Source organism: Trachemys scripta, chromosome 1 (assembly GCF_013100865.1).
Source record: "Trachemys scripta elegans isolate TJP31775 chromosome 1, CAS_Tse_1.0, whole genome shotgun sequence".
Lineage (NCBI taxonomy): Eukaryota > Metazoa > Chordata > Testudines > Emydidae > Trachemys > Trachemys scripta.
The window spans coordinates 301363050-301651407 of record NC_048298.1 but is presented as its reverse complement, the minus strand read 5'-3'; the positions used below and the strand labels follow the sequence as shown (position 1 = coordinate 301651407).

Genomic DNA, 288358 nt, shown 5'->3' with positions numbered 1-288358 from the left:
CACATCATGCACTTAACCTGGGTGCCCATGCAAATACTGAATATTTGGTAATGTTGCTAAGGTTGTAATTAAGGTTTTGTGGGTTACTGTGTGAAAAATTAATGTGTTGTGTGTAGTGTTTTCTTCTCAGTTGGAGTCTGAAGAAAGTTCCTTGTGAAGATGGGGAGTCTCATTGCTGAAAACATGATCTGTGGACATTAAGCTTACTGTTAAGAAATGTCCCATAAGTTGATATTTTCTTGATTTTTAGGGTTTGCATTGGAAGATGTTGCACTTAATCAATAAACTAAAGTTTTTTGTCTGTAAAGTATGTCTCTGGAATGAATACAAATGCACAAGAATTATAGGGGGAGCTACTAGCCCCACCTATTAAGGTTGCCAGACACATCTCATTATAAGAGTGCATTTTCAGTTGCTTATAACTTTGCCAAATTTTAACTATTTGGGCTGCAATTTTCCATGCTGATTGTCTGCCTCAGGATGATTTTCTTTTTTAAAAAGGTTGCCGAAAAAAATTCATCCGTTTCCAAGAACAAGGGTACGGATATATTCTTGCAACCTTTTCTTTTAACAACTTTACTGCCCCTGTGCTTTGGAGCAGGGATTTGAAATTTGGTAGGCTGGTGGCCATTGTGTCAAGGATGTATCTCTTGCTGTCCCTGTGAAAATCTGCCCAAATTTGAGCAAGTTGTAAGACTTTTTGAAAATCGCAGTTTGCACGTGCTCAGTATAGACTTTTTAGATTTTAGTAGTTAAATTTCCTGAAGATTCCATCCACACTGGGCATGCTCTGGCTCAGTGCAGTGTGGGGCTTTCCCTGTATTTGCTGCTCTGGGCTGCTGCATGCTGTGTTGGGTCCAGGTTGCGTACAAGAACTGAGAACTCTCTCCTGTGCTCTGTGCCGTCTGCTGGGCCCAAGCAGCATGGAGGAGGAAGCTGCCTGATTTGTGTACGGAGGGCACGAGAGCTGGACATGTGGAGATAGACTGAGTAGATGGGACATGGAGACTGTGACTGGAGGCTGATAGGGAAACTGGGGGCAGGGCATGAAGGTGAGGTGAGGCCGATCTGACGAGGAATTGGAGTATGGGAGGGGAACTGGGACTGGCTAGGCAAAGAGACTAGGACAACAGGATGATGATTCAGATTGGACAAGAAGCCTAGGGAGTGAGATTGGGAACATGGACTACGGCACCAGCGACTGGAAGGCAGGGGAACTGGGAATGGCTGGATAAGGTAACTGGAACTAGGACTTGATGGGCAAGGAGGTGGATGGAAAAGCCTGAGAAGAGGAGTGGGTTGAAGAAGAGACAGGCTTGGGAAAAGGACAGATTGCAGGGGATGGAGCAGAAGAGTCTGTGCTCACTAGAGCATGCTTTCCTCTAAACCTGGAATGGAACCCAAGACTACTAAATCTCACCATTCTTCTGCTGTCAGTAAATATCTGTGAAGCTCACTGGCAGTGTCTCATAATCCTTTAGTGCTGGTGCACATAGAAGATGACTGCCTACTACTGCTGTCAGTCACTCTGTTAGCTCAAGGGGCAGAGATCTGTGTGGTGTATCTAAAGGTTCCACCCCTTCCGGTAAGCCATGCGAGAGGGAGAATGATGAAACACGATGGAATTTTTTTTCAGTTTGGTTTTTTTAGTACCTAGGAAATTACTTTCTCACTCACACTCACAAATCTGTTAAAAGAACGTTATTAAGAGGGCAAAAGTCAAGCACTCACTGGTAAGGAAATACCAGAATTAAGGTTGCCTGTGCCTTAATTTAGTTCCCTTGTGCATATGCATTGTGATACTGTTTTTAATTACCTGGTCACAAGGTCCCGTCTCCTTCCATGTGCAGAATGGATGGTGCTCACTTAGTAAGCATCTGTTCAATATTTTGTTTACTCATTCATGTTCAGTGTGTGGTCCCCAAGCCTTATTTACCACACACCATTCAAACCTTGCTCTGAAAAAAATCATTTGCTCATGGGCTTGTTTGTGGAGCTCATCACTGTAGCATCGGAGTGCTTCAAAAGTACTAATACGTTTATTTGCACAACACTCCGGTGGGTATTGATCCCATTTTACAAGTGGCGAACCGAGACAGGAATGTCAAAAGGAGTCCACTAATTTTGAGTGCCCAATTTGAGAAACCTACTATTGGATTTTTCAGAGTACTTCGCATTATATAGCACTTCATGTTCAAAGCACGCTTCCCACTGACTTCAGTTACAGCTGAGTGCTCAGCATTTCTGCAAACCAGACACCAGGGTCCCAAGTCAGAAAATGGAAACGCACCTTTAGTGACCACCTTTGAGAAGTTTGGTTTAAATAACTTAACTACATTATATGGGAACTCTGTGGTAGAGGTAGTGATAGAAACCTATCCTCCATAGCAGCATTCAGTCTCCTTTACCATGAGACCATTCTTTCTTTTCCTGCAGTCTGCTGCCTCATTCATGACACGCCTTTCATCTTTTGCAGCAACTGAAATGGTTACTACAGACAGCAGTCTCCTTCACTACACAGCCCTGATTAATTCCTACAGCTGGCCCATTCTGTACACTGAATGGGGCAGGGGTCTTGTGGAAAAACTAGTATGTGATCCTGTAATTAAAGACCCTATTGTAATGCATGCACCCTAGAGGGGCACATTAAGATTGTACAGGCAATCTAAATTCTTCTTTGAGTTCTTGCACACGTCCATTCCATGGTAGGTATGCACGTGCCAGTGCAATGAAGCCAGAGAACTTTTTCCCATAGCCGTATCCATTGAGGCAGTGCATGTGCCCTCTGCACACTTGTACTAGCCAAGGCTATGAAGGGTCAGAACAGCCCTGACACCCCTTCCCCCACTCCAGTTCTGTCTCATATCCTATGGTCGGTAGTCAGCGTGTGTGAGCTTCTCACCTTCTTTTTTCATTCTCGCTTTAGGAAAATTTTTCTAGAGGGTTTTTTTAATTGTAAATAGTTACTTTAGTATAGTTGTTTTAGCTTTAGTTAATGGTACTCATTTCAAAAGATGACTTGATTTTTATTTTCTTGTTCTTTGAGCTTTTCTGTATGGGGCCATGCCTAAATCCCTGTGGGTTAAGTGCTGTTGTGGCTGTACCTAATCTGTCAGTCAGAGAGCCTAACTCCTTCTGTTTAAGGTGTGTGGGAGAAGAACATGTGAGACATAAATCCTCTACAGAGAGGGCATTTAAGATCAGGACTGAGAAGTTGAGGGAAGTTCAGTGTTGAGATATCCTGGTGGAAGCAGCTTTGTGCTCAGTTTTGGAACCCAGGTGCTCAGTATGCAGGAATTCGGACTGTACTCCACCTTGGAACATTCTACCAGGTTTGGTGGCATCCCTGTGCTGAAGCGGTTCAGAGAGATGACCCTCTTCTCTGTCTCAGTATCATGTAAACAGCAGCAGAAGTCTAGCACTTTGACCTCTTCCAGCCAGAAAAACCTCTCGAAGATGAAGAGGGTTAAGTCCCCAACAGACTTTCACAAGAAGACCACTACCAAGGTTAGAGCTAAGCCAGGTCCCACTAGGAACTCACCCATATCACATTCTAGCGACGTAGAGTTGTCAACTCTGGCACCTCATGTGGTACCATCCAAGGTAGGCCTTGGATTTAGTGTACACCTGCAATACCTCCATAGATACATAGAGTTTTGTATGGTTACCCTAGCATCTATTGTTCCTAGACCCAAAAGGCTAGTCACTGCTCTCAGCTTAAAGGATTCCTTCTTCCATGTGGCTGTTTACCAGAGCCACAGGAGCTTCTTAAAACTCATAGCAGATGTTGTTAGCTTATGGTTCTCCCCTTGAGTCTGCACAAACTGCATGGCAGTGGTTGTAGCATATCTCAAGAAGGTAGAGGTCCAGGTGTACCCATATCTGGATGAATGGTTGTTTTGAGATCTGTCCAGACAGCAAATAGTGGCCATTGAGAAGATACGGTCCCTTTTTCAGTTACTTGGTCTGTTGATCAACAAGGACAAATCAGTTCTCCCTCTCCTGAGAATCAAATTCATAGGAACAGTTCTCCACTCAACCACAGCAATCACATATTTACCTCAAGCTAGAATTTCAGGTGATATGGGACCTATACAAAGACTACAGGCATATACTTGTACAACAGTGAGGAATTGCCATGTCACCTAAACGTTTCAGGCAGCTTGTTCTTACAAGAATCAGTATCCAGACTTCACCTCAGTCATGTGGAGAGTTTGTCTATCTACCATCCTTATAATCATCTGCTGGGCATGCTGACTCAAATATCCACAACTGTTTTGTCATCGCTGGACTGGTGGATGGACTCTGCCAATGTATGCAACAGTGTTTCTTTTGCCCCACTCTGCCCTCTGACCATGGTCCTGGATGATTTTCAGACTCAAGTTCTCTCCCTCACATGAATGTTTGAGAGCTTCGAGCTATCCACCTGGCTGATGAAGTGTTTCTTCCCCATATCAAAGGTGGTTCTGCTCAGGTGCTCCTGGACAATACAGCTGTGATGTTCCATCTAAAAAGCCTGGATGTGCCAGGTATAACCCTGTTTGCCAGAGGCAATAAACCTTTGGTCTTTCTGAATCAGGAATGAGATTACTCTCAAAGCATCTCACTTTCCTGGGTGTCAGAACTGTCTAGTGGAATGTCTCAGCAGATCAGTCAGCAATGATCACTAACAGTTTCTCAGACTGAACATGGCAAAGTCCATTTTTCAGATTTGCAGAATGCCAGGAATAAACCTATTTGCCACCTGACGGAACAGGACGAATCCCCAGTTCTGTTCAAGGACAGGTCCCAGCGTGGGATGTGTGCCAGATGTGTTTCTACTATCCTGGAAGGGGAAAACTTCATTACACTTTTTCTCCTATCCCTATGGCATCAAGAGTTTTGAGCAGGCCATGAGAGGAAGTCACTACCAGTCTTGCCCGGCTAGGTTTTTGGGCCTCTTTAACCTTTCTATTCAAAATTCCATACCCCTCTCTCTCAGGCTTGGACATAGTTTCACAGAACCATGGTCAGATGCTGCATCCCAACCTTCTCAGCCTATATCTGACTGCTTGGATGTTCAGTGGGTAACTCCCCAGGAAGTGGTCTGTTAAATTGGAGTGCAAAATGATCTTTTTAAATAGAAAACCCTCCACTTGATATACTTACCTCAAGAAACACAAGATGTTCTCTGTTTGGTCCCAGCAGAATACCTCTCTTTCACAGGCTCCTATTCATATTATTCTGGATTACCTGCTTCACCTAAAGGAAAAAGGATTCTGTCAATTAACTGAAAGAGGAACCTTCAGGTCTCTCCATGTTCTCTCCTCCTGTAGAGGGAAGATCTGTTTTTCCAATTCTATGACTCTTAGGTTCTTGAAAGGTTTGGACTGGCTCTTCCCAAGTATTAGGGACCCAGCAATATGATGGGATATGAATTTGTGTTTTTCAGTTTTAATGGAGTCCCCTCTTGAAACTATAGCTGCGTCCTCATTTTCTCCTGTCTCTCTAGCATTCCTGGTGGCTGTTACTTTGGCCAGGAGGGTAGTAAAACTTCAGGCTTTGGTGGCTGACCATCCTTTATATGGTGTTTTTATAAAGAGAAAGTGAGTTTGTATTCACACCGTAAAATTTTCACTTAACTGGTGTTGGAACTTCATCTAAATCAGACTATATGCTCACCAATCTTTTTTTTTTTCGAAACCTCTTCTCCCCCCCCCCCCCCCCCCCCAAAAAAGGGGGAAAATCCATACTTTAGAGGGCATAAGCCTTTTCTTGGGACAAGGACAAGAGTGTAGAATTTCTCTTCAATTATTTGTCTCCTTTTCTGACAGGATGAAGGGACAGCCTGTCACTTTGAAGAGGATTTCTTCCTGCATCTCCTCCTGTATTTGTGCTACAATATTGCTAAGGTTCCCCTATCTCAGTGAGTTCTAGCCCATTCTACAAGAGCACAAGCATTGGCTGCTTTCTTGGCTCGCGTTCCCATCAGTGAGATTTGCAGGGCTGCGACTTGGTCATGTGTTTAGACCTTCACCACTCATTATGCTCTCTCCAAGGCCTCAAGAAATGACGTTAGATTTGGGAGAATGGTGTTGCAGGCCTTGTTTAGGTAGACTCCGACACTTCTCTCATGTGGAACTGTTTGTGAGCCATCTAAAATGGAATGGACGTGTGCAAGAATTAAAAGAAAAAATGGTTACATAACTGTTTGGTAAACATGCAACATCTCGAAGAACATGTCCATTTCATGACTCCCGCTCCTCCCCCTCTACATTGGAGTCCCAGGAAATACTGGCTTCTGGTGTGAAGGAAATGAGGGGCATCGGAGCTACTCTGCTCCTTTGTACTCCAAGCCAGCAGCATGCCTGCGCAGAGGGTGTGTGCGCTGCCCGGATGGGTACGGTATGGGGAAAAAGTTTTCCTGCTTTGGTCCACTGGCGTGCGCACACACCTAAAATGAAATGGACACGTGCAACACCTCTCAAAGAACAAGAGTTACCAAACAGGTATGTCTGTTTTTTTCTGTCACTTCCTAACTTTTGAGGGCTTGACTTTGCAATCTTAATGTTATTTTAATGTAATGTGTGTATAATATTTAAAAATGTATTGTGGGAATGAAGAAGGAAGGCAGGAGAGAACTGGTTAATAAGGATAAAGGAAGCCAAAGTAGAGGAGGGGCATGCTTCTGTGATGAAGGGGTAGTTGACTGGCTAGGTGCTTGCAGAATTGATTTTAATACTGCTGAGATTTAATTTGTGTATATATTGTATGTTAGGGCACAGAGAGCCTTGGATAGGCATCTTTATTAATTTAAATCTAGATAAATAGATTAAAAAATAAATTAAGGATAGAGAGGAAGGGAGGGTAGAATGGTAAATACCAAAGAAAGCAGTGAGGGTGAGGCTAGTAGAAAGACCCTGTGAGGGAAGAGGGAGGAGAGAATTGGGATAAACAGCCAAATTAGTAGAGGGGAAAGAATGTCACAATGAAAATCTGAGGCATGGGAGTCCAAAGACCTCACTAGTATCCAGAGGCTGCAAGAGTGTGCTGTGGCTGCTGTTGCCAGCTTTTCCTCATTCTTCTCCCTCTACAGATTGGCTGCTTGCCCTTTCATCAGCACCTGACTCTGTGCCTTCTTTCATACTACCTTTCCTTTAGATGAGGTGTAAGTAGGGGCAGAGCTGTGCTGTTCCTTGACAGCGAAGAAACAGTAAAAGTGTTCTGATTTTTCTGAATACTTACATTCCACTTTTGTAATTTAATTGCTATATATTCAGATAACCACAGTGACTATTCTGAAATACTTTCTTCAGTGTGTAAGTCTTAGATTAACGTTGAAAATTTTTAAAAAATTTAAATCTGTACTTATCTAAATGAGTGTCCTGACATTCAAAAATGAGAGCCCAGTAGCTTCCATTGTAGGTAGTGCTCAGAGCAAGTTGGAAGATAGTAAGAACACCATTGGCTAGTCTATGCTACTGCTCTCATCAGCAGTATAACATCAACATAAGGAATTTTTCAGAAAAAGCTCAGTGTAGACAAGACCCTGGATGTTGCATGTGGTGATGGCTCTTGCTCTGATAACGGTTTTCCTTTTAGATTTGAACAGAGGCAACTTACTCATATCACTTAAGCAAAAAGAACAGACTTCAGTTTTGGGACTGATTTTGAACTAGTTCTTTATGACACATCAGGACCATAGCAACAGAATATTGAGTGTTGAAATAGCCAGCAATGGATTAGGGATATGGAACTGAGTGACCGCCATGTGGCATTGGGGAAGGGATTTTGTTTTTTGTTTGACTTTGGTTTCGACAGAGTTGTCTTTCTGCATGAGCTGCTTTCTGGTGAGGATCATGAGATGTATAGGAGTCTGAAGCTGTTGTATGTGTATACAATGCTGCAAATCCAAACCTCTCCCAGGCTAGCTGCCTAAATCTAGTTTGACAAGAATTGTTCAGTTATTCAATATTTTCTCTTATGCGCCCCTGTTTGTAGAGTCTCAGCATGTGTGTGTTAGGGTAAGTTTTCTGTAAGTGAGTTTTCTGATAAAAGGAACCAAAGGGAGTGACCAAGTAGCTCAACTCTTAATCCAGAAACAGTTTAGTCTTTATTAAAGACCACGTGCATGTCCATGCACAATACCAAGTCCAAGCAATAGTGCATATAGCTGTAGTACAGATCTCTTGAATGGGCATTGATCTCAGATTATCAGTTGTCCAGAGTGTTTAAACCAAGGCTACTAAATAATGGACTTAAATCACTTGTAAAAAGACCAGGCTCATTGATAGGTGTGAGCAATAAAGCATAGCTTTTTCATGCAGTGAAATTCTGATTTGTCATTTTTATGCTTTAGTAAATACAAGTGATTCTTACCTTTATAGTTTTACAGAGTTTAAGGTCACAAGAGACTATTAGATCACTTACTTATTTAAACACTTCCAAAAGCTCTGATACAGAAGAGTAGATGTTGCTACTTCATGGGCATTGATACTTCAGTCTTTCTTTCCACAATCATTTTTAGGGCTGGAGATAAGCCATTCTAAAGTACGTTTTTGCTCAGATACACTGTTCCCTGACTGAAATAATAGAAGTTACTACCCTGCCACTTAGATGCACTTTTATTAAGTAGTAAATTTGATTTGTAAAAAGTAGCCACTCCTTCAGTAATAGAGGTTAACATTTAAATTTTATAAATTAATTTTGCTCCATTGTCATCCTTGTTTTACCTCTTATCTTGTTTCACCTTGGGTTTTTGTCTGCAAATCTGCTTTTTGCCTTTGTTTGTCTCTTCCTCAACTCCACCATTGTTGAATACTCATCTATGCTCTCTCCTTTCTGCTGGGACTGAGAACAGAGTGACATTCTAGCCAGTCCCAGAAAATGGGTCACTGGGCAACTACCCAGTACCTTAGCAGCCTAATCCGGACTGTAGTTAAATAATAACTCTGTGTAAAAGTGTTTGGGGATATAGTTTTGGGTGAAAGAGAATATAAAACAGTTATTGACTTGTGAGTCAAGAAAGTAGGAAAGCTAATCTTCCCTGTTACACTAGTGAACAAAAAACAGGCAGTGGATGAATATAACTTGTTGAAGCAAATTTGTTAGGCCTGGTGAATTACAAAAGCCTGGTCAGTTCTTCCAAACGTCACAAACTGAATATATTGAAACTTGGAATCAAATATTTTGCCTGCTTAATACAGGTCTGTCTCATCTTACTCGGGGGTTCCGTTCCGCGGTTAGTGCGTAAAGCGAAAACCGTGTATAGCCAAAATCCCATTGAGTTCAATGGCGGGCAGAATTGCCCGCACTACAGGTATAGTATTAAAGCTGTTGTGTTTTTTTTGTTTGTTTGTTTGTTTTTGGTTTTGTTTGTTTTTGCCGACCGCGTAAAGTTGAAATCGCGCATGTTAAATGCGCGTAAGATGTGACAGACCTGTACTATGTAATAAAATAGGCTCTGGTGCATGCACTATGTTTATAACCCACTAACTGCCACCCTAGCTGCTCCCCTCCCTTCTGTTTCCCCCCCTATAACTAGAGGGATGTTAACAGACCACTTTACCTTGAATGGTCCCTTGAAATGTGTTAACAATTTATGTTAAATAATCTGTTCCACCTTGTATTTAGCTGTGATACTCTGGCTATGTCTACACTACAAATTACTTTGGTATAATCTGCGTTGTTCAGGGTTGTGAATAATTCATACTCCCCGAGCAACATAAGTTATAATGACCTAAGCGCCAGGATGGACAGAGCTCTGTCAGTGGGAGAGCTTCTGCCGACATAGCTATCACCTCTCGCAGAGGCAGGAGTTAAGCCAATGGGAGAGCTCTCTTCTGTCATCTTAGAGTGTATTCACCAGAAGTGTTACAATGGCACAGCTGCATCAGTGCCCTTGTAGCAGAGACTTAGCCTCTGATCCTTTCCCAGACCTGAAGAAGAGCTCTGTGTAAGCTCAAAAGCTTTTGTCTCTCACCAACAGAAGTTGGTCCAATAAAAGATATTACCTCACCCGCCTTGTCTCTCTGATATCCTGGGACCAGCTTGGGTACAACAACACTGCACAGTGAATCCTACTCTGACACTTTCAAAAAGATGAATTGCATAATGCATCAACATCTTGAACTGCCCCTTTTGTGGGAGGAGGATCAATTTATTTCCATGACAAACTTAGTAAGTAATGGTTCTTGAGATAGGCAGTCAAAATTTTAAAATGTAAATTAAAAAAAATCTAAAAACTTGTGTGGTGTTTTTTTTATTAAACTTTTATCCACCCCAGCAAGTGCTGTGGGATGTAGATTTGACTGAATGTGACTTTATTATGATCTTGATATTTGAGGCCTTTTAAGACAGTAATTCTAGGAAATGCAACTAGATACACATAACTAAATGGCTATCTTCTGGCACAGATTGACCAAATTAATTGGTATAAAATGAACAAGTAAAATGGACTTTCTAAGGACCTTAGTCTGTTTCAGATACTAGCTTGAGGATCTCTTTTACACTGAGCTTATGTTTGGATAAGTAGGAAGGCATGGGGAAAGATAACTGGTTAAACTGGAATTTGGACATTACTTAAAAAGTGGTGAGGGGAAGACTTGCCTTGTGTCTACCAGCAGAACTTATCGCCAGACTGAAAGAAATGGGATCGTCATTGCCAAGATCACATTTCTTTACTCATTTGGAGATCAGTGCCAATTTGCTTTCCCCCCCCAAATTTCTGCTCTCTCTAGTGTTCCATGATGCAAGAAAAATAGTAGTTTCAACAAAGATTTTATTTTTATTTCTTTTAATATGATGGGATTCTTGACATCTATGTCATCCAACTTGTTCTGGCTTTTTTCATGATTCCTTTGCCTGCTTGTTCACACAGAGGGTACAGATGATATCTTGCATTCCATTAATGAGTTTCAGCAAAGCCAGGGTGCACCTCATATGGCTTACACAGGTGGACGCTTAATCAGTCAGCCCTGAGGCATACCACTGGCCCAATTCCATTAGGAGAGACAAATCTAAAGGAGGTTTGAGCATTCACCTGCTAAACCCAGGGATGTGAGTTCAATCCTTGAGGGGGCCATTTAGGGATCTGGGGCAAAAATCTGTCTGGGGATGGGTCCTGCTTTGAGCAGGGGGTTGGACTAGATGACCTCTTGAGGTTCCTTCCAACCCTGATATTCTATGATTCTGTAAGATGCCAGAGTGGCAATTGATCCAGAAATTCAGTCGTCAGTGGGGCTCATCTGTTGTGCACTTCAAGAAGGAAGTCAATATCGTTTTGTTACTTACCAGAAGACTGGTATGGCTGTTGTGTTCAGTTCATACCCAATTCCAAGAACTAAGATGCTGAAACTAACCAGTTGAACTAGGTGGTAGAAAAGGATTGATCAAGCCAAGGCGTGGTACCAGGTACTACATTACATAGACTATCAAACAAAAATCTGGCTCTTTCTACAGCATTTGGCTTTTGCATTCTGTATCATTGGATCTTCTAAATCCCATTGCTACACCTAAAGTAATTTATGGTGGAAGGAATTGTACTTTAGACACTAGAATTATATACACTAGCTAAGACAGAATTAGAAGGATCATCTAATACAGGAAAAGGAGATATTTCTCAGCTTGCTAAAAGCAATTTTGAGTGAAGCTGAAAAGTGTTAAGAATGTCTGAAGTGTTGCATTACTGGTCAGATTTTCTCTATCTGTGTCCTTGTAATGTTGTTGCTTTTGAGGTGGAGGTAGAAGGACAGGTGTCATGTTATGTTTTCTGTATTTAGGAAATAAGTCAACTCTTAGTCCAAAGCCTGCAAAGTGTGCCTGATACTGTGGTGACAAATACATTTTATCAATTCATTACGGATGTTAGTCTATGGTAAGCAGTTGGCTGTCACTGACTAATAACCCTTTATTGTGAGTTGGACTTCAGCTCTTCAGCAATACGATATACCCACAGAATCAAAACCATTACCAGTAGCTTGTTTAATCAAAGGTCTTGAAAGAGGTGGTGACAGTGGTAGACCAGATGCCAGCTCATCCCAAGGTCTCCATGCCGCAATTCTGGCAAATACTTAACTGAAATCAGCCTGGTTCACCTGTGTATTAGTATTAGGTAATATTAATAATAGGTATTAGAATGATAAGAATGTGTTCAGAGGTTAGACTGTGTTTGAATGCTTGTGAGTTGCTGCATGCATTCATCTCAGGCCTTGTCTACACTTGCAAGTTAGAGTGCATTAAATCAGCCCCGGGGTCCATAACTCCTGAGGTGTCCGCACTGGCAAGGCACTTAGAGCGCCTGGACTCTGCAGCTGGAGCGTTCCCGGTAATCCACCTCCACCCGAAGCATAGAGCTTCCTGTGCCTGGGCTGGAACGCTGAGGTGTCAGTGTAGATGACGTGTTGCATTACTGCACTGTGATTGGTCTCCAGAAATGTCCCATAATCCCTTGAAGTCAAGTGGTCACTCGGGTCATTGTTTTGAACTTGGCTGCAGGCATGAGGATATTCCCTTTCAAAGCTCGTTTCTGACAGCACACATGCTTACCTGCTCTAGGACACAAAGCAAAGCATTACTGTGGAATGCTCCTGCTGCAGAGGAGTGTGTGTGTGTGTGTGTGTGTGTGTGTGTGTGAGAGAGAGGCGGGAGGGTGGGGGCTGATGTCGGGTTCCCCCTTTCCCCCTGCTGCTGTCTGAACTTACAAGATAGCATGCTGACACACTCTCTGCCCCCCAAAATACAGCCCCCCCCACATACACACAACACACTCCCTGTCACACTCCCCAGCCCCTCATGTGAAAAGCAGCTGGCAATCTAGTAGGATGCCTATGGAACAATGGGATTGGGAAACCTGCATCATGTGATGCTGTGCCTGCCCCATTAGGCATTGCAAACCCTTTCCAAAGCATGCTACAGCCACTTGCACACTGGGATAGCTACCACAATGCACTGCTCTCTGTGGCGTTGCAAGAGCTGCTAATGTAGACATGCTCCACAGTCACAAGGAGCACAGTGTGAACACACAGCAGCGCTTTCCCTGCTGCTGTCTGAGGGCTGGTTTAACTCCCGGCCCTCTACATCTGCAAGTGTAGATATAGCCTCACTTATAACATCTGTATCCCATATTGTAAAGTAATATTTAAGTAGGTGTATTGTAAGCCTCTTTCACTGTGTAAATCACCAGACAGGAGAGAGACTTTAACTACTGCAAAATGCTGGTCTCCAGCAGAAGGTGTTATGTCCTGTCTGACAAAGAAGGTTCCATTGACACAAGATGGACTAGAGTAGACCATTAAAGAGGACAAAAGACTATTGTTTACTCTTCTCTCTCCTTCCTCCACTCCCCAATAAAGATGAGTCTTGCAAGTGAATTCCCCCATCAGCTGAATCTGCAGCTCAAAGGAGAGGGGGGGAAGGGAATAAAAGCTCCTAACAAGGAAGAACTGAATCTCATTTGCTGCTTGGACTATGGGGGAAAGGTTTCTAGGCATAAACAAGGGATCCCCAGCTGCTTAGCCTGGGTTAGCCCTAAAAGACAGCCAGAGCTTGCTTATTATAGAAGCTTCTATTACCTTTTGAAACTTAAGACTGTAACTTGTTTGTGTATATATGTTTTAACCTTGTAAATGTTTCTCTTGCTTTCTCTTCCTATTTAATAAATATTTAGATAGTTGATTATGGGATTGGCTACAAGCCTCGTCTTTGGTGCGAAATCTAAAGTGCAATTAACCTAGTGTGAGTGTTTGGTCTGTTGGGATGGGGAATAACCTGAATATTGCTGTTCCTTTATGTAAGGGACCATCTATGACAAAGGCAGGCTTATCTGTGTGGCAAGACAGAGGGGACTGAATGTGACTCCATGTTAAGGCTGTTATAGTGCCTGAGGAGTTTACATTTGATATTTGGTTGGTGAAATCGAAGTATAGAAGTCACAACCAATTTGGGGTTTGTGCCTCTTCACTGAGGTGGGTACTCCATACACTTGAACCACTGCAGGACAGCTTGACAGAGGTTAGGTGGGTACGTGTGTGGAGATTCATAGGGATGGAGTGGGGGAAGGGGTAGTAACATAATAGGTCCCATGACAACAGAATGTTTGATGCTGTAGCATCCCAACAGAATGCAGTAGGTGGAATTGAGTGAGATTAGCATGGCAACTGTCTGAGCTCATTGAGAGGGTCACATCTAAAGTTATCTGGTAACGTGCCTAAATGGTTTTACTATGTACTCTATAATTTAGTGTTTATTTTGTCCATTCTTTTTATGGCATCATACGCATAAGTTAGTTTTAAAAACTTGTCTTACGGTAGAACTTCAGAGTTGCGAGCACCAGAGTTACAAACTGACCAGTCAGCCACACACCTCATTTGGAACTGGAAGTACGCAATCAGGCAGCAGCAGAGTACCTCCCCCACCCCCCAAAAAAGCAGATACCGTATAGCAGGGGTAGGCAATCTATGACACGTGTGCTGAAGGCGGCATGTGAGCTGATTTTCAGTGGCACTCACACTGCCCAGGTCCTGGCCACTGGTCTGGGGGAGCTCTGCATTTTAATTTAATTTTTAAATGAAACTTCTTAAACATTTTAAAAACCTTATTTACTTTACATACAACAATAGTTTAATGATATATTATAGACTTATAGATCGAGATCTGAAAACGTTAAAATGTATGACTGGCACGCGAAACCTTAAATTAGAGTGAATAAATGAAGACTCGGTACACCACTTCTGAAAGGTTGCTGACACCTGCCGTATAGTACCATGTTAAACATAAACTACTAAAAAATAAAGGGAAAGCAGCATTTTTCTTCCTAGTAAAGTTTCAAAGCTGTATTAAATCAATGTTCAGTTGTAAACTTTTGAAAGAACCATAACATTTTGTTCAGTTACGAACATTTCAGAGTTACCAACAACCTCCATTCCTGAGGTGTTTGTAACTCAGAGGTCCTACTGTACTTATTTTATAAAACCTGTTTTCATTCTTCTTTAATCAGGGCTGGCTCCAGGGTTTTTGCCGCCACAAACGGCAAAAAAATAAAATAAAAGTCGCGATCTGCGGCGGCAATTCGGCGGAAGGTCCTTCGCTCCAAGTGGGAGTGAGGGACCATCCGCCGACTAGCTGGACTTGCCGCCCCTCTTCAGAGTGGCCGCCCCAAGCACCTGCTTGGCAAGCTGGTGCCTGGAGCCGGCCCTGTCTTTAATATAAAAGTTCTGCAGGGACTTCTAATGTCAGTTGTTTTATGGAAAGTGGTGAGAATCTTTTCACATTGCAGATGTATTTCTAACAACAGTGCAGGGAGGAGGCAGCTCTCAAACTGCCATTTGTCATCTTCCCTTTGTTTTAGGTCCTGCTCTGAAAATATTGACCTATGTGGCCAAAGAGCTGAGTTGGGGTGAAGTTCTTGCTTAGCAAGATTCCTGCCCTTACATACCAGCGGGGCTCAGCCTGACAATGGTTGAAAGAGTTGAAGAGAACCATTGCTGGCCTTTTCAACATGTTGCTCAGCTACAGGAATCATATAGTTTTCCTGAAAACCCCACTATGCTTGGTAATTCTCTGGGTTCCATCATTCAAAAGATGCCACCAAATGCTATACTAATTTGACAGTTCTCCACAGGGGAAGAGTCTCATATGGTGATAGTGGCATAGAATGTGGAGAGGAGTTGTTGTCCTGGGATTAAAGAATCTTCAAGTAATAAAAGCTACAGCCTTCTCTAACATTTTGAGAAACTATAGGAAAAAGGAGGAGAACCTTAGGTGCAATAGGGCTTCCTAATCTATAAGTAGTTGATGTAGATAATGTTGTTTTTAATATACAATTGTTTTGTGCTATGTGGTTTTCATTAAAATTGTTTTCTCTCATTTGCTCAACGTTTTTTGTTCACTACCAATCAGAATCTGTGTAGAGCAATTTATTAGATTGGAAATAACCACATATCCTCTTTTTACCCTGAGACAGTTGCCATCCGGATGTTAATCATCTAATTAGTATTAATAAAGTCTTAATATTAGCTCAGATGTCTTCAGCCTTAATAGCTTTATTATATTCATGCAATTTTGTTTTTCACTTTTTGCAGAGGATGACAAATAGCAGCAGTTCCCCTAGCCTTCTCAATGACAGTGCCAAGCAGTATGCAGGCCATGGTAAGAACTTTTAAAGAAATATGTTTAAAGGTATGTTCAAAAGCTAACCCTATTGGAAAAAAATAGTTTCAAGGGAGTTAGTCCTCCCTTTAATCTGATTTCAAGGTGATAGAACTTTATTTGTTGTGCAATTTTTTTATTACTGTATATTCCAAACCAAATTACTAGTGAACTTTCTAACTCTCAGCTTGCCTTTCATTTTAAAGGGAAAAACTTATAAATTTGTCCTATTGCTCAGTTATATCAAGAAAAATACTTATTTGGATGTCTACTATAGAGCCCTGATAGCTTTAGAAACTGTTTATATAGCATCAATACAATAATCCTTTTTTAATGCCTCTTACTAAAAAAAAAGTTGTTTGAAAAAGTGAAATGGAATTACATACATAATTTTTTAAATTTTAGATATGGGCATACACATATTCACACATTTTTGTCTGTTTTATTTACAAACATGAACTAAGTTTGTAAATAAAATAAAATAAAACCTCATGTTTTTTTCACTTTTTTCCCCACAGCCAAAGTATAACAGGCTATGGCCTGGTCTACACTAACCCCCCAATTCGAACTAAGGTACGCAACTTCAGCTACGTGAATAACGTAGCTGAAGTCGACGTACCTGAGTTTGAACTTACCGCGGTCCAGACGCGGCAGGCAGGCTTCCCCGTTGACTCCGCGTACTCCTTGCGCCAAGCAGGATTACCGGAGTTGACGGGGAGCACTTCTGGGTTCGATTTATCGCGTCCAGACAAGACGCAATAAATCGAACCCAGAAGTTAGATTGCCTGCCGCCGAACCAGCGCGTAAGTATGGACAAGCCCTATTTGATATGAAATTCCTGGTAACAGAGGACAGGAACGTGGCACTCACAGAATCTAATCAATTTTGGATCTTGAGTTCTGTGGCATATGCCAAATAACTTGGAGCTTGGAATTTTAAATTTCTACACAGCATGTTTTAAGTAATATCTTCCCACTTTCCTGTTTCATATTACTTGGGAACATCCCTTCCATCCATACAAAAAATGGCTATATTTTGTAGGCCTATTTTTATTATGAAGCTGCTAATGCATTTTCTACTTAAAAATCATTATTGGTTTGTCAATGTCTGGAAGATCTCAAGTTGTTTGAAATGCTGTCAGTTAAGGAAAATATTTTTACTTTTAACTTGAGCAATTTTAATGTTTAACTCCACTGAGAGTCACAATAGTCTTTTTAGTTACTTCTTAGAATATAACAACACTTTAGATTTCTTCAGATCTGCTTAGTCATATCTCCATATTTAACTTCTTTAAGAATTGGCTCGCACTTCCATTTGGCAAAAACATACATTTAAATATGGCCCTCCTCTGAAAGGGGCTACAAAAGTGGTGTTGTGGAGCTCCGTGTTTGTGTTAGATTTCATAGCAAATTCACTTGTCAGTTCACAGGTTTTTTTAAATTTTACTTATCTTAATGATTAGTCATAAGAACACCATACTGGGTCAGGCCAATGGTCCATCTAACCCAGTATCCTGTCTTCTGTGGCCAATGTCAGGTTTCCCTGAGGGAATGAACAGAACAGGGAATCAAGTGACTCGTTCCCTGCTTCTGGCAAACAGAGGATAGGGACACCATCCCTGCCCATCCTGGCTAATAGCCACTGAAGGACCTACCCTCCATGAATTTATCTAGTTCTTTTTTGAACCCTGTTATAGTCTTGACCTTAACAACATCCTCTGGCAAGGAGTTCCATAGGTTGACTCTGCATTGTATGAAGAAAAATTTCCTTTTGTTTGTTTTAAACCTGCTGCCTATTAATTTCACTCGGTGACCCCCTACTTCTTGTGTTATGAGAAGGAGTAACACTACCTTATTTACTTTCTCCACACCAGTCATGATTTTATAGACCTCAAACACATCCCCTGTTAGTCCTCTCTTTTCCAAGCTGAAAAGTCCCAGTTTTATTAATCTCTCCTCATATGGAAATCGTTCCATACCCCTAATAATTTTTGTTGCCTTTTTCTGAGACTTTTCCAATTCTGGTATGGTGTGTGTGTTTGTGTGTGTTTGTGTGTGTTTGTAGATGGGACAACCATATCTGTGTGCAGTATTCAAGATGTGAGGGTACTATGGACTTATCCTGCAAATGCAACCTGAGATTTGAGTCAGGTGGCTGTTTCCTCCTTGTACTTCATTTCTAGTAATAATTATTTTACAGAACAGGTTTTGTCCTGAGTTATACCTCTACGCTCCCATTGAAAACAATTAATTGTTCAAGACAATGGAGTTTTGCTGGTGTAAATGAGATTAAGTTTTATCTGCAAAATATTCACTATTGGTGGCAATACATGAGGAGGGAAAAAACAGACTGACTTTTGGTTTTCTAGACTGGCTGTGTAAACTGAACAGACTTGATAAGAAATTATTGAGAGAGAAATTTGCAGTTCCCTTTTTGAGGCACACTTCAGAATAGAACTGCATTTTGAAGGCATACTGACCACGGTCAAAGAGATTCGGGTTTACCGAAAACATTTTTAAACATTAGTGTGTTAGCACATGTCATCCACCAGGCAATTAGAAGACATCCATATTTGTAATCTATGCTTAATCTGGAGTTTCCTTTTTAAATGGTGACTGTAGTGATTGAGTTCCAGATTATGATACTTATGACCTGCAGGTGAAGTGTAAGGACAGGGAGAAATAATAATTTACTTGTAAAATCTTCATCTTGACTGCCTCTGAGTCCTGATTAAATTTCTAAATAAAAAGTTGGCAAAACAAATAACATCCATAACGTTTGTAGAATTAAGTGGTATGGAGTACAGCATATAATTATTTAAACTGGCAATGGGTAGCTTTTAAAATTCTGCTAAGAAGTGCCATTTTAATTGTGTACCCATGCACAATCTAATGAACTGCTATGCTTTTAGCAGTTCTGACTTTAAAATTAGCTTTAATTCTGGATGAATAAGAAACCTTTTTTCCTTTTTCCAGTTGCATTTAAAATTATTTGAAGGGTTTTTTTTAAATAGTTTGTGCGGATAATATATAGTAGTAACGATGTTTCTAACATTCTTTTACAGACCCACTGACTTCACCGGCTTCATCCTTGTTTAATGACTTTGCTGCCCTCAGTTTATCTCAAAGGAGAAAGGTAGGCAACATCTAAACTCTAGAAGGTGGCATATCTGTAACTGACAAGAGGAATGGAGGGTAGAAGAGAGATGGTTTTAAATGGGTATGGCTCTTTTGGTGTCACTTCTGTTTTATATTTCATTACATAAAGAAGTTAGATGATATCTTTAAGATGTGCTATTGCAGACCAGCCTGTTGCTGCTAATATGAGATATTCCAGACACATTTCAGACTGCATTTATAAGATACTTTCAACATGAGTGTCAAGGACCCTGCCCCTGGAACTTTAAAATAAACTGTTTTTATGATGCTGAGAACAGAGGCTTGCAGGTGTTCATCTTGGGCCTTCACTGACTGCCTCAGGGTTCTGTGATAAGATCTTCAAATGGAGGATGGGTCCTGAACCTTGTGATTCTTGCAGAATTCATTAGTTTTGAAAAAATGTAAACATCTACAGAATCAGGAAACAGTTTTTTTCTGTAAACCAGGGTTACACCAGAGCTCCATCTATTCTATGTGATCTGCAGCTGTTTGTTAGAAAGGCAACCCAACTTGTCCCAAATAGTAGTCAAAATTTACTTTCACTGACCAATTTCACATCTTTTTCCTAATATCAAGCCACCTACATGAGCATTAATTTCCCCCAAATGAGTGGTACACTGTCTTGCAAGCACGCTACTTCAGCATGCTTGTGCTTTCTCCTGTAGCTCTAACCATATACTGGAAGTTGTGGGTTCTTTGCATAGTTCCTGCAGGTAAGGATTGAAATGAAAACTACCATAATTGGCCCACCAGATAAGTGTTCCTTGAAATAAAATGTTGTTACAGATTGTCTGTTTCCTAATATTGGATATAGTTTGGCATATGAATTGTCATATTCTTTAATGCCAGCTGTCATGCACCAACAACTTGCTTTAAATGCTGCATATAATCTTACTCTTTTCACTACTTGCTGAAAGTGGTGAGAATGAAAATATACACACAACAATAAAAATTAAATATGTAGAAGGAGTGTATCATTATGTATAGGTATACTATAAGGCCAACTGGCTTCAGTGCTTTGTTGTTTAATTGACCTACCTATAATTTAATCTCATTTTTCCAGGCTGGTAATGTAATGTTTCAAATACAAAGAAAAACTTGGAATTGGTATAAGTTCCTAGCTTGTTCCTGTTTTTCCACGAACAATCAAAGCTCTAAACCCATAGTCACAAAAATGGTGTCTTTGACAGAAAGAGTGGCTTATGCAAATTGATTCATAATTCACTTTTACAACTAATTTAGCACTTCTGTTAATTAGAATACAAAATGGAAACCTCTGAAATGTTACTAATTGATAATACATTGTAGCGGCTACTTTTTAATGCCAGTTCATGCAGAAGAAAGTTATCCTCTGACTTCAGACTGCAGAGAATACAAATGCAGATGGCTATGGATTTGTTTTCTAAATACTGTTAATATTCTGTAATACATATTTTCATATTATTGGGGTTTGTGTAGCATACAGTTCATGTCAACAGGTCACTTGTAAGGTGAATTGCAGAGCTTTTGACAGTTTGAAATACATGGATTTGGGATATTAAATGGTTTGTGTAAACTTTAAGTTCATATGCACTTACAATTTGAACACAGCTATTTGAAAAACTTCTGTTTACTTGCCAAGAACCCAAGTTTAGGGTTTTGTTTTGTCCTGAAAGAGCTTGAAAATAGTTGTCTAAAACCAGCATTTCCTGCATTATCACTGACTTGGAAGACAAATATAACACCCTGAATTAGGGTCTTGGTAAGTGAGTAAAGGAGAAATTGCTCTTTCGATATTTTGTTTAAAAGTTAGCAATTTGGAATCTTAAAATACTCAACTATTTATATAAAAGCTTTGCAGCTTACCTCTCCAAAAGGGGGATGTTTTAATAGTATTGAATTCATAAAGGTTTCTATAAAATATTTATTAAATAGCTGACTTCGACAAGGAAATTCAGAGTTTATTCCATCTGAAAAACATCTTATTGTGCCTAGATATTGCTGATCATATGATCCTATCAGAGTCCTCAGAACAGTGGGTGATCCTATACTACTTATGAGCTGCAATACTTGGTTACAGCAAAGTAAGTTAAGGATGGACTTGGTAACCTTAACTATGAATTTCCTTGCTTTTTGTGTAGGCAGACAGTGTTTGGAAATATAGGTTTGTGTGCTTGGGGCTATTTGAGGTGCTTATAATATTTAGGGGGTTAAAAACATTAATTGTTTTTAAACAGCTGTAATCAGACAGCTGTAGATTGGCTTTAAAAAATTAACCCAACTTCTTACTTTTACATTAACATTCTAAAAATTACCTTCAAATGGCCTGTGATAAACACATACTTGAAACTGTAAAATCTTTCCTTTCACCCATCAAGTAATTATTAGAATGCTGCACTACAATTTTAAGTTACAGTAAATCTAAGAATACAAATTTAAGAAATTTTACAGAATACTGAATGAAAAAATTCAAATTTGCTGAACACTTCTGTGGGTGCAGTCTGTGGAGGTTCTGACAACCCTAAACCTCTCTGAATGTCATAACCCTAAATGCAGTTAGATAGCTACTTGAAAATTTCTTGTAGCAAATCCAGTTTTCTCTTACAAACTACAGTACACAAATAACAAATTTGTGGTGCATGATAACAAGAGCCAGGATATTCAATATTAGATTAACACTCTGTCCTTAACTTAATGCTGTTGTACGTCTTTTTTGTTGTCTTCCAAAATGCATAATACCATTTGCTAAGGATGGAGTGTCATCCTGAACTTGGATTCCTTGGAGTTTTACATTTTGTCTCAACATTAATGTATTGAAATTCTTTCTTTTTAGAAAGATTATATTTTAAATTAGCATAAATTATTATTTATCTCAGCCTGGAAAAGCTCTTTGGATTCATTCTGGTTCCTTTGGTAATTTGTTTTGATAGCTCATAAAATATGTATGGTATAATTTATTGTAATCACTGATGCTAAGGGGGTGGCACTTTTATAGGTTTAAAGAAAAACACAGTGATATTTTTGTGTAAACTGGTTCTGAGACTGTTACCACCAATCCAGACTTATGGTTACTACTTATCCTCACCAGTCAGCCTGGAAGGTCAGTAAATACCATTTGTTGCTTTTTTATTTGTTCATACCTTCAAACCCATTGGAACTGAACTGTCCTCAATGGTTCCCAATAATTTTCTTGGTTTTATTTCCATTTTTGAATGGTTCTTTATCTGAGTCAGAACTAGAGAAGATCTCTATGGGTACATCTACATTGTGCTAAAAGATCTGCGACATGGCTGTGGCTGGCCCAGGTCAGCTGACTTGGGTTTGCGGGGCTATAAAATTGCAATGTAGAGACCCTGCAAGGGGGGTGGGTCTCAGAGCCCAGGCTCCAGCCCAAGCTCAAAATGTCTACATTGTGATTTTTAGCCCCAGAGTCTGAGCCCTGCGAGCTCGAATCAGTTGACCTGAGCTCTGAGACTCAGTGCTGTGGGTTTTTTATTGCCGTGTAGATATATCCTGCGGTAGTGATAATTGTTGATGTGATGACAACTGTTGGTACAGTGGTTGGAATGAGTGAACCATCCTGTGATTCCATTTGGCCATGTTTTTGGGATGTTTCTGTGCTGCTTGTACTAATCTCTCTACATATACCACAAGCTGTATAACGAGACTTCTAGTCCTTCAGAATCTCTCTTCACTGGCCCTGGATGACTAGAAGTTAGAAACAAAAGATTTTCTTCAAATTGGACCGAACAGTGGAAGATATTGGAGAAGTTATCTGGATTGAGATTCATCGGAAACAAACTTCTTATTCAAATTTGGTGCATCTTCCAGACTTGGTGCTTAGCTAGTCTTTTACACAGAGTATTCTTTGTATGAAGAGCTGAACTTTGCCTAATCCTTTCCAAATTTCCTATGGAATATTTGTCTCCCAGAACCAGACCTAATTTCCATTTTAGTCCTGCTCATGCCATGTTTCTACAGTTGCTGACAGCAGTAGTGTATTTTTGACACCTTTTGTTCTTGCTAAGTTCTATACAGCCTTCCACTAGTATGTGTACACTGCCTTGAAACCATTATTGGCTCAGTCTTGCAGGGTGCTGAACACTCTGGCTCTGACCCAGCAAAACACTTAAGCACATGCTTAACTTGAAGCAGTGACTTCAGTTGTATTTAAATGGGACTAGTCATGTGGTTAAAAATAATATATGCCTACATCCTCTGCTTTATTGGGGCCAGCACTTTGTAGCATTGAGTCATTCAGTAGCAAGCACTCATCTGGGAATTCTCTTTATCTTTTTTCATCTAAAAAAATTAAGAAGTGAGTTTACATGACACAGAACAAAATGTGAGGAGTTTTATTTTTTAGATGAAAAAAGAGAGAGAGAGAGAGAGAGAGAATTCCCAGATGAGTGCTTGCTACTGAACGACTCAATGCTACAAAGTGCTGGTCCCAATAAAGCAGAGGATGTAGGCATATAACTGTAGAAATTAGTTGACTAATATGAAATTAAATAGAATTCCATACAAAGTCTATTAAGCACTCAAAAGTGAAGTTTCAACAAGCTCTGCTATCTTGTGCGTATATATTACAGTAGTCTGAGATCACATACTATAAGTAAAGTAGCATTTCTTCTATAATTCAATTTTTTTATATTTACCCTTAGTTAACTGTCATCATGGATCTGTTCCTTCACTGTATTGTTCCAGTTTTATGCACGTGTTTTTTTTAATCCACTTATACTTTTGGCCAACACCACATCCCACGGCAATGAGTTCCAAGGTTAGTTGTGAGTTGTGGGGAAGTGTTTCCTCTTGTTTGTATTAAGCCTGCTGCCTAATAATTTTATCAGGTGACCTTAGGTTTTTGTTGTGGGAAAGGGTAAATAACACTTCTAGTCCCTTTTTCCCTCACCATTCAGGATTTTATGGACACCTATTACTTCCCCCTAGTCTCTTTTCTGAGCTGAGCAGCTCTAATCATTAGTCTTTCCTTGTATGGAAGCTGTTCCATACCCTTAGTCATTTTTGTTGCTCTTCCCTGAACCTTTTCCAGTTCCACTGTATCCTTTTTGAGACAGGGCAACCACAACTAGACAGTGTTGATGCTGTGCGTGCACCACAGATTCATAAGTGGCATTATGATATTTTCTGTATTATTTCTTTATCACTTTCTTGATGATTCATGTCATATTGTTAGCCTTTTTGACTGCCGCTGCTACATGCTTGTCATGGTTATAGGACTAGCTGCACCTCTGTTCCCATTCTTGTCTGAGTCTCCTGCTCTTCCCCCAGGTTTGAGGGCTCTTGTCCTTCCCTGTCTTGGGATGGAATTTTGCAGTTCTTCCACTCTTAGATTGGGATACCCTTGTATTCAACCACGTATTACTATGCAAATTTCACGGACCTGTAACCAGTGAGACTGACCAACTTCTTTAAATCCAAACTTTAGAGATAAAGATTGCAAAACAGCCTACATGCATATTTAGTCTCCTGTAATCTTGTGATTGTCTGCAAGCTAAGTAAGATGTTTTCCTCTTGAGTTACATGCAGGGAGGCCACTCATCTGGTTTTGAACCGAACAGAGGCAAAACTGGACATGGTTTTGTCCAGTATCTGACAGGGGGATGCCGTTTTGAAGAGCACACTGTGCAACTCTTCCGGCCTGATCTCTCTCACATGGTGCATTCCAGATCATACTGGTGGGGGCAGGGCAGTGCGCTCCTGTGCACCTCGCATGCTGACAGGGGCGGGCCAATTCCATTCCCACAACTACCAGAATGTCCAGTATTCTGAGAATGTGAGTGTGGCCACCCTGGTTACAGGAAAAGAACAGAACCAACTTGCATTCTTGTAGAGGCAAGGTGGATGAGGTAATATCTTCTATTGGACCAGCCTCTGTTGGTGAAAGAAACAGGCTTTTGAGCTACGCAGAGCACTTCTTCAGCATTCTTGTAGGAAGTCAACTCCCCTTCCCTCTGTGCCTCTGACCTCAATTATGTTGCTCAATGTTCTTTGTTACAGGGATAAGATGTGATGTCTTCCCCAAGTCCGCTAGCAAGGCTGAACCAGAAGGAGGAAAAAGTCACTGTAGGAGAATGTTCCCATCCACGTTCTGTTGTTCAGGCAGTTAAACCCATTCAGCCTTAATGGTTTGCAGTCACTGGTCTTATGACTGTATCTAACCACATGGGAGTGTGTTGAAACTGTCTATTCCCCTCTGACATTCTAATACACCATCTCAGAAATCCAGTACATAAACCATATTTAGGGGTAGATCAATACTCATTACTAAGCAACCCCACATTTGTGTCATCACTCGTAATTTTCAGGATTGTGGCTACAGAGAAGACTTCAGATCATTACTGGACTAAACTTTTCTTTCAAACATGAAGTTTACATTCTGCAATTATACCATACTGTTGCAATAATAAACTGTTATTAAACAGTTATGTAATCACTTGCTTGTTTTTGTAAAGAAGGTTATTGCACAAATGTGGAAACTTTTTTACAGTATACAGACATGGGGAACTACATGTAGGACACCTCCTACAGAAAGAGTTAGAATAAAGTTTTTCTTTACTGTTGAGAAACTGACTTATTCACTACAAGGCGGGTATCAAGATTGCTATGCTATTTGGTCTCCTTTTTACAGTTTTATGGAACTCTGTTATCCAGTTTTCAGTTCAATAGAGCTCCACAGAATTGATATTTACTAATTAACAGATCTGACTTGATATTTTCTTCATTTTTGTGCAAGTGTGGTGTGTTCTTAAATACTTTTTTTGTTCAGGTTGAATTTGATTTATGGGTAGGTGGGCATCCTACATTTATCATGAAGCTAAACTATTTCAAAATTACATTTACTTATAGAAAGTTTAAGAAATTGATGGTGTGTAAGTTCATCAGAGTAAAATGCTTATTCCTCTAACTATTTGAAAGAACAAACTTGTAGCTCTTATCTTAACTAGTGATTTTAAAAAAACATCTTATTGCTTGTTTTGTTATTTATACCTAAATAAATTCAGTACATCTTATGACTGGAGTAATTTCATTGACTTAGTCTTTCTGTGAGACATACCTTAGAAAAAGGATAATTTAATAGGTTTGTCAGCACTCATCAGCTACATATCTTTTCTACCAGGCACACCGTCTTCTATAGCTACAATTCAAGGGCTGAGGTAATTAACTACAAAGCTAACTCTGCTGAACATCTACATAGCTGTTGTGTATTTGCAAGATTTCTCTGTTATACCTAGGTTAGGTCTAATAGATAGTGTGTTGTGTAAGAATGACTTGCTATGAACTCTTTATATGGCTGTAATGAAACATAAAGAGGGAAAGATCTTCTAGACTTCCATACATGATATAAGATCCTACATTTATATCTAAAGTGTCAGGAAGAACGTCATTATTGAGGAAGAGTGTGATCACACAGCTACTGTATAGTGATGCATGAGCATAAGGGGTAGAGTAAAGGTTGCATATGAATCCTTAACCTTATTATTCCCTGCATTTTGAGTGCTTCATTACGCATCTTTAACTTTTTTCAATATTTTTATATATAATATCCTAGGGTTTTTAAAAAGAAAAACCCAAATTTCACTTTCCTAGACATCTAAACTCTACTTTCTTATATGTATAAATTCCATTATCTGGAACTGTTTGGTTACACACCACCATAATATGTTCTATGCACTGTAAGACATCATAAGAGGCCCTTAAACTTAAGAAATTTACAGCTGAATGCATTTTTTGCCTCCCTCAACTATGGAGTTCCCAAGGTGCATTTCTAAGCATGCTTCTTTGCTTCAAATCTTAAGCTTTATCTACACTTAGAAGTTTTGCTCATGCAGCTGTGCCAGCAAGACCAGCAAAAAGGTACTTTTTTGCCAGTATCACTGCATCTACAGTAAGGCTTTTGCCAGCATAGCATGTCCCCAAAAAAACCCCAAACAAGACCACACCTCGAAGTGATACAACTGTTACTAAACTTTTGAGCATAGACTGACCTAAACGTGCAGCAGTCTTCTGTTACCCCGTTGGTGCTTGCAGGGTCTGTAGGGACTCTTTTTTGCTGTGCAACTAATCAACCAACCAACACTTGCCTGTGCTGTGTTCCTATGCTGTGAATGAAAACAAAATGCAAAATGTCCTATTTCAGCAGCATGCAATGTTCACATTTGTAACTCAGATCAAAACTAGTTTTCATGCAATACTCAAAGGCACATCCCTCAATTGATGGTTATTTCTGTACCAAACTGCAAGTATCAAGAATTTTTTATAATATAAGAACTGTTTTTCACTTGCCCTCAAATAACTCAACCATTTTTGATCACTTTCCCCAAGTCATTTTCAGCTAGTGAAAATTTCATCTCAAAAGGTGAAAATTTGAGAATGTTATGAGCAAATGAAAATAGGGGCTAGAATTGAAACTTGTATGCAGTCTTAACCCTAGTGACAACATTGTAAATGTCAGCATACTCCACCTCTGTAGCAGATGAGCTCTGAACCATGGACTGAAGGTCAAGCAATTCTTCTGGTTTCCTATTGAGGGCAGTTAATTCCAGTGCCTAGGACCCATTGTTGAAAACCACTGTTTCCAGCCCTCAGAAGTTCAAATATAGGGATGGTAGGCAAGAGTGCATTCATTGATTTGAATGGCGTTCGTGGAACATGAAGGGAGAGAAAGCTCTTAGAACTAGGATCCAAACCACATAAGGTTTTATGGATCCATATCAGCAACTTGGATTTCACCTGAAAGAGATTAGGAAACAGTGCTGTGCCAGGGATGTTCTGGACTCAGACTCAAATATAGGCATCCCTGCCTCCCACTTCCACCTCTCTTCCACCAAAAACACACCCTAAAATCACCATTACATACTCTTACAAAGGGACCTTACTTAGTCTTCTCTAAAGCAATCTCATTAACTCATCCTAGTCTGTCCACCTTGCTTCTGAGTTCTCTCTAGAAATAATTGCCAGATTGGATACCCTTTCCTGCCCCATAGATGTTCTTAGTGATTAATTTTAGCTTGCTGAAATTCCTTTGATTAGCTGCCACAGTTAAAAGAAGACAGTAAAATATATGCAGTGCTATTTCTGTTAGGGATATTCTCATCTAAAGATCTTTTTAGAATGTAACTAAATAGATCAATGGGTGCTTTTGTTTCCAGATCATCCTTGAAGATTTGCTTGCAAAAACTGGCAGAGAGCTCAATTTCATTGTCAAAATTCACAGGGTTTAAATCCACAAGGATAGCTGCTTACTAAATTTTGAGTGTGGCTCTTCAGGTCGACGCTGCTGAGACTTTTCAGTTACTAGTCTTTTAAAAGAAAGCAAACATTTCTCCCATTTCATGCTTATGCATCCTAGCATCCAATTGTGTTAATATTGTGTCTAAAATGTAGTTGAAAACCTTACATTCAAAACTTTCAAGATCTAATGACCTTTCTTTTCATCCTTTGCAAGTTCACCTAGCATTATTTTCCCCTTTGAGATTTTCTCTTTGACCTGTGTGGATATTCCTAATGTTTCAGCCTGTGAATCAACAGCTTCCTTACATGCAATAAACCCAGGAGACTATACTTCTGTTAAAGCATCTTGAAGGCCACCAAGTAAATGGTTAGCTGTTTTAATGTCAAGATCTGAATTCTGAAATTTTTTGCTCACAGCATTAATTTTTGACCAGATGGTATTCTGCATCTCAGCAAAAACAAGAAAACAAAAACCTCTGTGTAGGGTGACCAGATGAGATGAAGAAAATATTGGGACACGGCGGGGAGGGCAAAAAAAAAAAATGCTGAGTGCTGCTGGCTGGCCGAGAGAGAGAGGCTGGCGCAAAATATCAGGACAAAAATTGCATCCCGACCAGAGATCGGTCAAGACAAACAGCTCAAAATCGGGACGATCCCGATTTTATCGGGACGTCTGGTCACCCTACCTCTGTGTAATGTTTGTTTGCAAGCTATCGGCTTTTAATTAAGTACTGGCATAAGATTGTTTGAAGCTTTGATCTTGTCTAAAGCATTGCCTCTACCCATGCTGATCATCTTGTGTAATTTCACATTTTAATGTAATGCTGATATGCTTTTTCTACATATCCCAACCACCAGTAGAAATGGAAAACAGAGTATACAATCCTTTGAACAATTCCAGAAAAATAAAACAACTTGGAACAATCATTGCAGCTGTTTCTTCAAGTCAGTGAATGAGTAACATGTGGGATGAAACACTCGTTTTGATTTACCCACTGAATTCAATTTTGAACAGCTTTGTGTGCTGCAGCCATGTTAGCTCTGTTCTCATTGCTTTGTCCCCTTCAATCAGCTGGATCTAAACTGGGTGTGTTTTTTTTTGTTGTTGTTTTTTTTAGCTCCTCTAAAGAACTTCCATAATATCCTCCCTGGTTTTGGTGTGGATATCAATTAAATCTATAAAATTCGCAAGAACCTTTTGCTCTCTTTCAAAACCCCAGCATACATACACACCTGAGACATTTGTTCCATTCAGGAGAGGTCTGGAATGCAATAAAACATAATAGAGAAGTAATCAGGTTTATTAATCTTGTAAAAAATAGCCTGCCATACTTTTCTTGTGATCCTACTAAAATTCATTTTTTAATTCAGTTTCAGTATATCACCTTTGTGGCACCAGCTTTAATAGCTTTCACATGATCTGGCAACATACTATCCATACTTTGCAAGCAATTCCAGTAAATCTAAAAAATTATCATTACAAGAAACTAATTTCTTCCTTGAACCTCTCAAAGTTTAACATCTCTCACCTCAACACTGCAGATATCCAAGAGATGACAGAGTATTGTGCCACATGCCCTTCTGCATCTTGTAGCAGGTTTGCATACCTTTTTCAATTGTGCAGTCCTTTTCCAACTGCTTTGCAAGTTCCATTCAGCAAGTGATTTGCCTCCATATATTCCTTCAAATGTTCGTGCTGGCATTCTCACTTGCTATAGTGAAAAAAATTGGGTGCACAGTTTTATGGTTCACAAAGGAAGATGAGGAATTTAGCTGAAAAAGCAAACAAGTAAAATGGAACAAGGAGACAAGCATCTAACTGTACATTAATGAAGATCACCTCAATTAACATAACATTAGGAGTATTAGAAAAGAATCACCATTTTAATAGTTGCCTTTCTTGTTTTAAATTAACAGGATTGTTTTTTACCAAAAAATAGTGAACAGAATCTGTCACTTGTGGCTAAGTAGCCAGATTTGCCTTGTCAGAGTCAAAATTCATCCACACGCTTTCAATAATCAAACCATTTTCAGCATCCACATCAATAACTGTTGCACTAACAACCAACAGGCAACTTTCTGTCCCAGACTCAAACTCCAGGGATCAACAATTCAATGCCAAGCTCTGTGCCAGAATCAGATACTCCAGCACTTGACAAACTTGAAAAACCCAAATCAACATCCTCACTAGCTAAGGACAATTCAGAAGTGTGAGTAGCAGAAACATCTGATTGTTGACCAGGAACATGGTCAAACGTCTCCCTTTACAAGAAACTATGTAGACCACTTGCACTTTTCTGATCTTTTTCACAGGCCTGTTGTAGCTTGCATTTTGAGCACCATTCTTGTGCTTGTAGATATTCATAGCGGAAATCATTGTCGACCATAAGAATTCACCCACTAAGCTCTTCCTGACTGAGCGTATGACAGGTTTAGCTAATATTTCTGTGAAACTCTGAGAAATCAGGTCAAAGGTCATAATATCTCTGTGAAACTCGGAGCTATATCAGGTGACACTAAGCCAGAGCTCAGGAATGCAGATATAAGGTCAGTTGAGAGCAAGTGAAGGAAGCAGTTACAGAAAAGGCTAGGGCTCCATGACAGAAAAAAAGAGTAAGAAGTTAAAAATAAAAAAAACACAAGGGCTGGGGGTGCCTTTATGGTACCAGGTCTGGTACCTTTGGAAGTGTTTGAGCCTTCGCCTTTGCATGCCTCTGCTAGAGAAGACATCCCCCTAATAGTTGGCATGCAGGACAAAGAGGATGGTGCATTCTGTAGCAACTCTACCACTAAGTAGTCTTCAATTATAGCTCCCTGTGGAACATATTAGTTACTGGTATTGTTCATCTGAAGTGTGTGCTTCTAGTCCAGATAACACATCATGGTTTATTGAATGAAAATAACATAGTGGAGGAGGAAGGAAGGAGAGGTGGCTTATGGATTGTGGGATAATGAGTTGTTCAGAGCGCTTGTGTGTACTCTAGCAGGTTATGGGTTGCCACCTTGTGTTTAATGGTCACTTTTTAGGAGGCAACATAGGAAAAGCTAGTTCTGTCCCAGTAGACTAACAACATGGCTCAGTATCTTCAAATTCTTCTTGAGTAGCTCTCCACCACTAATCTCTGCCCAATCTCTGAGGCATGATCTGTTCCCAGTCTGGTGTTTGTATAAAAATAATCCTTCAAAAGTAACTCTGTAAAACAAAAATACGTATTTGAACTACTTTCCTTGAAATACAATACTGTTCCAAAATCTGTATTCTCTATTGACTGATAACTGTTGTGTACTCCATCTTCTCTACCCACCATAGTCCAATGTTTCCATGACTGAATTCGATTGTAAGATCCTGGGAACAGGTAGTGTATTATATCTCTAAAATGCTGTTATCAGTGGTATAATAAATGCATTTCAGAAAATGAGTAACTCTTTCCATACAGAAATAAACGTTATGCTTAGATTTTCCAAAATTACCTATGGAATATGGTGGCTTAATTCCCAGTGTTCAAATCCTGTAGACAACACTGAAAACCTCAGGCTTGAAGATAATGCAAATTCTATCATTGAATGAAAGTTACTAGAACAGGGAAGCCTTGCATCTTGGGTCTTGTGAGGTTTTTTTCTTTGTCTCTCAGGGATAAATCTAGCCAAGTTTCATGTTGTATCCTACAGGTTTCAAATTACAGCAGGCAGTCCATCTAGCAGAATAAAATGGGCAAGTTAATAGACTTCCTAGAGTTCTCTGGAACTCTATATTGGATGAATGGGGAGCAAGTAACAGATGGGCTGGCATCAGGAAACATTTCTAGAGCACATGGTGATTCAAGATTGCTCATCTGTCAGAGTATTTTGGTGTGAAGACATTTCTTAGTAGGAACTCTCTGATACTAAATAATCTTGAGAAGCAAGTCAGTATTTAAATGTCGGTTGCCTTCCTAAAATGTACAGACATTATACAGATGTCAAGGTATGCAAAAATCTGTTGCTGTGCAGTTCTTTCCTTACGGAGTTTTTCTTTCAGTCATCTTTATATTCATCCAAGGGAATTGCCCTTGCATCAAGCAGCTCTTGAGCTTTATTGGGCAGGTTAAATCATCTCTTCATAGGATGTCATGTCTTCCAGAGAAGACATTCTCAAGTAACCTTGTTTTCCTAGAAGCTTAATGAGTGGCTGCTTTGTCCTTGCCTTCGATCCAAGGCATAATCCTCTACCTGTGGTAGCAAATAAAATTACAGATTGCCATATTCTTGCTATCTTGATGTTTCTGTCCTGACTACTCAGTAGATTTACTAACCTTACTAACTCTCTACAGAAATTCCTTTTTCCCTTTTCCTTTCTTCCAGTTTCCTGTAGACTCGTCTGTACATCCTGACCTGGATGCGCTTTCGTTGATGGAATAGTTTGAGGGTAAACTTGGGATATTTAGATGCGAGTTACTCAAAACTTATATCCACTCTTTTTATTAAAATGTTGACAGGGCTTTCATGTCTGTCTTACATTGTAGAAGTTCAGGATCTTGGGTAAAAAAAAATTGAGTGACTCAGGCATGTCTGTATGGCATGGCAAGCCAGGGTGTGAATTTACCACACATCATCTTGCTGCATGCTGACTGTGTGTACATTGCTAAACTGCAGTGAATGTGTAAAGGTCTAGTCCACACTCCAGGACTTCCACTGTGCTGTTGAAGTGCCTATATGGGGTGAATTATTGCACAGCAAGCTGGTGCGCTGTAGATTCAGACCCTGGCCTGCCATGCATAACTCACCATGTAGACAAGCCAAGTCATTTTTGAAAATTGGATATAGGCCAGTGGTTCTCAAACTTTTGTGCTGGTGACCCCTTTCACATAGCAAGCCTCTGAGTGGCAACCCTCCTTATAAAATAAAAACACTTTTTTTATATATTTAACACCATTATAAATTCTGGATTCAGAGCGGGGTTTGGGGTGGAGGCTGGCAGCTTGCGACCCCTTATGTAATAACCTCATGATCCCCTGAGGGGTCCCAACCCCCAGTTTGAGAACCCTGATATAGACTGTTAAGTCACTTAGGTGCTTTTGAAAAACTTACCTCTAGTGTCAGATCTAAGATTTATTACATGCAGATGTCTTTTAATTCCTGAGTCTTGTTAGGAAGGCTATGAATTTAAAAGTATCTGATCAGTCCAGACTGGGTTCTGTATTGCATACAATTGGCCATTGTGTGTGTTGTTTTTGGTTGTGACCCCTCATAAAGCCTGAATTCAGTTTCACTGTACTGCTCTGGAATCTGAATCTAGTTGTAAAGGAAACAGCCTCCCTCTGGTTTAACTGCTTGGCTCAGTTTCTCTCGTTTTAGTTTTCCTTTTCAAAATATTTATATTTATAGATCACCTTTCATTCTGAAGGATCCATAAGCTTTATGTTAACATACGTGAACTTCAACAATGAGGAGAGTGGATGGTTGGGGCATAGTACTTGATATAGCAGTGAAGGGCAAGGTGCTAGTTTGGTCAAGGTCATTGAGACACACCCATCATGAAAAATACAGTAAAATTTCAACATTGATGCAGAGAAGAATTTTTGCCTCACCCAAAAGACCCCACATATAAAATGTATTGAGTATACCTTTCCAGAAATTCAGACATGTTGCTCTTCCCAGTCTTCCAAATGGGCAACTGATCATTAGCTTTACTGTAATGAACTCGTACTCAAAATGTTGGGGAGACTGTGTTTGTCCTGTCATCACACAATTTATATATTACCATCTAGAGACATTGCAGAAGCCACTTACTCTCCTTTTGTACATCAAGGATTCAAATTACTTGATCTTTAAGCAGCATTATACCTTTATAACTTAAAGGTCAAAGTTGGGATCCTTCATCTTCTACTATTAGTTAACTTGAACTATTTTTCTCAGAAGCCAGAGTCATGAATGTGAGGAGGCCAAATCCTGGAATTGAGTATTCAAGCAAAAAGCTAATTGAGTTCTGTAGGAGTTTAGACTGGCTAGTGTGACTCATAGGTTGTCAGGTGAACCCCCATAAACAGAGGCTACTTTTGCAGCCTTCTGTGAAAGTCTGGTTAGACTCACCTTACAGTGTTGGTGGCTTTGCATGAATGGGGGGAATCTCCTCCAATGAAGTTCTCATTTTGTCTAGCAAGGAACGATCTTTACCATGCATGTCCAGTTACAAGCCATTCAATTTCCTAGAGAGACTAGTTAAGTAGGTTTCTGTATGATGGTGAGTAAGTTTTTAGTTTTTTATCTTGCTCTATACATGATTGCAGTAAAACCTTCGTACATTTGCCAGTTGATACCTAGTTCAGTAGATACCCCAAAAGGAAGACTTTTTATAAATAAGGATAAACTTTCGCCATGGGTTTTAAGAGTTCATATTACAAATATAGAAGGAAGTAACAACAGGAACCCAGGAGAGTTGATCCATATCCATGCAGTATCTCCTACTATCTGTGGAGTTATTACATGGGACCATGTATAACAGACATGCTGGTCTGATTCTAGACTGTTTCATATTTCTGTGTAACCAGTATTCAGAACTATTTGGGTATTTCAGTGCAGAATGACTCTTGCTACAAGCCTGCTTTAGAGAGGAGACTACTGAAAAGTTTACATCCTTCATTCTATATGGGCAAAATACTCTTAATAAAAAAAAAAAAAAAAAAGCTTAGCTGCTCTTTCCCTCCCTTTCATTGTCATGAGGATTTTACCGTAGCAGAACATTCTTTGATCATTTTGGAAGTTTACAGCAGGTTCTTATCAAAATCCTAGACTTCTAACATTCTTCACATTCAGGCAATAGCCTACCCAAACTGGAAGTCTTCTGAAAGCTGTTTTAGAACTGTTCAGTGACCAGTGTAAGATTTAAGTAATTGGTCTCAATCCAGATCCTAGTGGCCAAGCAGCCGCATTAAAGCCCATACTCAAGTGTGGAAATTTAGTCCCCAGTTGATTGTAGCAGCAGTAAAGAAGCCATGCTCTAAATAACTCTGAACTGTCCCTGCTGGTATTTGCTCTCTAGGTTAGGATACATTGGTATAACCTCATGGGGAAGTTTGCAGTGCCCTTGTGCGTTGCCTGTTTTGAGTAAAGGACTTCAGTTTCCAATGCTCTTTTCATAAAAATTAAATTAAATGCTTTAAAGTCCATCTACCGGTTTTCCATAATCAGGGCACTAGGGTTGTCTCTATTATTGAGTCACAACCACCTTTTGCATATTTGCTTTTTTTAAAAAGTGTGGTTTGCTTTCTTGAGTGACTGGAGTCCATTTCACGTACTCTTCCATTATTGTATTTCATGTCTGTCTTCATCTAGGAAGATAGTTGGAATTAGTCTTCTGAATATTAATTTGGACAGATGGAAGACCTTTTGTATAGTTCCATGAGTTCTGTTGTAAATGGCTTCAAAACTATCTTATGTTTTGAAATTTCCTTTAAGGCCCCATGCTTTTCAAGAAAAAGCTGTGGCAGCCTTAAACTTAAATATTTGGTTTGCCTTTGAATGTTTTTTCATAAAGCTGATTTCCTGTTGATTGATGGAAGCCTTTGACCCTTCCCAAGGAAAGTGTCAGAGTTCAGTATCATGATGTGGTTGAAGGTATGTGCTAGAGAGGAATATAGGTTGGAAGGTACCATGGGTGTCTCTGTAAAACCTCTACACTTGTTCTGTCACAACAGTGTCTGCTTTGTTGGATAAAAATAGGGAAGTGTCAATGGAAGAGTTTTGCAAAACACAATTTTTCATTTTTATGAAATTCACCAAACTGTATGCACAGACTTCAGTGGCTGACTTCTGTTGCAACGGTTTGCCTACAGATACTCTACCTCTGCCTTAGTTGTTTTGTTTTCCTTTCCAAGGCATTGTTAGTTAGAGCCTCGTAGTCGGGATTGAAGGGAAACAGTCTCAGAGAAATTTTACTTGCAAATTGTTTCCTATTCCACCAATCCAGAGATGTTCTACCTATTTTAGCTTAGTTCTAGACTGAGGGATGTTAGGAGTGGCCTGGTTTCTTTCCTTCTTTTTCGTAGCCAAGGAAGTATCGACTGGGGATGCTGGAGGAGAGGATAGTTCCGGTGGGATCAAAGGCACGAAAATCAAAGAACGCTATTGGCTGTCTGGCTGACAGGTGTAAAACAGGAGTACCCATCAATATGGTTTGGTGGAACAGAGTCACAGAAAACAATTTTCAGGTAAAATTACTTTTTACTAGTCACTTTTCAGTGTATCGGATGCTCTATTTTACATTTTTTTTTTTTAAATGTTAAAAGCAGTTACGCAAAGCAGGGGTTGAAATTGGGCCAGAAACTTAAACAATAAAATAAGTGTAGTAACCTCCAGGACAAGTGCTCTCTGGCATTTTATTATCTGTCCCCACTCTCATTCAGAGGGTTTTTTGTTTTTGTTTTTTGTTTGTTTACTGTTCTAATTTGTGGAGGAGATAACAGACTTGCATTCTTTCTAACCGATTAAAAATAAGACTCCATACTTTACATTCCTGCGTGAGGTACATTTCTGATGGAAAAAGTTTAGATATATCCATCGCAAACATCTAATATTCAATGCAAAAAAGCATACAATATTAAAGTAGAAAAGTTAAATGCACAAAAATCAGAAAACTTAACAATTTAACTTTGCTATTTGAACCTTCTAAATTTCCTGCCTGTCTTGTGCATTTAAATTGTCAAATTCAACATCGTATTAATAGTCTTGCCCCACCCGAATTACCATCAACTCCGTTTTTAAGAGAGGAGAGACTGCACAATGTTGACAGTTATGGTTATTCTTTTCTGGAAAGAATTCATTCCAATGGGCATTTGAACTAAAGACTTGTATAAACTTGATGTTATAACTGAAAAGAGGTACTTCGAATGGAATGGTCATATTAACCTTAACTATTGTGTTGCAACTAGAGTTGCCACCTGGTCGGTATTCGACCAGCCTGGCTGGTTTTTTATGGATTTGCCAATTGCCAGAAAAATAATTTAATCTGACAGGTTTTTTTATGTGGGACTAAAGATTTGCATTATCATCACAATACACTAGAATATCTAATGTTAAAAGTTTGTGTCCAGCTAAAGATGCTGCAGTGTTCCCACTTCCACAGTTTAAGTAAGAAAATTATATCAATCTTATCTGTGTGTTTTCTTGCTAGATACTATAAGTTGATGTTGAAGGGGCGAGTGTTACTGAGTTGCCTTGTGGCTGTGGGGGAGCGGGGCCGTTTTTTTGTATTTCAGAGGTGGTAACCATAGTTGTACTTCTTATTGCTTAGAACTTCCTTAACCATTACGATTAATGTTTGCTCTGAGAACAGTCTTCCACCTCACAGTGGTGTTGAGGTGGTATTTTCCTATTTGAGTTAGAAAGATAAAGGTTAAGTGACTTGCTTAAAACATGCAGTGAATCAGTGGTAGAGCTGGAATTAGAACTCTGAAGCTCTCAGGCTTTTATTCAATATATCATTCTGTTTTGTGACTGGTAAGGGCGCAAACCTCACATATCAGAGGGGTAACCGTATTAGTTTGGATCTGTAAAAAGCAACAGTCTCCTGTGGCACCTTTAAGACTAACAGATGTATTGGAGCATAAGCTGACGAAGTGGGCATTCACCCACGAAAGCTTATGCTCCAATACATCTGTTAGCCTTAAAGGCGTCACAGGACTCTCTTGTTGCTTTTTACAAACCTCACATAATTCACTAGAGGCCACCTGCTAGGTGAGAGGAAGAGGGGGAATGGCAGAATTCCAGTCTCCAAACTCAACAGGGAAAGGCAAGGAAAGCGTTTCCTGCTCTTTCTCCCTCCTGCTCCTGCAGTTGCCACCTCTGCTCCTTTTCCATTGTAATTTAGTTTAGTACTTTCATCTGGTCCATTTGCTCAGCTCTAGAGTAAGAAAGCTAGAAATCCTATGGGGGAGGGGGTGGACTAGAACCCTAAATATTCAGGCCTCCTTCCTGCCACCCTTCTCTTCTAAGTTTTTCACTCCTGAATTGTAAAGGAGTGAGGCTCTCTGATCCTACTGGTGCCCCCAAGTCTTTGAGTTTAAATTGGCAATGGGATGGGACTGCAGCAAGGGGCTTGGGAGGGCAGAGGAACAGTATCCCATATATCCAAGTTCCTTACTGCACATAGCCAGGGCCAATGCAACAGTTCATTAATGTGCCACATAAGACGTGAGGCTGTATATTCTACAGGGTGCATTCTTGCTTGAAAACATGGGATTTGAGAGAGCAAGAGAGACTTCGTGGATGAGGAAGGGAAGACTATTCCAGGTGTAAAGGGCAGAATACATGAATCAGAGCAGGAAGATGAGACAAAAGGAGTTATATGGTGAAAAGCATAGGGAAGGAAAGAGGAAAATGGGAAGATGAGCAGAGACTGTAGTGAGAGCAAAATTGTGTAGAGCCTCCTAGGTGGAGATTGAGAAGGTGAATTTCAGCTTTGGTTGAATTCTAAAACAAGATTGTTCCTTATTTATGTTGAAGCTCTAGTGAGTTTTTGTGGAGGTAACTCTGAAAGTACAGATATTAAACTTCTTTCTGTTTTCACACAAGAGGGGAAGAGAAAATTATTCTTAAAAAATAGAAACTGTTAAACCACAAATAGGCAGTAGTAATTGGGCAAGTTTGGTACCTGAAATTACCTTTAAATTAACACGTTGAAACTGAGATTTCAAGTTGACTGTGTCCTAATTTAGCATGTCCATAATCCACAATAAGTTGGTGCTTTAGCAACATTTTGAAGATGTGTAGTTTAGAAATAGCTTTTCTGGTCTGAATATAGTGTAGGATGATGATGATGATTGATGATTAAACAGTAGTGACTAGGGAGAGCATTTAATGGCTACTGGAGATGTTGAAAGCCTATGCTGAAGCTGAAGTTCTTATCTTAGCTGTTAACTCCCAGGAAGAACTCTGTCTCAAGTCATAATTGCTAATATAATTTATGAAAATAGAATGTAGAAACAAAAATACTGTTACGATGACTTGTACATTCAGATGGACATAGGGTTTTATTTGCTGGTTTTTCTTAGCTGTTGAAGATCAATAACTAATATCAAACCAGGATTCCAGCTCAACATTCGAATAGGTTTATAACTTTTCATTTTGGTATTCTGAAAGTTCACATACTTATTTGAATGTACAGCCTTTGAAATACCTGATTCAGATTGTGTAAATAGGATTACATTTATTTGAAAGGTGCAACATAAGTGCTATCTTTAATATGTTGCTATGGTCAGAAGAGCAGCTGAAAGAGGACAGAAACTATCTAATATGGTCATGAATACACAAGGGTCCAATCAATTTTATATTAGTGGCAGTAAACTTATGCTACTTCTTACACCTGTAAGCATTGCACAGTCAACACCATTGTGGACAGAGTGAGTTGGATTCTATTCAATTTTATGCTTCAAAAGGTTACTAAATTCCTTTTGCAGGACTAAATTCTACCCTCAGTTACAAAACATCCATGGCTACTTCAGTTCTGTCCCTTGTGTGTATGCAGAAAGTTAGGGTGTATTATTACATGATCATACAACATGCATGCAGTAATATGAAATACTGTGTAAAATGGTAAGAAAAGATTCAGTTTAAACGTATAGCTCAACATACCTGTAACTCTTTTTTGGAGGAGCAATACTATAATTCATTGTAAGGGTGAGCTGCAGAAGAAATGGGTAGAGTTCATTAATTTAGGAGAGATGTGTTTGATTGTTTTTTATTAAACAACCTAAGCGGGCATTCTGCACAAATGGGTGGTGGGGAGAGGTTTGTTTTTAACATCCCTAGCAACCTCCAGTCTGAGGCTGGCTGCTTTGACATTCCAGAATGCACAATTCTCAGATGTCATAGTTATCAAAAAACTCAAATGGAATAGCAAGCAGTTGCCTAGGGACTTGGGTAAGTGAGGTTCATTATTGGGCACACCTGCCTGTTTTTAAAGATTACTTGGAGTATAAAAACCATTTTGAAAAGTGTGCCATAAAGGGAGATAACTGCCCCGAATAGCATGGATACAGTGTAATGGCGTTCTTTCCAAACAGTGACCTTAAAGGTTTGTTCAATTTGGGATGTCAGAACAAATCAGCGTGAATTTAGAGATGGTGGGTAGTAATAATAATAATAATTAAAAAGAACAAAAAGGCTTTACTTCAGGTTTTTAACATGGTAAGTACATTCGACTGCATACTTCAGAAGTAAATGGAATCTATTTCTGCTTCCATCTGATAGTTGTGCATGGAGTTAATATAGCCATGCAGTACACCAGCCACAGCCATTTAGAGGCACAAACAATATTTTTACAGCTGCTGTTTTTTACTATGCATACAGGAAACAAATTTGTCAAATTTCAGAGTAACAGCCGTGTTAGTCTGTATCCGCAAAAAGAAGAACAGGAGTACTTGTGGCACCTTAGAGACTAATTTGTTAGTCTCTAAGGTGCCACAAGTAAATTTGTCAAAGTATTCCTTTTGAACAATGTAGTTTTTTTACTACCTGCTACAATAGATTTGATTTAAATTAAATGTTGTTGTCTCCATTCTGGCCTGGTGCACTAGGCTGTAACTGACTTCTTGGTGAAGAAAGAGGTCATGTTCACATCCCACCATGCTATATTTATGCTATATTTATCAGTCTGCTGGGGGAAAATCTACAATATTGTTCATTAACGACTACATACGTGTAAATTTGACATTCAGTTAAGTTTCTGTTGAACACGGTTTCTGTGTCCCCACTTTAGATTTTTGAAACTGGCCTTTGTCATAGAAAATCTGGCACACACAAAAACCTCATTTATTGCCTGAACTGTTTTACAACTAGTCAGAATAAAGCATTAGAAAATACACTGTTGGGAACTATTCTGCACTAGCAGGGGGATGGACAGTATGAGAAGAATGGTCTTGAGGATAAGACATTGGCCTGGAACGCAGGAGCTCTGGATTCAGTTTTCTGCTCTGTCACCCATTTCCAATGTGACCTTGGACAAGTCACTTAATTTCTCTATGCCTCAGCCAGCATCTATAAAACAGGGTACTTCCCTACATTACAAGTACATTGAGGATGAATTCAGTAATCTTTTTGGGAGTGCTCTGGTAGTTCATTACTGATTAAGAATAACAACACCTCACTCCTATGTAGTGCTTTTTAGCAGTAGATCTGAAAGTGCTTTACAAGAAGGCAGATATGTACCAGGATTGGTAGTTGTAATTGCAGTAATCCTTTAATCTATACAATTCCCTAACATTCATGTATAAACATTGCAACCCTGCTGCTCTATCAGTGATGGTCTTAATGCCCTGCTCTTTTGTCTCACTCCATGCCTTTTTTTTATGATTCAGTCTTCTCCTAGAATGCTCTTCCTATGTTTGGTCTGCCAATCTACTACCCGCTTCTCATTAAAATTTCTTCTCAAAAGTCTCTCTTCTGTGACCCAACATAAAAGAAAATGATGTGATTGTGTTGCTGTTAACCTCTTCTCTCCTTGTCCTATTCCTGTGCTCTTTCATCTTCCCTAATTGCCTTATAACTAAATTTAGATTTTAAACTGTTCTGGGTTGGTACCTTTTTTATGTATTCTGACATACCTTGCACATCTACATTTCATGCTGTAGAACAGTAAAGCACAAATATATGTGGTACTTCTTGAGTGGTCGTGAGACCTTTCCAAAGTAGATTGTAGAGTACATAGGCATCAACTTCTGTTGTTGCTGGTGGGTGCTCGCCCCGCCTCCGCCCTGCCCCCTCCTGCCCCGCTGTTTGCAGCGGCAAGCGCTCGGAGCTAGAGGGAGAAGCGGGGACACAGTGTGCTCAGGAGAGGAGGTGAGGTGGGGAGGGGAGCTTGGCTGTCTAATTTTTCCCTGTGGGTGCTCCGGGGCTGGAGCACCCACAGAGTTGGTGCCTATGGCAGAATAGACTTATCTGAAGTCAGAGATCAGTGTTAACTACTGTAAGGGCTTGTCTGCACAAATATTTAATTTATAGCAAGCCAGGGTAGATCAAACCGGGGTGTGACTCTACACCACACTAGCTGGCTGCAGATTAGCTGGCCGCGTGAACCCTGCTGATGTGCATTTACAGTTCATTAATACGCTTTGATCGAGTCCCATTTTGAAGAGGACTAGATCCAAGCTCATTAATTAACTGTTAATGCATGTCAGCGAGGTCCACATGGACAGTTAGTCTGCAGCAAACTAGCATGGGGTAGATTCACATCCCAGCTTGCCACAATGTTCATGTAGACAATCCCTGAGTCTTGCAGAACCTAATTACCAAGCTCACTGATGTTGTACCTTCTGTTGCTTTTATGATTCAGCCCAGATGTAAACAATCTGGAGGTAATTGTTTTTGGTGAAATCAGCTTATTCTGGAACAGTATTGGCAAGAATACTTAATGCAGAAATGATCGGTGCATTCAGATAGTACCTAGATTATTCTCTTCAGCAGATTTAAAATAAGGTTGGCAATATCTTAAATATACTTTGGAAGAGGGGAACTGAAATTGTGACACATCTAAAGTAAGAAGAAGAGGGAAGAGAATGATGGTTGTTGGTAGTTGACCTACTTATTGATCAGCAGGTTTTATTTTTGGATGCTGTTCTTTTACTGTTTGTAGCGTAGTCAATAGCACTGTTTTCACATAATGCAATCTGTAGAAAATTTGCTAATTGAAAATCCTTCAGAAATTGTGTGTGGCATATGGCTTGTTGTATGATTTAATAACTAATTGTTTAAGTCAGTGGGGCTATGCTGATTTACACCAGTTGAAAATGTGGCCCTTATTCTATTGATTGTAAATAAATGGTGGTGTTGGCTGGCTTTGGGTGCTTGAGTGAAATTTCAGAACTTCAGGGGGTTTTTTAAGTCACACTATTCCATTACTTTATCCATCCTGTTTGAGCAGCAACATCCACTGTAGATGATCATGATGGTCCCTTCAGGCCTTAAAGTCTGAGTCTGTTAAGTTCTCCAAATATGTTCAGTAAATGGCTTTGTGAATTTTTTTTCTTCTACCTTCCTGTCATGGTTCAGGGCAACTGCAATTGTATGCCCTCTACCCCTGCTTCTCCTTCCTCCCTGGTCCATTAAGGGCATCCACTGTAGGCTCCTGGCTCCTCAGCCATCTCCTCTCTTGTGCAGAGACTCACTTCTGTTTCCCTCCTGACCAGAGGATCTTTTCAGGGATTGGTTCTTGGCCATACGCTATTTATACTTTTATCAATGACTGGAAGGAAACAACACAAAATAATCACTGATAACATTTGCTGATTACACAAAAATTGGGGGAGCGGTAAATAATGAGAAGAGAGGTCACTGTTTCAGAGCGATCTGGATTGCTTGGTAAGCTGGGCATAAGCAAATATGTGTTTTAATACAGCTAAATGTAAAAGTATACATCTGGGAACAAAGAATATAGGCCCTGCTTATGAAGTGGGGGACTACATCCTAGGAAATAGTGACTCATTAGCACTGGAATGCGTTACCTAGGGAGGTGGTGGAATCTCCTTCCTTGGAGGTTTTTAAGGCCTGGCTTGACAAAGCCCTGGCTGGGATGATTTAGTTGGGAATTGGTCCTGCTTTGAGCAGGGGGTTGGACTAGATGACCTCCTGAGGTCCCTTCCAACCCCGATATTCTATGATTCTATGACTCTGAAAAAGATTTGGTGGTGGAGGTGGATAAGCAGCTGAAAATGAGTTTAATGTGAATCTGTGACCAAAAGAGCTAATGTGATCCTATGATATAAACAGTGCAATCTTGAGTAGGAGAAGAGATGTTATTTTACCTCTTTTTCAGCACTGGTGCAACTGCTGGTTTAGTACTGTGTCCAGTTCTGGTGCTCACAATTGAAGAAGGATGTTGAGAAATTGGAGGGAGTTCAGAGAAGAGTCACAATAATGAGTAAAGGATTAGAAAACATGCCTTATAATGATAGACTGAAAGAGCTCAATCTCTTTAATTTAACAAAGAGAAGGTTAAGGGATGACTTGATTTACAGTCTATATCTACATGGAAAACAAATATTTAATTATGGGCTCTTCAGTCTAGCAGAGAAAGGTTTAACAGAATCCAATGGCTGGAAGTTGAAGCTAGACAAATTCAGACTAGAAGCAGGCATACATTTTTAACGGTGAGAGTATTTAACTGCTGGAACAGTTTATCCAGTGTCATGGTGGCTTCTCCATCACTGGTAATTTTTAAATGAAGATTGGATGCTTTTCTAGAAGATACTCTAGGAATTATTCTGGGGTAGTCCTATGGCCTGTACTATACAGGAGGACAGACTAGATGATCACAGTGTTTCCTTCTGGCCTTGGAATCTCTGAAGCAAGCACATTTATTCTTAAGGTGAAAGCATAAGAGAGAAAATATACTAAATACAAGAAAAGAAGCTACACACATGCTAAAAAGCTTACCCCCAACTCAAGCACAAGAGTCTGGTAGGTGTCAGTCCTTCCAACCCTTTTTCACAAGGATTGTGACTCCTTCTTAGACAGCAGGTTCTATCTGTTTGCTAGATCAGAAAGAAGGCCCTGGGTTAGTTTAAAATCAAGCTATTTTATCCAAAGGTCCTGTCTTTGTCTGTTGGTTAGTGGAGAATCCACTTTGACCTAATATATGTGAGCTGCCCCAGGAGGTGATACCTCTCTGAGGCGGGGCTATAACCTGACTGGTTTGCCTTAATCAGCACCCACTGTTTTTAGTTCCTGGAGGAGCTGTGGTAGCCCTCCCCCTGGAAGTAGAATACAATCCTACATAAACCTTTCATTTAAAACAATGGACCCCAAATATTCTTGAACTTAATTCAGTAAGGTCTCCCAAGGATCTGTAGGAAATTGCCATTGTCACACTGCTTTTTCTTGCTTTTAGGTTACTCTTACTCGGATTATTGACTAGCAATTTTAGCCCCAATTTTTGAGTTTGTTTAATCTGAGGCAGAGATACTGAAATATTATGCTTTGCAAACCACTGCTGTAATCTTAAACTTCAGGACCAGACTCCAAAGAGAAACTGCTGAGCTCCAGTTCATTTACAAATTTGACACCATCAGATCAGGATTAAACAAAGACTGTGAATGGCTATCCAACTACAGAAGCAGTTTCTCCTCCCTTGGTGTTCACACTTCAACTGCTAGCAGAGCATCTCACCCTCCCTGATTGAACTAACCTCGTTATCTCCATACTGATTTATACCTGCCTCTGGAGATTTCCATTACTTGCATCTGAAGAAGTGAGGTTCTTATCCACGAAAGCTTATGCTCCCAATACTTCTGTTTAGTCTTAAAGGTGCCACAGGACCCCTGTTGCCTTAATCTTGTGGATGCAAGATAGCATCTTTAATGATCTTCCTCTTTACAACGTTGTCCTCTCTTCTGATTATAGGTTTTGTTTTGTTTGTTTTTTAATGATTATCAAAAAACCTAGGTTTTTAGATGCTGGTAAAATTCCTTACGCTACTATTTCTAAATTTAAAAACTTTAAACTTGCAAGAGAGAAGCCAGCAGTAAAGTGCTCCCCCTTCTCCCAGCAGGTTTCTTAATGTGGTGGTGGTGGTGGGTAAGCAGTTGAACATGAGCTCTGTGTGACTCTGCTTACACAGCTCTTATAGGAAATTCAGAACCTATTAAAATTTTTCAAAAAAAAGTATCTCAGAAATGTGGTTAGGAAATACTTTTTTCTTTCTGAACATGTTGGTTCAAATACATGTTGGTTACTCACGATCTAAAGGATGTTATTCAGTCAAACTTCTGTCAGAAACCTTCGTAAAGTTCCACTTAGAAAACTGTAAAAATGACTGAGACTTTCTGTATTGTGTGTCAGAAATCTTCATGTGAAATACATTGAATTGCCAATCCTGCACCCTCTACCAGGATTCAGAGGGTCAAACTGGGTCCTTTGTATTTTTGTACATCACCACAAAAAAAGGGCACTGCTTTCAGTGGAGTATCATAAGTGTAACAGATTGGAATGAAGTAAATTTTCTTTGTGTCTAAGAAATAAACTCTCCCCTCACTTTCAATTAGGAAAAGACTTAAACTAAAGTGCAACAAGCCTGTCTTAAACCAAAATAAATGTTCTCAGCCTTTCAGCAGTTTAAATAGTTCTAAAAATCACACCTTAAATTAAACCAGTGCAATTTCCGCATGTAGTCAAGGGTGAAGTGTCCCTTCAGAGTGGAATCATTCTTATTTCAGTATAGTGGGTTAAACTAATCCCCATAAAACTGTAATGATGCACTACTTGTCCTTCTGACTATTTAAAGCAATCCCATCCCCTTCTGGGCTGCTTGACTTTGGCTTATCATTGACCCAAATTTAGTCAAAAGTTGCTTAAAATTTCATTTGGTGTTTTGTGTTGCCAGAGTTTGACAAGGATGTTTTTTTCAGGTATAAGAACCTTCTTTTGGGTACTTATTTAGAGCATTAATAACTGATTTCTTAATCTTGGATTCAAAATTGGCATATACCTGGTAGTTGGGCTTGAATGCATTTTGTGAAGTTTGGAAAAGAACACTGAAATGAATAGCAATTATAGACAATTAACAGTGATATGTCACTTCTTTGGCTATTTTGAATGTGCACATTGTACATACTGTGGCTGCCTATTTTAAACATGTGGTCATATATCTAGAAAGCCAGAAAATGAAATCAAATTTCATTGATTTCAAGTGATTACAAATTAAAAATGCACATGTAACAAGGAACTCAAGATGCAGAAAAATCACTCTAATATAATGTGGCACTATAGCTGTGAGCTTACACATTCAGAAAATTCATCTGTTCTTAAAAGCTTTTGTAAACATGTGTAACATGGCAGTTAAGCTTGCTTTGGGAACTAAACGTCAGATTTTCTGATCATGATGTTATATTAAATTAGAAAATATTGCTTGTTTGTGACTGCGTAGAATGTTTTACTGTTCAAATTCGGATTATAATGGTTTATAACCTACTTTTTTTTTTTTGATCAGTGTGTATGGAGCCAAGTGGGTTAGAAACTGGAAGCGGTTTAAATCCTCAAATCTCTTCCTTGACCAGCATAGAAGTGGGTGGGTGGGTGGGGGTGTGTATGAGACTAAAAAGGCCAATAGGATATTGCTATTCATCAAGAGATATAATGTCGTATCAAGGGTATTTTTTGCAGTTTCATTATAAAGTTCTATTTAGATCATATATGGAGTATAGCATCCAGGTGTAGCCACCTAATTTGGATAAACCGAAGTACAGAGTGACAAGTGGGAACATTTGGAGTAGAATTTCATTTTAAAATGTTTGAACCTACTGGTTGCTATTCTACAGACCAGAACTTGGGTACCTAAATTTGTGGAATATATTTAGGAATTTATAATGGTATGAATTTATAGACAATGGAATGGACTTCCACTTGAGCTGAGGAAGTTAAGTATTAATCAATTGTGTGGTTTTGGAAGTTGCCCACTTTTTAGGAGGCAGGAGGGAATTTTTGCTGATCAGCGTTTCTTGGATGCATTTTTGGTTGGTTTGTTCGTTCACTGAAGTATAGGTGTTTTAATTTCATAAAATGTTTTGACATTGTAGATTTTTCTCCACAATATTGTAGATATGAAGGGTTCATGGTCTACTTGTAACTGTAAGAAACTATTTTTTATGGACTGTCATTCTTTGAGATGCAATTTAATTTGATTCTACAAGCCTTTCACCGTTTTTTAAACACTTTGAATGATGTTGCTTGATGAATTTACAGTAGTAGTATTGTATTTGAAAACTATTTTCCCCCCTCAGTGCATCCTCTCTTCACTTTCTCACTAACTGACCACATGCATGTTTGCCTGATCTTACTTCAGGCTGTTCAAGAGCATATTTCATTCTACAGTTATTCCTCTACCTAAAATGTTCAGGTGTCTGTCTAGAACTTTCCCTTTGTGTTTTTAAATGCATTTAAAATTACAAGTTATAATTAACTTTCATTTTATTTTCCTGTCTTGGTTTAGATTTTGATTTTTTTTCCTTACCCAGACTTTGCAAATCCTTGTTCATCTAAGATGCTAACCTTTATACCCTTATGAGTCCAGGTATTTTAATTCTCCTGTCTGCACTTTTGGCTGTAACTAAAATAGGACAGTTCTCTATTGACTGTGCTTCAAATTTAATATTCACACACATGCACAAATTGACTCCTACCTAAAACAATCAGATTTTTTTTTGGTAAGAATTTATCTTCATCATAGGGCTGGAATGTAGGAATGATTTTAAATTTTTGAGCATCATCTACCTTATTGCAATTTCCAGATTTAACTTCCTTTCTAGAAGTTTCAAATATTATATTCCATAGTGTTTGGCTGAAGTGTCTAATTGGAGGCGCATTTCTTTTTTTAATTTATTTTTAGTACCAAAAGTATTTAAAACAATGTTTTCAAATAATTTTCTTCAGAGTCAATCTTTGTTGTCATGTCTTTCCTGTAATGTGTGTGAAATGAAGAACTTAATTTCTTTGACTTTTTTTTTCACTTTTGTGGAAAAGTGTACAACTTAGTAACTTAACTGATCTAAATTTTAAAACTCATAATTTTTTATTTCAACTACCTAAAGTAGTGTCTATACCTCTTTTAATTGCTGTGAGGGTGTGGGTTTTTTGGTTTTGTTTTTTGTCAGCCATTATCTTGTCAACAGCCTGCTGCTAACTTATTCTTTCTGATTTTCACTCTTTTTACCTCCTTTATTCAGGCAATTGTAGCAGTTCCCTTTGAATCTGAGAACGTATACTTAAATTTGCCAACTAACACTTAATGATCTTCAGGTTATACACCTCCACTTGTAGAATTTTGTTCATTTTAATTTTTATTTCCTACTCTCAACTTCACATGTTTTCTGTCCACTTAAGTTTATTTTAGATGGATATCCTGTAGTGTACTTTATGCCCATCTAGAAACAGTTTATATTTCTTCTCCTATGAAAAACATAATTTTTTAAAATGCAAGTTCAAAACCAGTAATTTTAATTGTTTTACAGACGAAGTGTTCACATGCCTTACTTATTTTAAGGTGTTCAACTGTTACCTGTCTAATCATATTGTCTGTGGTGTAGCAACTATCAGTTTGTTAAAGGTGCTATGTCAATGGAGTAAATAACTTAGGCTATGTCTACACTGGAGACCTTACAGCTGCTGCTGTAAGATCTCTTGTGTAGCTGCTCTGTACCGACCGGAGAGAGCTTTCTTGTTGACATAATTAAACCACCCCCAATGAGAGGCGGTAGCTATGTTGGTGGGAAAAGCTCTCCCGCTGCCATAGCGCTGTGCACACTACCACTTATGTCAGCAAAACTTATGCTGCTCAGCAGTGTGTTTTTCACACCTCTGAGCGATATAAGTTTTGCCAACATAAGTGGTAGTATAGAAATGGCCTAAAACAGAAGGAAGCTGTACTTCCCAAAAAAAGAACATACAAACCTGTTTGAAACAGAGACAGAAATGACCTTTCTTTAGTAGAAGTGGTTTTTACAACTTAAATTTGAAACTGTTTCTCAGTTCTGAGGTACTTTCAGCAGTCTAGTTCCCTAAAATACTTCAGAGTAGTGCCAATCTGTGCAGTGGTGTGTCGGTCTCAGTTCTCGAAAGGTCCATAATACTAAAATAGAAGAGATTTTGACAAATCTTTTGCAAAGGTGTTATATAAACGTATAACTCAGATGTTCATAAGGCTAGCGCTACTTAAGATGTAAGGTAGAAGGTAACTTTAAAATCTGTTTATGCAATGTAGTTTTCTATATATATCTATTCAGACAAGCTGTATGCAAATCTTTAAAATATCCCATACCCTCTGATATACTTGCCTAGAAAGTTTTTTGAGCTTAATAGGCATTGTCTATATCTTCACACTTGAAATAAACATTAACTTACTGTATTTGATTTTTAAACAGACCCCAAATCCTACTGCAAGTGAGTTTATTCCGAAAGGAGGATCAACTTCCAGGCTGAATAATGTTTCTCAGTCAAGTATGTCTGCCTTCTCTCAAGCCTTGTTCTCTCACCCTTCCATGGGAAGTCCTGCTACTGCTGGACTAGCTCCAGGTAAGTTGGGAGTAATGATTTGCAGTATAGCTATTTATTATTAATCTGCACTTCAAATTTAACCCATTTAAAACCAGGAGTAAAGTTATCAATGTACATAAGCCTAGTATATTCCTGGTTTATCTCTTAATTTAAAATCCGTAGTGCCAATAATAGTATAATATCTTGAAATAACTTCCAATTAATTTACTACTACTACTACTACTACAGTACACCCTTGCTATAATGCCCTTCATAATAACAAACCTTCAGATACAATGAACCCAGTCCCTGGATCCCACCTTGAGCCCCACTACTGCGACAGGCTGGAGGAGCTATTCCCTCCACTTCCCCCCCACAGTGGATCTTTTGTTATAGCAAGGGTGTACTGTATACAATAAATGCTTTTTATTTATTTCTAGGATAGGTATTGTGGATGTAATAATACATTGACTTTTAGGCCTTGTCTACACTAAAGGGAAAAGTCTATCTAAGCTATGCAATTTGAGTTACGTGAATAGTGCAACTCAAATTGACGTAGGTTAGATCTACTTACCGAGGGGTCCACACTATGCGATGTCGACAGGAGAGCCTTAGTCTTCTCGATCAGGTGGAGTGCAGGAGTCGACGGGAAAGCGATTGGCGGACGATTTAGCGGGTCTTCACTACCCGCTAAATAGACCGCCGATGCATCCATCACCGCAGCATTGATCCTTTGGTAAGAGTAGACAAGCCCTAAGATAAAAACTAAAGATTTAAGAAAATTCTTATTTTATAACACCAAAGAAAGTAAGACTTAAAATCACTTGCCTTTTTAAAAATTAACTCTGCTGCTATTATTTGTCCTATTGTGTAATCTCAGTTTGCAACCCATATTTTGGGTTCTGTTTCCAATTATTTTCAGTATTAAAAACTCCTATAAAAATGTGTTCCATGCAAATCCTGGAATTCAAAGGTGTTCTGGAAAGAAAAACAGTCAGAAAACTTCAAGCAATTTGCACATTAGTTTTCCAAAGTTTGATAAAGCAAAGATATTTTACTAGTTTCTAATTCTTGATAAAAAGCACATATGGGAATACTTGGACAATTTGAGTATATACAAATCAGCAAGTCTGGATAACATACATCCCAGGTCTGTAAGGGAATTTGCTAACGTACATACTTGAACCCCTGACAATTGATTTTGACAAGTCATAGAGAACTAGGGAGGTTCTAGAGGAATCAGAAAGAGCAACTGTTGTACGTAATGCTCAGTCTCGACAGTTGCTATCTGGCAAGACTAACTTCAATCTGTAGTAAAATAATGGAAAAACTGTCTAACTATTTAGATAATGGAAAAATAAGCACTAAATAGCATAACTTTACAAAGAACAAATCATGCTGAGAAAATTTTTGATATTTTTGTTGATCAAATTAAAATAAGTGATGGGTGACATAATGCAATAATTATATGTGAACTTTAGCGATCTGACTGGAAAACAGTCTCTTTTTGGTATGCATATGAACATGGTCATCTAGATTGAAAACTACTGGAAAGACTAAGCTAAATATAATAAATGATCTGCTTTGGGAACTGTCCAGTGGGGTGCCATAGGATCCTTCATGGTCCTTCTTTAACATCTTTTAGTAATATTTGAAGGGGGAAGCAATAGCATTGAGGGCAGAGAAATTAGAAATATGGGTAGAACATGAAATCAGATTATGCCTAAATCTGGGAAAGAGATTCCGTAATAGATTCTTAGCAGATACCAGTACTGAAAAAGATCTGGCCAAGTTTTTAAAATATGAATATAACATTAGAGTTTTAGCCTTCTTATTGAGATTTCTAAGTGGCATGATGCATCAATAGTGCTTATCTGTCAACAACTCCTATTGTCCATTCTCTGCTCCTCACCTCTGAAAATTTGGTCACTTTTGTAAGAGCCTGAAGAAGAGTATAGAAGCTTGACTTTAGGTTCCTATTTTTGAAAATCTTGGTCTTAGGTCATACTGGACAGCAAGTTACAGAAAATGAACTCTGTTGTGAAATTGATAGGACAGCAAGTTACAGACAATGAACTCGGTTGTTAAATTGATAAAATAAGCAGATTTCTGAGTAGCACACTTAGAAACAAGTTACAAACTAAGCTGCTAATTGTCTCTTTATGCCCTGTTGGAGCTTCATTTAAAATGTTGCAAACTGTTCCTTGGCACTTCAGTATAAGAAATATGCTGATTAATTGGAGAGAACTCAGAAAAAAAGCAACAAAAGTTAAATGTGTATAGGCTGGCTTTTTTCATCAGGGAACTTTTTTTTTTAAATGTATAGCTTAGCTGAAAAGCAACTAAGTGGTATGTGTGTTGTCTGGGGGAATAGAATATAACTTTCAAAAGGCATGTGAAGGATTTAAATGTTGAAGAGTAATAAGAATTCATTAGGATAATTCCGAGAGGTGGTATTAGGAGTATTGAGGGACATTGAGCAAGAGTGTTCCAGGTGGGATGAGAAAATGTACTAGGATTGCTGTTAAAATTTGAAATAGTATCCCAAGAAAAATAGTGGTCTCCATTGTAGGGAACAGTCCTGCATTTGCTCATCCCTTGAGGATGGAAAAAGAAGACCAAATAGATCTTTCTCCTCTTTAATTTTTGATTCTGAGATTTCCCTTGCATTAAGAAGTGTAAATGAAAAATATTTGAGATATGGCATTTGACAGAACTTGTTCTCAAAATGGTATAAATGTCCTTTGAAATCTGCATTTGTTTACCTAGTCTTTATCAACACTGGATGAAGAAAACCTCTGCAACTGATTTTTAAGTAAAACCATTGAGAATGTAGTGACAGCCAAAATCAAACAGGTCACATTTGTCAACTCCTGGCTGCTTCACAACTTCTGTACTGGGGTGCACCATGGAGACAAGACTAATAGAGCTTCAAGGTTACCTACTCATGACAATGGATGCAGGTTGCATCTTAGCACCTACACTACTTGATCTCTACAGCTTTCAACATAGGTGCTGAAATGTAGTGCCACAAAATGCTGTTGACCTGCTTACATGCTATAGCTGGAGAAAACTGCTGAACTACAATGGTTCCAGTTACTCCTCTGCAATGGGACCTAGAAAATGATGATGAGCAGCTGCTGTTCTTCACAAACTCTCCCCTATAGAGTTTCACAAGAAAATATCCTGGTCCAGCCTCCTTTTCAGTGTCTACAGGAGACCACTTAGAGTTGGTAATATGCCACAGACCCCGCTGCCTCCAGTATGTCCATGACACTCAGCTGTACAGCTCATTTCTAGGGGCAACCAATGCCATCACAAAGATGTCCGAGATGAGTAGCTGGATGAAGAACAGCTGGTTCAAAGTCATTCTGGACAAGACCAAAGTGATGCTGGTCATAAAGAGGAAGTGCTTTGAAGAATTAGCCAGGGTGTTATCCTCCCCTTCATTGAAGGCTTTTCTCAATTCTTCAAAGTGGTGCAACGGTTCATAGCCCTGTTTTGACTCTTCACTAAGCCTAGATGAACCACATAGCATCAGTGGTGAAAATTTCCTTGTTTCACCTCTAGCTTGCTTAAAATACTGTTGTTCAGATAAGAATCTGACCAGTGATTGATGCATTTGCCACCTCCAGTCTAAATTCCTGCAACTTCCTCTTTCTGGAGCTGAAGGTGAAAACAATGTAGAAGCTTTCAGCTCATGCAGAATATAGCCGCCTGCCTTTCAATGAGCCTCTGCAAATACCTCACCCCAAGCTCCAATTCCGTCACTGTTTTCCAATCTGGTTTTGTTGACAGTTCAAGACCCGTGATCTTCAAAGCCATCAAATGGGTAAGGACCAGGACCTTGAACTGACAACAGAACCATGTTGGGTGCTAGCAGGGGGAACACAGAGGCAATGTACTCACAGTGGCCTGTTCTGTTGAAACTGCGTCTCCATCCTTGACCCACCAAGACAACTGAGCACCTCTGAGAGAATGAAATGTACAGAGCACAAGATTAAGGGTATGTTTATACTGCACTCAGGAGAGGTGATTGCAGCTTTCATAGGTGTACCTGTTAAGCTTTGATCGAGTAACAATAGCAATGTAGCCGCAGGGACATTGGTACGGGCTTGCCCCCGAGTACAACCGTACCTAGGACCCTGGGTACATAACTCATGCAGCTAGCCCATGCTGCCATCCATGGTGCAGCAGCTATACTGCTGTTTGATCTATCTAGATAAAAGCTAGCTTGGATATGTCTACACAAGTCTCAGTGTGGGACAACAAGAGAAAGTGTTCTCAGTTGAAGGGGTTTGACTGTAGGCTGAGCTCTGAAAGGAGGTCAGATGAATCTGTTTTGACCACTTGTAAGGTATGATGCAACACCCTACAGTTTGAGAGCTTTCCAACCATATCAGAAGGGTACAGATGAGGGAAAAGAAAAGAGACTAAAATTGTATATAATCCCAAGCAAAACCATCTCATAGCAGGAAAGGAAGAAGAGCAGAAGACTGTAAAGTTCTCTAGGAACCTAGTGCATGCAGATATAATTACCTTGCACTCATTTAGCTACTGTGGTAATGGGCACTGTGGAAAAACTCCCTAAGATTAAAAAGTATCAGGGGGTAGCTGTTAGTCTGTATCCACAAAAACAATGAGGAGTCCGGTGGCACCTTAAAGACAAACAGATTTATTTATTTTGTGGGTAAAAAACCCACTTCTTATCTTTACCCACAAAAGCTTATGCCCAAATAAATCTGTTCATCTTTAAGGTGCCACCGGACTCCTTAAGATTAAAAACAAATCTCTTCTGTATTTAAAGCTGCTGCAGCAAAAACCTTTTGCAAATTATTTTTTTAAAACTTTTATAACATTCAGTAATTTAATGTCCTTAACTAACCCAGTGATTTAGAATACCGGTGAAGCTTTTAACAATTTATATTTATACAGTGTTTTTGTTTGATCTCTGGAAAAAGAATGTGGATGCCTCAATTGCTGGAGACATCACTAATGTTTTTCTTTAGCTTTAGGCTGTGGTTATGGTGAGTGCCAGTGTAAATTTGTGGACGAGAGGAAGAAAATCGGTGGAAAATCTTTGTGTGGGGCTTTAAAACAATTGCACCACTTTTAAAAAGTTCACATGTGCTGTAGACTAGCTAAACTGCATCTGCATTATTATGAAGTACTAATTAAAAGCTGGATCTTATACCCATTGACTAGCAAACTTCCATTGACTTCAGAGAGTTTTAGGGCCAGGTCTGAAATGAAGAATAAATTAAAACCAACGTGTTGGTGTGTTTTTGTTGTTGTTTTTTTTGTCCCAGTTTATCCATATGAATCCTCAAAGTTAAGACACTTTAATTAAAACAAAGTATTTAAATGCGAACAATAGAGCTTTAAAGCACTCATCCCATGAATTGTCTGTGAGCCTGGAGCCAAGTGAATTGTAATACAAAAGGAAAATAAAATCAATATTTCATTGCCTGCTCTTTTTTTACTGTTGTGGTATAAAATTAGTCTTTTTTTTATTAAAAAGCAAAAGTAGTTGTGTCAAGAATATGAATGAAGAAAATATTTCTTAATTTGAACTATTATAACTTGGGTAGCAATTCTTTGAAACTTGGACAACTACTAATACTAGATTTGATTAAGCAAACCAGTAAAGGCACGCTTTTCATGACCCTAGCATGCAAAGTTGAACATTGTGCTCTACTGTCCTTCAATACTAAGCAGTTGTGGATGTAAGAGTTAATACTTGCAGAATTCCAGCTTTTTAATCAAGTACTTTGTATAGAAGTCAATGTTAAATTTTTGGCTACAAATTTAAATATTGTAATAGCCATTTTTAGATTACTGTCAACAATTCAGCAATTTATGAATATGCTTTAAGTATGCTGACTTTTCTTTGTTTGCTCCTGTCACTTCCCTTTTCTTCACTTACCATGAAACTTGGAAAATGTAAAACAATGTAAGAAGTGAAAGTTTAACAGTAACAGGCACTTTTTGATTTCACATGTGAATATTAACTCCCACCTCCTCAAGTGATGTATAGCTCTTACTTCCCCCCCGGTTCACAAATCCTTAGTGGGTACTGTACTTATAAATACTAAGAGAGAGATTTAGAAGCTGAAAATAAGAGGGAGGGCTAGTAGCATGTGACCAGTCAGCTCCTTGCAGACTTCCAGTGGACCAGTTTGCAAATAGTTACATTAGTCAATACATTCTGAAATCTCTCTCACACCAAGAAGTATAGGTTAGCAAAGCATACACGGATCATATTTCAAATGTGACTGATAATGAAGCAAGATAAGCTGTAAGTGAGAGAGAGCTTACCTTAATGATACATTTGAGTATAGTGTGCGAGAAGATAAGAGAGGCTGATGACGGGCAGCGATGAAAATGGGAAGCTCTCTCCCCAGCTTTCTCCATTATCAGATAAGATCGGTTTCTCCCACTGAGGATGAAAAAACAGCTTGACAGTAGCTTCTTCAAAGCTGGTATCTTGGTGCTCCTACTACCAGTTAATCACTCACAAGGCTCAGACCTTTAAACTCTCCCATAGAGGAGATGGAAATGGCTTTACTATTTTCTTTCTATGGTCGGGGGGCAGGTTTGTATAAAGATCAAGAGTAGAATATTGCATTTATGAAACCTTTAGAAATAAATTGTGCAACCCCCTAATCACATGGATGAGTGCTTACCCTGTAAATAGGTGTAATGAAGCCAATGGCTCTACTTACAGGATCAGGGGCTCCACAATCTTTCTTATTGCTTTTCAGTGCCTTTATTGTTGCTTTCAGTATCAGTCAATGGGAAGATATGCTAACCTGGTTTTCTGTACTACATTATTTTTTCCTCTATCCTCTTTTCTTTCTTTCATATTTCCTTTCTTGCAGCACTTGCCTGTGTCTGCTTTTCCCAGTGAGCTTTATTTCTACCCTCTTTTCCATTTCACTGGTTGTTGACATTAGTTTCTTTTCTCTTCTTTTTTTCTTTTCTTTTTTAATTAACACCTCAGTTAAGTTAGTGGTTCACACCCCTGAGTCTTAGGTTCAGACAGTCTGCAAACTCACATTGACAGCACTACATTAGTTGCATTGTTTACGTTGGGACGATTTTCTTTGCTACCAAGAAGGCTGGAAACATTTTTTTTTTTAAATGAAAGTTTAGAGATGATGATGTAAAATCTGAATTCGCAATGCAAGCCTTATAAATCCATCAGATGTGCTGGATATTTGACACTCCTAGCCTACTGGAATCCCCCACAGGACCAAAAGCAAAGTTGCAAGTCTCGTGCAACAAACAGGTTTGCTGTTCCAGCAGGACAAAAAAAAGAAACTCTGATTTTAAAAAAAAACCCTTCATATCTCCAACCGTTTCACTCAACATGTGCATTGGCAAAACAGACTACCACTACATTAAGGGGGCTTGATATGAGAGAGTTTCTGTGAGTATAGTTTTCAGGCTGGATACTCTGACCACCAATTTATTCCTTCAAGCTGTCAGAAGTTCATCAAAAGCTACCCAAAGCCCTAAAACCTAAGTGCAGGGCTAAACTTCATGCACACTTCAAATTTTGACTAGTAAGCATAATACAGTATGCAAAATTGTGTAATGGTAATCATCCCTTTCTCCTGTTTCCCTTCCCTCCTCTCTTTTGCTTTGCTAAACAAACATAACTTTCTAAACATTAGATGTATTCATTTGACTACTGCAAATGGAAATATATCTTGTTAACATTGAAAAAAGGATGAAACTATACCTATAACCACAGCTGGGTGGTACATTGCTTTATTGGCCCCATGAGAATGGTTTTGAGAACATGAACAGATGTTCATAGCGTACTTTTAACACAGACCCTGGACTATATTTATACCCAAACCAACAAGATATACAGTACAATATAACTTTTTTTGCTGTTTACAAACTTTACCACATAAAGCAGGCTTAGACATTATTTCATTAAGTGGTGGCTACTGCTTTTCCAGTCTTTAATTGCACACTTAACTGCACACTTTAATTGAACTAGTTCTTTTTCAGTAAACTCTTTGAAGCAATTACTTTGGTATAGTTTTGGATCACTCAGTAATAAATACTTTTAATTAATAATTGTCAGTTATTTTATAACATAAAATAACTGAAATAGGATAGAAGAGACATACTCAAATCTTTCCCTGGTTTAAAGAATTGTGTAGTGGACATAAATTGTATGAAATTCATTTTGATTTTGTAGGCCATTATTTTATTGGCTTTCCTTCCATATTTGACTCAGTATATTGTTTCCTATGAAATCATTATCTCTTCTCCACATTAAAGTGGGAGAAAATACAGAACCTTCATATCTGCTCTCTTGTTAAAATTAGTCTTTTAATATAATATGCAATAATTGTTTAACCACTATTCAATTGCTCTAGACTATTAGTGGGTGCTCCTTTTTTTAATGGAGAAATCTTGCTTTTCTATGCAGCATAAATATGGATGCTAACTTCATAGCATAACACTTTGTGCTGGAAGAGTTAATTGAATTGTAATCACACATTCTGGAACAAGCTAGAACAATTTAGGCAGGGGTTAAAGAGAAAAAAAACAGATCAGGACTCTGTGGAAGGCTTCATATAGCCCCTCTTAAGAATACTTCAAAGTATTAAATTTAGCCATTCTGAATCTAGTCATTCAGAAGTACCTATTTATAATTTTCATTTTTGATTATACAAAATACAATATGTATTGCCACAATAGAGCAAGCTGCCATGCCAGAAGTCTAATATGGCTCACATAAATAAAAAATGCATAAGACGACGTATTAAAGATAAACATGTTTTGGAATTTGGGAAAGTCGCAAGATTTTTTTTTCAGGGTTTGTGTGAAAGATAGAAGAAATTTTTTTCTGAGGAAATCTTCCAATTTTGTTGATGGAAAGAAACAGACCTAACTTATTATGCATGTCTTTTGAGCTGCCTAAAAATCTTCACTAGAACCAAAGCTAGAGTGCAAATTTAGTAAATAGCTTTTAATAGTACCGTCAGAATACACTTTTTTCAGATGAAATTTTAGCTATTTTCAAAACCCAAGAAAGTTTACATTATTCCACAGCTTAATGTACTCTTTTAATTTTTTTATCAGAAAGTCACCAAAAGTTACATTTATATCTATTAACATATTTGGTAGCTATACAGAATTGAGACATGGACTGCATTTTACATGGTAGAATCTATATTCACTTTTGAATGTGATGAGGGATTTAGAGTGTAGGAGGGGCTCTGGGATGAGACAGGGGATTGGGGTGGGGGGTGGGTGAGGACTCCAGCTGAGGGTGTGGGCTCTGTGGTGGGGCTGTGGATGAGGGGTTTGTGGTGTGGTAGGGAACTCTGGGCTGGGGCAGGGGGTTGGGGTGCAGGAGGGGGTGTAGGGTCCTGGTGGCACTTACTGCAGCTTCTTTAAAGCACTTACTGCTTTACATTGAAAAACTTTCCTGATTATTTACTTGACTACCTGGTGTAAAAATTAAGGCTAATATATATTGACACATTTTCATTCCCTATATTATCTGCACACAATTAAACCAGTTCTGCCCCTACAAGCATGCCAATAATTTGGTTATTCCTCTGTCTTTGCAAGGCTTCTCTGCTCTCAGTCCCATCTCCCTCTTGACATACTGTATTCCGTGTGCCATCTTAATTCCTCCTCCTACATCTAGGCCACATGTTCTCCAGTCCCCCACCACAACTGTCCTGCTCTCCTTTGAAAAGAATCAAAGATTCAGATGGTTTTGGGTCTGTCCTCTTCCTGGGAAAAATGTATCTTCTCCATTTGTACTGCTACGTTGTCCTCTTAATGCTTCATAAAGAAATAGTGGTGCTTATGCCTTTCTGCTCCCTGCCTTCCTGCAGAAGGAAGTTGCAGCTTCCTGGCCCTTCTCAGCTACCAAAATTTCATTTTGCCTTGAACAAGTAAATGAGGTAGGTTTTTCAAGCCTTGAGTTAGTCTTTATATTTCCACAAAGCAAAAATTTGTTCAAGAAAATTTTCTTATCTTCTTAAGGAATGTCACTGTCTGCAGGATCTTCTCCTCTTCACTCCCCTAAAATTACTCCTCACACATCTCCTGCTCCTAGAAGAAGAAGTCATACTCCAAACCCAGCAAATTATATGGTGCCTACTAGTGCCTCTACTCCTGTTACTAATGCTGTCTCCCAACCTCCATCTACTGGCCAGGTGATTCAGAAGGAAACTGTGGGTGGAACAACATATTTCTACACTGATACAACTCCAGCCCCTCTCACAGGAATGGTATGTTTGGTTTTGATACCCTTATAACCTTTTTGACCCTATCTTAGCTTTTTCATAAAATGAAGATGTTTGAGTGATGTTTAATCTTGCTACTAATTTGTATTCTTTTGAAACTTGGCACAGAAGCTGTTACCTGGGTACTTTCTCTTGCCAGATCTTAATTTTGAGTCGTATTACTCAAGTGATATGAGAGTGCTATGGGGCAGGTTTTTTTCCTTTGCTGTTTCTGACTGTTCTGTTTCTGCACTTCTGTGCTGAACGTGTTAGGTTCCATCCCATGCCCCCCCAAGAAGGGCAGCATTTTGGGACTCATCAAAAATTGAAACTAGGAGTAGGTTACTGAGTTGAGTTATGCAGATGCTAAAATGCTGTGATGATGGGCGGGGGTGGTCATATAAGACCCTAAATCAGGGCTAGGCAACCTATGGCACGCGTGCTGAAGGCGGCACGTGAGCTGATTTTCAGTGGCACTCACACTGCCCGGGTCCTGGCCACCAGTCTGGTGGGTTCTGCATTTTAATTTAATTTTAAATGAAGCTTCTTAAACATTTTAAAAACCTTATTTACTTTACATACAACAATCATTTAGTTATATATTATAGACTTACAGAAAGAGACCTTCTAAAAACATTAAAATATATTACTGGCACGCGAAACCTTAAATTAGAGTGAATAAATGAAGACTCGGCACACCACTTCTGAAAGGTTGCCGACCCCTGCCCTAAATAGTTGCATAATGTGGGTAATATTTAAATGGCAAACTGGAACTTACAATTTTGTGCAGAATTCTAGTAAAGGTTGACTAGAGAGGAAGCGTTCTGATGACAACTCAGAATTATGATGCCTTATGTTTTACGGAGTCTGGTCTGTTGTACGTGCACAAGACTTCTTGATGAAATTTCCATTAATTTAAAAGTTGTAACTAAGTATAGGAATTATAAGGAAAGATGGTAGGAAAAATCCATGGGTAATTAAAAGGGTACTGTCAACTCAAAAATCACGTTGTCTGAATAGCTGACCTATTAGTGTTACAACTTACAAGTAACACCTAAGATTATTATAACTGAAAGAGATGAGAAAACTTCTGTATCTGTTTTGCTTGTTTCCATTTGTGTGGGGTTTTTCACACAACAGCAAGAAGAATAACAATTTTAAAAAAATGCTAACTCCAAGAATAATCATCTTTCATTTCTGCAAGATAAAGAGAAACTTGCATTTACGGATGTGAAAGAAGGACAGTTAATGTTAGATTTAAAAATCATCTGAAGTTGCATTGGTTGTGAATGTCACATTAGAAAAATGTAGAGACTGCAAGAAGTACATTCATAGCACATGTACCATTTTGAGGATTTTAAGTCAAGTAGGCAGGGTTAAAAATGCTCAGAATAAAAGCATATCAAAATCAGATAAATGTTCCAAATTCTAAAGGAAATAAGTCTTAAATAATCTAAATTTTCCCCCCCTTTTAGGTATTTCCAAACTATCACATTTACCCTCCCACTGCACCTCATGTTGCTTATATGCAGCCAAAAGCAAATGCACCTTCCTTCTTCATGACAGATGAACTCAGACAGGTAAGCTGTCAGTGTTGAAGTAGAAATGATTTAAATATCTTCATGTAGTCTTTAAGAAAGTTGAGCAACCACAAACAACAAAAGGGAAATAGGCACATTAAAACCACTGAGATAATTCTCTTCATTCCAGACTTAAAAATATAATCACGTGACAGAAATAGAAGTACCATAAAACAAAATTACAGTACTTGTAACTGTAATACCTTCTGCATGCCACATCTTTTTATCAAGAAAGATTACTTGAAGAGAAATGTTGTATTGTAAATCTTATGGAATTTCTGTACATGCTAAACATTTTGTGAGGCATTGGAGTTTTATTTTAAATTTGATTAGAATACAGCTAACTGAAATGGAAGTATAATCAGGAAAAAGTTCATTTATGTGGATTTTTTTATATACAGAGTACGTAGTTCTATTCCTTTGGTATATTTAAATGTATTATGAAGTTGGGTGTAAAGTTAACTGCCTCAGCATTTTCAGCATACCTGCTAGTTTTCCGGGGCAGAATACTGATCATCCCTGGAATTGCTCCGACTTGTTACAGTGTTTCTTGGTATCATGCCTCTGCCTTTTTCATGCTCCCTTTACAGCTCCTTTCTTCCACACGACACTTCCTTTTATAAAAAAAAAAAAAAAAAGTCTCCATTGTAACCTCCTTCCGATGAGAATCAGTAGTCCTGAGGCAGCCTCCCTTTTGTGCAGGTTTTACCTGGGTGGAAAGTCCATAGATTCAACCCCTAATTTTTCCAAGCTGGTGATGCGAGTTCTCCTAAAAAGTCAACTAGCTATTCTAGTATTGAAACCTGGCCTTTCCTAGGTATTATGCTGTAAATTTAGCAAAGATGATCAACTAAATTATGTTCTGTACTGTAAGGCTACATAATTTGTTCCTCAGGAGCTGATCAACCGACATTTAATAACAATGGCTCAAATTGATCAAGCAGATATCCCTGGTAAGTAACTAGAAAGTCAGTCATAATTGTCTGTGGTTATTCTAAGCAAGTCTTGTTTGCTCTCACAATTGTGTAGCACTACTAACTTTGTTACAAATAAGTATATATTAACAGCATGTTTTAGCAAAACTGTTCCTGAATTTAGTTTTTTATGAAGTGTAAGACTTGATCTGATTATACTAGAGCTGTTAATAACAGATGTCATTGTTTTAATACTTTGCCCCTTCAAAGCAGTTTACAAACATGAGGTCTCTACTGTTCACCGTTTCTTCTGCATATTTTCTTTTCTTTATTTTAAAATTCTTTAGCTGACTTAGTCTGGTTTTCTGTTTAACACCATTTATCTGTGCTTAAAAAGTAAGCAGTTCTTAACTTCACTAAGCAGATTTCACTTTTAGATCCTGTCCGCAATCCACATTGTAACTGATTTTTGTATCCAGTTAGTGGCGTGGTTGGCTCTAAGCATGGTTTGCTTTCACGCATTCTATTGGGTGACTACAGTAGCAGCTAAGATCTACTTTTTCAAAAGTGAATATATATGCAGATCATCAGGAGAAAGGCTTTTAAACCCATCAACTTGACTATGTTTCTAGGCTTCAGCTTTGTGTACTGCGGGTATGTCTACACTTAAAATGCTACAGCAGCACAGCTGCAACACTTCAGTGTAGACACTACCTATGCTGACAGGAGGGGTTCTTGAGCAATCTTTTCCTTTGTATTAAAATACCCTGAGAGGCATTGGATGAAGGAATATTTAGGGTGCCACTTCACTACCAAGAAATAGGTGAACTGTTCTAGGAGCTTGTCTGTATAAAATCAGACCAAGAAAGTATTTTAATGAGGAAAAACAAGTAAAATTCCACAGGTTTAGTAATAAGCATTTATTGTGATACTTTTGAGAAATTCTTCCTAAACAAAGGCATTCAACCAACATCCATAATATTTGTCACTACTCAAAGGTATTTGATTTTTAATAAGAACTTTCTCCCTAGCAACCCCTCCCCCAACTTCTGCTTGAGCCCAATGGTCCTCAGTGCTTGTGAAGTCATCAACCTGTTTTCTTGTCCTTTTCTCCCCCGCTCCCCCCCTCCCCACCCCCTGCATATATACATACAGGATTGACTTCACTAAGTGATTTAAACAGGGGAAGATGAGTTGAGGAAGTAAAACCTTGTTTAAACTCAATGCCTTTACTAGTTAGGGCTTATCTACAGGGAGACTTAGTGCACAGCAAGCCAGGATGTAAATCTACAGCATAATAGCCTGCTCCACACTAACTGCATGTCTGGACCTTGCTACCACACTCTAAAGTTTCATAGTGCATTTTGACATACCGCCATTTGAAACAAGAGCATGTCAAAGCTCACTTCAGAACTTTTAGTGCACGATAGCAGAGTCCACATGGCCACTTAGTGCTCAGCAGGTTTGTATGCTAAGTATTCACACCCTGGCTTGCCACTCACTAAGTCTCCATGTAGACAAGCCTTGGTAAATGTGGGTTTGTTTAGAAGACTTTGTTTTTCCAAGACTCTCTCAACTAGTAAGATAGGTTGTGTTTTAAAATGCTAATTAACATGATTTTTGACAGATTTTGCACCTAGTGTAGATTGGGGAAGTTGTGCAGTTGCTCATCATGGTCAGTCTTTTGGAGAACTTATCATTGACCGCAGTCAGCTAACATGGTTTTTTATGCAGTTTGCCCTGTCTAGGTGCAAAGTTGGGACTAAAATACAAGTGTTAGCACATTAAATGACACATTGGAGAAAACAGCCTAGTTTCCTAGTCTCAACTGTCCTCCTAGATGTCTTATAAGCTGTCCAGTTCCCCTCACTCTCCAAACAAAATCGTGTATTCATTCTGAAAACTGACTGTCTGTCTTTGCTATTCTCTGCTGTTCTCATAATGGAAGTCAAGAGTTTACTGGGGGCTTCATATTCACAAGGCTTGTGTGGGTACTGGGGGTCATCCATGTCCCTTCATATCTTCATCCTCAGTAGCTGCAAGAAAAAGTAAATTTTCGAGGCAGACCAAAAGATTATCCCAATTTGTTGGGCACCTGCCAATGTACTGCTCCCCACTATTTATGGATGAATTGGTTTAATGTTAGAATGAAGCTGGTACTTCATGGCACACAGTGCTTTTACTTCTCTTGTTTACTTTTAGTATGGCAAGACTATTTTTCAGAAAGCACATATATCTGTTATCCAAAAATATCTCACAGGAAACCATATTTGTGCCAAAGATAGAATTATGAATTTTAACTTTTTTTTTTGTTGCATGTATCTGAGACACAACACAAAGTATTGTTTGACATCTTAATAGTCAAATTTTCTTTACTACTGTAATATTGATTTTACAAATGCAATTAGTGTCTAATATATTTCTATAAACTGCTTTAGCAGTCCCTACAGAAGTTGACAGCTACCACAGCCTTTTCCCTTTAGAACCCCTGCACCACCCAATCGGATACAGAAAACAAGCAACTTTGGGTACATTACATCATGCTACAAAGCTGTAAATAGCAAAGATGATCTGCCATATTGCCTTCGGAGGATACATGGTGAGGGAAATCATAAGTTGTCATCTTTTTAAACTTCAATGCTACCTATACTTAAGCCTAAAACATTTGCACTTCTATAATACTACGCATAAATCTTAAATTGGCTTTGAAATGAATCATTCTGTTGGAATAAGAGAGCAGAGTTTGGCCTAGATAACAGTCCATAGTGTTGGAAATGAGCAAGCAAAGTTTTATATTGGTGTGCCTCTGTTGGTGGCAGCTCAGTACTTTCAGAACAGATACCAAAGTTTTTTTAAACAAATCTAATGGATCCTAAAATCACTGAATAAATGTAATTAAACTGTGTGGGTTTTATTCTCTTCTCAGGTTTCCGTCTTGTTAACACAAAGTGCATGGTATTGGTTGACATGTGGAAAAAAATTCAACACTCAAATATTGTAACTCTGCGTGAAGTGTTTACCACTAAAGCATTTGGAGAACATTGTAAGTTTCCGGGAATTGAACTGTTGAGGTAATTTTGAGGATATTAGGGCAGTGGTTCTCACCTTTTTGGGTTGAGGACCCATTTGTAACCCTCTGTCATGAGACAGAGATCCCCTGAGACTCCCCGAGATCCAATGACAATCCCCTTCCACTGGTGGCAGTGGGGACTCCGAGCTAAGATTCCTGATGCTCCACAATGGAATTGGGGGAGGGGCAGTAAGCTGAGACCGCCAAAAAAAACAGCCTCCCTCCCCCCCAGCCTATGGTATCGGAGGACACGGGGTTGGAGGGGGATTTGGGGATTTGTAATGAAGGGGTTGGGGGTTCGGGGGTGCTGGAAAAGGAATTGGGGGGCAGAGGGGTGTGGGGTGCAATGTTGGACTGAGGGAGGATATGAGGACAGAAGGGCCTGGGGACACAGCCCCCACACGTGGCCCATGGGGGGCAGAGGGTAAAAGGGTGGGATGGGGATTTTTCATCTTCAGGCTAAAGTGGGAATCTGGGGGAAGGAGTTGGGGGCAGAAGGGGCTGGTGGTGCAGTGGGGGAAGCGCTGGGTAGCTGGTGGCCATGATGGGTGGTATGATAGAGGGGCATTTGCGTGGTTGTGGGAGGAGGGGTACATCAGGGGGCCTGGGATGTGGGGCAGGATGGGATATGTAAGATGGGCAGTCACCTTCCTGTGGGGTGGGGGAGTACATCAAGGGGCCAATAGTTACTAGCGAATGTGGCACCTACCACTCCCTCACAGCTACTGTCTTGCAGAGCTGCATGGGCTCAGCTCTCTACTCTGGGCATTAAGATTTCTGGAGCCACAGCTCCGCTTAGGTTTGGCCTGTCTCCCCTCTGAGGGGCCAGCCGGGACAAATTTGTGTGAGTGGCGTTGTGACCTGGTGCATGGAATCGCATTCAAATTTGGCCTTGCTGGTCCCTCATTATCATGACGGACGGGCAGCTGGGCCAAACTTGAGCAGCTCTGTGCCCCTGTGCACCAGATCACAATATTCGGACTGGGGAGCTGAGTTCAGCCAGCCCCGTAACCTTTTGATGCATTCTGGCAACCCACTTTTGGGTCATGAGCTATGGGCTGAGAAACCCTGTATTAGAGTTGTTAATTGTTGTCACTTACACATCTTTTTATTTTTAAGCTCTTGTGTTTGCATACGATTTTCATGCTGGAGGAGAGACTATGATGAGCAGACATTTTAATGACCCTAGTGCTGATGCCTATTTCACTAAAAGGAAATGGGGTAAGGAAAATGCATTCAACTGTCACTTTAGAAACTATTTCAGATATCTGAGATGGGCAGAGAAATAGGTAAGTTCAGCTTTATCATTTTTTAGTTAGTCAGATATTAATTATATTGTAAGTACCACAGAACAAGGGTCTTTACTTCTCTTTTCCTATTTTATTTGTAAAGTTCCTAGCACACTGTAAGTGTTATGTGAAAATAAATGTATGGGAAGTATTCTAAATAATAGACTGAACCAGTTGAGCAATGATGATTTTCCTAATGGAAGAAAATGCACAAGAAACTTGAGTAAGGAGGCTACAACAGACATGCCAAACCCATGGAAAAAACACAAACATTGGGCTTGTTTTTGGCTTAATTGGCTTGTGAATTGCTTGTTGGCTAGTTTTTGGCTTGTAGTTTGTTGCTGCTTCTTATTTTTTGGTCGGCTCCTAGCAAGCAGAGGCAAGGGGCAAGCAGGGACTGGGGTGAGGGAAGAGAGTCAGGGATGCACAGCGGGCCCGCTACAGCCCCAGATGCATGCGGGAGGGATCTAGTCACATAGAGGGTTGGGGTTGTTAGGGATTGGCTTGTTTTGGCCTTGTTTTGAAATGGGATTCGCTTGATTTTTGTCTTATTGTGAAAGTCGGGGTGCTTATTTAGCGCATGAAAGCGGGCAACTGTAAGCTACAACAACTTTTTGGCAGTATGGTCTACTAGATTGAACATGGGACTTGGGGTCAGGCTCTCCTGAGCTCTAATCCCAACTCTATCATTGGGTGGCACTTGGCAAATTACTTACCAGTGGGATTTTCAATACATTAAGGAATATCACACTTAAAAAAAAAAAAAAAAAAAGGGGGGGGGGGGGGGGAATGCTCTACCAGAAACTCCATAACAATAATTATCTCACGGAAAGACGACAAATTCCCTTCTTGGGAATGAAAACTGATATACAAAACAAGCAGCAAGACTCAAAGAAACTGGAATTGTACAAATAAATGAATTCTAAACAAACAGAGTGCTTTGTCTGTTGAAAAATGAAAACAACAGTTTTCTGTTGTTTCATCTTTAAATCTTATCCACATTGTAAAATACATCAAAACCAACATTGGATTATCCCAGTATACTACCAGAAACAGAAGATATTTTATGGAATAAAAGACAGCACATGGAAAGAATTTAAAAAAAAAAAATTAGGAAACAACAAAGTACAGGTGTTCAGTACAAAAATAAACCATAGATGTTAGTCCCCCCCTTTCCCCCATCTGTCACGAGAAAGCTTTACACCACATCCCTTCCAAAAAAATTCTGGAACAGTATTTGCAGATGACATGGCAAAATAAAAAAAGACTGACCACACAGACACCAGAAAGTGACATGTGAAACAGCTATGTAACCACAATTCTTTTCATTTAACTGTCAAAAACTAGCTTTGCTAGCTGATAAGACAAATAAGGTTGCATACCTGAAACCAAATTCTCTTAATTCACTATTTCTACAGATTCACACCAAGTTGTGCATCACACTGTGGGGATTCTAAACCTTTAAAAGTAATAGCACCATTCAGGGTCTCATACTGCAGCATGCTCTTTGGGAATTTATAGAAAGGAAATCTCAACTTCCATATATCCCCTGCTTCGAGGAATCTGTGAAGGTAGTCAAGCCTGAGAATTCAAATTATAGGAACACAATCTTATTTTCTCTCTCAAATTGTTCACTGATGCCCACTCTTTCTGTTTGTTTAGAATTCATTTATTTGTACAATTCCTGTTTCTTTGAGTCTTGCTGCTTGTTTTGTATATCAGTTTTCATTCCCAAGAAGGGAATTTGTTGTCTTTCTGTGAGATAATTATTGTTATGGAGTTTCTGGTAGAGCATTTTTTCCCTTTGTGTGTGTGTGTGTGTGTGTGTGTGTGTGTGTGTGTGTGTGATATTCCTTAATGTATTGAAATATTACAAGACATGACAATGTCTCACATCTCTTTTTACACCAGCTAAAATTCCTCTTACTGTAGCAATCTGGCCTCAAAAGTACCTTGAACTGTTACTCTGCCTGAATGAATTATAATCAATGAATACAAATTAAGTATCAGATTGTTGTAAATAATAAACTACACCAAAATTATACATATTTTAAATTGTTTGCTAAAGTAAACACCAGCAATATTAGAAATAATTTTTTTGGCAGCATTGGATGGCATTTCTTTCCAATCGATTTCTTAGATAAATACTACTTTGTTTTTTCTTCTAAAAGAAAGACAAGTAAGCCTTCAATATCTATATCTCTATCTCTTCCAGTCAATGCATTAAAAAGTTGAGTTATCTATACTTATTAACAAACCCCTCCAAAGGCTCTGAACATTAGTTTTCAGCGCTACAGGTTGCTTTTCTGCATACAGCCCTTTTTCAGCAAAGACACACAAGCCCCTTTTTGACCTATAGCTAGGAATCTGTTTACACCATAAGAACATAATTTGGAACTGAATCCATATCTTTCCCATCCCTGCCTCCAGAATAGTTCTCCAGAATATAGTCTGTTTTAAACTGTTTCTAGTCCTCACAATTGAGGACCTTGAAAACGTGAACATTGTAAGTTGATGTGAATATAGTCTTTCTGTATCAACAAACAGGCAGAAACTAATAGCTCTGGGAGGTATAAACTGCACCTTTTTATTGCAATAGCAAGTTGACACTGAAACCTAAAGATAACACTTTAAATGGAAACTAACTATTTCACTGCTGCTGATTGTTTAGTTTGTTCCACTGACATCCTCATAGCACAGAATTATAAAACTAGGATGATGGGCTTTTACTTATAGCAAGAAATAAATGGCTCGCTTATGTAAGAACTGACATCTTGAAAATATTTCTAATCTCTTCAGTCATTCATCACGTGCTGAAGTCTTTTAGATCATGACCTTGTGAAAGATGACAGTGGAATTATTTGCAGAATACCAGGAATAGGTTTATTCTTTTCTTCTGGTGTTTGCTCTGTAGAGAGTGGATATAATCCAAATTTTGCCTGCTACATTTGTTGTTTCTACTCTTTTTTGGTTTTACTTCAGGGTGTAATGGCATAGGCACCTTTTCATTACCAGGTATAGGACCTCTGTGGAACTCCCTGCCCTTGGTATATAGCTTTCCTGTTTGTGTTTTGTTCATTTTTGGAATCTTTTTGATCTGCTCCTCATGAGTTTTATCCCACGGTTATCAACTTTCTGGAAAAGTGCTTACCTCTGTTTACTCAAGTGATCACCACTTAGGCTAGCCCAGGTGTCAGACCTTGCTCAGGTGTGAGTGGCCACACTGCAAAGCCATAATCCGGTGCATCTACTCAACATCCTACACACTGGGGTTGCACTCTGTCATGCTTTCTGGAGTGGCTAATAACTGTGAGTGCCAGGCTGAGGGAAGACTGTCAAAAAGGCACACAAACTGGTGGTATGTTGATTTCACCAACCCAGTAACAAATATGAACTCCTGAATCACTGATTTAGCTAATATTCAGAAAGGGAATCTAGCACCTGCCTTCCAGATTTGAACACCCTCAAAATTCAGGAGTGCTCAAGCTCAGTTTGAGCAGCTGTTACTTCATTTCCCCCACTGTAACTTGCTGTAGAAAAAGTAGAATAAATTGAGCAAGAAATGCTTCCCAGTGGTTGTTAGGACTGGAATTGCTATTTTCAACAGCCATTGCTTTTAAGTTTTAGTTTTATTTCTTTAAAAGGAAGACTGTAGTATTGCTTTGGCAAATTCCCCATAGAAACAAAGAATGGAACAAAAGAATAATAAAGGCACCTTAACTTTTCCTCATTTATGTAGGACAGTCTTATAATATGCATCCAGATATCCTTCAATCAGACAAGCTGAAAGTTTGTAACCAGTTCTGTAACCATATGGGAACCAATCCTCTCTGTGTTCTGTGCACATCCAAAATGACCCATCCAGGGAGCGAGTTACCAGTGACCCAGGGCTGGGGCGGCAGGAGGGTGAAGTTGCGGGGGCGGGGAGCCCAGGGCTGGGGTGGGGGGCAGCCAAAAATTTTTTTGCTTGGGGCAGCAAAAAACCTAGAGCCGGCCCTGAGTATGAAATGAAATAAAGTGCATGTGTGAGTGACAGAGACTTGCCCAATAAGGGAACATCCTGTCCCCCTGACATGAAACCGTGATCGATATGAATGATGAAGAGGGGATATTTTAAAAATGTGTGTAAAGTGAGACTACTGGTGTAAACAGGTTTGTGGAGGATGATTCACATACTGATTCATCAGGAGGGCAATAAATCTAAAATTAAATCATCAGGAGCCTCCATGTGGTGTGCCAGAGTTCTGTGGGTTAGAAGAGGAAGTGTCTTGTCCTTCAAAATCTGAACCAAAGGAACTTTCACCACCAAAAGTGAACTAAAGATAAAGATGTTAACAGAAATTAAAGTAAGACACACTCCTATCCCACTGGCCTTCCCCAAACCCCCCAGACAGTAACATTTCATCTGGAATCATCTACAGCAATGTGCTTTACTTTTCAACAGTCGCTGTTAACTACAGTCTTGAGCAATTTCCCAGAAATGTTGATGCATTCCTCAGGGAAAACCAACAAACTGACATATGGAAAAGGATGAAGATATTTGTAAATTTCTCAGCATTGAGGCACATATGTAAGAGTACTTTTGAATCAGAGCCTTACTAAGAAGAGCCACATTGATGACCCTGATATTCCCAAAACAAGCACTAATGCGGCCTAGTGAAACATCTGAAAAGAACTAATCTGATTTGCCCTGAAAAGGGCAAATTTAGTTCTAGTACGCCTGTTCTGGAAGCATTGTTTCCACTGTAGCCCTTCTTTATGCCTCACAAACAGCAACATCTTTTAGTTGCTGAGTGTCTTCAGTATTAACAACCTGTCCCTCTCTACAAAAAATCAGTCTCCCTATTTCTAGTAGTAATTTTAGGTCAGTCATTAAAATCAGCCACTAAGATCTGCACACTGTGTATTTTGTTGTTCTAGGAGGGTGGCTTTTGGGCTATGATTTGGAAATGGATTGAAATCTGGTTGCTTTTACATGGCTCATTAAACATTAATACTGTAGTAATGACTGAGTTACTAGTGACTTGGGTCACAATGAAACAAATGATGTGGGGTAATAAGGCTCAGCATTCCAATTCTGTTGAACCATACAATCTTTCATTCTTATTTCCCTAATGGAATTTGAAATTAATTTGTTTTTCTTGTCTGTACACTCTGGGATTGGGGGAAGAGTTAATTTATACTCCTTTCTATTCTCTATATAGCGTAAGAGCATAATTGCCCAGTACCAATTGCAGATAAGCAATAGTTATTGTGGTATATGCTTTTTGTTTTGGAACGTTTTTGGTTTCTGCTTTTTTGAGTATCGTGATGCATCAACAATCAGACTGCAACAGTCAGTTTTTTAAAACCTATTGTCTTTTCGTATTGAATTTTCATCTTAACTTTTAAAATGACTTAATTTTCATGAATTTTAATCAAAAGTTGTAATATCTATTGAAGGAATTGTCACCGTTTTGAAGATCTATTTTGACCATTCAAAATTATCCATTTAAAATGTTGGTGGTACTTTTTCAGTAAGCGTACATGTCTATGCTACAACCTAGGAGTGGGATTCCCATCCCCTGTACACATGGGCAGCGGCAGCACAGGCTAGCCGCTCCAAGTATGTACCCACAGGGTTACAGTGGATTTGTACTCTGGGCAGCTACAGTGTTGCCACTGCCCATGCTACAGCAGCTACACTACTATTTTTAGCATGCTAGCTCAGATGTGAGCTAGCAAGAGTGTGTACGCAAGCTGGGAATCCACTTCTAGTTCGTACTGTAGATGTAGCCTTAAAGTAGAATGAAACTGAGGTACGTTGGTCAATTGATACTATAATATTTGCTTTTAGGTCAGCATGATGGGCCTCTGCCCCGGCAGCATGCTGGGTTATTACCAGAGTCTCTTATTTGGGCATATATTGTGCAGCTCAGCTCTGCATTGAGGACCATTCATACAGCAGGATTAGCATGTCGAGTTATGGATCCAACAAAGATTCTAGTAACGGGCAAAACAAGGTAATGGAAAACAGCCTTTTCAAATTAGATTGTTGACGACTATTAAGATCTGTGTGCAATGATAGCTTTTAATTACATACCTCTGCCAGATATGGGGAAACAACTTAATAATTTGATTTAAATGTTTTATGTTGGCCCAAGATTAATGAAGTGGTAAAGGTTTGATGCTAGAAATCAAGTTCTACTAAATTAAGTTTAGAAGGATATACATCTTGCCTTCTGAAAACATCCAGTAAGCAGCATGCATGTTTGTGGATCTATCCACTTAAGTTCTTACCTAGAAAGCTTTCAGCAGCAGCATATGTTATTTTAATAAAAAATTCTTAGTAAGCTAATTGGCAGCAGGAGAGCTGAGATGACTTTTTTGAAATCTTACCCTGTATTTTATATGATAAATGTCAGAAAAAAACTAATCATCAAAGATCAAATCTTACAAAATCTCTTCCCTATTTCCTGTTTGTTTCAAAGGTTACGAGTGAATTGTGTTGGAGTCTTTGATGTTTTAACATTTGATAACAGTCAGAATAATCCACTGGCACTAATGGCTCAGTTTCAGGTAGGATGATAATGCCATGCTTGCTTTATAATAAGTTGATTACTGTTAGATAATATGTGCCAGGAACACCTCTTAATTCCATTTGAAACATTAATTTTTATTAAGGCCTAGACATTTGTAGGCTTCAGTGTATATATATTTTTAACAATCTTTGGTATTGGCATATGTTTTTCTCCCTAAGTTGTGTACATTTATTTGTGATTTGTATATATGAGCTATCATTTTGTTACTGTTGAAACTTCAGAAATAAGCTAGTACGTGTATATTGACAATAAGCAAAGCATAGGTCAGCTTACTTTGCAAAACCACAAAAATCAGAATTGGTTGGAATTGAGATTCCTTTTTAAAAGAAGGAAAAATCTTTTAAATTTAGTATGAAAACTTGAGTGAATACTGGAAAACAAATTTAGGATATGATGTGCACACGAAGCTACTGCAGAATTGGGCGCATGTGTCATGTAGGGTTTTAATAGAAAATGAGGTCAATGAACAATTAGTGGGTCAGTTGTACTTTTGTTTCTGCTTTTCCATTTTCATGTTGTTATAGCCGGAATAGCTCAAAAGTAAGTGTGTGTACACTAAGGGCAAGATAGCTTAAAAAAAAAAAAGATTTTTAAAAATTTGTACTTGCATTCAGTCTCCTCTCCTCCCCCCATCTTTAAATGTGCTCACTACATCAGGATTTAAACAAGGATGACTTCTCCCACAACCCCATTTTCAATATTTATACACTCCACATACTTCCTAGATTAGGAAGACTCCCTTTAGAGTCAATAAGTGCTACCCCATAATTACTTGGAGGACTTCTTTCCCTAACTCCCCCTTGGGGCTGATTACCCTGTCTTCAGAGCATTTTCTTCTCCTGCCAGCATTGGGAGTGTAAGACCACATTAGGGAATTAGTCTTAGCTTATTTTCATTAAACAAGCTTAGTCAGTCAGAGAATTGCTTATTTATACATACATAGTAATTAATAAATGGGAAGTTTGAATAAGCTGGTTTCTGCCTTGCTAAAACTCAAAACTACTTCTGAGAAATGTAGTAGCTTTTTGTTAGTGATAGAGTAAACAGCTCTCCATGTACATTAACTTGTTTCTTATTTCTTCTTAGTTGGATATCTCCTGTTGTGTGTTCTTTGTAATCACTTAGTAGAAAAGAAATGGCTAATAAAATCCATTATCTATTCAGCCCTTTTTATTCCGACTCTACAGCTTTTCTTCCAAAACCCTTGTCTGGTGGACCTACCACACATAAGCACTGCTTTCAACTTACGACTAATTGCTCAGTAGCCTGAGGATGTTAGTAGGCAAGAGTTGCCTGACTGGCATTTCTTTTAGACCCTTGTTAACATCAAGCTGCTCCTACTGTATTGCTGATCCAGAGAAGTACTGTTAGGTGTTTAGTGCAGGAGACGATGTAAATAGAGGCAGTCTGAAGCTTGTCTCTTTGCACCCCTTCTGCCCCACTTTGCATCTTCAGAGCACCAAGGCTGAGTTTCCATCTTGAACTTTACTAAAAGATTCATTTTATTTTCACTCTTCTGAGCAGGTGAGGTTGTAAAGTCTCCATTTGCCTGCCCCCCAACAACAATTTGGGGATACAACACAAATGAGAGAAGTGTTGTTGGCAATTGTGTTTAGGATTCCCAGTCACCCCCTACTTATCATTCCCTCCAACAAAGAAAATTATAGAATGGCCACTTCCTTTCCTTCTCCCTCTCCCCCCTGAACTCCACTGGGACGCTTGCGTCTCTTAAAAATGTAAAAAGTTACCTGTTGGCTTACCGCCCAGCCAATATGCATTTTCTTATTGCTCACTTCAGTGGCTGAAGGTTTTTTTTTTTTTTTTTTTTGTAACTTTCTGGCCACATCCTGTTGTGCATACAGATAAGAAAGAGCGAAAGGAGGATAGAGACGGAAAGAGAGGTTGAGAAAGGAATTAATTATTTTTCTGGTCTATTTTTCTTAGTCCTTTTTAGTCTTTCAGACACGTGAATAGAGTGTGATACACATTATTAAGTTACAAGTTAAAAATGTAGGCGATTGATAAGGGAAACTAAAGGAATCAAATATTTTGATTATGAATAGGAATAAAGAAGACCATAAGGATTTTTTTTAACATATTAGGAACAAAAAATCTTAAGTCCAGTCCATTGCTAGATTTGAATAGGGATATAGAACATGTATAAATGTTCAATAGACATTTCTATTCTGGAATTGGAGCAAAGCAGGAGGATGTATTCATCCCATATGGTGATGTAACCATCCCATATGATATGGATGGAATCAAAAGCTTATCTGTAACCAAGGAGGATGCGATGCATCCATCTGCTCAAATAAAATATATTCAAATCAACAGGCCCAAGTCAACTAGTTCTTTTAAGACTCATATAAGTTAAGAATTCTCTGAACCACTAATGTTAATTTTTTAACAAGTCTTAGAAAAGTAGGAAAACTCCAAAGAATTGGAGAACTGCCAGTGTAGTTCTAATATTTAAAAAGGATGAAAGGGGTGACCCAGGGAATATAGACTAGTTAGCTGGGCAAAATAATGGAAAGGTTAATTTGGGATTCTATTTTTAGCCTCTAATTCTTTGTTGAAGACCAATGCCCGTCAACTTGTTTTCATGGAAGGTTGGTCTTTTCAAACAAATCCATTACCTTCCTTTCTTTCTTTTTCTTTCTTTCATAAAATTATGAGCCTGGTAGATAAAAGCAGTTCTTTTGATATAATATACTTGGATTTCTCCAGGGAAAATCCCTGGTCTTTAGGCACAGCCCATCCTGCGAGGCAGTTATGTCTCTGAATGATGGACACACGAGGTACCTGTTCTGTCTTGGTGCGTGGCATGTTCCAGAGCACCGTGAAATTTGTAGGTCCTTCTCAAAGGAGACCCAGCACTCAAGAGGTGCACCTGAAGTTGTTGTTCAGTGAGACCTGTCTCCAAACCATGATCTCATGGGTCTAGCCCTTGGAAGTCCAGAGGGTTTCTAAGTCCTCCCTGCTCTCCACATTCAGACTGCCTGAAGACCATCCCAAACTGCTACCCTCCTCATCTGGGAAGTATAAAGATAGGTTGGGCTCTGACCACAGCTTTTCTAAGGAAAAGAAGGGGAAAATCGCTTTCCCCAGATCTAACTCTGAGGCCTTGTAAAATCATCAGGCTGTCAAAGGTGCCTCAAAAATTAGAAAAAGCTAAGAACTGGAGCTGGTACCAGCAGAATGGAACCACACACATTAGAAGCACTGACAGGTGCCTTTGCAATCATTTTAGCCTTCTCAGAACCAAGCAAATCAGAGAGGCTACTGGCAACCTCGGCACCAGGTAGAAGCCCTACCCCAGTACCAGCCATTCTAGAGCTTCCTGCATTGGATCCATCATTGTCACCTCTGCGCTGACTGGCAGGCATATCACTAGGACCAGTGCGCTCGTGCCTTTTGAAACCACACTCACCTCTGATGCCTACCAGATTCCTGGATTCTGCAGCCTTGTTCCTCCGACCCTGGAGCCATGTGCCCTTTCGACCTATGGGTCGAGCACGCCCCGTTCTGGAACATTCTTCCCTTTTGTCCTCTGACTCGTAGGGAGGTCACTCGGCCAGGTAAAAAGAGACTCTGTGGTATTAGCTTCACTCGAGCTAAAGACCATCATATCCATGACCATTGCCTGAACCCAGTACTGATCCAGCCCGGTACCATTCAAACAGGGTATGTAGGGTATGTGTAGGCCTTGGGGTCCTCAGTATTAGTGAGGTTCTTACCCACGAAAGCTTATGCTCCCAATACTTCTGTTAGTCTTAAAGGTGCCACAGGACCCTCTGTTGCTTTTTACAGATTCAGACTAACACGGCTACCCCTCTGATACTCAACTTCCCCACTTCACTTAGGGCACAGTCAGTCACCTTTATGCCACCATGTGGATTCGCCCGCACCATGTTCTTTGCAATGGACTCGGAAGCAGACTGCTCATCTAAGGTTACCGCTGAGGAACAGACAGCACCAGCATGACCCCGTGTTTGCCAGACATCTTGGCATCAGACCTGTCGTCGTCTTCCCCTGAAGATCATAAACTGTTTCAGGACCTCATGAGACTGGTGGCAATATCCTTAAATATCCCCACTGAGAAGGCGGTAGGACACACCACAAAAGCTTCTCTGTATTTTATGCTCATCAGTACTGGGACATATAGCGATCTCTATCAATAAGGGGCTATTGGAACCTGCAAAAGCGCTTTGGCAGACATGCCTCATTGGCACCAACATCCAAATGAGCAGACGATGGTACCAGCTCCTGGTTACCAGGTATGAACAATTTTATTCCTGCCCGGTAATGGATCTCTGGTGGTTACAGCAGCCACCAAAAGAACTCATCAGGGCCTCCAGAAATTGACCCCAAAAGTCAAGAAACCAAGCCTATTGAAGTATTGGGCCGAAGTCCTATTCTACTTCGAGCCTCCAGATGAGGATCTGGAATGATCAGGAAGTATTTGCAAACTATGACCATATGAACTGTTGTGTTCTAAAGTGTGACAGACTTCCTCAGGACTTGACACTGTCCTCAGCCAGAATGGTCTGAAACACTTATGGTGACCAGAACTGTTCTGCGGGCTGCCTTGGATATGACACATTCAACTTCCAGAGCAAAGTCAACCCTTTCTCCAATTCAGACCACCTGATCTCTAGGGGGCACAGATTCTGGTTCTTAAGGAGGAAACATTTTGGTCACATCTCCCTGCACTGGCACTGGCCAGAGAGCACATTTGACTCGGTGCCTGAGGACAGGATACCAGTTACTTTGTGTTCTCTGCCCTCTCTTTCATTCGACAACAATCTGGCTCACTTCCAACAGACCTGGTCCAACATCGCCTGAGACCATTTGTTTTGGAGGTGGTCCAGAGAGGCTATGCTATCCAATTCCTCTCCCACGAGATCCTGCTTCAACAAGAAGTTCAGTCTCTTCTGCCTCTGGGTGCTATAGAAGTTCCCCCTCAGCACAGGGGCAAGGGATTCTATTCAAGGTATTTCTTACACCCAACAAGTCAGGGTTGGGTTCTAGACTTCAGAGCTCTCAACACTTATATCAAGAAGCTCGCACTCAAGCTGGTCTCCCTCGCATCCATTATTCCTTCCCTGGACCAGAAAGACTGGTATGCTGCCCTCAACCTCAAGGATGTGTACTTCCATACTGCAATTCATCTGGCTCACAAGAACTTGCTAAGATTTGTGTTAATCCACAAACATTATCGATACCAAGTATTGCACTTCAGGCTTTCTACAGTGCCCTGCGTTTTCACCAATTGCCTCATGGTGGTAGCAATTCATCTGAGGAGGACCAGCATCTAAGTCTTTCCATCCTTGATCAGGGGCTGGCCGGCCTGGGTCCACTCTCAATCTCAGGTAAACAAATACGAAAAAATCTACAATTAAATCCCATCCAACCTTTGGAGCCAGGCTCAGTGTGGACACAGTGACTGTCTACCTGCTGTCCAACAGGTTTTGGCCTATGCAAGATCTTGGCTCCCACCTCCTGTCTCCACCCACTCACATGGATAAGGATCTGCCTCCAGCTGCTGGGTCTCATGGCAGCATCTACATTTGTTACTCTATACGCAAGGCTCTTGTTCCAGTCATTTCAAACATGGCTTTCCCGAGCTCGCATTTCAAAAAGACGCCACCTAGACAAACTGATGCTTCTCTCCCTGACAAATCTCCAGTTTCTGGATTGGTGAAAGGACCAGTGTAATGTATGAGGGGCATTCCATTCAGCTCGCTCCCACCCACCCAGACACCCGCCCTCAGATTCACTACCAATGCTTGATGCTTGGATGGGCCACACACATGGGCAAACCTTATGGTTTGAGGTCTGTGGTCTACTACAGAAAGGGCTTTGTTTATCAATGGTTTAGAATTCAGGGCTGTGTACAGAGCACGTATAGCCCTTCCTTCCAGACATTCATGACTGCTCAAGTTTGGAAACATGGCAGCTGTCTTTTATCTGAACAAACAAGGAGGGGCCAGATCCCTGACCTTATACAAAGAGGCCACTCAGCTCTGGGATTTTGCCATTCAGCACATTACCTTGTCAGTAATCTATTTCTGGGGGCTGATAACATGAGGACAGATATCACAGAAGACTCTGTTCAGGCTGACTAACAGTGGTCACTCCAGAAGGATATTCTTCAGGACATCTTTTGCCTTTGAGGGACTCCCCACACAGATTTCTTTGTGTCTTCAGAGAACAAGTGTCCTCATTTTTGTTCATGAGGAGGCCACATCCAGGCAGAGGCCTTCCTCCTCCCCTGACTATTGTATGCATTCCTTTCCATCCTGCTGCTGCTTCTAAAGACTTTGTGGAAGATCAGACGAGAAATCCAGGGTTACCCTAATAGCCCTACTGAGGCCCAGGCAAACATGGTTCGGGGACCTCCACAACCTCACCGTTATCCCCAGTTCCCCTATCCTAGATCGCCAACCTTCTAGTCTGCAATGGGGTCGCTGTCTTGCCTCAGAACCATGACTCCCTCCACCTGATGATGTGGATGCTTGCTGGTTGATACCGGTGGAGTTGGCCTGCTCGCAGGAAGTCCTGAGCATCCCTATTAATCTCAGGAAGATTGCACTAGATCCCACTACCTCTCTAAATGGACTGGTTTACCAGTGGGCCTTATGACATCAGACTTTTCCTATGCACTCTGGAATACAAGAGATTCTGATTACCCTGTACATCTGAAGAACTCTGGTCCCTCACTGTGCTCACTCCAGGTTCACCTTGCAGCCGTTTCTGCAGTCCACCTCCCTGTTGACCAGTTTTCTCCCACTTTATGATAAAAAAAAAAGTTTAAGGGTATTTTGAAGATATTCCTGTTGGTCAGAGATCAACCCCAACTTTGGATCTCAATTTGGCCTTTTCAGAGTTTGACACCCACTCAACTAATGGCTGTATGCGCTTTATGCACTACCTTTCAATGATGATGGCCTTCCACTTGACAATTACATCTACTAGGAGAGTTGGAAAACTGCAGACATTGATGGGAGGGGCACCTTGTACCATCAGTCATAAAGACAAAGTCTTTGAGACTGTATCCCAGATTTCTTCCCGAGGTAGTGTCTGAATTCCACATTAATGAAACCATCCACTTACCTGTATTCTTCCCCAAGTCTCACGTGGGCAAATCGGAGCAGAGGCTGTGTGCTCTAAACGTATGCAGAGGCATTTTATTCTGCCTGGACAGAACAAAATTCTTCCAAAAATCGCCTGGTTTTTTTCTTGACTGTGCAGAGGTTCAAAGGACAAACCATCTCTACTCAGAGAATTTCTAAGTGGATCGTTCAATGCGTTGGATCATACTACCAACTATAGTAGCCCAACAGGTGCATGGCCAGCTCACCAGAGCTCAGTCCATCTCTGTGACTTGTTTAGCACACCTTCCTATTTGGAACATCTACAGAGCAGCAACTTGGTCATCCATCCCATTCACAAAACATTATGCACTAGTACAAGCAGGCAGGGGGGTGATACAAGCCTTAGAAGATCTGTCTTGAAATCCATTTTTACAGAGACTCCTTATAACAGCCCTTGTAGGGGCTACTGCTATGGAGCCCACCTGACATACAATATGTATGTGGGCTATCACTTGAAGAAAGTGATTACTTACCAGTATGGTAATGGATGTTCTTTGAGATGTGTAGTTCATAACATGTTTCACATCCCACCTGCCATCCCTGCTACTTCATAGTCCTGATGTCAGATAGTGGCGAAGGAACTGGGCTCAGTGGGGTGACTCCCCTCTTATGCCCTTGTAAGATGCACCAGGGAAGTGAAGGTGCATGTGGTGGCCCGTGAATGCTGCTGACTAGAAAGTCTCTGACGCATGCGCACTGGATGTGCATTCACCTAACGTGGAATATGTATCTGGACTACACATCTCGAATATCGGTTTCTGTACAGATCAGTAACAACGTAATCCTTTTTGTTTGTGTAAGTCCTAATCCTTTTCTCCAGGTTGTTTAAGGTATACTAATGCTCACTGTGTCTTGTAAAGCTAATGTGGTCTGTCTGGAGATTCTCCATTTAATTATTTAGAAGTGTCCTCAGTTCAGACTGATAGATCACTGAAACCTGCCAACAACTTCTTAATCAGCTGTAATGCAATGAATAAAACATACACCTGAGGGTCCCCCATAAGTCATATAATGCATTGCCTTGTCTTCATTTACTATTTTATGCGTGTGGCACTTCTGTCATATGAAGAATTCTGTTTGATGCTACTTTTCATCAAGGTGTTAAGTGACAGGATGTATATGATTAGAACCTGCACAGAATAAAATGCCACTCTTACACTAACCTCACCTACCTGCCCTGTTCAGTAGTTTCAGGCATTAGGCCCATAGCCTCTCTCACGGGAAATTACTCAAAGATTAAAAGGCTCGATGTTTTGCGATTGCAAACCTTTTTTGGAAAGAATCCATAGTTTTTGGCAACTGAGATCAAGCGCTGGTTTCACGTGATTGATTAGGGTTAATCAATCTTGCATTATTCTATTGTAAGTGTCAGTCTGACAGTGGATAGTTTGGGTTATGAGATTATTGTATTTGCACCTCCTTCTCTCTGAATGCCATAGCCTTGCTGTTTTACTACTTCATTTAAAAAAACATACTTTACCGGAGGATCTTCTTGGTATAACAAATAATCCTTGATAAATCATCCAGTAAATTATAGCTGGAAGACTTCTCCTATTTGTCACCAGTTCATTCACTCTGCTGGGGTGGGATGTGGAAGGGGGTGGATGGAGAAAAGAAAACTCCTTCTTTCAAAGCTTCTGATGGCCACAAGAAAGGATCTTTCCCTTCTCGAGATAGAATTCTGCCCTGGCACTCTCCCTTTGTTAAAATTTAAATTGCAAAATAGAAATAGGCAGTTGAATGTTAAGTGTTAATAAAGATGCATGTAATTCCTACCAGTTGCTACTAATATAGACTTCTGTTTTGTGTACACTAAACATATCTTGAAAAATTCTATTGATAATGTGGGCTTTAAAAAGCATTTATTTTAGATACTCATTTAAAAAAACAACTATTGCAAATACTTTTTAAAAGTGCCATAGTAAAGTTTTTTTTTTTTTTTTTTCCTATTAGCAAGCAGATCTGATCTCACTAGGAAAAGTTGTGTTGGCGTTGGCTTGCAATTCTTTGTCAGGAATTCAAAGAGAAAATTTGCAGAAAGCTATGGAACTGGTGACAATCAACTATTCCTCTGATCTGAAGAATCTGATTTTGTAAGTTCAGTATCATAGCATGGATTGAAGCATGTTTTTGTTGCCGCTTTTTAAGTTGAAGGAAATTTATTAATAGCAAAACATAAATGCAAGATAATATATAGCTGAAGGTACCAAATGAATAGTTCATATTTTCGGACACAAATAAGAGCTAAATTCTGTAGAGTGTCTTAAGATAATTTCAAATTAAAAGTACAGCATTAAAAAGTGGTATTGAATTGCCTTCATAGTAGATAAAAGGGGCCAACAAAATACATTACCCTTGCTATTCAGAGACAACTTTATATATGTTCTACGGTATCTGTAGTAAATATGAACTCCCATATTTCCTCAGTAATTGGTGTTTAAGGTGTTGTGACCAAAATATCATAAAATCTTGTTTCAAGAGTCAGAGAAATAGCATATGAATAATTGGATTTGCATTAAGGTCTTAACTTTTGTGTTCTACCTCTTTATACAAAGTATAGGCACACTTTTTAGTTCCTGAAACTGTCCGGTTTTTTTTAGTAGGGTTGCTGCCTTTCTGACCAGAGAGATAGGGTTTGTTTTTTTGTGTTCATAAATGTGGTCACTATTTTCCTCACCAACCCTTACAGTCAGAGAGAGAAAAAATGGGAGTATTTGTCCCCTGCTCCTCATTTGAAAAAAACATCTCTTGAAAATTTACAGTCTGCATATATCTCCTACTTTTAATCCTGCCCTTTCTGGCATTGATCTACTTCTGCACTGCCATGTGAGTACTCGTTAGCTTATTGAGTGCTTTGGAAACACAGCATATAGGTAAGTTACAACAAGCATTTTCTCTGCTGCTTAACTACTGCTGCTTGACATTGATATAAGAAAAACACAGTGGCAGCTTCAGAGCCAGATGCATGTTTAGTGCTCAAAATAGCATCTGAAGCAGAAAATAGGATCTGGTTAAAACAATATGGTGGCATCTCTGTTTAAATGTGATGTGTTCAATTAATCTATTTGTTTTTTTGGTAGGTATTTGCTGACTGACCAGAATAGGCTTCGCAGTGTAAATGATATCATGCCTATGATTGGTGCACGATTCTATACTCAACTGGATGCTGCTCAAATGAGAAACGATGTTATAGAGGAAGACCTTGCAAAGGTAAATCATTCCGTGGTAAAAGGTTGAACATAAGTATCCTACGGGGGATGTAGATCTACAATCTATAAAATTGAATCCTGTTCTTGTTGAGCTCTTGTTGAGTTTTGTCATTGACTTTTTGAGAACTAGAATTTAGTGCTAAATAAGAAATTCTAATGTTGAAATAAATACAGTATCTCAATAACTCATGTCTTTGGGGACAACGAAAGCATTTGACTGACCTGGGTGCTGGCTGTGTAGTCTTAACAAGTCAGAGCTTGAGGTCTGCCTAATTGATTGTGAACCTAAAAGCCTGATGGCCAGCTCTCTGAGAGGTGGTTAGTGCATGATAATGTGGGCTTTAGCTAAAGCACCCAGACTTCTGCTGAACCAAAAGACTTAGGAGAAGCTAAGAGGCATTCTCTGTGCATTTAAATCCTTACCTTATAGAATGAAGTTTCCTTTTCTGATTGAGTAGATATGATCTGCAGCACTTAAAAACATTTTCAATAGTTTGTATTAGAAATTGGCACAACTGCAAATACTACCTTTGTTTGATTCCTCAGATTCAGATTCCATTACTCTTCTCCTTACCCCATATTAATTCCTTTTCAAACAAATGAAAAATAGTAGAGCTACTGGCTGTCACCCTCGCATCAACAAAATCAGTAGCTCATACTGTTCTACTTAGCAATACATGTCTTGATTGAATTTGATTGGCTATTCGCTATACAGCTTCCAGGAGAAGTGTACATTCCTAATACTATATAATACTGCTATAGAGAGGGTTTAACTCTTCCTACTCTGATTACAAATCCCCAGCAAGATTCGGACCAAGATGCATGGTAGGAGGCTTTTGCGTCTTCCCTGTCGCGTGACAAAACATGGACTAACTCAAATCTTCAGTCAAAGTGGGATATTAAGGTTTTAAGGCAGGGGTCTCAAACTCAAATGACCAGGAGGGCCACATGAGGACTAGTTCATTGGCCTGAGGGCCGCATCACTGACACTCCCCCCCGCTGTCCCCGGCCCTGCCCCCACTCCACCCCTTCCCTGAAGTCCCCACCCCAACTCTGCCCCCTCCCTGCCCCCAGAGGGTGCAGGAGGGGTGTGGCGGTGGCTCAGGGCAGGGAGTTGAGGCGCAGGGTGCGGCAGGGGGCTCAGGGCAGGGAGTGCAGGAGGTGTGCAGGGTGCAACAGAGGGCTCAGGGCAGGGAGTTGGGGTGTGGGGTGCAGGAGGGGTGAAGGGTGTGGCAGGGGTGCAGGGTGCAGCAGGGGGTTGGGGTTTGGGGTGCAGGAGGGGTGTGGGGTGCAGCAGGGGGCTCAGGGCAGGGGGTTGGGGTACAGAAGGGGTGTGGGATGCATCAGGGGATTGGGGTGCAGGCAGGGGGATCAGGGCAGGAAGTTGGGGGGGGAGGGGTGCAGGAGGGCTTTAAGATTAAGCTAGATAAGTTTATGGAGGGAATGGTTTGAGATAACGTGATTTTAGTCAATTAGTCAATAACGTGCCATCACTGGTAAATAGTATCAATGGTCAATGAGGGTCTGGCTGGAGAATCTTGCTTGCATGCTCGGGGTTCTACTGATCGCCATATTTGGGGTCAGGAAGGAATTTTCCTCCAGGGTAGATTGGCAGAGGCCCTGGAGGTTTTTCGCCTTCCTCCGTAGCATGGGGCAGGGGTCGCTAGCTGGAGGATTCTCTGCGACTTGAAGTCTTTAGATCACGATCTGGGGACTTCAAAAGCTGAGTTAAGGGAAAGGGGGGAGGGGGTCAGCTTTTGTGGCCTGCATCATGCGGGAGGTCAGACTAGATGATCATAATGGTCCCTTCTGACCTTAAAGTCTGAGTCTAGGAGGGCTTCGGGCTCCAGCCCAGAGCCACTTATCTAAAGCGGCTCTGGGATGGAAGTGGCACACACCGGGGCCACGGCAGACTGACGGCCCTGGTTCTGCGCCCACTCCCGCTCCGCGAAGCAGCTGGAACCATGTCCCTGCATCCCCTGGGGGAGGAGGGATGCAGGGCTCTGTGCGCTGCTTGCCGCTCCTACAGGTACCTCCCCCGAAGCTCCCATTGGTAGGCTGGAGGTAGACTAGGAGGGCGCACGGGCCGCTTGGCGGGCCACAGGAAATAGCCCCATGGGCCGCATGTTTGAGAATCCTGTTCTAAGGGCTTAAATCACAACTTTATGTCCTGTTTCCCTTAATCCCACTGCCCATACTGAGTTTTTTTTAAAGGAGACAGTATGGCCTAGTGGAAAGAGCATTGAACCAGGATTCAGGAGATCTGGGTTTTGTTTCAGATCTATGAAATATGAGTACCTGCATGGCCCCTCAATATGCCAACATTTTTATGGCTGACCTAGAAACCTACTATACAAACCCCGGTGCCAACTCTGTCCACATATCTATTCCTCCGCTCTCGTCCCCTAATGCCCCTACTCTACTTGCACTACACTGATGACATCTTCATCATCAAGAGACACTATCATAGGACCTAACCACATCAGCCACGCCATCCGCAGCTCGTTCACCTGCACACTACCAATGTGATATATGCCATCATGTGCCAGCAATGCCCCTCTACCATGTACATTGGCCAAACCGGACAGTCTCTACGCAAAAGAATAAAATGGACACAAATCTGACATCAGGAATCATAACATTCAAAAACCAGTTGGAGAACACTTCAGTCTCTCTGGTCACTCAATAACAGACCTCAAAGTGGCAATTCTTCAACAAAAAAACTTCTAAAGCAGACTCCAACAAGAAACTGCAGAACTGGAATTAATTTGCAAACTGGACATCAAATTAGGCCTAAATAAAGACTGGGAGTCGTTGGGTCATTACAAAACCTAAACTTAATTTCTCCAATACTAATTTCTCCCTACTGTTACTCACATCTTCTTGTCAACTGTCTGTAATGGGCCTCTCTTACCACTTCAAAGGTTACTTTTCCTCCCTTGATATCCTGCTGTTAATTGATTTATCTCGTTAGACTGACCTAACACTTGGTAAAGCACCCCCATCTTTTCATGTATTTATACCTGCTCCTGTATTTTTTTACTTCATACATCTGATGAAGTGGGTTCTAGCCCACGAAAGCATATGCCCAAAATAAATTTGTTAGTCTCTAAGGTGCCACAAGCACTCCTAGTGTGGGTTTTTTTATTATTATTATTATTATTATTATTATTATTATTCCTGGCTCTGTCACTGGCGTGCTGGGTGCTTCGGTTTCCTCATCCGTAAAATGGGAATAATAAAACTGACCACCTATGTAAAGCATTTTGAAATCTACAGATAAAAGGTGCTATGTAATCATTAGGCATTATTTTTTTTTATTTTTTTTAAATTTATATATTTTGCATGCAAAACTTTGTAACTGGACAAAGTAGGAGGCTGCACTGCCACTCCATAATCAGAGATTAATACAGTTACAGGAGCAATACAAACTGTTCCACAGTATTCTTGGAGACTGAGGAGTATAAATCTTTTTGTCCCTTTTCTTCTTGTCTTTCAAATCAAGCTGTCACACTAATGTATTACAGTATGACTTCATTTGCCAAATTTAGGACCCAGTTCTGCCAACCTTACTCATGTTGGGTAGTAAATTACTTCAGGAGTAATCCTACTGAAATCGGTGGCACTGTGTGTGAAGTAAGCTACGCCACATGAGTGTGGATGGCAGTAACTGAGTCTTGAGATGCTTAATAATGGCATATTATTAGAATCTTTTATCCTTCTGGAAGCCTGATTTGAAAAGCTTCTACTTAAATAAAATATTCATGTATCCACAATGTATTGTAAACTAGGATACAGTCAGAACAATTTTTTTCTCACTCTCTGTGGGGATGGAAAGCAGTATGTGACATGGATTATCAGCTATATATGTAATAAAAAAAAAAACCCCAAATTGCAGTGGTTCTATACTTTGTGTTGATTTTGTTGCTGTCTTTGTTTGAGATGGTGTCAGGATTTCAGCTACTTTAATTATACACATTTGTTTATAGCTTTCCTCTTGAACAGATGTGCTTTGTCTAAACTGGTCTTGGATCTGATACTTATTAGGAATTTGGTTTGCAATCTGATTTACCAGTGTTACCAAACACCTTTTACTCATGGTAAATGGTACTAATGGCCAGCCAAAAAAAAAAAAAAAAAAGTGTGAGAAGAAAACAAAACAATCTAAATTGAATGCCCAGATAACCAAGATAAAAGAGGAGGGGCATGAAGCAACTAGGAAATTTAGCATTTTCTTCTTCTATGGTCCTGATGTCCAGACCTTGCTCCTGTTCCATCTTAAAACCCAGTATACTTTCTTTAAAATAGTCACCCTATGGTATCCTATACCAATGGGGTAGTTGGAGTCTGCGTCAGTGCTCCATGAGGCAATGAAACTGATAGTCTAGCCCTTGCTGGGGTAGAAACATGGCCTGGGTGCTGGCCAGACTGGAGATTTGCAGGAAGAAAATGAAGTACAAAGATCAATAACACTATGACTTTGGGTATGCAGTGCCATGTGTCGATGAATCTATTTCTAGAAAATGTAAACCATCTTCATTGAAATTAATCTGATGGGTCTTTGCAATTTTGTTGCACAAGATCAGTTTTGCTGCATTGAGGCTTTTGCATGCACCAGTGTCTTAAGTTTTGTGTTTCTTCCCAACTTTAAACTAATCATACATTTCTTGTGTTCTAGGAGGTGCAGAATGGAAGGTTGTTTAGGCTTCTAGCAAAATTGGGAACAATCAATGAGAGACCAGAGTAAGGGATGAGATACTTTTTTCATAGTTCAATCTATAAAATCCAATTTATAATTCAAGATTTCTACCCTCACAGATATGATCTGAATAATCCTATCTCCAATTATGCCTCTGAAGAAGTAAGAAGTAAAGACACCTTGAGGCAATGAGTTAAAATTCTGATTAAAATAGGAATATTTTTCTTTTCTTTAAGTTAGGCTATCTTAACATATATATTGTGTTTCTTTACGATATATTTAGCATATATATTGTATTTGGGGTTTATTATGCTTGAGAGCACGTATAAAGGCTATGGCTTACCTCAACACGTAATTATAGTAAAGTGTTTCAAAAGTTTGAATGGGCATAGTTTTGTGCTGATTATCTGTCAGATACTAATATGAAACAACATACTTTTCACTGGCCTATTTTCAAAATCAGTTAATAGACTGTTAGGTAACTGCAGATTTGAGTTACCTTATAACTGGTTTTTAGCATTCGGCTGGTAACTTTGATGGTTTTCCTCCCAGTCCCTTTTCTGCAGGCTTTTAGTAAACATTTAACTTCAGGTACTTTAGCTGAGGAACTCTGGATAAAGCTTCTTGTATCTTTGTGATAGGAAGGAAATACTACTACTTGGTAGTAGGTTCATTATGTAGCAGAGCTTAAATAGACAGTGTTTATTCTGAAGAGTTAATGAGCATATGTATCTCTTTAACTCTTCATTGCTAATGTCAAGCTTTGTTTTGCACCAGATTTCAGAAAGACCCAACTTGGTCAGAAACTGGAGACCGATATCTACTGAAGCTCTTTCGGGATCATCTTTTCCATCAGGTGACAGAAGCGGGCACTCCTTGGATTGACCTCAGTCACATTATCTCATGTCTTAACAAGGTAACTTGTATCTGTGTTCTTTCTTTAAAGAATGATTTGATGAAGCTTTCATTCATGTGACGTTCCACTGTTGAAAGAAAATGGATGCGTCACTCATATGCTAATTCTGTTGATTTAGCTGATATTTTTCTAATCTGATGAGAAAAGATTATCCAGTAAATTAGCATGTAACCTTAATGAATATTTTAATTAGAAGTACTAAATTGGCAATTAATTAAAGAGTGATGTACAGTGGCCCCTTTTTATCATGCTAAAGGATAGCCTAACGGGACCCTAAAAGTCCTGTAATCAACTAGGTATGATTCTCCTGGCACAAGCATAGTGGAAGACCACCATAAGGCTGTCTCCTGAAGATCCCCTCACACACCCTACTATTGGGGGTTTGCCAGGGAAGGGCAGGACTGGGGGTGAAAGGGTTGTATCTGGAGGGGTGCCACAGCATGCAGTGCTGCACAGATTCCAAGACACCATAGCTTGTCTAAGTTATGCTAAGAGAAGAACAGGAGTACTTGTGGCACCTTAGAGACTAACAAATTTATTAGAGCATAAGCTTTCGTGGACTACAGCCCACTTCTTCGGACGCATCCGAAGAAGTGGGCTGTAGTCCACGAAAGCTTATGCTCTAATCAATTTGTTAGTCTCTAAGGTGCCACAAGTACTCCTGTTCTTTTTGCGGATACAGACTAACACGGCTTCTACTCTGAAACTTGAAAGGTTTTGAGAGGGTTGGGTCTGCAGAGCTAGAGATGAAGCCTATTAACGGCTGGTAAATCAAGGACAGAGTATAATTTTTCATGTGGCTAAGGGTGTGGATGTGGTCACCCACAGCAGAAATGCATCTTTGTGTTGAGATCCCAGGGAGGAGGGGGAAATCCCAGAAGCTAAGAGAGACAGAGAAAGTCTCTTTGACACCCCGGCAGGAGGGAGAAGCAGCGTGTCTCCAGCAGCAAAGGGAGGTGCCGAGATGAACTCCTGCAGCAGTGCCCTCAGAGACANTCGCCCGAAAGCTTATGCTCTAATAAATTTGTTAGTCTCTAAGGTGCCACAAGTACTCCTGTTCTTTTCTTTACGGATACAGACTAACACGGCTGCTACTCTGAAACCTAAGTTATGCTAGAGTCCTTTCCAGCCCCCAGACAGCTCAGCAGTGGTAGGGTGCATAACTGGTTTAAAGAGGCTACTTGCAATATTCTAAGATTTTAGTTGCATCATTGGCAAAACTTTAGTTGAGCACTCTCATGAATGCAGCTGAGGAAAATCTTTGTCTTATGCCATAAATGAAATAAAGAACATAAACTTATTTTTTCCCTGCAGCTTGTACTTCAACTTTGCAGATGTTTTACCAAACCTTAGCAATCCAAAACAGCCTTTCTTTTCCAGAAAAGTTTGACCATACTCAGATCCTTAGATACTAGCAACTACTAGTTAACTTCAGCCAAAACTTCCACTAAATTATTGGTGGCTCTTCACCTATCTGGCCACTGGGTTACTCCCTTAATCTCCTTTTACTTTTAATTTCGTTTTATCAGTCCCTTTAAATCCTGATTTAAAGGGATTGATGAGGCTAAGTAAAAAGATTATTAGGGGAATGTGTGCTAATGGCCAGGTGAAAATTAAAGGAATGTATGCTGATGCTCAAACAGGAGGTGAGGAGCTACAGCAACTTTGGGGGATGTAATTCTGTAAATCAGGGGAAAGAATATATTGCAGAATATTGTGTGCTAGAAACTTCTGTGGCTTATCCTCAAAACAAATGGTTGGTTCTAGGGTTGTGGACCCATAATGCAAAGAATCACTATCTAGGGTTGAAGGACCTCAATATCTTGGCAGCAAAGGCACTCTAAAAAGCCCTCGTAAACTTCAGAAAGCAGCATGTTGGAAAACGGATCCTAGTAAAATGGGGTATCTGTGCTTCATACTTCGCTCTTGAAATGTCCTTGTTAGATTCAAACTTATTCAAGTATCATAAGGAGAAGGAACTTTTATATCAGAGTGCGACATTTTTGTGCACCTATTTACCTAAGGACCAGTGGAAGAAAGCCACATGTATTGAGGTACATGGTCAATAGCATGGCTTTGTTTGTTATTTATCTGTAGTGTTTCAAATCCAGTAGGATAACTCAAATTACACGTGTACAGCACTTATCTGAACAATAGATAGAAGATCATACATAGCATTTATAGTTAGTACTTTGTCCTCAAACTGTTTTTTGCAAATCAATCCTAATAATCCTCTCGGAGAAGTGTTGCAGGGTGGTGGTGGCAGTATTATACCCATTTTACAGGAATAGAAAACAAATCAAGCTCTCGGCATTAGTTTGCCTGAAGCCTCACACAACACCGAGGCTAGAATTTGGGAGGTTCTAGCTTTTATTGCTATGAGTTCAGACTAGTATGCTGCACCTCTTTCTACAGGATGTTTCCTTAGTGTTACTCCTGCGAACACCCAATTAAACAAGAACTCGGTGGCTAACCTAGTTCTCCTTTTCCTCTATTCAATCAGGCATAACAGTACATTTATCTGTTTCCATAGCATTCATCACCATATTATCTAAAAATCTACTAGTACTCCCATCATCCCCTGGGGTATGTTTCCAAAGTGTTGCTCTATATACCATAATACAGACAGTGAAGCCTGTCTTTGGACAAGAGAGTTTGAGGTATAAAACAAATGTTGAAGGTCTCTTACACTGTTTTCAAAAGAAAGCAGCTCCCTTGTACTTAGCAAAGAGTCTGCAAGTTACAAATCACCTCTTGCAGTGTATAAATTGTGTACTCTTTGTAAAATATAAAGTTCCCCTGGAGATTTCTACACCACTTGCTGGTAGAAATATCTAGTATTAGTGACACAAGTTGTGTGGAAGCCAGTTGAAGATGTTAGTTAGTTTCCATGCTGCTTCAATGGTAGTTTAATCAGTCAGAAGAAAAACTTGAGATGTTTGTTGGGGGGAAAAAAGGTTTTTCTTCTGACAGCCCGTATTAACTGTCTGTCAGCGATCAGGATTAGATTATATCTGCATTTTAGACTGAGAAAAAGGAGGATACCTTACAAAAAACATGAGCCAGTTAATTTTGTTCCCACCTTCACTGGCCACTAGCCAGTTTGAATTTGGAAGCTAGTTTCAGCTGTTACAGAGCACAGGAATAGGCAGCCAAAATTGCTCAGGTGCTGATACTTTCCTGTAATTTTGTTTAAAATGCCAAAGACCATCCCTCCTTACTGGTCCATTTGATGAACCTGTCAGGTAACTTGCACAGAAATTCAGTGATGTGGCTCAGGCCTATATAGAGATTGTCCCTCCCTAGCTTGCTTGGTTCTTTTAAGGGGGGCTGGTATTTCAGAAGGATTGGACCAAGTTCTCATCTTCTTCTGCAATGTTATTTTAACTGATGGTTCTTGACCATGAATCTGATTCAGGGTCAGATTTGAGTTAAACGTTTTCAAACCTGTGATTAGTCAACAGGCTGTATATGCTGAAAAAGAAGAACCTTGCCCTTTCTGTGAATCATACTCTCACAAGCTTGCTAAAAACCTGATTGTTTTTATGCTTAAGGAAATGATTGTATTGCCATTGCTTCACATTTTATCTTTTGCATTCTTGTTACAGTTAGATGCTGGTGTGCCAGAAAAAATAAGCCTCATTTCCAGAGACGAGAAGAGTGTACTTGTGGTAACTTACAGCGATTTAAAACGCTGCTTTGAAAATACTTTTCAAGAACTAATTGCAGCCGCAAATGGTCAGTTGTAGTATTTGCTGAAAGCATGCAGGACATTGCTGAGGAACTTAACCAATAGCAAATTGCACTACAGCTGAACTGTTGTTGTCATCTCATTTCATATTTGGGAAACAAACAGGAGATGAGCAAAGCTGCTTGCACTTCAGTCAGGTACACTGTTACTTGAAGGGAAGAATGTTTCATTTATCCTAGAGCTATGGCTGCCATTGGAGGCTTTATCTGTGAAGAATTTATTTTAGATTAAGGAACACATCAGGTGCATGATGTTCCTGCTTTTATTTTTTCCACTTGTATATGCACTAATTTTAATTTTTTTAAGACTTTTCTGATCTCTGATGTTTTGCCACATTGTATACTTATTAAGGGAAACTCTTTGCAAGGACATTTCTGGGATACATTTTTGTCACTGAGGATATTGCTCAATTTATTCATTTTGATATTATTTGCACCCAGAATAGCATAAAGGACCAGGGAAATAATTTCATAGAAATTGTGTTCTATAAATGAGAGTTTAGTTTGTAATCTCTGTAAAAGTGTGTTGTATGCGAGCTCTGTATGCCACCCACGGTTAGTTAACAAACCAACCAGAAGATGCATATTTAAAAAAAAAATCAAGTATCAGTGAATTGACATGTATAAAATCCCTTCTCATTTAAGCCTTGTCTAAGCAAAGTGACAAAATAGCAACCTTTGAAACACCTATAATTTAAGGGGCATATCAAATTTGCTCTAAACACAACCAGCGCCTTTAAAAACTGTTTGTATGTTTTCCTGCTAGTCAGCTGCATTTACATTTATGCAATTTTTTTAACAGAATTTTTTTAAAGAAATTGTGTTAAATGCCTGAAGTTTCAGGAGTGTATTACTTTAGGTTATTTACAGTATAATTTTTGTATAAAGTTCTGTTCTTTGAACCACAGCTTTATTATGGTACTCTACACTGGATACAGAAACAAAGACACTGTTAAGAAGATTAACTAAACACAGCAGTTGTCTGGCATCAAGAGCTTTTGAAGTTTTACAACCTGAATCTGGAGGGATAATGATCTGCTGTGCCTTTGCAGTCACTGCTTAGCCCAAAGTAATATTACTTTTGATAATACTCAACACATGAATATTCCTGAAGTAATTCAGTCTGGAATTTTCCTCCTCAATTAACTTTCTAATATTTGGACATGCAGTTGTCTCCAAACTTGGGTATTCCTGGGATTTATAGTAAAAGATAAACACCTACACTTTGATATTGAAGACTGCCAAATATGTAGGAATTTCCTTTCGTAAAGCAGTAGTGAAGACTGTATCTATCCTTTCCCAGCACTGAATATTTTAATAGCACTGGGTGCTCACCATGAAGAAAATGTGGAAACTCAAAAGGTCAGGACAGACTCTAAGCACTTGCAACTGATGTTACTGACATCAATTTTAATAATTCTCAATATTTGTAGTTTTCAGAGAAGTTTTTAATATTTCTCTGTCCACTTTTATAAGCTTTAAAATGATTCTCCGCCTTGAGACTTGCATCAAGAAAAGCAACTCTCTTCACATCGAAAGCTTTGAAGACTAGGGACGTGCTTTACATATTTTAGAAAATGTGGTTGAGTCTGCATTTGGTAGCATCAGTTGTTGAGTTAAAAATCAATTATTGTTGCATTTGATCTGAATGAATTTTAAAAGTAACATAATGTTTAATATTCAAAGGATGACAATTGCCACAATATTGTTCTTTTTAATGTAAAAGGAACAGGAACTTTGAGAAGTGAACATGCAAAACAGTCTTTTATCATTAGCTCATGTATTTGAGGAAGAGCAGCTGTCTTTTATATGTTTTTTGACAAATCATATTGTAATTCTTTTGTACAAAAAAGAAGTACTTGTATACTAGAAGAAATATGAAATGCTTAATTTATAAGCGGGCTGAGGTTTTTTCCAGTATTGTTTTCTTTGAAAATGAAAGGGGATCATCTGTTCAGTTGTGGGGTTTGGGAACCTTTGGAAAATTTAATTTGTGGACCAATATTTTGTGAAAGTTAAGGCAGGGGTAAAATAGGGCTTGAATTCTCATCCTTCCTAGACCAGCAAACCATCCTCTGTGAGACAAGTCTAGAATGCAAACTTACATGTATTTGCATAATGTCAGTTTGCTTCAGCCCCTAGTAACCTCAGGACTTGGTTTAAAAAAAAAAAAAGAAAAAAGAAAAAAAAAAAAGTAGACAGCTAATAAGTTTTCATAAGTAACTAATGTCAGCCAGAAAACATTTGGTGTCAGGTAATACATAAAAGAAATAATTGTTGAGCTTTGTTTTCTATTTATTTCATTTGGTCCATATTTGGGAATGATTTGAACAGTCTGAAGTTCTGCTTGGGTGTTTTTTGGGGAGAGCCCTTCTACCGCATTTTAATTCCATTAAGAAGGTTGTCCTAAAGTTATAATCTCTTCCATTCCGACGAAGAGCTGTATGTGTATAGTTAAAAAAACAAAAACCACCCAGGACATACCCTGCCATGTGGGAAATTATTGTGATCTTCCTATCTTTACAGCTAAAAGCACAGAAAGGACAACCTTTGAAATCATGTGATGTTAGTCATTTTAATTTTTGTACCTGTTTTTAAATTCTGTCTATGTATTTACTACACTGTAAATGTTTGAGGGTACCTATGTATTTTATTTTATTTTATTTTTTTTGGCCCTTGTTTCAGTAATTCAAATGTCAACAGCTTTCCCTAAAAAGCACCAGTATGTTAAGTTCTGTCATGATCCCAATATATGTTACCCATCTTTAATCCTGTTTTCATTCTTCATATGTACAGCAGTATTTTTAATAAAGAATACCAGAAATAACGTAGCCTTCTTTTGAGCATGCTAAGTGCTGTAGTTGGGTAGTGCTTTTCACATCTTAAGTATTGGAAGTATATTGCATTCCATCATATTCCTTTTGTATTTCAGTCTGTAAATGACTCCAGCACAGGGTTGTAACAATCATGACTTGCAAACTGCATTTAATGTTTTTCACTTACAGTAAATCACATGGCCTACAATTTCTAGATACTGTTCACTAGACATAGTAATGTGCATTTCCTTAACTTCCAAGTCAAAGTAGTAGCTCCTTTTTGCTTGTATTAAATCAGGCCCACATTACTAGATTAGCCCGAATTCTGAGAAACTGTATTAAAAATACCTTTACATCCATGTTTATTAAGCTCTCTTGTCCAATGACAATATGTACGTTAGCTTCTCTGAAAATTACACATGGGATAACTGACCTCTTTGATGCCCAGGATTATTTGTTCTGTATTGTTAACCAGCAAAAGTGACTTACTGGTGGGGTAAAGTCCTCTGTACCCATACCCCCCATGCCACATGTTTATGTAATTGTAAAGTCATGAAAATTTTGTAAAATACATGTGAAATTGTCAATATCTTTGTTTTTTTTTCCTTGCATAAACTTAATCTGGACTGTTGGTCCCTTAAATTGCATTATTGCTTTAGAAAGTTTATTTTGCACATATGACTAAAATAAAACTGCAGCAAGCTTGCTTGGTGCACTCTTCTCAAAAGTTCAGAAGTAGGAAGCAGTTTTCTATATGGTAAACTTTCTAATTTACATTTAAGAACGGTGTTGAAGGACCACGTATGCCTATAGGAGTACACTCATGTCTTGTCTGTTCCAGAATGCACATAGCAACACTGGTCAGTAACTTGCAGAATCCAGTCATGCAATAAGTTTTTTTTTTTTGGTAAAACTGGAGTAATACTGACATATATTTGTTATGCTCCCATCCACAAGTATCACCTGATGACAGTTTAAAGTGTGCTTTCAGTCTGAACTTGGATGGTTTGTTTTTGAAAAATTTTATTTTTTGTAACAACTAGAGCGGGGATCGGCAACCTTTGGCACACGGCCTGCCAGGGAAAGCCTCTGGCAGGCCAGACCAGTTTGTTTACCTGCCGCGTCCGCAGGTTCAACCGATCGCAGCTCCCACTGGCCGTGGTTCGCTGTCCCAGAGCAATGGGGGCTGCGGGAAGGGCGGCCAGCACATCCCTCAGCCTGCGCCGCTTCCTGCAGCCCCCGTTGGCCGGGACAGCGAACCGGGGGCTGCGGGAGCTGCAATTGGCCGAACCTGTGGATGTGGCAGGTAAACAGCCTGACCCAGCCCACCAGAGGCTTACCCTGGCGGGCCGCGGGCCGAAGGTTGTTGATCCCTGAACTAGAGCATGAATTTTTAAGTTAATGTGAAACAAAATCTGAAATCAGCTTTTTGACTGACTATCGTAATGCAGCAGTGCACTTTCTTCAGCATTTCTCGTGTCTGAACTCCGAGGAAAGGTGGTGAATATGTGAATGTTTGTTTAGTGTACTTGGAAAATGAATGGTCATTAAGTAGCCTTCAGAATTACTCTGTCTACACTTGAGTTCGAATTATAATTTTAAAAGGAACATAATGTGGAAATGAACAACTTTCATTTGAGAATCTGTTGTAGGTAGCCACAAATGCTTCAGTAATTTGTGCCACTGCTACCATCATTAGTTATTATATTAGTATTCTACTTTAAATCCTTAATGCACAGTAGTAGGTACAAGACTTTTTATCCTCCAGATGTGGCCTCACCAGTGCCGAATAGAGGGGAATAATCACTTCCCTCAATCTGCTGGCAGTACTTCTCGTAATGTAGCCTAATATGCCATTGGCCTTCTTGGCAACAAGGGCACACTGCTGACTCATATCCAGCTTCTCATTTACTAATCCCCAGGTTCTTTTCTGCAGAACTGCTGCTTAGCCTGTCGATCCCCAGCCTCTAGTGGTGCATAGGATGGAAGAATCCCAAGTGCAGGACTTTGTACTTGTCCTTATTGAACCTCATCAGATTTCTTTTGGCCCAATCCTCCAATTTGTGTTGGTCACTCTGGACCCTATCCCTACCCTCCAGCGTATCTACCTCTCCCCCCTGTTCAGGGTCATCTGCAAATTTGCTGAGGGTGCAATCCATCCCATCATCCAGATCATTAATAAAGATGTTGAACACAACCGGCCCCAGGACCAACCCTTGGGGTACTCCGCTTGATACCAGCTGCCACCTAGACATCGACCCGTTGATCCCAACAATCTAGCCAGCTTTCTATCCACCTTATAATCCATTCATCCAGCCCATACTTTTTAAACTATTTTTAACCATACTATTTACCCCTTTGCAGCCCCTAAAATTTAATAAACAACTGGATGGAATAAGAGAACAACACTGCTAGGGTCATATGATTATATAACTAGTGCTGTGCCCTTGTTCCTCCCCACTAAAAACTAGATTGTCTCCAGTGGCCTGCCACCTAGAGGCCTAGCTAGTGAACGAACTGAGAAATATTCAAGATGGAATGAATTTAGCATTTTGATTTCTATACTTTAATCTTGTTTTTTATTCAGACGGTATTATCCTCACTGTGTGGCCTTTAAGGATGTAGTGCGCATATTTTGCTTCAAATTAAATCATATTGTGGCCAAATCAAACTGTTTTATTGAATGTGGAAGGAGGAAGTAAAATAGAAGATAGTAAATATACACCACTCCCCTACACTATTACTACTTTCCATGTGTATAAGAACATTTTATGACTTTACTGCTGATAAATGTGAAGTTCTTGGGCTAGCCAGGTGTAACAAGAACAGTAGTACACAGCCTATTTCCTTCAGTTCTGAACAAATTTATGAAAGCAGACTAGTACTGAAGTGCTGACATGCTTAGCCAATCTAGTCCAGTATCCTGTTACTAACAGTGGCTAATACCAGGTGCTTCAAAGGAAGGTACAAGAAACCCTGCAGTAGGCTGTCAAGGGAAAACCCTGTCCCTGAGGGAAGGTTTCTTGCTAACCCCCATTAGTTAGAAGTTTGTTTAAGTCTTGAAGCATGAGGGTTTGTATCCTTTCCAAAACTCTAATTTAAAGGGTGAAAAAGCTATTCTTGTATTCCATCTAAATGTCCAGTCTGTTTCTGCATCCTGCTAAACTGTAGCTTCAATCTCCTGTTCCCTTCTCTATGGCAAACACACATTGTCTTTTCAATCTTTTTTCATATGAAATTGTTTCATGTACTTAATTATTCTTGGAACCCAGCACTGAACCAACCACCTGTTTCTCCACAGGTTTTTTGTTTTCTTTTTTGAGTGGGTGACCAGAACTGAACACAGTATTCCAGGTGAGGTTGTTACTGATTTATATAATAGCATTTTCCATATTCTTCAGCCTATTCCTTATGCATAAGTTTCCTTTTTGCCCTCGGGCTGCATATTGATAACTGGTCTCAGTTGAGCTGTCCACAATACCTAGGTCTCTTTCCTGAGCTGATAGCTAATTTAGCATAGTAAGGTGTGTGAATAGCCCAAATTATTGCCTCCAATATGCATTTGCCAACACTGAACTTAACATTCATTGTAATGCGCATTCACTAAACTTGATTAGATCCCTCTGCAGTGCTTCGCTCTTCTCCCAGCCTGAGCAAACAAATGCAAGACAGCTCCCAATTTACTTTTATCTCACTGACTTAGACCACTTTGATGTCTAGTTTTTTGTGGGGAATTTAAGCATTGAGATTGTTAATGTGAAACGGGCTCCTGTATGTTTTAAGTATTGTCTTACAGGAGAAGTTTAAAACTGGTCAAAAAGTAATTCTTCAGTCATCTCCATTTTTTTCTTTGATGTAGCACCCTAAGTGCTGTCAGTGGTATAATCCCAAATCATCACTTTACACCTGGGAAGCAGACACTTTTTTGGTTCCTTTCCTTTATTCCAGCATACGTGCATGCATTCTCCCCCCCCCCCCCATCTGCCCCTGCCAAAAGTTTCTAATACATCACCTCACTCCACCTGCCTGGAGTTCTAAAGTTAATTAAGGGATTTTGCATAGTTAATTTGACAACCTGGCTCAGTGACTGGTAGGGTAGGTGTTTTTCACCCTAAAAGAAATTTTAAACAGTTTAAAAATCCTTGAATTATTTGAAAATAAACAATCAATTTATATCATGATTGCTGTACTTATTAAATAACTAACAGCCAAATGGTGCCAAAACTACTCTCCTTCCAGGAATCTGTAATAAAAGCTAGAAGATGCTAGTAGCTGGCAAACAGGGGAAAAAAGCAAGATTGAAAGATGCAAAATTTTTCCTCAGTTGCTCTCTCTATGCTACATAGGGTAGTAAAAATGGCTAAATGCCAGCAACTGAAAAGAATTGTAGACCTCAGTTCATCCCACCTTCCCAGCCGGAGCAAACTGATTGGGTTTGGATGTGCTTGCAGCACGGTCTCCTAGATGCAGATAGATAAAGAGGGAAAGTGAGTCACAAACTCTCTTCAGTGCTACTATTTCAGGCTTGGCTGCGATGAGCTTCAGTTGACTAGCTTTTATCCTCCAATCTCTGGCATAGGTTGGAAAAGAGGATTAGGTGTCCCTACTGTTCAGAGCCAATTAAATGGATGTAGAGTTGTTAGCTGTACCATAGCAGCACTGCAGCCTGCCCCAGCCTTCTGTCTCCTCTTGCCACTTCATGTGCAGGTTGAACATTGCTCAGGGCTATTCTTTGGATCCACTCCCTCAGAAGAATAGAGCTACTCAGCTGTAATCCCTATTCTGGCACAGATCCACCACTGTGGCACCAGCCCTTAAGAGTTAGTGGTGACAAAGGGTGCTGATGGGTCTAAAATAATAAACGGGAGCCCTGGATATTCATTTATTACCAGGAAGTCATGGACCGGCACTTTCTCTCTCTCTCTCTCCTAGCTAATCCTGAAAATGGTCAAAAGTTTAGAAGATGCCAAAGCTGCTTTTCAACAGCCTCAGTTTTTTCCATAAATGGGATTAGAGAGCTAGGAGGTAATTGGCAAGAGGGATCAGCCCAAAGCAGAGTGTGTTGATTAGGGGATTTAATAATTTGAGGGATTCTTGCATCTTACCCAGTAATATCATCTACCCCCTGTAGGCTCATGTTTTATTGTCCAAGACAGCTATCATGCCAGTTTATAACCCAAACCTCCACCATAATCAGTTTTCTCCCTGGCGTTCAGCCAGTGTGTAAGAATTTGCTTTTGCCCTTCTCAATTCCTTACAGAAATATGCTGCCTCATTAGCTCTCCATCTGGCCCACATCTGAGCAGTCATTTCTAGAACATAGTTTGAGAAACTCCTCAAGTGCTGAGGTGCTCCGTGCTACGAAACCTTCCATTGGGCAGCTAATCTGAATTTACTGGACACTTTGGGACAGGTCTAATGATCAGCACTTTGGAAATGCACTGAGGAGGTCTCCACTAGAGTACTGTGTCCATTTTGAGCACCACACTTTAAAATTGGGACAAATGAGAGAGAGTCCAGCAGAGAGCAACAAAAATGATAAAAGGTTTAGAAAAACCTGTTAAAAAACTGAACAGATTTAGTCTTGAGAGGAGAAGCCTGAGGGGCTCGGCTAGTCTTCAAACAGCAAGGGCAGTTATAAAGAAGACAGTGATCAATTGTTCATCGTGCCCACTGAAGGTAGGTCAAGAAGTAATGGGCTTAAGTTGCAGCAAGGGAGATTTAGGTAGATGTTAGGAAAAACTTGCGAACTATACATACTAGAATAGGTTACCAAAGGTGATTGTGAAATCCCCCTCATTGTTTAACCTGTTAAAATTTTCCAAACACCTTTTAGGATTAATCTAGGTGGATATGGTCCTGTCTCAGCATGAGGGGATAAAGTGGATGGCTTCATATTCCCTCCCAGCCCTACACGTCTATGATTCTATGCTATGGCAGAGAAGAAAGTCACTGTACCTTCCATTCCCATCATGATGATATTAAGACACCTCATGTCTTATCACATTCAAAATATGGTTTCTGTACCAGCTGCCTTTCTTCCAGTTTTATCTGTGGAAGATCTTCTAGATACAGTGGTTCCTAAATACCACCTTTACTTGCATCATTTGTCATCTTTGTATCTATAGCAGAAGACCAAAGATATTTGTAGTGTCTAGCCAAGATCTTGAACAGGTGACCCCACTAGCTAAAAGTACCCTTCCCCACAGCAGCCTGGGTCCAACGATCTCTAAGTTTAACTAAGAAGTACAAGACCTAATATCAAATTCAAATATCCAGTAATAATCACCCAGCATGAAGTGTTAAAATGGAGTCAGGTGGGCTTGAGTGTGAAGCAGCAATTCCTGCTGGTTGCATCAGAGTTCCATCTCATCTGGTGGTGAAGTCTTCCAAATTCCCTCCCTACATATCTCCCACTGAATCTATAATCTGGCTATAAGTAGGTGAAACCTCATAGCAGAAACTGAATCAGAAGCAGTGAGGTGAAGCTCTACTTGAAGCTAATAAGAAGAGGGAGAGGTGTCAGACCCTTAGAACTATAGCTCTCTTGAGACCCGCCATTTGCTTTAGCACTACTTCTTAGACCATGTCACAGCATGCCGTTTATGCTGTGCTGCTATAGCCTCCCACTGGCTGCTGCCCATCCACCATTCCACACATAGGTTCACTACGTCATGGGCGAAGAAGCAGAAGCATGTCATAACATTTTTAGTAAGGCATGCAATTCTACACTTGCATGAAAGGTGTGGCCTCACCTGTACAGTGCATGCGAGGTCATGCTATGTGGAGGATGCCATGAAGTAATATTCAGGTCTTTCGTATTCTTGTAGAAAGGAATTCTGAGGCAAGCAATGCATGGACGTCAAACTACTGGGGATGTTAAATCAGCATTAACCTGCAACTTGGAGTCCTTGCATTCAGAGAGGAATGATGCTATGAAGAGCAACCCTCATCACTGTCCCTTCCCTCCCCCAGATGCAAAGGGATTCCACTGGTTTGTGGGAGAGGAATAAAAAGGAGAGAGCTTGCCATCCTTGTGTGAGCAGAGAGCTCCACTGTGCCTCTAGCTAGGTATAGGTAATCAGTCAGGTTCAATGTATTTAGTGCATTTCACTTTATTCACACAAAACATTAGGAACACTGCATGTGTCCATCACCCTTCCCCTCCCCCCCAATCTGCTTTTTGCCTTGCAAGACTGTGAACACTTACAGGCAGTGAGTGTGTATTCCCATATGACCACAAGAACATAAGAACGGCAGTACTGAGCCAGACCAAAGGTCCATCTAGCCCAATATCCTGTCTACCGACAGTGGCCAATACCAGGTGCCCCAGAGGGAGTGAACCCAATAGGCAATGATCAAGTGATCTCTCTTCTGCCATCCATCTCCACCCTCTGACAAACAGAGGGTAGGGACACTCTTCCTTACCCATCCTAGCTAATATCCATTAATGGACGTAACCTCCATGAATTTATCCAGTTCTCTTTTAAACGCTATTATAGTCCAAGCCTTCACAACCTCCTCAGGCAAGGAATTCCACAAATTGACTGTGTGCTGTGTGAAGAAGAACTTCCTTTTATTTGTTTTAAACATGCTGCCCATTAATTTCATTTGGTGGCCCCTAGTTCTTGTATTATGGGAACAAGTAAATAACTTTTCCTTATTTACTTTCTCTACATCACTCATGATTTTATATACCTGTATCATATCCCCCCTTAGTCTTCTCTTTTCCAAGCTGAAAAGTCCTAGCCTCTTTAATCTCTCCTCATATGGGATCTGTTCCAAACCCCTAATCATTTTAGTTGCCCTTCTCTGAACCTTTTCTAATGCCAGTATATCTTTTTTGAGATGAGGAGACCACATCTGTACACAGTATTCAAGATGTGGGCGTACCATGGATTTATACAAGGGCAATAAGATACTCTCCGTCTTATTTTCTATCCCCTTTTTAATGATTCCTAACATCCTGTTTGCTTTTTTGACCGCCGCTGCACACTGCGTGGACGTCTTCAGAGAACTATCCATGATGACTCCAAGATCTTTTTCCTGATTTGTTATAGCTAAATTAGCCCCCATCATATTGTATGTATAGTTGGGGTTATTTCTTCCAATGTGCATTACTTTACATTTAGCCACAGTAAATTTCATTTGCCATTTTGTTGCCCAATCACTTAGTTTTGTGAGATCTTTTTGAAGTTCTTCATAGTGTGCTTTGGTCTTAACTATCTTGAGCAGTTTAGTATCATCTGCAAACTTTGTCACCTCACTTTTTACCCCTTTTCCCAGATCATTTATGAATAAGTTTAATAGGCTTGGTCCTAGGACTGACCCTTGGGGGACACCACTTGTTACCCCTCTCCATTCTGACAATTTACCATTTATTCCTATCCCTTGTTCCCTGTCTTTTAACCAGTTCTCGATCTATGAAAGGACCTTCCCTCTTATCCCACGACAACTTAATTTACATAAGAGCCTTTGGTGAGGAAACTTGTCAAAGGCTTTCTGGAAATTTAAGTACACTATGTCCACTGGATCCCCCTTGTCCACATGTTTGTTGACCCCTTCAAAGAACTCTAAGAGATTAGTAAGACACGATTTCCCTTTACAGAAACCATGTTGACTTTTGCCCAACAATTTATGTTCTTCTATGTGTCTGACAATTTTATTCTTTACTATTGTTTCAACTAATTTGCCCGGTACTTATGTTATTGCTGGGATCGCCTTTAGAGCCTTTTTTAAATATTGGCATTATATTAGCTATCTTCCAGTCATTGGGTACAGAAGCCAATTTAAAGGACAGGTTACAAACCCTAGTTAATAGTTCCGCAACTTCACATTTGAGTTCTTTCAGAACTCTTGGGTGAATGCCATCTGGTCCTGGTGACTTGTTAATGTTAAGTTTATCAATTAATTCCAAAATCTGCTCTAGTGACACCTCACCTGTGACAATTCCTCCGATTTGTCACCTACAAAAGCCGGCTCAGGTTTGGGAATCTCCCTAACATCCTCAGCCGTGAAGACTGAAGCAAGAATCCATTTAGTTTCTCCGCAATGACTTTATCGTTTTTAAGCGCTCCTTTTGTATCTCGATCATCCAGGGGCCCCACTGGTTGTTTAGCAGGCTTCCTGCTTCTGATGTACTTAAAAAACATTTTGTTATTACCTTTTGAGTTTTTGGCTAGCCATTCTTCAAACTCCTCTTTGGCTTTTCTTATTGCATTTTTATACTTAATTAGGCAGTGTTTATGTTCCTTTCTATTTACCTCACTAGGATTTGACTTCCACTTTTTAAAAGATGCCTTTTTATCTCTCACTGCTTCTTTTACATGTTTCTTAAGCCACAGTGGCTATTTTTTAGTTCTTTTACTGTGTTTTTTAATTTGGGGTATATGTTTAAGTTGGGCCTCTATTATGGTGTCATTGAAAAGCAGCCATACAGCTTGCAGGGATTTCACTTTAGTCACTGCACTTTTTAATTTCTGTTAACTAACCCCCTTTCTGAAATTAAATGCCACAGTGTTGGGCTGTTGAGATGTTCTTCCCACCACAGGGATGTTAAATGTTATTATATTGTGGTCATTACTTCCAAATGGTCCTGTTATAGTTACCTCATGGACCAGCTCCTGCGCTCCACTCAGGACTAAATCAAGAGTTGCCTCTCCCCTTGTGGGTTCCCGTACCAGTTGCTCCAAGAAGCAGTCATTTAAAGTATGGAGAAATTTTGTCTCTGCATTTCGTCCTGAGGTGACATATTCCCAGTCAATATGGGGATAATTGAAATCCCCCACTACTATTGAGTTCTTAATTTTGATAGCCTCTCTAATTTCCCTTAGCATTTCATCGTCACTATCACTGTCCTGGTTAGGTGGTTGATAATAGATCCCTAATGTTATATTCTTATTACAGCATGAAATTTCTATCCATAGATATTCTATGGAAGCTGTGGATTCACTTAAGATTTTTACTTCATTTGATTCTACATTTTCTTTCACATATATTGCCATTTCCTCTCCCCCCGCACGACCTATTCTGTCCTTCCAATATATTTTGTACCCCGGAATGATTGTGTCCCATTGATTGTCCTCTGTCCACCAGGTTTCTGTGAGGATATTGATATAATAGGCATCCTTTATCACGAGGCACTCTAGTTCACCCATCTTATTATTTAGACTTCTAGCATTTATATACAAGCACTTTAAAAAATTGTCAGTTTATTTGTCTGCCCTTTTCTGATGTGTCCGATTCTTTATGTGAATGTTTCTCATCCTCTTCCATCCTCTCCTCCTGACTAAAACCTAGAGAATCTCTACCAATAGACTCTCCCCTAAGAGAAGTCTCTGTCTGATCCACGTGCTCCTCTGCAGCAGTTGGCTTTCCCCCCCATCTCTTAGTTTAAAAACTGCTCTACAACCTTTTTAATGTTTAGCGCCAGCAGTCTGGTTCCACTTTGGTTTAGGTGGAAGCCCATCTCTCCTGGATAGGCTCCCCCCATCCCAAAAGTTTCCCCAGTTCCTAATGAATCTAAACCCCTCCCCTCTACACCATCGTCTCATCCATGCATTGAGACTCAAGCTCTGCCTGCCTGCCTACCTGGCCCTGCGCATGGAACTGGGAGCATTTCTGAGAATGCCACCATAGCGGTCCTGGATTTCAGCCTCTTTCCTAGCAGCCTAAATTTGGCCCCCAGGACATCTCCCTACCCTTCCCTATGTCATTGGTATCTACATGTACCACGACCACTGGCTCCTCCCCAGCACTACACATAAGTCTGTCTAGATGCCTCAAGAGATCCGCAACCTTCGCACCAGGCAGGCAAGTCACCATATGGTTCTCCCGGTCATCACAAACCCAGCTATCTATGTTTCTAATGATTGACTCTCCCATTACTAACACCTGCCTTTTCCTAGTGACTGGAGTTCCCTCCCCTGTAGAGGTAACCTCAGTGCGACCCCAACACCATCTGGAAAGAGGGTGGTTTCCCTCTGCTTCCGTTGACTACTCTACTTCCCTGGGTCTTTCATCCTCCTCAGCAGCGCAGGGGCTGTCTGACCAGAGGTGGGACAATTCTACAGTGTCCCAGAAAGCCTCATCAACATACTTCTCTGCCTCCCTTAGCTCCTCCAGTTCCGCCACCCTGGCTTCCAAAGCCCGTACGTGGTTTCTGAGGGCCAGGAGCTCCTTGCACCAAATGCACACATACGCCACCTGCCCAAAGGGCAGGTAATCATACATGCTGCACTCAGCGCAATAAACTGGGTAGCCCCCACTCTGCTGCTGGGCTTCTGCCTGCATTCTCTCCTACAGCTACCTAGTTAATGAAAGGGTGTTGTTTAAATCAAGAAGTTTTGAATATAGTTTAGTTTACAGGTTTTAAAGAAGGGCAAGTGAACCTTGTCCCCTTCCCACTCCCCTTCCAAACTCCTTTGCAAAACTCCCTGTTAGCAGCCATGGTTGCTTGCTCACTGCTTTATAAAGCCCTGGCCTTCTTGATAGCCCCGCCCACTGACTAAGGCTCAGCCAATTAACAGAGGTTTCTAGCTTTCAAACCTTACTTTGAAGCTCACAGATTCCAACTGCCAGCCAAAGCACACAGTCCTACAAACAAAAGCTCAGCACACAGCAAGTAACCCCCAAACAAACACAAACACACACTACAGACAGCAACTTACCCCAAGGGTCCTGTATTTGCTGTTCCTTCACCTGGAGAACTCCCTTGCAAAACTCCCTGTTAGCAGCCCTAGTCGCAAAGCTGTGAGCAAACCACTCAGCTGTGAGCAAATCTGGGGCACTATCTCCACAGAGATGTCTAAATTGTTGTGCCTAATGGTAAGAGATGTCTTTTCCAGGAAGCTTTGACCCATGTATTCAGTTAATTAACCAAGCAAAATTCAGAACTTGTTTATTATGTGAATTTAGCAATAAAATACATTTGATATAAAAAGATAAGAAATGTAAGACGTAGGGGTGAGTTGTTCACATCCAAAGATGTTTTTAGTAAAGTTCATATAAAAGTAATCTTAATATTCCAGTTTTCTTAAATATTTATGCACAAAAAGCATATTTATAAATGTACAGTGTGCACACACACTCCTCTAGAGATGCACTATCCCTGAATAATTATTTTGGCTGGATTGAAAGGGGGAAACATTTCGTGGATCACCCATAGGTGTGGATCAAGATAAATTCTGCTCCACCAGAAAGAGACCAAGCAAATGGGTCATAGTTAGAATTAATGGTCCCCTGAGTTAGGATGGATGCCAGCTGAAGGCATTCTTCAATAGCCTACTGCACACAGCTCACTCTAGGGCTCTGTACATGGCTGCTTTTCCTCAAATTGAGGGAAGGGGATTTTCTCCCGCTCCCAACCTTTAATAGGGTAAGCTTTATCGAAGGCCTTTTTTACATTAATATTGCATACAAAGATGAAGAGGGATAGTGCATCTTTACAGCTTTTAAAACTAAGACCATCTGTTTCTCTTCTTAGTCAATATACGTAGTGTCTGATGCAACTTACTAACAAATACTTTTGCTGCTGTACACCAATACTGTTAAGTAAATTTGAAAGTCAACTGTGCATGTATAGAAGAGTCACCATAGCCTCCCAAAGGATTATATGGTGAGTTACATGTTAGGAACCCTTGCAAGGCATCTAATAAACATTTGTTCAATTTAGCAATATGCAGAGCTTATTGGCCATCCCGGTATATTGTTAGTTATGGGAATCAGTCAGCAATCAGTACAATATGTCAGACGATCCAGTAGGTAGTGTAGACAAAACTCATCTTAAATATCTCTAGTTAAAATAATTTCCAGTGCACATTCTTGGGGAGACAAAGTGCAACCTTCAAGAAGATTTGCTTGAACTAGTGCCCCATCAAGCTTGATAAAGCTTCTATTTAATCTGTAATTTTCATTATTTCAGTCCCAGATTTTTCATTTCTATGTATCCTTGACAACTGCATTTTGTGGTGTGTGTAGAAATTCCTGGGTCCAGGGAGGCCTTCAGATCTCTTATGGTCTAAGAATGAATTAAAACTAAGTCCTGATCTACCAGAATGCCATGCTCATCAAGGCATTAATCCTCCCTCAAACTTCTATAAACTGAGGCCGTACATCCTGAACTCCAGGAAGTGGAACCTTTCTCCCACTCCCAGTCCCACACAGGTAGACTTGTTTTCTCCCACTTGCTTTCCCCTCACTACTGCATTGGGACCTCTCAGTCCATGAGGCCCAGATTCCAATGAGCCTTGCACCCAGTTTCTTGCCCACTGTTGACTCCCTCAGCATTAAAGGTACTGTACTGCCCTGATCTTTTTGCCTGAGGAGAGTGGAACTGTATTCTTGTTTTCAGATCTCAAAGCTGTTCCTGAATCTGAATTGAGAACGGATTATGTTAAGTGGCAGGAGGTCACCCTTGCTGTGGGGCAGGGCATGCTGCTTCCATGGGACTCCCATCCTTTGAAAGGGACCAGAAACTGAAGTGGGGTCTTCTACATGAACATTAGGGAACCAGTCATCTAAGGTACAGAGCTCCTGTCGCTCCCATTAACTGTTAGGAGAGCTACAGAGATTCAGTACTTGAGAAAGCTAGACCCTTAGCACTGGTGCCCTACTTCATTTTAAATGCACACATCACACTTTGTGCCGTCTGTAGAAAAGCAGGTCATCTGAGTTTAAGTCAATGCCTGGTTGGGGGCGGGCGGGCGGAGAGAAAGCTTTTAAGATCACATAAACAGCAGCTGTTTCAGGTGGAAGCTTTTGAACTGACAGTGTTTAGGAAAAGCTGGTTCAGGTTAAAATACGCATCTGAATCTTTGCACAGAACTTCTTAAACAGGTGGGGGGGAATAAAACCCCAATGAATTGTAATCAGGAGGAGGAGAACGGCACACTCTCATTTTTTCCAGCACTATGTTACCATAAGGAAATCTCCAACTAGCTTCACTGAGGTGGCCACAGCTGGAACTGCAGAAACTCGGCCTGGTCATTCCAGAAAGAACGGACTCCTTGCTCCTGCTGGCAGCTTTCAGACTGTAAAACAGAGCAGTGTCACTTTCAGTGCATAGGGGGAAAAGTATCTAAGATTATTTTTAGTGAATTGAATGAGACAGCATGGAAGGAAACAGCCCCATTCATTGGTGATGGCAAGCAAGGTGTTGTACGGACTGACTGGGATTGTGTACACAAGGGAACTTGTGCCTCCCAAGCACATCATCAAAATACATGGGCCCAGCTCTGCATTTAGCCCACCACGTAGTCATGGGATAACATTTGATCACTCTTAACTTGGGCTGCATTTGATGTGATATCGTTCATAAGAGTGATAAGACACTGAGCCTATCACCTGATCCCTCCAATCCCCAGGAAGGTGATGGTTGCCTTATTTTGTGTCCTTACCCTCCAGTAGCCTTATTTTAAATGGTCAGGGCTCAAAAGGGTTATTTCAAGAATTAAAAGAATAAGTTTCTAAGTAGTCACGCACATCCCCCTCCCAGTTACCACGCTAGATTCCCAAGGAAGAAACCCCCCAGGCATTGGTTAGAGTTTTTAGGAAGCTTTTAAATTTGTATTTAGGCAATAAGATCTTTGAAAGAAAAATGAAGCACCAAAACCTCTATATGTAGCACAAGACATTTCTTATTTGGGGAGCTGAGGGGCAACAGTTCCTGTTAGATTCTACAAATTCTTACATTTTGAGTCATAGGACATATACTTTCTAAGGAACATGTTCCCCAGGTGTTATGGAACCCCTACTGCCTGATGCCCCTAAACTTCTAAAGGAAGTTCTTTTTCTGGCTTTTACACCTTTAAGGGTTATATTTTCAAGTATTTTCTCCCTACAACCATAAGGATTCTTTACTTAAAAAAAAAGAAAAAAAAAGAAAAAAAGAAAGCAAATATTCCAACATATCTGTATGATCTAGGAAATTAGGAAAAGCATCAAATATTACAAGACTTACCATAAAACCATAAGCCTTAGTAATTTCTAAGTTATCATACATTTCTGAGTTACATTAAACTCCTCAGCTGAAATAGCCCCTAAGGGCTGGAACAAACCCCTGCTAAGACTAAGCTCTCCCAACTAATTATCTTTACTAGACACAATAAAGCCCTAAGTATTTTTACCAGGGGAAAGAATAGCTACAAAATTCTGTCTGTTGGTGCTCAGACACCATTTTGAGTCAGGTGAAGAGGGCTAATTGGCCAGAACCTGTTAGGGGATGGAGCTAAGGAACTATAAATCTTCCTTCAGAGATGAGGCATTCACTCCATTCAGGGAGATTAGTCTAGAGAGGAAGTGTGTTCCTATCCTGAGTAGTTGGGGGTTATGCTGAGTTTTTGCCTAGGGAAGGGCTTGTTTTGGTTCTGAGGGATATGCTAGTTTGGGAGGTTAATCCAATAAAGGTCTCTGTTTTAGCTCTGAGGAGTTTATTCCAATTTAGGAGTTTAATATGGCTTAAAGTTTATTTTAGCTTAGAAACTTACTTTAGGTGAGCTGCTTTCTCTGGCTTAGAATTTTAGCTTGCTCTAGTCTTGAGAGCTAGAGAATTCCAGTTAAAAGGTTGTAGTTAGAAGGTTTCCAATCTCTTAGGGAGGCCTTTATAAAGGCATACTTATTTCTTCTGAAGCTGGTAGTGGAGTCTTGTGATCTAAATGACCATGTATCCTTGGAAGTCTTAAATCAAAAGAATTTATTTTTCTATATCTCTAGTGGACTCTATTTTTTTCTTTCTGTTACAGCACTTATGAGTCCAAGACATTCAGCACACATCTGACCAGTACAGTAGGACACTATAGTTTCTCCTTTTGACCTGAGTGGTTAGCCAATATTTGAGGCCTTGCAGAGTTGTAGCTATTAGGAGGAGAAATTGATGATGGAATCAAATATTCCTTTGATGCAATCCTATTTATTTACAAAGACTGTACACAAAGTCCTATTTCCTGAAGGCAGTAGGAAACAGCAAGCAAGGAAAGTACCTGCTATTTATCTCTGAGTCTGCCCCCTCCATCTCCATGGAGCTCTGGCTCTCTGCTTCTTCTCAGGGCCATGCTTTTGACCAGGGGTGAGCAACCTTTCAGAAGTGGTGTGCCGAGTCTTCATTTAGTCACTCCAATTTATGGTTTGGTGTGCCAGTAATATATTTTAACCCTTTTAGAAGGTCTCTTTCTATAAGTCTATAATATATAACTAAACTATTGTTGTATGTAAAGTAAATAAGGTTTCAAAATGTTTAAGAAGCTTCATTTAAAATTAAATTAAAATGCAGAGCCCCCTGGACTGGTGGCCAGGACCTGGGCAGTGTGAATGCCACTGAAAATCAGTTCGCGTGCCGCAGGTTGCCTACCCCTGCTTTTGCCCATTTCTCTAGCTTCTTGCTGTCTGCTAGCTTTTCCCCCATTTTTTGCCTCTCAAGCCCACCCTGCAACCAATTCCCTAGCTCCTGTGTTTACCACCAGTCCTAGGGAAACCCCTCAGATCACATGGCTTGCCCTGCTCAGGCTTCACCATGTGGCCCAGTGCCTTGGGCAGTAACTTCCTATTGTTTCCAGCTATCACTACATAAAGCAGTGTTTAATTGTTTCTTCCATTTAGCCTGAAGGAAAGGGGGTTTAGCACATCCAGCAGCTTTAATCAGGTCTGTGATTGTTTATATATTGAAGACCCGCTTGATGGCAGCTACAAACATCTTCCAGCATAACACTGTTACAAATTGCTTTTATCATACAGTTTTGACCACCTCACCTGTTCTCTGCTAACTAATCTAGCTCCCTTTAGGACTTATTCTCACATTCTCCTAACAGCCACCATTTCTAAAAAGTCAATTTGCCACCAAGACATTCCCTTCTCTTCCACAACTGTAACTTTTTTGCAAAATGATACTGTCCTGAAGAACAATACGCAGCCTTGCACCAATCATAGTCTTAGAAACAAGAGCTTTATGCCATTAAAGAAGGGAGATTTCTAAGCTTCACAGAGACAAGTAGCACTTGCTGCTGCCCTGGATATCACAAGATATCAGATTTTAAAAATGGCATGTTTGTTTAAAGAAAAGCTATTTTAGGTCATTTTTAGAGCCATTTTGTTCTATGAGCCCTGCACAGTCCATATGTATTGTTATACATGGCTTTTCAATTGAAAGGGTACAAGAAATCGTCTCAAAATGAGTGCTTTAAATTTTTTTTAAAAAATCTGTAACACACGTCCATGGGCAGAACATATGAGGGATTGGTTCAGTTATCAAGATTTTATGGCCACTTTATTAGGATGACCTGCATAGCCCTTGGCTTTAGCATTCATAAGTGATTCTTCCATTTCTAATTCTTGCCAATAGAACCTTTCCACTACATCATCAGTATTCTCTGTGTGTATGTACACACACACACACACACACACACACACACACATTCAGCGAAAGTAATATAGCTAATCACTGAAATTTTCCTATAAACAAATCATTTTAGATCTTGATCAAGAACTTTATCATCTGCAGTTGCTCAGATCCCCCATACCATATGCCACAGGCTTCAGTGTGACTAGTTGAGCACAATCAAGATGTCATGATGGCTGTAACTTATTGCCAGCACAAGATGAATGATCATTCAGGTCAGGGCAGCCTCCATACTGTGAGCTGGCCTTAACCTGGGAATTGAAACTGGTCTGAGACTTTCAGTCTCATAACGGCCCTGGAACTGAGGAACCACCGACCATAACTGAGAAAATAAACATTCCTCGTCTAGAGCTAGGTCATGTTAGTACAGTACATTTAATAGACAGCCCTTGTTCTCCTCTCAGGCAGCTGTCAGGAATTAGGCAGAGGAAGGTGGCCAATATATTAAAATGCTTAAAAGCAGGAAGAGAAATGAGGCCCTCACATCCATCTATTGTAAAGTTGCCACTTGAGCATCCTGAGCCTATGGCTCTTAAATGGGTTATGCTTAAGCTGATTCATGTAAGAGAAGGGCAAAAACAAGCATTGTTAGATGAATATCTGCTGGGTGCATTTGGTGTCTCCTGAGAACTTCCAGGACCAACAGCAAGTCATTCTCAGCAAAAGGCCTTGATCTTTGGAATTTGTTTCCTGCAGCCATCAGTCTGGGATTAGTGACCTGGGTCACTTGGTCCATCAAATGTAGAACTAGTACATGAGGCCAGTGCAAATGCATCTAGGTGACTTTTGTAATTTACTGTCAGGTTCCTGGATGATCTGGTCCTGGGTACCGAATAAATAAACCAGTCACACAACATGATCACCAACAAAATTATTTACAGAGTGTCAGACTGTTCTGTCAAGTGCGATTCAGCACAAAAACATGCAAGACCCTCTTTGATATTATTTTGTGTGTGCGTGTGTAAAGGACAAGAAAGAGGCATGAAACACAGACCCAAAAAGCGTTTGCTTTTGTTTGCTCTCTGTCCAAGTAAAGCGTTTCAGTTCTTCTGAAGCCAGCACCATCCCACTGTCTGCCTGATAATCCTGAAAAAGATTAAAAGCCTATTAGGCATTTAATGAAAAAAAGTTAATTTTTAAAAGAATCACATTCTTATTGGGTCAAATTTTCAAAACCAACTTAGGAGTTGATTTTCCATGAGATCTGGGCTTCTGAGTGCCTATGTTACTTTTGAAAATGGGTACCCATTGTGTGGCAATAATGAACACATGAAATGAACACGGCTGCAACGTTTTAAACAAAAACACCTATGAAGTGTCCAGCTCTGTTTCCAGCAATCCAACTCACTGTGTTTGGTCAGCTATCCGTGCGGCCAGCCCATGGGACAGCAGCAGCGGGGATGGGGGAATTGATATGGCAAACCTGAGCGTGGAGCTGAACCTCAGTCCATCCCCTAAACGTTTCAAAGGTTTGGTTTAATTCATATACGTTCCCGTCATTCACCCTGCTCCTGTCTCTCATCTACCTCTCTACAACTCCACAAGGCCTAATAATTTAGGGAGCGGGGAGGCAAATGTTGCCTCATAGAGGGACATATTGCCAGCTTACCAGGCTTCTAGTTAGCTTGCCTAAAATGGAGTAGAATTCAGTTGCTTTCTTCTTTACTGATACAGAAGTGCAACCACAAAACTAGAAATCTCACTCTGCATGGTCAGGCTGCTCAGATGAAGATGGAACACAGGACACCAGATTCTCTAGTCTGTTGACTACACCTTCATATCAAAGGAGAAGGTGGTTGCAGGCCATGTTATGGAACTCGGTGGTCCATTCTGCTCTTCATTTTCTTTCTTCAGATCTTCGCCTATTATAATATTGTTTATAAACAACCTAACTTCTAAGAGCAGACAATGCTGCACTGCACAGACACATGGACAAACTAAATGCCCCTTTTACAAAAAATTAAATATAAATATATGAATAAAGAACATACTGTTCATTGTACTTGGAGTATCACTTACATCAAATACAAAGGTATCCTTGGGCGAAAGCTCTTCAAAGGTATTTACCCTCTGGGGTGGCTTCATTTTGAAGGTGTTTATGTATCTATTCAACAAACAAGCAGAAGACAGATATCATCAAGAGGGTGTTTTTTTTAGGAAACCTCAGCGGCTATGCAATAAAATGAGTTGTGAATAAATAGGGACTGTTCTTTCATTTTAATATTTTAAAATGTATTTACTTGTTTGATGGCTAAATGGTTTACATACGAAACCCATTGTATGTAAACACTCATTAACTTGTGATTCAGTGGCCATGAGGGAAGGCTTCCCCTTTTCCCTCTTCACCAGGTCTTTTATCATCTCTCCCCTCCCCACAATCTACCAGTAGATACCTCTCTGCGTGACTGTGTCCATATATCACTCCCTTAGCTTTGAAGATTTCATTACTGAGCTCAGAAGCTCTAGCAGCCTCTGCTGGCCCTCATCCACAACTGATAATGTGGGGGTTATCTACCTCAGAATGCACTGCACGCTCCAGAGCAGGTAGACTTTCAAATCAGTGGCAGATGGTGATGGGAAGGAATGTAGTGGGGGCACCTATTGGAGGGTTATACAGAGGTAGTGCAAGATTCATGGAGAGGCAGGGAAGGACCAGATGCCATTTCAGAATGCATGGAGGAAGAGACTAATTAAGGGTGATCTTATTTAAAAAAAGTAAAGTTTTGAGTCAGATCATGGAGATGGCAGAAAGTTCAGGGTGATTTTTAATTGTTTTCTCATCCTAATCCAAATCATGCCTGAGGAGAAGTTTCCTCTACATAGTTAATATAAAAAAAAAACTCTTGGTATTTTTTCTCTTACCCAGCATTTTCAGTGTTTTCACAGTTTGATTTTGGAACTGAAATATCTTCACTCAAATTAGAGTTGACTGAGGTGGGACTTGAGTATGCAAATCTGCTATCTGCTGTAAATATAGTATTCAAAGGGATATAGTCTTTGCCATCCTAAAAACACAAAAATATATTTAATTACAATAAAGACAGTCCAGGATATAGCTAGTGTATATACAGTAACATATTGATGCCATTTAGTTCAGTACCTGTTGCACATTTGCTTGAAGCAGATCCCCTAACCTTTCCACCAGTTCAGAAAATCTTGGTCGTTCATTGGGGTTCCCATGCCAACAGTCCAACATGATTTGATACCTGGGAAAATAAAAACAAAATGAGCACATTTTGTGGTAACGCACGATACGTTCCTCACCGGGGCATATCAAACAGCTCCAGGATTTTTATGGTAGTGTCATGTCACTAGATTTAATTATTGTTCCTCATAATGCATTAATTTGGGAAAAGCCAGAAGGATTTCTGCATTTTAACAAGAAAGATGTCCGGCATTACCAGGGACTGTTATTGAAAAGAAAAGAGCCAATCTTCAGAAAAAGACTCCTCCTTGGGGGCAATCAGAGGATAATTTAACCAACAGCTCCTAACAGATATTTTTTTTATTCCTAGTACAGCTTTAAACCATGGTATGGAGCATTTATTATCTGGTAATGGAAGGCACCGTAAGATGACTCATATGAATGTCTCACTTCCTTGTATTGGTCAAGTCTAGTTTTCCTTCCTGCAATAAAATATTTGAAACAACAAAAAAGTTCTTAAGTGTCAGTAGGATAATAAAATTAGCCAGTAGGTTACACTTCCAGAGAGGATTAAGTCTGGTGTGTATCCTTTTACTCGGCCTTCTGCCGTTTTTTGTAACTGTTGCTATTTAGAGTCCTGTTGATGATCTCAGTACGTGGGATGTGGACAAGGCACCATAAAAACCTTCATTCTATTTCCTTTTGCATAGGGAGACACGATGCATCCGATGTCTGTGCTTTCCCCAAATGACAGACGTGCAGAATGAAAGTGCATTCTGATTTCTGTGATTCATCCAGAACTGACATGATAAAAAAAAAAAAAATTCTCACAGGCCTAGTATGTTGTGACTTCTTGTATTATTCATTCATCAGATACAAGTGCAGAGCATTTGTTTAAAGATTACATAGGCCAAGTGCTCTGATAGGACTCTATTGTCTAAATGTCAATTACTGTATCTATTGAAAGCATTTCTCATCTTTATCTGAGATGAAATCAGGGCTCTGAAAGGCTCAGGTGATTAGTAACAGTGTATGGAGCCTTTCATCTCTAGGTCATCTACCCAGCGAGGCAGAGACCAAAAGTTGCTATCATTTGATGACCAATTTGGTGACCTATGTAAAATGAGTCATCACTTTTAGTCCAATTCCTAATGGATTGTTGTCTGCACAGTTGAAAACCGCAGAAAGGCCAAGGACTAAAAAAGCCTGGAGACCCTTTCGCCTTCCCTTACTGTTAGAAGTGGTCTCCAGAAAAGCTGGGGGGATGCTTGAACTGTTACTGCCCAAATTAATAAAATGATAATACTTGGCACTTGTATGGTGCTTCTCAAGCAGATATGTTAATCATTATCGAACTTGGATGGATATAAAGTGGAAATCCACGGATTTGCATGGCTCTGCATATAGGAAAAGTAAACTCACATTTCTGATGTTGCATATTCTGGGGCCCGCATCCTTGTGCCTTCTTTTAATCTGCTGCAGAAGTCTTCATCTATTTGCACCCCTGGATAAGGAGAAGCACCTAAAGGTAACAGTGTATGAATCAGTACTTGGACCGAGGTAGGTAGAGTAAGTGTCTATACATGTATAGTTCTAGTGTTATACCACTGAACACATAGTCAAGGGGCCTGATCTTGTAAGACACCAAGTGCCTTCAACTCCCATGGATGCCAACCCAAGTTACAGGCATTTAGGCCCAGATCCTCTAAGGCAGGGCTGGCTCTAGGTACCAGCAAACCAAGCACGTGCTTGGGGAGGCACAACTCTAGAGGCGGCATGGCAGCATTCCCGGGACGGCACTTTGCTCTGGGAGGGATTTATTTATTTATTTATTTTGCTTGGGGCAGCAAAAAAACTAGAGCTGGCCCTGCTCGAAGGTATTTTAGAATCTTCGCTTCCATTGAAATCAATGTCCCAAGCTGTTGGCAGCAATGGAAGTGAGGAGGCTAAATATCTTTGAAGCTCTGGGTCTGGGTCTTTGAGGCTCTTGCAGGATCAGATCCATGAGTGTTAGCAGCACTTGGCTGGATTTAAAGGAAACAAGAGCAATTCAGTTTTAAAATAGATACTTAATAAAAGGAAATGTGATTTATCTTCGCTTTATACCTAAGAACTGTTAGATTCCTCAATATATACAAATACTGCCCTAAATTCTAATAGACACAGTCTCACCAACTCCAAATGTTCACACAGCATAAGTCAGCCTAAAAAATCATGACATTGGTTTATCAATCATGATTACAAAAAAAAAAAAATACAGCAACATTTGGGTTCTTTGCCTTTTGGTTTCTGAGAGCATTTAGGGTGCACTCGGGCCATTCAAACTTTTCTCCACAACCAAAAAGACTTTGGAACTTACTTTTAAAAAAATGAAAGCTGAGGTTCTCAAATAATTACTTGAGTCCAGGAGCTGGGGCTTTGAGAGAAACACCAAACATTGCCATAAAAACACCAGAGTCGGCAGCACTGCCAACAACGTGTATTCAAACTAGTCAATGATTGGATGAGGGACTGCCTGGGACTGTTTCCTCTACTGTTGTGTCAGTCTCTGTGTTGGACCCAATTAAGATTCTTCTCTTCTGAATGCCGTTGTTTCCCTTTCAGTATTGATTTTGTAGCCTACAGTTTTCACTTAAAAAAACATTGCCTCACATCGGGGTTTTATTTCAGATTTGGCGCTCTAGTTCGTTCCACGGCATCCGTTTCAATGTTCATTCATCCGCGCCTGCCAGTGTAAGTAGGAAGCAGCTGTGAACAGTGAAGTGCTGGCATTGTGTTGCTGAAGGGTAATTGTGGCTGGTAGATTTTTCAAAGAGTGGAAATAGACGGTGTCATTTTAAGCACATCTCAACACAGTGAAATTAAAGAGGTTCTGTTTATTGGGGCATTTTTGGTTTTGACTAGGTTTTTATTTGCTCTCAAAGGAAAAGTCAAAACCAATTCGGGGATTCTAAATCATTTGGAGCCAAATCCTAGACTCAGTGAAGTCAATTACACATTCCTAATCACTTCAGCAGGATCATGGTTATGTCCTACAGGAATATTACGTGCATAGCAAAGGACCAGCGCTGCAGAGTTCACTTGCATGCATAGTCTCAGACTTCAGCGTAACCATTCTCTTGGAGAAAAGGCTACAAGACTGGGCCCTAAGAGTTACACTGAGGGTCAAATCCTGCTTGCCTTATTTGCACAGACCCAGGGGTATTTACATATTAAAATGAAATGTTCAAACATTGACTTTACTTTCCTGTCAAGCCCTCAGTCTAGAATTCTGTGTTTCCCTTTCAAACAAAGCACCTGAAACTAATCAGGCTGTGTTCGCCTCAGTGGATCAACTGTCATCTTATAGGGCATGTCTTCGCAGTGAGTGACAGAGAGTCTCAGAGCCCAGCTCACCAGACTTGACTTTGCAGGGCTTGGGTTACTGCGCTACAAATAGCTGGGGAGACATTTCGGGTTGGTCTGGAACTCAGGATCTGAAGTCTCAGGAGTGGGAGTGGGCTTCAGAGACTGAGCTCCAGATCAAGCCACAACATCTACAGAGCCATTTTTAGTGGAGTTCGGTGAGCCCAAGTCTGTAGACCCAGGTTCTAAGACTCGCTGTCATACATTCCATAGACGTACCTATAGGGGAATTCTGAGCCATGGTCTTGGAGGGTAAATAAAGGAGAAACTGTTCAAATATTTCGGTTATCTAGTTGTAATTTGTAACCTGGCACCAAGATTCAATTATTTATTGGAGGTCTTACAAAGTATGTATCTTCACATTTCAGTTAGAATCATAGAACCAGAGGGTTAGAAGGGACCACAAGGGTCATCTAATCTAACCCCCTGCTAAGATACTGGATCTGTTGTATCTAAACCATTCAGGACAGATAGCTATCCAGCCTCCTTTTGAAAACCTCCAATGAAGGAGCTTCCACAACCTCTCTAGGCACGTCTGTTCTACTGTCCTACTGTTCTTACAGTTAGGAAGTTTTTCCTGAGATTTAATTTAAATCTGCTAAGCTGTAGCTTGAATCCATTGTCTCTTGTCCTGCTCTCTGTGGCAAGAGAGAATATTTTTTTCTCCATCTTTTTTTATGGCAGCCTTTTAAGTATTTGAAGACCTCTATAATGTCCCCCCTTATCTCCTCTTTTTCCAAATTAACATATCCTTCAGCCTTTGCTCATATGACTTGCATTCCATCCCTTTGATCATTTTTGTCACTCACCTCTGGATCCCTTCCAGTTTCTCTACATTCTTTCTGTACATTGGTGACCAAAATTGGACACAGTACTCTAGCTGAGGCCTAACTAGTGCCGAGCAGAGTGATACTATCACCTCCCATGACTTGCATGCTATGACTCTGTTAATGCAACCCAAAATTGCATTTACTTTTTTTGAAACAGCATCGCATTGGAGACTCATGTTGAGATTGTGATCCACCACAACTCCCAGATCCTTCTCAGCAGTGCTGCTGCCCTCCAGTTATCCCTGTATTTGTGCATTTGGTTTTTTTTCCCTAAGAGTAGCACCTTACCTTTGTTTTTTGTTGAATTTCATTTTGTTGTCTATAGCTCAGTTCTCCAATTTATCAAAATCCCTCTGAATTTTAGCTGTATCCTCAAAGTGTTTGCAACCCCGCTAGCTTTGTCTCATCTGCAAATTTGACTGTATGCGCTCTATTCCTACATTCAGGTCATTAATACAGATGTTAAATAACACTGGACCCAGAACAGAACCCTGTGGAACCCCACTTGAGAACTCCTTCCAATCTGACATGTCCATTAACAGTTATTCTGTTTGTGGTTGTTTAACCAATTATGAATCCACCTAATGGTAGTTCTACTGAGCCCACACTTCTCCAACCTGCTTATGAGAATGTAATGTGGAACCAGGGCCACCGAGAGCAGGTTCGGGCCCCGGTGAAAAATTTTTTTCGGGCCCCACAGCAAGGGCAGACCAGCTTAACAGGACCGACGAGAGGGGGGAAGCCGGGCCCCCTTCCAGACCGCTGGGCCCCGGTAATTTGTACCGGCTTCCCCCCCCCTCTCGTCGGCCCTGTGTGGGACTATGTCAAAAGCCTTGCTGAAGTCCAGGTATGTCATGTCCACCGCATTCCCTTTATCCACCAAACTAGTTACCTCGTCAAAGAAGGAAATCAAGCTGGTTTGGCATGATTTGGTCTTTGTAAATCCATGCTGGCTGCTAGTGATCACTCCTTCATCCTCCAGGTATTTGCAAATTGAATGTTTTATACATTGCTCTAGTAGCATCTCTGGTATTTGCAAATTGAATGTTTTATACATTGCTCTAGTAGCATCTCAGGCTGACTGGTCTATACTTCCCCAGCTCCTCCATTTCCCCCTTTTTAAAGATGGGCACTATGTTCACCCTTCTCCAGTCATCCATGAGTTTGCAAATATTATTGCCAGTGGCTCTGAGATTTCTTCAGTTAATTTCTTCACTTGGGGTGAATAGCATCAGGCCCTGCTGAATTGTATTCATTCGAATTGGTCAGAAGATCTGTGACATGTTCTTTACTTATTCTGATCTGCATCCCTTCCCCTTCATTGTCTATGATAACTTCACTAGCCATCCAGTCACATGTTATTTTTGTGTGAAGACTGAAGCAAAGTCGGCATTGAGCAGCTCCATCTTCTTATCACCTTCCGTTACCAGTTCACCTTCTCTATTGAGGAGCAGACCCACACCATCCCTGATCTTTCTTTATGGTCTGACATTTGTAGAGCCCCTTCATGTTGTCTCTAACATTCCTTGCCAGTTGCAATTCATTCCTTGCCTGGGCTGTCCTGATTCTGTTCCTACATGCTCGTGCTATTCCCATGTATGCTTCCTTAGTGACATGCCCCTCCTTCCATTTCCTGTATGTGTCCCTTTTGGGTTTTAGATAGCTAAAATCCTCCTTGTGCAGCTACATTGGCTGCCTGTGGCTGTTCATTGGTCTCATGTGATTCTCCATGAAATTGAACATACAGCTACACACACAACATAGATCACATGTACCTAGGATCAAAGGACTGAGCCAAGGCCAGTTGAAGTCAGCGGGCATTTTTCCACTGATTTAAATGGGCTATGGATTAGACCCTAACTGTTAATTCTCTAATTTCCCTAATATACATTTAAACCTACCCAAGGAAAATATTTCCCACAGCAATACCCCATAAGACCACACATCACTTTTCGTATTGTAGATCTTATCAAATATGGATTCTGGAGCCATCCACTTAAGGGGAAGTCGTGCCTGTAACAAAATGGACAAGCCAGATAATTACTTTTAGTGGATACAAAATTCAACCAGAGATGATAAAAAATATATAACCATGTGAATAGTTAACACCGGAGCAGGATTTTATTGTATTGTTTTACAGACACCAAGAATACAATGAGCACACCAAGAATACAATGGGCACTCAATCAACTAGAACATTTTATTCTCTCTTTTGCCAGGTAATTTGTTTTTCTATTTAAAATAAAATGAATTTTCCATCTACTCTATGTGGTGTAAAAAAATTTAAACTTAGGCTAGGTCTATACTACCCGCCTGAATCGGCGGGTAGAAATCGACCTCTCGGGGATCGATTTATCGCGTCCCATCGGGACGCGACAATCAATCCCCGAATCGGCGCTCTTACTCCACCAGCGGAGGTGGTAGTAAGCGCCGCCGACAGAAAGCCGCAGAAGTCGATTTTGCCGCTGTCCTCACAACGGGGTAAGTCGGCTGCGATACGTCGAATTCAGCTACGCTATTCACGTAGCTGAATTTGTGTATCTTAAATCGACTCCCCCCTGTAGTGTAGATGTACCCTGAGAAGCCTATTACCTTTTAATAGGGAGACATTTTCAGTTATTCAAACAATCATTCTTGGTGCCTATTTAGTACTCTAAGTCTTTAAAGCAATTTACAAACATTAACTCCTGGAAGGTAGGTAAGATAAGTCTTGATTCTGCCAAGAGAACCACGTGGGTGGATCCCAGAAGCCACACCAAGCTCCATTCACTTCAATATGCGCAGGCACAGTTTGCCTGCACAGTTTTCACTGTATGATCAGGGCCATATTGGGTATGTCTACACTGCAGCTGGGAACAAGCCTCCCAGCCCAGGTAGAGAGAGACATGCTAGCTCAGCCTGATTTTACAGGTGGGAGGCCAAACTTACTCCTGGCGCAACTCCATCAACTTCAGTGCAGTTATGCTAAATCTAGCCCAATGTCACTAAGAGCGGAATTTGTCCCTGTGCATGTACACTGAGGGACACGGACCCCTTTTGGCATAAATGATTGCTTTCAAGAAAGCAGCTCACTTTGACTGGCTTACTTGGTCAGGCTAGCCAAGAAACAAATGCCAACATGTAAACTATTAAAAGACCAGAGCTGTGAAATGGTCAGCATTTCCGAGCATTGTTTTTAAGGATGCAAATGGTCACTGTATATACAACACATCTGGATTGCTCATCTTCACATAAAATCTACGATAGCTTTCAGACCCTTTTAAGTGCAGGGAATGTAAACATTTACAGACTATTTTAATGAACACTTTAAAATGATATGTTATGAACAACTGGACAAACAGACCGAATGTTGACTTACGTCTCCCTTTCTCACATAATCAGGATTCTTATAAATATCTCTTGCAAGGCCAAAATCACAGATCTTCACTACATTGTTCCCAGATAAAAGGATATTTCTGGCTGCCAGATCACGATGAATACACTATAATAAAACAGTTGAACAATCAAACTGCATTTCCTTAATCCTACCCACAAATTTCCTGAATCTTTCCGTTTCCTTTTTTAAAAATTATTATTATTCGAAAGATCATATTAATATTTTCTTAAGGAAGTTGACAAAAGTTTATATGAAGTTACGTAAACAATGGGCAGTTCTTCACAAACAAACATTTTTCCAGACCAAAAAGTCATGAGTCTTTAATTTGTTACATATTACCAAGGTAGGCATTAAACAGTTTTGTGCTCTGTTAATATATCTTGAAAAAAAAATTCTCTGAATGAATCAGCTTCATCCACAATCTTCCACCTTAATCCTGTGTTTATAGTATGAAGACTTGAATAAACACATGCTTATATTTAGAACATCAAGAGGGAAGCCACCCTTCCTTTGGGAGTTCTGCCAAGGAAAGGTGTCAGTAAAATATAGACATAGTTTCACCTCTCCTGAGTCTGATTCTGCTGGAGAGGAATATCCAAAAGGGTAACACTGACCTTTCTGGATGACAAGAACTCCATGCCTCTAGCCACCTGAAAACTGTAAGAAATCAGATCTTCCATAGTGAGGGGCCATTTGTAAAAGTCATCAGAATCTGGAAGCAATTTAACACATACTAAGTTAATAAGGTGTTTTTCCTAACTGCCGCTGGTACCAGTAAGTTCACTCTTAGTAGAGTGGTGCTTGGACATCAACCCACTGCCACCACCAACAAAAATAGTATTTGCTTTATACTCTGTTACTCCAGTATTTTTCCTAAAGATAAAGAGAGTCAAGAAGAAACAGTCACACATTTTCCTGTCAGATTAAGTAACCCAGTAAATAATCTTTTTTTAAAAAACTTCTAGCTTCTGGACATGATGCTGTGAGCATCTCCCATGGATGTTTATTACAGTGATAAATGAGGAAAAATTTTCAGAGATGCAGAGTACATTGTAAAAATATTACAGACTGTGTAGGAACAGGAAGGAATTAATACCTACCCTCCTCTTCCTCCTCCACATCACTCAGACTTTTATCTTCCTGAAATCCGGAGCTTGCTAAGCTCTCGCTGCTGGTGACACTAGCCAGCCTTTGTTTTTTGCCTTCCACCAGCTCAATATCTTTTTTCTCTTTCATCTGTTCTACTTGCAATGACGCATCCTTTAAACAAACAGAGGGAGTAAGAGATACTGTGTCAAAGTTGCAGGAGCTGGATGAATGAAATCAGTTCAGCCAATGAAATAGTCTCATCTGTGATCTGTTACTAAAATCTTCCTCTTCCCTCTATGGGTGTGATGCTCACATAGGCAAGCACGGTCTCAAGAATGGCTGGTATTGGACTACTCAGTAACTAAGTGCCCACCAACGCAAATAAGGTTGGCACTATTGGGCCCCATGGTTGTGACAAAGAAAGAACCCACTAAACTGAGTGAAACCAGCAGATTCCACTGCAGGGTATGGTGTGGAGGCACAAGGGATCCACAATCTTTTATTCTTGATGTTCGTATTCTCCATGCATTTAAAAAAAATAGTTTTAAACCTTTGAAAACTTTCCTAGCCTCATCTCTTGCATGTTCCTGTCAGCACTGATATCAGGGGGTCACGCTGCTTTTCCTATGCTTCTGTTCCATAAACCAAAGCTCTAAACCCACCCATCGCTCAGCGTGAATGATCTTGCTTGCAGAGAGGGAGGACACCCATTGAAATACAAAGCATCTGCTTCTTTACCTTGTTGGGGAAGAAAAAATTCCTTTTGCTTTTCAGGTAGTTTGATAAGTTTCCATATTTGCAGTATTCAACAATCACCATCAGAGGCCCTGAGCAGAAGTCAAGAACATTTTCAGTGGCGTAAAATAAGATATAAGAAATGAGTTCTGAGGAACAGCGAAATCTCTCCTGCACCCAACTAGCCCCAGTTCCCAGCATAACAATTAGCAATACTTTTTAATGTAGAGGAATCCATGCCTGAAAGACTCTGGACACCTTCACAAAATAATAACGGTGCTGAAAATTAGGGATGGGCCAACACAAAACCCTGAATTTGGGTTCTCATTAAAATTTTGCAGCCCCAGCACATCTCTACTAAAACAAAATAGGGTGATGTATCCAGAAGGAATGATTTCTTACCTACTGGCCACTTACACTACGCCTACACTGCAATTAGACATCTGTGGCTGGCCCAAGCCAGCTGACTCGGGCTTGTGAGGCTCGGGCTAAGGGGTTGTTTAGCTGCAATGTAGACGTTTCATGCTGCAGCCTGAGCTCTGGGACCCTCCTACTTTGCAGGGTCCTAGAACCCGGGCTCCAGCCCGAGCCCAAACGTCTACCCCACAATTAAACAGCCCCTTAACCCAGGTCAGCTGGCATGGGCCAGCCATGAGTTTTTAATTGCAGTGTAGATATACCCTCTGTATCAATATATCTCAAGAATGAAAATTCAGAGTCAGTGGCCATTTCTGAAAATCCCCTGCCTCTTGTCCTTCCTATACGATACTTAATCTAGTCAGCATTTCTAGTCCTGCTGATCTCAATTGCTGGGCTTAGGGCAACAAGTGGTCCCTTATTTAGGATGCTCCTATATTCAAGCCTTTAAATACTAAGACCAAAAGGAACGTGTAAAAAAGCAGTTATTTGAATAAATCTGACTCCTTGTTTTAGCTGAGGGTGGACAGAGCTCATCCATGTGAAACTGACAGAACAAGCCAACCGCTGGCCCCTGGGACGACATTACAAAACCGACACAGTCAAAAGACTATTATCCAGAGAATATCTCAATCCACGTTTAGCACAGTACAAATTCTTTTACCACCATTTTTTGTGCAAGCTCCTAGCAGGTTCACAATATTAAGATGATGCCCAATGTGTATCAGGATTTTCAGCTCAGTCATCAGCGCTTTGTATTCACTTGCTGTGGCTCCTTCTGCGAACACAAGATAATGCCAGTGTATAAAGATAGTTTCTTTTGGGGATCTATGCCACCACCTACCGATTGTCCAGGTTTTACACATGAAATAATTGTCATCCCTGGATACACTTCCATGTATTTGTGTTCTCTTTTCTACTCCTCCCTGCCTAGCGGCCTTTTAATTGCAGTGAGACACATAAAGAATTAGACACTGCTAACTTCCTCCCAGTATTATATTTAACAGTGTGCTGGGTCAGCTTTGGTGCTGTGTAGGGGTAGGAGGGTTGGTCTGGTAGGCTCGACTCAAGGGACTTGGGATCAGCACCTGGATCAAAACCAGACTTCCTGTGTGATCTCGTGCAAATCATTTAATTCACCTTGTGCCTCAGGCCCCCACTCTGTCAAATGGGGATAGCACTGCCTTCCATCACAGCGGTGCTGAGGATAACATCCATGAGTGTGAGGTGCTCAGATACTGCAGTGCTGAGGCCATATAGACAGACAGATATGGGTATTCTACAGATATCTTCTCCCAAATCCCTGACTGGCATTATGGAGCTGAAAATCAGTGTTTCACAAGAATCCTAAGTGCTATACCTAAAGCCATGGACTATCCAGCTGACTATTCTTAGATCTTCAAGCACATACATTCACATGCTGGCCAATCCATTCTGTTACTAAGGGTTAGATTCTGAGCTGGCTGACATAGGCTACCCACCCTTTGGGATCAGGTGCACAGGGATAAGGGACTTTGCACAGCTCCTTACTCCCCACCACTACAGGTTGGAGAGGAGTGAGTGAAGTCTTGGCTCCAGTCATCCACCCAACATGCTGACCAGAACTGCTGAGTTGGCATGGGGCTGGGTGGGCAGTAGTTTATTACTGGTGTAGGTCAGCAGAAAGTTACCACACCTCTGGAGCAGTGAGGAACAGGAAGGGAATTGTATTACCCTCACCCACAATTCCTTCCTCCAGGATGCTCCCATGAAGCACAGCAGCAATGCACCACCCCCTACTAAGGTATTCGACTTAGTAATGCACAACATTTTCATTACAAAATGAACACCGTACAATATGAATATGGCACATGCTAAATGGATTAAGAACTGGCTAAATGATAGATCTCAAGAAGTGGTTGCCAATGGGGAATTATCATTGAAATGGGGTGTTTCTAGTGGGGTTCTGCAGGGATTGGTACTTGGCCTGATGCTATTCAACATTTTCATCAATGATCTGGAAGTAAAGATAAACGACTGATCAGATTTGCAGATGACACAAAGATTGGCAGAGTAGTAAAAAATGAGAAGGGCAGGGCACTCGTACTGAGTGACCTGGATCACTTGGTAAGAGAGGCCCATTCAAATAAAATGTGTTTTAATACAGGCAAATGCAAAGTTTTGCATCTAGGAACTAGGAATGCAGGCCAGACCTACAGAATTAGTGGACTGTATCCTGGAAAACTGATTTTGAAAAGGATCTTAAGGTCATAGCAGACAAACAACTCAACATGTGTTCCAGTGCTGTGCTATGGCAAAAAGGGATAATGCAGTCCTTAGAAATATAAATGGGAGTGGTAGTAAGGATGTGATTTTACCTCTATGCAGCATTGGTGAGACTGTGCACTGTTCTGGTATCCACATTTTTAAAATGACACTGAGAAATTGAAGAGAGTGCAGAAAAGGACCCCAAACATCATTTAGGGGCTGGAGAAAATGCCTGACAGAGAGAGGCTTAAAGAGCTCAGTCTGTTTGGCTTTTCAAAAAGAAGATTGAGAGGCAACTTGATTAGCAGGTAATGACCTTCACGGGGAGCAAGTACTAAGTGCTAAAGGGCTCGTAAATGGAGCTGAGAAAGGCATAACAAAAAGCAATGGCTGTAAACTGAGTTGAAAGGAGAAATAAGGCACAAATTTCTAACAGGGAAGGTGATTAACCATTGGAACAAACTACCAAAAGAAGTGGTAGATTCTCTATCTCTCAGTATGTTCTGTGGCCTGCGATGTGCAGGAGGTCGGACTAGATGATCATGATGGTCGCTTCTGACCTTAAAATCGATGAGTCTATGTTATTGGGCTTGATACAGGGATAACTGGGCGAAATTTAATGGCCTGCGTTATTCAGGAAGTCAGATTAGATGATATGAGGGTCTCTTCTGGCCTTAAACTTTATGAAACTATTAATCGTACTATGGGCTGTGTTCTTGGGATACACTGTAGCCCCCAAACCACTCTTCCCTTTTTATTTTTCCTGGTGCTTGCACTAGTGGAGGCCAGATTTGTAAATGTGCTTAGAAGCAGCAGCAACCAGCTGTGGAGGGCTTCTGAAACCCTGGCCCACAGGACGTTTCACCAGCACTTTCACTAGAAGTTGTGTTTCAGTTTAAGGGCTCGCCATTTAGCTTGAAAAATCTGATCTAAAGTGAAACGTGAGCTATACAGCCTTCGTGGGTGTTCAGAATAAACTCTTGCTTTTGAATGACACGCAGAACAAGGCAGGGGAGCGGGGGGAGGGAGTAACCATTGCCGTATATGTTCCAACACAGCCCTGCAGCACAATACCTTTCAGCATTTTCACAGCAACTATTCTGCACGTGGGAGAATTTTTAATTCCAAAAGCAGCTGCCTCTACCACTTTTCCAAACGCCCCACATCCAAGTGACTTTCCTGTACAGAAAACAAATTGTGGAGATATGCATATGTAAACAAACGAACTTGTGGTCATTGAAACCATTCATACATATTGAATAACAAACTAAGCTCTGCAAATCTTCCTAAGTATATTTTCACAGAAAGATAACGATCGATGGTCACTTTTTAATGGGCTCCCACATAGGTGAACTAGAATGTGGTCAGAAAAAGTGACTCTAAACAAATGCCACTCTTAGCAGTATTTGCAGTATTGTTATAACCATGTTGGTCCCAGATTAGAGAGATAAGGTGGGTGAGGTAATAATTTTTTTTGGACCAACTGCTGTTGCTAAGAGACAAGCTTTCCAGCTTACACAGACCTGAAGAGGAGCTCTGTGTAGCTCAAAAACGTGTCTCTCTCACCAACAGAAGTTGGTCCAATAAAAGATTTTACCTCACCCAGCTTGTCACTCTTATCAGTGGATGTATGTTTGCTTCTGAGCCTCTCTCTGCAGTTTGCTGACAAAACCAAGTTTTGTACTCATCATTACAGCACTATTATCTCTGTAGTAAGGGCCTGATCCAAATCCCATTGATCTCGCTGGGCTGCGGATCAGGCTGTAGAAGAGTAAGTTATATTCTGCCCAAACAGCCTAGCGCCATAGCCTAATTCTCTCCAGACTGGGCCAACAGCTGGCTGAGGCTTTGTTTGGTAACCTTTCTGTAGGCCACACTTTCCTTATGTAAGGTACCAGCTGTACAAATGGGACCTTTACATGTATGTGAGCTGAGGTTCACGGGGGCTTTGTGACAGGAGATGCAGAGCCACAAACACTGGGTCACATGGGAGTGACCGTAAGGTTTCCAAACAAGCCAGTCCGCCCCATTCTGCAGTATGGCTGAGTTACCCCTCCCACCACACCTGCTTCTCCAGGCAGCTTTGGGCCTCGTGCTGCAGGATCAGCACGTGTCAGAGAGCCGCCTGCTCCCCCACATATCATGTGCCTTCCGGCAATGTGGGATGCACAGACCATTCCATTTCTCCAGGGGGGGTTCCAATTTTGGGTGCTCTCATATGGGCTCCCTGTAGGGAATCTGAAGCCCCTCCATCACCCCCCCAAGGCAGACGTAAACACAAAGTGGGGGCGAGACGTACAACCCAGCTATGCTCTTAGTCTCTCAGGGTTGCTCCACCCTGCTGAGAGCACAGAGACCAGAAATAAGTGGGTGATGCCTCTCATGTTAACTCCTGTCAGACCCTTGAGTGCAGAGGATGGAGTAGATAGGGGCCGAGTGCCTTACAGACCCTGCGTGTGCACTGGGGAGGGGGTGTCACAGAGGGAGCGTCACGTTTGGTGGCAGCATAAGCACCAGCATCAGTGGCACAGTAGGGCCTGGATTTAGGGAGCTGGGCAGGCAGGACTAAAACAGCCCCCTCGACCCCAGAGAGGCAGCCAGGCAGAGGCTCCCCTTAGAGGAACCAGGGGACTCAGGGTCACGCCTGCTCACGGCCTGGGTGGGCTCCAGTGCTATCAGTGATGACACCATGGCACTTTATGTGCTGCGACTGAGATGGTGTTGCCGGCTTCTGCAATTTTATGACAAATCTCACAACATCCAGTGTTCTTTCTAAAGCCCCAGCTGCTGGAATCACAAATTTGTATGAGAATCTCAGCTTTTGTTTTTTGTTTTTGTTTTAAAAAGAGTCAGATTCTAGCCCTCGTGGTTGTGGAGAAAAGCTTGAAAACACGACTTGAGCACACCCTAAAGGCTCAGAGACCAGAAGGCGAATAAAAAGAACTCACATTTATTATTAATTATTATTACCAAAATCCTCATGACTGTGATGTCAATCTCAGGATATTTGGGGACCTGACTCCTGATTTTTGAGCATTTGGTGCTGGCAATACTGATTTCTCCCTCTCCCTCCACCTTCACCGCGGGGTCTGGGCTCCTCACTCCTCTTTCAGTGGCTGATGGAGGTTCCAATAGGTGACAGGACGTCAGCAAATAATATTTTTAAAAATCACAAACCCAAGTGTTTAACTTCAGCTTGATTTCTGCTTCAGTTTCACTAGGAGTTAAAGGCCCCTTAATGCCCATTAAGCTTTATTTTTACTGATTTTCCAGCATGCCTGTGACTGTAGTAGAACAATTGATATGATGGTGAGGGAACAAGGGTAGAACATAAAGACAACTTTTTCATTCAAAATAAAAGGATAGAAGATGTAACAGGGAGAATGTATATTCATCAAATATGTAAACTGAGACATTGCATTATTTGCATAAGATCTCTCTGTTTCTGGACCTTTAGTCTTAACAGGTAGGACAATGCAAAAATCGAGCCACTGCTTTGGTCACCACAGTTGTAAAATGACACACATAAGCACATCCCTCTGCAGATGTTAGGAGCCCAGGAGAGTAAGCAGAAAGGAGGGAATTGTCCACCCACCCTTCCAGCCCAGTTCTCCCTGTCCCCCGTCAAAACTATTTTAAATAAGGAACTTCTAAGACAACCCTTGATAAGATAGAGCGAAGGAACAGCTCTATGATGTAAGCGTATCACTTGCCAAGAACATTGGAATTTTACAAAAACAAACAAACACATAATTCCACACAACCAAATATTAGAAAATCAAAATTTGGAGTAAATATTTTTGTCTAGGAATTGGCACACTGTTTTTTTTAAAAAGCAACAGAGGGTCCTGTGGCAACTTTGAGACTAACAGAAGTACTGGGAGCATAAGCTTTCGTGGGTAAGAACCTCACTTCTTCAGATGCAATACTTCTGGTTTAATGTACATTTAAATGGAGTAAAAGTAAGTACTTCAGTTTTGCATAGTTAACAGGGCCGGCTCCAGGCACCAGACGAGAAAGCACGTGCCTGGGGCAGCACATTGTAAGGAGCAGCATTCTGGCCAATTTTGGGGCATTCAGCCCAGCCCTGCAGGGGCATGAACTAGTGATCCCCGCTGCTCACCGTGCCGCCGGGCTCCCCGGGACGTGCCACTCCCTGCCGCCTGCACCGGCCTCCACCTCCCGCGCTGCTCTGAGCCTGGACCAGCCGAGCCGCCTTTAAAGGAGCGGCTGAGCCAGCACCTCCTGTAGCCCCCAGGAGCTCTGCCTGCCCGGCCGGGAGAGACAACCCAAGGTTGGAGGGCTGCCCATGGGCGGAGGGAGCGGGCGGGTGCTGCCCTTCACCCCCCTGCAAGCCGCCTTGACTGCCCTCCACATGCTCCCTGGGGCGGCAAAAAAGCTAGAGCCGGCCCTGATAGTTAAATATTTTATATTCTATTCTGTTATATACACAAATCTATACATTCTAATGATCAGTCCAATTTTTTAAAGGAGGCTGTTGGAGGCACATAGCATATTTCATAAGGGCATTGAAGAACATGAAATAGAGCACTGTGGAAAAAATCTGCAGCACCAGCAAAACCAGTAAGTATATGTTCCCTCCCAGCTTTGTGAAAAAGTGCTGCATTTCTACTGGCAAAAACTAGGAACTGTCCACATCTCCCTGGCAGAACCTGACTCTCAGGTTCTGTAGAACATGTAGGTTCAGGATCAAGAATGCTGTTTAAAATAAAAAGCTACCTGGGCTTTCTACATCCAGTTTCTAAACCCAATCCCTCAAAAGGGTTTAGGGCTAGATCTACAAAGGGGGTTAGGTGTCTTCCTACCACTTTAGGCACTTAAATCCAAAATGCATACCCTCAAAATCCCTGCTCAGCTGCCACCTAAACTTGTAGGCAACTAAAGTCCCTGAGCGCCTACATTTCTGCTGATAAAGTCCTCAAGTGCCTAAAAATCTGTCGCTGAGCATGCACAAAGTTGGCTGACCCAGCTCACACCTGTAAGCCCTAGTGGGATCCTCATCTAGACATTCCCCTATCTCACCTGCACAGCCTGATCCAGAAGGCATGCTCAGAGGCTGCCCAATAGATTGGGCCTTGTACAAAATGCCAGAGGAGAAGGGGGTACCTTCCTTTAAAACTTACAACTCTAGCCCAGTGGTTAGAACACTAACCCAAAATGTAAGAGATGTTCAAATCCCCCTCTTCTTCCCCCCTCCTTGAAGTGGAGCAGCAAACTGAACCCAGGTGTCCCAGCTCCCAGTTGAGTGACCTGAGCTATGGGGTATTCTGGAGTTGACAGGTTTTTAGGTACCTATGGCACTTTATCATTAGAAAGAAAGGCACCTAGGGAATTTAGGCAGTGTGACAGTCTGTATCCCTACATTCACCCTTTTTACAAAACTATAATGGATTTTTTACAAAGTATGCCTGGTGAGGTATCATGTGAAAATTCATAATGTGCTGATCGTTATTGTCCTGGTAAAATACGTGTGGCAACACTGTATGTAAAATTATAAGATTCTACTGTATAACATTACAGAGGGTTATTCCAAGTTTAGAAAAGCAGGCACAAACCGATTCTTCAAAGACGAGAGGCAAACTGATTCCTCAGCCAGGCATCAACAAAATCAGATGGACTATCACTTGGTAGGAAAAAGGGTGTGAGAAAGAAATTTACATCTTGGCAAAGAAACAGCTGGAAGTTCCATCTCCCCAGACTTTATCTCCTGAACCCCAGCTGGAGATGATTCTCAAAGAAGAGGAAAAGGATAAAAGGGAAGAACAGAAACCCCAAATGTTCTCCCCCTTCATCTCTACTCATGGTATCAACAACACCTGAAGGACAAGGAAATTAACACTGAACTTGGGGAGGAGTCCTGGCTGAAAGGATTCCAGCCAGTAAGACTGCTAACGCATGTGGTGAGCGAAACCTTTGCTTTGAATTCATTTAGCTTGTTAAGTTAGATATTAGTCTGCAATTTACTTTTTATTTCTTTGTAACCAATTCTGACTTTTATGCCTCATTACTTGTATTCACTTAAAATCTCTTTCTGTAGTTAATAATACACTTGTTTTATCATTTTATCTAAACCAGTGTGTTTGGATTGAAGTGTTCGGGGAACTTCAATTGAGACAACAAGGTTTGTGCATATCATTTTCTATTAATGAAATGACGGACTTTATACGAGGTTGCATTGTGGAGGAGAATGCTGGGCAGTACAAGACACACATTTCTGGGGAAAAGTCTGGGACTGGGAATTTCGCTGGTGTTGCCCAGCAGTGTAATTCATAGTTGGCTGGCACTCAGACTTTATATCTGGGGGTGATTTACATGCTGGAGGCTGTGTGTGGGCAGACTAGACGTGGTTGCTCTCACAGCAAAGCACTGTAAAGGGCACCCCAGGTTGGAGAATTGAGAGGACACAGCTGTCCATCAGCCCAGACTGTACCCTGGGGAATATCATAGGCAGCTATAGGGTTAGGCGGCAGCTGAGTGAGGATTTTGAGGCTCTAAATTTTGGACTTAAATGCCTAAATGTGTATCCGCATCCGATCCGTGAGCCGCAAAAATTGTCTGCAGATTTGCAGGGCTCTAAACAGCTCCATAGGTCACCACACAGCAAGCCCCCAATCCCTAACCACCCCCACTTCTCCCCAGGGGCCACCTGTCCCACCACCTGCTCTGCCCCTGTCGTACCTCCTTCCCCACTCTGAGTAGGAAGGTTACAATCCTGGGCCCTTGTGTGCAGTGACACTCTCCCAGTGGGTGCGGAGGAGGGCTTGGACACCCCATTGCAACTGCGAGGGCTGCAATGCATGCAGACCTGGCCCAGGCAGAGAGTGGCGAAAACTACTCTCTTCATAGCACGTGCCCTTGCCGCCCACTAATTTAAATTACAACACCACACTTCTTTCAAAATGGCGCTTGGCTCACTCCCTTCTGGGAGTTGTAGTTTACTTGCTTTGTCCATTCAAGCTGGGGACTACAATTCCCAGAATGTCCAGCGGGCTATTCCTTGCTGCGTGATTCAGAGAGCTGAGCTGGAGCCTGCAGGCTGTGTGACAGCCGCTCCATTCTGGTGAGTCTGAGATGCAGTGCCCTGCATAGATACAAAATTTGTATCTGCATCCAAGCTGCTATCCTCAAAAATGGTCCACGGATATAAAGCGGATACCCGCGGATTTGCAGGGCTCTAGCAATTGGTGGTGTGCTCCAATATGAAGCTGTAATCCAAGGCACTACAACCCCTGTATCCACAGTAAAACTGTGTTTAATCAGTAATTTTAATTGGCTTCATCAGTAATAATCCATTTTCCATTTTGGGATAAACTATTTAGCCACCACTTAGAAAACAAATTCGTTGCCATTTAAAGCAGCATATGGCTTCTAGTCTCCCTTTAATCAGTGTGAATGCTAGAAACGTGTTTTTCCTCTGAACAATAATCTTGATTTCATGGTAATCAACTTGAATTGATAGCTAATTCTGTTTTGCGTTATATTAAATTTTAGAGCAGATAAGGGATTCTCAGACTTTCTCATTGTGTGGAACACATTTTAAGATACAGATTGTGCCTTGGACAAACTCTCCTCCCATTTATGACCACACATAATCCTTGTGACAACAGCCACAGATGTTTACATGGAAAAGTAATATCAGGAAACTATCTAATTGACTTTTAGTGCAGGTTAGCAGATGAAAAGAAGGACCCGGTACCATGTGAGCTACCAGCTCTCCACAGACCAGTGGTCAAGTGACCACATTTTGAGAACTCTGATGCAGAGAATAATGCAGCTGAACTCTGGTTAAAATTCCTCAAATTTGCTAACCCTTTCTGAGGCTAATCCAAATCCTTTAAAGTCAATGGGAATTGATTTAACTCGCTTTGGGCCAGGCAGTTTCTGTTCAGGCCCCAATTCAGCAAGATACTTAAGCACACATCTAACTTCAAGTATGTGAGTTGTCACGTTGTCATGTGCATGTCACTTTGCTGGAGCACGGTGCTAATGGAGAGTGCAGGCAGAGGCTAATCCACAAGTTATTCTTGCTATATGCTGTTGCCTCTTAGGAGCTGGGAACTCAGGAGTTTCAAAGAGGCATTCAGTGAACATGCACAATTCATTTGACACATTCCAGATGTTCTGTTGCTCTGTGTTAGAGGATTCCTGTTTTAAATTATTGATAAATATGAAAGTTCAGTGTGTTAAAAACAATGTGGGAAACTCACTCATTTCTGGCAGAGTTAGAGAATAGTTTTATAGTGCATAGTAGGAGTGCGTAACTCAGGGGTCGGCAACGTTCGGCACATGGCTCGCCAGGGTAAGCACCCTGGCGGGCTGGGCCAGTTTTATTTACCTGCTGACGCGGCAGGTTCGGCTGATCGTGGCCCCCACTGGCCGCGGTTCGCTGTCCCGGGCCAATGGGGGCGGCGGGAAGCGGCGCGTGCAAACGTTGCCAACCCCTGGCGTAACTAATGAAATTGGTTACTACATAGATTTCTGAATCTTTACTCTGCCTGGTGCATCAGTGGCAATAATTACAATGGGTCCCTCTATCACAACTTTAGCACTTTAATGGATGCCCTAAATTATGATTGATCACCACCAGTGGTAAGGTCATAAGATACAAAATTATATCAATGTTAAAGGTACAGGGCTGTAACTAAACACAGCCATTTGCCTTAATGCACCAGAGTTTTACAATCTAATTTAGGGGCTAGCATTTAATTTCATTTCCATTCATCTAAATTGGGAGGATGTCCCCTGAATTCAATGGAGTTAGTATGGATTGGTTTCTGTAACACTTGTAGCCTCAGGGGGTGAGGAGGAAGTCCTCCTACACCTTTGTATGGATGTTACATCAATAATATGGACTAATGGATGAGGAACATAAGGCAACTGAGATATAAACAGAGAGAATCTCTTCACACTGGTTACAATAACTATCCAGGCTGAAGACAAATAGCTAGAAAGGGAAGACACACACGTCTGGTATTGGAAGAAACTATACAAGAACTATTCAAGTTTATGAGATTATTCCCCTGCAGAGCTGCCAGGGTCATTGAAAGGTTGGGCTAACTGCCATGTAAATGGCACCTATGCATGTGCTAACCTAACATACCTTGCTGACCCAACTTTTCAGAATCTGGTTCTCATTCATTGTCAATATTTTTTGTTTACACCAGTTGTTTACACCAGTTCTTTCAATTTTAACTAATTCCCTGTTCTCTTTTTACTTTTCACAGCTCACCTCCAAACCTCTCTAAAAAAAAAAAAAAAAACCCATTTCAGACAAATTTTCCTTGGAATTTCAGAGAACTTTAGAAAGAAGAAGAACAGGAGTACTTGTGGCACCTTAGAGACTAACAAATTTTCTATTTCTACTTGATTCTTTCCATGTAGTTTATGCACATTGAACTCTTGATGCACTAAGACCTTTTCACAGACGAGGAGACTCCCAACAAGATTTTATGCTTCGGCATTCACAAAATAATGTACAGGTGTTAAAAATTACCATTTAAATATTTTGGCTGTACTTATTCACATACTGCTCACCCTGCACCCTGTATAGCAGATAAATTAAGTGAGATCTGAATTGTGTGCTAGTGCAACGCACTGGTGAATGTATGGCTGGATATGCACAGATCTTCCTCTGTGCCAAAGCCCCAGAAAGTGTGAGTTTGTTACAGCCCCAGCTAGAGATCCATGTATCTTTAGCTCAAGCTGTAGCAACTCATGCTTTTAGTTGTGGAGGTCCCTGATTCAGTCCACAGTGTGTCAGCCACTGTCACCTTAGCACCTTGGATTGGCTGACGTCTAATTTGTGACTGAAAGGACATGTGGCCATGTTGCCATAACTGAGATCAGTGCTGACGCTGGAGTTGGAGGTTGAGAGCTGCCAGCAGGATGTTCTCAACTTTGCAATTTGCGCCTTCCCATGGTCTGCCGGAGCTCAGACTCCTTCAACTTAAAGGAGTACTTCAAAACCCAGGTTTTGTTTCCACTCAGGCATTTGAAGACTGGATGGCTAGGGGATGGAAGGTTCTATGGATATTTATTTAGGCATGGCCAGTCGTTTCTGTTATCTCCTATTGTGCATTTTAATGTATGGGATAGGTGTCCCATGCATAGGAGAAACACCAATAGGTCTTTTTATAAATTTGAAGAAAAGAAGTAAAACAGAGTGGGTTAGAGGAAAACTCAAAGAGGACAATATGGGCTCATTTCTGCCCTCATTTGCACAGGCAGTTGCCCCTTGGTAAGTGAGAATTGAATTAGGCTATGGGAAAGATGGATGCCTAAGGTTAGACTCCTGAGTCCATAGTTAGGCTCCTAAATAACAATACCTAAGTCTTGTATAGCGTTTTCATCAGTAGATGAATAAATACAATAAATAAGTGTGAGGTGGGACTCTAGGAGGTCCCAGAGCTCGGGCTGCAGCCTGAGCCCGAACATGTACACAACTAAACAGCCCATTAGCCTGAGCCCTGCAAGCCTGAATCAGCTGGCATGGGCCAGGCACAGGTGTCTAATTGCAGTGTAGACATACTCTTAGGCATTGCTGTAATACTTCTAAATAACAGTACTACTAATAAAGCTCCCATTAATTTCAGGAGGGACTACTGGGTGCTCAGCACCTTTGCAATTGGCCACTTATTTAGATGCTTCAGAATGGACTCAGGAAACTAATTTTAGGCTCCCAGGTTTGAAAATCTTGGCCTTTGTTTTTATTTTATGTTCTATAGTATCTCAGTTCCTAAGAAATACAAAGCAGCCCTATGTGTACTACAGATAAAACGACTAAAAGTACTCCACTGCTGGAGTCTAATCATACGGAAAGCCAGGTAATAGCAATTTTAGATCTTGATGATAATTCACCTGAAGAACAATAACAGCTCACTAACAATCAAGTGTAGAGTTGCCCTGCAGAACTGCAATACATGGTCAGCTGCCTGTCTGTAGGCTCTAATTACAAACACATCTAGTCTGATAAACACAAAGGCAATGTGCTGTGTGTTAATACCGTAACAAGCATATTACCTAGTTTCAGCCTTTCCCTTGCAAACTCCCACTTGCTGGCATCAAATGGAAGACGTTCACATTGTTCATCTAAGGGGACTTCATCAGGATCCATTATGATTGACAGGTAATTGGTCTTTATTTCAGAAGAATAAGGCTAGGAAATCAAGAACATTTCAAAGTCACCACCAGATGGAAAACAGTAGTGGGCAGCAGCTTCTGGTTTTGGTCAAGGCTTGCAAGTTGATTAGATCTGACAGATGCACATAAAGCACCTCCCCCCATAAGGACGTATGTTTCACACTCCAATATAAAATCAGTTAAAAATTCTGTTATTTAATGTTGTGACATTTTTATTTTTATACCAGCCCTTCCTCCTCCTTTTTCTCATACATAATGCTGTCAGTTTCTCCAATTAAATCCATATGAATTCTCACGCAAATAATTGCCATGGGATATAGACTCTGTACTTTAAAGAAGTAAGAAGTATTTTCAGAAACGGACTCAACACCATTGCTGAAAATAACTTTTGCTGAATGATTGTACAACCTCCCCTCCCCCCAAAAAACCATCTCCCGACAACCCCTCTGCCACCCCCACTCCTCTCCTCCACCATTTGTACGTGCAACAGATGGGAGTTCAACTGTCAGTGTTTTTTTCTTTTGTGACTTCAACAGAGAAAGGTCAGATGTGGTTTGAGCTGTGCAAGACTTAGACTTAGTCTGTACTGAACTGTATGTTACAGTTTTCAAATACTCAGAAATTCTTAATGAGATTTCGACCCAGAAAAGCATCCTCCCCAAACCAAATTGCTGCCTTCCCATGAGAAATGTAAGGAATCACATTCCTTCTAAAGGTTTATAGCTGTACATCAGTTTGCATTTTGAAACCTATTTTCTTTTGTGAGCATGCAGAGTTACCAATAACCTCAGCTAGATTTCTGCATAGTCATAGGAAGCGCTTGTATTTGTGTGGCAAAGGGAAAATCTCGGCCTGTATAAAGTCTGTCTTCATGGCTATGGGCTGGAAGTTGTGCAAGCTTCATGGAAATGAGCATCAGGGTGCTTTCCATCTAGCCATGCCAAAACAGCAATAGACTATTGTCGCCTACATCTTACACCCACATCCACATACTTCCAATTCCTACTCAAGCTGCTCTGCAGCTTGCAGCTCACCTCCTCCATTGCCAGGAATTGTCCTCCTTCCTGAAAACGTTTTCACTACATTGCTTAAAAGGGAAAATGCACACACTGTAAGTAGGAAGACCTCAGGAAAGAAGCATGTTGAAAATTATGGGTAACTTCCTGACTCTTGTGCTGTGTCCAAAACACCCTGTAAACTTCCCTAAAAGGACAACTGAGGATTCCTCCAAAGTAGGGGAATCCTTGAGTGGCACAAAGTCTGCAATATTTGCTTCTGACCTGCTGCTGCTTTCTACAGAGAGGGTGTGCCTGGGCAGGGATGGGGAAGGGCCAGGGCACATGGTGCACCAGCTGATCCTCATTGCACTTCTCCAGCTGGCACAACTTAGAAACAGCTCTTAGGCTGTCATATCACTCCCAGGATCAAAGGAGCAGTTACATGGCATAGAACTGCCTTCTCTCTCCTTGGCTGCACTGAGCACCAAATCCTGGGCACTGTTGGAGATTCAGCCCTATATTTGTAGTAAAAGTGGAAGTAAAAGTGTGACACAGAGCAAATACATGTCGGGGTGTGTGTGCGCATGACTTTAAGAAGATGCTCTATTTCTCTGACAGCATGAAATTGTTTTTGATGTGGTAGCTGCTGTAGCTGCCACATTTCTGCCTGAGCCCTAAATATGAAGTCGTAGCTTAGAGCTAATTTTTATATTCCAGCCATAAATCTTTAAGACTAGGGATTTATAACAGAAACTTAGCCTTAAATAGAGAATCCTGAATGGAAACCTTTGAATGGGAAGAGGCCTTTACTATGTTACCTAGAAATTGGCCTCCCTGGTTTTGTGGCATGTGAGTGTCCAGACTGGTAGCAATATTTTAAAATTCTGCAAATTTTATTTATAATACTTAACCATTTCCCAACTGTTGTTTAGTCCATTACTAATTATTCTGTCCATAATGACATGTGGGAATAATTGGTCCTTATCCCCTTTATAAGATCTCTTTATCTATTTGTAGTCCATTATATTTCCCTTGTCTCCTCACTCTCCTTTTTGCTAGACTTAAACGTGCCGGGTTCTCTTTATTTGTGTGTGTGTGTGTGTGTGTGTGTGGTGCTGGGGTGGAAAGAGAAGGAGAATACACATTGAAATACAGTGACTGAAACAATGGTTTTAAAGGTCTAGCCCTGCATTCTCACAAAATCAATGGCAGTTTTCAGTGTCCAGAACAAAATGCAGCACTGGGCCTTAAATTGCCTCAGGGCAGGTCTATACTTAATAGACTGCATCAGTGCTGCTGCACTGCTGTAGCGCTTAAGTGAAAATGCTACTACGCCAATGGGAGAGCTTCTCCCATCAGTGTAGTTATTCCACTTCCCTGAAAGGCAGTAACTATGTTGATGGGAGAAGCTCTCCTGCAGACATAGCACTGCTTACACCAGCGCAGCGGTTAGGGCGGTAGAACTACGACACTCAGGGGTGTGGCTTTTTCACACCCCTGAGCGATGTAGTTATACTGATATAAGTTTGTAGTGCAGACCTGTCCTAAGATCATGTTTTTTTAGGCATGGGCTGCAGAGTACTCCTGGGGGCATTCTGCGCCAAAAAATTACAAATGCTGCACACAATATTTTAAAATTCTGCAAATTTTATTTGTCAAAATAACACTACATAATCATATCATATTTATTTCAAAATACCTGTCAGCAAGCATGTCTGTAACAATACAGACACAAACAAAAATTCCCCTGGGAGTAGAGAGTTAAAGAAACCCCTACCACAACCCAGTTCCTGCCCCCTTCCTTCCCCCCAGCCCCCAGAGCCCAGCCGGCGGGCTAGACACCCACAACCCCTCCCCCACCAGAGCCCAGCCATGGTGCCTCACCCAGCAATACACTCAAGCCCTCTCCCCAGTCACGGCCCCCCCTTGCCCAGATACCCGCACCGCCTCCTCCCCGGAGCCCAGCCACAGGGCCCTTCAGCCAGATACCTGCACCTCCTCCCTCAGAGCCCCGCCGTGGAACGCCCCCTTGCCCAGACACCCACACACCCTCCCCCACAAAGCCTAAGGATCCAGAGGGAGAAACAGCCTGATGCTCAGTCCCAGGCTTGCACAGAATTTCCTGTGTGCCGCCTTCTCCTTCCCTCAGGGCATGCTGGGAACTGCAGCTGCCAGGAACCCTCTAGCTCCCTCTCCCTCCCACCAGCAGTGTCTTCTATGTGTGAGCTGGGCTCTGCTGAGTCCAGTGGTCCCTAGTGACAGCCCAGCAGCACTGCAGCTCATTTCTGTGGGGGGAAAGGAAATTCTGCACGGACATTAATTTCTGCAAAATTCTGCATTGCGCAGTGCCACAGAATTCCCTCAGGAGTAGAAGAAGCAACGTCTTGTAGTCAGACCTTGACTTGATTTGCCTGAATTTGCTCAGACATAAAGACTGTAGGCCTGAGTGGTCTACACTTAAAATTTGACATAGCTACATTGTTCAAGGGTATGAAATGTTACACACCCTAGTGATATTGTATAGAATCTGGGAGACACTTTAGGATATTATCATAGAATCATAGACTTTAAGGTCAGAAGGGTCCATTATGATCGTCTCTAGTCTGACCTCCTGCACAACGCAGGCCACAGAATCTCACCCACCCACTCCTGTATCAAACCCCTAACCTATGTCTGAGCTATTGAAGTCCTCAAATCGTGGTTTAAAGACTTCAAGGTGCAGAGAATCCTCCAGCAAGTGACCCATGCCCCATGCCGTAAAGGAAGGCGAAAAACCCCCAGGGCCTCTGCCAATCTGCCCTGGAGGAAAATTCCTTCCCGACTCCACATATGGCAATCAGCTAAACCCTGAGTATGTGGGCAAGACTTACCAGCCAGACGCCCAGGAAAGAATTCTCTGTAGTAACTCCAATCCCACCCCATCTAACATCCCATCACAGGCCATTGGGCATATTTACCGCTAATAGTCAAAGATCAATTAATTGCCAAAATTAGGGTATCCCATCATACCATCCCCTCCATAAACTTATCAAGCTCAGTCTTGAAGCCAGATATGTCTTTTGTCCCTAGTGCTCCCCTTGGAAGGCTGTTCTAGAACTTCACTCCTCTGATGGTTAGAAACCTTCATCTAATTTCAAGTCTAAACTTCCTGATGGCCAGTTTATAGCCATTTGTTCTTGTGTCCACATTGGTACTGAGCTTAAATATTTCCTCTCCCTCCCTGGTATGTATCCCTCTGATATATTTATTTAGAGCAAATATATCTCCCCTCAGCCTTCTTTTGGTTAGGCTAAACAAGCCAAGCTCTTTGAGTCTCCTTTCATAAGACAGGTTTTCCATTCCTTGAATCATCCTAGTAGCCCTTCTCTGTACCTGTTCCAGTTTGAATTCATCCTTCTTAAACATGGAAGACCAGAACTGCACACAGTATTCCAGATGAGGTCTCACCAGTGCCTTGTATAACGGTACTAATACCTCCTTATCTCTACTGGAAATACCTCGCCTGATGCATCCCAAGACCGCATTAGATTTTTTCATGGCCATATCACATTGGTGGCTCATAGTCCTCCTGTGATCAACCGATACTCCAAGGTCCTTCTCCTCCTCTGTTACTTCCAACTGATGCATCCTCAGCTTATAACAAAAATTCTTGTTATTAATCCCTAAATGCATGACCTTGCACTTTCACTATTAAATTTTATCCTATTACTATTACTTCAGTTTACAAGGTCATCCAGATCTTCCTGTATGATATCCCGGTCCTTCTTTGTATTGGCAATACTTCCCAGCTTTGTGTCATCCGCATACTTTATTAGCACTTTCCCACTTTTTGTGCCAAGGTTAATAATAAAAAGATTGGTCCCAAAACTGATCCCTGAGGAACTCCACTAGTAACCTCCCTCCAGCCTGACAGTTCACCTTTCAGTATGATCCGTTGTAGTCTCCCATTTAACCAGTTCCTTATCCAACTTTCAATTTTCATATTGATCACCATCTTTTCCAATTTAGCTAATAATTTCCCATGTGGAACTGTATCAAATGCCTTACTGAAATCGAGGTAAATTAGATCCACTGCGTTTCCTTTGTCTAAAAGATCTGTTACCTTCTCAAAGAAGGAGATCAGGTTGGTTTGGCACAATCTACATTTTGTAAAACCATGTTGTATTTTGTCCCAATTACCATTGACCTCAATGTCCTTAACTACTTTCTCCTTCAGATTTTTTTCCAAGACCTTGCATACTACAGATGTCAAACTAACACTGTAGTTACCTGGATCACTTTTCCCCCCTTTCTTAAAAATAGGAACTATGTTAGCAATTCTCCAGTCCTACGCTACAACCCCTGAGTTTACAGATTCATTAAAAATTCTTGCGAATGGGCTTGCAATTTCATGTGCCAGTTCCTTTAATATTCTTGGATGAAGATTATCTGGGCCCCCCCTGATTTAGTCCCATTAAGCTGTTCGAGTTTGGCTTCTACCTCGGATGTGGTAATATCTACCTCCATGTCATCCTACCATTATCCCTAAACTCCTCATTAGCCTCATTAAAGACTGAGGCAAAGTATTTGTTTAGATATTGGGCCACGCCTAGATTATCCTTAACCTCCACTCCATCCTCAGTGTTTAGTGGTCCCACTTCTTCTTTCTTTGTTTTCTTCTTATTTATATGGCTATAGAACCTTTTACTATTGGTTTTAATTCCCTTTGAAAGGTCCAACTCTACATGGCTTTTGGCCTTTCTCACTTTATCCCTACATGTTCTGACCTCAATAAGGTAGCTTTCCTTGCTAATCCCTCCCATATTCCACTCCTTGTAGGCTTTTTGCTTTATCACCTCTCTGAGATGCTTGCTCATCCAGCTTGGTCTACAACTCCTGCCTATGAATTTTTTCCCCTTTCTTGGGATGCAAGCTTCTGATAGTTTCTGCAACTTTGACTTGAAGTAATTCCAGGCCTCCTCCGCCTTTAGATCCACAATTTCTTCAGTCAAATCCACTTCCCTAACTAATTCCCTTAATTTTTTTAAGTTAGCCCTTTTAAAATCAAAAACCCTAGTCACAGATCTATTTTTGTTTATCCTTCCATTTAGTTTGAACTGAATTAGCTCATGATTGCTCGAACCAAGGTTGTTCCCTACACCCATTTCTTCTATGGAGTCCTCACTACTCACCAAAACCAAATCTAAAATGGCATTCCCTCTTGTTGGTTCAGCAACTACTTGGTGAAGGAATCCATCCGCTATCACATCCAGGAAAATTTGAGCCCTATTATTATTACTAGCACTTGTCCTCCAGTCTATATCTGGGAAGTTAGTCTCCCATGATCACACAATTCCCATTAGTATTTACTTCATTATAAAGAGGTCTCTATCCATATCCAAATCAGATCCCAGTGGTCTATAGCACACCTCAAGCACTATCCCAGGGGAGGCTCTAGTAGCTTTCTTCTCCATGTGATTTTTACCCAGACAGACTGTCTTATCCATTCCATCACTTCTTATTTCTTTACAGTCTATCTCACCATTGATATACAATGCTACTCCACCACCTTTGCCTTTATTTCTGTCTTTCCTAAACAGCACACACCCTTCAATACCTGTACTCCAGTCATGACTACTATTCCACCATATTTCTGTTATCCATTCCCTATAATATCTGGTTTCACTTCCTGCATCAGTAACTCTAGTTCCTCCATTTTGTTACCTAGGCTCCTCGCATTGGTGTACAAACATCTTATTTTTTGCTGTTTGGCTTCACTCACATTCTTTACCCAATTAGGCACAGACATTCTACCACCAGTATCACCTATTAGACTGGTATCTACACTACCCTTCCTCCTTATGTCCATTCTCCTACCCATGGCTGTATCCTTTCTTACTTCGTTTTCTTCCCTCTCAATGTTAAAATCTGGCGTGGAGATTACCTGGACATCTCCTAACCATCTCCCCCAAATTCCTAGTTTCTTTAAACTTTCTCTCTTAATCAGTTGTGCCAGCCTCCACCCTAGAAGTCTATTTCCCTCCCTACTGAGGTGAAGTCCATCTCGAGAGAACAGTCCTCCATCCATGAATGCTTCCCAATGGCCATACATCCCAAAGCCCTCCTTATAGCACCACTGCCTAAGCCATCAGTTGATTGTCATAATCTTGTCACACCTTGTTTCCCTTCTCGAGGAACAGGCAGAATCCCACTGAAGATAACCTGAGCCTCGATTTCCTTAAGCGTCTTTCCCAGCCTGGCATAGTCTACCTTGATACATTCCAGCGAGAATCTAGCTGTATCATTTGTTCCCACATGACGGACAATCAATGGATTTTTTTCCCCGCTCCCGTTAGGATCCTCTTCAGCCTCAGGTCCATGTCCTGTATCTTAGCACCCAGCAGACAGCACACCCTTCTGTTCTCTGGATCAGCTCTGGTTACAGGCCTGTCTATTCTTCTCAGTAAGGAGTCCCCAATCACGTAGACCTGCCTTTTCCTGGTGATGGTGCGATTCTCTGGTCTATCCCCTGTTCCCTCTGGCTGCAAGTCCTCTCAATTCCTATTCTCCCTTGCAATCCTCTGCAACCCATCCCATATCCTCCTGGGGCTCATATTTGGTGGTGTTATCTCCATTGACTCTTCCCCTCTTCCTATAGGACTAGCTACTCTTCTCTTCTTCCTTGCCCTCTCACCTTCAGTGGTCACCTGCTGTGCCCCTTCTTCATTTTCCAACTCTGCAAACCTGTTCCTGAGCTCTATTTCTCCTTCACTAGCCCGTCTTTTCCTCTGCCTGGTTCTCTTAGTCACATGCTTCCACTGTCCACTTTCCTCACCCAGCAGTCTCCCCTCAGAGTTCTTTGGTCCTGCTTCCATCTGCAAGTCTGAGCTTTGCCCTTCAGCCTCCTCGTGTTTTTGCTCCATCATCTGCTCGAATCCCCTTCCAAACTCAACCAGAGTTTCCACCTGCATCTCCAATCCTCGGATCTTTTCTTCCATCAGCTCTATCAGGCAGCACTTCATGCAGACAAAACTCTTTTCAGGTATCCCCTTCAGGATCATATACATGCTGCAGCTTCCACATCCAGTCATCTTCATTGTGTCTTCCACTGCTGCCTCTGTATCTGTCATAGCCTTCCCCTCTAAATCCTGTTTAGTCCAAGAAACACAAACCAAACCAAAACACCACTACCCACAGCAAAAAAAAAAAAAAAAAAAAACCCAACGAGCACCAAAACACTGCCAGAACACCACACACTCCCTTCACTAGCCTGTCTGTTCCTCTGCCTGCCTCGCTTAGTCTCCCCTTGCAAACTCCCCTTGCAAACTCCCACTCAAACTCCCCTGTTTACAGCTCTGTTTGCAGGCTCCTGTGCTACTGCAGCTGTCCGTGAATACCAATGTTGTAAAATTGCAATGAGTTGTGCCAGATATGCCATGTAAGGTATCTGCGAAAATGTTATAATTTGCCAAGTCTGATAATCTTGTTTTTATGTGTGTATCACCTTTGTATTATGAGTTATAGATATGTAGGGCATATCTGTATTTCTAAACTTGTGCTGTGTCTCTGGGTGACACCCTCAGACAGAATGGCATCAGCACTGAGCCAGCTTGATGGCCCATCAAAGGCCATCAACTATATAATGAACCCATTGAAAGGAACCAGCAACTACACCTTATAACTCAGCAAGGCATGTAAGGGCATGCCTATGGACAGAACTCGAAGGTTTTTCCATACCATGTGCTAGACAGCTTGTGTTTGGAACAAAGGAAGTACAAGCCACAAGGCAAAAGGAATATATAAAGCAGCTGCAGCATCTCCATTTTGTCTTCAGTCCCGCTTCTTACCTCTGGAGGAACTTTGCTACAAACTGGAGCTCTGAACAAAGGACTGAATGACGTCTCCAAGCTGTGAATGTATTCCAGAGGGACTTTCAAGCCAGAAAACTCACCAATACTGCTAGGAACCTGATATATGGACTTTGAAGTCTTTGTATGTATGTGACTGCTTTACCATGTGACATCTCTCTTCTTGTTCTTTCTTTTTTCTTTATAATAAACCTTTAGTTTTAGACACTAAAGGATTGGCTGGCAGCATGGTATTTTGGGTAAGATCCAATCTAATATTGACCTGGCAATATGGCTGACCCTTTGGGATCAGAAGAACATTTTGTATAGTGAACAGAGTTTTAAAACAACTTCTCACTATACTGGACTTAGCTGCTGATTGGGAGCCAGAGAACTGGAATGCAATAAGGAAGCTGTGTGATTTTTTTGTTGTTGTTGTTGCTTGATAACCAGTGTGGGGGATCACAAGCACAGTTTATGATTGGTTGGGGAGTTTAACTTCAGTGTTACTCACCAGCCTTGGGAGTATCTGCTCTCCCTTTTGCAGCCTGCCCTGACCTTGGCATTTCCAGTGTGGGCTGCACTAGGCACCACTGGGTCACAACTCCATAGAGATGTAGCTGTGCCAATCTAACCCCCAATGTGGCCACAGCTAGGTCAATGGGAAAATGCTTCTGTCAACCTAGTTACCGTCGTTGGGAGGTGGAGTTCCTACAGCGACATAAAAACCTCTTCCATCGGTATAGGCAGAGTCTACACTACAGGATTATGCCAACATAGCTACAGCACCATAGCTATGCCGGCATAGCCTCTATAGCATAGACATGGCCTCAGTTAAACTAAGGCCTTGGCTACACTTGCAAGTTACAGCACTGTAAAGCCTCCTTCAGCGCTGTAACTCACTCCCCGTCCACACTGGCAGGGCACTTGCAGCGCTGTATCTCCCTGAGTACACCGCTGCAGGTACTCCACCTCCTGGAGAAGCATAAGCGATACAGCGGCATGGCTACAACTCTCCCCTGTGAGTGTGTACCAGGAATCAACCTGCAGCACTGTACTGATCACCTTGTCAAGTGGCCAATCCTGTCCATTGTTGTGACCGGCTGCAGGAATGCGGAAGTGCCGGTTTCAAAGCTCGTACCACAGAGAAAAAGCAAACAGTTTGATGTTTGCTTTGAGTGAGTGAATGAATGAGCAGGGGGCCGGGAGTTTGGAACTTGCAAAATAGAGTGCTGAAACGCTCCAAAAAGCACTCTCTCCCACCCACACTCCTTGTCACACTCCACCCCCCACCCTCCCGTTTTGAAAAGCACGTTGCAGCCACATGAATGCTGGGATAGCTGCCCATAATGCACCGCTCCCAACACAGCTGCAAATGTTGCAAGTGTGGCCACGCCACTGCGCTGGCAGCTGTCAGTGTGGACAGACTGCAGCGCTTTTCCCTACTAAGCTGTACGAAGACAGGTTTACCTCACAGCGCTGTACAGCTGCAAGTGTAGCCAAGGCCTAAGATTACTTTACACCACGTGGCAGTGTAAAGGGGCCCTAAAGTGGGCACAAAGTACATTTTAAGTTTACACTAAGGCCCTTTTACACTGCCAGATCTCTGTAAAGTGACCTTAGTGCTTTACACTTCCAGATCTCTGTAAAGTGGCCTTAGTGCTTTTCTACACACACAAGGGGTACAACTTCCCTTAGGCTACATCTACAGTACAGCACTTACATTGGTGCAGCTGCAATGCTGCGCCACTTGTGGTGGAGACACTCTAAGCCGATAGGAGAGAACTCTCCTGTCGGCTTAATAACTCCTGCCTCCGCGAGAGGCAGTAGCTATGTCCCGATGACATAGCGCTATCTACACCAGTGCTTAGGTCAGTATAATTTACGTCTCTCAGGGGTGTGGATTATTCACACCCCTGAGTGCCGTAAGTTATACCGAAATAACCCGTAGTGCAGACAAGGCTTTTGGACACAGTTATATTGATATAAAAATGCTTTATACCAGTGTAGCTACTCCTCTGAGGGAAGGGGAATAAGTTACACCAGTACAAGGCACCTTTTATCCTGGTATTACTGCATCCATGGTAGAGGTTGTACTGGTACACCTATTTCAGTAAAAAAAAATCACAGCCCTAAGTGACATAGTTACACCAGTGCAAAGACCCGGCCTTTCCAGACCCTGTTTTTCTATTTACCCTGAAGAGTCAACATTCGCAGGCACTTAGGCCTAGATCCTCAAAGGTGTCTACACCAGCATTTTTGTCGGCAAAACTTTTGTCAGTCAGGGGTGTGAAAAAAACACACCCCTGACTGACATAAGTTTCACCGACAGAAGTACCAGTGTTGACAGCGTTATGTCAGCGGGAGACACTCTCCTGCCAACATAGCTACCACTGCTCATTAGGGATGGTTTAATTATGCCAGCAGGATAGAGCAGCTACATGAAAGACCTTACAGCAGCACAGCTGCAGGTCGGTAGTGTAGACATAGCCTCACTTCGGCTGACATCAACGGGAGTTGTGTGTGTAAACATCTTTGAGGCTCTAGACCTTAGCAGCTGATTCACTCCTGCTTTGCACCTTCTGTATCAGGGGGTAGCCGTGTTAGTCTGTATCTACAAAAACAACAAGGAGTCTGGTGGCACCTTAAAGACTAACAGATTTATTTGGGCATAAGCTTTCGTGAGTAAAAACCTCACTTCTTCGGATGCATCTGTTAGTCTTTAAGGTGCCACCAGACTCCACCTTCTGTAGTGATTTACAGTCCAAAGTGATTAGCATTTTGCACCCACTTTGCACCTGGTGTAGAGGACCAGGTAAATTAATGTAATGTTCATGAATCTCATTTGCAGTAGGAACATTTTCTAACCAGAGCAATTACCAGTGCGAAAAGTGGAGCAGGGGGAAGCATAGTAATTATTCAACTGTTCTTACCCTTTTTAGCTTGCGTATAAAGAGCGTTAATAGGAGCCAGAAGAGCGTAGCAGCCACACAGGTACATGTCAGAGTTATTAGCTCCAGGTTTGATCTCTCTGATGTTCCTGGGGAAATGAAGTAACAAACATTTTATGGAACTACACTCCGAACAGCAGACTTTGCTTTCCCTGGGCATTTAAACTGTATCTGAAGAACATATCAGTAACGACCAACTTCCTTTCCAGGGATGTTAACGGCTCTCAGAACCTAGAAAAATTCACCCCCTGGACAAAACCCACTGCAATACACACATTGAAATTAAACTCTAGACACCCTTGCTGGAGAGCTTGCTAGCGCAGAGCTCAATCCTTTTTGAGGGTTGGGGAGATAGCGTAGGACAGGCAGCAAAATGCTAAGAGATGGCTCACTTGCCTGTGACATTAGAGATGTGATGATGGAGTACCTGTTTTTCAAGAAATTGGTTGCTGTGCTCTCTATTCCCACTGCAGGGAGGAGAGCTTAGCAGCATTGCCCCAGCTATGACCAGTCTCGGCCCTCAGTGGTTCCTGTACAGCCTCTTGTGTGACTCCCACGGACATCAGTGGTGCGGGGTCAGATCCCACATGTGCCTTCCCAAGCAGCACCCCCTCTATACCACGTGATGGCTGGCAGGATCACACCCTTAGGGTAGGTCTGCGCTGCAGTTAGACACCCACAGCTGGCCCTTGCCAGCTGACTCAGGCTCAGAGGGCTCAGGCTGTGGGTCTGTTTCATTGCTGTATAGACTTCCGGGCTTGGGCTGAAGCCCGGGCTCTAGGACTCCTGGGAGTGGGAGGGCCCCGGAGCTCAGGCTCCAGCCTGAGCCTGGAAGTCTATACTGCAATGAAACAGCCCGGCAGCCCGAGTCAGCTGGCATGGGCCAGCCGCAGGTTTTTATTTGCAGTGTAGACATACCCGTAGTGAGCGTAGGGAGAGTTGATCAAAATCAATGCAGAAATTACAAATGAGAAAAACGGGAGCAGGAAGAAAATATTAAAACTACTAAATCTGGAAAATATTCAATCTCCTGATGGTGCTTGAAATTTTATTCTGGATATTTTTTATTTCATACTGTTTCTTCGGGTCTCATAAAATGTCTTCACAGCAGAATGTTTTGCAAATGCTGTGATCATGTCACAATGATACGCTCCCTTATTGGGAGTAAATGCAAAAACCCACGCTCCGTCACTTATTGTGATACTCTCACAATTCAGACTCAAGTGCACAGCTTTCAGATAGAGAGAGAGGGGACATGGCACAGCAGTTATGAGCATGATTTCACCATTTTTAGTTGGCCACACTTGCAGCAGTTTTGAAATTTGGCACCATATCTGACAATTGAAAGAAGGAGTGATGTCTCACTGGTGGGCTGATAGGGTAACTAAGGGGTATGTGGTGCCTAGTTTTAAACAAGTCTGCAGAGCTTTGTTCAGTGTTTGAATTGTTTTCTGCAGCGGTGACAAGTCTGCCATGCAGGAATTGTGAAGGTGATAATCAGATTCCTGCTCATGTCCAATATTTAAAAGACTCCTCAGGCATGTCCCTATTGGAGCTATGAGAGTAAGTTCTAGCAAAATAAAAAATATGAATACAACTACAAATTGAGATTCAAGGCATTTATTTTTCCAAACCCTGGGATGTGATTAATCTCTCTCAGGTGTGAGTACTTAAAAAAAGCAACTCAATTTCAAATACAATGCAAATGACGCTTTCCTTTATAATGTTATTATGACAAATGTGCTTTGAGCTGCAGACTATTTGTCCTTTAACATAATACAGGACCTTCTCCAGACTGTGTATTTACACATCCATATTCTTGTTTATCCTGTGAACGTGACTCAGTGCTTGTGCAGGTTACAAGGAATAGTTTCTGACATTTATTTAGCAGCAGCTGGAGGGGAAAGAGTGTCTGTCACTATTCCTTAACACAGCAAAGAGTCCTGTGGGTATTCACCCATGAAAGTTCATGCTCCAATACGTCTGTTAGTCTATAAGGTGCCACAGGACTCTTTGCTGCTTTTACAGATCCAGACTAACACGGTTACCCCTTTGATTCCTTAACACAGAAATCACGGCACCCACAAGCTGAAGTGGAACACAGCAGCTTTTTCACCGCTACAGTATGCTATGCAATTGTTAAGAAGTGACATGAAGGAGGAGAGTGTATCCATTTGAAACTGCAAGGACAACTTAGGTCAGTAGAACATCCTTATCTAAGCTGGGATTCGGCTCAATTGGCAGATTTAAGAACCCTACTCTTGTGAAGAAGTCACAGCCTCTGTAGTGAACGCAGGTAGTTAGGACGTCAGTTTCACTTCTCATCCTGACGATTTTCTCTTTCGTCTGTGAGGCAGCACATCCATGAGTGCAGTATGGTGCATGCCACGCTGTGCCCCTGGTTCAGCACTGAACCAGAAACACCACTACCATTTCCAGCAGCTCCCAAGGCTTTTCCATCCAAGCACTGATCTGATCTGACCTAGCCCTGCTTAGCTTGGGCAGTCTGAGACACAGCCCAAGGCAGCATGGAAGCAGACTAATGACCGCCCACCATACACTCAGAGAGACTATCTATTTCATAGCCACACAAACAAAATATTAGAGTCTGTTTTCTAACCATGGGCTAGTTTCACCTCCCATTATAGTTAGGGAAAACATTCCCATTGACTTCAGTGAGTGTTGGATTGGGCCCCTATGCACAAGCTACTATAACGTGTTTGTCAATATAAAAAATGTACAAGTAAGTAGCAAACTATTGTCATGAGTTCAGACCAACTGAATAAAGTCTAGCAAATTAATAGTTCCTTTGTCATATCTCTGAGAGTCATATGAAGCTGTTCAGAGGCAGCTTTAAACAAAGCTACATTATTGTTTGTTTATTTGGGTGGAAGCCTGAATTTAACGGGGTATAAATTATAAAACTATCTCCTTCTTTTACACCTATACCCCTTCTTACATCATCCTACCCCTTCATAAACTAGCTACTTAACTGAGACACACCCCTCTGCAGTGTGCATAATACCTGCAGAGCCGAACTTTAATGAGAGGGCTTTATTAAACGGTTCTCCAACTGGAGGTCTGAGCAGTGTGACAAGTGGCTGAACTGACCCCTAAGTATCAGAGGTGTAGCCATGTTAGTCTGAATCTGTAAAAAGCAACAGAGGGTCCTGTGGCACCTTATGGACTAACAGACGTATTGGGAGCATAAGCTTTCGTGGGTATGAACCTCACTTCTTCAGATGCAATACTTCTGTTAGTCTTAAAGGTACCACAGGACCCTCTGACCCTTAAGTGTAAGCTGCAATAAATAACTTGCACTCACTCCTTCCACAGCAAACAGTCACAGAAAATCTTCTGCATCATTTAAAAGGATCGTTTTGTCCAGGTATAGGTGCCTCACTCTGATTTGCTATTTGTACTCATTCTATTATTTCCCATTCAGTTCTTAAGCTGAAGGTGATTTGATGGCTTACAGTGACATTTTTATGGCTACATGTCTTCCACAGACTGTCCTACATGTGTGGCTTCCAAACTAAACAAGGACTGTGATTATTTAAAGAACGCTCTTGGATTCCGCAGTCCATTCTTCCCTTTCTGATACAAAAATAACACATTGTATTATCTGTAAGTATAAGAATTTTTTTTCAAAGGAAATAAAAAGAGCAGACAGTTTCCTTCCTGGTTATTTTGCAAACCACTTTTCCAGCCTGTTAAACATAGCCATGGACACGAGGCACTTGCCCGGCTTTCTTTCATATGCTCTACTGTACTTGGCGAGCTACTGTATGCAGATCAAAAATGTCAGTATTTTCTGTAACACCAGCAGAAATTGTACACTATGCATTTTCAAGAATGCAGTAAAAACTAGAGTTGAGCCCAGACTCAAACCTCCGAGCCAAAGTTGTGTGAGTGGCTACAATTCCATATCCCTCAAAAGAGGGACAGTCGTTCAGGAGATGATGAGCTGCTTGGGGATGATGGCAGGGATCACTCTTCATTTGACCATTGTCCCCTTGCTGAGACCACAGAGATTTCACGAGGGTGGGAGAGACAGGGTGAGGATGTGTTCTCCCTGAGCATGTTCTTTTTGGGGGGGAAGGGGAGCTGATTAAATGATTTGTCTCTTTCCTTTTCCAGACATCAGTGCTGGGGCGTCTTTAACTCACTGGACCCCACTTTTATTTGGCTAAAGCTTTTTATCAGAACCATCCAAAAGCGCTCTATCATCCATGAAGGACACCTATCCAGACAGGAATCCACTATCCTCCCTGTCTCCCCTGGGTCAGGCAACAAGGAGACACTGCTTCCCCAGAAACTAGCCCATAAAATGTTATCAGTAAATAACAAAATACAATTGCATTCATAATCAATTCAAGGTAATATTACATTGTCCAGACTAATTAGCTAATCTGCTGGGTGTGTTAAACTGCAAGCACTCTAAGATGAGTCATTTTTTTTAGAATGCCCACACAAATTTAAAACTACTCCCCAAAACATAGCAGGCGACAAGTCCCTATGTAGCCCTGCTCATATATACACATTGATACCTCTGACCTTTACAGCGATGAACTTGCCAATGTGCCAAAAAAGCCAAAGAACTTGCAACTAGAACATGTCAATCCTGATTTCTTTATCACATTCTATTGTACTATAAGCTGCACGAAAACACAGGGAGACAGTCTTTGCCTGGAGGAGCTATTAATATTTTGCCTAATTAAAATGTCTCCTATGAAGAGAGATTGAAAATTTTGGGACTGTTGAGTTGAGAAAAGAGGTTGTGTCAAAAGTGCACACAATAATTAATGGTACGGGGGACATTCAATGAAGTTGAAAAAGGACACGTTTAAATCTGATAAAATAAAATACTTGTTCACGCAATGCACAATTACCCTGTGGAACTCATTGCCACAAGGCACCATCGAGGCCAAGAGAATTAAAAAGAGAAGACTGGACAGTCACATGAATAGCATGAGTATCCTCAGGAGGAGTAACAATAACAACCCCTAGCTCCTATAGTAAATACCTTTGAAAGATGTGTTTATGTTTACTGGAAAACTCTTCTGGTTGGACATAGAAGCCCACTTTATATTAAAACCAAGAAAAGGAAAATATCAGAAATGTCTCTTTCCAGCTTATTGTAGCCTGAAGTGAGAAAATGAATGGGTTGGGTTTTTTATTACACTACATTTACATTTATCTTCTTCCCTGACCCTCTCTTTGTTGGATTGAAGCAATTCTTCTTCTGAGGTCAGTATAAACACATCATGAGTTAGCATTTCCCATTGGCTTCCTTTCCAACCTGGTGCATTCCCCCTGCTAAGACTTCCTTCAAACTGCTGTAGTCAGAAATCACACATGATCAACAAGCCCCTTACCTGCCTTCCTAGTCAGAGCAAGAACTCCACTTATAAGCCGCTTAGAGAAAATAAGAGGGGAAAAGAGGAAAAGAAGATCAAATAGAGAATAAGCACTTTGAGTGATTTTTGTCTTGTTTCCATCTACTGCAATGCTTTACCTTGTACAGTGACATAAGCTGCAGTCTCCACAGATCCTTTTAGGTTGGTGGCTATACACCGGTAAAGTCCTTCATCCTCCTCTTGGACTCTTTCGATAAACAGCATTTTGCTTCCTGGCGCTAAAATTATTCCTGTGGAGTGAAAGATCTTTACATGAGTGGGACGTGGCATATAAACAAAGACAACTCTTTCTGTAAAACAATCCTCTTCTGATGATTAGGGATGACCCAGACATTACATAACACCCTAGGGGGTGGATGGGTCCTTAATTCTGCATGTTGGTTTCAGAGTTACAAAGTGTTCACAGGTTCTGAGGCGCTGGTGGAAACTGGTGTTTATACAGCACTTACGTTAGTAGGAAGGCTCCTTCGATGGCGATGCTCTTGAAAGTGCTTTATTTCTGGGTGTAATGCTTAGTACTGGACTTAGACCTCGATCCAGGCAAACACTTAAATGTGCTTAACTTTAAACACACAGGTCGTCGTCCCACTGAAGTCAATGGGAGTATTCACGTTGGTCCCATTGTAACCAATGTGCTCAGTACTAAGTGTTTGCAGGATTGGGTCCTATATCTGGTTTGGTGTCTTATTGCTGCAAGAGCATACTGTGGTCTGGGGATTATTATTGGTAAATGTTCTACGTTTTTTCCAGTTGCTTACGTTCCTTACAAAATAATTAGAGATGGCCAAAGCCAGAAGCTTGAACACAAACCTCCTTGGATTTTGCTACAAGGGATTGGGGATTGGATTCTAATTCCTGTAGTCAAACCTTGGTTACAGATCAGATGTAAAACCAATAGAGCCCTATTTTCCAGTTCTGGTTAGGATATGGCTGAAATCTCATTACATTTCCCCATCCGAGATTCCTACCAAATGGGGCTGAAGTCTCCCAAGAATGGTTTGCATGATTTTGGTGCCATTTTAGCTGAACATTTAGCCCCAACTGAGCCTTGAACCCAAACCCCAATGCAATGATAATCCAGCTCTAAACTGCCCCCTCCCCCAGCTCTTTTCTAGTTATGGCAAGAAAACCAAATCCAAATCCAACACAATAACAGCTCCTGGATTTCTCATAATAGGATGTAATGCGACATGACAAATGGACCCCCCTATTACACGCAGATGAATTCCAATTCTGCTCTGGTATCCCAATACCAGATCTGTCCAGTGGTTAGGGTGCTAGCCTTGGGAGACCCATGCTCAAATTTCTTGCTCTCCCATGGATTTTCTGTGTGACCATGGGCAAAAGTAACTTAGGCACAGAGAGGCTACGTTCTCCCACTTGTAAAAGTGGGGAGGGGAAAGTTCTGCCCAACCTCACAGGGGTGTTGTCAGGATGAATACATTAAAGATTGTGAAGTGCTCAAACACTATGGTAATAGGGGGACATAAATATCTAAGGCTATGTCTACACTGGCAATTGAACAACAAAACTTTTGTCTTTCAGAGGTGATTAATAAAACAAAACCCTGAAAGACAAAAGTTTTGCTGGCGACATGTGCCAGGGTGAACAGTGTGTCCTGCCGACAACGCAAATGCTGCTTGTTGGGGGTGGACGTTTTTTGTCGGCAGGACACACTGTGGTTACACTGGTGACAAACAGTGGTTACACTGCACGACTTTTAGTGGCACGGCTGTGGCACACAGACCTGTCGCTAAAAGCTGTGTGGTGTAGACATAGCTGAAGAGATACAGAGCAGATATGAGAGAAGAGAATGAAGAGGGGAAAGGGTGTTTGCAGCTCTCACCTGGTTCTTGCTGTATTTCTTCATGGTTTTTAAACCAGGATATCTGGGGCTCAGGGATGCCTTGAGCCTGACATTCTAAAGTAGCAGAATTGCTGGTGTTCACAATCTGATCACTGAGGTTGCGCAGGAGGGATGGTGCTTCCTGAGCTACAACATAAAACGAGAGTTCAACGATTACATTCCTATAATCATGTGTGTATATATTTAAAATAATCTCTTGCATGGTCATTAATGATCTTTTAAAATGTCAGAGCTTTCTGGAGACATGCTACCAAATTCCAAGCTTATGCTTTCCCTACTTACTATCCCTGTTTGAAAAGAATATTTAGTGTGGCTTAGTGATGCCTTTTCCTTTTGAGATAATTTCCTTTCATCAGTTGTAACTGGATCTAATACAGATCATAATGGAAACGATCCACCAACAGATGCTGTGTTAAGACAATTAAGACTCTTTGTGATCCTTGGATTTTACATATTTTCAGGAGAAATGTACTATGAAGTGCAAGATTTTAAATAGCTTCTAAAGGATCTGGTCCTTAGGTTAGAATATCCCTGAATTAGTGATAGCTTTATACAGTTAGATGTTGCATATATACTAGTCTGTGCAAGAATAAAATTTACATTGTTTACTCACTGTGAAGATCAACTTTACTGTGAGCCTTATTCAGTAAACTATCATACTTCAAAACCAAAGTGTGAGCACTGAATCATTGAGTTGTACCTCCAAGTCTTCGTATATCTTTGGCTTTTGTGTTTAGCTGAACTCAAGAAATCTTGGCAAAACCACATGCCAGCTAGCCAAACACAAATAGTCCTTGCATTTGTGGGAAATGTGTCTGTTTTCCCCAGGCAACATCCCCTCCCATAATGCAAGTGTCTAAAACACTGATTCCAGGGGCAGAAGTATGGGTTCCAGAGTTCAGTGCTATATAACAACAAATAATTCCTATTTTACATTAGCCACTTCTGTGGATTAAAATTCATTCAAATGTATGAAATAAAATGGAGTTCAATGACTTTCTAGCCAGTGTTTTGAAAGTACACCTCAGCGTGTTCTGATTCTGTCCAGCATGCACATCCGCCAACCAAGGATAAGAAACCCCCCCCCCAAAGTTCAACAAGCACAATATTAAATCATCCCCGGGCACCCAAAACAAGCAGACAATCCTGATGTTGTTTTCCTCCCCATCTCCAAACCAACCAATTTCCCCCTTCCTTCTTGCACAAAGTTGAAAGCTGTTACACCAAGCTCAGGAGGATAGCCCCAGAACTGATGGTGATTATACAGCAACTTTTCTACCACATTTGCAACTTCTTATATTATCCCTTTTGTACTTTGGTCCTGTAGAGTGCAGTGCATTCCTGCACAATCCTGCACTGCATTGCAGATTTCCTTGAATTCCCAGTTCCTGCAGGAACTGGTTGATGCGGCAATCTTTCTCTGCAAGGAAACTTCCAAGATTAGGGTTTACTTTTTCACAGCGACATATATCTATATGCTAAGATCAAGTACAGCATCAGTTTAATATCTGACACCTTTGTTGGGAGCATTATATGCTAATCTTTCAGGAGGGTGGACTTCATGATCCAACAGGTCTTTCCATCTGCACTATGATCCGACTATCTGACATGATTAAAAAGTCTCCAATACATTTCACACTAGTTCTTCGTCCATTTATATAATGTGTATTAACTCAAAAGCACTGAAAGCTTTTCAGAATTTCTGAAATGAATGACCTCTGCTAGACTTTTATCCCCTGAAATCAATTCCATCATATCTATGAACCATCTGTGTCTGATTTTTTGTCTATATCCAAGCTAAAATGTACATTCCTTGGGGCAATGACCATTATCTTATGTGTTTATAGTGTAACAAATAGTCTGTTCTTATCAACAAACAACAATTCCAGTGAGTGAAGTTCAGATGTACATTCTTCATCAAATCTATATGCATTGGTATTAACATCAACAATGATTTCTCCCCATCCAACAAGATTGCCCTCTTTTCAGCTATCAATCCTGGACATTTACATTATGGTTCCATTTTAGCAAAATACGCTGTCTATGAAGATTTATTGTTTGAAAATATGTTCAAACACAGATTTAAGCCACTTGGTCCAAGTTTTGTATTTATAAATAATCCCCACAGAACAACACAACCAACCCATTCAAAATGAGGTGTGACAGGATGACAGAACAAAGGCAAATCACACATTCTGTAAGTTATTTCTGATTAATTTTAATTTGTTTATATCCATACACTAAAGACGGGTTTTCATAGTGAGCAAAACTTTCTTGCTTTAAAACTTTGAGCCAGTTACCATTCACATATTTTAAATAATTTCTTTGCCGCGGTTGGCGGGTTTTCAAGGACGTGGTTAAAACGAGAGGTTTCTCTCTCCCAGACCACCTGCTTCTCTGTTTGAAGCTGGAGTGAAGCCATAGGATGGGATTTTCAAAAGCACTCAGTGTTGGCCTAACTGTGCTCCCGTTGAAGTCAGGTAATGCTCCCATTGTCTTCAGTAGGAGCAAAGTGAAGTCACTGCTCAGCGCTTTTGAAAAATCTCACCCCTAATGCTGAATGTTGCACATTAGCATCATAGCCTCATGTCTCTCTGTGAGGTCATAAACATGGGCTGATGGACCACTTCTGCCCTCAGTTACACCCGGGGAACCTCACTGTAGGCAGAATTTGGCCCAGTGGAGTTACATGGGCGTGTCACTGAGGGCAGAGCATGGCCCTATGACTTCAGAGTACAATGACTCAAATGGCTGTGAGAAAGCAAAATCCCTATTGCAAAATCAATCCTTGGCAATAGGGAAAACATGGAAAGTTGTTAGCACTTTTTGTATAACTTTTCATTTCACATACTTTTACCTTAGTAAGCTTAATGCTCCTTTAAAAAAAAACAGTTTGAAAATATAAATACACAGTTGCATTTTAACACTCGTTTTTAAAAAAAGAATTTAAATTACAGAATTATTCTCGCCAAGTAATACGCTACTCAGAGGGAGTTAGAGAAACAGCCAGAAATTGACATTATTCTTCAGCTTAATCTGATGAGATCAGCACTGACAATAACTGTATCTCACCATCAAATGCAGAACCCTTTTCCTCACACAGTTTCACTGAGGTTCTTCCACGCCTTCCAACACTGGCAGCTACGCCTGGGCACTAACATAGCATTGTACAGCATCATAACTGTTCAGAGCCTTGGCCAACACCACACTAGGAAGTGGCTATCAAGATGTCCCTTGGGGCAATGTGGTATAACATCATCACTTAACAATTCCACACATGGACAGTTTCTCATCACGACATCAGTTTGTGACCCCGGCTCATATCACCTGGTTGTTGCCAGCAACCGACTGCTACAAGCTACCGCACTATGGCTTCCAATTCCATTAAAAATGCATAAAGTCCTGTCATTGCAGTCCACCAAATGTTTTCTCAAGTACAGCCTCATAAAGAGGGAGACCTGCATTGTCACAACAAAACAAGCTCACCCCATTTTAAAAGCAATTACCATTATCATTTCACTTGCTTTTTAAGCATATTTTTTTAAAAAAGAGAGAGAAAGAAAGAGACCCAAATTCCTTTGCAAGAACACATTGTTTCTGGGAACCATCATGCTAATAATGAACAAAAGAGCTACTGTACACAAGAAGGCTGTAGGTGACATTCAAGATCTAAATGATTATTCTTTTCTTTACTCTGACAACTTCCAGGTTACTAATTGTTTTCTAAGCATTTTAGGCTCCGTGAAGCTGGCATGATGGGGAAATGCTATTGTTTACCCTTTCACACTTGACAAAAGCAATTCCCACGTGAAAGACAAGTTTGGCCGTGGGACACAGTCCCAATACCTAAAGGAGGAAACAGTCTGGTGAGTTCCCAAGCGCAAGGAGTTGTCATGTTGTCACCCTCTATTTTAGAAGCACAGCCACTTTGTTCGTTTGCAGTGGCTATTTTGGTCACTATGGCTTGTTTTGTTATGGCTTATGTAAATCTTATATAAATGATCAGTCATAAATGAAACCAAAATTATAAAAGCTACATATTGTAAAAAAATAAAGTTATCAGATCTATTAAAAATAGTAACTTCTTCCTAATACTGAATTTATAATACACAGAAACACCTCGTAGTGAAATCATGTAAAAAGGAAATGCTTAAAAGGAAGTTTAGATTACCCTTAATTCTCCTTCAGTAGTTTGGCCATTTCTTAATCCCCATAATAAATCCTATTGTCATCTGCATACCAAGAGGAAGAGATTTTTTTAATGGCCTTAATTTTAAATTTAAATTTGGAAGAATGTATTAAACATTTCACTGTGATGGCTTTAGCCTTGTCAATGGAACGAGTGTAGCACTTATACTTTAATGAGATAACGATAACATTACAAGGTCTTTTATCCTCATGCCAGCCACAGAACTCTTGCTGATGTCCACAGGTCTTTTTTGGTAGTGCAATAATTAACTTTAAAACTGACCAACACAGCAACGGGAAATCGACCTGGATTTATTTGGAGAAACAGGGTTCATCTCTGTCAGTTTTTAAAAATGATAAGATAGGTCTGTGCATTATATCAACATTTTTATTTCTTTCCTGCATCCACAGGGCCTTCCTCGAGAAGATACTTCATAAGATTAATGTACTTAGCATAGAAAATTATTTCAAATAAATAAGCATTAGAACTTGCTCAGCAGGTAATATTTATAAATCCACCAAAATCCGATTGAAATAAAAATGGATAGTCCAGTCAATCTCAATGCTCATTCCACACTTCAAAATTAACTTATTAAATGTCCATTGTTGACCAAAACCAGCAGTTTATAAAGTTAATCAGTTTATGCAGCTTTGACTTCGAAGAGGCCGATACCAAAGTGGAAGATAAAACTGGTCCAAAGTTTTCATTATCACTCAGTAGGAGGCAGCAACGGACACAACAACACAACATACACAATGCAGTACAGGGGATCTTCCAAACCCCAACTTCCACCAGCTTTGCCAAAGCAGAACACACCCGTCTGAACTGAACTGGAAGCCCATGTGTTATGCTTTTGTTTCGCTACTCCTCCTATGTCCATACCCATTTTTGGAGGTGCACCACCTCAGAGCCTGAAAGGTAGCAACTGTAATAAAAATCAAGATGATATGAGACAACTGTGACTTTTTAATGAGTCCTTTAATGTTTTACATTGTTTTGTGTTGTACAATCATTCCTTGTGCTTTTAAATTTGAGGATCCGAGAGTAAACAGCCTTTTTGTTGCAGTGCTCACCTCTAATTGTAACGTCTTTCTTTTGAAGCACTTCTTCCCCCGAGTATATGTTCCTTGCTCTGCAGGCATAGGTCCCTGAGTGTTCCAGGGAAACATTTTTGATGGTGAGAATGAGGGTAGTGGAGTATTCCTTAATGATGTGCTTTCTTGCTTTTGTTTGATTATTAACTGTCCTCGGCAAAATCCATGCAATATCTTTGTACAGGAATTTGTTGACTGAACAGGACAATATCAGGTTCTCTCCTTCAATGGGCATTTTTTCCAAATTAATATGAAATCCATTTGGCACATCTGTCAAAAATCAAGAACATTTTTAGTTTATAAGAAAAATCATTGGTCAAAATTAAAATTATTTCTATTTTCCTATTAGCCTGAAGATCCTTCAGCTAATATTTTCAATGGCTTCCTGCTAAAGTCTCTAGCCTTTCTTCCTACATCCTGGACTGCCTCTCATCTTGTACGCAGTGTAGTTATAGCTGTGTCGGTCCCAGGATATTAGAGAGACAAGGTGGGTGAGGTAATATATTTTATTGGACCAACTTCTGTTGATGAGAGAGACAAGCTTTTGAGCCACAAAGAAGATCTCTGTGTGGCCCCAAAGCGTGTCTCTCTCACCGAGGTCCAATAAAAGATATTACCTCACCCACCCTACCTCTGTTCTTTTCACTTGACTCAACAAAGAGAGCACTCTCCACTTGTAATGGATACATGAGGGTTGCTCTTCAGCTGGTGTAAATTGGCAACTCTCAGTTGACTTCACTGGAGCTAAGCGATTTGCCCTAGCTGAGGATCTGGCCCGTCATGTTAAGACAAGCTGAAGTAGAGTACAAAGAGCAGAAAGTATTGAAAGAGGGCACACTAAGATCAGGGAGAGAAATATCTGGTTTCAGCTAGAGCTAGTGCAATAGTTTAAAAAGTGGGAACATATTGGGCAATAGAAGTGCACAAGGCAATTCACAACATTTTATTATAGCAATTGCTCGTTATTCATGAGTATTCAGACAACTGGTGGGTATTTATTAAAGCTCTTGCAAATCCTGAAGATTTAAAGACTATTTGAATTAATGATTATTTTTCTGGGAATTCACACCAGAAGTAAGCTATTTCAGTAACCCAAGCAGAGACCAGAAACAATACCATGTGACCTAGGTGACCAACTACAGAGCTAATATTTGATCATAAACAGCCCATAGGATGAAAATTATTCATCCAAACTATTAGCTGAACACTTGCAAAAAGTGAGTCGATTCAAAGAAAATCAGGATCAGCTCATCAACAATTTGCTAAACATAAATATTGCAAAATTTGTAACTAATATGATTCATAATGGGTAGTTTGACCAGTTGTTACTTCAGCCAACAACAGATCAAAATAGATTTGTGGTTCATCACCAGAAAATTGGAGCCTCCTTTGCCTGGAAAGTGCTGGCTATCCCATGCCTGGTTACACTCCATTACGCAGCCTTTTGAGGCTTGAGCTTGCTCCATGGAAGCCAATGTGAATTATGCCATTGGCTTCAGTGAAAGTAGAAGGCTCCTGGTGAAAATCAAGTTAAAATTGCTGTTCCATAATGGAACCTATCTTGGTTTCATTTAAAATTATTTTTCCTTTCTTGTTTAATTGCAACGACTTACATAATTTGATGTCAAAAGGTGGCAGATTTCACTTGTTCTCTAATTGTTAATTTCCACAGCATTTGTCTGTGAACTTCACTTGAAATAATAGAAACAGGGATTGTATCTGGTATTATTATTCCTTAGCACTCCAGTCTGTTCTGTTAGAACATGGAATTACTGTACTTCGTGCTTTCATACACTTGTCTTATCTGTCAGAAATATGTACTCCTCTTGACCAAGATTTACATTTAACACTGTACTTCCCTATATTAATTTTGGATGGATCCATTCGGTTAGCTCTTGGGTAAATGAGCTCGTATCAAATCCCAGATCCAAACTCCCTCCAATTTTGGAAGTGCTCAGAAACCAGAGGGACCTACAATTTGTGGTTTGAATCCACCTTTATTATTGCAATGAGAAGGAAATGTGGATTCTCCATTCCGTTGATACAGAAATGTCAAAGATGAGTTGAACGGAAACTGCTAAATCAAAGATATTGGATATGGGCACACTTCTCTTATAATGCACTTGGTAGTCTGGCCTTTTTTCACCTCTCTCACACACAGAGACATTGGGAAAACTTTACATTTAAGGGATGAGAGTGAAAAATAAGAGCTATTGGGCCATATTTGGTGCTGACGAGCAACTGCTGCAACTTCTTTGCTTTACCCAGGATTACAAGAAACCAGATTTTGATCTCAGCAAAACCAATGTAAATCAAGAGCTCTTGAGAGCCAAACTTGCCTTTGAGGTAACTGGTTTGTTTTAAGTATCAGAGAGGTAGCCATGTTAGTCTGGATTTGTAAAAAGCAACGAAGAGTCCTGTGGCACGTTATAGACTAACAGATGTATTGGAGCATAAGCTTTCGTCTGACAAAGTGGGTATTCACCCACAAAAGCTTATGCTCCAATACATCTGTTAGTCTATAAGGTGCCACAGGATCCTCTGTTGTTTGTTTTAAAACATTAGGACATAATCAGACCTGCTGTAAGGAGGTGCAGCAACTTCCCTGGGCCCAACTCTTGCCTAAGGCATACTATCTGGCTTGCTTGAGTTACAGCACCGCTCTGAATTTGTCCCAGTGTGTCAAGAAATAGCAAAATATCCATCTGAAATTCTTTTAATTTTTTTGCTATGAAAATGTCAGTGCTCAGTAAAGGCTAGGAAAAGCCAAGCAAAACTCTTACGACAAAATCAAGGAGGACCGTGAGACTCAGCGGGAGATGACCTATTTTTAACATGAAAGGATAATATGCCCTCAGAATAACATAGCTATAACTACTTTTATGGTGTCACATTTGGGATATTTCCTAGATGTCACCAGTGAAGAAAAACACTAAAAAAAAAAAAAAAAAAAAAAAAAACCAAGTCTGAGGAAAAAGCAAAATGCACTAAATTCCAGTCAAATAATTTGTTTAAAGACTCCAAATTCCTAATATATGACACCTAGCATCAAATCTAATAGCCTGAGGCGAGCTAAGTAACATGGCTGGAATAATGTAAAAGAGTTTTATTTACTTTAGTGATTTGAAGCTTCCTGTGGAAATAGCTCCCAGGTTTCCTGATGGAAGATTTTGTTTATCTTTGCCAAGCACCATCAGGAATCTCAAAATAAAACGCGTCTAGTGACATTGGGAAACCAGGGAGATAAGGCAGAGCCGTTCCTGTCTCACCCTCAGTAATTGCAAACACGCCCATGGGTCTGCTGTGTGCCAGCAAAACATCCCCAAAAGTAGGGGAAGGGACAGGTTGGGGGGGAGGGGCCTAGCGCAGTATAATTTGGCACACAGGAATTACTCTCAAGACTGCCCCAGTATCAATGAGCAGGAAGTCTTTCAGGAGGGAACACTCCATATTTTCTCTGCATAAGATACATGTTTATGATTATTTGATGGACTAAGGCAACAATGCACATTTAAAAACACATTGAAACAAAGCCTAAAAGTGACCCGGCTCTTGACTGGCCATAGGAAGGAAAAGCTATTCAAGGGCATATCAGATTCACTTCTTGGAGATCCCAAATCACACTCCCCTCAAGGGAGAGGTGTAAAGTTGCACCCTCATAAATCTCCCAAATACAGATGAGAATTAAACTCCAACCTCAGAAATACCAGGGGCTCTACAATAATAAACATGAGGGTTTGACCCCACGTGATCATCTCCAGCCCCTTACCTGTGCTCTCTTGCTCCTCCTGCCAGGAGCAGCCCCGGAGATGCTGGAACAATTTTTAGAGGGGGGTGCTGAGAGCCATTGAACCAAACTGTAAACCCTGTATATAATGGAAACCACTTCAAGCCAGGGGGTGCGATAGCACCCCTAGTTCCATCCCCCTAATTCCCGCCCTAACCTCTGCTAACTTTCAGATGCTATTTCAGCCACTGACAGAGAGGAGCATGTCACATAAAGAAGCTGTCCCCCTCCCCCCAAAAAATTCTTCCCACTGCTCTAGCACAGGCTTTCTTGCCACCTAAAAGACAAGGATTGAACCACACAGTAATTCAAAATAAGGGCCATATCGGAGAGGGAGATATTGTCTGCTTAGACTGTGCTTGGGCTCTTCCCCATGTTCATTGTCCTTTCTGACCTCCCTTGCTGTGGCGGGCAGCTTCTGACTCTAAAAGTGTTCATGTTCTCCTTCTCTGGATATTTTCCTGTCTCACTTTCAGTCTTTGTGTAAGTCAGAGCCAAGTGAGAACAGCCTCCCAGCCCCACCCACAAAAAACAAACAAACCTCCGGCAGTCACCCTAGCCCTGAAGTATCTGTTTGGAATACATTAGAAGGAAATCCTTTTTGATGTCCTGTCTGTCTGTTCACACCCATCAGCCTTTTTGTAGACTGTCATTTTTTCCCCAAGTGCGCTTTTCAACAAACACCAAAAAAAATGTCTCTCAATTGACTTGAAGTATAAAATGCTACTTGACTAGAACAATGGTCTCAGCCTGAAAGAGCATAATTGCTAGAGTAATGTGTGAATCCAAATGAATATTTTTGGTCTTTCAAATTAGATGCGCTGTAAGCCAGGGAGAGAAGAAGAAGCCTGACTTAGTTTTTAAATGTGCAAACAGCAGATAGCAACAATCCGAGTTTAATTAAAGCAACCAAATGTCAGTAGACAAACAGGAGTTTATAGGTCACACAGCTCAAGTCTCAAGACACACAGGAGTCCAAAGGACAAATAAAACATTTTTAAAAACTGATTTAAAAGCTGAGTTTATATCAGTCTCACTACCCCACATAAAAAGGGTGCTACCAGTGAAACCATGTACAGTTTCCAGACAACAGTAAACCAACCACTCCAATATCCCATTTCTGAATGGATGCCAATACCAAAGCCTTCAGGGGAAAGTCATAGCTATCAACCCCCTCTGCCATTATACATTCTACCATGTAAAGTATGGTATCATGCAGCAGGTTAGGGTCCATTCAATATCTATATAATTTGGATAATGGCATAGAGAGTACACTTATAAAGTTTGAGGACAATACCAAGCTGGGAGGGGTTGCAAGCACTTTGGAGGACAGGCTTGGAGTTCAAAGTGATTTTGATAAACTGGAGAAATGGTCTGAAATAAATAGGATGAAATTCAATAAGGAGAAATACAAAGGGCTACACTTAAGAAGGAATAATCAGTTGCAAAAATACAAAATAGGAAATGACTGCCTAGGAAGGAGTACTGCAAAAAGGGATCTGGGGATTATAGTGGAGTCAACAATGTAATACTGTTGCAAAAAAAAAAAAAAGTGAACACCATCCTGGGATGTATTAGCAGGAGTGTTGTAAACAAGACATGAAAAGTAATTCTTCCACTCTACTCAGCACTGATGAAGTCTCAACTGAAGTACTGTGTCCACTTCGGGAAAAGATGCGGACAAACTGGAGAAAGTCAGAGGAGACCAACAAAAACAATTAAAGGTCTAGAAAACATGACCTACAAAGACTGAAAAAAAATGGGTTTAGTCTGGAGAGGTGAAGACTGAGGAGGGACATGATAATAGTCTTCAAGTACATAAAAGGTTGTTATAAAAAGGAGGGTGAGGACAGGACAATAAGTAAATTGCATCAAGGGAGATCTAGGTTAGATATTAGGAAAAACTTCTTATCTGTCAGGATAGTTAAGCACTGGACAAATTACGTAGGGAGGTTATGGACTCTCCGTCATTGAAGGTTTTTAAGAGCAGGTTAGACAAACACCTGTCAGGGATGGTCTAGATAATACTTAGTCCTGCCTCCGTGCAGGGGACTAGACTGGATAGCTTATTGAGATCTCTTCCAGTCCTACATTTCTATGATTCTATGATTTTTCTGCGCCCAGCTAAGAATCAATTCATACCCTGAAATATAACAATGTATGCCGTCATGCTCTAGTATCAGACAGTTAGGTGGGAGAGTATCTGAAAACTTTAAACACGCAGGTATTATGGCACCAAAAGACCTTCTTCACTTGGCTTCAGGGTCTTACACAGAGCATTAGGTTTCTAAAGAGAGAGGGCTAGAGCACACAACTCAATGTCTTGCGCATTAAAAGAGCAAGTACCCAGTTCACTGACTGATGATTAGAATGTTCCTATTCGCTGCCCTAAGTTGTATGTAAAGTCTCTATGTGACATATGTACAGACAATACCACAGACAGATTAGCGAGCCAATTTGTGGGAAACCACCGTCTCATTGTTTGAATAAAGGTTTTAGCTTTCAAGGAAATGTACACAATTTAATGCTTGAAAGCAAACAAAAAACTATGATTCTAGAACTCTTAGTCAGCAAATACTCCTGCCATATCTATGAATAGAACAAGTAAATATTTTCCTTTTTCATATTTTACAAATAACCTCGCCGTGTGTCACTTATCTATGTTTACATTTCAATGCCTAGTTCTGGTGTTTTATTACTGAACTTCTATATTTACAGACAACCAACAGTTCCTAAATGTGGGAGAGTATTATTAGAGCTGGTCAGAACATTTCAAAAAGTGTAAAATTTAATCCAAAAAATGGGGAGGGGAGGCATAGTACCAGCATTATTTTCGTTAAAGTTAATCAGAATGACAGGCAACAGATCAACAACAAACCAGATTACAAAATTAGAGCAAGAACAACAACAAAACATGCTTAATTGAAAATGTATCCCCTTTTCACTGTGAGGTTATGGCAGGTTTCTCATTTTTAGTATTTTTAATATTAAAGATAGATTGGCCTGTGGTTTCTAAAATATCTCCTATTAAATGATTATGTCTCATTTTCTTTTGCCAGGATCTTTTTCAAGACTATACCGGACCATTAATGTAAGCCTAGCATCCCGTGAGTCCACACTTGGTAAATGCACCGTGCCACAGCCAACACAAAACCTTCAACCAGAAGGTGGCTCCATTGCAATGTGACCTTCCTACATGATGGTTGATAAATTCAGTACTGGCTATTGCGAGTGAATTCCCATTTATTTCCTTAGCTGTTGAAGGCCCACCATTTACTCCTTACAGTCCTGTTCCTGCAAAGACTTATGCACATGCTTGACTTTACGCCATTGAAGTCACTAGAATTACTCACGTACATAGTTAAACACATGTGTAAGTCTTTGCCGGATATGGGCCTATATTATACAATGGTATCTTCCACAGAAGGGGGTAGTAGAAGGCATTGGGTCCTATCATCTGTGTACAGAATACTCATTGGTGTCAATGGGAGACACCCGCAAAAAGATGGTCAAATGCGATCCACCGGCCCTGGTCCTGCAACGTGTTTCTGAGGTAGACAAATCCGTATGCCTGTGCTGAATCACATTGACTTCAATGGGGCTCTGGGCAGGCACAAAGTTCTGCTTGCAGGGTACCTGTTGCATACTCAGGGCGCTAGTTGGCAGAAGCTGATACATAGTGTGAGCACACCTGATGCTGCCTGATAGGGGTTTCACAAATTATAAAGTAACATTACACGTGTGCCGACTGCAAGCCATCAAACACTAGAAAAAAGTCATAGCAAGAGACCATTATTTTCATGTGCAATTTGCATCTTCATTAGAAAGCTGATAATGGATCATTGTTATTCATCACCCTGTACTGCTAATCCCCTTTTTAGCAGCCAAGTCCCAGCAGTCCTGTTGAAACCCACCACAGAGGCAGTGAAAAATATTACATTAGTTAAATCTGCTTCCATTACAGTAATTATCACAGCTAGGAGAAGTGTAAACCACATTACAGCCTAACAAATGCAACATTCTGACCAGGGCGGGTGTTTAGTTACTGAATGGATTGTACCTTACCTGTTACATAAAAGCTAATGTTTCTTTCAACATTTCCTACTTTATTGGAAGCCACGCAGCTGTAGATTCCGGAAGATTTCGCTTCGGCTACAGCCAGAATGCTAGCAGTCTGTGAAAGCAAGAAGAGTTTTAGCTCGCATTAGATTAAGTTGTTTGAACCCTTTTTTTAAAAGTTCCTATTGACGTTAATATGATTCAGTTGCTCCACTCATTCAGTGGTGATTAGTAGGAGGTGTCACCATGTCAGGCTCTGGTAACGATGGAAAAATAACAGGAAACTAGCTGCCCAGGAGACCACTCCATTATCAGAGTCACTACAACCCAAATCTTTGAATGTGCCTTTCAGGTTGATTTATCTCATGCTGCTGATGTAATAATGACAGGTTATAAAACATGAGGTGTGGCATAGTATGTTCTACCCTAGGAGGCTGCCCGTGGGTCAGCCAGTCAACAAAGGGAGTAGGTGAGGAACGCCTTAGTTGTTTGGATAACACTGGGAAAATGGAGCTCCATTTCATAACAGATGAGTTTGTGGCATGTTTCATTCTTTCTTGTAACTACTATATGAATGAGGGCGGGGCAGGACCTCTTTCTTTTTCACATTTTTTTCCTTTTGGATTTCAGTTTTAATACAGTTAATATAGTAGCAGTCAAAACTCTGCTTTGATGATCTATGCCTCTATTCCGCTATTATGATCACACCATCTTAGAAGACCTAGCATACTGAATGTTTTCCTGAGGTGATATAATTTGTATGAGCAGATAGCTGAAGGGCATGGCACAATAACATCTAACATTGCTTCGGAGAAAAACGTTACACTGATGCCTACATGAGGGAATGCCATACAGAGTGGGAGGAAGGATAGTCTAGTGCTTAGGGCACTGGACTAGGCCATGGGAGACCTGGATTCAAGTCTCTGTTCCACCACAGACCTTCTGTATGACCTGGGGAAAATCTCTTAGCCTCTGGGTTTCAGTTCCCCATCTGTAAAACAGGGCTAACAGTACTTCCCTGACTCACAGGGGAACTGTGAGGATAAATACATTAAAGATTGAGAGGTGTTAAGTCACCATGTTAGTAGGGGCTCTCAAAGTACCTAAGATAGAGATTTTGGGGAAGGGAATTCTCTGAATAATTCTAGGTGATATTCTTAATTTCTGTTATTTATTATTATTAATTAATATGAAATATGGTGGTATCCAAAAAGAGTGCGGGCATGGTGCTGCACACACACACACACATATCTATCTATCTATATAATATATAGGAAGGCTCAAAATCTAAAAGGATAAACAGACAATGGGTAGGGAAAATAGGTACAATGGTCGTGGCTGATCAAATCCTGATAATTCAGTTTAGCTCCCCAGTTGTGCGTCAACCCAGCCATTCTTAGTTTATTTTGCACAGGCATCATGGTAGAAGTAGGTTTTGAGGAGAAATTTTAATGCAGACAGAGCAATGGGACTGCAGAGTGGTTCAGGAAGGGCATTCATTCATTTTTTCATGCCACCTCGAAGGGAATGGCGTGGATAAAAGCATAGCGATGGTTGTAAGAAAAGCAGATAAAGGGGTGTTGAGTGGCATTACTGGTAGAGTTGTGTGATAGGCAGCAATGAGAAAAGATACATCTGTATCGATTAACATTTGAGTTTTTTTAATCTATTTTCATAAACCTTCAAAAATAATTTTAGTGCAGTTAATATTTTCTTCTGTTCATTTTGTCCGTAACTAGAGTCATGGGTCAAGAGCAACAAGATTGCTCCTTACTGAGGCACAGTGACCTTCTGCAGCTCCTCACTAAGTGCTGGTCAAACATGGTAAAACCAGTGTTTATGAACTGTGATGATTTAGGGGTCTGTTTGTTCAGCTTATGAATTCTGGTTGACGTTATGAAGTGGTTATTATGAAATTGTGTCAGGGAATGCCTCTGTGACTTGGGAATCCACCATTTGCTGACAGGGCCTGTAGCATGTCTGACAGACCAGGGACAATTGTCGGTCATTAAACTTTCATAGTCGTGTATTCAAGTGAAAACACTTTGGGAGAGTGGGTTGGCTGAAGCTGGGAGAAGCTAGCTCCTCCAACGTGTCTGCAGGGTGGGGAAGCAGAAAACCCCAGCAACAGAACCAAAAAACCAGGTGTTCGTAGGGGGCCATAAAAACTCAAGGGACTCAGAGACACATAGGAAGCTTTGGGCATGCTTTTGTAGTTGGGGGGCGGGCAGGCAGAGGGGTCCTGTTTAACTGTGGGACCAGTCAAGGTCAGAGGCAGCTAAGTTACGTAGACAGAGATGAACGACTTGATTTTGAGGCGAAGCCATGAGCTGCAGGAGAAGGATCCTGAACATCACAGAGGACTCTCCCCAAGACCAAAGAACTCTCTAGAGAAGACAGGAAACTGAGGCAGGGTAATGCATACAGATGTGTTTGTTATTTTGCCTAGATCTGTGTATCTTTCATGCTAAGTCAGAGTAATCATGTTTGGAAGTCTGACTGTGTGTCTCTGTAGGCGTGCACTGTCACTTGCTCCTGAAGAGTGAAGCTGTAAACCCAGAGCACCCACAAGGTGGCGTTCTGGGTGTGGGTGTGTTTAAGCTATGGGGGAGCCTGAGGAGTCAGGACAGGTCCCAGAAGCTGAGCAATTGGCTCACTGAGTCTCAGCTCTCAGAAGGGGAGCTAGACAGAGGATCTGACCCCAAGTGTGTGCCCAGAGACCTCAGCCAGGAGCAGTGTCTGGATTCTGCTCACTCTCAAGGGGCTTAAAGCACATGGGGCCCACTTCAGTGGGCCCCAAACACAACAGTCTGGTCAGTGCTTAATTTGTGCCAGGGCTTGGCAGTTCATAGCCCCAACACCTCTGGGCTTGCTGAATCAGTTATGAAGGTAAAAAAATAGCTTGAGCCCCGGTACCTCTTTCAGTACAAATTAAGAGCTGAGTCTAGTGAGTGTCCAGCCAGGAGGAATTCTAGCAGGGTTACAGGTCTGTGACATGAACATAAATTCACACTCTGCACTAGCAAATTATAGAGTTACAGATAACTGAGGCCAGGTGGGGTATCTATGATCCTCTAGCCCAGGGGTCGGCAACGTTTGGCACGCGGCTCGCCAGGCTAAGCACCCTAGCGGGCTGGGCCAATTTATTTACCTGCTGACGCGGCAGGTTCGGCCGATCGCGGCCCCCACTTGCCACGGTTCGCCATCCCGGGCCAATGGGGGCGGCGGGAAGCTACAGCCAGTACATCCCTTGGCCCGCGCCACTTCCCCATTGGCCCGGGATGGCGAACCGCGGCAAGTGGGGGCCGCGATCGGCCGAACCTGCCGTGTCAGCAGGTAAATAAACTGGCCCGGCCCGCTAGGGTGCTTACCCTGGCGAGCCGCATGCTGAACGTTGCTGACCCCTGCTCTAGTCCATCCTCCGGGATAGCACGGGCTGTGGAGTGGGGAATTATTTGTGCCTGAACTAGATCATCTGTTTCAAAAAGACATCCAATCATTATTTAAAGACTAGAAGTGGTGGTAAATGTACCTCTTCTCTGGGTAAGCCATTCCAATGGTCAATTGTCTTCACTGTTAAAAAGTTACATCTTATTTCCAATTATATTTTGTCTAACTTGGCCTTTCAGCCATTTTCCTGATAGATGAAAGGGCCCAATAATATCAGATATTTTCTCTCTGCATAGGTACTTACAGACTGTGATCAAATTGCCTCTTAAATTTCCTTTAGATAAGTTAAATCGGTTGAGCTCTTTAAGTCTCTCATAATAGGGTATGTTTTCCAGCCCTTGAATTCTTTTTGTGGCTCCCCTTTGAACCCTCTCCAATTTTTAAATGTGTAGACATCAGAGCTTGGAGCAGAATTCCAGCAGTGGGCTCACCAAGGCTGCATCACTTGATATTACTTCACACCTATTTTGCACAGATGTAAACAACTACACAAAGTACCTGGCAGGGGAGAAGCAGGCCTTGGTCTCTGGCTCTACTGGTATCTGATATTTATTTTATTAGACTGAAGCCCATAATGTATTATGCCTGAGGCCTACATGGTAAATACTCCTTCTGCAATTCCCCTAGTCTGTGGGAATTAATTTTATCATCCAATACTTTGTTTGACACAATCAAGTCTCAGTTTTAAAAGGGAAATTTCCTCTAAAGCATAAATTTTCTCATTCCATCAGATTTAGATATATTAATTATCCCTGGCCATAGGCCTGTTCACTCCTTTAGATTTGTATATAGTATTGCCTTAGGTACTTCTACTGTATAGGAATAAGACGTTATCCCTTTAATAATCTGTGAGTCTTCTAATGGTGCACACTGTGTTCTTTGTTGTGAAAGCTGTCTGAAAACACTCAGAGAAGCAGTGTGTATGTAGCTAGTTCTGGTTTGTGTATATTGAGTAAATAGGCTTCCTGGGGACCTATCTGAGGTGTGTGTTTTCTTCATAGTGTTGCGTAAAGAGAGTATTTGATATTGGCCTCATGTCATCTAACTCCTTCAGCATCTGACATTCTCTGCGACATGAAGAGGTTTAGAAATTGGCTGGAGCAGAAGAGGACAACACGCAGCAGTCGGATGCCACAGCTAGCTATGACAGGGTAAAGGCTGGTATCTGCTAGCTTCCAATCAGACATTTCCACCAACATTTTTCTTGTATCAAACCAACCAAGGCCAACTGAAGTATTAAGTTCTAAGAAAGAAGGAACATTTCCAAGTCAGAGGCTGGGAACATTATTCACATATTGTATTGCTGCTGCCATCACTAACAGCTGAGAGAAGAGGAGATGCTGAAAGCATGGAGAAGGCTGAAATGGTGGGTGGCCATATCCGAGGCTGATGAGGAGAAGGATCAGGAGGGCAGGCACACTGATTGAGAGAGGTGACGAAATCTTTGTAGGCAGGAGGAAGCACAGGTTGATTCCTCCCCATGTGCTGGCGGTGGAGGAGGAGTTTCTACATTAGAGTCCCATTTTGCGTAAGAGCCTGCACAAAGGACTCACACTGTTGAAATGGGTGGCAGAGAAGCCAGAGGGAAATGGTTGGCATTTTGACAAGTTTCCTGGGGAAGATACCTCCCTGCCTCCTAAAAGGTCTTTACATGCACCTCCGCTGAGGGGGAGACCTTATTGTAGGAGACCCTTGTTGAAATACTGGAGCACATCACTGTGTTGTTTTAATTGTGCCAATGATGTTACATACTTAGTATGCTTCATCTATTGGCAGGAGGTATCCATGTGAAACATCTGGACAACAGGCTTCACCTTCAGAACAAACATTATTTTCAATATAAGAAACACCTACTGAAATATCTCCGAATTGAATAACAGGACGTGGACTAAAGTTATGGGGAACCTTTTTCTCCTAAGTTCATGCTTTCAAGGCCAGTGAGTTTGTTGCTCATTAAGCAGAGCTGTATCTTCAGCAGCACTACAAGCAGAACACATTAGCCCCTGGAAAGACCAGTGGCAGGAACAGCCCTAACCATTTTGCTGGCCAGGGCAGAAAACATTTTCAGTGCCCCTCCTCCTCACAAGTGGTGAGTCAGTGCCTCCTGAAAGAAGGTACCCGAGAATAACCGCCTTACTCGCCCACCCCTAGAACTGGCCCTGCATCCAGCTGATTCCAAAGAAGCTGTAGTACAAGCAATGAAGTACTCCTGGCTGCACCCATAAGGCCTTCTTATTCAATGCCATATGGTTAATACACTAACATCGGACTCTTTGCCTCTGTCGCACCTGGAGGGAAGGGATGTCAAGGAGCCGATGGCAGATAGAGCTCTGCAACTGCATGTGCCAAGTCATGCTTTTCTCAGTGTTGTCAAACTCTAGGCCCCACCCAGCATGCCCCTCTGAAGTGATTCTTTTAAAAGTGATAGCAAATTCTAGTAGCACTGAGGAGGATGGACATCCCAGAGAAAAATTGTGTGTGGTACATTGAAAATGAGGCAAGCTAAAATCCTGAAGTAATGCTCTCAAAATAAATAGTACAACCCACGGCCCAGATCCTCCGAAGAACTTAAGCATATGAGTAACTTTCAGCATATAAGCAGTCTTACTGAAATCAGTATGACTGCCACATGCTTAAAACTGCCCACATTCTCCACTGCTTTGCTAGAAGTGAACCAGAAGAAACAGAATATAGGATGAACTATCAGAAATAGTTTCATTTGTTAGAATTGACTTTATATAGACACATTTATGGCTCCACAATTCGTAACACACAGGATCCATCCTAAATTATCAGGGTTTCATAGCCAAACACTCCAAAGTTAATAAAAGTCAGAATTAAGATTTCCTGTGTAACCTTAATTTGGCCCTCTTGTACATATGCATTATGATTTAGTTTTTAATTACATGATCACATACTATTTTTTCCAGAGGAGCCCTGCGTCATTCAGTGCACAATGCTCACTTAATGAGCAGTTTATTCAATAGTTTGTTTTCTCCTCATTGTTCAATGTGTGGCCCCCATGCCTTATTTACTGCTCATTATTCAATCCTGCTCCAAAGTCAGAATCACTCATTTCCTCATGGGCTTTTCTCTGGCACACATCACTATAATATCTGAGTGCTTCACAAACCTGAATTAATTTTCACAAGTCCCCTGTCCCCTGGATAAGGGGGTGGTACGATCCTCATTTCACACCTGGAGAACTGAGGCACTAAGAATGTAAGGTTCAAAGTATCCAGTAATTTTGGGTGCCCAACTTGAGATGCTGAGGAGCTGATTTATCAGAGTACTTAGCATTACATAGTACTCTCTGTGTTCAAAACACAGTTCTCATTGACTTCATCGCAGCTGCAAGCACTCAGCACTTCTGCAGATCAGACAGCAGGATCTCATCAGGCACCCAGAAAATGAGGAACACACACTTAGTGGCCACCTGGGAAAAGTTTAGTTTAAGTGACTTGACTAGCATCACATAGAAATTTTGTGGTAGAGGAAAGGACATAATCCATGTATCTAAGGCATCAATCAACTGCCTTAACCATGAAACCACCCCTTCTCTTTCTGGAACCCCCTGCCTCATTCCCTACAGACCTTCCAACTTCTGCAGCAAATGAAGCAGGGATCTCACAAACAAGAATCTCCTTCACTACAGTCCTGATTCGTCCTCATCCCACCCCATGAGGCAGGAGTCCTCTCGGAAAAACTAGTATGTGCTCATGTAATTGAAGATTGTATCATAATGCATAATACACACAAGGGGGCTGAATTAAGGTTGCACAAGTAGCCTGAACTCTGGCATTTCCTAACTTCTGCGTGCTCATGGTATTATTTTAACTTAGTTTGTGTGTGTTTAATTCCTAGTTTTTTAGAAAAACAACACTGAAAAAAACAGTAGTTCTGGCTTGTGGGATCATATTGACAACCCCATGGTTTCATCAGCAGGGTTGGAGCTTTGAGCCATAGCATAGCCATCTGACACTTGAGCTAACAGAGTAACTGACAGCCGTAGTAGGTTGTCATCCTCTATGTGGACCAGCACTAGATGAGATGAGACACACTCTTTCTTAGAAGGCTTCACAGCTATTTGCTGACAGCAGAGCAATGGAGACTCAGGGATCTTTGGTTCCATTCCAGTCTCTGGAGGGGAGCATGTTCTAGTGGGAACAGACTCTTTTGCTCCAACCTGTCCCTATCCTGTTTCTTCCCCAACTCTCGCTCTTTGTCCCAGTCCCATTCTCCTTGCCTACACAGTCTCAGTCTCCACTCCTCAGACTTCTTATCCCAGTCTCCTTGGCTAGCAAGTCCTAGTCTCACTACTCCAGACTCTCCATTCCCAGTCTGCTTGCCAGGGCTGGCTCTAGGCACCAGCATTCCAAGCATGTGCTTGGGGCGGCACTTCTCATGGGGTGGCACTCCGGCCCTTTGGGGGTGGCTCTTTTCAAGGGGCAGCACTCTGTTTTTGTTTTTTTGTTTTTGCTTGGGGCAGCAAAAAACCTGGAGATGGCCCTGCTCCTTGCCCAGCACCCCCCTACACCCCAGTCTCCTTGCCCAGACAGTATACGTTCCCCCACTACCAATTCTTCATCCAGTTGGTCTCTCATCTCCATACATGCTCCCCCCTGCCCACATTTGCCATCCCACTGGCTCCCGGTCCAAATTTTCCTTCCCGAGCTCCTTGTCCAGTCTCAGTCTTCCTCTTCCTAACCACCTGGGGCCTTGTGCCAATCTCTTTGCCCAGCCAGTCCTAGTTCTTCCCACACACCCTGGCTCTCTGTCAGATATGTCTCTCCTCCTTCCTCACCTCCTACCCCCCACCACACTGGTTCTCAGTCTGAGTTTCTGCTCCAGTTCGCAGTCCCAATCTCCTCGCCCTGCCAGACTTTTAGTCCCAGTTTCCCTCTTCCCTGCCTGCCAGCCTTCAACCCCAGTTTCTGCCCTCACCCCCAGCACCTTGTCCCCTCTCCCTTTGAATCAGGCAGCTTTCTCCTCCACACTGCCTGATCCCAACGGGGTGTGTGGGGCTGGAAAGAGGTCACTGAATGCAAAGCATAGAGTCTCCCCACTCTCAGTTGGATGACTGTATCCAGCACAGCCTACACCAGCCCAGAGCTGCAATTGCAAGGAAAGTCCTGCTTAGCCCTGAGCTGAAGCATGCCCTATGCAGATGACATCTTTGGGGAATTTAGCTGCTAAAATCCACTGCACATGTGTAAACTGTGATTTTTATTTTTTTTTATAAAAGGCTTACAACTTGGCCAAATTCAGGCAGATTTTCATGGGAACACCAAAAGGCACAGCCCTCACAAGTAAGCCCCCATCTCTGCCATATTTCAGGTCCCTGCCCCAAAGCATGAGGGTGTCAGAGCCTTTGAAAGAAAAGGTTGCCAGGTTTTTTTAACATGGGCAAAACAATGTATTTTCCTGAGCCTCATTCTTGGAAACAGCTGAACTATTTCAGCTGAAAAGTTCAAAAACAAATTCATCCCGTGGCAAACACGTGGCTTGAAAAATTTCAGCTCAAACAGTTGAAGTTTGGCAGCCATATGCAACTGAAAACAGGGTCTTATAATGGGAAGTGTCAGGCAACACACACACACATGTATAGATTAATGCACCATTTCTTTATTTTTATTGCAGGTCACCCACATATTGCCTTTGCAATGAGTTGTTGCTCGAGTTAAGGATAACTGCCAGTATTAGCACTGCATGAAATATAGCCCTAATTTTAGCTGGGAGCACTCACAACTGATGTTTCTTAAGAACTGAATGGATCAGTTTATATGAAGAATCTAAAAATAATGTGAGTTATTACACTGTAGAACATCAATGGGAAAGTCCAACGTGAGAATGAAAACTTTGGGTGTGGGAATTGAATCACTTGAACAATTATTTGATGATTAAGTATTATTGCTTACATCATTGACTTATTCCATTATACCACTCAAGTTTCTCAATGTCTGTTTAGAGAGGTTTCAGCGGAAATGTTACTAAAACACTGTCATGACCATGGTTTTTCTGTGTCACTAAATGAATAATGTAGCACACCCTTCCTGTGTTCTTTTACCCATACAAACTCGGGGGCGGGGGGGACTTAAACTTAATAATAAACTAGAGGTTGCATTTATATTTCCATACAGACAACAAACCAACTCACTGAAACAAAAAGCCAAACCAATGAGAACCATCACCGGATATGGCTCTAATGCTCTATTTACACACAGCATGGACAGAATTGACTACTCTTCCTTAGGCAAGACCCAAACACTTACCTTGATTACCAAAAGTAAACCTTTGAACATGCCTTGTTCATCTCTTGCCTTAATTACTGTAACCGCCTTTGGCCTCCCCACGTCTCAGTTTTCCTGTCTCCACTCTATCCAAAATAACTATCTTTTCAAGTTGCTCTAATCATGTTTGTTGTTCCATCCCTCAGTCCCTTCACCAGTTTCCTCTGTCATTTCACATCAGTTTTAAGATCCTTGTTCTCAGGTGCCCAGCTCACCTCTCAGCTCTTTCCTCCTTGCTCCATCCCATCCAACTTTCCACCCAGTCCTTTAAGTGCTGCCTGTCTACTTCATACACTGAGCTTCATGCCTTCTTTTTACACTGCCTTTTATGCTTGGAAATAGGAATAGAAGGAACATGGATGTATCGATACAGAAGGTATTCAGAAGTGCTCGGAGAGTTTTTTAAAGTAACAGCTGACATCGTGATGAAATGTCACATCCAGTCTGCTTAGTTCTGTGAATGGGCTCAACATTCCTCCCAATCAAGAGCTTCCACTTTGACTTTGCTTTGGGACACAATGAATGAAATTTTTAACTAGATATGTCAGTGGTTCTAACCCTACACAAGTTGACTGCAAAGACAGCAAAGCACAATCTCGCCTGCCCTGGCAACAGAAATGTCTGACCACTCTATGTCAGCCACGAATGTAGAAATCAGGCAACGTAAGGCTTGGCAAGAAACTATGCCAAGGGCCAGAGAGCACTTTACAATTAGCAGAGCTATCTGTCCTCAGCCAAGCATAGCTTGAAGGCCTGGGAACCGCAATTCTTCAGAGGCAAAGAGAACTTGCATTGACCTAGCAGAGCTGATGGCTGGAGCTAACCAGCACATTTCAAGAAAAGATGATTTGTGCTTCAGATGCTCATAAAAATTACAGAAGCCTCCTTATCAACTCACTTTTTGCTATCAGTATTATACCTAAAATGTATGGCGAAAAGTGTGGTAGTAACTGATAACTCTGGTGACTTCTAAATGCTATTCTTTTAGTGAAGACACGTGGCCACAAAGCAACACCACACAGTCCATTCTGGGATTAACAGCATGTTGGATAGATAAGGAGAACAACTGTGTTTCATTGTAAAACTTTCAGCAATACATACACACAGGAATCATCATTTCAGATGCATTTCTGGACATGCTTCAAAAAATGGCAGATTGGCAGAGACTTCAAACAAACTCTGCAATCCCGTATCGAGGATCCATTATTAGCATCTTCCTCCAGGGAGGAATTTATTTGCCGTGGGCTGGAAGTTGGCCTGACATTTAAGCCCCTCCTCTTCCACTGTCTCCAAAAAGCACAACACACAAACAGATTAGGTCTGGCTGTTGCACAGCTGATTCAATGTGTGGTGGCCAGGTAGGACCACTTTCAGCATGGCTAGATGCCTGCTGGAACAGAATTGCGTTCTCGTTGTCTTTTGTTCATCGTATCCCCGCTTGGAACAGCTTCCCTCTTCCTGTGCCCCAAATGACTTCCTTTTCCTCTTTCAAAACCCTCCTTAAACCATGTTTTTCATGTAATCTTCCAATTCTAGCCTCTCCCCTCTTTGCCTCTATCCTTAATCATTTGCACGGTCCCTGGCTGAATTGGACTAAAAACCCCTTAGGGCCAGCAACCATTCTTATCTGTACAGTGCCATGAACACCTGTGGGAGCATATAAATAATACAGTAGTGGTGGAAGACATGATCCCCAGGCCTGATTCTCAGTTACACTAATCCCCATTTGTATTGGTCTGACAGTGGAAAGGGTCTTAAAGTGGGTTTAGCTATAATTCACACACTATAAGGCCCTTTTATACTGCCACAACAGAGTAAAGGGAACTAAGGGTATGTGTACAATGCCACTTGCTGTGGCAGCAAGTCTCAGAGCCCAGGTCTACAGACTCAGGCTCATGCTATGGTGCTAAAAACAGCTATGTAGGCGTTTGGACTCGAGCTGGAGCTCAGGCTCTGAAGCTCAGAGTGGGTGGTGGCACAACATGTATGCTACTGTTTTTAGTGTGGTAGTACGAGCCCGAATCCATAGACCCAGACTCCGAGACTCGCCGCTGTGGGATTTACAACACAGTGTAGACATAGCCTTAGTGTAACTGAGAACGAGGGCCCCTGTGTATGTCGCCTGAAGTTTTATGAAGCCCTTCACAATTACTGGGAATTAAAGGCACTAGGATAAGATTGTGCTTCTTTGTAATACTATCTGCCATTATTGCCACAAGTCAAACTAGACTGTAAGACCAGATACAGTGCTTAGCTTTTCTAGTGGCAAACTATGTTAATAGATTTTAAGGACAGAAGGAACCTCTGTGATCATAGGTCTCATCTCCTGCATAATACAGGCCCCAGAACCTCACTGAGTGATTCCCGCATGCAGCTCAATAACTTGTGGCTGAACTAGAGCATCTTTTAGAAAGAAATCAAGTCTTTATTTAGACTTCAAATGATGGCAAATTCACCACATCCCTTGGTAAGCTGTTCCAATGATTAATTACCTCCATCTTAAAAACTGGAGCTTTGCTTCCCATTTGAATTTGTCTAGCTTCAACTTCCACCTATTGGATCATACTATGCCTTTGACTGCTAGATTAAAGAGCTATCCCACCATCAGCTCAAGACATCTCTTAAGCGTCTCATCTATAGGTTAAAAACATTTAACCCTTTAAGTCTCTCACTGTAAGGCAAGTTTTCCAGACCCACAGTCATTCTTGTCGTTCTTCTCTGAACCCTCTCCAATTTTTCAACACCTTTTAAAAATGTCTACAGCAGTATTCCTATAAACTAGTATTACAGCTGTGATGAGAGCAGATTGTGCGATGCTCTTATCAAAAATAAGAGAAATTGCACAATGGCATGAAATGGAGTAAATATCACATGACATTTTGGTACAAACCTAAGCAAAGTGTAACTTTAGATTACGCTTGTAAAGTTATTGGTCCCATTGGCGCTCTATATTCTCACTGGTCTTTTGACACTTTCATGTCTTCATCACATTCCCAGACAGCATCAAAGTGAAAATGTAAATGTTCACACGGAAAATGAATTGTGAGTTGTAATTATAAGTTGCCTCTTCATGCTTATGTTCACCTCTCACAAAGCCTATAGGCCCGGTGCTACCAACAGTTATTCTCATCCATAGTCCCCAAGCCTTAGGACTAGGCACAGAAGGAAGTACCTTTTTGCAATATCAGGCCCTATAGCTGTAAATAAAAACCAAACTCTCTCTCTGTGTGTGTGTGAGATATGCATGTACACAGTCCTTAAATTTAAAACATTTACAATACCATGTCATTCAGTTCTTCAGTTTTAGCTCAATGATCTCTTAAAATACATTCCCAGATAGTGCCTTAGCATAGTAGTGGTATTTTGACTCCCCCAACCATACCTTATTCTTCCCCTCTATCATTGCCATGTGTTGAGTGATGCTCTGGATTCTGTTTCCTTTGCTGCTGCCACTTTTCAAGATGAAAGGTCCCTCAGTGTTAGAGCAAACTTCATACCTATGGAGAAGAGAAATCAAGTGCTTCGCTTAGCAAAATGAGTGTAGAATAAACAGTTGATTCAGAAGAACAAGTAGCTGTCCTAAGCACCTACTGCTCCTAAGGGAGCAGTAAGGGCTCTGATAAGCTGTCAATTACATCTATGCTTCTTGATATCATTAGCAAACATAGGCTGGAGGCTGAAGTTCAGTTCCAGATCCAAACTTCCCCCAAGAGCGAAGGTTCTTTGGACTCTGTTCTTGTTTGACCCACTGTAGAGTTGGGCTTCAGGCGTGAAATTCAAATATAGACGAGAATCTGAACTGAATCAAAATTTGGGACTGTTTGGGCCCAGTATTCTGATTCTAGTGTTCCAAAGGTTGAAGCCCACCATTCAGGTTCAGCTTTAGCTTTAATTATTATTTATATTATTTTAAGACTTAAAATGCTGACAAATTTTAAAAACTTCTGAGGTCCATTTTTTACAAATAATTCCAAAAATGAACCTTTAGGTGCAGGTTCTTTTGGTTATCATAAAAATTATGTCACAAGCTCTAATTTTCTTTGTTTCAACAGATTATCTTCCACATGTTATCTTTCAATTTACAAATGGTAAACTATCTACTGCTGTGACGTCCTGTTTACTAGACGGGCATTAAAACTACAACCAAATAATCTTACAAATTAACAAAATAAGAAGTTATATCTAACTCCCAAAGGGGTTCAAACATTTTTTTTAAAAGCTGAATTAAAAGCATATTACATTAATATCTTACACTACAAATTGGCTTTTAATCAGAACATTCAGATGTGGTCATGGTGGAACTAATTTCTTTTCCAAAGCTTAATTTGGTACATATGGAAATAAACACATTGGAATGTTTGTTACATTCTGTCCATTTCGAATGTTTTCTCAGGACATCTAATTATATTTTTAACTATTACGTTCAATCGCAATTTAAAAGGTAAAGCTTGCCCCTTCATTTGTGTAAAAGTTCTTTCAAGTTTGATATGTTCTTCAAACACATCAAAGTTTTTAAATATAACACATTTAGTGTTCATCAGCAAATTGGATTCATATGTACATCGGGCTGTTTGGAGAAGTCACCTTTAAAACCACTTGGTTGTGCACTGACAGCTACTGCTAAACTGACCACAGAATCAAATAACTCTACGTTTTGCTTGCTTCCTTCATTGTTTTTGTATCATGGTAGATGGTTTACACCATATAATAATTTTAAAATGTTTTGCATGACATCCAGAGTAATATTACATTAACTAATGTTATGTTAACTAATTTAACAACCTTTCAAAATGATGATTCATTAACTAATTTGGACATCATTACAGATGTGTGACTTTCTGCCCCAAGAATTCCTTATGATGCAGGGATATGCTCAGCCATCTTACGGAAGTGAAGGGCCATGTTCCTTCACGTGGAGGGTGGGGGAAGTGACAAAGAGGATTGGGATGGCAGGTATGCGGTATGGGTGCAATCCACAAAGCAACTCAGGTGCCTAAACACCAATGTTAGGTGCCTAAGTCCCCACTGCGACACAAAACCACTGCTTGGCTGCTGCCTATCCCTGTCGATCATTTCAAAACTCATATGGCTCCTAATTTTCTACTGTAAAAGTTCCCTAGGCACCTAAGTTTTAGGCTATGGGGCATATGCACTGCTGCCCCGTTCCAGGCCCCCAGACACCTGTTTTGTACCAAACCCCAGAGCGATTCACAAACCAGGGGAAGATAGACATTCAGCTGCCTAAGTCACTCAACGTTGCAACGCCTACATCCTTTCACATGTCCTGCCCTATCTACCCAAACATTTCTCTCATGCTTTCCATATACTATTTCAAAAATCAGTTTCTGTGAGCACACTCGTGGAGGCCTGAGTGAGTGGATGGGATATAACGTTAAGACAGTTTTGTCAACTCATTCAAGAGCACGCAAGGACAAAAATAGGCTTTAGAATGGTTCAAATAAAGTTAACCCCTGTCTGCTTTAGTTGCACCACTCTTCAACAAAAACAGTGTTTTTAACAGCCTGTTTGAAAATCAGGAAACTAAATTGGAGGAAACTGTAATATAGATGGGGCCAATAATGCTTCCATATTGCTGTGATTTGCAGGACTTATTCAGTGACCTCGAGACTGTCTGTACACAAATGACTATTTCATCTAGTCTCTTGCAGTTTGGGCAGGGGAGGGATCTTGTCACTATCAAGTGAGGCATCATGGTCTCAGTTCAACCGTTTTTCTTGTCCATCAGGTGTTTCTTTGTCAGATTTTTACCCTTTGAAGCAGGTGAAGTTGTAGTCTTAGAATCATAGACTATCAGGGTTGGAAGGGACCTCAGGAGATCATCTAGTCCAACCCTCTGCTCAAAGCAGGACCAATCCCCAACTAAATCATCCCAGCCAGGGCTTTGTCAAGCCTGACCTTAAAAACCTCTAAGGAAGGAGATTCCACCACCTCCCTAGTCTTGCCTCACTGAATACATTGACGTCTCTTTGCTGCAGTGTTGAAAGTCTGGCTTCTTTTTGATAAAAGTACTTGTTGAAAAACATAATTTGGCAAGGGAAGGTGGGAAGGTTTAGATGAAAAGGGCTTCACAATCAGAATTAGGCTGTGCATCGGCTATGCCAGAGATCTTAAAGGTCCGCAGCCTCTGAACCTAGTTGAAATTATTCTCTATAAGAGAATAATTTACAGAGGAGTATGTATGATTAGACTGTAAACTCTTTGTGACAGGGACTATCTCTGTTATATGTCTGTATGATGCCCAGCATAATAATAATAATGAATAAGTAAAACACTGGATGGAATTTTCCCCAGGGATGTGCATATGTGGCTTCTATTGACTTCTAAAAGAGAACTGGATAAATTCATGGTGGTTAAGTCCATTAATGGCTATTAGCCAGGATGGGTAAGGAATGGTGTTCCTAGCCTCTGTTTGTCAGAGGGTGGAGATGGATGGCAGGAGAGAGATCACTTGATCATTGCCTGTTAGGTCCACTCCCTCTGCGGCACCTGGCATTGGCCACTGTCGGTAGACAGGATACTGGGCTAGATGGACCTTTGGTCTGACCTGGTACAGCCGTTCGTATGTTCTTATGACTTCACATGTTATATTTTGTTCACATTGCTGACTATAATGGTAATGCAATTATAATGGAAAATCAAATTCATTAGTACCAGTTAACCACATTTTGAATGACTTCTTCTAATTCTATTCTCAAATAATAAAATATCTCAGTGCAGAACGAGAACGGTTTTCAGTGTCCTGACTTTGTTAGCCAGTTCAGTACTCCCGCCCCCGCCCCCCGTTATTTCCAACTGAGCCACATAGTATCATTGTTTAACCCAGCAGAATTGGTTAGAGTTTTGCAATAGGTAAAGGAGAGTAATTAAAATCATGTCTCCTGCTTTGGTTTATAATGGCAGGTATCTTGTAACAGAAAGGGAAAAGTCTTAGTTGGATTTAAATATAAGTCCTGAGCCAAGTTTGTGTTCATGTAATGATGTTTGAAAAGGTACAGACAAGAATGGAGCTATACAAATCCATTCTGGCTGGGACTGAAAAATCATAATCATCTTCCAATTATTTTAACTGATGTTTCACTGTCGGTCTCCTCATATAACTTCATCTATGCATTTTTGTGTATGTTGTTGTTTGCCAATCTCTTCAAATTATTCACTATATAAAATAGGTGGGGCACTCCTATTTGTAACCAAAAATGTCAAAATCACTGTGGGGAAATCCCACAAATCTTTGGGAATCAGAGACTGAAAAGATTATTTTTACCTGGATCTCTCTGGAGCTAGGGAAACTCCAGTTGAGCTGAGTTTAGTTTCCTTAAACACCCACTAGAGTTTACACCAGAATTGGAGTCAGACCAATGGAAAGCACACAACACACACAGCAATTCACAAACAAGTTAGAGCTTTGCCAGCATGCTCATAAGTAACACAACCAGTCTCCCCAGCTCTCACACCTGCCTTCACACAGATCCTTTCATGCCCTTTTGTGCTGGTTCCATGTATACACATGTAGGTAAGTGTATATATCAGGGCACAATCAGACCCCAGTGTCCACACTAAATGGTAAGGAGATTCACGGGGGGCCAAAGGTTAGGAATCCTTCCCCCCGTGACTGGAGGGATCAGGGGTCCATTGTGCTAGGCACTGTACAAACACAAAGAGACAATCCAGGCCCGAAACAGCTTCCAGTCTAAGCAGTACTGACAAAAGGTGGAAGAAAAGAAGTATTATCATGCCCATTTCAGAGATGGGGAACTGAGGCACAGAGACATTAATGGTGAAATCCCGGCCCACACTGAAGTCAGTGGCAAAAATCCCATTGGTATCAATGGGGACAGAATTTCATCCCCAGGGACTTGCCCTAGGTCACACAGGGGCCGACCTGGGACTGAATCCAGAGCTGTGGAGTCCCAGGCCAATGTCTTAACTACAAGACCTGGTAAATTGTTTCTCTTGAATTCCGTTTTCTCTTCCCCTAATTAAGATGTGTGCATGCGTGTGTGTATACAAACACACACGCTTTAGCCCTGTTGTGTCAAGTGCTTGAGAAATAGGCTATTCATTTGTAAAACCAGAAGCCATTAATTCTATTTTGGATTTTCAGAGGAAAATGCCGAAGGGGGAATGAGGGGTCAAAGCTGTTAATCTGACACTCCGTACTCTCAGGAAGCTCAAAGCACATGCATTGTAGTTACAGTCAGAACACAAAAAACTCCCTGCCTTTTAAAGAAAGGACTTAAGACTGTGGGCAAACTTAACTCCCTGGTTTTCAGTTTTATGAATTTGGGAGGGTTTTCCTTTGGTTGGTTGTGGGGGGGTTTTGGAACCAGAAGTTCAACTTTAAAGGCCATTTGTGGAATTGGCCACATACCAGCACTTCAGAAGTAATTTGGGGGAGGGGCGTGAGCCTGATTCTTAAGAATACATCAACCTCTTAAGGAAGTAGAGTGTGCCACGTTTGAAGATGCAAAGATAATCACAGTGCTGGGAACCGTCTTGTGTAGAGGAGGAAGCCAAACAACAAGAGGAAAGCAGCATATGCTTCTGATTTCGCACAGGAAGCTCACAGCACCTCCTGTCAAAGCAAGATAAGAAAACTCCCATGGCCTATTCTGGACAAGGCCACTGTTATCAACCTTAGCTTCACACTGTCCTCACTCTACTCCACAGCCCTCTCCCTTTCCTAATGAGTTTCAGAACTCTTACCTCTATTTGCATACCACATGCCAAGCATAATAGTGTGGTATATTTATAACTATTGATGGGGAAAAGTTTCCAGGGTGAGAGTGTACTACATGTCATTTTAGCTTATTCTACTGAAGTCAAAACACAAACCAGTTTCATTCTAGAGCCTAATAGGTATAAACACCAGTATTAACATAAAAATAGTCATGTTACCAATATGGATGGTTTACACTGATTAGCGAGGGCTTAGGCAAAGGATTTTTCTAGTTATTCTCAGGGTGTATTGAACTTCCTGTATTACAGATGGACCTGAACCAAAACTCTGGAACCCAGCAAACCCCAACTTGGAACAAGATCTGAAATTTGCAGCTTAGATAATACAGTGATGGTTACCAATATAAGAACCTAGATCTCTGTATTATATTAAGAAAGAGTGTGGCAACTTCTGTATTCACATCACTTGAATTCCTCATTCCCAAACCTACCAGTGTGATCCTGGGAGCCTACCAAAGCTGTCCCAGACTTAAAATCTCATTCAGTCCTCAAAAGAGTCTTCCATTCTCAGCAAATCCATAGGTATTGTAAATAAATATTGAGACCTTAAGAGCAACTGACATCTAGTCTGTATTTTATCTTATTCAAGGTGTCTCTCGTATTTATTAACTGAGTTTGAATGGTTTTCAGGCACTGTCAATAAATAACTACTTCTGTGAAGCTGGAGTGATGAGACTGAATTGGGAGACAGCACAGGTATGAAGAGCAAGAGAAAGGCACACAGCAACTGGGGTTAATAACTTTTAACACTGGTTAAAAAATCAAATCAAATCATATCGCCTTTCTCAGTGTCTATCATGTTTATACTAAAGAATTGTCTTAATCAGAGTTTGGGCAAACTTACTGTCAAGAGATGAAGTGATTTGCATCACTCAGGATGTGATCATGACAACACTGACTTAAAGATACAGGATCCAGAAAACCTAAGCCCTAGAATCATGAAGAACATAGGGAAACTAGTTTCCCCTTTGGTTACCAAAAATGCAAATTTACATGAGACTGTGCTTATCTGCACATTGGGGTTCTACAACAAAAGCTAGGGTGATCAGACAGCAAGTGTGAAAAATTGGGACGGGGTGGAGGGTAATAGGAGCCTATATAAGAAAAAGACCCAAAAATCAGGACTGTCCCTATAAAATCGGGACATCTGGTCACCCTAACAAAAGCCATCTGTGCTGTTGTGTAATCCATAGCACAGCGCAATAGTCATCACACATTGTTGGGAATCCTGAATCATTTTCAGTCAGAAAACAAAGGGGCATAAGAGTAGTAAGGAGCAAGGAGATGTTATAAAATGTCTTCTATGGGGGTGGTTGGTCTGCTGGTATGTTGCCAATGTGTTTGAATATAATCGGCTGCCAGTGTTATAATGTGTTTACTATTGAAGAACCACGATATAAATGTTCCTTTGCTACTGCAGGTGCTGTGTCAAAAATAATCAGTGATATGGTGATATTGATTTCAATGGGGCTGGGATTTCACCCAGGATGGCCAGCCTACCATATTAAAAGAATAAACAAATAGCAATATGCTTGAAGCACATTTTCAGTAAGTGTTAGGACATGGCTACATTTTTACAAATTGTTTCTCTTTTTTAAAAGTGTCTTTGTATTTTAGTGCTTATGCAAGGGGGGCAGATTGAAAGCCTGGTGCATGAAATCCTCCGTTTAGTCACAGTGACGGGCACAGCATGAACAGCAGCGGTACAAGCTTCCCCTCACTGACTCCTCAGTGTGCCTCAGATCTGACCTGGAGATGAGAAGGTATGTCACTCTTCACTCTCGCTGGTCCTTGGCCTCTCTGCTGGGGCTGTCCCAGGTGCCAGTCAGGGCCAGCTGAGGAGGTAGTGTTTGTGATGTCAATGCCTGCCCACTGGAAGCTGATCAGACATCACAAGCTCATGTCAGATTTGACACCTGCCAGTTTGCAGATGGTAACCAACTGCTGATCTCTACCAACCAGCACCACTCGTTGGAGTCGTTCAAACCCCCCTCAGCACGAACAGAAATGGGAGACCCTTGGCCAAAGACCCTAAAAGCCGTGCTGAAAAGTTTTGCCTTAATGAGCAGCAGGGGAGCAAGGGACTGCTTAGTGACCATTCCCTTGGACTCTGCCACTTGTATGTAGGATCAAGACAGAAGTTTCTTTTCAATCTCTCTGCTCAGGTGGGTAGTGGGGGGAGGGGAGAGGAGGAGGGGAACAGTGTATGTTCTTTGTGAGCACCCAGGTGTCCCAGGTCCCATGCTTTAACTCTGGCTCCCTTTTTCCTGGTATAGATCCTCGTTACTTCTCATGAACAGCAGTCTTTCTTATTATTAACCATGGGTAGCTGGACTATACAAGCTGTTCTCTTTTCATGGTCACAGTTTCAAGCACTACAACTGGTCCTGAACTATTTGCTGGGACTGCTACTGAAGACTGGTTGTCCTGAATTTTCTCAAACAAAACATTATCATCTTAAGAGTTCCCAGTATGCTCAGGAAATTTGTCTGGGGCATGGAATGAAAAGAAAAGTCAGATGTGTCAGAAACCAGGAATGACATTCCCACCTCAACTAAATTGCCCACATTCTTCTCATGACTGTCATAAACCCTTTAGTCACCCTACTTTTTTTCCTGGCTATCTTATCCATGAGAGATACATTAATCTATGTAATTAAGTGTCCTACAATAGTAGATCATGCAGATGACTTGGCAAATGGTTGCTGAAAGAATGAGTTCTCTTTCAATTGCTTTGCAGCTTGTGAGACCAGTGGCCCACCAGGAAAGTGACAGTGCATCCATTTCTCTGGTCATTAAGGTGACATGGGATTATTATACCTTGGTTTTTGTTATTGGCTAATTGCATTTTGCTTCTTGACACTCTGCTTCCTGCTGCACACTGCTCAGCAGTTCTTACAAACTCAGAATAAGATTTTGTTTCAGCCAATCCTTCCTTCCTTCCTTCCTGGTCCTCCACCTCCTTTCCTCCCTCTGCTAGATGCTAATCACTCAGATCTCCTGTACAATCACTGGGACTCAGCCTCTCACTTTCCCTCTCGGACTCTGAGAGAGGGCCAATTCCCCTACCTTTCCCATAGCTGAGATGAGCATTGGCTGGAGCTCCGGAGATGTTGCTCAAAGCATAACAACAGAGCTAACAGCTGAAATGTCTTTCCTTACTGTTGCACCAGAGATTGGTTTTAACGTTTCATTTAGTGGAGGAGGAAAGGACACGCTCAAGTATCAGGACTTCTGAGAAGTCAGAAGGCTAAATGGAAGGACCATAAAGATAATAGGAGCAAATTGTGCAATCTGACTCCCTTTTATTCTCAATTCTCAAATCTCTGATTTGGATGCACAGTCCAAGCTCAGGGTTTCCAAGAGAACACAGGCAGATGTTGTTCAGTGCCTGCTACACTAGTCTACTTTCTCTACTCAAACAGAACATTTTTCTCAGTCAAGAATACAGTCAAAAGACCCCACTTAGATCCTGATGCAGCACCCTGTATCTGCATCCTTCCAGGACCCAGATCATCATGAAATCTCCATCCTCACAAAAAAACTGTTATATAGGAGCAAGCTTATTGTTGTCCAGGAAGAGGAGAGCCTCTTCCTCCTACACTACACTTCTCCAAATTATCTGGCATGGCACAGTTGTCTCACCTTCACCCAAACAACCTATGGGTTCCTAATATTATCCCTAAACAGAGCTGTAATTCAGGGCAATGTTGACTCAAGGTTTAAGGAGGATACTGGAATCACTCTCCAATGCTCCAGTTGTCCTGGTTGGAGATACATAGCTCTATACAGCAATTCCCTCCCTGTACTGCTTACCAGACAATGTCAATTCCATTCGCCAGTGAACAGCTGAGCGGTAATGGAGACAAAGAGCCACTGCTAATGCCCTGCCAGGTGGTCCACGCTCAGCACTGCTTTGGGCAGAGGACTTAGGGCAACTTTGAGTCAATTGTGGCACTGGATGTAGGAGGAGGGGAAAGCCAGCCCCAAAGAGAGGCCCGAGAAAGGAGGAGATTGAACAGAGGGAAATATTTAGAGGGGAGAAGGAAAACAGGGAAAAGGGTGTGGAAAAAATACTGACAGACATAGGATAAAAGCAAACTGCTATGTAAAGGGGGAGAGGGAATAAAAACAAAGGCGTAAGACTGTTAACACTATATTTTGAGAAACGCTTGCTTATATAATGAAATATAATGATAAATGCATTAATAATTCTATTTAAGCACATACACCGTCTGATCCTGCAACCATTTATGCAAATGGCAAAGCTTCCATTGACTTCAGCAATGCAGGAGTGGTGGATAGTTTAGGAGTCCCACTGGTTTTAAAGATTCGGTGTGTTCCAGAGTTAGCACCTATCTCTAACTTGGGGAATCCTCTTCAATGTGGTCCAGTATTTTCAGCTGGTTGAACTTTTGAAAGGACACTGTTTATTCACAATATTATTTGCACAATAGCCAAATGCATTTTCATTATAGTTTAATTACAGTAAGTAACAGTCCTCTGGGATGTCTGGGACATTGTTATATTTTCTTATGTTTTAAACCAGTTTGGTTTGATCCATCTCTAATTAAAAAAAAAAAAAGTCCTTGGCAACATCTTGTATCTTGTGCTTAAGCATTCTTTTATTAGACTTGAGAAACTATGATTAAGAGCTATTTTAAATCTAGTACTGCTGAAATTTGAACGATCGAGCTTTTGGTTCATTTAAAGCACATAATGAAGCCTTTGATAGCATTTACAATATGCACAGTAGAGTCATCAGAAATAATTGTTTGACACATTTACTGTATCATTACAAGGAGGACAGACAATGGCAAACTATCCCAAGCCTCGATATACAAAAACAAGCAAATCTGTGTTTGACAAATACATCGGTCTTATTCTCAGGGCATTTTATAGGTAAAATATTTGAAAGGACTATTTTGCAAGATGCACATAAAGTATCAGGGGCACTTTTCTAGTAATTTCCACAGGACAGAAGTGGCTGCTCATTAGTGAACATCAATTTTTGGCTCACAATGGAAGCCTACAGTATAGGATGACCTGCTTTATTTGCTCATTTGTTCAGTGTGAAGCAATGCTGAAAATATTTCAGTTGGGAGGCTCTTTCTCACTCTCTTTACTTGATTTAAGATTCTTTCATGGGAATTTCAGTTCTCTGCACGTGCTACGTGCAGACCGACACACCATCGCAGGTATGGGGACACGTTTTAAAAAAGATGAGTGAAGAATATAGACCCGGGGGCTCATTTCCACTTAGTTCCCTTTACACAGCTTTGCCAATGTAAAGATGCATTTAAGTGGGGAAAAAAATATATTTACACCCACGCTAAGCCTACTTTAGGCTATCAGAGTAGCATAAAGGCGCCTTTGTGTAAATGAGAATCAGACCCATAGAATCCATCAGCCAGATCCTCAGCTGATGTAAAATTAGACCAGCTGAGGACCTGGCCATGTGTCAAATTAAACAAAGGCATTCTTGAACTACCTGTTGATCTGACCTACTTTTACCATAAGACTCAGCCTTCCCTTCCTGAAAATAGAAGGTGGCACAGGGAACAGAACACCACACAGACACTGTGGACAAACTAATGGGCATCCATGGTTGCAGACAGCCACAATTAAATTTGGGTGCTTCAGTACATTTCTAATTAAGCCCAATTAACATTTGTTCTTTACTTGTTAATTTTACATACCTCACCGACGTTCCAACCCTAATTTCCGCCAGTAATCTATCCAAGCCCATCCTAATGACTCTGCCTTTCAATCCTGTATGAGTGTACCGACATAAACAATGTACAAATGCAATTAGACTGGTTCTGCACACAGGGCCTGCTCCCAGTCCCATTGAAGTTGGTGGGAGTTTGGCCACTTATTTCCATGAGGGCAGGATCAGGCCTTCTGTACGTAGGCCGTTCTAAATGCAAACTCTAAGCTTCTGCCTGGGTGTGAGCTGCTCACATCTCTTTGTCTCTGGAAAGTGCCCGCCACTGTGGTGTAGGAGGGCCATCTATGTAGAAATGAGCTCAAAGCGCAAAAGTGCGATCACTCTCGCATTCAGGGGATGCTTTGGAAGGGAGGTTTCCAGGCAAATCATTATATAGAAAAGGGCCACTGCAAAATGCAGATAGGATTCGTGTTCAGATATTGAAGACTCTCGGGCTGTTCTGATCCAGGATTTTAGTTCAGGCCAATTTCCAACTAAACTAACCTCTCTTATCCTTAGTCTATGTTTTTTCTATAGTACTGATGCCCTTTTCTGCAGTTTGGTGCTGAGTATCATGAATTCTCTGATTGCTTTTTTACAAAGACTACCTTTTAAAATGGCTATAATAACTGAATAGGGTCAATCCACTCCTCTGCCATCCATTAACCCAGATCATCCCATCCACTGGCAATCACACACAGCTCTCCTTTGTTGCACCTGAGCTTTCTTATTTTCATCAAAGAGCCCTAGCTTTTCCTGCCCATAGTCTCAACAGTAGTGAATATGCTGGGAATCCCAAATGGATTATCTCTATGGGCAGGCACAAGACCCTCAATCCTTTATTATTGCATTTTTCCAAAGTCGATGGGAAAGAATGTGTGCTTAGGGCTTATGAGGGTGTTCTCTCAGTACAGCCTATGGCTATCTGTCTCAATTCCTGCAAGTGAGGGAAGTGCCAGATCTGGGTCTTTTAGGGCCCCTTTTATGCTGTTCTGGCCCTTTTACCTGGTGTAAAGGAGCCAGAGCAGGGATGAGAATTTCACTCAGAGGTCCTAACCTTTTTACTTATTCTGTATTAAATCAGCAGTAACTCCACTGAACACAATGGACCTACAACCAGGGTAAAAGTGGTGTAAGAGAGAAGAATCAGGCCCCAATATCCCCAGTGCCTAATATTTTGTAGATACCTCCAAAACAGTAACCAGCATTCAAAGAAACAAAACTAATTCAACATAATAATGTTGCTGTGTTTGCAGAGTTGCTCTCTGGGGAGCTGGCGTAGGCTACTCACTTGGTATTCAGTTTGTTTGAGTCTAAACATAATGGAAGGGTAGGGGGAGAGGGAGCTAAACCGTCCAAGATAACATTCCAGTGCTGTGTGTGTTTACAGGTTCAGAAGGGTCAAATCAATTGAAGCTCAGTCAGAACATGATGAGGATATCGCTTCAGCTGTCCACGATCAACGTGGAACTGTCCAGAGATAGAAACGCCCAAAGAATAACACTGTGTCAGTGCTGAGGAAACCAGTGATTGTACTGAACAATATCAATATCCCACTGTGCCTTCCTTGGCAACCTCTGCCCAGACTATTTTAAGACAAACACAAATCTGCAGGGCAGATTGCAGGATCAGTCATTTTGAGCAGGTGTTCCACACTGAGAAGCTAACCTCTAAAGCTTCAAGGCATGACTCCCATTGATTTGAACGGACCTCCCACAGCAAACGTTCTGCACACCACTGCTTATGGCACCTGTTTCATTCCACCCAGAATGAGACTTGTGGAGAAGGAGGGCCAGAAGCTCGGCTGATGTACACCAGCATGGCTTCCCTGAAGCCATGGACCTTTGGCCCTGAATCTGACAGAGGAGATTCAGACTCTAGAGAAAATGAGACTAGAGGTGACAACTCAGGTTTGGTATAAATACGCTGGGGAAAATGATTTGTACTGTTGGGATTGCTCTGCCTTTTCCGACCTTCACTGAATAACTTTTTTGAGGATTCTCCCCAATACATCTAATGCTGGCTAGCTAGCAAATAAAAGATGAAGTCCGTAGCTGTATATGAGCTGTGGCCGATCTAGCTATAGGATATTAACACACAGTCATTACTTTACTTCCCTCTGGTTTTATTCTCATTTTATTCTCTCCATTCATTTGCATTCTCTGCGAACCCATTAGTTTTGGGTGAGCTTTAAAAACAACCTTTTCTCTTATCCCCAGATGGGTCTTTCCTTGTCTAGTATTTTGGGGGGGACAAAATCCCACCAGAAATTTGAAAAATATATAAGAAAAAGGTATTTAGTAGCAAATGAGTTAATCTGAGCAGAGTAGGGCAAAAACAGGGACATTTTAATTACACTATTTGTCCCCCTCGATTCCATAAAGACAAACGTGTTGAGCAATGTTAGAACAGTTTTTAAAAATCCCATTCTTTAATTTTCCATCAGGAAACTATGGAAACAGGCTTAAATGTAGCCATCCTGTTGCCCACATAATTGACAAAGGTGAAGTTACTTAAGTTCATTGCATGATTAATCACATAGTATCAATGTATCTGCATGATCTTAAAAAAATACACAGAATCCAAGGACTACACTGCAGTACATTTTAGATTTCAACTAGAGAAATACTGAGGGAACAAAGATTTAAAGAAATAGCCACATTTTCAAGTGGTTTCCATTAATGTACCTTTATGCCGCGATCCTGCAAAAACGTAAGCATGTGTTTAATGTCGCACTGTGAGTAGTTCCACTGATTTCAATGGCATTACTCACATTGGGTAAAGTTAATCATATGCAGAAATCTTTGCAGAAATTGGGCTCAGACTATAAGTTCTTGGAGGGAGGGACTGTTTTTTTATTATATGTATGGAGGCTCCTACCGAAATGGGGCCCTGATCCCTGATTGGGGCTATAGTAACCGCTGCAGTACAAATAATTGTGGGTTTATCAAGTGGAGTGTGCAAATCTTCACATCTGTACATATAAACAGGCACTGGCAGATCTAACTACACAAAGCTGGCACTAAGAGCACTTGGGTACCTAAAGTTAGGCAGTTAAATCCAGAGAAGGGGAACACCTGTAGCTTCCACGGGAGAGATGTCAGTGGTCACAATCTTTGAAAATCAGGCCAATTTTACGTAGATGGCAAACTCTGGAGCTCAGTACCTACCCTTATACATCTGAAGTCTGAAAATCTTTCTGTACTGCAGTTTCCAAACTAAATATAGTAATTCTGACCTACTTCACAGAGAGGTTTTGACTAGGGCTGTCGATTAATCACAGTTAACTCACACTATTAACTCAAAAAAATAAATCATGATTAAAAAAATAATCACGATTAATTGCAGTTTTAATCACACTGTTAAACAAGAGAATACCAATTGAAATTTATGAAATATTTTGGATTTTTTTCTACATTTTCATATATATTGTATTCTGTGTTGTAATTGAAATCAAAGTGTACATTATTTTTGATTACAAATATTTGCACTGTAAAATGATAAACAAAAGAAAGAAGTATTTTTCAATTCACCTCATACAAGTACTGCAGTGCAATCAGTTTGTGGTGAAAGTGCAACTTACAAATGTAGATTTTTTGTTGTTACATAACTGCACTCAAAAACAAAACGATGTAAAACGTCAGCACCTATGAGTCCACTCAGTCCTACTTCTTGTTCTGCCAATCGCGAAGACAAACAAGTTTGTTTATATTTACAGGAGATAATGCTGCCCTCTTCTTATTTACAATGTCCCCAGAAAGTGAGAACAGATGTTTTCATGGCACTTTTGTAGTTGGAATTGCACGGTCTTTATGTGCCAGATAAGCTAAACATTTATAGGCCACTTCATGCTTCGGCCACCATTCCAGAGGACATGCTTCCATGTTGATGATGCTCGTTAAAAAATAATGCATTAATTAAATTTGTGACTGAACTCTTTGGGGGACAATTGTATGTCCCCTGCTCTATTTTACCCGCATTTTGCCATATATTTCATGTTATAGTAGTCTCGGATGATAACCCAACACATGTTGTTCGTTTTAAGAACACTTTCACTGCAGATCTGACAAAATGCAAAGAAGGTACAATGTGAGATTTCTAAAGATAGCTACAGCACTGACCGAAGGTTTAAGAATTTGAAGTGCCTTCCAAAATCTGAGAGGGACGAGGTGTGCAGCATGCTTTCAGAAGTCTTAAAAGAGCAACATTCCAATGCAGAAATGGCAGAATCCGAACCACCAAAAATGAAAATTAACCTTCTGCTGGTGGCATCTGACTCAGATAATGAAAATGAACCTGCGTTGGTCCTCACTGCTTTGGATTGTTATCGAGCAGAACCCATCATCAGCATGGACACATGTCCCCTGGAATGGTAGTTGAAGCATGAAGGGACACATGAATCTTTAGCGCATCTGGCATGTAAATATCTTGCGACACTGGCTACAACAGTGCCATGAAAACACCTATTCTCACTTTCAGGTGTCATTCTAAACAAGTAGTGGGCAGCATTATCTCCTGCAAATGTAAACACACTTGTTTGTCTGAGCAATTGGCAGAACAAGAAGTAGGACTGAGTAGACTTGCAGGCTCTAAAGTTTTACATTGTTTAATTTTTGAATGCAGTTTTTTTACATAATTCTACATTTGTAAGTTCAACTTTCACTATAAAGAGATTGCACTACAGTACTTGTATTAGGTGAATTGAAAAAAATACTATTTTGTTTTGTTTTTACAGTGCAATTACTTGTAATCAAAAATAAATATGAAGTGAGCACTTTACACTTTGTATTCTGTGTTGTAATTGAAATTAATATATTTGAAAATGTAGAAAACATCCAAAACTATTTATATAAATGGTATTCTATTATTGTTTAACAATGCAATTAATCGCAATTAATTTTTTTAATCACTTGACAACCCTCGTTTTGACAACTGAATGTTTAGTGTTTTGTCATGTGCTATATACATCCTAAAACTCACCAGGAATGCATATTCGATTCTCCCCTGACAGGGGATATAACAACTTCCAGAATCCCAGCCTTTCTGGACAATTGTCCCTTGCAATGTCAGCTGGGATTCTCATGCTGCAGAAGGGAAAGTGGGGAGAAGTGGACTTCAAAATTCCATGCACACACTTAACATAAACTGTTATTATTTTATCTCACTTGTATTTTGGTAGGACCTACAATATGCTATGCACTGTCTAAATACAGAGTATGACATATGGCCTGCCCAAAAGAGCTCACAATTTGAGAAGACAAGCAAAAGTCACAGAGCAGGAAGAAGGATAAAACTTACAATCAACACTGCTTCCCTCCCTTCCAAACATCAATAATCCCCAAAGGTCTCTGGGTCTAGCAATTAACACCTAGCTACTTTTTTAATAGATAGCACACTAATGTGGGTTTTAAAGGCCTAAAAAGAGGAAAGGGTCATGGCCTTATGGATCAGCTCAAGGAGAGTGCCCATGTGTTATGGGGCAGCATAGGAAAGACAAAATTCAGGAAAACATCTCTTGTCAAGAAAGTACTGAAGCACATGCATGAATTTAAGCACAGCCATAAGTCCCAGTGAAAGTCAGTGGGACAGAACACATGCTTACGTGCATTCCTTAACTGCGGCCTGTCACAAGCTGGCTGGCCCTTAAGGGTTCAGCCTGTGACAGTTCACCCATCCCACTCCCAAACCCCAGACAGAGCTTCTCCTGAACAGCTGGAGATGAGGTGGCTCAACTTAGTTATTAGACCCCGCTGGTGGAAAGCTAGGGATACTCATGAAGAGTTGGGTGAGCCTAGCTGGGGAGAGGAGCTGGATTGTTCCCCCTCTCTGAGAAGCAGCCCTGAAAGCTGGCTGAGAAAGGAGAGAAAAGGAGACAGGGTGAGCTGGAAGCCTGACGGGAGGCAGGAACCCTGAGGAGCAGCAGACTGTCTGAACCCCTGAGTGGGAGGAGGAATGTGCCTGCCCCTGGGCAGTGGGTTGTTAGAGGCACAGGAGCTGGGACTAAGCCTGGGGACAAAGTATAGCAGTCAATGCCCACCTGTGAGCAAAGGCAGCCTGCTGAGCAGCGGGGCTGAAGATTCAATTGTTTTGAGTATTTCTGTTGGACTTTGATACAGGTCTCTATGGCCCTGGAAGGGGTAGGGCTTTATAAAGTGGTCTGGCCACACAGCCAGGTGGCAAAAGGACAGTGGGAGAAACTGAGGCAAAAGCTGCTGCAATGCTAGAGCCAGCCCGGAGGGGGTGTATTGGGGCAGCAACTTTGCCACAGGACCAAGGACCTGTGGAAGATGCAGTATGCCACTGGCATCACTTGTGATGCATCGGTAGTGGGAGGCAACACACTAAAAGCTCAGTTTGGAGCTATTGTATGTGCCCACAGAGGAGAGTAAAGGGGCATAATCTACCTCCTTACTCCCCTACCCAGGCTACCTGCATTGCTAGTCTTTGTGCAAGGGAGAGAGCAGTTGCCACAGGGCCACTAATCACTCTCCTGGGCAGGAGGGTGGCGAGTGTGTGAAGACATGGCTCTGCCTTTCCAGTGCACCAGGCAGTACAACTGAGCTGGCACAGAGGGGGAAGTAAGCTGTGCCAGGTTACTCCTCCCTGGAGCAAGGGGCCCCCAATTATTTAGGAGTCTATGTCTTTATCTGACGACTAACTTTCACCATGTATTTCAAAGGGAGTAAGTAGTATGTGAAGTATTAAAAATGGAGCATCTATATTTTTATTTGTTATGAGGGCTAAAAGGAGGAAAGGGGAGTATTAAAAGAGAATCGCAACAAAACGATTTTGAAGGCACATTTGAAACAGATCTGGAGACAAACTTGAAATAGAGCCAATGATTGATATTTAATTTGTTGCTTTTATCCTTTGATCACATGTTAAAGCTCATTTCTACTCATCTCATTAACTGAGTCTTCAGTGGTTTAGAAGTTATTAAATTTTATTTCTCATTATATGATCTACTATATAGTAGTGCAGTTCTGTGTTTGTGAAGAGAGAGAGATGTTTCACAGGCACAGAACATCACTCTGATTCCCGAGCAAGAAGAACCAAATCTTGTATGAATTCCACCCAATATTTTAAATAAAAATATGAAAAAATGTTTAAACTTTTAGGTCAAATAAAAGGATCCAATGTCGTAGTCTATATGGCTTTCACCAGGGACTCCTCAGTGAAAAGGCCATTGTAATTTCTTCTAACCTACGCCTTACCTACAAGTAAAAAGATCAAATTTAATTATTGTTTTGAAAGTGGTACTTCTTATGTAACAAATATAGGAAATACTGTTGGTGAAATGGAGAACTGCAACTTTTCCTTACTAAAGCACATGTAGAGATTTCTGGTGCCACCTATTGGTGAGAATAGTACAGCAAATGATTCTCATTTGCATAATCTTAAAGAAAGGTACAATCAGGGGTGAAAGTAAAATTGAACTCTTACTGGTACATGGGCCGACTCTGCCCCACCCACCCCCGGAAGGGGAGGGGCCTTGGGAAGAAGGGGCGGGGCTGGGGATCAGCATCCCCCAGCCAGCCCATCCGCGCTGCCTGACCTGAGCCACCTGGGGCTCTAGCGGCAATTTAAAGGTAATTGGCAGTAATTGCTTAGCATCTTGAAGGATTGCACCCTTCATTAGTAGTTATTATTCTATTGTTTGTGTCAAGGATTTTTAGTTAAGAATCTGTTAGACTTTATGAGTTAGGCCATGTTTTCACAAAATGAGTCAGTGTTCAAACTAGTCATAAAAGAAAACAAAGCTCGGGAAGGGGATTTGAATACAAAAGATTCGCTGAGCTTCAATATCACACGAGTCTTTATGATGGTGTTAGGTTTTACACTGCTAACGTACAATGAGGTAAGAGCTGGGCATGTGTGGATTTATGATATTTCGATCTACTGGAGTATCGGAAGGTATATTTGCCTTTGTTCTTTTAGAATCCAAAATATCCTGAAGATTATTCCTTTTGAATTTCAAGAAGAAAGGGGAACTCATCTGTTGTAACAGGAATTTATAAGAGAAGCCTTACAGAGAACGTATTGTAGAGTACATTTGCTTTCTAAATACTATCTCCTGTGGACATTGCATGCATGATTAGAAGTGTACTATATACAGCACTAATAGTTTGTACCATCAGCTCTACCTACAACTGTAAACAGGGGCGGCTCCAGGCACCAGCGCAGCAAGCGCGTGCCTGGGGCGGCAAGCCGCGGGGGGCGGCCTGCCCGTCACTGTGAGGGCAGCAGTCAAGCAGCCTTTGGCAGCATGCCTGCGGGAGGTCCGCCAGACCCGCGGTTTCGGCGGCAATTCAGCAGCGGGTACGCCGAAGCCGCAGGACTGGCAGATCACAGAAACGCCGCCGAAGGCCACCTGACTGCCATGCTTGGGGTGGCAAAAAACATAGAGCCGCCCCTGACTGTAAAGTAATGATGCAGAAGGTGCCACTTCTGGCATATTTTGCATAAGAAATTGCATTTTGCCCAGATGTGTTAAAATTCAAAAGACAGCGATAAAAAAATCATACAAACTCTGCTGATTTCTCTGCTGTAATTGCAAGCTTTATAACTGTAAAAAAAGAAGTTTTTGATCATTGTAGCGTGGGGGCGGAACAGGTAAACAAGCTTTGGAATGATTTTGTCTACCTACCTTGCTTTGGAATGATTTTGTCTACAAGGATGCCATATCCATGTAATTGTAGGCTGAGGAATACCATAAACAGTGCAAGTCAGCACTTGCTTGCTGCCCAGTAGGTAGAGATTGGGATCAGGAAATGACGACACTGCTTTTTCATAAATCTGGGGTTTCACTGTAAAATGCGTAAATAGAACAGAAGTCAGAAGGAGCTGAGTTTCTACTGCACCCTATCGTCATGTAAGTAAAATCATCCTGCAGAGTGGGAAGTTAGGAAACTGAACCCCCCTTGGGAACTGAAACAACACCAATGGGGAAAAGTACAGTGAGATGCGTAGGCATTAAAAATACTTAAGTAATGCAAAAAAAATGTAACTGTGGAAGGCAGACCCCAACCTGGTATAGATCAATGCACTTCCATTGGCTTCAGTCTAGCTCTGCCAATCTACACCAGGAGCTTGACCTTACTTCCAACAAGTCAACAGGAAATTTTCCATTGACTTGACTAAAACAGGATCAAGCGCTAGCTGAGAATCTGGCGCTTCAATGAGTTTAATAACTAAATTAATGGAGGTATCCCATCTCCTAGAACTGGAAGGGACCTTGAAAGGTCATTGAGTCCAGCCCCCTGCCTTCACTAGCAGGACCAAGTACTGATTTTGCCCCAGATCCCTAAGTGGCCCCCTCAAGGATTGAACTCACAACCCTGGGTTTAGCAGGCCAATGCACAAACCACTGAGCTATCCCTCCCCCCCAGTAGATACCATCCTGCAAACTTACCATTTACAATGAGTGTGACTGTTAGGTTCTTATACAAGTTCCACTGTCGTATACTCAGTGTTATAGTATAATTCCCTGCATCCTCTTCAGCAACATCTCTGATGATTAATGAATAGTCTTTAACCACATAGCGGGCACACTTTTCAGCAGCGGGTAACCCATCTTTTAACCTGTTAAAAGAACATTATAACGTATTATTATGAAAATGGTGTTTTTCAGAGTAACTATATGCTAGAATGGGAACATCCTCATGTTGAAATGTTTTAAGCTATGAGCATCTATGGCAGACCAAGTTTGCACTTTAATGGTCAGAGGAAATCACATGGAAAACAGCATTTTGAGAAATAATGTTGCTTAAGTAGCCTATATTCCTTCATCTTGTGTCTCTTCTCTTGACCTTTTGACTAGGCTTAAGTATAGTAGCTCTGGTCAAGTGTAGGTAGTCTCTTGGTCTATCCAAGGCCGTGATCAAGTGTCTTGATGTTTTTGGTCTTTTGGCCTCGAGATGAAAACCTTGTCTTTGTTTCTGGGACCTTGAAGTGAAAAAATTCTCTAAGTTATATCTGTTTAATGTCTGGTATATGCTTTATCAGTGGCATATCCATCACTTGCAGGGACTAGAGCTCTCTAGATTTAGGCCCAGATCTGTTAGGGTATTTAAGCATTGCTGCCCTCAGCGTCACAACCCCAAACTGAGCCAAAATCCCATTTTCAAAAGGGATTTAGGCACTTAGGAGTCTAAATCCCATATGCAGATGGAATTTAGACTCTTAAGTGACTAAATCCCTTTTGAAAATGAGATCAGTCAGGCATTGAAACACTCAGCACAGCACTACCTAAATAATTTTAAAATGTGGGCCTTTGTAAAATATTTATAAAGTACTTTGACAATGAAAATTCTATGTGTTAATATCAATATGATCTAACAGACCTCTCCAACTTTTAACTGGTCAAATCTATTTTTTAATATCTATGTTTGTATGAAAATGGAGAGTCCAAGCTCTCCAGCTGCTTATTCCTAATTTTATGTCATCAGGACCAATCCTTCACTCTTTACCCACATAAATAAAGTGAAGGTGAAGTCAATAGAATACTCTTATGAGTAAAAGCTGCATGACTCAGTCCCAAACCCTTTCTTTATGACATCATAAAACTTTCCTGAGTAAACAGCTGTGACATCACAAACATGACCGTGATTTCAGATGGGAAAAGAGCAACTGGATTGTGAAATTTTAAGAACCAGATATCCTGAATTCATGCAGATATCTTTAAAAACAATAGAAAGTAGAGTCATTTCTAAATAGAATATTGTTTTCAAAGTTTTATAGCTGGCATCAACAGTTCTTCCATAGCTTGATGTAGCTTGTAGTAAGATTGATGTATTATCAATAGAGTACAAATAATTTTTTCTATAATGGTGACTTAGTTCACTAAATTGTTGGACGCACTACTAAGCTATCATGTTCTAAGAAACATTTAGGGTAGGTCCTAAATGTCCATTGCCCAGTCTTTCCATGGGCAATGGAAATCTTATCTGTTTAGTGACTGTATGTTTAGAACTTTTGGTTTCCCTCTGCATTTCTGTTTCTATATGGACAGTCAAGAAATCAAACCACTAACTAGAAATGCAAAAGATTTAATAATGGCTTATACCAGTTTCATATATATATATATTTTAAATTTTCCATTTGGAGTGGCAAACGCAATGGGGGAGATTAAAACAAAACACAATGTTTGAAGCAAAAATAAATTCTGGCTGAGAGTACTATGAACTCACGCTGTTCATGTATTTATGGATTGTTTTTCTAATCAGTCTTGTCACACACCCTTTGTTAAAGTGTAATGAATCAAGCCAAAGCTATTGCCATTTAAAATTATTTAAACAAAAAATAATGGAGATCATGAATAGATAACATTGTTTGATATAAAGGTGCTTGGACAAATTCAAAAAACTTCTTAAAAGATTTCTTAATATAGTGCATTTGAGCCAAAAAACAAAAACAAAAAAACCCTCAAGTCACTAAATTAGGTATAGAAACTACAGTCCACCAGAAAACTAAGCCAACCTCTAGTAATACTTTATAAGGCTGATTTTTTCAACCCAGTCATTAATTTTAATTAAAGTTTTTATTTCTTTCCAATATTCTCCCTGGCTGATCTGAAGAAAGATGGTCTTGTGGTCAAGACAGTGTCAGGAGAGCTGGATTCTAGTCCCACATCTGCCACAGATATCCTGTGTGACTTTGGGCAAGTCGCCTACCCTCTCTGGGCCTCCCCTTCTCCATGTGTAAAATGGGGATACTATTTTCCTAACTCACGGGTATGTTGTGAGGATTTAGGCCCAGCAAAGCATGTAATTAACTTTAACCTCGGGAGGAGCTTCACTGAAGTCAATGGGTCTACTTGTGTGCTTGAAGTTAAGCACACGCTCAGGTGCTTTGCTGCATCAGGGCCTAATTAATTAATATTTGTGAGTACTCTGAAATCCTCTGATGGAATGTGCAATAAAACTGCTAAATATTATAATCATTTATTTCCATATCAGGGTATCTTATTTCCATTTTTTATGAGGAAATCAAATCATTAAACCTGAGCAAAGGTGTTATTTTCCCACCCAAGAGGTAGTTCCTTTATCTATGTGGAAGTAACTGTAATCCTACCATACAACCTCTGGTGAGGGAAATGCTTTCACTTTCATTGACAGCCGATAGGATTTTCTGCCAGCTACAGCCTCAAGCACACTTTTCCTTCGGTGTTTCAAAGTAATAAATGTTTTATCTTAAAAAAAAAAAAAACAAAATACAACATAGTTAAGATACTGATTCTCAATCAGGCTTTATACTTATTTCAGACAATAAGACATATGTTATGGTGACCTTTACAAGAAGGCATCTAACAGGGATCTCTGATCATTTGGGCATCCATGGATTCTGAGATCAAGGCTATGTCTACATGACGTAGCTTTTAGCGACACGGCTGTGCCGCTACGGCCGTGCTGCTAAAAGACACGCGGTGTAGCCGCTGTTTGTTGGCTTTCCTGCCAACAAAAAACTTCCACCCCCAATGAGCGGCATTAGCATTGTCACACCAGCACTTGTCGTCGACAAAACTTTTGTCTTTCGGGGGAAGTGTTTTTTTAACACCTCTGAACGACAAAAGTTTTGTCTTTCACTTGCCAGTGTAGACAAAGCTCAAGACTGAGCTCTGAGTTACTAGAGATTTTCAGCAATCAATCTAGCCATTACAAAACCTAATGGATCAGCACAAACATTCAGAAATTTGAGCTTTGGTCCATGGCCCATAAACTTGGCTATATATTTCAAAGAGGAGTTTTCCAGGGGAAGGAATGTTCTATTTATCTTCATCGGAGATATAACAACAATAACAAGACAAAAAGACTCTGGATCAGTGGCTTACAATTGCTTTGTCAAACAAAGAAATTCTTCATAACTTCATTAGAATCATGTCTCATCTATTCACTTTGTACAATTACATTACTGTATATTGTTCCGTGTTTCAATCTCTATGATGAGTTAATTTGCCTAACAAAGTAATGTATGGAATATTCTTTAACACTGGAAGAAGACTTTTTCTTCTAAAAACTGTAAAGTTTGGTTCAAAGGAAAACATATGACAGATCAGTGGGTTGTAGATGTCCTTTGAAAGTGCAGACATATTTATACTTAACTATGTTTTGAGTATCAAGGATAAGATTAAGAAAAATGCATGCAAGTCACAATTCAATATTTTAGTACCATCAATCAGATGTTACCTAGACTTCAAGAAGATTATTTGCTCAAATAAAGATTTTCAGGCTAGGCCCTAAGTCCTGATACCTTTCATTTTTTCTGTTCCTTTACAAAGTGCATTTCTACACCACCCTTCAGAACAGTGTCAAGAATGCATGTTTTACAGTCATAAAAAATAACTATGAGTTTCAAGCAAATCTTTGTAACCTAAATGTAAAAAATAGTTTCATCTTCTTTGAATATTGATAAAAACCTGCTTCCGAGCTGAGAAACCTAGCTGTTGAAAGCTCAGATCCTGAGGGTTTCAGGTTGATTTATTCTAATTTATAAAAATGTAGCTGTAGTTGTTCAACCTGTGCTCTGGACACCCAAATCAGTGATTAAAACAATTCCAAACCCAAGAACCCCTCCCAGAGAACAGCCTTCCAGCAGTCCTCTCTCATTTAATATCAAGGCAGGGAGCTCCAATGTGAGTGCCTTGGCTAATCTCTGCTGGAGATATGTCATGGAGAGAATGATCTCTCAGGTCCTAAACCATTCAGAGCACCCTCAGGTAAAACCAACACCAGCTGGATTTCCAGCTGGACTCTTACTGGAAGCCAGTTCAGCTGGTTTAATGCCCTCAAACTGAACCTCCTTTTCATAAATGGAGCTGCAGTAGCCTGCACTTGCTTCAGCATTTGAATTGTCTCAAGGTGTAGTTCCATGCAGAGTGCATCACATCAATCTACTCTCCATGCGTGTCTGGTAAGGAGTGAATCGTATACGCAACTGGAGATGTAATTCTCATGAGCTTCACATAACAAAGAACTGCCGGGAGCCAAAACCAGTATAAAGGGCTATATGGTTTGCATACCACTGGGCACAGGTAACAAAAGTGAATGTTGCCCAGAGAAGAAGCATTGGTGGGGGGGTCTTCCATTTCAATTAAGCCTGTATATTTGTCTCTTGTTTGGGAGTCTTTATGGTGCTAGTGCCTACTTTTGCTGGTATTGACTAGTGAAGAATTTTCATGCACTTTGCAAACAAAAGTGATCAGATTAGTGATCAGACTAAGCTATCTACTACCAATGAAATAAAACAGTGTCTTGGATCAAATGGTGTATTTTCTGTTCCCAGGCTCTTTTCTCTTCCTAGGACTGGCTTGCCAAAAATTCACCTCCATTTTGTCCTTGTGTACAAAAAGTTTCTAACCATTGTTTAGCTTTGAACATGGATCATGAGCATTGTACGTCCTATACATCCACACTATTTTTTACCATAAACGTGGACTGTTGTGTTAACAGATTTGGCCGATGGTCCACTCTTCACATGGCAGGTATACTGGCCTTTATCAATATCACGCACTTTATCAACAACAAGAATACTGTAGAAAATATTGGCATCTGTATTCCTTTGGCCAATGCGATTGGTTATAGATGCTCTGTGGTTTGCCTAGAAAGAAAAAAAATGTAAATCAAATATTATTAATTATTAAGAACATAAGACATTATTATTATTATTAATTATTATTGTTGTTTTTTTGATGATAGTGCCCAAGAACCCCAATTGGGATTCAAGCCCCTTGTGCTGTTCAACACACACAGAAAGACATGGTCTCCACCCCAAAGGGCTTACAAACTAAATTAGACACAATATAACGAGCAGCAATTAGTTATTATTATTTAAATTGCAATAGCATCCAAAATCTACTAGGCACTTTCTGAATACAGAAGAGGGCCAGACCACTATGTACAGTCTAAAATACAATGATACAGTGAGTCGCAGCAATCTCATCCTTTGTAGCCAATGCTACTTGGGCACTGCCCACAGAACCTTTAGTGCTAGTGGCAATGTGGAGTGCAATGTGAGAGTTGCCACTGGGACTCAATGCACATGGGCAAATTTCCCTGGCTCCAGGGTGAAAGGGGTAGAGGAGGACTAGCAAGCCCAGCTGCTCCTGTACCTTCTCCATTGTTCTTTCTCTGCAGTAGGCAGGGGCCGGGAGAGGAATGAGAGAGTTAAATTGAACAAGATTATCTGATTGCTCAGCAAGGGCTAGTGCAAGACATATTGGAACAGAGCGGTGCTTTGGGGTTTTTCTATTCACAGTAAATGCAGGTCTTAGTTAACTGTGCTTGTGTAGCTGTCATGGCAGAACTGGATCTTAAGGAGGTATTGGATTTGGGTCCTATAACTCTTCCTAACCAAACCAATCCTCTTCTCTGCCTGTGTGACCCAGTGAACTAGAATGGCACTTCTCCATATAGGGTCCAAACCCCCAAGACAGGAAACACTGGTGTAGGGGGTGAAAGGCATATGTATTAACCCAGTGTGCCTGCTAACCTTTAAAATGTAATCCAGTTATTAATTACTATAGTACTACATCTACCAATTTTGCATATGGCTACATAGTGACTTCCCAACTTTAAATATTGACAGCTATAGGGCCCTGACACGGGGGAGTGCGTGGAAATGAGAACTGAGATGCGGTTAGGGGCAGAGTTATGTCGCACCTAGGAGATGAGGCTGAAGAATCCGAGTGATGCTGACAAGACATACAGACAATGAAAAAAGAACGGGGAGTACTTGTGGCACCTTAAAGACTAACACATTTATTTGGGCATAAGCTTTCGTGGGCTATAGCGCACTTCATCAGATGCATGCAGTGGAAAATACAGTAGGAAGATATATATATATATACAGAGAACATGAAAAAATGGGTGTTGCCATACCAACTCTAACGAGACTAATCAATTAAGGTGGGCTATTACTAGCAGGAGAAAAAAAAACTTTTGTAGTGATAATCAGGATGGCCCATTTCAAACAGTTGACAGGAAGGTGTGAGTAACAGTAGGGGGGAAATTAGCATGGGGAAATAGTTTTTACTTTGTGTTAATGACCAATCCACTCCCAGTCCTTATTCAAGCCTAATTTAATGGTGTCCAGTTTGCAAATTAATTCCAGTTCTGCAGTTTCTTGTTGGAGTCTGTTTTGAAGTTTTTTTGTTGAAGAATTGCAACTTTTAGGTCTGTAATTGAGTGGCTAGGGAGGTTGAAGTGTTCTCTGACTGGTTTTTGAATGTTATAATTCTTGACATCTGATTTGTGTCCATTTATTCTTTTGCATAGAGACTGTCCGGTTTGGCCAATGTATATGGCAGAGGGGCATTGCTGGCACATGATGGCATATATCACATTGGTAGATGTGCAGGTGAACGTGCCTCTGATAGTGTGGCTGATGTGATTAGGTGCTATGATGGTGTCCTTTGAATAGATATGTGGACAGAGTTGGCAACGGGCTTTGTTACAAGGATAGGTTCCTGGGTAAGTGTTTTTGTTGTGTGGTGTGTGGTTGCTGGTGAGTATTTGCTTCAGGCTCAGGGGCTGTATGTAAGCAAGGACTGGCCTGTCTCCCAAGATCTGTGAGAGTGAGGGATCGTCCTTTAGGATAGGTTGTAGATCCTTGATGATGCGCTGGAGAGGTTTTAGCTGAGGGCTAAAGGTGACGGCTAGTGGCGTTCTGTTACTTTCTTTGTTGGGCCTGTCCCGTACTAAGTGACTTCTGGATATTCTTCTGGCTCTGTCAATCTGTTTCTTCACTTCAGCAGGTGGGTATTGTAGTTTTAAGAATGCTTGATAGAGATCTTGTAGGTGTTTGTCTCTGTCTGAGGGATTAAAGCAAATGCAGTTGTATCTTAGACCTTGGCTGTAGACAATGGATCGTGTGATGTCATCTGGATGAAAGCTGGAGGCATGTAGGTAAGTATAGCAGTCAGTAGGTTTCCGGTATAGAGTGGTTTTTATGTTACCATCGCTTATTGGCCTTGTAGTGTCCAGGAAGTGGATCTGTTGTGTGGACTGGTCCAGGCTGAGGTTGATAGTGGTATGGAAATTGTTGAATTCGCCCACGAAAGCTTATGCTCCAGTACGTCTGTTAGTCTTTAAGGTGCCACAGGACTCTGTGTCGCTTTTTACAGATCCAGACTAACACGGCTACCCCTCTGATACTTGACACTGAAAACAGACAATGAAGAGATTCCACAGGAAAGGGTGGAAGCAACAGGAGTGGAAGATTGTGTTACCTGCAGCATGTTGAATAAAATGGAGAAGAAATAGGAGGCCAGAGAGGAGAAGATTTACAGTAGACAAGGTGTGTGCCAGGGTGTTAGCAGCAGGAACAGAGAAGGGGAGAATTCTGGAAACATTACAGAAAGAGAGAAATGACAAGATTTGGCAAGAGAATAGGGTGGAGCAGAAGATAAACTGAAGCTGAGGAGTTATTTCCTGTGACTCCCCCTCATCCTTTGGGCTCAGAGTTTATTTAACCCAGAACATCGTTATTGTCTTATAAAACAGTGAGAGCCCTATCATCTAAATAAAAACACAACACTAATTCACAGTGCAAAGTGTAATGTTAAGCAACAGATCATGGCAAGGCAACAATGTGCCACTCTAGCATGCTCAGAGTATTGTTTGTTGCTAAGTTATTTATTTCTGAGATGAAAAAATGTTAGCGCAAACAGCTACAGTCTGCTAGAAGCTGCTGGTGTAATCATTCTGACATCGTGTAATCATAATTTCAGGTTGTGATTAAGCACAATGACGGACATAATAAATGATCATGACTTGGATCTACAGTATAAATCAAACTGACATGAAAGGACTGGGAGCTGTAAACCTTAAACGAATGTCAAATTTCTTATCAGCTTAACACGGACTCCCTGGCAGTTGTTTCATAAATGACAAGTATTTATGAGGATGCTCCCAATCTGGGGGGAGGCAGGAGAGGGGAAATACATTCAAGATCATTCTTGTAGTTGTCAAAACAAGAGAATTGTTCATGTGACACTTAACAAATGAAATCTTGGCTAGCTGAATAGTAATATCTTTTCTAAACATGCTTGAGTCGGGTGCCTGACTGTCTGCCAGTCCTTTACATGAATGGGCTTAGAACGATGGTTTAACTGAAAACTTTTCTGTTACAAAAGAGAACTTGGCACTGGGTGATAAATTTCTATTACTTCACTGAACCCAAGAAGAAGTTCCCAAGGATGAAACAATTCTCCTGTTCACTCCTGATTATGCAATATACCGCAGTGTATTGTGTAAACATGTTTACTTATTCAATTAAGCAAAATAATAATTGTAAAAAGGCAATAAAAGACATGTCAGTGAGGGTCATGACTATGGAATGCCAAGTATGGCAAGTATTTCAAGCCAAAATTCCTATTGGGGTTGCTTATTAATGGGATGATGTTTTAGAAAATAAGTAGCATTTTTACATACAGACCAAAGCACTCACCTCACCAGGGTAACTCCATGTCATCTGAACTCTTGTGTTCCAGGCTGCAGCAACTGTACAATTAACGGCCAGGGTGTCTCCTTTCAGCAATTTGATTAGGTTTGGGGTGTTTAGTTGGACATCCAATATTGTGTTGGCTGCAGATCACAAAGAGAAAGGAAAAATGAATAGCATCACACCAACATAGTGCCATGTTTACAAGACTGAGACAGGTGAACGCTACTCACTTTGTCGGTGCGTTAGGTATTTCGTACTATACTTATGCCCGTCAACGGTTGTCTCGCAGCTCATGAGACCTATGAATCTGTATGTTGCCTTTGGTATTATAAAGCCTTTCGTGCTATCCCAAATTATTGTCTTCCCATCAGGAATCAGAGTTTCTAGTGGAATCTGAAAACGAAGAACATATTTGATAAAACGAATCCATTTTTATTTCCACAGAGCCCCCTCCCCAAAAACCTTCGGAGGCTTAATAAAAAGGAATTTAAAAAACAAATCTAAAAAGTGCCAATCAACTCACAAATGACAAGATTTAATTAGGCATAATTTCAAGTAAATGTTTTATGTTAAATTAAAAGAAAATCTGGGTGCAGAATGTGAAGGTTTCATTTGCATCCATCATTACATTATTTACTGCAGAATGTAAATTAATATACAAATGAATGACACTAGCCTTAGCCTAGGAGCTTAGTCTGCCTACAATGCTATTGGCTTTCATTGGCAGTCAAAGTGCCTCAGACAGACAGACTTTGTAATTAACTATCCTGGTGTGGCTACTGAGAAAGAAATACACATTTTCCCCTACGGTTGACGGATTAACTTCCTCTGCTGTCATCTTGTGTCTTTAACAAATGCCAGTTCAGATTCCATTTTATGAGTCTCTTGATTTCTGTTGTCTTCTAAGGGCACTGGATTGTTTCAGAAAGAGTGTGAATAATATGTGCACATGTTCCCAAACTGACACATCACAATATAGGGGCTTCTCATGACTATCACAGCACACAATCCATGAATCATAAGGCCGCAGAGCTTCCTCAGTCATGCTAATTGTAGTTCTTACTGGAAAATGAAGAAAGCCACAGGAGGTTGTGACCTTAATTTTTCAGAAGTGATTAGTAATTTTTGGTGCCCAACTTGAGACACATTAATTGGGCCTTATTTTCAGAGGGTCAGTGCTCAGCACTGAAAATCAGGCACCTTTAAGATCTCAGGCTGAGTACCCAAAAACTGAGGAATCAAAAATCATTAGTCATCTCTGAAACTTTAGTCCCAAAAGTCCAATAGAATCCCTGGCACATGGGAGTTACAGTTAGGAAATAATCAAATGCTCTGGCAGTCGTAGCAGTTAAATTTTACATGATCACCTTCTGAATTTGAAACACATTTTGATACAACAAAAACTGCAAAGGCAAAATATGATACCAGCATTGTGGTTCACGCAAAAACATGTTTAGAAGTCTTGTTTTCTCATCATCCCAGGTATACTTTTCACTGTGTAGCATCTTGAACATCATCATCAGACAATTACGTATTTTCTATCTCCTGCCCTTCAAATGTATTAATGTCTTTTGTTACTGTAACAAAAATCCCCCTACTTGAAAAACCTGGCAATGGGCAAAAGGCTCCGAATACAGAAATTCACAATGCCATTTTTTATTGTCATGTTTTATAGAAGAACTGCACATTTTTTTTAAGATTACTCCCAGCTGAGCTGAGGTGTACTAGTGTTCTAAGAAAGGACTGGTGTGTGCACCTTCCCCCGCCCCCAGTCAACAAAGCACCTTCGTCACTGCCACTTCTTTCTGCTGCCAGCCTCGCTGCATTCCTTTCACCTCTTTCCTTCCCCCTTGCTTGACCAGAGAACTTGTCTTCTGGCCAGCCCTCCTCTTCCTGCAGCCAAAGCCTTAGGGATGGATGCCCAGAATTTGGGGGCTTGTGACTAGATGGCTTCTTCCTGCACAGAACACCTTCCCTCTGAAATGTGGCACCCTCGGTGCTGCCTATTCAGCACAGGCCTAAAGCTGCCCTCAAGATCCCCCTCGTCATTGCATGCCATTTCCCCTGACAGACATGAATGAGAATAATTACAGTTGGCACAAAAGTGCTGCAGTAGAATAGAATTCCTTATCTTTACAACATCTGATAAGAAGCTATAATAAGCTTGCAAATCACAGGGGACTGTATGTGTTACACGCATAAGCACAGTCCATTACTTTATAGCCTGCTGGCTGACACTCAGCAGTGCCTTGTATTCTAGGGACGGCACTATTGTAGTTACTATTTCTACATACAAACAGTATGTTTAACCAGTTCACGGCTCCTGTTTTCAAGCCATCCAGCTGGATTTACCCCCCGCTGGTTCAGTGGAGGTGCAGGTTGTCCTTATTGTTTCACTGCTGCATTCCCCCAGGGGTTCTGCTAGGAGATAAGAGGAGGATTCGATTTGCAGTCCAGGCTCCACGGGAGCCCCACAAGCAGATGCTGCCCAGGGCGAGCTGAATTCCTATTCATTAATTAATCAGCTAATAAATTTGCATTAGCCTAGCTTTGGGGCTAAGAGTGTTGTTCATCTAGCCTTAGTACATAGCACATGCTACCCTTTAGCTAGAAAAGCTCTTAACACTGACCCTCTCTGAGAGTGGCACAGGGCGAGGGAGAGAGTCTAAATGACTAGAATAAACCATTACAAACTTAATCTCATTTTGTGAAGCTGGAGTATAGTTTGAGAGGTTCACAGACCCTCAGACTCCAGGAGCCCCACCCATCCCTAATGCAAATCCATGCACAAACTATTTACTAGTCCGGCACCTCTCAGAAATGGTTAGCGTTACATAAGCAGCTTGGGGATCTAAAAAAAAGTGTGTGTGGGCAACTTCAGTTACCATCAAGGACACATTAGACAACTGAAATCCATGACTAATGAAAATTAAAAGCAGGGCATGAAAGTAAAGTCCTCTGGGATCCTACACAGCAAAGCTGGTCTCCTGTGGCTGAGTCAGATCAAAAAGTCCAAGGTGCTCCAATCAGCTGTTCTCTGAGGAGAGGAGAGCTGAGGTTTTCTTCCAACGGGAAAGAACCAAAAAGGCCAGGTCCTCACCTTTAAGGCCTTTCACAACTCTTCCCATCCCTACTTATTTGCTCTTGTATCTTACTGAGCCACCCTCAGCGCTCACTCCACTCCACCAATGCCACTACCCTCTGTGACCTGCTTGCCCACTTTCCCCACCAGCTTCTCCATGCTGCCCTGACGCACAGAGCCACTGTGACTGAGCCACTACCCTCTCCTCCTTCAAATCACTCCACTTCTACCAGGGGGCCAGCAGGAAACCACTAGTGACTGATTTTTTAAAAAGTTGAAATGTTCCAGAATCATTTGTTGTTAGAAGAATGAGGAGTACTTGTGGCACCTTAGAGACTAACAAATGTATTGGGGCATAAGCTTTCGTGGGCTAAAACCCACTTCATCAGATGCATGGAGTGGAAAATACAGTAGGAGGATTATATATATATATATATATATATACAGAGAACATGAAAAGATGGGGGTTGCCATTCCAACTCTAACAAGACAAATCAATTAAGGTGGGCTATTATCAGCAGGAGAAAAAAAACTTTTGTAGTGATAATCAGGATAATCAGTTGTTGTTATTATTATTTTATTTTATTTTATATTCCCATGGCACCTAGAAGCTCTAGTCATGGACTAGGACCTCACTATATTAGGTGCTGTACAAACACAGAACAAAAAGACAGTCCCTGCCCCCCAAAAACTTACCATCTAAAGAGAGCCAACAGATGGAGTCAACACATGAGGGAGTACAAGAAAACAATGAGACAATATTGGTCAGCATAGCCTAAGTAAACATGGGATTATTATACATCTAGGTACTTATATCACCCACATCACCATAGCTGCTAAGTTGCCCTCGTCACCCTCTTCTCTTCTTGTTTCCAATTAGACTGTCAGGGACTGTCTTTCTATGTGTACAGCACCTAGCGCAATGAGCCCTGATCCTGCCTGGGGTCTTACGGCCCTACCACAATACAATATTGAAAGCCTATGAATGTAGTAGAGATACGTTTCCCATATGTTTTGTAAGATATATTGTATTAAAAATGCCAATTTAAAGCATACTGAAATGTGTAATAGATTTTGAAATATCTACATCTTTCTTCAGGTGAGAAGGAGGAATCTGATTTGGGGAAGGAAGGGGCTATAAAACCTCCTATTCTTGTGGTAAATAATTCCCTAATCTTCTGCCCCTTTTTTTGTTTACACGTTAATACTGTTGGCATTCTCAGCCAGGAGGAACAGATAAGTAGACAAAACAACTGCTCCAAGAAATGGTTCCTTCAAGGTGGGGCTGAGGCAAGTTACCCTGGTGATACTGTTGCTGCTATGGTGCCCATTTGACCTTTGGACAAAGGTTACCATAAGCAGTGTCAATGGTGGTTTCGGCAATGTGACAATCTGTCTACTAAGAATCAGACCAGGGGTCGGCAACCTTTCAGAAGTGGTGTGCCGAGTCTTCATTTATTTACTCTAATTTAAGGTTTCGCGTGCCAGTAATACATTTTAATGTTTTTAGAAGGTCTCTTTCTATAAGTCTATAATATATAACTAAACTATTGTTGTATGTAAAGTAAATAAGGTTTTTAAAATGTTTACGGAGCTTCATTTAAAATTAAATTAAAATGCAGAGCCCCCTGGACCGGTGGCCAGGACCCAGACAGTGTGAGTGCCATAGGTTGCCTACCCCTGAATTAGACCAAAACCATTAACTAATTCTACAGGTCGTCGAACAATGAGAAAAAGATTTTCAGTTGTTATAGACCTAGGCTAGATTTGAAGTCGTGACCCAGAAATGAAATCCCCTGTACTGTCTTAATCCCTGGCTGCAAGATTTTTATGGCTCTTTCTGTGTTGTGTATGTTGATTGCCATCTTGTGCAATACACAAACATTGGCCCACACACGTAACTTGAAGTTATAGCAGTTACGCATCTCAAAGCTCACATAAAACTGCAATTACATTTGTACAATAGGTAATGACAGTATTTCACTGCTTAACATCATCCATAGCGCTAGAGATGAATAATAAAATTTCCCCACATTGCATTTCACCGGCTAACATCATCCATAGCACTAGAGATGAATAATAAAATTTCCCCACATTGCACCATTGAAACTAAAAGGTAACAATACTAAGAGAAACAAAATGTGAATGGCAGTGTCTCCACAAGACTTCAGGATTGAGTCCACTCAAAAGGGAGGAATCGCTTCCCTAGGAAGTGTGAAACGTGCCTGAGAACCTATTTTCTGAATTCCTGTTAACGCAGTGTAGAGACCTAATGGCTCTATGCTGTTCTTCCAGTTACAGAAGTTCCAGGACAGGAATCCTGGCTTTTCACTTCATTGCTAAGTGGAAAACAGAATGACTGTTTTACCAGCTAGCCATAAATACAATGACAGCAGTTGTGAAATAAATCTCAGGCCTCTCGGAATTGTTACATAAGCAAAAAAATTGCTGGAGACTACATCCACTGGTTTCATAGCATGACAAATAACCAAGTACATGATCTAAGCACCTGTAGTTTACATATTCCAGGAAATTCTGATATGAACTAGGGAGGCACATTTCTTTTTCCTGGAATGCAAAAAGTATACGTAACCAATTCCCTTAGTTAAGGCCAGGCTCCTCCTCCCTTATAAACTGTGTTACATCTGACTTTGATGCTATAGAGAGCCTCATGATCCTATACCACAAACTTCAGCTTCAAGGGCAGTGGATACTGCATGGCAGTGGAGGAAGAGTGGTGGGTATAAATATCATCCATCAGAAGAGGAGGGAAAGGAGAAACTCATTTTAAAGAAGATCCTTGCAGGCGGAATGCTTAGTGAAACAGGAGTTTTCCCAGCTCGGAATTAAATACACTGAGGTTTAAGACACAACAAGGAAACATTTTTAACCCCACAACTTCCAAAATCTAAAAAATAGATTCTCATTCTACAACACAAACACTTCAGCCCCGGCCCCATTTATTCTTTGCTTCTACAGCCATCAAATTTTCTGCACAAGCCAACCCTGCTCCACACCTCACCAAGGAATTGTGCTCCGGAATAAAAAAGTGCTTTAATCTATAGAGATCACTTTTAGATTCAAGTTGTTTATTTTCTTTGCATTTTTAGCTTCCTTTAATGTGATTTAGCAGTTGGAAACAAGGAGGAAAGTTAGTGTCATGTCACCAGCCAGGTCTCTACAGACCATGAGCAAGTGCTCCATGGACCACTGCAGTTTGAGAACCTCTAACTTAAGATAAAACACAAGGGCCACATCTCAGCTGGTGTAAGTCAGCCTAGACAATGAAGCATTGAAATCAGTGGATCTATGTTGATTCTCACCAGCTGAAAATCTGGCCCCATGTGTCTTATTTGAACAGTTCATCAGTTTTCTTGAGTCCTGTCTCACTATTTCCTGCTGTTTTACACAAAGAGTTGACCTTCTCTTTCCTGCAACAATACTGTTCATCTATTCCTTCACATATGGAGCTCTCTCCAGACACAGATAAAGCATCTCATCCTTGACTTGCACAGCTCTCCTGTTCTATGAGCTGTCGTCTCTATTTAAACTAAACAAGCATAACATTAGCAAAGAAGTACTGTTCTCATCTTGATGCCTGGGGATTTACTTCGTGTATGTAATTCTACTAGCTTCCTTGGGAGCCATGTGCATACATTTCTATGCATCAAGCACTTCAGCCATCACCCTCTGGGTCAATGGGAGTATCTTTATTGATTTCAGTGGTTGGACCAGGTTCCAAGAGGAGACTGTGCCCTAAATCATAGGTGCCCCCAGAATATATAGTTAACATTTAACACAGGGGAACAAGTGATTTGCTCAAACACTCCAGTCATTAAAATAGTTGCAAAAAAGTAATGCAGCACATTTATATCTGCAGGAACACTTTCAGAAATATACGTGGATAAGGTACCTTTTTTAAAGTAACAGCAACGTTTGGTGCCGTGACTCTGCATGGAATGATCATCTCTCCTCCATCAGTCATGTGTATAATTTTAGGTATGTCACTGTGCAGCTCTACAAATGGACTGCCTGTATCTACAGAGAAGGATAAAAAGAAAAGGTAACTGTTTGAAACATTACAACAGCATAGAAAATGTGCGGCTAACTTAACCAAACTATACTAACGAATTACCACAACAACTAAAAAGAGCCTTCTCATTTATTATGGTAAATCTGAAGGGCCTAGAGAAAATTCTCACCACAGGCCTCATATCTCTTTAAAAATGGTTCTTTCATTATTTACAGATAACTACAACAAAGGATCAGTCAATTCTCCCTGACTATCAGTGTTAATAAGTTTCCAAAATAGCTGTTCCATTTACTTTCATTATTTAGGGCTGGTAAAATATTTTTGCAGTGTATAAAAGATCACTAATCATTAATAATCAACACACAGCATTTCTTTACATTTTTGCATCATCTTTTATATATATATATATATATATATATATATATATATATATATATATATGTGATGTTAAGTAAACAGATTTTTTTCTGGTTATTGCATCTCACATGTGGCTCAGATATAAATAAAATACTATATTTCATAGTGTTTGTGTTCATTTATTTTTTATTGTCATTGGAAGAAGTTATTACATGGGACTGAGCTGGAATTCACCTATCAAGAAACACCCACCCCCCATCCCCCAAGGGCCTGTTCCTGCTCCCCTGGAAGTCAATAGCAAAACTCACATTGGCTTCAGTAAGACTAGGACTGGGATCCTAAACATGGTCATTAAGTCAGATATTCAAGTAGCTCTTAGAATATGGACAAGAAAAGGTTAATAATTGCCTTCCTTCCTACTGGCACCATATATTTGTGTCTCTTTTGTAAGTGACAAGGTGCCTGAAAATGTCAGGGAAACATTTATTTCATTTAACTCAACAACTGAGACTTGACAGTATCATTTACTGTCTCCTTAAACAATCACCTTTGACAAAAGGCATTGGCACAAATAGCCCACATTGGAAATAGGGAATATTACTGTTGCTTTTGCAAATGTTTTATTATTTGTGTTGTTTAACCAAGACGGACAAGAGCCACAAACTCTGGGTCTAAATCCTGTTTTCAGGTGGTCAGATCTGGGGGATTGGTTTTACTTTAGTTCTGGTGCATTTTCAGACAAATTCTGCTGTTTTCACTCAGTCCGAATCCAATATATAGCAATAGTATTCTTCCTTCCAAGATTTGGCCATTTGTGAATGTTGAAATAGAGTATCACTATCAAATTATCCCAGTCATGAATCTCTGCACATTCCTATATGTTCACTGAAGCAGCTACTCTTTTAAATACATTGCTTTTGCTTCTCTTTCACTCAAGAGTATGTACATCACTTCACATAGTAATAAAATCCTTTAAGATCCCCATTTCTTATTAGACTACGCAAATTAAAGTACATCTGAGGCACAGGGCAGGAGGGGAAGCAATTCTGCACTTACAATGGGCTAAATTCAGAAGTACCTTAGAGTACCCCTGCGCAAGTGAGAGCACAGTTTTGCCCGAAGAGTTTAAGGAGATTTAATAGATGAGATCAAATTGTTGCATGAAGAAAATCATTTAAAATTGAAAGCCTGGATCAGAGTCAGATCTGTTGTGATCGCAAAAGGAGCTCATGCATAGTAGAGACTGTGTATGCAATAAAAATATTTCAAGACTTGTTAGTCTAACATTTCCTTTGCAATATGATTCAAGGAAAGACCAAGACTGCGCTTGCTTGTACCATTGTAAAAGAAACATTTTTGTTTTGCAGGGGCTGCAGTTATGGAAGAGGTCACTAGACCTTTAACATCACCAGTGAAACAGACTTATTACTCCCCTAAGGCTCATTCATCCTTGTCACAAAATTAAGAGCTACTTTCCAAAACCAGCAAACTTTGCAGAGTAGTTTCCTGTATTATAATCTCCAGATCGTTACAAGTGTGAGGAAGAGCTGCCCTGAAGACTACCGGTACTGTCTCCAGACAAAGTGTCACCACTAACTGATGCCAACATTGCTCTAGTGGGAGCTGTACTGCCCTAACCTCACAGGACTCCCTGTCTGTCTAGAGGTGGTGACAGGAAACCAGCACAAAATGTGAAGAACTCTTTTTTCCCTTAATGGAAACGTGCCTCTGCCATTCACACTTGGAGGAAACAGTCAAGTGCTGTCAAACAAAGCTAAAAAAGTTTTCTTGACTCCTCTGAATGCAATTATTACATTTGAAGGTGGCTTTCCCCTGTAAATCTGAAATTACAATTACACATTAGAGCATTTAGACATAAAGAGCCACCCACAGCTATAGCTCGATTCACGTGCAGAATTCCCATTGACATCACTAGGGAGTTCCGCCATGGATTGAGGGCAGTATGTGGCCCAAAGCCCTCCAAACGTCTTCCTGCTTTTGATTAAAAGGAATATGCATCATGTTTCCTAGCAGCATTTTGTTTTCATAATTACTTTGGAGGCTTTTCCTAAGCCCCTTTGATTTTATTCTCCTTCCTTCTTAATGGTCATAAGGGGATATAGTGATTACTTCAGGACTAGCAGCTGGTGCTAGAGTAACAAGTCGGAATACTCCAATGAGATAGGACCTTTCTTCCCCAATTAATAAACCCTCCTGATCCCATCTTAGTCTTTTCTCCCCGCACCTCCAGCCTACCTATTGCTAGCCGCTCCTGCCATGTTTTCCTTCTGATTGCCAGAGATTAATCTTTCCTTCCTGAGGTGATGTAACACAGTGGTGAATTAGGCCCTTAAAGTCTAAATCTGACTTCCCTCCCCTATTTTTCTGGGCCATCTCCAATGATGAAATTTCTCCACCCTTTGGGCCTGATTCACCGCTCCACTTTTACGCTGGCGTAACTAACTCTAGGGGTAAAAGCAGAGTAACACTGTGGTGAATCAGGCCATGGGGGTATAATTCTGACTTTGAACAGAGTGGTTTATCTTCAAAAAAGAGTATTTTCAGCAATGTTGAAGACCACAATAGCACAATGTATTAAGCTCCTTTGGCTTTAAGTATTTCATTGGGAGGAGCATGTTTATTTTTTGCTAAACAACTGGCCACAACTGAGGAGGAAAAAAAATCCTGAATATTTGCATAAGTTGGAGGTCGCTTCTTACTGAATATTATATTTTAAAACAATAATTGCTTCTGCAGTTAGTGGTTTTGTACTGTGTTTAACCAGGTTACCCGCAATATTTCCCACTCACAATCAATGTGAGGCCACAAAAAGTAGTCACAGAATCACATAACTCATGAAGGTCATTTGCTGTATTGTCTGTGAACATATATAGCAGCTATTTTATTTAACTGGTTATAAAACAGATTAAAACATAAGAGCCTTAATTCAGGCAAATATTATGGCAAATATCTTGCAAAAACAATTGGATTAGCACATATTGGAATGGCACAGTCAGAAAAACGGATGCTCCTCCTTTCCATACTCTGTGCCCTCAGGTTCCTTAACTTCAACTATACAAGTCTCTGCCTCTGAAAAAGATTTGGAGGTCATAGTGGACAATCAACTGAACAAGAGTTCCCAATGTGATGCTGTGCCTAAAGAAGCTAATGTGATCTTGGGATACATAACCAGGAACCTCAAGTAGGATCAGAGCGGTTATTTTAACTCTATAGTTGGCACTGGTGTGATCACTGCTGGAATATTGTGTCCAGTTTGGTGCACAAAATTCAAGAAGGATGTTGATAAGTTGGAGAGGGTTCAGAGAAGAGCCACAAAAATGATTAAAGGATTAGAAAACATGGCTTACAGTGATAGACTCAAAGAGTTTAGTCTATTCAGCTTAACAAAGAGAAGGTTAAGAGATGACTTGATTACAATCTATTTGTCTCTATATGGGGAACAAATATTTAATAATGGGATCTTCAATCTAGCAGAGAAAGGTAGAACATGTTCCAATGGCAGGAAGTTGAAGACAGACAAATTCAGACTGGAAATAAGGTGTGAATTTTTAACAGTGAAGGTAATCACTCATTGGAACAATTTACCAAGGGTCATGATGGATTCTCCATCACTGACAATTTTTAAATCAAGGTTACATGTTTTTCCATACAATATGGTCTAGGAATTATTTTGAGGAAGTTCTATGGTCTGCGTTATACAGGAGGTCAGACTAGATCACTAGGTCCCTTTGGTCTTGGAATCTAGGAGTCTATGAAAGTCAAAAAACACAGAGATAAAAATGTCAGAAGCAAACTCTATGGGTGAAACCCTGGTGCCACTGAAGGCTATGGGAGTTTTGCCATTCTACTTAATGGGGCCCAGATACCTGTTTATATCATGCTTATCATAGTAGTATCTCAGGCTCAAAAGAAATGGTTTCTCAACTTACAGAGAATACCTTTCTCCCATTCATAAAGACATTTTTAAGGACCAAATTCTGTCCTCAGATATACTCATGTAAATTGCATTAAAATCCATGGGCCAAATTCTTCTTTCATTTACATTAATGCAACCCTTGACTTCAATTATACCAGTGCAACTTCATGGAAGTCAATTGGGTTGCATCGGTGAAACTGAAAGGAGAATTTAGCACAGTGGGAATGGACTGTGCACAGAATCTGGCCTTAAGTGGACAAAATTACTTCTAGAAGCCCTTCAGTCTTCTTTTTCTTTCCTAGCCCCAAAAATAATGGCCCTCCAGTGAAAATGACTGCTGGACATTGAAGAAAGAGTGACATTGAGACATAAAGTAGTACACTTAGAAATAAACCCAGAACAAGAATAACTTGGCAAGCAAAATCCAAAGTACAGAGGAGTTGAACATCTCAAGACTAAAGCACTTATCTTCAAACACAATGGGCTTATGGACATGGTGGGGCAGTGCACTTTACTGGGGTATGATTTCTAAAATGCATTGATCTGTTACACATTAATTGGTCAGTGTCAACCCTGCTGGTGCACACTAACGGTTTCCTAGCACGCTTCAACAATACATCAAAGCACAGTTAGGAACGGGCACATGCTTTTTACACATTGCGAGTAGTCCCAGTAAATCCAATGGAACTACTCACAATACGCAAAGTGAAGCCTCCATCCACAGGAACGGAAACAGCAAGTGATTTATGTCAATGTGTTCTAGGGGGCTCTATTTTGTAGGAGGAACTTTCTTATGCACTGAAAATGTATCCACATACTGCATACAGCTGTAATATAGTTTAAACTAGTTTCCTTTTCATAACAAATGTGCTATTACATTATTGACTTTGACAATCTGTTAGCCAAAAAGTACAATTCATATGATATAGAGCTGTGCCAAATCGCAGAGATGGATCATGAAAGGGATAAGGGAGGTGCAGAGCCTCCCACACTGGGAACATTGGGGCAAGTTGTTCCATGGCCAGGTTATTACTGATTTTTAAAAAATGTACAGGAAGAAAATAATCTAAATCTTTGGTCAATGTTCAGAGATTTGGGTTTTTTTGTTTGTTTTTTAGTTTTTTTTTAAAGTCACACCTTTACCAGCTAAATTCTCCTGATACTGGGGTTTTTGAACTTTAAACCAAAGTTTTTGGAGAGCTGTTGTTAGACAGTCTGCCTCTTCTGAGATGTAATATCATGCAGGGTTATGAAAAGTGAATCTATTAAAGTCACACTTAAATCCATTCCAACTCGAAGGCTTGATTCAGCCAGCTGCCAACAACTGGAACTCCCAGTGATGTCAAAGGGAATTCTGTGCACCAAGAGCTTGCAGGGTGTGACTCTAGGGTTTCAAAATGTGCTCTCAAAAAACATGCACTTTGAAAGTCCAAAGGCTTAAATTTTTCAGTGTCCACTAATCCTGGGGGCCTTCATTTTTGATTGCTCCACTTGAAACACTTAGTCATCTAATCTTGGGCACCCAAAAAATTGAAACAACCAAAATTAGAGGACATGTTTGAAACTGTGGTCATTGGTGATCTATGAATGTGGCTACTTTAAATTGCAATGAAGTAAAATCTTGTTTAGTTGCTTCATCTTCAAGATCTGGTACCCACAATATTGTAAGAGGGGCACATAGCAGGAGTATCGTTGAATATTTCACCATCCATGGAATAGTGCCAAGGAGATAAATTAGCATACATGAACACTGACAATGCTAGAAAAGACCTTGAAGAATGACAAATTGGAGACCGATAATCGGATTAGGACTATACAAAACAATTCTCATTGCTGACCAAGCGGCAAGCCAGTTAGCAGGCTCCCCTCAAATTCAGTGACAGATTTGGTGAGAATGAAAAAGGCAGTTGCCAGGGCTGAAAACTTAACCTACTTTGCTGTAAAGAAAGAAAGACCATTTGCTGTGAAACTGGCTAAATTTCCTCTATAAAGATAGAGATGATTTCCTTCTGGGGAAAAATTCTCAAGTTTGCTAGTATGAAAATGTTGCTACTGCCTACATGGCCAAAGGCAATGGCAATATGGCAACCTGGAACCAGCATTTGTTTGAATTCCTGCAAAGCTCTAGGATTAAAATATCGAAGTAACCGCAGTTATTTGTTTTCCCCAGCTCTGTCATGAGAACAGGTGGCAGCAGTCATGGAAGGCTGAGCGAAGTGCATGTTTTGTGCAAAAAGAAAATGGGCCCCACCACAGCAACTGAAAAAGAGTCTGACCAACAGGCCAGTGGAAAAGACAGTGTGCCTGCACCCAGAAAGACAGGTCTGAAAGTGACAGACAGTCACTGGGGAATCCTGCCTTGGGGAAACCAGTCAGTCAAAAGAGCTGGCATGCTGCTAACTTGGTATGTTTCTTAAACGTCTTTATCCCATTAATATGATCTGTTTGCAAGTGGAAAAACCCTGCCCACCTCACTCCTATGAGTAACGCGAGTGTCCCATTAAAGGAGGTGTTCAGTGAAATGACCCACGTCAGACTGGTGAGCAGATTGAGAATACAGAGCAGGATTTGGCCCCACGATCATAGGGAACTTGCAGAAAGCCTTCCTGAGTTTCAAATTCCAATGTCCTTCTCCCTCCTCAGCTCATAGGGTTTCTATGGGCTCACGCACTATACGGATCCCAGTTTTCTTAGTGAACTGCAACAAAGCCAATGCTCTCAAGAATATTTGTTTCTTTTGCTTGACGCATCAGTTCCTGGTTGTCTAGGGCCAGAGTAACTACTGCATAGACTGTGCACTCACCCCCCACAGCAACTCAGTATTGGCCTCTCCAGTGGAAAAAGTGGTTTTATATATTGACTGGCTTCTGAAATAATTTCATGTGGCCTGGCATGGATAATGGAAACCTAGGATCTTGAAAGTAGCATGTTGAGTGTTGGGGCATATGAGATTTTCATCTCATCTTCTTCAGCAAGAATTTTCATTACCCCACAGGGGAAAAGGGACTTATATCTTCCTTTCTGTGTATATAACCTTTTCCTTAGCAATAGGATATTTGTATTACTGAACTGAAAGGCTTAATACGTCTATTCTTTTCTATCCAGTTCATATTCGAAGTCACTCTAATTACGGAAACGAGTAACATTTTCTAAACAATAAGCGAGGACTTCCTGTACAAACAATATTAACTTTCATGATTCAGTTTCTGTGTTTGTAAATAGCAACAATTTACTCTTCTGTGCAGAGAGTTAAAACATGGGAAAGAGGCACCTTAGTGATCCACACGGTGCTAATATGGGGAATTGACTGACACATATGTCCTGTGACGGGAAACAATACATAACTAATAGTGATCCCGATTTTATAACAGTTTGTTTCCCAAGCACCCAGAAATTAGTTAAAAAAATTAAAACCTTCAAAGGAAGTTTATTTATTTGTTTCCAAACTGAGCTCAATAAATGCATTCCACGCTGGCTTCCAAAAAGCACTGATTTAAGTTAAGAGACACTTTCATTGCATGCGCTTTTCCTTATAAATGATAACGCCATACTGATTCCACAGGAGAAACAGCAGATTGCAGCAGCAGGAATCATAAGGCACTTGGATAAGTTAGATTTCTGTTTTTCTGTGGTTCTTTTATGCTCGTCATCAATTTGTTTTGTACCTTCACCCTTTGAGGAAGACTCGGGAAGCTTGATAACAGCAAAGGTAAGCTTCATTCCCCTCACTCTTTCACAGAGCTCACATTCTTCCTTTCCTTCTCTCCCCCCTCCCTCGCCCCAGTGCATCCTGGGAATTGTAATTCCTAGACTCCAACCTACAGGAGCCACCTAGGAACAAATTTACAAACACAAACTGGGTAGCATTTGCACCTAGCTAGATATAACAACTGTCCTTTTTTCGTGTATTCACAAAAATGCATCTCCATGGCTTGCTCAACATTTCTTCCTGAAAACTGTAAAATCTATGTAGGCTCAATAACTTTTCTCCCCACCTTACAAAAGTTCATTGGAATACATTCATCAGGCACAGATCAAGCAGTTACACGTAGGGTGACCAGATGTCCCGATTTTATAGGGACAGTCCCGATTTTTGGGTCTTTTTCTTATATAGGCTCCTATTACCCTCCACTCCCTGTCCCGATTTTTCACACTTGCTGTCTGGTCACCCTAGTTACACAGCAACTTATTCCATTATCCCTAGACTGGCGCATGTATCCATTGTAGTTCATATTGAGATTATCAACACCTGGTTGTTAAGGAACTGACACACCACTGAAAGCAATGTCAGATTCTAAAAACTTGGATGCCAGAGATATCTCAGCTTGGGACAGGATTGCCTCTTGAACAACCTTTCACAAGTTTCCTGGGAAGCAAGGTGAAGGGTAAAATGTTCTAAGAATCCAAGTCCCATTTTCAAAAGAGGCTTAGGCACTTGGAATCTAAATCTCATTGATTTAGACAGGCCTTAGGCTCCTAAATCACTTAGGCATTTTTGAAAATGTTGCCTGGCATATTAAAGGTTTTTTCCTGCCTGAAGAGACCACTCTGTCTCTCAGAACCTGATGTTTCTCTCCAGCCATCTGCATCCACTAGGAAGCCCACCCTGATACTTGTGCATCTGACATAGATTCTCTTTCAAATAGAAGAAAACAACACATAAAGCACTCAAGAGGGAGAAAGAGGGACAGTGTCTCAACTTAATTCAGTGATTAACAAGTAGTGTTAACACCTCGTGCAGGAAAGAGAATGAGAGAGAGAGAGACCAACATGTAGGAGTCTCCTCTATGTAGCAATGTAGGCCTAGCACATGGGTTCTCAACCTGGAGTCAGGATGTCAGGTGGTCACAACTACCTTTGCTCTTCTCATATTGCTAAATGGGAGAGTATTCTCAGCTAGATGGAGTGGAAGGTTCAAGGGGGTTCGCAATAGGAAAAAGGTTAAGAACTACTATTCTAGAAAGCTGCATATTTTCATGGGCAGCAGAAGATGTCAGTCAATAAATTAGTAACCTCCTACCTTCTTTACACTTTTAGGGATACGTTCATAGTTGGCTGCCCAGAGTTATGCTACTGAAAGTCATATAGGTAAATGGTTAAACGCTGAGAGGAGTATATACTTTCATAGTATTGTTCAGAGGTAGAAAAAGCAGAAATGACTATAAATTATTGAGCAATTCTAGGTAAGGCAGGATATAGACCAAAATGGACAGGTCTCCTGTTTTTTGTCAGACAAAAACAACAGGTCTGATTGGTTCCACTTTTACACAGCCTCAATCATGTTCTTTGTTTTGCAAGACCAAAACCAAGAATGATCCAATCCAGCATCCACTTCAATAGGAGAGGCAGACACATAATTCAGAAAAGTTTCCATTTTGGATTCTATCTATTGCAGATTTTTAAAATCTATTAATCTAATGCCTGACATTAATCTAGTCACTTTTTTGCTGTAAATTTCAAGGAATTAAAGCTCAAGGAAGAGTAAAATTCAAAAGCAAATCCAAAACCTGTATTATAACTTTATTTTATTTTTACTGAATTCTGTGCTTGATTAATATCCCTGCAGAGAACAAGGCCAGCAAGCCATTCTTATTATTATAATTTAACTGCCTAATGCAGGCATTTCCCACATATTACACAATCTTTGGTTGTTGAATACAAAGGAGCTGATATTCAGAATGATATAAAATAGAATCAATATGTTTTACATCTGATAGAATTCCAGAGTACTGAATGTTTTGAAAGTGACAAATACTTAAACATTAATTTTCTACAGGATGAGAAAATTCCCCTGGTAAGCTGGAAGGTGGATCTTTCCATCTGCAACAAGACAGCATTTGGCATCCTTTGGCCAGATAGCAGCCTATGGTCTTTTAATAGCAATTAACATATATAAGGAGTGTCAAGGCAGAGATATTTTTGAATTACCATTTGATACTGTGAGATGGTTCTGTGATGCCATAATCATTTTACAGATGCACATCTGGTCCATTTCATTTCAGATAAATCAACCTTGCAAAATTCTACTTGCCCAGTGTGATGTGTACTTGGATTTGGGTTTTTTTCTTCCATTCTTTTTCACTAGCAAATAAAACATTGGCACTAGTTTTTTGCATTATCAACCAGACTCACAGTAAATGGTGGGCAAGCAGATTTTGTACATGGGCTGGTAAATTTGCATGACCATTTTGCAAAGCCGAAGATGTCATTCACATGCATCATTTAGATATTTAACGACAGTTGACTTGCAGCACTTTTAGCCACTTTAACACTGTTGAATTTAAAGTACCAAAGGAGCATTTAAAAAAATTGGAATCTTACCGTTAATAAATATATAGACTGTAGATTCTGTCTTCTTTCTTACAGCACTTGATGATGCATATTTGCAGCTATAGTATCCAGTGTCAGTTGCTTGAGCTCTGCTCAAGGTCAGGCTACTACAGAACTGTTGTTTGCCATTCCTTCCACAGGCAACTTTAATTATTTTCAGCCTTTTGCTCTCCTTACTTGGAGCTTCAGGCAGAGACCATGAATGAACCATTTCCCCCCTGCAAACACAGATAAGGAAATAAAAACAATGATGTTGGGCTACAATTATATAGCTCCAGTTCCCAAGCTTTCTGTTTTATTATATCAGGCTATTTCTGGGGTTCTCTTTAATCTTGTTCTCCAAAAACAGCAACGGAAACCACAGAGAGTTATTAAACAATTGCCATTGAAGTTAGGCCCCCATTATCCCCCCAACACTGTTTTTTCCCCCCCGTTTCATTTACCAAAAGAAAAGAAAAAAAGAGTCCTGTGGATTAATACCCAGGAAAATTATCCAAGCCAAGTCAGCTGGTTACCTGCATGTGAGATTTAAGGTCTGGCCTGCTTGAATGACGTGCTGTGCACCTTTTATACTCAGTTCAGGACCTTTTAATTTTGACCCTGAACTAGATCCTAGAAAAACAATAAGAAAAGCATTAACAATGGTAAATAGCCTTCCCATATTCAATCCGCTCACATTCACAGTGTTATCATCACTACAATGTTGCAGCGTAGCTGTTGGGTTTTTTCCACCACACACCTTCCTCTGGGCCAAGGAAGTCCTTACTCAGGGCCCAAGAACCTCTCCAATGGAATTAACACACAAAGCGGGGAAGGCATAGAGAGGAAACCTCTGCAAGGTTCCCCACACTGAGTTTGCTCCAGAATTGTTTCATTCAGGGGGACATGATTTTCCCACATGCAATAGGCCCTGTACCCTATGGATCAATAGTAGACTAGTAGCATCCATATGGCAGCTCACTGCCCTCATAAGCCTCACACTGATCACTCCCTGGCTATCTATCATCAATGGAACAGCACTAGCAGGGCTCCCACAGCTAGTCACTGCCTCAAGGACATCTGACTGTGTCATCTTTCCATAAGGAACTCCAAAGGGCCAGCAGGAGGACAATGCAAGCCCCAGCCCATTCCCCAGGTGCATGCCTGGGTTCATGGAGAGCTCTCTGTGCAGGCCAGAGAAAGAGGGAGAGGATGAGGCCATAGAGATGGCTCTCCTTTCCACATAGGAGGCTGAGATGTAGGTGTGGATCTCTAAGGAGACACAAGCAGGCCCTCAGTTATGCTGAACTCTTGTATAAAACTCTCTGCAAAGTCAATGGAATGACTTTGAAAAGACTGAGTAAGGATGGCAGGATTTACCCCTTTTCATTTAAAGCCATAGCCCCTCTGTTTAACATCCCCTACGCTGCAAGCTCCTCTACTCTAAAGAAGCCTTCTAAGGCCACTTGGTTTGTCTTTGCCCATCATTATAATATTTACATGGAATCTTTTATGTCAAGCAACCTAAAATATAGTCCTTTAAAAACAAGTAACAGAATACCTGTGGGGGAAAAAAACATCAATGCACTGATCCTAATCCCCACTCACATCAATTGCAAAGCATTCCAAAAGTGAGCAGCATAACAAGCAAATGTCAACTGTCTTAACCTAAATTTAGGCACTACCAAAAGTCTGGAAAATGAAAGTGATGAGGATTTTGTATTGCAGTAAAAGAGTATCTGTAAACCTGAAAGGATCCAAGAGTAGTTCTATTTGAAGAAAAAAGGAAAGTAGTTTATAGCCAATATATGAAGGAGACAGCATTACATATACAATTATATTGTCCATTATGCACTGAAATATGGGGGAATAAGAGTTCAATCTGTCTATTTTAGGTAATTTGAGAGGGCCTATCACAGTTGGCACCAAATAGCATAGAGATCCATTTCCATGGTGGCCTCTGTGCCTCTCCCAGGTTCAGCAGCTTTTGCTTTTAGGTGATGTGTGCATGTGAATTTCTTGTCTGTTATTTCTCGAAGGCTTTTGCATGAAGACACATGTCTTGAATCATGTTCTGAATATGGACAGGCTCAAGCTTAGTCTTATCTCCTTTGGGAGCTCTTTGCTTAGCTGAGGGCCTGCCACCAAAGACAATCTATCTTCTACTTTGGAGGTCTTCACCCTGGGCACTGTTAGCTGCGTTGTCCCAGAGGAGGGCAGATGACTTGGTAGTCTGTGAATGGAGCAATAATGTAACTGGGTTGTGAGCCACTGAGAGTCTCAATAAGCAAGATAAAGTCTTTTAATTGGCAATGGAAGTGAACTGGGAGCCAGCTGTGGGTGCATAGTACTGAAGTGAAGTGTTCTCAGCAGTCTTTCCTGCTGGAGATGTGAGCCACTGTGTTCTATACAAGCTGGTGTTTCCTTGTTGCTTTCCTTCACAGCCCCAGATGCAGTGAATTGCAATAGTTTTGTATGGGCACTGTGTCCCTTGGGCTTCTCTGGCAAACAAGATGTACTGTGCTGATTAGTATGTCTGTATGCATGTGCACTATTGCCCTCTCTACCAGATGGAATGTCAGACCTGCTCATTTGCTGCTATTTGTATGTCTGGTGATTGGCCAGCAGAGAATACAAACCCTACTATAGTTAACACAGGTTCTCCTTTGACTCCAGGTGCAGACACAGAAGGTCCAGAGTTTGAGCCGTGCTGTAGACCATGAAGTACTTGTGATCAAGGTATGAGGTAAAACTGCTGACAATTAAGTCATATGCATCCATAGAATCACTTCTATATGTATCTCATAAACTATCACAGTGTGCAAAATTATATAAAGTTAAATTAATAAAATACAGCACTACATGAGGTTGGCTGTCTGCCTACAAAGAGATTAAATGGCAGTTTCCTGCAAAGATACATTTAAAGAAAAAATCTATACTGGATCTCTGCAATTTGTCTGAACAATGGTGAGCTGAAATGTGGAAATCAGTCTTTCATAAGAAAGCTGACTTTTAAAAAACGATGTCACTTCTGTCCCTCCAAATCAAAGAGTTTGTCTGAAGACTATTGTTTTAAATAGACAGTTTTGACAAATCAGCATAGCAATCAATGGTCTGGTAACAAGTGATACATCAGTTTTTATTGTGTTGTCCTCATCAATAGAATTGTTATAAAAGATAAATTCTAGCGCATGATAACATTGGTATGTGTCGAACATCAAATGTCTGGCAACCCATTCTGGGAAATAAAAAACCCAGTATTTACAAAAGTCCAAACAATCTTTATAGGCTGAAGACTGAATTCAACTTGTATTTGACATGACATATTAAATACTTATGCTGTGGTGAAGTCATCAATCCCTTTTATGGTTGCTTAGACCAGACTAGAACTTGAGGGGGACCATGTGTGGGACACAAGAGAGTGATTAGTCAATCTGGGAACTCGAAAGCCAGAGAGAACCACAAAATCTTTCTGTGCTCAGCAGCCTCTCAAAAGAATTCCCTTTACATTTATTACAACTGAGTCCCATCTCTCTGCTGCGCTGTACAGTATTCTGCAGTTGCAACATGTAAGGTCTTAGCAAAAAGGTGGTTTAACCTGCATCCAGCACATTCTAAAGTGAGAGGTGTAGAATGCATAGCATTTCTTACTTTTTATTTCCATAGCATCCTTAAAAGTCTGGCCACACGCAATTTATATTGCCTCTTTTCCTATTGCAACTAAGCATTATACTGATGTTCTTGTTTATGCTGAACCTCCGGGGGGGAGGGGGCTGTGCCTTAAAAACACAATCTATTTGTGACAGGGTGGACTGGGCCCTGAGGCCCCCTGCTGGATGCCTTGTGGTCCTGCCATACCCTGCCCCAGAAAAGGACAGTAGAGAGGTCCTCAAAGCTGCCTAGAGCAGCTGTGTGGGAAGCAGCCAATCAGGGCCCAGCAGGTCAATATAAGAAGAGCTGCAGGGCCAGAGTGAGTTTAGTTCCTTGCTAGAACTGGAGGAGAGTAGATGTGCTTCAGGCTGGCTGCTAGGACTCCACAAGAACAAGGCCTTGAGGTAAGAGTGAAGAATGTGCAGGAGCCATGGGGAAGTTGCCAGGGAATTATAGCAGCAACACAGTTTATTTAAAGGGCCATGGTGGATGGCTGCTACCTATAGGGCCCCTGGGCTGGGACCCAGAGCAGAGGGGGGCCCCACCAGCCACTGGGAACGTGACATGGACTTTGAGGCTTCCCAGAAAGGGAACTGAACCATAGTGGCCCTGCTGAAGAGCTAGGGCCAGAAAGGGCCTAAGATGGTGAAGACACTGCCTCCAGGGAAGGGGCACTGGGGCATTGCTCTATTCTGGAGCAGGGACAAACTGAGAAAGATATTACAGAGGGCACTGAGAGAGGCCTCTGTTGGACTTGTACCCCAAAAGGGGGTTGTGTTGCTTTTATCTCACAGACACACTGTGTATGACTTGGCTGAGTCAGTGAAGACCTGCCAAGAGATCCATCAGCCAGGTGGGTGATCTTGAGAGGTGGGTGCCACCCCAATATAAGAACTAAAACCAAAAGCAGGCTCACATCTAACTGAGAGAAAGGGGGCCATTCATGAGAGATGAGTGCCCCCCAAGAAAAGAATGTGATTGCAATTTTATTGGCCAGAGAGAAAAGGGGGTGCCTGCGAGAGGTGGGTGCTGACCCTGTTACACTATCTTTAACCATTTGTATTTACTGACACACTAGAAAATTGCAAGTAGCCTCTTCAAAAGAAATCTCTTTAAAATATTTCCTGTGTATATCTGCTGTATTTCTATAGCCCTTCTTCAGCACACTGTAAAACCTGTGATATTGAAAAGCACATAGCTGAGTAATGACATCAGGATTTGGCCCTGAGGCAGAAAACTTAGTCAAAGCCCCTTGATACCAATGGGAATCAGTTCCACTGATTACAATGGCCTTTAGAACAGACCCCCTAAAGACATGAGCTGAAGTTAGAGTATTGACATGAGGGATTTCCAGCAACATTGCATGAAGTCTCTTGTAGACACTGAAGGTCTAACTGATTTTTTTTCAATTCTGAATCACTAATGCTAGATGTAAATACTAACAATCTGATTAAATTTGCTCTATAATAAAAATCCAAGAAGGGCTGCAACTAACCAGTAGTGGTCAGGCAGTTGTTGAGGAGAAATTCAGACACTTTAGCTTAATTTTGTCAATGCTCTCAAGCTAAACAATTTGAATATTCCAATGACCATGTATTTGATTATGCGCATTCCTCTATTCATGAGGATTCTAAGATTCAGACAGCGAGGAAAATTATTTATTTTATTGTACTGGCTTCCTACATAAGGGCAGAAGTCAGACCAGTGGTTGGAAAAGCTGGGTGCCCATGACAACATGTACCACCAGCTTGACATTTAAGAACAAATTATTATTAAATACAATAGCTGCCATAGATCAATCAGGATCAGGGCCCAATTGCACTAGGGTCTTGTTGGCATTGACACTGTACAAACAAAAAGGAGACACAGCCTTTCCTCCACAGGACACAATCTGAGGCTGTCTACACGGCACAGCGGCACAGTCATGTTGCTAAGGCCTTGCCGCTGCAAGGCACACAGTATAGCCGCTCTTTATCTCTGGGAGAGAGCTCTCCTGACAACAAAATAAAACCACCCTCAACGAGGAGCGGTAGCTTTGTTGGTGGGAGAGTGACTCCTGCCAACAAAGCGCTATCCACACCAGTGCTTTTCATTGGTAAAACTTGTCGTTCAGGGAGGTGTGTTCCCCCCCAACGCCTCTGAGCAACAGAAGATCTAACAATGAAAGTGTAGTGTAGGCAAAACCTAAGAGGTTTTCTTGGGATTCTATCTCATGGAGTGGATATGGCCTAATTGCCACCACTGAACTCAGGTCATCTACCGGGTGATCCAGAACACTAATCGCAGGGTCAACCAGCTAGTCATTCATTGGAGTGTTCTGGTTTGGGTTTGTTTTTGTCTGTTTTGTTTTTTATTCTGCTAATGGTGAAGGATCAAAAATGTTACAAATGTTGCTTTTTTTCCCCTTTGTTAATGTATTGTATCGGAAGCAAAAATGTCCCTGTACAGAATCTCAAGAAATGCCATTCAGAACTCTTATAAAATAGGAAACCCTGGAAATGAATGCTTCATAATAATCCAGGAGACCTGCCTCATAGTTACCTAGCTCAATGCAGGAAATTCTCTAAGCACCCCAACCTGTGATCAAAAGAAACCCCAGATACATTTGATATGTATCCAGGTTTTGTCCTACTACATACATTAACCATATCTAAAAGATACAGCTGTGTTTCGTAATCACTGTTCATGGAATTTAAAAACCACTCTAGTGTTGGCCTAACTCTGCTCCCATTGAAGTAAACTGGATTCTTACCATTGCCTTCAAGTGCACTTTAAATATTTAACTCCAGTAATTAACCACATTAACTCTTAGGCACCAGACTTAATATTTGCCCTAACAGACCCAATGTATAAGGCTTGACACATTTAATATTTTAGATTTCCAGCAACAAAGGCCTGAAATACAGAATCCTATTTGTATTAAAAAGTCCACACACACAATAATAGTGTTACCACTTAAGTGGTACAGATCTGAAGAGAAATGGCTTTTCTTTACATTCCATCCCTGCATGGGTCATTAGCTTTCCTACACTTTTTTTAAATGATACAAAAATGATTCAAAGAACAAATGCAATAGGGTTTGACAAGCTTTCCAGAAAAGGAGAATAGCACAGAAATTCCTACTGTCAATATTTGCAAGGGGATCACGCCTTCTGTGTACCTTCTTCAGGCATTTTACTTGACACTGGCTTTTTGGAAAGGTCATGGTGTAACAGGACATGTTCATTAATCATTATGCCTATCACTAAGCGACCATCAGCAACCTACCCTTACAGTGACCTATATTAGCGTGTAACTTCTTTTCATGTGACAACAAAATGACTCTCCCCTCCCCCATATTCATTTTTTTAAAAGTTTGGCTGACTGAAATGTGTCCTACAATCGGATTACTGAACCAATTGGCGCAAACACTAGTTTAGGTCACAAAAGTTACCCAAGCTGCCTAAAGACAGGGTCAAAGAGCTGTTTGAAAAGGCACAGAATACAGCTTGGGCAGTATTTGGTATACAAGGTAGAGTGCTCAGCTGATGATGCAAAGGAGCTGAAGAATAAGTGTTTTGAAGTCTGTTCTAACATATGATGGAACTACAGCACCCTTTTTGCACTCAGAGTACAAGTTTCTGTTTACTGACTATTTTGTGGACTTATAAATAGGCTTATTTCACATTATTGTATACCCTAGATAAAATAAATGTGTATTTGTAAATGTTACTGATACTGTGTCTGATCTAGAGTACATATATGCCCCACTTCTGCAAACATTTATGCACATGAGTAACAATTTCATCCCATGTGTTCAAACAAAACTTCTGTCTTGTTAAATGTTATAATTTTTTTACTGACATCCCTTCACCACACCAGTTAGCCTGAATGTATTAGCTAAACTTTTTTATCTACACAATGAAGAGGTTAATGAGAATGATCAGTTTATCTTTGCCAACTGCAATGTACACAGAGCTTCTGACCTTCTGGATTAAAGTGCCATCAGTGTGCAATAAAGTTATCCATCATAGCCTAATTGTTTTACTGACTGCTGGATTTGCATACATTTTAAAGCTCATTAAACATATCTTGCCCTTAGTGCTTTCTATTGTCAAATATAATTTCCTCCCAATTTAAACAAATTTATATTCCATCAGACATAATTTTTATATTGTACAAGACAATCCAGCATTGGTAATGGATAAGGTCCCCTAAGGTCTCTCACCTCTCTAATTCCCACTATTCACAGTTATTCTTAGCCTGAATAATTTAAAGATTCTTCATTTAAAATGTGGGCTAGATTGTGCATTTCTTACTTATGTGTATGAGTACAGCCTCATCTGAGTCAGCCCACTGAAGGGAATGGAAACACTCACATGTGTGTTTACCAGTGTAACAATTGCAGAATCTAGCCAAAGTAACTAAAAATGTGGAGCCATTCAGCGGGCCTTTATTTGAAAACAATGGTCATACACTGATTTACACTAACTGGCTCATTATATGGCCATTGGCCAATCTATTCTTCTGTCTACATGACTTGCTCTAGTCGAATATATATTTTTAAGACACCTTTGTGCTCGTACGTTTTTATTACAGAATTCCTGTTGGTGTACTGTTACATTGTGACCTTTTCTGAAGAAACTGTGTGCTGTTAGGTGGGTAAAGTCAATTTATTTTTGGTTGGAATATTTGTACCTATGCATAGTTTTGGTTCCATTACTGAGCTAAATGATACCTTTGCCTAAAAATAATCTTGGGGGGCACTTCAAAGAGTCATTTAAAGCTCTGATTTCCTCCAGTTGCAAGGAGAGCTATTAACCTTTAGTCTATCTTTGGTTTAACTCTCAGTATATTTTTTTCAGTTACCATCCATATTGCATGTGGCAAAGCAGAAACCTAACAAACAGCTACAGTGCAAAAATGCAAGTTATTTTGACTCTCTGAAAGGTTCATGACACAACCTGCTTCTTATGATAGCCCACATTACCTATTATAATGAATGCCTCACAATCTTTAATGCAGAGGTCCCCATAGGACTCTAGGGGGGGTGCGGAGGAATGTGGGGCAGGAGGATCTAGGCCAACCCCATAAAGGGCAGCAGGGAGCACCACCTAGCCCTGCTCCGCCCCCAGCTCTGCTCCAGCACCTGGCAGTGGTCCCGGCTGCAGCTCCGCTCCAGCCCCAGCCTTGGCCCTGGAATGCAGCCTGGCCCAGCTCCGGCCCCAACTCAGCCCTAGCTGCGGTTCTGTTCCCAGCCCCTATACCCATATTCACGCCTCCCACCTCAGCCATGGCCTGGCTCCCAGGGAGGGGGGGGGGCACAGATGGAGTAGGGTAAGGTATGACTGAAAAGTTTGTGGACCACTGCTTTAATGTATTTATGCTCACGGCACTCCTGTAAGGATGGGATGCATTGTTATCCCTTTTTAGAGATGGGGAACTGAGGCACAAAGTCTTGTCCAAGGTCACACAGGAAGTTTGAGGCACAGCACCTTGTCTCCCACATCCTAGGTTATTGCCCTAACTGCTGGACCATCCTTCCTCTTAAGTAGGCCATCTCATTAAACTAGCATAATGGAATGGTAGCTTTAATTTAAATGGAACTATGTAGGGCAGTAGCACTATATATAGTAGTAAGAGTTTGTAGGAGTCAGCAAGGATATCAACAGCAGTAATTAGAAACACACACCATGTGGTCATGCTGACCTGCCTTGTTTCTCACTGACTCTGCTCTAACTCGTGCATGCCTTGCTTGCAACCGCCTTGTCCTATTTTACTTGCAAGTTCAAGAACATCATTAAAAGTTACTTGCATACAAAATGGACATTGCCACATCAGAATGATAATTCACAGATTCTTAATTTAAAGCCAGAAGGAACCATCATGATCATCTAGTTTGACCACCTGCATAACACAGCCCAAAGAATCTCCCCCACAAATTTGTCCATCAAGCCTAAAACTTCTATCTGAGCTACTTTAAACTATCAAATGATTTTTAGGATATAATAATCAGACCATGAGTGGATGAGCTAATCTCCCAGTGGGGTCTGATCCAGCACATTTTGAAAATCTCAGTTTACTACTATGTTAGAAAAATCCTGTGTATGGTAATTAGCCCCTGCTCTGGCTCCATGTCCTGGAGACAGTCAGATATACAAATGAGTAGCTAGCTGCGCGTGGGAGGTCTTGACAGACAGGAAAATGTACAGAGCCTCCCAAATGGGCCCTTTTCACCAAACATCATGCTCAGGTCTGGATCTGAGTTTGAGGTGGTTGCACTATTGCTTAAAATGTATGCATTTAGCATTTTGAAAAAATAAAAATTACCAGCTGCTACACAAGCAACCTGTAACACCTAATAGTTAAAACTCTCTGGCAGTGCAATTCTGACAACCTCTCAACTGAATACTTGGGTGGTACATGCTAACAAGTCTCCAGCAGTAATGTTCTTGTATATGTATGTATTCTCATATGTACACAGACATGTACATCCCAAACACTGGCTCCTCCTCAGAAGGAACTGCAGGAGTGAAGATATCCCCCTGGCCTAGTGGAGAAGTAAAGCTCACAAGAATGTGGCCTGCAGCCATTATATTTAAAGGTGTAAATGTCTTTGTCGATGGCATCTAGAAATATAATATCAAGTTACAGGTGAGTGCATGAAATAAACTTGCTTGCCAATTAGCAGCATCCAAAGTTCTGCCATTTCCCATAGTACATTGACCGCTATGATCACCACAAAAGTAGTCAAGACCATAAAAAGGATGCCAGCAGTGCAACGCTCTGAGCCCAGGTGTTAGGTGCTCATAGAAACTTTCTCCACTCAGATGCCAGACCACGATATGCTGTACAAGCTGAACCTGTTAAGTGGCTTTCAAGGACCATCCTTTACAATTCACAGTATTAGAGCTGATCAACAGTCTTCACATTTTGACATTTCTATTCAGTTACAAAATTCAAAATTTTGAGGTAAGGTGTGAGCAGTGCCTGCTCAGCCCACTGGAGCATGTGGAGTAGTCATGGTTCCACTGGGTAGTTGTATATTAGTGGTCTGCTACAGGGCACATGGAAGGAGAAGACCATCACACCTCTAAACCTGTACTGGTTGTGGACTGCATATCCCTAGCCTTATTCTCTTAGCTCATGACATCTGTCATCACTTGTTATGATTTTCTTTGAATTCTAATGCTGGGTATAAATGTTCATCAAACAATCATCATTTTTGTTTTGTGAAATTCTCTTTATTAGCTAAGTATTTGGAAAGTACAGTAATACTATAGCATAAATACAGTGAGACCGAAACTTCTATACGAGTCATGTAAAATTCCTACAAAGAGCAAACAGATGAACTGAACGAGTACACAATTTCTTTCCTAGCAAGCTTCCTAACATTCATTATAGCTTCTCTTTCATTAGAAAGAAAACAAGTTATAACAGACTGGATTTGGGGAGTATTTCGTATGGCCATCTAAACACTCAGAACTCTGCCTACAACTCTCTGGGAACATAGGACTGGAAGGGCTCTCCTGATGATATGGAGTCCAGTCTCCTATCACCAGCAACCTCATCATATAATCCAGTTCATCAATTGATCAAGCTTAAAACTAGTTACAGTGTTTGCCCCCCACTATTTCTATTCCAGAACATCACTGCTCTGATGGTTTAAAAACCATCTTTTAACTTCTAGCCTAAATTTAATCAGGGCTAGGTGGCCTTGGACCGACATTGTTCTTCAGCATAAATACCTCTTCTCCCTTCCTGGTGTTCACCCCCCTGATGTATTTATATAGCGCAACCATAACCTCTCTCAGCTTTCATTTTGTAGGCTAAACAAGCCAAACTCTTTAATTTCCACTAGCTCCATCTGACACCTCCACCTATCAAATTCCATCTTTGACATTTTGTCACTAATCATGAGACAGAAGAAAACTCAGTGACTAAGCAGAAAAGTTGCAGCATTTCCCCTTAGCGCAAGGCTTTTGTTGTTGTTTTCAATATTTCACAGATAACACCCTAAAAATGCTGTAACTTTAAAAGAAAAAATATAATGGGAATGTTACTTTCATCTTCTTTTTTTAATCTGTAAAACAGAGCCCTGCACAGGAAAAACCTAATGCAACTATTGACTTTTAAAACTAGAGGATCAAATAGGAACAGCAGATTCAGAGAAAAGGATTTTCCCACTTCCTCTAAGACACATTCCATACACCCTGTGTAGGGGGTAAATTTGACCCTTCTTGGTTTGAACTTTAATAAATAAATCAGCAGTCAGACAAAAAAGGCCAAGCCAAGACTTTTCTCCTGAAGTTTGGCTGTTCTTAGAGTACTTAGCTCAGTACAGCTCAGCCCACTGCCTAGATCCTCTCTGTCTCATACCCAAGCTTCCCCTAACAGGGCAGCCTAATGCTAAAGGCTGCTTGTCCCTTTTTTATTAGGGACATCCTCCCTTCTGACAAGTGTGGTAGGGCAAGACCAGCTTTAAGCAGTTGTCTGAAACGGACCACTGACCTCATCTTGCTTTGGTCCAGTGTGTGATTTGTCAGTAGATTAGGACCTCAGACTATTAACCAGCTAAAAGGACAATAGTGCTAAATTAATTGCAGTCATTTAACTCCATCTCAGCAAATCAAATGACATTTGGCTATTAGAGGTGCAATAAATATGACCTGATTAATGGCCCAGTTCATGCTCTCTTACAAGGAAACCTGTGTGGAAGGGGAAGGAAAAGGAACAGTTCCATCACAGTGGCTCATTCCATTCCCCACCCCCCCAATATAATCACAGAGCAAGATCCATCTACAGAAAGGATCTAGGGAGTATGAGATTGCACCGTTTTATGAATATACCCTAATTTACAAGGGAAAAATATACACCTATAATTTATTACACCACAGCATCACATCAGACAAGGAGAGCTGGATTTTTTTTTTACCCCAAATTTTGAATATCAGGACAAGAGCAGGAAAAGTTCTATAACATAATACGTTAAACAGTCATTATTTTATACACACTTGCTATAAGGGTTGATGGCACCTAACTTAAACAGGCATCAAGTTTATGTTGGTTCCTTTGACCCTTGAGTCTACAGCTTTTTAATGCTCTAATTAACAGAATTGTTTTAGATCCTACCACAAACAACCTTCCTCAAAGGAACTTCCCTGGGGAAAGGTTATTCCATAACTGCCTGCTGCAGGGTTTCTTGCACCTTCTCTGAAGGCTCTTACAGTGGACACTGTTGGTGACAGGATACTGGGGTAGATGGATCTCTGGTCTGATCCAGTCTGGCAATTCCTATGTTAACACTATGGCAAAGAAATTCAGAATTATATCTGAGCCTTAGCCAGGGAGACTCATCAATTAAGAGTGGAAATAAAACACTTGGATCCTTCCATTCCATGGGAAATAACACAGGAAAGGGGTTGAGGGAAAATGATGTGAAATTCCTCTCATGGAGTTTCCCCACACTCATCCCCAGGGAGTGGGGCTGGTAGTTCTGGTCTAGAAAAGCAGGGTTGTTAGGGGATCTGTCAAAAGACCAGGGAGATCTGTTCAGAGATCCTGTACCTCTACAATGTCTGAGAGGCCCTGTGCCCTCCTCCCTCACTTTCTGTCTAAAGGAGCCAATGGGGCGGTGGTGTCAGGAGCTTCCCAACAAGATAATGTCCTCCCCAACCAGCTGATGTCCTCCAGTGAAGTTCCCCAGGGGGTGGGGCAGAGGAGCAGGGGCAGACGGACTGTGCCTCAGGCTGCAGTAACACTTGGGTGAATTTACTGATAGCGTGCAGGGGTCATGGGCAGAGAAGATGATGTGGTTGTGTAACTGAATTCCAAGGGACTCTGCTTAGGAGTGATTATGTGTATGTATGAATAACTGTTTGCAAGATTGGTCCCATTTTCAAAAAGCATGCTGGGATCCTTTTGGAGGAAAAGCATGATACAAATATAAATTATCACTGTCATTACACGTGAGTACACCTGTTGTGAGGGTATGTTATAAAAAACCCAAAAAATCTGCACAAGGGCAGGAATTAGTGGCAGATTACTTTGAAGAATTAAGATTAAGTGGGATGTCAGATGTTTCTTCATAAACACAAAGCAGACAAAGTTCTGAGAAACAGAATGGACAAAAGTAATAGATTCACGAGGATTTATAATGGTCTTGAATTACTTTGATATATATTAGGTAAAATCATGCTTTCCTTTACATTAGGCTGGTATATTTCCTCCCACCTTGCCATGAACAAATCATACAGAAAGGGAGAGAGAGTCTAGGGCAGTGGTTCCTAAACTGGGGTTTGTGAACCCCTGGGGGTTCATGAAATGTTACAGGGGGTTCTCAGGAAAAAAATTCCCTAATGGCGGACAGAGCTGTCCCTAGGGACCTCAGGCAGCATGGGGCCAGCAGCCGAGAGCCCCTGGACTTCCAAGAGCTAAGCAGATCAAATCAAGCATATCTATCACACTGAGGAGATTTAAACTTCAAGACTCCTTATAAGAAATGGAAAGGGAGGTGGCTATTTTTTGCTGTTTTTAAAATTGAATAGGCAGCTAGTATTGTTTTTAAAATTATCATGAAGAACAAGTTTTAAGCTTTGTTGTAACATGCATTGTTTGCCTGGACTGCTCAAGACCTGAATGCTTGTGTAGGAGGAACTCTTTGAGTTGGCTTCTTAGGGTACATCTACACTACGGGGGGAGTCGATTTAAGATACGCAAATTCAGCTACGTGAATAGCGTAGCTGAATTCGACGTATCGCAGCCGACTTACCCCGCTGTGAGGACGGCGGCAAAATCGACTTCTGCGGCTTTCTGTCGGCGGCGCTTACTCCCACCTCCGCTGGTGGAGTAAGAGCGCCGATTCGGGGATCGATTGTCGCGTCCCGATGGGACGCGATAAATCGATCCCCGAGAGGTCGATTTCTACCCCCCGATTCAGGCGGGTAGTGTAGACCTAGCCTCAAATACTTTCATGCTGTTTCACATCTGATACTCCTTCATGAAACATAGGAGCCTTGTCTTATAACAGGCTTATTCAAAGTGATACAAGCTACAAAAGTGAGATCTTGGAAGAGTGTTGCTGTTTTCATAATGTAATAAAAATACTTCAATGATAAATAATAATTAATAATAAATAGTGTGTTATAAGCATGTCATAAAAACAAATTTTTATATTTCCAAGATCACTGCTTTTATAATTTATACTCACGTAAAGGAGAAAATCCCTGGAAATATTCATTTTTAGGGGGGTGTTCACAAGACTTGACATTTTAGTGAATGGGGTTAACAGGTTGTTAAAGTTTGGGAACCACTGGTCTAGGGCTATGTACTGGCTTTGCACCATGATAGTCCGTTCCAGGGTGGGGGAATGATACTGAATTTCTACATCTTGGTAAGAGAAGAACGAGAATGCCCATTGGCACCAACAACTGAAGATGTGAAGGTAATAGATTTTTAGGGCAGCATCAGAATGAGCAGTTCACACACAGTAAATGGAAAAGCCAACCCATTCCTCGTTGTTAAATGCTGAGTAAGGTCATTTCTTAGGTTGATTAATAAAGTGTTTGTAAGTTACTTTAAATAGTCAAATGGGAGAGATTCTCATATATGCTCACACAAGCAGCCATTCCCCCTCCCCCAAATACTGATACATAGCTTTTGGCTTTGGAGTGTAGAAATATTACACAGATGGTCAAAAAAGGACAAAGTAAAGATAAAGTGTGTTTGTAAAGGAACTCTTGGTGCATAGCCGCAGAGAAATGGTCCAACAGTTGACTGTGGTTGCCAGACATCTCTCTCTTGATGGGAAAGCTTCCCCCACTCTTGCAGCAATCCCGGCTTCCTGCTGTCTTCTGGGTTGCAGCAGGAAGCCTCAACGCCTATCTCTAGCAGACTCAAAGGAACAATTTCCTCAGTAGAATCCCACCCACAGCCCATGAGCAAGAGTTCTGTAATGCTGAGCCATACCCCTGTCTTTCAAGTCCTTTCTCAATCACCCCTTTTCCTTTCACTATCTCAGCCTGACAGTCTGATGCTCTGAGCGCTTGCAATTTCCAAACTGCAGAGAAGTGTGAGGAGTCAGCAATTGTTCTGGAAAGCAGCAGGCATTGCCTTCTGTCCTACACACACGGCCCACACGTTTAGCCGTGCCCGCTGCAAAGACCCCAGTTCTGCTTTGAAAAGTCTGATAAAGCAAAGGTCACGTTTGTTCATGAGCATTTCAAGCTTAAAAAAAAAAATCTCATCTCGCCTCACCAATTAAAAATGGTAAATGTATTGAACGTTTGTGGGCGTGAAAGTCATCTTTACTATACAGGCCAAATGCTGATTTTCATCGACACTAGTGCAAATCTGGAGCAGCTCAGCTGAGTTCAATGTACTTACTCTGGATTTACACCAGCATACATGAGAGCAGGATTTGGCCCTATAGAACTATACTATACAGAGCATCTTGCCAAAATACCACAGGGTAATACCATGGGTGATTCCCATTAGTACTAATAAAAAGTTAGAGGCTTAAATCCTATGTATAAATGGAAGAATAGATGTTTCTGTTCCACACCAGCTTCTAATCCTCCAGCTTTATGTAAATGTAGGCTGGAATTTTTCAAGGAGGGAGTCAGGTGCCCAACAGTCATTGAAATTCAAGGGATGTTGGATGTCCAGCTCTTGTGTTCTTTTATTGCTCCCGGTCCTAATAAGATGGTGGGACTGATTAACCCCTGCAGGCACATGCAAGTGCAAAGTGCAGCCCCCTGGGGCTAGGAAGGCTCTGGCACCTGAGGGGAAATTCACATCTAGGTCAAACACATGGTGCCGCAATGATCATCCTAAAAGAATACACAACTTGAAACTCAAGCCCGAGCTCCACAGCCATCCCACCTGTGAAGGCTCCCCAGGACAGGCCCTGAATTACCATGTCCCCTGCATGTCCTAGCAATGCCCCTTCCCAGCAAGACCTCTGGATTTGCACTGCTGCTCCAGGCCTGCTGGTGGAGAAGGGGTTAAGAGTTGCTTGTGATACTACACCTCTTGTTTCCATGCTAGGCAAACTTTCTGCTGCCAGGAGGCTCACATCATTCCACTGACAGGACCCCGCTGGTGAATCAGACTCTACACACTGTGTGAATGGCAGGACCACAAGACAGTCCTTGTCCTGTTGTCTTCTGCCCCACCAGCTATGCCAGCCTTATATGACCATTTGTCTTCTTCTCCAACATATGCTCCAATTACTTCTTACACACTGCCCGGCCACAGGAAATGTCCTTGGGAACATAAGGCCACTAACCTCTCCACCTTAAAATTCCTTCTCAAGATATAACTCTGCTGTGATGCCTACAGGAGATCAGCCAACTAAAGATTGCATGGGGGAAGGAAGACTCAGGGATAATTGATATTGTTTATTACATTGTTTTAAATCATATGATTTGGAAACATCAGGTCAGGCACATCACTATCTTACATAACCACATGATCTTATTATCATTATCTCTTCCTTCCTTCCCTCCTGTTGTTTGGTCGATAGACTTGTTACATCTTGTTTTGAGTTATACTGTAAGCTCTTCCAGGCAGGGACCGTGATTGTAGAACATCTAGTTCAGTGGGGCCTGACCCTAGCTGCTGCTGTAGTACAAATGATAACAAAAGTTAATGTGTAAAGTGACTAGCAATTGAAACTATCTAGTCTCCTATTTCTTATTCTAACTTAGTGCTCACTCCTAGTCCCATTGCTGGTTCAACTGACTTCAGTAGGACAAGGGTGCAGATTCAAGGAGGCTTTGGCTTTTGCTCTGTGCTGTCATTTAAAAATGAATATATATATTAGCTGATCTCTCTGTTTGAAGCCTCTCTGAATATACATGGTCTCTGGTTCTTCTATCACTCGCCTCACATATGGATCTATTAGTAAGGGACTTGGGCCCAATCCTTTAGCCCTGACTCAGACAAAACCCTCCAGTGAGGTCAAGAGAAGAGGACTGCAGAATCTAACTTTTTTTAGTTAGACTCCTGTAGTCCTTCCACACGCCAAACCCCCATTGATTTAAACGGGAGTCATAAATGTGCAAGGACTGCAGGATCAGGCCCTAATATGGCATCAAAGGTTTAATTTTTACCATTTGGTAAAAACCCCACCCTAGAACAGTCAATAGCCTGGTGATCAGGGCACTCACTTCGGATATGGGAGAGCTACGTTTAAGAATCCCAGGCCTTAATCAGGCAGAGTGGGGACTTGAACTTGTGTCCTCTATTTGCCCCATGCCTGACCACTGGGCTATTGGCTATTCTAAGGGGCTTTTTCATGAGACTGTTTGAAAGGTCTCCATTTACTCACAATGCAGAATGGGGAAATGTTTTGATTCTCAAAAATTGTCATGGGATGGGAAAACCATTTCCTTCCCAGATCTACTATGGGGGATGGGAGTAAGAATCTATGGAGAATCAATGCTTTTACTTTAACATGTAATTCCCCAACACCCCATTCCTCACCCCTTCCTCCATCTTTAGTATTCAGGGACTGATCCTGCCCAAAATTAAAGTAATCAAGAGTTTTGCTATGGACTTTAAAGGAGCATGGTCACCCCTTCTGGAAGATCTACTACATAGCATGTGACAGAATAGAAGATTTTGCAGGATTGATGATGACCAAATCATGTAGTTAGTCTGCCAGAGTACCCATGCTCAACCACCAGCTACCCATCCCAATTGAAAATCACTTGGCAGGATTTGACCTGCTGTCTGTAATTGTAGATATGCAGACAGATCTGTATTCTCAATGCTTTCAAGTCAAAATCTGAACTAAGTTTCAATACAAGGACAAAATATTTTGGGGTTGTTTTACTCATTTACACAAACTATTTGCATTACTGCCATGGTTTTAGGAAATTAGCTCCACCTTTATAAAATCTATTTAGTCTGGTTTTAATTGATTGAAACAATAACATAAGAAAGGCCGTACCAGGTCAGACCAAAGGTCCATCTAGCCCAGTATCCTGTCTACCGACAGTGGCCAATGCCAGGTGCCCCAGAGGGAGTGAACCTAACAGGCAATGATCAAGTGATCTCTCTCCTGCCATCCATCTCCATCCTCTGACAGACAGAGGCTAGGGACACCATTCCTTACCCATCCTGGCTAATAGCCATTAATGGACTTAACCACCATGAATTTATCCAGTTCTCTCTCAAACTCTGTTATAGTCCTAGCCTTCACAACCTTCTCAGGTAAGGAGTTCCACAAGTTGACTATGCGCTGCGTGAAGAAGAACTTCCTTTTATTTGTTTCAATAAAGTAGAATAGTTTGCAAGAAAATGTAACACTTCAATGGTTCTATAACTCCTCCATGCAACTAATTTATAACAAATAATGCAACCGATTAAGTTGATTACTCTCATGTAAAAATGTTTGCCACTTACTTAGAAACTCTGATCTGCCAGCCCCTTAGCACAGTCATCACATTGAACAAAAGGTCACTAATCTAGTCGTCTCTCTGAGGCTAATCTCAATTAGCAATTTTCTTCTGTGTTAAAGACTTTACATTTGCTCCCCAGTATGTGGCAAATCCATACCTGGCTTCAGTATAGTTACAAGTCTGTATTTGGCCCTAGGTTCCAATATGCATTTTAGTATTTTCTCTCACTCAAACTCAAGATCTCCTTGTGTCTGGTCCAACTCCCGTGAAGCTGCAGAAGACTTAACCTCTCATCTGGAAAGCTCTGTTCCAGCACCAAGAAAAGCAAGCATGCTACTGCAAAAATCCATACTCCGACATCCCTGCTAATTAGCAATTCACCCTGCTCGTCCGACTATTTTGGGGTCCTAAACCCCCAAATTGTACCATCAAAATAGATAATACATATTGATTTTCCTATGTGACCAGAAAAAATCCAGGCTCCAACACATCCCGGTGCAAGAGCAATCTGGCTTTATAGGATCCAGGGAATTTTGGCCACAGATCTCTACATTCTGTTGGAAAAATGGAAACCAAATGTAGCTGCTTCCAGTCCTTGCTAAAAAATCTGGTCCCTGATACAGCTCCGCACACAAGCACTTGTAAAATCCAAACATGGACCGGGAGCCAGCATGATATCACCCATTTTTTTCACCTAGATCCGCAAAGTTTTATTCTCTATACAGATACCCTTTTACATCAGATAAATCTGTGTCCAGAGCTCTGCTTTGATGGATCTATGTCCTGGCTGTGTTATTTACTAAGGATGCCTCAGGGTCTGGATATTTGCAGTGGGATTGGAGTTGGTGCTCTTCTTTTCTGGTAGAATTTAAGGTTTTGAGATTTAACCCCTCCCCCAGCCGTATTTAGGTGCCGGACACATCTTTTTGCGGGGCTGCTGCACCCCTTTGCAATAGGGTCTGGGCTTTCGAGTTCGCTAATAGTTGCTACATTTTTTCCTTTGTTAAAACCGGAATTTTGCCGAACTGGGATTAAATTGGGCAGGATCAGGGCACTAAATGTGTCTTTTTTTCCCGTGCTGTTCGGCCAGGATGTATCAGAGTCCAGATTTCTCCAGGGAAGTGCGGTTACAGCGGTTGTCTGTTCAGATTGTACAAGATCCTGCGGGAGCCCAGTGCTAGAACCGGGCTTCTGCGGCGCTCACTGCCCGGGATTCCTCGGGGTCCGGATTTTTGGCGAGGCGGGAGCCGCTAGCCTTGCTCTCTGTTTTGATGTTACAAGTTGGGGGCTTGAGGCCACAGATCGACAGGATCCAGCCTCTCCCCGAGATTTCTTTTCTGCCCGTGAGAGTCAGACACGGGACAGCTCCGACGAGCATCCCGGGAAGCTGCTTGCACAGCAACAGGGACAGAGCCCCGTTTGGGCACCCAGAGAGCGTCCCGGGGTAACCGGGTGTGTGCAGCAAAGCGGCCTCCAGCAGGGAACATGGGGTGGTAAGCGGGGTCCAGACTGGGCACCATGGGGGGAGGAGAGATGCCGTGCGGCTGGGACCCCAGGGTCACACTCCCCCAGGCAGGGGCACGGACTTTGGGTGGTGTCTCTCTGGGGCGCAGAGCAAGCGCAGCCGGCTGTCTCCTGGACCACTTAGCTTCGGCCTCCCCCGACACCTCACCCCGCAGGGGAACGGGTCACTTACCTGCGAGGAGGAGAGCGGGTGCCAGCAGCCCGCACAGCATGGCACCTGCGAGCGCCCGGCTGCCCATGGTCCTGCCCGGGAGGTGGGCGCAGGGTGGGAGAGCTCCGCCCGAGCCTGCTCGGAGAGACGACGCGGCTCAGGGACACCCAGCAAAGGGGCTGATCCTCCGGCAGCCTGGCCGGGCTCGCCTTGCCCGCGGTGGCGAAGCTAGCGGAGCAGCTGGTCCCGGAGAGAGACCACCATCCAGCAGCCGCCTAGCCCCGGGGCAACGCTGCGCTCAGCTCCGCAGGGCGCGTCCAGCTGCGCGCTTAACCTCCAGTGGACATCCCTTCACAGGGAGCTGCCTGCCGCCCGGCTGATTTATAACCTCCACATCCTCCCGGAGGATCACGCCCTCCTCTCCCTGCGTCACCGTGTCCCCCCTCCCCTACATAGCCTGGCGCCCCCCGGCCCCTCCAGCAGTGCCCCGGCCCCCTGCCGTGCCCCGCTGCCGGCGCAGGAGTGACTCCGGCTCCGGAGCGCGCCAGGCAGGGCTCCGGCTGGGAGTCAGTGCCCACTTCCCGGCCTCTCGGGCCCCAGGTCAACTCCGCCGCCCCCAGTCACTCCAATCGCTTTCGGTCCCCCCACACGGAGACCCCCGCTCCGCTCCTCCAGCCAAGGGCGGCTGTGCTCCCGGCCGGAGCCAGTCGCAAGCCGGGCTTGGACACACGTGTGTCCTTATCCATCTGCCCCACTCTCCGCCTGGGTCTGTTATCACTCCCCACCCCACCCCGCAGGCAGCAGCCTGAGCCGGGCTGGGCAGCGCCTCTCCATCACCGCCTGAGGGGCCCGGCTCCACTCCAGCCCAGCCGCGCTGGGGACCGCCCGGCCCGGCTCTCTCTGCCAGCGCCTCCCATGGGCACCGGGGGATGGGAGCCGCGAGCGTCCGGCTGCAGCCGGGTGCCATGCTTGCCGCGGGACCTTTCCGCCGGCTGGCACCGTGCTGCCCTGCACCTCTCCCAGGTAAAGTACCGCGGGCTGGGTCGGCCGCTAGGCGCAGAGCGGACTTTCACCTCCGGGGAGCGGCTTCAGATCCTACCGCACACCAGCTGGGGTGAGGTGGGTTCAGCTTCCCCTCCCACAGCGCTGAACGCCGCTCAGAGCCCCGCTCGGGACACTCCGGACTGGGGCAGCCTCGGCACGATGCTCCGGGGAACCTGCCCACACTCCTCCGGATGCTTCCAGGAGCCTGTGCAGCGCCTTTGCTGGCGCGGGGACAGCCACACTGCCTGTCGGCACGGTGCCGATTGCCGTGCTCCTGTCACTGGCATGAGTGCCGGGCGTGTCCCCCTCGCCCTCTGTGGGGCAGGTAGGTGCTAATATCCCCCATGTTACAGATGAGGAAATGGAGGCACCCAGGCACCTTGTCCAAAGTCACGAGGAGTTTGTGACAGCGCCAGGGATGGACCCCAGCTGCCTAAGCCCCCCAAGACCATCCTGTGCAGGAAAAGGGAACGACGCCTGCTTTTAAATGTGTAGTTTAACGTTCAAGTTTTAAAACAGTAGATCAGAGTGTCTGTGTGAACTCCGGGACTGTGACTGTGACTTATCTAAGGACTTGAGCCTGTGTTTTCAATACTGTGACCAGGAATAAGACGTGTATATACAGAAGCCTCCACGCTCATCCCCACAGACCATGTAGGAAGGGCCCGGCTGTTTTTTTTTCCCAGAGCATGACGCATGAGATTCCTGCTTCCCAGGACAGAGAGGGAAGGACAGTAGCAGGAGACCTCTGACATTGGGACACCAAGCACCCTGACGCCTCCCAACACCAGACCACATAGGCAGGACAGACCAGCTTCCTCCCCCAGGGGACCCCAGGAAGATACAGAGAGGAAGAGCAGAAGCAGGGCAGGAAGAACGCACTTTCAGAGCCCATGATATCTGCAGAAGTGGTCAGTGGAAGCCAGAAAGGGGCGGGGGAGGGGATGCTGATGAAGGATTGAAATGACCCTGAAAGGGAAATGCAGAAAAGAACTAGACGACAGGCATTGAAATAAAACAAAACGCATGGTGATAAAATACAACAGGAAGGACTAAATACTAAACAAATACTTGCATGGCATGGGTTGGGTGGAAGGAGGGCAAATCAGAGTACATTGGCCTAGGCACTTGGATACTGTGTGGGTAGAGGAGCAGGGTGGTCTGGAAAGTACCTACAATATTTTATTTAATTTTATGTAGTACTGTTTCCCTATCCTCTCTATTTAGATTGTCAGGTCTACAGACTGCCCTTGTCTATTTATTTAGGCCCTGATCTTAATGGTTGTGGCTGGGTGTTACTGGAATATAGATATTAAATAAGCACCCCACAGATCTACGGAAGAGCCAGTACCAAATAGATGTACACACTTACTGATGGAGGGTTTGGCAAGCAGGGGGAAAGGTGTACTGCCTTGAGGGTGATTATTTTGCACCAGAACCCTCGCCCCCGATCTGGCATACAGATAGACATTTTTGTCCTCACACATTTTAAGGCCTGCCACACTCCTTTTGGCAATGAAATGTGGGAAATATATTTTCTAACATTTGATTTAAAAAAATTATTACCAAATGCTAGGAAAGAAACCTGCCAAATTTAACAACTGAGACTAAACCATCTTTAAAATGTAACAGAGACAAACATCTCTGCTGAAGGGCTGATTGGGACTAGTTGCTTAGTCTGTAGTTTTACAGACCCCTGGTGAAGGGTAGGAAATGCCTCTAGCAGCTGATCTACTTGTTTTTGAAATTGCAGAGAGTCACCAACTTCATGGCACCACAGCTCAAAAAAAGTGGGTCTTAATGCTCTTGGTCCCCCTGCAGTTTTAACCCACTATTACTGCTCACACTGCTGACAACACAATAGTACCAACTACTGTGCATGCCCTTGTTCCTGCTATGGAGTAAGTTGGCTTCTACCCAACCATTCTGGTTAAACAGTACGTACAATTGTTTTGCCAGGACCCAAGAAAACTAAACCTCCAGTGTTATACAGAGCACACTATGGAGAAGATAAGCACAGGATGAGCAAGCCATTCACTGTAACCACTTTTCAGTGAGTAACCTAAATATTCTTGCATAGGATAGGGGCCTTTCCGAGGAGAGTATGCGGCAGGGTGTTCAGTGTTAATGCTGACCTCACAGAAGAGAAGAAGAAATAATCTATTTGACTGCTGAATTAATTCCAACTTCTTCCAAGTCAGTTCTTTGTAAAAAATATTCCCAGCTCTCCCCCAAACCATTACCATGTTAGTGAAATCTCAGCTAAACACTGAATTGGGCCTGCACTTTCAGTACTCGGCTCATAAATGCTTGGTGCTTGTGATAAAGGTGAGCCTTGTGTAGGCATTGGTGTTGGGGCAGAGCACAGTCAGAGATAGATGTGTGATGTAGGGTCCAATTGCCAGAAGTGTTGACTGATAACAAATGAAACCTACCCACAGCAAGAAGTCTTTGCCAAACTTGCAAACTGGTGACTTGGGCTGCCCTACAATCCATTACACTGCTCCACCCCAGCTAGTGCCACGGGTATGCTCAACCTAGGAGCTTGCTACTCATGTTCCAGTGATGGTTATACGTGGTATATTGGGTTTTCCTGAAAATGTAAAACACCATCCACTGTAAACGGAGTGATCTCACCCAGGAGATGTGAATAGTTTAAAGCTCTCAACACATGCCCACTGGGTGAGGCAGATCACTTGATATAGCTTCCCCCTTGGAAAATGCTTTATTAGCAAAGGTTATATACCCCGACCCCAATAAATATGCTGGGACATGAATATATGTGCGTGAAACTCCCCTGAACCTTTAAGAAAAGGGAAATCCACTTGAGGCTAAACACAAACTTTCATAAAAACCAAATTAGGGTGGGAACATTTTAGCAGGAAATTCCTTCCTGATTCCAGTGGTGGTTGAGATTGAAAACCAGGGGTTATTTCAGTGTGAGCAATAACACAGATATGGCAAAGCACATTCCCCAGAGATGACAATCCTCACCAGTGGGCACAATAAAAAAAGAAACTAAGCAATTATATATGGGAAGGGTGGAGAGAGAAACAAGGTGTTCACTCAGGTGGAGAGAACATATAAAGGTTGGTACTATCTGAGGGAGTTCTGTACCTGCCCTGCAACTAAACTGCCTGGCCAATGGCATTATATGACCCCATACTCACTGCTGGCAAATCTGATTGTCTAGCCCCAGACTGAATGGCCACAGGGTTAGCAGTGGTTCCTGCTAAGGTCAGAACTCCATCACCACCAAAGAGTGACATTTATGTACAGCCACCAGACCCAACTGCCTATTGTAGCACCTACCCCCTATCTGTTCTGTCCATTTAGGCATTTATACCATGCTCATGTCCAAGCATGTAACTCTCTTGCCTTTTCAGTGCTTTTTCCAGTAAGACAGCTGAATAGTTCATAGACTCAGAGACCAGAAGAGACTGTCATGATCATCTAGTCTGACCTGCACATTGCAGGTCACAGAACTTCACCCCACCCACTCCTATAATAGCCTCATGACCTCTGGCTGAGTTACTGAAGTCCTCCAATCTTGATTTAAATAATTCAAGTTACAGAGAACCCGCCATTTACTCTGGTTCAAACCAGCAAGTGACCCATGCCCCAGGCTGCAGAGGAAGGTGAAACCCTCCCAGTGTCTCTGCCAATCTGACTTACAGGAAACATCCTTCCTGCCCCCAAATATGGCGATCAGTTGGTCTCTGGACATGTGGGCAAAACCCATCAGCCAGACACCTGGGAAATAATTCACTGTAGTACCTCAGAGCCCTCCCCTTCTAGAGTCCCATCTCTGGCTGTTGGAGATATTTGCTAAGAGCAGTTGTGGATGGGCCATATGTCATTACAGGCAATCTTATCATACCATCCCCTCCATGCACTTATTGAGCTCAGTTTTAAATCAAGTCAGGTTATTTGCCCCCACTACTTCTCTTGGAAGGCTGTTCCAGAACTTCACTCCTCTGATGATTAGAAACTTTTGTCTAATTTCAAGCCTAAACTCATTGATGGAGAGCTTATATCCATGTGTTCTTGTGCCATTCATTATAATTATTTTTCACACGCCATTCCATCATCCCCCTTGCAAAGGAGTAGTGTTTGAAAACCATGTCATTAAAACATGGTTCAAACACAATCAGCCAGTCATTATTATTATCAATAGTAATTGAAACATCTGGCATGCCCCATATTGAAAGCCCATTTCAAAAGCTGCACTCAAGACTAGCAAAGTTAGACACTGTTTTCAAACACAGTGAGGACAGGGCTGCGAAAGCCTTGTCTGCACTACAGCATTTAGCTGTTGCAACCACCACTGTGAGCCCTGGCACATCTGTAACATACCGTGCAGCCACACACAAAGGTATCTACAAAGATGAACACCCGCTGTTGTGACTGCACTTTCTCTTAGCAAGGCTGAGCACCACCTCATCTCTAGGGTGACCAGACAGCAAGTGTGAAAAATCGGGACAGGGGGTGGGGGAAATAGGAGCCTATATAAGAAAAAGACCCAAAAATTGGGACTGTCCTATAAAATCGGGCCATCTGGTCACCCTACTCATCTCCCACCACGTCACAATTAGTCCTTCTAGGTCAGTCCCACCATGTTCCTGCCCATCATTTAGTGACAGATTGGACAGCTCAGATCACTGGCTATGTCACCTGTCAAACCAACCACTTCCCAGCTACTTGCAGGCTCAAAATATCCAAGGTAATAGTTGGCTGGTCTTGGCTCTGCCCTGTTATCAGGGTCATTTCAGAAAAATTCAGGGGAGAGAGGGGAAAAGTTGTATCATCATACAGAACATTATATGTGATTATGTATCCTGCAAAGTCAGGGAGGGGGGCAAATGTGGAAGACATAATGGAGCACATAAACCTATGAAAAGTCTGTAGAGGCAACTTCACGCCTTGTCCCACAGTAAATGACATCCCTGCCTGTTATGTATCTGCTCCCTCTTCCATGCATGGCCACGAGGCTGTATGCCAGTGCTCTTCCTTTACCCAGTCCCCACTGAACTTGCTGACAGGAAAGTGCTATTACAATATACATCGTATGTAAAAACATTAGACAATTTGTTCTACAAGAAGAGTGTTTGAGAATTGTTGCTGAACAGCTACAACAATATCAGAAACTTTATTACAACCATCAGGTTGTTTATCTCCTGCAAAGCACAAATACAATAAAGAAAGGTTGTAGACCCACTACGTCTACATGCACAAAGGAGAGACAGCGTGCACACAGATACACAGACAGCAACGTGGGCATGATCTTATTTTACGAGTGGCTGGGTGGCATTACACCAAGGCAGCTGTCTCGCCTGCATCTCCCAGCCTCACTAAGATCCTCTTCTCCCCCTATTCTCTCTGTTGATATGTACCTTCCCTGTGGGCACTGCTATGTGAAGTAGATCAGGGTAAGCTGTGGGGGAACAGACTGGACCTCAGGGAAGGATCCTGCTGGATCTATTCCCAGGACCTCCCATAGCATTTCAGTGGGAGAGAGAGAGAGAGAGAGAGACAACCAGAAGATCAGCAAAACCACAAAACCAAACCAAAACTCTAAAATATTCAAGAAAAGAGAACTCCACAAGAAACTAGACCATCAAAAGAAGCAGTATGTTAAAAGTAAAAGCAAAAGCTCCTTAGACCTGACCTCCTCAAGCACCATCCCTTAGAGAGTCAGGGTTTCCTTCATTGTAATAGACGCTGGGCCTCCAAGCATAAAGGCCATACAACAGTGGCTTATGGTTTCCCTGGCAGCTGAAATGTGAGTATGAGGTATAGCAGGATGTAGCTCCCATCCCCACATCATATCCATGAATGGCTCCATCCTGCTTACTTACAACAGGCCCCCCAAAATAATAACAAAGTGAACAAGTGGAAACAGTCGTCTACAATAGACACCATCCTCCTGGGAGCTTCCTGGGAACCCTGGGCTAGGTGTAACACCATGCAGGCCCTGTAATGCTGGCATGGTAGGCAGGATACCCCATGTGTACCCAAAACAGTATGGTTGGTAGACTCGCTACACCACTGCTGCTACCACTTGTTCAGTTACACAGCTGCAAGTGGCCAGGGTGCAGTTCTGTGAGAGAAGGTATAAGGATGGTTACACTGTCTGAGAGAGCAGCGAAAGGCCTTTTTTGAGTTGGTTATTGTTGGCGGGCTTGTGGATGTAGGGGTTTTCGGGGTTTTTTGGTAATTTACTGCAAACCTTTAAAACTTTAATAAAGCAGAACTATTAATATAGGAAATTCCTGTCATTTGAACTAGTTTTGTTATTACAATGTTTGTGTGTTTGTATGTATGTGTGTATTTTAAGCATTTTTTGTGGTTTCTATTTCACTTAAATATTCACACAATGGGTTACAATTGTTTTTACTCTATATTGCAACCTGAGGTAACTTTTAAGTTTGCTGTCACTTTTCCAACATTTAATTTCCTTTAAAATCATAGACCAGAAACTCACAGTGACAGGAAAAGTTATGTGGGAGATGTGTTTCCCTTCCAGTTGTGTCAGAGGCTCACAGTGAGAAGTGGGATTTGACCTTAATAACAATGTTATTTCCACACTGTGAGAGAAACAATCCCCTATGTTTCCTCTTATGTGGGAGAACAAAAAGCCACAGATGGAGATAGTCAGGGTTGGGGCAAAGAAGGGTCACTGAAGCTGTACCATGGTTTCCCACTCTCTCCCCACACCTCAGTGATACCCTTTGGGGGTGCTCTGTGGTTACCGTGCTCTGTGGCTGAGGCCTGGGACTGGTTAACCCCAAGAGAATTCCTGGCTGTTAGCATTAATTTATGGGCTATACCACTCAACACAAATACCAGCCCCACTCCTGAGGGAAGGTTTGGGTGGGAGCAGCCAGAAGGGAGGCGATGGCAGAACAGGGGCCTCAAAGCTCGGAGGAGGTAGGACTCCTGTGGATTACCCAAGAAGATCCATGGAGTTTGCCACTCACCCCCTGTCAGTCCCAATGTGCAGGAAAGTGTGGACCCCAACATTCCTATGGAGCAATCAGGTGGAATCTCTGACTCCAAACACTCACTTGCCTGTCTGTTGCAAGGGAATATGGAATACACAATTTAGTGGACAATCAAGCCTTGAAGAAATGTGTATTGCACACACACACACCTTACAGTCCTTATTAACACAAATCCCTCCTTGAAGTAAAGACACATAAAATCCACACATCTGTTTACATTAACTGTGTAATACTGGGTGTGTAGGTGTGTGATAGTCCGGGTGTGTAAATTGGGTTGGGGAGATATTTTAATGTTCTATTACTGGAGCGTTGTATCTCTCTGGTAGGTATTGTTCATGTGCCTAGACCAATGGAAGATGTCAATTAAAATTCATCCGGTATAGTCACACTTTACACGTTCCACATGGTACAAGAAACAAGATCACCTCTCAGGATTTTAGAGTCTTTCAATAAGGAACAGCGTCCCGCCCCCCTCCTTTCCCCCCCCCCCCCCTGGAAGCAGACAAAGATTAAAAACAAGGTTGTATTTTTTAACCAAAGGAGCAGGGGGCTGGGCATGCAGACTAGCCAGTGTGCTGATTCCCGCAGGTCTTGGTGAAAGGTCAGAGGAGCCTTTACTGAAAGGACGCCCAGGAAAGGCGGTTTATGAGAAAGAGCCCAGAGACCCTTTTTGCGATCTCCAATAAGACAAAAGTGAGCCCAATTCGACGGTGTGAGTCCATTGAAGTCGCTGGAGTTACACTTCGGAGTAATTTGACCCAATATGTCTTCAGCACAAGGGCGGAAGCTTTGATGTACAGATTAAGGTGTAATTATTTCTCCCGGCTTCTGGACCAGCAAGTGAGGGAAAGTTCTGGGATCTAGCTAGGAGTGAATCACCTACATGCCACCAGCGTCTTCTCCCAACACAGAGAACTTCAGGCTACCAAAAGCCGCTGCCGGTTAATCAAGTGGCCCATTAATCAATGTGCTGCGTTATCCCGCAGGGTCAGGGGGAAATGTGCCATTGTCGGCATAAAGCCGGCGAAGAAATGCCCAGATGGGTGGGAGGGGCACAGATTTCTACCTTGCTGGATAGTCACGCAAAGGCAACGGGAGATTGTTATTCGACACGCCCCAGACAGACCCCGGCGGGAAATCGCGTGTGAATGACACGAGACTCGAACATGGAGCGACTCCAAGAGATCCTGGTTAGCGCTGTCCTGCAGTGTGTGTGTGTTGTACATGGCAGGCACACAGAGAGCTACGTGCGTGTACAGCTGTGTGTCTCCGGGCCGTGTGCTACTGGTGTGCGCCCACCTCTCTTCCTGCTGGCGACGTTAGGAACTGGCTTAGCCGATCCGCTTCGCTTCGCTTCCTTTAAGTTCTTTGCCCTCCGCACGTCGAGTAAGTAGGAGGCGGGAGGGCCGCTGCTCCGCGGCTTCCTCTCCCGGCTCTGGGACCAGCGAGCCGAGTTTCCCGGGGTGCGTGCGGATGAGTCATAAAAAGGGAAAAGCGCGATCCACCTTCATTTTCCAGCCCCGAAAGGAAACGCTGCTTCCCGTATTATACAAAACTGGTGCCAACAAGACGGACCCAGGAGTCTATTGTCCTTTTAACAAAGCCACGGCGGAGAAAGACGCCTGAGAAAACAGACTTTTGCAACAGCGAGGCGCTTTTGATCTTTGGGGGGGAAAGTGCAGGTGGTGCGTCCTGGGGGGTTGGGGAACACACCTTTACTGGGAGAAGGGGCGTTCACACACACACACCCCTTCAATGGGAGAAGGGACGTTCACACACACACACACACCCCTTCACTGGGAGAAGGGGCGTTCACACACACACACCCCTTCACTGGGAGAAGGGACGTTCACACACACGCACACATTCATTGGGAGAAGGGACGTTCACACACACACACATACACACACCCCCCTTCATTGGGAGAAGAGACGTTCACTCACGCACACCCCTCCCTTCTGCACGCCGGGGGCTGTCGGCGTGCTGGAAAGCGGCGACACACACACACCTTTCTCGCCCAGTCTTTTCCTTACGAAGGCAGCGCTGGGAACGCTTCCGTTGTGTGCGACCCAGCGCAAAGGGTCCAGGCGCCTCTTCCTGCCCCGTGTGCCGGGCGTGCGAAGAAAGCCTTGATCGCTGGATAGAAAGCAGGTGGGACACGTCCCTCTCTTGGGTTCGTGATGATTCGTTCGTGGCTGATGCCCGGAGCGCGAGAGAGTCACTTCCGACGGGGTCTTATCTCCCAGGACTGCGGTGTAGCGAGAGGCCCCCTTATCTGTCTGTCATCGCAACAGTCCCCACCACAGGACTCCCACCAACGCGATTCCTCTTAGCCACCTCTTGCTACATGGAAACTAAACTGGGGGAATAGCCACGGGGCCTGTTACTCCACTGGTACAACGGGAACTCGCACCCACGCGAAATCTGCCCCTTGCGTGTTATTGACTCCTTTACTAACGGGAGCCTGTCCGCTACTTTTTAACAAATGCGGCAGTTGCTTATCTGGGGGGGTGGGGGAGGGGGGGGTATTGACCAGAAATGGAGCCTTTGCCCCAGCTCGGAAAAAGCACTAAAGCAGAGACCCATAGCCCGTTCCCAGCGGGCGCGCAGCACAAGTCCCGCCTGTGCGGATGGACCCGGGATCAGCGCTTGAGTTGGGGATGGTGCCGCAGGATGCACAGCACCAGGAGCACACGCGAGCCGCAGACGTTTCTGAGCAGGAAGAGATAAGTCACATCTCAAGAAGAGCCGCGGGGTTGCCAAAGGCAGCTTGGGAAACACTCCTTCCTGTCAGGGGCTTAAAAAACAAACAAACAAACACATGTACAAGCCCCCCACCATTCACAAAAGCAGAACCACATTCTGACTTTACCCCCCTCATATACAGATCAGGTTAGACCAAACAACTGCAATGAATGCAAAAGAAGGCAGGGCTGAAAATCTTGGCTTTTTTTCCCTTCTTTTCATTTATTGTTACAGTTTTCTGTTGTTATCCACAAAGATTCCTAGTAAGAGCAAAGTCCTCCCTGCTTATTGGGACAAAACTCCCATTACAGGATCAGGTCCTTGAATAATTTAGACTATTTGGTCTCTTCTTTTCAATTGCCTCTCTCCCCCAGACTTATCTAGTGACTACAGGATATTAGAGAGACAAGGTGGGGTGAGTTAATATCTTTATTGGACCAACTTCGGTTGCTGAGAGACAAGCTTTCCAGCCACACAGAGCTCTTCCAACTTTCCCACCCCTGAAGAAGAGCTCTATGGGGCTGACACCTTATGGCTCTCACCAATGGAAGATGGTCTAATAAAAGATATTACCTCGCCCACTTTGTCTCTCTAATGTCCTGACACCAACAGAGGTTACACTACATTGCATCTAGGATTTCAGTTGTTTTTACTGACTCTGATAATCCCTAGTAGACAATTGGCACTTAGGAGAAAATGCAGATAGTTTTTGAAAATGTGCATGCCCGAAATCAAAAAGGAAACATGATGTTCCTCTTTTACACCCTTAAAGAGAACTGATAATAGCTGGTTTGCCGGAAATCCTTGGGGATCATTGAGAACATATAAGAAGGACCCCGATCAGGTTTTAGTGTAAAAACAATTGGATTCCCTAAGTAAGAAAAGAAAATTGTTTTTTTTTTTCTGAAGTCCTGTGCACAGCAACAAAGAGTCCTGTGGCATCTTATAGACTAACAGATGTATTGGAGCATAAGCTTTCGTGGGTGAATACCCACTTCGTCAGACGCATGTAGGTGAATACCCACTTCGTCAGACGCATGTAAGGGAAATATCCATTACATGCGTCTGACAAAGTGGGTATTCACCCACGAAAGCTTATGCTCCAATACATCTGTTAGTCTATAACGTGCCACAGGACTCTTTGTTGCTTTTTACAGATCCAGATTAACACGGCTACCCCTCTGACACTGTGCACAGCAGTAAGCCGTGACCATTTTCTGTATCCTCTGCAAGGAAATAACCAGCTCCTCAGGGCTCGAGGGAGAGATACACACTCCTCCTACAGATGGATTTTTTTGTACCATCTCTTGCCACAGATCTCAATGATCCTGGTTCACTTTCCTTCTCTGCCACAGACTCCTGTGACCTTGAGCAAGTATCTGTCTGTGCCTCCTGTCCCCATGGGTAAGAGGATAAGTAAAACCATATGGTCTTTCCCTACCTCACAGGGAGGTTAGGAAAATACATACATTAACAATTCTGAGGTGCTCAGATACTATGGCCATGGGGACCATACCTGTGGTCTAAAATACTCACATGGTATTGCATAAGGGAAGATTTTCATTTTTAATTATTACTATCTAATATTTGCATTAAATTAGTGCTTAGAGGCCCCAGTCAGGGATCAGGTCCCCAGTGTGCTAGGCACTTCTCACAAAGAAAATGAAGAGACAGTCCTTGCCTCAAGGAGTTTACAGCTTAAGTATAGGATGGGAAACTAAGCTGGATACAACACGGAGATGGGAGGAGCACAGGTAACAGTGAGACTGTTGTGATAAGTGTAAGAAGCAGCAGTCTTTGCACACAGGCAGCGTGATCGTTGTGAAGGGTTTTGGAGGCCTGCTGGCCTGAGTTTCAATGTTAAGCTCTTAAATATGAGGATTTCTCCCCTAGCTTTTATTAAAGGCTGATCACCCATGTTAGACACGTGATCTGGAACATAACCACTATCATCACAACACTAAGTCAAAAAACTAACACAGTGGACTGTGACTCATGGTGCAGCTCACATGGTGATGGATAACCAGCCCCTCCAGGCTTCCAGTTGCTTCTACAGCTGTCCAGGTTCTTCCTGGGGAAAAAAATTCCAGTTGTAAAAAGTATCTGAAAACAAGGAGGATGAGCCCCTAGTAGCCACTGCTTTATGGACTCCATCCCACTGCCACTGAAGCCAATGGGATTCTTTCCATTGACTTCAACAGGAGATAGATGAGGCCATTTGAAAGAGGAGAGGAAACAGGAGCCATCACTGGAAGAGTTAAAAATAGCTAAATGCTTTCCTATCCCTTTTCCATGTAAGCTCTTGTTGAAGTTGCCACAGGGATGCTGTGTGATCATGAAGCAGAAGGAAGGTGTCCAGGCAATAATCCCTCTCTCTCTCATGAGGGAGCCCATGCTATGGAAAAGCCCGAGAATCCCTGCTTTAGACAACCCTATGTTACAAATCCAGTTAGGGAGAATCTTGTCAAGTGCAGCAACAGGGAAATTGAGGCACGGATTGGTGCAGTGAATTCCCCATATTCACATAGCAGGTCAGTGGCCGAGCCAGAAATAGAACCCTGATCCCACTGGTCCATGCTGCCTCCCTATGTAGGCTTATAAAATTGAGGAACTGGCTACTGTGTGGTTATTTAAGATCTGTCATTTTTAAAACAATAAATGTAAGGAAAATGCAGCTTGAAAGGTGATTCTGGATTTACTTTTATTTTTCTGCACATCACAGAAACTTGGGACGTGACAGCAAAAGTTAGCAGAGAACAGAACAAAAAATTAACTATTCTTCTTCCTTATCCTTGCCCCTCCCTTCCACCACGAGCTGTTGCTCAACCTGCCAAAGAGAAAAACCAGTGCTTTCTCCAGAAAAAGGAGAAGAGAATATTGCCTGGTTTTATTGTGTAAAATATGTAACTATTTCTGGAGACAAAACCACCATAAATGTAACTGAGAAGAAAAGGAAAATTCTTGCAATTGTCTATTCACCTATGAATGAAAAGAAAGTTAAAAGTGTAATTAATAATGCATTCACTTTGCACTTATAGTGCATCCTCCATTTGAGGATCTCAAAATACTTAAGATAATCTATTAATGTAAGACCTCCAATGGCCCTCCGTGGGGGGTGTCCTTATTCCCATTTTCTGAATCTGAATCCTTCCTACACTGCAAGATGTTGTTTGAGGCATAAACAAGGCTCTGCCATCCCTATCTGTCCTGGGCTGCTCTTTGCATGTCCTCAATCTTGCTAAGTCCCATAAATGTTCCTTCTCTGTGTGCTGTTTGATGGAGGGATTTTCTCAGTCAGCTCCTTTTCTATGTTCCTCTAGCTACACAATAGCATGCCTGCCGTGTGTCCCAGATAGAGCGTCATTCTTAACATGCAACAGAGGGTCCTGTGGCACCTTTAAGACTAACAGAAGTATTGGAGCATAAGCTTTCATGGGTGAATGCCCACTTCATCAGACGCAAGACATTCACCCACAAAAGCTTATGCTCCAATACTTCTGTTAGTCTTAAAGGTGCCACAGGACCCTCTGTTGCTTTTTACAGATTCAGACTAACATGGCTACCCCTCTGATTCTTAACATGTGTCCCAAATATTCCCATCTTCTTTTCTGGATAACTCTAGGCATGAGAGGTTATTGAATTCTGATAAATCTCAGCATTGGTTATGAATTCATTGCATTTCATACCTAGTATTTTCCTGAGGCATTTGCTTGTAAAGGCATTTAGACAGTTTGTACTTTGGTGGATTTCCACTTTTCTCATCCATCTGTTCAGAAATAACATTTGAGTTGAAGATTTGAAGTTTGGTCTGTAAGTTGTAGAAATCTTGGTTAAACTGATAAATGCAACTGCCCCCTTCCCAATTTGTGACTGTAGCGATGCAGCGACTCACCCCTGCGGCACCTCCTGCTGGTGACTTCAGGTAATTAGCTCGTTCCAGCTCCAGAGCGCCCTCTGCAGGCCAGTGATCTGCCTGTTCTCTGGCCTACGTGTCCCTCCCTGGATCCCAGTGCCCTTTTACCTGGGGTGCTGCCCCCTAGCAGAAACCCCTCAGTCTTAGGGTCTCCCCTCCCTGAGGAACCCCCACCCACTATCCCCACCTCACCTCAGTATAAGGCTACCGTCAGTCATTGTCTAGCCCCACGTCCTGGGGCAGACTGCAGTATCTACCTACTCATCACTGGCAAGGTTGGGTTTGGACCTGCTGCCTTGGCCTACCCCTGGGCTGCCCTCTGCAACCCCCAGTACTCCTTGGCCTTCTGCTAGGCCACAGCCTGGGGTTTTCCAGGCTGGAGCTCCCCAGCTCCTCAGCCTTTCCCCAGCCCTGCTCCACTCAGGTACTCTGTCTCTAGCTCCCTGCAGCCAGGCCCATCTCCCTCTACAGCTAGAGAGAGACTGTGTCCTTGCTCCTGGCTCCCAGCCTTTATAGGGCCAGCTGGGCCTTGATTGGGGCATGGCCCAGCTGCGGCTGCTTCCCCAAACAGCCCAGGTCTTTCTTTCACAGCCTGCCAGCCCTCTCCCAGGGCTGGTTCCAACCCTGTCAGGGCTGGAGCGCGTCACCATCCCGCTACAGTGACATTATTTCTTGCTTGAACATTACTGCTTGTGATGTTATCTGATTAGAATATGACCATATAGATCATTGTTGCAACCACTTATATATTTGCAGCAAATATTGTACAAATGTTGTTTAGCGAGGTGTCTATGAAAAGATTGTGTTTTGCTGGTTATAATTATGCTATCTGTATGCATGTATCATTTCTGTATGTGAAGTTATAAGTATTGGCTCTATACTTGGATTTCTATTGTTTGCTCCTTGGGTAACGCCCACAAGGTAGCTAGCCAGCACATCTTGGAGGAACTGTTCAAATTAAGTAGTTCATCAAGAAACACTTAGTTGACAATGGACCATGCGAGATGCCCATCTACACTGAGTGGACTGTCATGTAAACATGCTATCTGGAGTGTAGGTAATGGCTTCCTTCAATGACTGAGGGAAATTGGGCATGAACCTGGGGGTATGTCTACACTACGAAATGAGGTCGAATTTATAGAAGCCGGTTTTATAGATATCGGTTTTATACAGTTGATTGTGTGTGTCCCCACATAAAATGCTCTAAGTGCATGAAGTCGGCGGACCGCGTTCACAGTACCGAGGCTAGCATCAACTTCCGGAGAGTTGCACTGTAGGTAGCTATCCCACAGTTCCTGCAGTCTCCGCCGCCCATTGGAATTCTGGATTGAGATCCCAATGCCTGATGATGCAAAACAGTGTCGCGGGGAGTTCTGGGTACATGTTGTCAGGCCCCTCCCCCTCTGTCAGAGCAACGGCAGACAATCGATTTGCACCTTTTTACCTGGGTTACCTGTGCAGACAACATACCACAGCAAGCATGGAGCCCGTTTAGCTCAGCACAGCTCACCATCACCATATGTCATCTGGGTGCCGGCAGAGGTGGTACTGCATTGCTACACAGCAGCAGCTAATTGCCTTTTGGCAGTAGATGGTGCAATATGACTGGTAGCCTTCATCAGCGATCTGGGTGCTGGCAGACGTGGGGCTGCATTGCTACACAGCAGCAGCCCCTTGCTTTTTGGCAGTAGATGGTGTATTACAACTGGTATCCGTCATCGTTGTACTCCAGTTTGATCAGAGGCACCTGGGCAGACATGCTTTGTCTCCTGGAGACTCAGTCCTGCTGGCAGTCCTATTGAACAGTCTTGACGATGATGGCTAGCAATTGTAGTACAGTATCTTCTGGCAAGCACCCAGAAGATGTTGAGGGCTATCAGTCATGCTGCACCGTCTGCTGCCAGCTTAAGATGTAAAAAATAGATGGACCAGATTTGTTCTGTATTCGTTTGCTTCCCCCTCCCTCTGTGAAATCAACAGCCTGCTAAACCCGGGGTTTTGAGTTCAATCTTTGGGGGGGCCATTCTGTGTGACAGTTGTTTGTGTTTCTCCCTGATGCACAGCCACTGTTGTTGATTTTAATTCCCTGTACCTGTACGCCATGTCGTCAGCTGGCCCTCCCTCCCTCCGTCGGTTTCGCGCCTTTTTTCAGATCAGACGCCATAGCACTGGGATCATGGAGCCCGCTCAGATCACCGCGGCAATTATGAGGACTATGAACACCACGCGCATTGTCCTGGAGTATATGCAGAGCCTGGACATGCCAAAGCAAAACCAGGACCCGCCGAGGAGGCGATTGCAGCGCGGCGACAAGAGTGATGAGGAAATTGACATGGACATAGACCTCTCACAAAGTACGGGCCCCAGCAATGTGCAAATCATGGTGTTACTGGGGCAGGTTCATGGCATGGAATGCCGATTCTGGGCCCGGGAAACAAGCACAGACTGGTGGGACTGCATTGTGTTGCAGGTGTGGGACGATTCCCAGTGGCTGCGAAACTTTTGCATGCGTAAGGGCACTTTCATGGGACTTTGTGACTTGCTTTCCCCTGCCCTAAAGCGCCAGAATACCAGGATGAGAGCAGCGCTCACAGTTGAGGAGTGGCGATAGCCCTGTGGAAGCTTGCAACGCCAGACAGCTACCGGTCAGTCGGGAATCAATTTGGAGTGGGCAAATCTACTGTGGGGGCTGCTGTGATCCAAGTTGCCAGGGCAATCAAAAACCTGGTGATATCAAGGGTAGTGACTCTGGGAAACGTGCAGGTCATAGTGAATGGCTTTGCTGCAATGGGATTCACAAACTGTGGTGGGGTGATAGACGGAACCCATATCCCTATCTTGGCACCGGAGCACCAAGCCACCGAGTACATAAACCGCAAGGGGTACTTTTCAATGCTGCTGCAAGCCCTGGTGGATCACAAGGGACATTTCACCAACATCAACGTGGGATGGCCGAGAAAGGTACATGATGCTTGTGTCCTCAGGCACTCTGGTCTGTTTCGAAAGCTGGAGGAAGGGACTTTCTTCCCGGACCAGAAAATAACCGTTGGGGATGTTGAAATGCCTATCGTTATCCTTGGAGACCCAGCCTACCCCTTAATGCCATGGCTCATGAAGCCGTACACAGGCAGCCTGGACAGTAGTCAGGACCTGTTCAACTATAGGCTGAGCAAGTGCCAAATGGTGGTGAAATGTGCATTTGGACGTTTAAAAGCACGCTGGCGCAGCTTACTGACTCGGATAGACCTTAGCGAAACCAATATCCCCATTATTATTGCTGCTTGCTGTGCAGTCCACAATATCTGTGAGAGTAAGGGGAGACATTTATGGAGGGGTGGGAGGTTGATTACGCGCAGCCAGACACCACGGCGGTTAGAAGAGTACAGCAGGGTGCGGTGCGCATCAGAGAAGCTTTGAAAACGAGTTTTGTGGCTGGCCAGGCTACGGTGTGAAACTTCTGTTTGTTTCTCCTTGATGAACCCTCCACCCCCCCGCCCTCCCCCGGTTCACTCTACTTCCCTGTAAACCAACCATCCCACCCTCCCCTCCCCCCTTCGAGCACCGCTTGCAGCGGCAATAAAGTCATTGTTACTTCTCATTCATGCATTCTTTATTAATTCATCACACAACTAGGGGAATAATTGCCAAGGTAGCCCGGGATGGGTGTGGGAGGAGGGAAGGAAAAGGACACACTGCAGTTTAAAACTTTAAAACTTTAACACTTATTGAAGGCCAGCCTTCCGATGCTCGGGCAATCATCTGGGGTGGAGTGATTGGGTGGCCGGAGGCCCCCAGACCTTGTTCTTGGGCGTCTGCGTGAGGAGGCAATGGGACTTGGGGGGAGGGCTGTTGGTTACACAGGGGCTGTAGCGGCGGTCCCTGCTCCTGCTACCTTTCCTGCAGCTCAACCATAATCTGGAGCATATCAGTTTGATGCTCCAGCAGCCGGAGCATTGACTCTTGCATTCTGTCTGCAAGCTGATGCCACCTATCATCTTCAGCCCGCCACTTGCTCTGTTCAGCCCGCGATTCATCCCGCCACCTCTCCTCTTGTTCATATTGTGCTTTTTTGCACTCTGACATTGACTGCCTCCACGCATTCTGCTGTGCTCTTTCAGCGTGGGAGGACATCTGGAGCTCCGTGAACATATCATCCCAAGTCCGCCGTTTTCTCCTTCTAATCTTCGCTAGCCTCTGCGAAGGAGAAACATTTGCAGCTGGTGGAGGAGAAGGGAGAGGTGGTTAAAAAAGACACATTTTAGAGAACAATGGGTACACTTTTTCACGTTAAATTTTGCTGTTCACATTACACAGCACATGTGCTTTCGTTACAAGGTTGCATTTTTCCTCTTATATTGAGGGCCTGCCGGTTTGGTGTGAGAGATCACTCATGCAGTGCCAGGCAACAGAATTCAGCTTGCAGGCAGCCATGGTAAGCCACAGTCTTTTGGCTTTTTTAACCTTCATAACATGTGGGAATGGTTTCAAACAGCAGCGCCCTCATTTCCCATACCAAGGACCCATTGCGTTGGCCATTTAAAATGGGTTTGCAATGTAAAAGGAGGGGCTGCCGTTTCCGGGTTAACATGCAGCACAAACCCAACTACCCCCCCCCCACACACACACACACCCAATTCTCTGGGATGATCACTTCACCCCTCCCCCCACCACGTGGCTAACAGCGGGGAACATTTCTGTTCAGACAAGCAGGAATGGGCAGCTCTGAATGTCCCCTTAATAGAATCACCCCATTTCAACCAGGTGACCATGAATGATATCACTCTCCTGAGGATAACAAAGAGAGATAAGGAATGGATGTTGTCTGCATGCCAGCAAACACCGGGACCATACGCTGCCATGCTTTGTTATGCAATGATTCCAGACTACGTGCTACTGGCCTGGCGTGGTAAAGTGTCCTACCATAGCGGACGGGATAAGGCAGCCCTCCCCAGAAACCTTTTGCAAAGGCTTTGGGAGTACATGAAGGAGAGCTTTCTGGAGATGTCCCTGGAGGATTTCTGCTCCATCCCCATACACGTTAACAGACTTTTCCAGTAGCTGTACTGGCCGTGATTGCCAGGGCAAATTAATCATTAATCATTAAACACGCTTGCTTTTAAACCATGTGTAATATTTACAAAGGTACAGTCACCAGAGGTCCCTTGTGTGCCCTCAGGGTCTGGGAGCACGCCTTGAGTGAGTTCGGGGGTTACTGGTTCCAGGTTCAGGGTGATAAACATATCCTGGCTGTTGGGGAAACCGGTTTCTCCGCTTCCTTGCTGCTGTGAGCTATCTACATTATCTTCATCCTCATCATCATCATCTTCCGCGTACCCCAAACCCGCTTCCCCGTTGCGTGTTTCTCCATTGACGGAGTCAAAGCACACGGTTGGGGTAGTGGTGGCAGCACCCCCTAGAATGGCATGCAGCTCCGCGCAGAAGCGGCATGTTTGCGGCTCTGCCCCAGACCTTCCGTTTGCCTCTCTGGCTTTGTGGTAGGCTTGCCTTAGCTCCTTAATTTTCACGCGGCACTGCTGTGCGTCCCTGTTATGGCCTCTGTCCTTCATGGCCTTTGAGACTTTTTCTAATATTTTGCCATTTAGTTTACTGCTACGGAGTTCAGCTAGCACTGATTCGTCTCCCCATATGGCAAGCAGATCCCGTACCTCCCATTCTGTCCATGCTGGAGCTCTTTTGCGATCCTGGGACTCCATCATGGTCACCTGTGCTCTCCACGCTGGGCAAACAGGAAATGAAATTCAAAAGTTCGCAGGGCTTTTCCTGTCTACCTGGTCAGTGCATCTGAGTTGAGAGTGCTGTCCAGAGCGGTCACAATGAAGCACTGTGGGATAGCTCCCGGAGGCCAATAATGTCGAATTCCGTCCACACTACCCCAAATCCGACCCGTAAAGGCCGATTTTAGCGCTAATCCCCTCGTCGGAGGTGGAGTAAAGAAACCGGTTTAAAGGGCCCTTTAAGTCGAAAGAAAGGGCTTCGTCGTGTGGATGTGTCCAGGCTTAATTCAATTTAACGCTGCTAAAGTCGACCTAAACTCGTAGTGTAGACCAGGCCTGGGACTTGCCCATGTGACTCCAAACTCCATCCTGTTGCTGTAATTTTCCACAGTAAGAACAATAGGATGCCCTCCACATGGCAAAAGCTATAAAAGGCCCCGGAAACACTTCCGTTTTGTCTTCAATCCTGCTTCTTACCTCTGGAGGAACTTTGATACAAACTGAAGCTCTGAACAAAGGACTGAATGATCCATCCAAGCTGTGGATGTACTCCAGAGACTTGACTTAAGCCAGCAGTTTATTCCATCACTGCTACAAGCCTGAACCAAGAACTTTGCCATTACTGTATGTAATTGATTCCTTTAACCAATTTTAACTCTCACCTTTTCTTTCTTTCTTTCTTTCTTTCTTTCATTTTTTGAATAAACCTTTATATTTTAGATACTAAAGGATTGGCACCAGAGTGATTTTTGGGTAAGATCTAAGTTATATATTGACCTGGGTGTATGGCTGGTCCTTTGGGATCAGAAGAACCTATTATTTGATGAGACTGGTTGTAAAGAACCACTCATCTCTGAATCCAGTGGTTTTGGTGGTGATATAAGAACTGGAATGCCTGAGGAAACTGCCTTTATGTTTTCTTGTTTGCCAGTGTGGTGAAACAGGAGTCTACTTTTGTGGCTGGTTTGGTATATTTTATAAAAGAATAACCACCAGTTTTGGGTTGTGTTTGCTCTATTTCTGAGCAGTTTGTCCTGAATTTGGCATCCTCAGTCGTGACCCACTAAGGCATGGTTACATTGCTAAAGAATGTTAATTGACTTATCTCTTGTATTCCTTTGCCTGCTAAAGCAATTCTAAGTTGGCAGTTTCTGAGGTACTAATTAGATCTGTGTTTTCATAGCTGTTTGTTAACCCTGTCTTTTTTGCAATATTGGACAGTCTTTTGGGTCTTTACTTACATACTGGTTAAGCTGTCACTTAGAGCTATGTTCATCAGCAATATCCAGAGCTTCTAGTGTACTATTGTTGAACTGTGCAATGCCTGTATTGTATCTGTCTACACTTTTTCGTGTAATGAAGTGAATGGCAATGTCAAACAAGAGAGGTGACAGAATGCATTCTTGTTTGATACCAGTGTCTATACTGAACTAGCCGCTCAAGTCTGTGTTTACTTTAACTGTGCAAGCTGCACCCAGATTCAAAGTCTCAATGATGTGAATTATTTTTGTTGGCGTACCATGACACTTCAAGAGATTTCAGAGTGAATCACAATAGAGGCTGTCAAATGTTTACTTAAAATCTGTGACGTTTATGATGAGTGTTTTTTGGCATTCAATGCTCTCTTCAATGATTATTCTTCCTGTGAAAATCTGGCTGCCATGATCTTCCAGGTCAAAATCCAGCCTGCTCTTCACTTAGCTTTGCCTCAAATGCTTCCTTTATTTTGCTTAAAATGGTGCTGCAGAAGACTTTGTCCATCACTGAAAGCAGTGTAACAGCTTGCCAGTTGCTGCAGTGACCTAGGTCACCTTTCTTTCGGTATCTTGACTATAATGCCATTTTCCCATTGTTCTTAAGGCTGTTCCTGGTCCCACACATTGAAGGGTTCAATAATAGCTAGAGACATAAAGGGTAACAAGAAAACATTCTAGAAATACATTAGAAGCAAGAGGAAAACCAAAGAAAGGATAGTCCTGTTACTTAATGGGGGCGGGGGGAAGACAATAACAGAAAATGTGGAAATGGCAGAAGTGCTAAATGACTTTTTGTTTCAGTTTTGACCAGATAGGTTAGTAGCAATTAGACATCTAACACAGTGAACATGAGGCAGGATCTGAAGCTAAAACAGGGAAAGAACATGTTAAAAATTACTTAGACAAGTTAGATGTCTTCAAGTCAGCAGCACTGATGAAATACATCCTAGAATACTCAAGGAGCTGAGGAGATATGAGCCATTAGCGATTATCTTTGAAAAGTCATGGAAGATAGGAGAGATTCCAGAGGACTGGAAGAGGGCAATATAGTGCCAATCTGTAAAAAAGAGAATAAGGACAACCTGCAGAATTATAAACCAGTCATCTTAACTTCAGTACCCGGAAAGATAATGGAGCAAAGAATCAAGTAATCAATTTGCAAACATCTAGAAGATAATAAGGCGATAAGTAACAGTCAGCATGGATTTGTCAAGAAAAAAAACGTGTCAAACTAACCTAATAGTTTTCTTTGACAGGGTAACAAGCCTTGTGGATAGGAGGAAAGCAGTAGATGTGATATATCTTGACTTTAGTAAGGCTTTTGATACTGTCTCGCATGACCTCCTCATAAACAAAACCAGGGAAATACAGCCTAGATAGAGCTATTATAAGGTGGATGCATAACTGTTGAAAAACCATTCCCTGACGGTGGTTATCAGTGATTCACAGTAAAGCTGGAAGGACATATCGAATGGGGTCCTGCAGGGATCAGTCCTGGGTCCGGTTCTGTTCAATACAGGGTGTTGGAACAGCGGTCCAAGGGGCCATGACCCTCCCACTTTTGAAAGAGGATGGGCTGGCCCCCTGTCCCTCCTCTTCCCCCTGAGGCCCCACCCCCAGGCCAGGCTGGAAGCTGGAGCCTGGCCAGGGGAGCCCGGGCAGCTGTGGCAAACTGCGGACCTTCCACCTGCCCAGGGTGGGGGGGCCTGAGAGAAGCCCCTGCCCCACGTCCCCTCCCCTCCAGACCTCCCACCCAGGGCAGATGAAGGGTCCGTGGCTCCCCACAGCTGCCTGGGCGGCTCTTACTATAGCACGGCTGTGGCACTTCAGCCCCCGAGGCCCCACCCCCAGGCCAGGCCGGGAGCCAGGTCGGGGTAAGAGCCATGCAGGCAGCTGTGGGGAGCCATGGACCCTCCCATCTGCCCTGGGAAGGAGGCCCGGGGGGCAGGGACATGGGCCAGGGGCTGTTCTTGAGCCCCTTCACCCTGGGCAGGTGGAGGGGCCTGGGTTTCCTGGCCCGGCTCCAGCTTCCGGCTTGGCTAAGGGGGGCAGAGCCTCAGAGGATAGAGGAGAAGGGTTGGAGCCACGGAGGGGCGGGGCCTTTTGTCCCCTCCCACTTTTAGGAAGAATCCATCGCCCCTGGTTCAATATTTTCATCACTAATTTTAAAAATGGCATAGAGATTATACCAATTTGGGAGGGGTTGCAAGTGTTTTGGAGGACAGGATTAAAATTCAAAATTATCTGGACAAACTGGATAAATGGTCTGAAATAAATAGAATGAAAGTCAATAAGAACAAATGCAAAGTACTCCACTTCGGAAGGAATAATCTGTTGCACACATACAAAATGGGAAATGACTGCCTAGGAAGGAGTACTGCAGAAAGAATCTGGGGGTCATAGTAGATCACAAGCTAAATATGAGTCAACAGTGTAATTCTGTTGCCAAGAAAAAAAACCAAGCATCATTCTGAGATGTATTAGCAGGAGTGTTGTAAGCAAGACACGAGAAGTAATTTTTCTTCTCTACTCTGCACTGATAAGACCTCAACTGGAGTGTTGTGTCCAGTTCTGGATGCCACATTTCAGGAAAGATGTGGACAGAGTGAAGAAAGTCAAGATGAGAGCAACAAAAATGATTAAAGGTCTAGAAAATATGACCTATGAGTAAAGATACGATTCTGTCATGGATTCCATGACTTTCTAGGACTTCTGGGGCAGCCCTGGAGCAGCTTCTCAGCCAGAGCAGAGGATGCTGGAATAGCTGACCAGTGGCCAGCCCCAGGGCTATGAGCAGCGGCTACCAGAACAGCTACGAGGAAAGATTTTTTAAAAACCTTGTGTTTGTATAGTCTGGAGAAGAGAAGATTTAGGGGGACATGATAACAGTTTTCAAGGACATAAAAAGTTGTTACAAGGAGGAGGGTGAAAATAATTGTTCTCCTTAACTTCTGAGGATAGGACAAGAATCAATAGGCTTAAATTGCAGCAAGGATGGTTTAGGTTGGACATTAGGAAAAATTTCCTAACTGTCAGGGTGGTTAAGCACTGGAATAAATTGCCTAGGGAGGTTGTGGAATCTCCATCATTGGAGGTTTTTAAGAACCGGTTAGACAAACATCTGTCAGGAATGGTCTAGTGTTATTATGTAATCCTGCCTTGAGTGCAGGGGATTGTACTAGATGACCTCTCGAGGTCCCTTCAAGTCCCATGATTCTATGATTTTAACTCTATTATCATAAGCTTTCACCATGTCTCCAGTGACTTGATCTTCACCTGCAGCATTCCCAGATTTTAGCTTTTTGTTGTTGCATGTTTCTCTTCGTTTGTGGTGTGAGATATTATGATGTCTAGTTCTGGATGTTTAATTTCTTTGTCAAAGTCCATAGTTCCTTGGGGTGTTGGTCTGTTTAGCACCACTTCAAAATGCTCTGCCCGTCACTCTCTTTGTTCTTTTTCTCTTATTAGGCTCTGTGGTGGGGAGTCTACCCCACACAGAATAAGAAGGGGCTAAGGTGGCCAGGTAGGCCAATTAACTGCCCAGGCTGCACCTGGAAGATGAGGGAGTTGATTAAATGAGCTCAGCCTATAAAGCCCAGGAGCTGAGAGCAGAGGCAGCTGCTGTGAAAGGGCAGTTACTCCCTGTGAAGCAGAAGGAGTGTTTGGGGGCTGCAGGGAGGTAGTCTGCAGTTAGTCCCTGGAAAGAGGGAGGAGGGAGTTGGTTTGCAGCCGGTACCCCCCAGAGAAGGGGGGAACCTTGAAGTGTAGGAAGCAGTCCAGAGAAGGAGCAGTGAGGTCTGAGAGGGAAGAGCCCAGAACTGCTGAGCTGGACTGTGACAATGCGGTTCTGGCGGAACCCAACTGAGAGTGCCAATTCAGGACAAATTGCTCAAATAGGGCAGTTACAGCCCAAGGCTGGGTTTTTTTCCACCTCTAAGGCAAACCAAACCAGCCAGACTAGGAGGACTTCGGTCTCACCCCCTGGCTAACCGCAAGTCTCACAAGCAATCTCCTTAGACACTCCAGTTTCCCAGTATTACCACCAGTGCCACTCGTTATGGGGACAAATGGTTATGAAAACCAATACCCCAGTAAAAGAAAAAGGTTCTCCTGATCCCAAAGGACCAAGCCCCAGACCCAGGTCAATATACAAATCGGATCTTACCCACAAATCACGCTGTTGCCAATCCTTTAGAATCTAAAGGTTTATTCATAAAAGGAAAAAGATAGAGATGAGAGTTAGAATTGGTTACATGGAATCAATTACATACAGTAATGGCAAAGTTCTTGGTTCAGGCTTGCAGCAGCGATGGAATAAACTGCAGGTTCAAATCAAGTCTCTGGAATACATCCCCCGCTGGGATGGGTCCTCAGTCCTTTGTTCAAAGCTCCAGCTTGTAGCAAAGTTCCTCCAGAGGTATGAAGCAGGATTGAAGACCAGATGGAGATCAGGCATCAGCCTTATATAGTCTTTTCCAGGTGTAAGAACATCTCTTTGTTCTTACTGTGGAAAATTACAGCAAAATGGAGTCTGGAGTCACATGGGCCAGTCCCTGCATACTTTGCTGAGGTACAAGGCGTATCTGCCTTCTCTCAATGGGTCCATTGTATAGCTGATGGTCCTTAATGGGCCATCAAGCAGGCTAGGCAGAGCTAATCTCAGCTTGTCTGGGATGTCACCCAGAAGCATAGCATAAGTTTGCCATACAGACAGTATAGAGCCAATATTCATAACTTCGACTACAAAACTGATACACACATATAGACAGCATAATCATAACCAGTAAACCATAACCTTGTCTTAGACACCCCATTTGACCCCCTTTATACAAGATTTGGGTGCCACTACAGGACCTTGGTTGCAACAATGATCTATATGGTCCCAGTTTATGTCAATAACGTCACAGGAGTTGGTTTGGAGCCGGTACCCCCCAGAGAAGGGGGGAACCTTGAAGTGTAGGAAGCAGTCCAGAGAAGGAGCAGTGAGGTCTGAGAGGGAAGAGCCCAGAACTGCTGAGCTGGACTGAAACCTGGAGTAGAGGGCAGGCCCAGGTTCCCCTACTGGCCACTGAGGAAGTGGCACCATCAGGGCAGCGCAAGAAAAGACTGCCTGGGATTGTTTGCATAGAAGGCCTTTGGGTAACCCGGGAAGGGGGAAACACAGATGGTGACCTGGCCAGAGGGATGAGTCATGAAAAGGATACTGCAGTTCCTGGAGTGAGGCGGGTCCGCAGGGCAAGAGGATAATGGAAAGTGCAACGACTGGCAGAGCTGATCTCCAGGATGGCCAGCAGGAGACACCACTGCAGTGAGTGGACCCCTGACAGGATCTTTCTTTGTTTATCCTGAACAGCCCCTCAAGTTGGTGTGAACTTGCCAGTCTGAACCTGGTTGAGTTGATAAAGTTATTTACTATCACCTCTTTCAGCAGCTGCTTCAGCTTCTTTAGCAATGTTATCCATGTATTTACCCTTTTCTCTTCTCACGCTGCTTTTTACTGCTTCATCCTTTATTTTATACAGGTGGTTTTGTTTTTTGTTTTCTTGCTGCTGCTTTTTTTAGAGATGTTTTTGAGGAGTTGATGTTTCCTTTGGCTTGTTTCCTTTCTTTCACACGTATCCAGACTTTAGGTTTACTTGTCTAAGTTGTCTGGAAACCAACTGTGGTTGTTACGTGGTTTCTATGATGTCAAGCGGAAAGGGCCATGACACGTTAATGTTGATTTCTTCCTATTTTATTAATGGGAAAATTGACACAGAGAGGTTAAGGGACTTGCCCAAATCACACGAGAATTCTGTGGAAGAACTGGAAATAGAACTACTCCTGGGGGGATTCTGCGGGACTGTGTGCCCACAGAAAACGCCCCCACCTCTGCATTCCTGTGTTTCCCTGCTGACAACACAGTTTTTTTGGGGGGGATTTCCCCCCCAAACAGAGGTGAGGCATGGACCCCCCGCTGAGCCCCAAACACCATTACCTGGATCCCCTGCACAGTCCCATTGCCCCTGCACCCAGAACCCCCCAATGAGCCCCCGTGCATCCCGATATCCCACTGAGCCGCCCGTACCCAGATTGCCCCACACAGAAACCTCTCACCCCACACCTGTGTCCCCCCACACTAAGCCCTTCCACACTTGGATCCTGCTGGGCTGAGCCTGCCCAACCACACCTGGGGTGCCTGGCACAGAGGGGCAGGGCCCTGGGGTATTGCTGGGGCAGGCCCAGCCCTTATTCCATCTCCTAGAACTGGAAGGGACCTTGAAAGGTCATCGAGTCCAGCCCCCTGCCTTCCTTAGCAGGACCAAGTACTGATTTTGCCCCAGATCCCCAAGTGGCCCCCTCAAGGATTGAACTCACAACCCTGGGTTTAGCAGGCCAATGCTCAAACCACTGAGCTATCCCTCCCCCTTGCACTGTGTCAGGGTCAAGTGCAGCCTCACTGCCAAGTCCCTGTACTAGCGGCGGTGGGAGCTTCAGGGTGATCTCCCACCTCATTGCAGCCAGTGACCTGTGCGTCCCACTGCCATGCTGGAGCCACATTTATTTATTGACAAATAAAATTTGCAGAATTTTAAAATGGTGTGCGCATCATTTTTAATTTTTTGGCACAGAATTCCCTCATGAGTAATAACCCATATCACCTGTCTCTAGTCTGGTATCTTAACTACAAGGCCATCGTTTTTTTTGGTCCAACTTGCGGCTGTTATAATCCAAAGATATTCTGTGCTTCCCAGCTGAGTGTTCTCAGCAGTTAATTAAAAAAAAAACCACAAGCCAATCAGGGAACTCGTTTGCCAGAAACAGCCCAGTCATATCTGACGGTGTGAAGTCACCCTGCATAGTCTTGCGTGGCTTTCCCATGCAATGTTATTTCTTTCATTTGGCCAGATGCACAACGCTTTTAGAATGGCATGATTTGCCTCATCATGGGTACTTTATAGATTATTGTGAAATTATCTTAAAATGCTCGTGGAAAAACTGAGCTCTTTGGTTTCAATTTCAACAATGCCAAATAGTCATAGGGCTTGGCTTTCCGGGGCCTTTATTTTTATTTCTAAATTATAATATTGAAATAAGGAACTACCAGCAATAGCTTTCCATAGAATTCTAGTTCAGTCACTTTCAAGTATGAATAACTCCATCTGAGGCAAGAAATAGTCACCCAGAAGTACTTTTCCAGCATTTTAAAAGTATTTCACAGTCATCCATAATCCACACAGAACCAAACTGCTATGTAATTCAAAGTTTTGTGCATCTGGCCAAATGCAAGAAAAGCTACAGAAGCCATGAAAGACCAAGCAAAGTGATTCCACAGCATCACGCCATGTACGCATGTATCCACTAATTATAGTGGTGTGGACAAGGAAAGAGATGTTAGAGCTCTAGAGAAAGGGAGATGCAGTCAGTGAGAATACAGAGCCCCTGAGGAAGGCATTATCTAACCTATTGCTGATATTGTCAACATTAACTTAGGTCAGAAATATGCTCATGGAATAGAATACCCCCAGCAATGCTAGGCATGTGCGCCCCTTCAGCTTCCTATCAAGATTATATATTCAAGCATATATTGAAAGACTACCAGGTCAGTGGATTGTCCAGTGTGTCAATGTGCTGCAATACCAAGGGAATCCCCACAGGGCAATACCAAGTGGCTGTCAGGGCCGGCTCCAGACACCAGCAAACCAAGCAGGTGCTTGGGGCGGCACATTTTCAGGGGCGGCATTCCAGCCAGCCTCTTTTTTTTTTTGGCAGCAAAAGCCTAGAACTGGCCCTGGCAGCAGCATCACGTCCTGCACTGGGGGCGCCCTGGGGCCGCTGCGGTTTGCGTCGGGGAGCAGCGCCCACACCTTATGGCCGGGCGGGCTCCGAGCGCGGGACACTCGGGCTGGGGGCCACTCCTCAGGGCACACGGAGCCGCCTGCAGGTGCCGCAGGGCGGCCACCCCCCAGCACCACTGCCGGGGCTGGGCGAAGTGGCCAGAGCCACCCAGGGACTACAGCAGGGCGGCCAGGAGCAGGAGCAGGGCCACAGAGGGTGGGTCACTGCTGTGCGGGGCCCGCATCCCGCTCTCCGGGGCTCCACTCCCTCTGGGGCTGCCCTGCCCCAGCTCCTCAGCCCTCTGCCGGGGCGATCCCCCGGCTCTGTCCTCCCCAGTCCTGGCCAGTCCTGGAGGCGGGAGCCCCGGCTGGAGGGACTCCGAGCTGAGGCATGGCCCAGGAGCCCCGCTGCTTACCCCAACCCTGCCAGCGCCATACCGGCTGGAGGTGAGGGGGGAGCGGGTGGAGTCAGCACTGGTGGGGGGAAGCCCAACACTGGGGTGGCAGGTGGTGCAGGTAGGGTGGGGTGGGGTGGAGAGCCTAGAGTTGGGGTGGCAGTGGGTGCGGGTGGGGTGGGGTGGAGAGCCCAGAGTTGGGGTGGCAGGGCTGTGGGGGAGGGGAAAGCCCAGGGCTGGGGTGGGGGGCAGCCAAAAATTTTTTTGCTTGGGGCAGCAAAAAACCTAGAGCCGGCCCTGGTGGCTGTGTAGGTATAACCGTGCCTCAGTGGGTCACAACTGAGGATGCCAAATTCAGGACAAACTGCTGAGAAATAGGGTAGATACACCTCAAAACTGGTGGCTAATTCCCCATAGGATATACCAAATTAGCAACAAAAGTAAACTTCTGTTTTACCACACTGGCTAACAAGAAGTCATAAAAGCAGTTTCCTTAGACATTCCAGTTCTTATATCACCACCAAAAACACTGGATTTAGAGATGAGTGGTTCTTTAAAACCCATCTCTTCAAGTAAAAGGTTCTTCTGATCCCAAAGGACCAGCCACACACCCGGGTCACTATATAACTCAGATTTTACCCAAAAATCATGCTGATGCCAATCCTTCAGTATCTAAAATATAAAGGTTTATTTATAAAAAGAAAAAGAAAGATGAGTTAAACTTGGTTAAAGGAATTAAATACATACACTAATTGCAAAATTCTTAGTTCAGGCTTGTAGCAGCGATGAAATAAACTGCTGACTTAAGTCAACTTTCTGGCTGCTCCAAATCATTGGAAGGACCTCAGTCCATTGGTTAGAATGCTTCCATTAGTAAAAGTCCATAGTCCAGAGGTTTGAGCAGGAAAGAGGCAAAATGGAGGAGTTTCCAGAGCCTTTTATATCTTCTACCATGTGGAAGGAATTCCATTATTCTTACTACAGAAAAGTACAGTAACAAGATGGTGGTTGGAGTCACATGGACAAGTAATGTGTCCATGCATTTTGCCTAGTCATTTCAGGAAACCATTACCTATACTTCAGATGGAATGTTTGCAGGACAGTCCATTCAGTGTAGGTGGGCATCTCCCATGATCCATTGTTAAGTGGTTCTTGATTAGCCACTTAATTTGAATAGTCCCGTCAAGATGTGCTGGTTAACTATCTTGTGGACATTACCCCAAGAGCAAATATTTGAAATTCAGGAACAGAGCCAATACTCATAACTTCAAATACAAAAATGATACATGCATACAGATAGCATAATCATAACTGGCAAATCATAGCCTTTTCATAGACACCTCACTTGACAACCTTTGTACAAGATTTGTTGCAAATATATAACAGTGATTGCAACAATGATCTATATAGTCATATTTTAATCGGATAACGTCACAGTAGGGAGGGAAGGAAGGGGTCATGTTACCTGCTCCTGTAGCCTTACAGGCTGTGCCAGTGTGATCAGAATAGCATGTTCAAACCATCACAATGCTGATTGGTGCTTCAGGAAAGAAGTTCCATTTGTCATTTGTGCATTGAGACAAGTGCATTATTCCTATGGAAATTCTGCACCACTGCGCAATGCAGAATTTCTGCAGAAAATAATGTTGTGCACGCAGAATTTCCCATTTTCCCCCACAGAAATGGGCTGCAGAGCTTCTGGCTGCCACTGGGGGCTGCTGGACCTGGCAGAGCCCAGCTTGCAAATAGAAGACACTGCTGTGGGGGAGAAGCAGGGAGCCGGAGTGTTCCCGGCAGCTGCACTTCTCAAAACCTCAACAAAACTCAACCTCTCACAAAACTGGGTGACTGAGCAACAAAATGGCAGATGAAATTCAATGTTGATAAATGCTAAGTAATGCACAGTGGAAAATATAATCCCAACTATACATATAAAATGATGGGGTCTAAATTAGCTGTTACCATTCAAGAGAGAGAGAGATGTGAGAGTCATTCTGGATAGTTCTCTGAGAACATCCACTCAATGTGTAGTGGCAGTCAGAAAAGCTAACAGAATGTTGGGAATCATTAAGAAAGGGATAGATATAAGACAAAATATAATATTGCCTCTATAAATCCATGGTACACCCACATCTTGAATACTATGTGCAGATGTGGTTGCCCCATCTCAAAAAAGATATATTGGAATTGGAAAAGGTTCAGAAAAAGGCAACAAAAATGATTAGGGATATAGATTGGCTGCCATATGAGGAGAAATTAATAAAATAGGGACTTTTCAGCTTGGAAAAGAGATAGAAGTCATAGGATATCAGGGTTGGAAGGGACCTCTGGAGGTCATCTAGTCCAACCCCCTGCTCAAAGCAGGACCAATCCCCAACTAAATCCCCAAATGGCCCCCTCAAGGATTGAACTCACAACCCTGGGTTTAGCAGGCCAATGCTCAAACCACTAAGCTATCCCTCCCCCATGACTAAGGGGGATATGATAGAGGTCTATAAAATCATGTCTGCTGTGGTGAAGGTAAATAAGTTCTATTTACTCCTTCTTATAACACAAGAACTAGGGGTCACCAAATGAAATTAATAGGCAGCAGGTTTAAAACAAACAAAAGGAAGTATTTCTTCATGCAATGCACAATCAACCTGTGGAACTCTTTGCCAGAGGATGTTGTGAAGGCCAAGACTATAACAGGGTTCAGAAAGGAACTAGATAAATTCATGGAGGATAGATCCATCAATGGCTATTAACAAGAATGGGCAGGGATGGTGTCTCTAGCCTCTGTTTTCCAGAAGCTGGGAATGGGCGACAGGGGATGGATCACTTGATGATTGTTCTGTTCATTCCCTCTGGGGCACCTGGCATTGGCCACTCTTGGAAGACAGGATGCTGGGCTAGATGGACCTTTGGTCTGACCCACTATGGATGGTCTTATGTTCTTAACACACCCTGAAGGAAGGAGGCGGTGTGCAAGAAATTCCATACAAGCTCAGGAGCCAGTATCAGGCTGTTTCATAGGGTGACCAGATGACAAGAACAAAATATCGGAACACATTGTGGGGTGGGAGGGTGGAGAGCAAAAAAAAAGGCGTAGTGCTGCCGCCGAAGCAAAAAAAAAAAAAAAAAAAAATTGAGTGCAAAATATTGGGACAAATGGCATCCAGACCAAACATCGGTTGGGACGTGGGACAAACAACTAAATATCGGGACAGTCCCGATTTTATCTGGACATCTGGTCACCATAGAGCAGGCCTGCACAGCTCGTAAAGCGGCGAGGGCCATATTACTCCAAAGAAAACAGCTGAGGGCTGAAACCCCCCGAGTGCCGCCAACCCCCCCCCCAGCGCCACCCAGCCCCCCCCGAAACACAACACACACACACACACAGCACCGCCCGCCCCATGGAAACAAGCCTCCCCAGCGCCGCCGAAACACACACACACACTCCGCGCCACCTGCCCCATGGAAACAAACCCTCCTTCCCCAGCGCCGCCCCACCGAAACAGCAGTATTGAACCTTGGAAATATGTTATAGCGGGCCCCTAAGATAGTATAATTAAGGTAAAAGAAAAATGTCTTTTTGCTAGAAGTAGAATAAGATCTTTTCCCCCCGTTTGTAATCAATTGCCCTGTTGAATGAATGAGGAAGGCGTGGAAGACAGGCACGTCCAGACAGCTGGCCCTGCCCTTGGAGAGGGCAGGGCCGGCTCTAGGATTTTTGCCGCCCCAAGCAAAAAAGTTTTTGGCCACCTCCCCTTTCTTTTTCATGCCCCTCTGCCCCCCGCCCCCCCCCCACCCCCCCCCCTCCCAACCCCTTCCCCCAATCCCCAGCCCTGCCTCCTCCCCCGGCGTGCCGCATTTCTCCCCCCCCATTGCTTCCTGCATGCCCCCCGTGACCTCCCACCCTAGCTCACCTCCGCTCCGCCTGTTCCCCCGGGTGTGCTACCACTCCGCTTCTCTGCCCTCCCTCACCTGGGGGGTGGGGGAGAAGCGGAGTGGTAGCACACCCGGGGGAACAGGCGGAGCGGAGGTGAGCTAGGGTGGGGGGGTGCAGGAAGTAATGGGGGGGGGTAAAGGAAACGCTCCCCGCTCCAGGTCACTCTGCTCCACCACCACCGCCTCCCCCGAGTGCCCACCACTCAGCTTCTCCTCCCTCCCAGCCTTGCTGCGCAAAATACCGTTTTCTCACATGGCAAGCCTGGGAGGGAAGGGGGAGAAGCGGAGCAGCGGTGCATTCAGGGGAGTAGGTGGAGCGGAGGTGAGCTAGGGTGGGGGGGGCGCAGGAAGTAACGGGGGGGTAGAGGAACCACTCCCCGCTCCAGCTCACCTCCGCCACCTCCCCCAAGCGCCCTGCCGCTTGGCTTCTCCTCCCTCCCCAGCCTTGCTGCGCAAAACAGCTGTTTCAAGTGCGGCAAGCCTGGGAGGGAGGGGGGAGGGAGAAGCAAGCAGCGGCGGCATGCTCAGGGGAGCAGGCAGAGGCGGAGCGGAGGCAAGCTGGGGTGGTGAGGGCACTTTTTCCCCATGCCCCGGAGTCAGCACCTATGATGGCCAGGGCCAAAATGCCGCCCCTAGAAATGAACCGCCCCAAGCACCTGCTTGTTTTGCTGGTGCCTGGAGCCAGCCCTGGGAGAG

The 288358-nt window shown here is 42.0% G+C and overlaps 2 protein-coding genes across 3 annotated transcripts in view; one reads left to right on the top strand and one right to left on the bottom strand.

Moving 5' to 3' along the window:
* PAN3 (poly(A) specific ribonuclease subunit PAN3) overlaps positions 1 to 97346 on the top strand; it is a 114497-nt gene extending 17151 nt beyond the window's left edge. Inside the window, 18 exon segments of the mRNA XM_034758696.1 lie at positions 16059 to 16125; positions 19190 to 19260; positions 36542 to 36703; positions 50399 to 50549; positions 60537 to 60784; positions 62254 to 62358; positions 63254 to 63311; positions 65711 to 65761; positions 65764 to 65871; positions 66199 to 66315; positions 67462 to 67563; positions 73468 to 73633; positions 74102 to 74189; positions 83323 to 83462; positions 84450 to 84579; positions 89257 to 89321; positions 90055 to 90193; positions 93802 to 97346. Coding sequence (XP_034614587.1) covers positions 16059 to 16125; positions 19190 to 19260; positions 36542 to 36703; positions 50399 to 50549; positions 60537 to 60784; positions 62254 to 62358; positions 63254 to 63311; positions 65711 to 65761; positions 65764 to 65871; positions 66199 to 66315; positions 67462 to 67563; positions 73468 to 73633; positions 74102 to 74189; positions 83323 to 83462; positions 84450 to 84579; positions 89257 to 89321; positions 90055 to 90193; positions 93802 to 93942 — 2109 coding nt within the window. The 3' untranslated portion in view covers positions 93943 to 97346.
* Positions 97347 to 108641: 11295 nt separating this feature from the next.
* Positions 108642 to 254198, bottom strand: FLT1 (fms related receptor tyrosine kinase 1). 2 transcript variants are annotated; one of them, XM_034758694.1, is made up of 30 exons: positions 253842 to 254198; positions 233645 to 233741; positions 233121 to 233347; positions 222386 to 222510; positions 215621 to 215783; positions 215394 to 215530; positions 211370 to 211544; positions 209022 to 209139; positions 206362 to 206531; positions 205597 to 205756; positions 185866 to 185980; positions 172750 to 172858; positions 164877 to 165167; positions 159594 to 159740; positions 157846 to 157977; positions 152310 to 152416; positions 140433 to 140568; positions 130467 to 130571; positions 127810 to 127923; positions 126732 to 126820; positions 126005 to 126164; positions 125519 to 125616; positions 124887 to 125009; positions 123430 to 123541; positions 118716 to 118815; positions 117249 to 117354; positions 117011 to 117153; positions 116168 to 116252; positions 115143 to 115234; positions 108642 to 110789 (listed from the first exon to the last, which is right to left on the bottom strand). In XM_034758694.1, the coding sequence occupies exons 1-30, from the start codon at positions 253906 to 253908 to the stop codon at positions 110588 to 110590; spliced, it is 4005 nt and encodes a 1334-aa protein (XP_034614585.1). In that variant the 5' UTR covers positions 253909 to 254198; the 3' UTR covers positions 108642 to 110587. The 2 variants fall into 2 exon arrangements, with proteins under 2 accessions (XP_034614585.1, XP_034614586.1); XM_034758695.1 differs by lacking the exons at positions 108642 to 110789; positions 115143 to 115234; positions 116168 to 116252; ... (12 more) ...; positions 157846 to 157977; positions 159594 to 159740 and adding an exon at positions 161813 to 164728 and having other exon boundaries at positions 253842 to 254195.
* Between the last annotated feature and the right edge of the window lie 34160 nt (positions 254199 to 288358).

What these genes read in the sequence shown, in the direction of transcription:
- FLT1 (XM_034758694.1), bottom strand. Translation starts at nt 253,908, where the DNA reads ATGGGCAGCCGGGCGCTCGCAGGTGCCATGCTGTGCGGGCTGCTGGCA. An exon ending in CATGGAGTTACCCTGGTGAG is followed by an intron (nt 211,545 to 215,393) that starts GTGAGTGCTTTG and finishes TTTTCTTTCTAG; the next exon opens with GCAAACCACAGAGCATCTAT. An exon ending in GAAAACACTGAAAATGCTGG is followed by an intron (nt 116,253 to 117,010) that starts GTAAGAGAAAAA and finishes TTTGTTGAATAG; the next exon opens with ATACATAAACACCTTCAAAA.